Genomic DNA, 285,518 nt, shown 5'->3' with positions numbered 1-285,518 from the left:
AAGAAGGAAAGAATAGGAAAAGAAGAATAGAAAGGGAGGAGATAGAATAGTAAGAAGGAAAGAATAGGAAAAAAATAGGAAGGGAGGAGAAAGAATAGTAAGAAGGAAAGAATAGGAAGAGAAGAGTAGGAAGGGAGGAGAACGAATACTAAGAAGGAAAGAATAGGAAAAGAAGAATAGAAAGGGAGGAGATAGAATAGTAAGAAGGAAAGAATAGGAAAAAAATAGGAAGGGAGGAGAAAGAATAGTAAGAAGGAAAGAATAGGAAGAGAAGAGTAGGAAGGGAGGAGAACGAATAGTAAGAAGGAAAGAATAGGAAAAGAAAAATAGGAAAGGAGGAGAAAGAATAGTAAGAAGGAAAGAATAGGAAAATAAAAATAGGAAGGGAGGAGAAAGAATAGTAAGAAGGAAAGAATAGGAAAAAAATAGGAAGGGAGGAGAAAGAATAGTAAGAAGGAAAGAATAGGAAGAGTAAAAAAAAAGGAAGGGAAGAGAAAGAATAGTGAGAAGGAGCGAATAGGAAGAGAAGAGCAAGAAGGTAGGAGAAAGAATAGTAAGAAGGAAAGAATAGGAAGAGAAGAATAGAAAGGGAGGAGAAAGAATAGTAAGAAGGAAAGAATAGGAAAAAAATAGGAAGGGAGGAGAAAGAATAGTAAGAAGGAAAGAATAGGAAGAGAAGAGTAGGAAGGGAGGAGAACGAATACTAAGAAGGAAAGAATAGGAAAAGAAAAATAGGAAGGGAGGAGAAAGAATAGTAAGAAGGAAAGAATAGGAAAAGAAAAATAGGAAGGGAGGAGAAAGAATAGTAAGAAGGAGAAAATAGGAAGGAAAACATAGGAAGGGAAGAGAAAGAATAGTAAGAAGGAAAGAATAGAAAGAGAAGAATAGGAAGGGAGGAGAAAGAATAGTAAAAAGGGAAAAGAAAGAATAGGAAGAGAAGAATAGGAAGGGAAGAGTAAGAAGAGAAGAATAGAAAGGGAAGAGTAAGTGGAGAAGAGTAGTAAGAGAAGAGTTGGAGGTAAAGAGATGGAAAGCAGGATTAAGAAGTGAAAAGTAGGAAGTGGAGTAGTAAAGGAAGAGCTGAAAGGCAGGGATAGGAAGGGAAGAACAGGAAATGAAGGGTAGAAAGGGAACAGTGGGAAGAGATAAGCTGGAGTATAGGAGAAGAAAAAGAAGAGTAGGAAGAGAGGAGTAGATTAGGAAGAGAAGAGTAGGAGAGGAAGAGCAGGAAGGGAAGAGTTGGAAGAAAAGAGATGAAGGGGAGTAGGAAGAGAAGAATACAAAGAAAAGCATAGGAAGGGAAGAGTACCAAGAGGAATAGGAAAAGAAGAGTTGGAATAGAGGAGTAGGAAGAGAAGAGTTGGAAGGGAAGAGTTGGAGCGAAAGAGATGAAAGAAAGGAGTAGAAAGGAAAAGTAGCAAAAGAAAAAAATGGAGGAGAAGAGTAGGAAGAGAAGAGTAAGAGGAAAGGAGTAGGAAGACAGGAGAAGCAAGAGTAGGAAGGGAAGAAGAGTAGGAAAAATAGATTAGAAAAGGGACAGTTGGATAGGGAAGAGCTGGAAAAGAAACATAGGAAGGTAAAAGTTGGAAGGGAAGAGTTAAAAGGAAAGAGCTGAAAACTCTCAGATGTTTTGCTACCAATCCAGTTATATACTATACTGGGCTCTATTCATTTCCCTCTTTAAAATTTGCAGTAAAATAGCTCATTACATTTTTTCAAATTTCTTTTTGCAATTTACAAAAAAAGCTACAAAAATACTGCATGCAGTATTTTATCAAAATATGCGGTATTTATCTCATAAAATCATGCAGTATTTTATTTCATGTGATATCCAGTGGGATGGATACAGTGGACAAGAATTAGAACCCCTGTCAGTTTTTATTGCAAATAAAGAGGTAAAATTGTTTAAACCGTAGAAATATGCCAACTCAGTAAGTCAGTGCGAGCCCTGCAGCATATGTATTAAAGTGGTGGTAAACTCAGAATTGTTCAAATCTGCTGACAGGCAGGCTTTTTATAACACAAGAGACCCTAGAGATCTCTTCTGTCATACATCTCCCCCCTGCCTGTCAGCAGATTCTGTGATGTGAGCAGCACATGTGCAGCTCAGACCACATTTATGGCCCGCTCTGCATAATTCTGGTGTCACATCGGCCCAGCCTATCAAGCGCCTGGAGATGCAAAACCCGGAAGGAAGACCAGGTGAAGATGGAAGTATTGGGGACTGGGGGGGCACCCAGACAGCGCATCGCTGGAGGGCTCCGTTTGCAGGTAGGTTTGTCATAGTGTAATAATATGCAGTGCATACTAGAGCATTACTTCACTAAAATACCAGTCAAAGGAAAGCTGCTTTCACAGGACACACGTGGTGTATCAAAAACAGCTAAGATCAATTAAGTAAATACAAAATATCTTTAAAAATGTCAAATATTGAATGAAAATAGTATCAAAAATTACAAACATATATAAATACCCTTCTTCCACCAATAAAAAATACAACGTTGTCTTTTTAATTAATGCAAGAAGGGTATTTATATATGTGTGTAATTTTTGATACTTTTTTTTCTCTGGTAACCTCTGGAGGAGCTCTGGGCTTCCATGGAACCCTGGTTGAGAAACCCTGCTTTAAAGAAATTTTTGCTGTGATATTTGCCAAATTCATTGCTATATCTTTGGACAGGTCTGTATTTTCTTGTTAGAAAATAGCCATTGTCATTCTCTGATGCTCATGAAAGTGTCACTCTGCTATCCATCTGTCAAATCTTCAAATTGATGACACCCCTCTACTAATACTAAGTTCTACACCTTTATAAGAATACTTGTGTATTCATAATCCCATTCTGTCTTGCAAATATTTGAGCCAAAGATATCTCTAAGAATAATTGTGAATAAGTAAAGTATTCCCACTACATATGACATATGTTCTAACAAGGGATTAGATTGTTGTGATATGCATGTACATTGTATTATGTTTTAAGTGACTGGGAGTTTTTTGCAGCAAATTATATACTTGTATATACAAAAAAAGTCTCCAAAAATCTGGCGAAATGACCGAAGAAAAAAGATATATATCACTACATGTAATAGGGTGGATTTACTAAAGGCAATTAGACTAAGGACTTTGCAAGTGCAGTTACTCTAGAGCTTAGTAAATCAGGGGAAGCTCTGCTGGCTTTAATCATCACGTGCAAGCAAAAAATGCATTTGTTTTTATTTTTCTTGCATGTGATTGGGTATTCTTTGTAAAGTGAAGCTTTACCTCATTTACTAAGCTCTGGAGCAACTTGCAAATTGCAGTCTATTTGCCTTAAAGTAGAATTATAGACACAACTTTTTGAGATTTTCGATAGCGTAAAGGAGGGTTAAAACCCCTGTCAGTTTTTTTTTTACCATCTGTGTCCCATTGGAGGATTTTCCCTCTATTACTTTCCTGGGGACAACCAAAAATTTGGGATTTTCTTTTACTTTCACTTTCAATGATAATGGTAAACAAACAGTACAAACAGAGAGGCTGAATCTCCCTAAGGGGGGCACAGACAACAATAACATCTGACAAGTGTTCTAATCCACCTGCACTCTATCCATACAAAAAAAAAAGTTTTTCCTAGGTAGGTGCTAGAAGAGAGTATAGTTTCTGGGTCTTTCTGCCTACCAGAAAGATTGCTAGGTACATTTAGAGTGCTCTGTGCCTACCAGGGAGCAGGATCCATTGATTGGTTCTGCTCATGGTGCTCAGGTGCAGCTCAGCTTGTCTGAATGTTTCACATTGGTCCAATAGAAAGGCATAATGGACAGTGGGAGAAAACCTGACAAATGAGGGCACAGGCATTGTTACAGCCCTGGCTATTGGCAGAGGAAAGTGCCTCATTGCATGCTGTGTGACTGTATAGATGCCAAGGGCACATGTGCACGGGGTCTTCGGCTAGAGAGCGGGGTCCCGGAGGGAGGGGACGGCTGCCCCTCCTCTGTAGAAGTTGCCATGCGGCCTTAGATAGTCAACCTGAGGGCCTGACAGTCAGAGAGAAGCTGAACCCAGTGGTCCTGCAGAGCTGACTGGAAGGGAGACACCGGGAAGGATCTGATTCTACTTACTGTGAGCACAGATCTGTATCATGGGGCCTGTCCAGTGAGGACCATCCCTTCAGCTAGAAGAGTCAGTGGACGGGTGACAGTCAAGGGAATGCTAGATAGTGTCCTTGTCACGAAAGAAGAATTAAGCCCAGGCACATAGTTATGTGCAAACTGAGAATTTCTGTTAGCCAAATCCACAGACGGAGAAAATCTATTAGCCAAACCCATGGACAGAAAATTCCCGTTAGCTTGACTCATGCGCATGCACCCTCACCACTGAGTGGCGCCAAGTGGGCTATAAAAACACCCCTGCTGCACTAGGGCTTTGCCTTATGGTCTACAGCATTCTGCTACTTGCTACCTTTTTCCTGTGTTCTGATCCATCTGACCACGCTTGTACTCTACCTGAACCAATCCCTGGCTTGCTCTTCGACCACATCTCTGCTTGATCCCTCTGTTTGCCTGTCTGCCTTTGCCAACTCCAGCCTGAACCTGACTACTCTGCTGCAAACTGCTCTGTTCCTGAAGTTCCTACTAGTGACCAACCCGGCTCGCCTGACCCTGCTCTGTGCCCAGCTGCCAAGTGCCTGCTGTCTGCTACCTGCCAGCCTGCCAAGTACCTGCTATCTGCTACCTGCCAGCTTGCCAAGTACCTGCTGTCTGCTACCTGCCAGCCTGCCAAATACCTGCTATCTGCTACCTGCCAGCTTGCCAAGTACCTGCTGCCTGCTACCTGCCAGCCTGCCAAGTACCTGCTGTCTGCTATCTGCTACCTGCCAGCCTGCCAAGCACATACTGTCCGCTACCTGCCAGCTTGCCAAGTACCTGCTGCCTGTGACCTGCTAACTTGCCAAGTACTTGCTGCCCTGCGTCACGATCCAGCCTGCATACAAGTATGCACAGACCTCTCCTATGCAGCCTTCATCACCCGAACTTCAAATCAAGGAAATAAAGCATTGTTCTGGGGAACCTGTACCACAGTCGAAAAAAAAGTAGAAAAAAAAAATCCATTTACTAGGGAGCAGCGATTTTATTAATGCTTAAAGTGGAGTTCCACCCACTTTTACAACTCTTCAGCATCCCTCACTAAACTGTGCACTGTAAACAAATTGGATATTTTTTTTATTTTTTTTCTCAGCACTTACTGTATATCTGCTGTATTCATTTTTCACTTCCTCCTCCCTGGCCGCGGCCCATCGCATCATTTCCTGTTTGCAATGCCTTCTGGGAAGGGGCGGCAACTTCCCCTGACACTGCTGTTGCTATGGAAACCTGACCTGAAACCTATTACACTACTTGTGCTGCACTGAGCATGTGCGAGATCTGCAAGGATGAGATCCAGGAAGAAATACAGTCTGGCTTCAGATGCCCAAACTTAAGATGGCCACGGCCTGCTGTAAGTTTATAAAATAACAAACTACTGCTATAAACTAACAAAACAGACCTTAGTTTACAGACTAACTTTACTAGAATACATTAAGCTTGTGTATTATAGGGGTATTTTTATTTAAAAAGTATAATTTCGGCTGGAACACCACTTTAAAGCAGAGCTCCACCCAAAAGAGCAAGTTCCAATTTAAGCACAGCTCCCACACTCCCCAGCCACGTTTGACATGTAATTTTTTTTGGGGGGAGCGGGTACCTAGTTTTGACAGGTACCTACTTCCACTCGTATTGCCTAGGTCTAGCGGAAGTTCTCCTCTCCCCCTTCCTCCCTGCAATCGATGCGATTCCAGCACCAGAACGCACAGTGCGGGCTAGTGTGAACCTAGCTTTAGTAAATTTCTTTCAGTAACATGCCTGGGAGGTGCCCCATATGAAGTGGTTCATATGTATGATGTAAACAACCTACTATGGCAAAACTAACATTACAAAGAAGAAAATCTCTTAAAAATTACATTTTCCTGCTGCTTACTTTTGTTTGTACAAAACGAAAAAAAAAAAACAAAAAAAAACAGCTGGGGATTCTCTTCATCTAAAGTAAGCCTTATCTATATTTAATTCTAGATGAGGGTCTGGTATAGATGTTAGATGGGAGCCCACACAAAAAACAAAACAGTGTGGGGTTCCACCTAAGAATACGTACCAAACCCTTATCCTTGATGAGGATTTGGTACGGTTGTAAAGGGGGCTCCAACGCAGAAAAGAAAAAGAAAAATGGCATGGGAGTCCCCCCAAATTCCATACCAGACCCAGACTATACAAAAAGCAAGAAAAAAAAGCCTGAGTTCCCTCAGATACTTATAACGGACCTTAGATGCGAATCAACAAGAAAAAACTTATGAAACAAACATTTTGCTCTAATTACATGTAACTATAGACAGATAGGGATAATGCCCAAAGTAAGATCTGCCTACAGTGTACAAGGACATCTCCCTCTATCTAAGAAAAGTCCTCTTTAGATACTGGCATCTATCTAAACACACTGAGACTAAACAGGACTCCCAGAATAAAGAGGAAAGGGAGGCCTTGGATGCACTTGTTTTACTTCTACTAGAAAATGAGGACTCCGATTCTGACTCTGAGATGCCCCCAATGCAGGTTGCCCTTGCCCGCCCCGCCAACCTATCCATCAAATCGGATAAAATGCCCCCTCTGTCCAAACACAAAGCCATCGAATTTTTCCTGGCACAGGTTAAAAGAGACCTATCTAAGGTCAATTGGAAATATAAGGGTATAGATAACCTTACCAGAGATGAGAGAAAGGCCCTAAAAGAACTAGAGGAGACTCCCGGTATTGTAATTAAGGGCAGTGACAAAGGGGGTAACTTGGTCCTCCTCACGGAGGATCAATATGAAAATGAAGTACTTAGACTCCTAAGTGATAAACTTACCTATCACAAACTTGATATAAACCCCTTCCCCGACATTATTAATGAACTGAACTACCAGCTGAGTTTAGCTATGGAGGAAAAATTAATTAACAAAAAGGAGTTTAATTTTCTTAAGGTGTCTCAGTTCAACACACCCACCTTCTACATTATACCGAAGCTCCATAAATCCCTAACCAATCCCCCCGGTAGGCCCATCGTGTCGGCAGTGAATGGTCCCCTTGAAAAAACGGGTAAATTCATCGATGCACTAATCAAGGAATTGGTATTTGACCTGCCTTCATATGTACAGGACACTGGGCATGTATTATTCCATCTAGAGAACGTGGTCCTACCGGAGGGATCTATGTTGGTTGGGATTGATGTTGAATCCTTATACACATCAATTCCCCACACCTGGGGATTGAAAGCAACTCATTTCTTTCTTGAAAAGAAATTTCCAGATCTGGGACATCAAAATGAGTTTATTTGTGATATGCTCAAATTTTTATTGGAGCATAATTGCTTCCAGTTCATGGGGTCTTATTATCGACAAATCAGGGGCACCTCGATGGGGGCACCATGGGCTCCATCTTATGCATGCCTTCATCTTGGCATGTGGGAGGAGGAGTGTGTCTACCATTCATCGATGTACCTCAGCCATAGTCGCCTCTGGCTGAGGTACATCGATGATGTATTTATGGTGTGGGCGGGTACAGAACAGGAATTGGTGCTGTTCATGGATGAACTCAACACCAACGACAGAAATATTAGGCTCACCTACACAGCCCATCAGCACACCCTCTCCTTTTTGGACCTCACCCTTACCGCCAACAATGGGAGGATTAGTACCAAAACGTACAGAAAACCCACAGCAGCGAATACGCTCCTCCAGGCAACAAGTGATCATCCTAGATCGCTGATCAGAGGTATACCCGTGGGCCAGTTCCTCCGTATTCGCAGAAACTGCTCCACACAACAAGATTTTGACATTGAAGCCAGGGACCTATATGGTAGATTCCGAGACAGGGGTTACTCTCATGGGGCTATCAGAACAGCTAAGAAAAGAGCTGCTCAGACTGATCGACAACAACTCTTTGTTAGAAAAAAACCCAAGGCCTCTAATGATAACTATGGGCCCCCCAGGATTATTACCAAGTACGGTTCCCAATGGAAACAAATTCGGAACATACTTGGTAACCACTGGCACATCCTTTCAGACTCCCCTGTATTGGGTGAAATAGTGGGTGAACGCCCTCTCCTCACCGCCCGACGTTCTCGGAATCTCAGGGACCACCTGATTCATTCCGAATATCTCAGGTCACACAGTTACAACTGGCTTACACAACTTCCACCTTTAAAAGGCATGTTCAAATGTGGTAGATGCAGTATATGCAAATATGTGGAGCGCACTGACGTGTTCACTGGTTCTGATGGTGAGAAACAGTTTAGAATTCACAACTTTATCAACTGTAATACCACACGTGTGGTCTACATGATCACATGCCCATGTGGCAAAAAATACGTGGGGAAAACAAAAAGGAAACTCAGGATCAGGATCAGTGAACACGTGCAGAGCATCCTTAGTAAGGATGATGAGCGTCCCATCCCCCTACATTTCCTTGATCATCATGGTGGGGATCCCACGGGACTTACTGTCAAGGGTATCTACAAATTAAACCTCCCCCTTAGAAGGGGTGACTTCGACAGGATTCTCTGCCAGAAAGAAAAAATGTGGATATATACCCTTGACAGTATGTCCCCACATGGGTTAAACAATGAATGTAATTTATCAGTATTCCTTACATCATAGTCATCGGAGGAAAATTTTCATGCCTCTCCGTCATTGCTCTATTTATTCTAATATTCAGATATATATTTTTTTTTTCCCCTCCCCCCCCCCCTCACGCCCCCCCCCCCTCCCCCCCCCTTTCCCTCTCCACTTAAACATCTCTGGTGGTGCTGCTGCACCCACGGACGGGCCCACTCTACTATTATTATTTGTTGTTGTCTTTTGATTTGAATGGCCGTCTATCTGTTGTGCAGTTGCCTAGACAACGGCTAGCTGACGTATTTACGTCTTTAACTGGTATTGTTATTTAAGCCGCTTACTGCAATTACTGCGCATGCTCTGAAGAAATCCTTTACGGATGAAACGCGTCAGCATGACGCCATCACGTTCGATGTAGCACCCGTACAGATCCACCCACAGCCCCTGGGATCTGATTCGCTACTGCTGAAGCCGCTCAAGCCCTGCCGAAAGTCCGTCGATAGCCCCACAGCACGGAATCCGGAAGTAACTGTGGCTCCATTCCGCAAGCAGGCGGCACGCCACTACATTCCCCCACTTCCACTTGCCTGGCGGGCATCTACCCACACGGACTTATCAGCCACTTTACTTTGACCAGAGGATGATCTAGCTTGAGGAGGATTGGACTGTCCAACTTACCTGTTGTACCCGGATGCCTATGGTCTGGTGAGATCGCATCACTCCACACGCTGTTGTCGTTTATTTAAAGTTATACAGGCACACCATCCTCCCTTGCACCCCTGTCCAGCACTGACACAGCCGCCTATGCATGTTACTTGCTGCGGCTGATATCCACTTATCAGTGCTATTACCAGCAACCTTCATAGTTTGTACATCCACCTGTAGTCAAACCCAGGTCTGCCATCGGCAGTGTACATTGCGGACTCCCCTTCATCTAAGGCTGCATACCGTCACCCATTGGCTTTTCATTTTTCAGCTAGATATACTATACATGAGACTTGTTAAGTCCAGCTGGCCAATTATATGTGTCTGTATGTGTTGTGGTGGCCATCTGTATGTTGTTCTTTGTTTTTAGACAACGTTGTCTATTTTAATTGGTAGTGGTGGTTATTGGTTCACTTATTGTCAATTTTTTGACACCTTCTGGTGTATATGTGGTATCATTTTTTCTATAATAAACATTTATATTTTTGCTAAACATGCTGGTTCCTTACTGAAGAATTCTTTTTGTCTTCTACCCCTGTTTTTTGTTATGCTCTTTAATTCAGAGGAACACATCCACCTATACTATTCTGGATGTTAGCAAGTATTAGCACCTGTAGGCAGATCTTACTTTGGGCATTATCCCTATCTGTCTATAGTTACATGTAATTAGAGCAAAATGTTTGTTTCATAAGTTTTTTCTTGTTGATTTATATTTGTTCTGTGGGATTATACTTCCCTTCTTTATGAACCTCATTTTGCTACCACGTACACCAGACTTTACCATAACCACACTCTTTTTATTAGTGGGCCCGCACCTGGGTACATTACACCTCCTTTTCCTTTCCCCTTCCCCTTTTCCTTCCCCTCCATTCCCAATTTCCTCCCCTTTCCCCACACCTGGTTATCCAGATTTTTCTTTGTTGTGATATGGCCTATCTTCTTGACGAGGACATTGATCGAGAAATCCAGTCTGCCTTTTCCTCTCAACAATCGGCTTCAAATGCATGTGAGGATTCCCTCCAGTCCCTATTCAGGAATCATAAAAAACTAACTATTAAATTCCTGAATAGGAAGTGGGACATTTCATCACTAAAATCTCACATTGAAAACGGAATTATCCCCAGAGGTCTGAGAGAAAGGGTGACCCCAGCCGGACATCTTCACACACCACGCTTTATACAGGCATGGAAGGCCAGCTGTTTGAAGCGCGGCCTGGAAATTATGCAGTTGATTGTTGATGAGGAACAGGCCCAACTTGCGGAAATTCAAACGGAGATAAATAATAGTGCTAGCTTACTTGAACCCTTCAAAACAGACTCCTCATTTGAAAAACATAATGAGCTCCTCAAAAAAGAAGTAGAGAAAACTCAGAGAAATCTAAAAATTCATAAACAAGAAAAATTTAAACAAAACTTACTTGATCTTGAAAGCGGTGACCTGTTTGATCCCACAATTCATAAAGGAAGGAGCCGCTCGCGAAAAAATAGAGGGAGGAGCAACAGCTCAGCCAATACTAAGGCTACCCGTAAACAATATTCCTCCACGGATAGTGACAGCGAACGCAGAGACCTCTCAGTGACTTTTTTAGAGAGGGACCAGTCACCAACAGACAATCCCCCAACTACTGTAGGGAAGAACCAAGTAATAGGAAAAGGGAAGATACCCCCAAATTCACCCCCAGGTCATCAAGGAAGAACAAGGGAAATTCGCAAAAGCCAGAGACAGGTGAGGAAGAAAACACACAGGACATAGACATCCACAAATCAAAAGAGGACTCCCCCACAGATATGAAGGTAGTTAACCTGACCAACTTCCCCCTGAACCAATATCATCTTTCCCTACTTAGCAAGGGTCTCTCCTTCTCCCCCAAATCAGGGATGAATGAGTTCGAAGTGTACAAGGACATCTCCCTCTATCTAAGAAAAGTCCTCTTTAGATACTGGCATCTATCTAAACACACTGAGACTAAACAGGACTCCCAGAATAAAGAGGAAAGGGAGGCCTTGGATGCACTTGTTTTACTTCTACTAGAAAATGAGGACTCCGATTCTGACTCTGAGATGCCCCCAATGCAGGTTGCCCTTGCCCGCCCCGCCAACCTATCCATCAAATCGGATAAAATGCCCCCTCTGTCCAAACACAAAGCCATCGAATTTTTCCTGGCACAGGTTAAAAGAGACCTATCTAAGGTCAATTGGAAATATAAGGGTATAGATAACCTTACCAGAGATGAGAGAAAGGCCCTAAAAGAACTAGAGGAGACTCCCGGTATTGTAATTAAGGGCAGTGACAAAGGGGGTAACTTGGTCCTCCTCACGGAGGATCAATATGAAAATGAAGTACTTAGACTCCTAAGTGATAAACTTACCTATCACAAACTTGATATAAACCCCTTCCCCGACATTATTAATGAACTGAACTACCAGCTGAGTTTAGCTATGGAGGAAAAATTAATTAACAAAAAGGAGTTTAATTTTCTTAAGGTGTCTCAGTTCAACACACCCACCTTCTACATTATACCGAAGCTCCATAAATCCCTAACCAATCCCCCCGGTAGGCCCATCGTGTCGGCAGTGAATGGTCCCCTTGAAAAAACGGGTAAATTCATCGATGCACTAATCAAGGAATTGGTATTTGACCTGCCTTCATATGTACAGGACACTGGGCATGTATTATTCCATCTAGAGAACGTGGTCCTACCGGAGGATCTATGTTGGTTGGGATTGATGTTGAATCCTTATACACATCAATTCCCCACACCTGGGGATTGAAAGCAACTCATTTCTTTCTTGAAAAGAAATTTCCAGATCTGGGACATCAAAATGAGTTTATTTGTGATATGCTCAAATTTTTATTGGAGCATAATTGCTTCCAGTTCATGGGGTCTTATTATCGACAAATCAGGGGCACCTCGATGGGGGCACCATGGGCTCCATCTTATGCATGCCTTCATCTTGGCATGTGGGAGGAGGAGTGTGTCTACCATTCATCGATGTACCTCAGCCATAGTCGCCTCTGGCTGAGGTACATCGATGATGTATTTATGGTGTGGGCGGGTACAGAACAGGAATTGGTGCTGTTCATGGATGAACTCAACACCAACGACAGAAATATTAGGCTCACCTACACAGCCCATCAGCACACCCTCTCCTTTTTGGACCTCACCCTTACCGCCAACAATGGGAGGATTAGTACCAAAACGTACAGAAAACCCACAGCAGCGAATACGCTCCTCCAGGCAACAAGTGATCATCCTAGATCGCTGATCAGAGGTATACCCGTGGGCCAGTTCCTCCGTATTCGCAGAAACTGCTCCACACAACAAGATTTTGACATTGAAGCCAGGGACCTATATGGTAGATTCCGAGACAGGGGTTACTCTCATGGGGCTATCAGAACAGCTAAGAAAAGAGCTGCTCAGACTGATCGACAACAACTCTTTGTTAGAAAAAAACCCAAGGCCTCTAATGATAACTATGGGCCCCCCAGGATTATTACCAAGTACGGTTCCCAATGGAAACAAATTCGGAACATACTTGGTAACCACTGGCACATCCTTTCAGACTCCCCTGTATTGGGTGAAATAGTGGGTGAACGCCCTCTCCTCACCGCCCGACGTTCTCGGAATCTCAGGGACCACCTGATTCATTCCGAATATCTCAGGTCACACAGTTACAACTGGCTTACACAACTTCCACCTTTAAAAGGCATGTTCAAATGTGGTAGATGCAGTATATGCAAATATGTGGAGCGCACTGACGTGTTCACTGGTTCTGATGGTGAGAAACAGTTTAGAATTCACAACTTTATCAACTGTAATACCACACGTGTGGTCTACATGATCACATGCCCATGTGGCAAAAAATACGTGGGGAAAACAAAAAGGAAACTCAGGATCAGGATCAGTGAACACGTGCAGAGCATCCTTAGTAAGGATGATGAGCGTCCCATCCCCCTACATTTCCTTGATCATCATGGTGGGGATCCCACGGGACTTACTGTCAAGGGTATCTACAAATTAAACCTCCCCCTTAGAAGGGGTGACTTCGACAGGATTCTCTGCCAGAAAGAAAAAATGTGGATATATACCCTTGACAGTATGTCCCCACATGGGTTAAACAATGAATGTAATTTATCAGTATTCCTTACATCATAGTCATCGGAGGAAAATTTTCATGCCTCTCCGTCATTGCTCTATTTATTCTAATATTCAGATATATATTTTTTTTTTTTTCCCCCTCCCCCCCCCCCTCACGCCCCCCCCCCTCCCCCCCCTTTCCCTCTCCACTTAAACATCTCTGGTGGTGCTGCTGCACCCACGGACGGGCCCACTCTACTATTATTATTTGTTGTTGTCTTTTGATTTGAATGGCCGTCTATCTGTTGTGCAGTTGCCTAGACAACGGCTAGCTGACGTATTTACGTCTTTAACTGGTATTGTTATTTAAGCCGCTTACTGCAATTACTGCGCATGCTCTGAAGAAATCCTTTACGGATGAAACGCGTCAGCATGACGCCATCACGTTCGATGTAGCACCCGTACAGATCCACCCACAGCCCCTGGGATCTGATTCGCTACTGCTGAAGCCGCTCAAGCCCTGCCGAAAGTCCGTCGATAGCCCCACAGCACGGAATCCGGAAGTAACTGTGGCTCCATTCCGCAAGCAGGCGGCACGCCACTACGTTCCCCCACTTCCACTTGCCTGGCGGGCATCTACCCACACGGACTTATCAGCCACTTTACTTTGACCAGAGGATGATCTAGCTTGAGGAGGATTGGACTGTCCAACTTACCTGTTGTACCCGGATGCCTATGGTCTGGTGAGATCGCATCACTCCACACGCTGTTGTCGTTTATTTAAAGTTATACAGGCACACCATCCTCCCTTGCACCCCTGTCCAGCACTGACACAGCCGCCTATGCATGTTACTTGCTGCGGCTGATATCCACTTATCAGTGCTATTACCAGCAACCTTCATAGTTTGTACATCCACCTGTAGTCAAACCCAGGTCTGCCATCGGCAGTGTACATTGCGGACTCCCCTTCATCTAAGGCTGCATACCGTCACCCATTGGCTTTTCATTTTTCAGCTAGATATACTATACATGAGACTTGTTAAGTCCAGCTGGCCAATTATATGTGTCTGTATGTGTTGTGGTGGCCATCTGTATGTTGTTCTTTGTTTTTAGACAACGTTGTCTATTTTAATTGGTAGTGGTGGTTATTGGTTCACTTATTGTCAATTTTTTGACACCTTCTGGTGTATATGTGGTATCATTTTTTCTATAATAAACATTTATATTTTTGCTAAACATGCTGGTTCCTTACTGAAGAATTCTTTTTGTCTTCTACCCCTGTTTTTTGTTAGGACCTTAGATGCGGCCTGGCAGGCCATGAAAGGAGGGAAAAGTGTGCTCCACTCCCTCCTGAACCATACCAGGCCACATACCCTTAACATGAATGGAATACCTTGCCAGGAGGAGAAAAGAAGAAGAGCAGTCTGCCCTCACTCTCTGGCGGGCACCCAAGCAGAGTGAGCGTCTATAGGCAATGGAACTATAGCAGACACATATATATCGATAAGGTTGTTGTGTTCTGGCCTGCTAGTGAGGACATTCACTACTATGTGGTAAAGCAGGTCCCGACTCCCGGGTACAGAGGAGTGGAGGGTGTTCCCAGATCCAAATTATTTTATGTGATACCTCTGCTGTTCTATGCTGCTTCTATTTATGATGCTGTGACAATGCTATTATGTATATATGATTTATATACTATATACAGTATGTTCTCATTATTTATTTATGCAATGTTATGCCCATCACTCAGGTCTGTGCTAACGTCTGTACTTTGTGATGAAGTCCTGAGAAAGGGCAAAATGGGTTGACATCACCAGATGCGTCCCACTGCCTAGGACACATAATCGAGCATGGACATGGACACATAATCAAGCACTTTTGGAGGTCCGATGGGTGGCTTCCCACTCTTGGCTTGGACTACTGACATACCATACCTGAAAAAGGTCAGATACTTTATACCACTGCATGTATTTTCTGGTGGATTTTTCACCAGTGGGTTGGACCAGGCTTTGACAAAACAGCTAAACCCCCTTGTACAAGGGTTCTTCAGTCTTTTCTTTTTGGGTAAAAAGTTTCTTTCGCTGCCCTCTCTCCTGGGAAAAGGGAGTTAGCCTACCCTTTCTGGGAGGGGTCCAAGGGCAGCTGCACCTGTATGCAGTCAATGTGCCAAGTTTTAGACTCCAGGGCTGGAGCCCAGGCCTAGAGAGTGTTGCCCCTCTGTATGTAGGCCACACTGGCCTAACTTTGTTCTATGTTAGAGTTATCGCTGGAACAATCCTGAATCCTCTAGCAGCACTGGGTGAAATTCATTGTGTCAGTATATAATGTTTAAAAAAATAGGTTTTCAGAGAGGACTCCCCTGTGACCCACGGTATCCCAAGCCTACTGTCTGTTGATCTCCTCTCCTGAGGATTTCAAACTACCCTATGTCTCAAAATGGAAGAATGATCTTAACACCTCTCTCCCCAGCAAGCAGATCAAGAGGATCTTGCTCTTTATATAAAATACATCTATTTGCACTAGATACCAGCCTTTTAGGTTCAAACTTCTCACACAACGGTACTATACCCCCACTAGGTTCCATCCAATGTTCCCCCAATGCACAGAAACATGATGGAGATGTGGGGAAGAGACCATATCTTCTGGTCTTGCCGCAAACTCCAATCTTTCTGGACCGAAGATAGGCGCATTACCCAGAAATGTACAGATTACATACTTCCATGGGACCCGGCCTTCTTTTTTGCTCCAACATCATGATATTCCCAGTAAAAGATATAGGCGCTATTGTACCACTGCTGGTAAGTGCTGAGAAAAGTTGCATCCCGCTGTTTTGGAAGCAACATTATGCTCCTCTGATCACCGTGCGGTTGGCGAAGGTGAAGGAAATTAACAAGTTGGAGGAATTGATTGCAACAAAGAGGGACACGAGAAATGGTTTTACTGACACAAATTTGAATACTCTCTTGCCTACTCATCCCTATTAGACTCCACTGTTAGTGTTCACTGAGGCTACCTGGCCACATGAGGCCCTTTTTTCCCTTATCCTTCTTTTTTCATATCCCCCCCCCCCCCATACTTCCACTTTATACGACTTGAAGGGTGCAGGGGAAAACGGGAGCCATGGTGGAATATAGAGCTTCTTCTCTATAACTGGGTACAGTGCCATGTGTAACCTGAGCCTGGCTTGGTCGCGCTTCATCTCAATGGATTACATTGTTATTGTCAATCTGTGACTGGCACTGGTGCCCATTCCTATGCATTTGTTATTCTTATTTAGCGTGTGTTCTGTTCTACTGTGGTTTGTTATGGAAAATTTGGTGTTTTATTTTTTTGTTTTAAATGGGGCCTTATGAAAGTTTTGGAATGGAAATTATATATATATATATATATATATATATATATATATATATATATATATATATATCGATAGCATATATAACTAGTGCTAGTAACATGACAAGAAATCTGAGGCTGTGGCCTCTCACTCCCCTGTACATTGTCATTAACATCTTGCAATGAGAATTCCCATAGTTGCAAAACTGGTGGGCTGGTTGTCAGAAATGACCTACTGACCTTTTAAATGGCAGTCAATGTACAGTATTAATCTTGGAGTGCTCTTTACAGGAAGCCAGAGATGGATTAACTATGTGAAAGAATAGCAGAGAATTACAAGTAACATGTATACAGTTAAATGTGAAGGCGTTACTTTTTTATGGGTTTGATCTTTCTTGTCCTTCAGCTCTGAAAATGTAAGTTATTATAAGTGAAATAGTTCTTTGCGCACAGAGCGATATGAACATTGATCCTTGGTTCACATCTATGCTTTCTTTAGTGTGTTTTGCATTTTGCATAAACGCAGTACAGTCCATTGAACATGGTTTCCTATATATGTAGTTCACATCTGTGTGTTTTGAGCTGATGCGTTTTTTTGGAAAGGGTCAAGGACTTTTTTCCCGCAGCAGACTGCGTTTTGCGTGTAATAGACTTCAATGGACCCACACCAAAATCACAAGTGTTGCGTTTTGGATGTGTTTTTTTTTTTCTAGCTAATAGGAAAGTATGACAGTTTTGTTCTTGGAGTGCGACTTTGATGTGACTTTACACTCTCTGGCACTCAAGTAGCATCAAAGCAGTGCGACAATTGCCGCTAACTCTAGCCCTAATGATTACCGCCATTTCCAACCCTAACAATTACTGCTATCCCTAATTCTAACCCTAATGCTAATTCTAACTTTTACCCTAACCCTAACCCTAACATTTAACCCTAACCCTAGCCCCTAACCCTAACATGCGAATTTGGACACATAAAGGTTCCTGCAATATTTTGATGCGATTTTGATGCTACTTGAGTGCCAGGGAGTGTAAATTCAGATCAAAGTCGCACTCCATAAACAGTACTGTCCCACTTTCCTATTAGTCAACCCCCCCCAAACACAAAACACAAACCACACCACAAAATGCGCTGGAAAAACGCATCAACCACAAAGTGCATAGAAGTGAACCTAACCATCATGCAGTATGCACCCAGGGATGAATACTCAGAATTCAGCACCTGTATTTCGGGCATTCGTCCCTGAACCCATACTGCCCTAAACGTTAGTAGCACTTGGTACACTGTTCAGCCCAGTCCCAGTCGGCCCAGCTGCAGCAGCTGTCGGTGTTCTGCCAAAACTGCCAATTCGCCAAAATCTCAGACCAAGTCACTTCCGATGACTCTCCAGCAGCAGTAATTGCAGATTCTGATGACTTGGCTGTTTTCACAGAACACCGGCAGCATATACACTAGGATACAAAATATAATGCGTGGACATTGTTAGTCCACCTGCTAGTAACCAACATCATGGCTGCCTCCAAGGCGACGACAACTTTTCTACTCCTTATCTGGTGTTCTGTGAAAACAACCAAGTCGTCGAAATCTGGAATTACTGCTGCTGGAGAGTCACCGGAAGTGACGTGGTTGGAGATTTTGACAAGTTGGCTATTTTGACAGAACACCGGCAGCAGGGCTGGCAGTGCCTTCAAGCCAGAGTCTCATGCACCAGGGGGGGGATGCTCACTCTCAAAATGAGAGTATTTGTAATCCACAAGGAAATGCTCCCAAAAAGAGTTATAGGCAGATTCTCTTGGCAACAAGAGCAAGCTTGGAACAGGCACAAGTAGCAAAAAAGGCCTCTCACCACTGATACTGCGCGGGTGTCTTAGAGTCATCAGTCCATTCCCTGGATGCCAGGTAAGAGGTCACACCACATTCTAGGCCCTGTACCCACCACCCACCCTCATGTGGAACCTCTGTCTTAGCACCCACTTTTGCCCCTCTATGGAGTTAGCAGTCCATATTCCTGCCACTGACTCCACCCATAATTACACCCAGGGGAACGGGTCTCTCAAAAAAGGTACTAACACCTGCTTACATACGGGCTCTCCTCACCCCTCCTGCGCTGATTGGCGGGACAAAAGTTTGACCAAAGCCAGTTCTCTTCTGTTCTTCCTCTTCTCCCTTCTGTCGTACTGCTCTCTTGAGGCTGGGTAGGCTGCAGTATGGCCCAAACGCCTAGGCTGTGTGGCTCCCACCCCTTAAAGTGGTTGTAAACCCTGTTACACCACTTGTACCTACAGGTAAGCCTATAATAAGGCTTACCTTTAGGTATCATGAATATCTCATAAAACTACACAGTTTAAGAGATATTTACCATATACGCTTGCGCTGACGTCATCAGCGCATGCGCACTGAGGAAACGGCTTGCTCGTGCCGTTTCTTCAGCAGCATGCACTGTAACTGCTTCCCGACCAGCCGCCGCAGTTATACTGCGGCAGGTTGGCTCCCCTGCGTGAGCCGTCGTAGCTATATGTCGGCTCGCGGGGTCGGGATAGCAGGCGTGCACGCCCGCTACACAACGGGGGTGCCGATGCTCGTGGCCGACGGTCGAGATGACCGCCGGCCACGAGCGATTGTGAGCAGGAGACACAGAACAGGGACGAGTGTGTGTACACACACTTCCCTGTTCTGTTCTGACAGGAGTGACAGATCTGTGTTCCTATTAGCTAGGAACCACGATCTGTCACTTCCTCTAGTGAGTCCCCTCCCCCTTCAGTTAGAATCACCTCCCAGGGAACACAGTTAACCCCTTGATCGCCCCCTAGTGCTAACCCCTTCCCTGCCAGTGACATTTTTACAGTAATCAATGCATTTTTATAGCACTGATCGCTGTATTAATGCCAATGGTCCCAAAAATGTGTCAAAATTGTCCGATGTGTCTGCCATAATGTCGCAGTCACAATAAAAATCGCAGATCGCTGCCATTAAGCTGTTCTGTGCAAGGGATTGCAAGGGCTTAATGCCAAGTGTAATACAGATACTTACAGAGCTGCAATATTTTGTGTCTGGAGTTCAGCTTGTAGGCAGGTGCATACTACTTTCTCCACTGCAGGTGGCGCTCTTCCGCAGAGGCATTGTTGTTGGAGAGGAAGTCAAGAGGAACAGGGTTCCTCTATGGTGCGGGCCGGCAACCTGTTGATCGTGGGCAGGTGACATGAAGACCACGAACAGGTCCCAACGCCGCTGACCCCCACCTTTTAGGTTCTGGCCCTTCTCCCCCCTATTCTCCTCCGCTGCTCTCATCCTCATGGCACAGTGGAGAGTGGGAGGCAGCACTGCTCAGAACAGAGGGGAGGAGGAGGAGCTGGCCAAGTTAACTTTTCAAGTTAACCAGCAGGTGATTGGTTGCTAGGACACAGGACGGTCCTAGCAACCAATCACCAGCTTGTTAATATAATAAGTCACTCCAGCAGCTCCTGCTCCCGCCCTCCATCCAGAACTGTGCTGCCTCCCACTCTCTCCTCTGTGTACACATGCGGGTAGAACACTGCTTATGCTTGTGTGAAGGGGTGATGTTAAGGAAGCAGAAGATGCTGCTATGGGGGGGGCAGAGGACACTGATATGGGGGGGGGGAAAGGACACTGCTATGGGGGGAGGGCAAAGGGGCAGAGGACACTGCTATGGGGAGCAAGGGAAGCAAGAGAACATTGCTATGGGAAAGGAGGGGGGGCAGAGGACACTACTGTGGGGAGGGGGGGGTGATGTAAAAGGAAGAAGAGGACACTACTGTGGGGGGAGGGGTTGTGAAGGGGGCAGAGTGCACTACTATAGGCAGGGCCAGCATCAGCATAAGGCTGCTTAGGGTGGGGGGAATCTTAATCCCCTGCCACTTTCTGGGAATTACATTTTTGCAAATTACACGTCTTCTCTCAATCCCCTTTATTTTCCTCCTGCAGCAGCTGAAAGCCAGCTTCTCTTCCCACCAACATACAGCTGCTGCAGGAGGAAAATTCAGGGGATCGGTTCAAGTAAATGCCTTATCCACCGACCCTCCTGTCCTTGTTTCTCTTTTGTTCTGTTGCCTGGCACTCCCGTGTGTTCCCCTTTAACCAAAGCCCCCCAACAGGGCTCCTAAAAAAAATTAAAAAAATAAATAGTAATAAAAATAAAAACTACTGACAATCCACCACTGCCCTACTGACAAAGTCCACTGCCCTACTGACTGACACTGTTCACTTTTAAGGTAGGCTCAGTTTATATTTTTACAGTGACATTAGTTTTATTATGTTTTTCATTGTTTTTTTACTATTTAGTTAGACCTTGCTAGTTAATTTCTTAAAAAAAAAAAAAATGGTGCTGAACCCTGGTGATCTTTGTGTTGTTCATGCAGATCTTCATGTTGTTCAGGTAGATCTCCACCTCTCAAAGGTTGCCTACCCCTGCTCTATGGTTTCTTGGGTCAGTGGGGAAGATATCCTACTAGATGCTGCCACCCCATGTGACTCTAGTAGCCATCTTGGGTCCGGCAGAGCCTATTTAGGCCCTGGCTCCCAGGTTTGGCAAACATTTTGCGAGTTAGGACAGGTACCCCACCTGTTAGGGTCAGTATTGGCGGTAAGAGAAAGGTTCCCGTGAGGAGGGAAAGCATAGGGTCGCATCTCCTTGGACATCATCCCCCTTGGGCACGAGATGGCCAGGCCGCACTCTGATCTCTTTACAGATGCTGTCAATTCGGCTGATACCCGCTGTCTTCACATTACTGGAAACTGTGAGTGTACCCAGTTGGGCAGCCTTACCACCAGGTTTGTTGAGACTTGTTGCTGTGCTATTTCAAGATTTCCAATGCGCCTGACTGTGTGAATTATTGCTGCCGCACCATGATGCACCCCACCTACAAGCTTTGAAGGCCAGATAAGTAAAATACTGTATATTCTTTATTTCCAGTTCCTCTGTATTCTGACATCTTCCATAATTAGACAAAAGAAGCCAAGCCTGACCAGACCTTTATTTTCAGATATATCATGTGATACATTCTTCAACGTATTTTAAGTACACAAAATCCTTTAATTTATGAAAGTAAACCTTTGGTTGCTGTTAACTTCATAGGCACGCTTTTAAAGATTTGCCGAGTTTCCTAGAACACATCACATGTAGATAGTTGGATACTGTATATCTTTTTTGTAGTCAAGCAAGATCGAAAGAAAAATTGACATAATTCATCATAAAAACAGCGCGTTTACTTCTTACAGCCATGTTTGTGCAGTATGTATAGAAACTGGAAATGTTTACATTGCTGGTGATCACATCTTCTCAAGAGCTGGAATGACTTGCTCCAGATATAGTTTATGATCCTAAAGAAAAACAAAGATTATGGATTGTTGGAATGGAACAAGTGCATAGCAGCTGGCTATTTTGTTCTAAAGATCACAAACTTTGCTTTTTTAGTGTTGGTGGGAGGGGAAGATCTCACACGTGTTAACCTAAGGAACAACCTATGAACCGACAAGGTTTTGGGGTTCCCTAGGAACATAAAAACTAAAATAGCTTTCAAGCCTAGCTTGTATCCTGCAAATAACAGCAAATAACTCTCTGTATAGTCCATCCAAAAATAAACTAAAATTACTTGGAATGTTTAAAGTCATATATACTGGAATCTAACTTAAGGTAGCGTGGGGACAAGGTCTTTCGACATTCAAGATGAGGATGCCATATTGCACCCAACTGCCACCCCCCGATCATTAATTTGGTACAACAAAAGCTAAAAATGTTAAAATAGTAATTTAAACAAAAAACAAACAAAAAAAGAAATCTGCCCCCTGCTACTAGAGGTATTTCCTTTTTCTATCAAAAATTAAGCCACACTTGCCAATTCCCTAAAACCCCTACAATGTTTAAATAGGAACATGGCTTAGCCCAATCCTCTGAATCAAAATGGCTTATGGTCAGTAGATTATCCCACAACTCTACCATTTGCACTGACCACTGAGAATTAATGTTTAAAATAATACATACAGGTTATCATAAGCCATACTGACTTTCTAAATACTCACCCATCAACTCTGCTCACTATTGGAGGGGCTGTGAATCCCAATGCGCCAGTGATGGCTGGTGCTCCATCAGTCGGGGGTGGGGGTGGCAGACAAACCTGACCACAGACATCCCACCCCCCGTTGTTCCAGCCTGCCAGCCCGCCACCCAACACTATCCCCCCCCCTCCGTCGCTCGAGTCCACCACCACACACCATACCCACACCCCCCACCTCTCCCCCCCGGGCCCGCCAGGCCCCCCCATCAGCCCGGCACTTACCCCATGCAGGTCACAGCTATGGCAGCGGCTTCCCCCCTCCGTGTCCCGGCCATCACTTCTCCTCCCAGCCAATCGGGTCTTTGGACTCCTGGCGAATGGAATCTTAGGACTCCTGGCCAATGGGGTTTCAGGACCCGCTTCCTGATTGGCCGGGAAGAGAAACAGGAGGACATTAGCGAATATTAATGCCACACAGCAGGGTGGGCTCAGGACGCAGTGCCCTTCGCGTCGAGACCACCCTTTTTTGAAGCCAATTAGAGCCCCTGGCTCTAATCACGTGCTTAAAAAAAAACCCACTGGAATCCATGCGTCCAGCTCCCTGCATGTAGATTAGGGGCCGGGCGCATGGATTAGGGGGACGGTGCCCCTGTGCCCCTAATGAGCGGCCACCACTGCCATGCTCCCTAATCCATATTTTGTGGTATTGTAAGTCCTTGTGTTCCTACTGGACCAAGTCTTCGAACTAGGGCCGGGACAAGGGGTGGGCGGAAGGTACAGGTGCCCTAGGTGCAATTGTTTTTTTGTAGGGATGGGGGTGTGTTCCTACTGTCACAAGGCTGACAGAAATAGTGACAGCGACATCACTACTCCTGTCATCCAGGTGCTGGGAGTGGCGAGCAGAGAGTCAGGAGGCGTTGTGGGTTGTATTCTCTCTCCCCCCACCCAATACAATCCTACTGCACCTGGTGTAAATCTACCCTCACAAATTGTTGTAAATCGCAAACTTTTAAGATTTAAAGAGACAACAAATGCATGTGACCAGTATTAAAAGTAAGCACTTCTAGGTCAATGCAAAACCTAACTGACAGATCAGGAGCTTCACAGTGATTTTGACAAGCAGGTGGCTGCTAGGCATAGGATCCCCTAAACTTGTACATCATGAATGGGGAGGGGGCGCATTTTGACATCTTTGCCCTGGGCACAGGATGACCTTGTCCCGGCACTGCTCCAAACTCATATCTGTAAGATCAATAAAGTAAAAGTGGTGCTAAATAATTATAAAGCAGCTGGCACAAAAAAGGTGAATGTACAACCTATGATTAAATAATTATACAATAACAAAAGGCAGTGCAGCACTGTCCAGTGAAAAACAAATGTCCAGTAATATACAATACTTTAAATGAAAAACAAAGTTCCAATGGTGACTGTGTGACGTGACCAGAAAAATGTTCTCTATGTTCAAAGATCTGTTGCAATAGTAAGTGCAGTGTGCCAAATCACTCACCAAAAAAGAGACCAAATCCAGCAAACGGACATATACACTTATACCTGAAGTCCACCAATATAAACACTCGCCGGATGGCAAATCATGACAAGCCTTGAACTGCTATTATGAAGCATGGTGACATCATGTTCAGGTATGGAGATGGCTTGATGGACTCCAAATGGGGACAGACACTAGGCAAAAAAAGCTCACCAATGGGAGCCAAATGGACTAAGCAAGGAAAATCTCATCGCTCCAGGTGAGATGGAGAAGCCTGATGGATCTGGTGGGTCTGCCCCGGCTCGTGGGTAGAAATGAAAGAAATGGCTGCACACCACAGTAATGATCCAAGATCATGTATTGGACATCCCAAGTGACACCACAGGACCAGATGCCTGGTAGACACATTGTATACAGTTCAGATGTGCTTAATCATTACACAGGTATGTCTCACTGATACTTCTTATATAGCCCCACCTTCAACCTTCCACAGGTGTCCTGGGGCACTAATCACAGACTCCCTGTTACCTTTGATCAATGTGTAGAGAAACCACATATATATATATATATATATGGATAAAACACATATATTGAACCACATATAATAAAACAAATAGTGCTTTATCAGTTTATCCATATATACAGTGTGTATATATATATATATATATATATATATATATATATATATCGATAGCATATATAACTAGTGCTAGTAACATGACAAGAAATCTGAGGCTGTGGCCTCTCACTCCCCTGTACATTGTCATTAACATCTTGCAATGAGAATTCCCATAGTTGCAAAACTGGTGGGCTGGTTGTCAGAAATGACCTACTGACCTTTTAAATGGCAGTCAATGTACAGTATTAATCTTGGAGTGCTCTTTATATGTATATATATATATATATATATATATATATATATATATATATATATATATGTATATATATATATATATATATATATATATATATATATATATATATGTGTGTGTGTGATTTCTCTACACATTGATCAAAGGTAACAAGGAGTCTGTGATTAGTGCCCCGGGACACCTGTGGAAGGTGAAGGTGGGGCTGTATGAGGAGTATCAGTTAGACATAAATGTGTAATAATTAAGCAAATCTGAACTATGTGAAACATGTCTACCAGGCATCTGGTCCTGTGGATGTCCAATAAAGGATCTTGGATCATTACTGTGGTGTGCAGCCATTTCTTTAATTTCAATGGGAGCCAAATGATGCTCATATAGTGTAGTAATTTATTTGAATAAAAGGTACATAAAATGCTGCAACATACAAGTAAACATGGCCAAACATAACTCGCAAAAGATGGTCGTCGCTCCTACCACGAGGATGTGGCGGTGATGACGTCAGTGCGCAGGCTCAGTCCGATGCGTTTCATGCTCATGCACGTTTTCAAGGGATCCCTCTGTTTGTTTGTATGCTGCATTTGGAGTTTCTTTAAGCCATCTCCATACCAGAACATGATGTCACCATGCTTCATAATAGCAGTTCAAGGCTTGTCATGATTTGCCATCTGGTGAGTGTTTAGACTGGTGGAGGGACACTACGGGGGAAGAGCACTTTGTAACACTTTGGGTATAAGTGTATATATCTCTTTCCTGGATTTCGTCTCTCTTCTGATGAGTGATTTGGCACACTGCACTTGCTATTGGAAAAGATCTTTGAACAAAGAGAAGATTTTTGTGGTCACGTCACACAGTCACCGTTAGAACTTTTTATTGTTTTTTCATTTATTGTATATTAATGGACATTTGTTTTTCAAACTCATATCTGACTTCACACCTGCACCGACCCTCCGCTCTATAGAACTAGCGATCTTCACCTTAGTATAGCTATTGTTCCCCTAACTTCTAGGACTAATACAACACACATCTTCTTCTCAGCCAAACCTAATATCACTCAAAACTGAAACTCCTCAGGAATGACTGATGTCATTCAAGAGGTTAATCAAAATTGCACATATGAACGAATATTTGCCTTGAAAAATAACCGTTTACCCAAATTTCAGGCTGCTTGGGACCTATGGCTTAGCCACCATTATTGTGCTTCCTAAATTCCTTAATTTCATACCAATGGGCTATAACTTATTCTTCTCCAAGATGATCTTTTTTCTTTCATTAGTCCTACCAGGGACCCCATTCACACCCATGTTAGTATTATTCCTATCTTGGTGCTCCTAAGATATGCAAACATTTTTTTAGCCTGTGTTGTTACTGTATCAAAATGTTCATTATTCTGGAAGTACATGTTATAAAATTTTCAATGTATCTCTTACAACCATGATATGTGTTGTTAAACTAAGATTAACATGTACACCTAATTACCTTTCTCTCCTTCTAGATATTGTAATACTACCTATTCAATAAAAATATATTGAAACATAACATTTTAATTACAAATTTGAGGGTAATCTAACTAGGGGCATTAGAATACACCACCATGGTGACTGATTCATTTAGGAGGAACATGCAGAGCCCATGCCCTCTCCACCTGTCCAGTGCATCACAGCTACCTCACTCCCAGTTAAGGTATGGGGTCCCGCTGTGCACCGAGCGGACTTCATGTATGCACTTCACTAACTTTTCTTCTTCCATACCGGTTGGGGACCTCTGCGGTGCTGATCTGTTCCCATTGCTATGGGAGACACACCTGCTCACGGAAAGAGTGCCAATAACAGCTCCTCCTGCAAGATGCCACATGTACATGCTTCATGACAGGCTGCTAGAGAAACCTTTGTTACCCTTGGTAACCACTTGTCTTCACACTGTATTAACTCTTACACTGATGTCTTCATAACCCAGTGTGTTTAACTGACCTGAGCTGTAGACTATGTGTGTTGGTTACTTGCATTACACCCCTTGAGTAACTTCAGACCAGGCAAGTCCAAAGTTTCAAAAGCTTTACTGAGATTTCCCTTCATTTCCTGTTTTAGAAGTGGAATAGGAAGTGAGGGGAAATCTTTAAAAAAAGGGAATTGCCCTTTTCAGACAGAAATCCTCATAGGAAGTAGTTAGCTTAGTTCCCTTTCATTTTGGACCTTCCTTGGAGGAATAGATTAGAGCAGTGGTCTCCAAACTGTGGCCTTTTGCTTCCCTTTATCTGGCCCTTGAGGCATTATTCCTCCCACTGACCCAACCAATGGGGCACAATTCCTCCCACTGACCCCAACAATGGGGCACAATTCCTCTCACTGACCCCAACAATGGGGCACAATTCCTCCCACTGACCTCAACGATGGGCACAATTCCTCTCACTGACCCCAACAATGGGGCACAATTCCTCCCACTAACCTCAACGATGGGCACAATTCCTCCCAATGACCCCAACAATTAGGCACAATTCCTCCCACTGACCACAGTCTGGCCCCCCTCTGAATAACATGAAACTGGCCCTGTTTTTAGAAAGAATGGCAACCCCTGGACTAGAGGATTCGTGTTCAACGTGGGCTTCCCTCTACAATGGGTTCACAGCACCTGACCTTTAATGACCTGAAAGTATTGGTAATTCAAGATGTGTCATTATTTATTGAGAATGTTTGGACATTTAAAGAGTAACTCCACTTTCAAGGGAAAAAAAAGCAAAAAACAAAACAAAAACACAGCATATACAATTGCTATACAAGCCATATTGTCATTTAAAACGTAACGCCACTTATGTTGAAAAAAAACAATCCCCTCTAGGTGTAAGTTTGTTACACCATGTCCTTTGCAGACTGATTCTGAATGGGAGAAAGTGGTTCATTATAATCTGCTGGTGCACTCTCAGTATTCCAACAAGAAAAGGTGCAGGGTCTGCATCTCTGTAGAAGTATTTAACCCCTGGGAAGTATCTCAACAAAAGTGAAACTCCTATAGCAGGGAGTGCCTCAAATCTGACATGAATTGTAGACTTATGGGAAAATCAGTAAACCAATCACAGAAACAGAAAATAAAATTTCTGGGGGCGTTCTGTACACCAACCGAACGGCTTCATGTTGCCGTATTGCATTGAAATTTACAGAAAATTCACTTCCTACAAAGACAGTATAAGTACATAAACCCAAATCTGCTTTTCCTCCTACGGCAGAAGTCTGAAGATGGATAGGATTTGTGCCTCCCACCCTCATTGCCTCCCCTCCATCATCTCCATGACAAGGGACCTGAACTTCCCACAATGAACATGGAAGTCATACGTCTCTCTGTCACTTTTCACAACAGAACAACCCTCACTGTAGTCACTAATTATGAAGAGGCCATTTGGGACAATTAAAGCCAATTCGTCATCTTAGGTACAGTCTTACCATACATAAACATAGTCTGAGTGTAACTATACACAAGCTGATAAAAGCCAGGCTTATGGTTCCTGTGTTTAAGTCATATCTCACAATGCGTCACATTATTTAACGTATTAGCACAAACATCAAGAGGCTTATTTTAGCATACCCGTAGCAACAAGTCTGTTTTTAAATTGACATTAAGACTCAGGTTTTTTTTTTTTTTTTATGATCCAACCAAGAGTTGTTCAGTTTTTTTGTTGCCATATGTGTCTCATTGGAGATAATTCTCTTCATATCCTGTTCTGTAGACACAGTAGGAAGCAAGGCAAAATCTCTCTAAAGTAAGGGGGAAATGCCTTCAATGATATTTCTTAGAAAGGAACAAGTGTCCCTTCTATTCCTCTTCTAGTGATGACTCAAAGGCCTCATTCACATGGGTATACTACAGCATACGGCCATGAGAGGGCCATGTTTGCCCATGTGCGAATGTGCAGGCATTCTGTGCATCCCTGTGCAGGCAATCTCATTCATGTCAATTGTGATTCAGCGGCTGCAGGCGAATAGGGATCCCCCACCCTGCACAGCCAGGCACACCAAATCTTCACAGCATCCCAGAGTCAAGGAACAGTCCAGTGCTTATTTTTATGCTTTATTGAGGGGAATAAACTTGGATAGGGTAGAAGGAAAATGATGGGATGTCCACTTGACTTTAGAACTCTTCAGGGACAACTTAGCTATTTACAGTCTATATACACTCCTCTCTATTCCTCCAGCACTCGCTTGCTTGCAGACAAAAAGGACACAGACTCAGCTGGAACACTGTTTGATGAATCTGACAAACAGGCACTTAGTCAGATTAAGCAGAAGCCCTTTACAGGCAGGGACCATGAGCCCTTTGGTTGTGTAGAGAAAATCCAGTGTCCAGCTATATTCCTGTGACTACTGATCCCACCACCTCTTCAGGCACTGCCAACCCGCCTGGCTGCAGCTGCCTCTCTCACTAGGCCTCCTGGCTACTTCCCACAGGTCTCCCAGACTACCACACTCACCAGCAACCCAGATTACTTCTCCTGGAGATCTCCTGGATGTGCACGCTGGCTCCTGCTATACTCACTCTTCCTCTGGACAGGACTCCTCCGTGATGTGAGAAGATCCCTCCAGCACCTGAGCTCCAGGCCCGAGGTCACCCCCCCTCCAGACTAGGGGGCTACCCTCAAGGGCTACTGACAGCCTTCCCTGCCAGCCCATTCGGCCAGGGATTGGCTGGGGCCCTCATCAATACCCCAGGCAGCTACTCCTAACCTCCCTCTCATTCTTTTGGAAGCTTCTCCAAGGTTCCAGCAAGTAGGGGGAGGTACAAGAGGTGCTGCCTGATGAGTCATCCAGCCTCCTTGAGTCACTCAACCTGACCCAGATTCAACCCAGGCTTGGCTGGCAGCCAAGCTTAAATTTACCTACACTATCAAAAACCTATATACACTAACACTCTACACTAGAGGGTGCTACATAAAGGAGAACTAAGGCAGCCCATTCATTAGTCATCAACAAGTTTAACTAAAGAAAAATGACCTGGTTCCCCCATCCACACATTCAATGTGAATGGAGGAATCACTCTATTGTTGGTGGCACAGATCGTGCGGACATATTCCAACAGGTTGGTTGGCACCACCAGCCTGCCCATACATGGATCGAAATACGGCCAGTCCCTGCTGAACTATGTATGGCCAGAAAAATCCTCTAAGAAGGCTTTAGCACAGGGGTAGGCATCCCCCGGAACTGGTGCCACAAGCGGCACACAAAGCCTCTTTTGCTGGAACTCGACTCCCTCCCCATCAGCAGAGCAGCACAGGGAAGTGTCAGTGAGACACTAATGCATTCCAATCTCAGCATTCCCCACACCGCACCTGCACTGAGGGGGAGGCACTGTGCCCCCACATATTGTAAACAATGGGAAACATTGTTTGGTTCTCTAACATTGCTGTCAGCTCTTGTGACGGGGAAGAGATTGGGTGCAGTTCTACTAAAAGGGGGGGGGGGGCAGTCCCTGTTTCCAGGAGGAGGAGGACTGTCATTGGCCACTGCTAAAGCCAATCACAGTCCTGCTAGCCCCGCCCACCATCTGGAGGAAGATGACTCGCTTGGTTGCCACTACCAATCTCAGAAAGAAGGGATTTCACTGTGATTGAGAAAACCACAATCAGGTGACAGTTTGTGGAATTACTGTTGAGCTTCAGGGAACTTTGTTGAAATTATTCCTGAACCTTTGTGTCACTTACTACTGAACCCCGTCACTCTGTGTCCCTTTAAGCCACAGCCAGTATTCAGCGCAATGAAAATCACACTCAAGAGAGCAGAGCGCCACACTTTTTCTCAGCTGGGGGCCCAACTTATGATCCTGCACACAGGCCCACTGCTTTCAGAAAATGCCCCTGACCTGAGCTCATCATTGCGCATCCATTCCAGATGCTTGTATGTGACATCACATACATCACATACATCACATACAGCACATACATCACAGACATCACAGACATCACAGACATCACATACAATCACGTGGGCTGGATGCGAGAGGTGGATCAGCAAGATGAGTGTGTGAGGACAGGTAGATGTGTCTCATCTCTGCTTCCTTTCACCACTCTGCATATCATGCATATCATAGATGAGTAGAGGGTACAGTTGTGGGTAAAATGAGCAGGAGGGGTTACAGTGGTGGGACAAATGAGCAGGGAGGTACAGTGGTGGAAGAGATGAGATGGGGGTTCAGCAGTAGGACAGAAGAGCAGGGGGGTACAGTGTTGGGGCAGATGAGAAGGGGGTTCAGTGGTGGGACAGAAAAGCAGGTGGGTAGAGCAGTGGGGCAGATGTGAAAGGAGGTGTATTGGTGGGACAGATGAGCAGGGGGTGGTGGGGCAGGAGAGCAGGGGGAACAGAGGTGGGACAGAAGAGCAGGTGGGTACAGAGGTGAGACAGATGCGCAGGAGGTACATTGGTGGGGCAGATGAGAAAGCGGGTTACAGTGGTGGGTCAGATGAGCAGATGGCTTCAGTGTTAGGACAGATGAGAAGGTGATTCAGTAGTGAGACAGAAGAGCATTGGGATACGGTGGTGGAGCAGATGTGCAGGGAGGTACAGTGGTGGGGCAGATGAGAAAAGGGGGTACATTGATGGGGCAGATGAGCAGAGGGTTACAGTGGTGGGACAGAAGAGCAAGGGGGTACAGTGGTGGGGTAGATGTGCAGGAGGTACAGTGGTGGGAGTGATGAGAAGGGGGTTCATTGGTGGGACAGAAAAGCATAGGGGTACAGTGATGGGGCAGATCAGCAGTGGTTACAGTGGTGGAACAGATGAGCAGGGGGGGTTCAGTGTTGGGCCAGATGAGAATGGGGTTACAGTGGTGGGAAAGATGAGCAGGGGGGTTCAGTGTTGCGGCAGAGGAGAAAGGAGGTACATTGGTGGGACAGATGAGCAGGGGGTTACGTTGGTGGAACACATGAGCGGGGGGTTTCAGTGGTGGGGCAGAAGAGTAGGGGCTACAGTGGTGGGACAGATGTGCAGGAGGTACAGTGGTGGGGCAGATGAGAAAGGGGGTTACAGCGGTGGGTCAGATGAGCAGATAAATTCAGTGTTAGGACAGATGAGAAGATGGTTCAGCGGTGAGACAGAAGAGCATGGGGGTACGGCAGTAGAGCAGATGTGCAGGGAGGTACAGTGGTGGGGCATATGAGAAAGGGGGAACATTGGTGGGGCAGATGAGCAGGATGTTACAGTAGAGGGACAGAAGAGCAGGGTAGTACAGTGGTGGGACAGAAGAGCAGGGTGGTACAGTGGTGGGACAGATGAGCAGGGGGTTACAGTGATGGGGCAGATGTGCAGGGGGTTACAGTGGTGGGGCAGATGAGAAAGGGGGTACATTGGTGGGACAGATGAGAAAGGGGGTACATTGGTGGGGCAGATGAGCAGGGTGGTACAGTGGTGGGGCAGATGTACAGGGGGGTACAGTGGTGGGGCAGATGAGCAGGGGGTTACAGTGGTGGGGCAGATGAGAAAGGGGGTACATTGTTGGGGCAGATGAGCAGGGTGGTACAGTGGTGGGGCAGATGAGCAGGGGGTTACAGTGGTGGGGTAGATGTGCAGGGGGGGTACAGTGGTGGGGCAGATGAGCAGGGGGTACAGGGGTGGGGCAGATGTGCAGGGGGTACAGTGGTGGGGCAGATGTGCAGGGTGTTACAGTGGTGGGGCAGATGTGCAGGGGGGTACAGTGGTGGGGCAGATGTGCAAGGGGGTACAGTGGTGGGGCAGATGTGCAGGGTGTTACAGTGGTGGGGCAGATGTGCAGGGGGGTACAGTGGTGAAACTCACGAACTCCTGAACTCATGTACAGTAAAATCTGTGCTTTCAAGTCACCCTTAGTTCACACCACTGTGTTCAGTTCCAGTGCTTTAAAAAAAATGTACAGCAACATGATTTGCCAGCCAGTGGCCCACAAGAACATTTTGGTGGTCCCCAGGGTTCTGCCGCAAATCAACATTGTGGAGGATGTATACTGCTCAATGTTGTTTTCAGTTTTGTTCTCAATGCATGCTGACGGTAAATACTATCCTCGCGAATTGATACCCGATGCCTCCTCTGTAGATCCGGTGTTCTGTCACAATATCCAACTCGTCAGAAACTCCAACTACTTTACTTCTGGTTTCTTTAAACCATCTCTAATTGGAGATTTTGACGAATTGCTGTTTGGACACAACACTGGCAACCGAATACAGTCCGGTGCATGTATTATGAGCGGAGATTGTTACTCCACACCGATACTAGCCAATAAAATGGCCGCCTCTGAGACGGCGACAAACTTTGTCCTTGTTAGCTGCTGTGCTGTCAAAACAGCTAAATCTTTATGTATCGGACTGTATTTGGTTGCCGGTGTTGTGTTCAAACAGCAATGCGTCAAAATCTCCAATTACTAATGGTTTAAATAAACCGTAAGTGACGTGGTTGGAGTTTCTGACAAGTTGGCTAATTTGACAGAACACCGGCTCCTGTGAACTCAGAGATAGGGATTGGGATAGGGGTATTATGGGATGCCCACGTGACTCGAACAAATTCTCTTCAGGGATACTTCAACTATGTATACTCCTTTCCTTCCTCCTGCACAATCTTGCATGCAGATCCACTGCAGTGTCACTACAGGCAGGGCCCACGGGCCCCTGTACTTGAGAACATAGAGGTAACACCACTAGCACTTTTACTGTACTTTCTCTCTTGTGGTCACTGGTCCCAGTAGCACCTCTTCAGGCTCCACCAGCTCGCCTGGCTGCAGCAGCCCCTTTCACTAAACCTCCTGGCTTCATCCCACAGACTGCACACTCACCAGCCCACCCGGCTGATTTTTTCTTGAGACCTCCTGGAGGTGCTTGCTGGCTCTTGTTGTGCTCGCTCTTGCTTCCGTGCCTCTGGACAGGACTCCCTTATGTGTCTTGAGAGGATCCCTTCAGCACTGGAGTCCCAGGCCCAAGGTCACCCCCCCCCCATATTAGGGGGCTACCCCTAAGGGCCACCAACAGCCTCCTCAGCACTCCACCTCCAGCTTCCACCCTAACTCCACTGCCCCTGCTGGCCTGATCTTGAGTATTTAAGAGGGGCCTACCCCCTGCCAGCCCATTTGCTGGGGAATGGCTGGGGCCCTCCTCAATACTCCAGGCAGCTCCTCCCAACCTCCCTCCCATTGTTCTGGAAGTTTCCCTAAGGTTCCATCAAGTAGGAGGATGTACCAGAGGTGCTGCCTGATGAATACACATGTTCGCCAGCACACCTTGGTTCTTGAATTGCAGTCCAAAACAGTCCAAAACATTTATTGCAGAAAGACCACATCACAACAGAATAAGTGCAATGTTTCAGAGCCATGCAGGACCCCTTGGTCAGGCATGTGATAGAGTGCATACAGTAAACACAGAATATAATATACTACCACCAATCAAAAATAAGGAAAACCGTGACACCCCTCCATCCTCTGATGTCACATGACATCACCTTCCCACCAAAAGCCCGTTTTATACTGTAAAATAAAACATGTTTGTGTATATAAGGCCATATCCCTATACATCCTTTAATAAATAAGGAGGCCCTAGTAAGCACCTCAGTGTGCAGCTGCCCCACGGCGATCTGGCACAAACCAACCTGAGCTATCTTGCCAGGAAGTTGTCACTGTACATACCCGATCATAAGTGGCCAAGGCATTTCCAGCCCCATAGACATGCCCCTTGTATGGCTGCAGAGTGGGTTCGCAGTGACAGCTTCCTAGTGGAATAGCTCAGGTGGGTTTGGACTAGGATCTGAACATGCCTGAGCGCATCCCTACTTCTCACCATAACCTTTATGGTTAAACCATCTCATTGGATCCCAAACCTTACTCCATAAAAGTCTTGGTTTCCATACACTGCTCTGATGATGGATTAACCTCTGGCTTACTGGGCACTTAAACCCCCTTCCTGTCCAGACCAATTTTCAGCTTTCAGCGCTGTCACACTTTGAATGAGAAATGAACGGTCATGTAACACTGTACTCAAATGACATTTTTATCATTTTTTTCACACAAATTGAGCTTTCCTTTGGTGGTATTTAATCACCACTGTTTTTTTTATTTGTTATTAAACAAAAAAAAAAAAAAAAAAAACATGTTTTATAGTTTGTTGTTTGTAAAATTTTGCAAACGGGTCATTTTTCTCCTTCATTGATATTCGCTGATGAGGCTGCACTGATGGGCACTGATGGGCTGCACTGATGGGCACAGATAAGGCGACACTGATAGGCACAGATAAGACGACACTGATGGGCACTGATAAGAAGGCACTGGGTGCCACTGGTGGGTGGCACTGATGAGTGGCACTGATGGGTGGCACTGATAAATGTCACTGGTGGGCACTGATAGGTGGCACTGATGGGCACTTGTAGGTGGCACTGATGGGCACTAGTAGGTAGCACTGGTAGGTGATATTGATAGACAGCACTGGTGATGACGCACTGTGGGCACTGATAGGTGGCACTGTGGGCACTGATGGGTTACACTGTGGTCACTGGTAGGTTGCGCTAGTGGGCACTGGTAGGTGAGGCTAGTGGGCACAGAAGCCTGTCCACGATCGGGACCGATGTCCCTCTCGCAGCTGCCGGCGATCAGCTTTTTTTTTTCTCCTCAAGCTACCAGCATGAGGAGAAAAAATAGCCGATTACTGGCTCTGTTTAAGTCACATGATCAGCTGTCATTGGCTGACAGCTGATCACGTGGTAGGGGGTCGGGATCGACCCCTTACTCAGATCTGTGATCAGCCGAGTCTCATAGACTCGCTGATCACAGAGCGTGCCGTGCGCCCTGCAGGGGGCGCACAGGCCGCTCAAGCACGGGAGGACGTCCAGGGACGAAATTAAGTCCGTGGCAAATTAAGTCCGCGGTGTAGCCGTCTTTCAGCTATAGCGCGGACGGCAAGTGGTTAAAAGCCTGAAACAGCTGTATGTAGTTTGGAATAAATGGCTCTATAATATTAGGGTAAATTTGTACTACACCAGCGGTTATGGATTTGCATTTAGCTTTTGGGGCATAAAGGAACAATTTGCATGGTTTCACCTGCTGTCCTGAAATGAGGAATAATTCTAACATTTTTGGGATATGTGATGGAATGTGGCATGTAAATACCTTCTATTCTAAGAAGGCTTTGCTGTATAAAACACTGTTCTTGAGATCCTTTTCAAACACTTTTAAAATGCATATTCCATGCTCCAATGTACACAATCCCTAATACTTACTTTATTCATTTAGCATGTTTATATAGCTCTGACATATTACGTGGTGTGTTTCAGAGTGCCCCGAAGGAGCTCACATTTACCTACCACAGTTATATACACACTAGGGTCAGACACCAGCTGGATATTTTTGGCTTCTGGGAGGAAACAGGAGCACATGAAAGAAACCCACACAAAAAAAAAAAAGTTCTGGCTAAAAATAAGTACTCTGGGATTCAGAGCACTCAGGAAGAAACCTGTAGGCATCTCTAGGTACATTTCACTTATAATACCAGTATAGATGTTCCAGACTCATGTCAGGTTGGCATTAAAGTCCAACTCAAGATTTATAAAAATGAAAAAATGTTTTTTCATTTTTTTCTTAGGTAGTTGCTAGAGAGAGTATCGTTTTTGGGTTTCCCTATTTAACAGGGGGCTGTCAAGAAAATGTAGGTGCTCTCTGCCTATCAGGGAGCATTGATCAATTAATAGGGTCTGCTCAGTGTGTTCAGATGCTGCTCATGTTGTCTGCCTGTTTCAAACTGGTCCAGTAGGATGGGGCATATTGGACAGTGGGAGCAAACCTGACAAATAGGAGCATAGGCGTAGTTACAGCCCTGGCCATTGGCAGAGGAAGGTGCCTCAAGGCTTGCTGGGTGACTGTATATATGCCTAGAGCACATTTGCTCGAGGTTTTCGGCTGGAGAGCGTGGTCCTGGAGGGAAGGGGCTGTTGCCCCTCCTCTGTACAGGTGTCTGACCTGAGGGCTGGAGCCGCAGAAGCTGCAACCCAGTGGTCCTGCAGAGCTGACTAGGAGGGAGACCTGTCTAGGAGGATCTGTTCCTGGCTACTGTGAGTACAGATCTGCATCTAGGGGCCTGTTCTGTGAGGGCCATCCCTTCAAGCTAGTAAAGTCGGTGGACGGGTGTCAGCCAAAGGAGATACTGGTGAGTGTCCCAAAGAATTTTAGTTCATGGAGTCTGCTGCCAGAGCAAGCACTTATTCTTCCATACAACAGTAGTGTGGTTCAGCAGGGAGTCTGCTATTCAATTTAATTTAATGAGGCCAAGTGAGAGTTGTCCTCATCTGTGCATAGTTCAAGTTGGAGTATCTCACTAATCCCTTCTCCTATCCAAGTTCTACCAATAAATAAAAAAAAAAAAACAAATACCCTAGACTGGTCATTGGATAACAAGCGGAAGAGTGTGCAGTGGTCGTGTGAAAATACCCAAGTGTTTGGCTGCAGGATAATCAGAGTGAGGCCCAGGGAAGACTATACTCAGAAACCCCCACAGGGGCAGTGTGTCAGGGCTGGCTCAGCCCTTCCTTCTCTGAGCTGGCCGCTCAGCTGTCAGCTAATTGCCAGCTCTCTTCTCTCTCCACAGTTAACCAGCTGTTGTGGATCTGCTCGTCAGTCCCGCCTACTTAAAAACGTCCAGCTCACTTCTTTCCTGCCTTCGCCTTGGTCACATCACAAGAAACCATCTCCTGTGTTCCTGTTTAAAGACTGGCTTGCTGATATCCCTTCTGGTTATCCTGCCTGCTGTTCCTCCACTTGGATCCCAGACTTCTGGCCAGGCTGATTACCCAATCTGGTTACTGAACTCTGGCTTGGCTGACTACCTGATCCGGTTACTGGACTCTGGCTATGCTTTGACTGCGCTTACTCTATTTACCTTTTTATTTTTATTAATAAACAAGTGTGATTTAACTGTACTTCTGTCTCGGTCTGATTCATGGTTTCTGACACAGTGCTACATATAATACCTACAATAAGTAAGGAAGATGTGGAAAGCTGTTCCACAATAAACCATGTCCTTTAGGAAAGCCCACCATGGAAGAGCCACTTAGTTGTGTCATCTGCACCCCCCCCCCCCATCCCAACAAGGCCAATAGGTCCCAGTCTCACTCACAGCTGTAAAATCATATATTTCCAATCTTTCAGTGGTCACCATAACAGGAAGTGAGGATGAATCTCACAATTCAGGGATCAGAATCTGGTAAAGGTCTGACAAAGATTCCAACTCTTTTGTGTGCTACATTTTTTTTTTGTTTGTCAAAGCCATTTGTAATGTAAGCACTGGTGACCATACAGCGTTGTTAAAAAACAAAGGATTAGGCTGGGTTTACACCGCAGCATGGTCCGGCTCACAGCAGGAGTCCGGTGTGTCTCCATTCACAGTTTCAGGTCCGATTTCAGCCCAAATTTTTGGCTGAATTCGGACCTGAAATGGACCAAAAGACGCACAGGGCTCCTGTGCAATTCACACTGGACCTACTGCAGAGAAGTGTAAACTGGCTTCATAGAGAGCATAATGCGAGCGCCTTTGTTGACATGTGATTTTTTTTTTTTTAAGCAGTCCGCATAGCCAAAAATTTGGGCTAGTTGTGACAAAGGTAAGAAAAACTAAAATTGTGGAGCAGTTACTCTGCTTAGCAGCTTGGGCTGATTTTCTAAGGTCGCCCTGTGGCTGATATTTTACTGTCATGGCTGGTAAAACTTGACTTGTTGCCAGTGTTCTTTATATGAAAGAAATTATATAGGCAATTTGTTCCAGAAAATATGTTAGTTTTCCCTGTTTCTGTCTACATGGGTGTCCAGTTTTGGTCCCATCAAAAGGTATATGATTTTTAAAAAAAAAATAAATAGTTGTATACTGCCTAACTTTAAGCCCAGGTTCACACTATACCGGGCTGCGGATCGTACAGGAGCGCTGTGTGTCCCTGTTCCACGTTTCAGGCACGAATCAGGGCCGATTCTATGCCTGAAAAACAGCGTTTTTGTGCAGTGCGCTCCGCAGCCACCCCGGAGATATGTGAACCGGCTCCATAGGGAGCCAGTCACATTCTCCTACTATGCGAATTAGATGCGGGGAAACGCACATCTAATTCGCATAGGTATGAACCTGGGCTTAGACAGCAGAAAAGAAGAAGCTTTTGAACACAAAATATGTAGGCAAAGCACACATCCTTTCCATGCCTCCAGCTATGCCCACCATGAAAAATGATTTTTGTAAACACGATTGGCTAAACTTATGTAGCCACCATGCCTTAAGCAGGGGTGTCTATATTAATTTAGTATCTGTTAGGCTGTAGTCAGCCTGAGCTAGACTGATCGTTAACTTTCCTGGGTCTCTCCTGGGATCTCTGAAAGGCTGCTATAAATATTCAGGGGTGACGGTGGGTAATTGGTCTTCCCTCAGGCCTCCTGCCATAGGTATGGATATAGTTGGCTATCTGTTACTCCTAGACTTGCTGCCTGAGGAAGAGGACCATGTGCCTGGTTAGAAGCTTAAGTTTGAGGCCTACTATGCTGAGCATAGGGATTGAAGAACTATGGAGGAACTTTAGCCTGATTGAGGGAATGTGAGAAGCTGGGTAAAGCTTGGTCCTTGACTTAAGTGTGGTGGCCTCTCCCCAATCTGAAACAAGTGTCTTGTAGTCAGGACCTAATTTCACAGAATGCTGGGTTGGCATGAAGGTCTGTTATCTGTGAAGATTGTAAGTAGTTATGTGCCTTATCTGATATCTGCCAAGTCCATGGATTTCCTGTTGCTTCCTGTTCATATTGCTCCACTATGGCTGAGGACTAGATCTTGAGGTTAAATGATAACATACCCTCCCTGTGAGGTACCTCACATGCTTTCTGGGTGTTAAAAATGTATATTCTATTACTACATTTCTTTTATGCTTGTTTTTCAAAATAACTAATGCAATAATATAAATGTAGTGCAGACCCCTGACAGGCCCTATTGTTTTGCCCCAGGTTCTCTTCCCAAATGGGTGTACAAACAGCCAGGCACACAATAATGCCCCGTACACACGGTCGGATTTTCTGACGGAAAATGTGTGATAAAACCTTGTTGTCGGAAATTCTGACCGTGTGTAGGCTCCATCACACATTTTCCATCGGATTTTCCGACACACAAAGTTTGAGAGCAGGCTATAAAATTTTCCAACAACAAAATCCGTTGTCGGAAATTCCGATCGTGTGTATACAAATCCGACGGACAAAGTGCCACGCATGAATAAATAAAGAGATGAAAGCTATTGGCCACTGCCCCGTTTATAGTCCCGACGTACGTGTTTTACGTCACCGCATTCAGAATGATCGGATTTTCCGACAACTTTGTGTGACTGTGTGTATGCAAGACAAGTTTGAGCCAACATCCGTCGGAAAAAATCCTAGGATTTTGTTGTCGGAATGTCCGAACAAAGTCCGACCGTGTGTACGGGGCATAAGTCTCACAACTCAATGGCCAGGCAAGGAATTTCTTTTTATGCTTTAATGCTCGTTTAACTTGGTTGGGATGCAGAGTGGCCTTTGGGATGCTTCGAATTTAGTGCGCAAAGAAACCAGAGGACACTCTTTTCCTTGTCTACACTCAGCAGGATAATTTCCCTTTTTGTCAGACAATAGGAGAAAAAGCAACCCTGGAACTCCAAGCAAAGGAAAGGTCCCAATTCAGCAGCACTGGAGCAGATGCTCTCACAGGGTTAAAGCAGAGAACATTCACTAGGATCCTACACTCAGGCCTATACTCACAATGTCCCCGTATATTTGGATGCCTTCGTCCGAAATCAACCACAAACTTCTCCTGTGAATCTCCAGGTCAGATCCTCAATGAACCCCCTTGATTTGGCTCCAGCTATTTCCAGAAAATAGCCCCCACCAGCTCTCATTGAGCTGGGACCTCGGTGAACTCCTGCAGACTTTAGCTACACTACCAAGAAGGGCAGCTGTCCTTCAGGCTGGGTTCTTCTCCTCCAAGACAAGAACCCTGCTGCCCCAGACTATTTATGAGCTCCTCAGCCACCTACTGGGTATTCCCCCTTGGATTGGCTAAGGCCACATAAATATTCAGGCCTAGGGTCTGCCTCTCCCAACCCACTACATACCAGAATCCACTAGAAGGCAGGGGGAAGTAATTGAGCCCGCATCCAGTGGGACCCAGAACAGCCACAGCCTCTGGTCCCAATTTGACAGCTGTGTGAACGAGGGCCCTTTGCATGGGTGAAATGGTTCGTTCACATGTGTGGGTATACTGTCACCCTTCTGAAAAATGATCCACGTGGATTGCTATTTAGAGGAGTGTTTGACAGGCAGTGACGAGGCAATACAATGACTGACCGCCCTGTAAACAGTGTGGCCCTATTTTATTAAATGGGTCATGTTTGGCAGCGATAGCATCTGACAAAAGCGTCATGTTGTTTCATTTTTGCTGCGTTACGTGTACAGCCCAGACTGGCTGCATGTCCTAATTTAGGTGTGCGCTCAGGTGGAGGCAAAACCAGGGCACAACTGCCTGAATTTTACCACCCCTGATGCCCTGGTGAATGAGCCCTAAGGCTTGGTTTACATCTACAGGTGCGACTTAGTGTGTGCATTCTCACGGTGTTCCTGTATGTGGGGCAGACCATTCAAATCAATGCGAAAAGGAAGTACCTGACTCTTTTCCAAATGTGTGCTGCACTGACCCGCATTGGTCATGCGGCATCATGCGGCATGGTATGCGCAATAACTCAATTTCAGACACGTGGTACTGTCATTAACAATTAATGGCACCGCCGTGTGTCCGCTAAACACCAGTGCGTTTCTGTGCAAAAAGTGCCCGATTTTGCTCATGTTCCCAACATGCAAAGGTCTGAACCCAGCCTAAGTGACATAAAACACACGCGTGATACGGGCTATCTCTTCTGTTACGCTTCTGTTTCTATCAGGAGAAAAGAGGAACAAAGGGAGCCGGTTCACAGTGAGGGACGTTTGTGAGGTTATTCAATTATTCAAAAATGTCTCATATTTATGACCAAATGTGTAACAGCAATAAAATTGATAGTGTAACAGTGACAGTGTAAAAAAATAAAAAATAAAAATAAAAAAAAATGAATATTTAAAAACAAAAACATTTAAAGTGCCCCACGTGCTCACACGCAAAGGTGAATGCGCATGTTGGTCGTGCACGCATGCAAACAGCGATTGTCATGAATGTCAGATCATGGGCAGTAATTCTAGCAGCTCACCCCCTCTGTAAGTCTAAACTGGTAACCTGTTAAGGCTTTTAAAGCGTCTCCTATGGATAGTAAAATTTATATAGTTTGTCGCCATTGCATGGGCACAATTTTAACCACTTCAACTCCGGAAGGTTCACCCCCCTTCCTGGCCATGCCATTTTTTGTGATACGGCATTGCGTTTCTCTTATAGAACAATTGTGCGGTCGTGCGACGCTGTACCCAAATAAAAGTGATGTCCTTTTTTCCCACAAATAGAGCTCTTTTTGGGTGATATTTGATCACCTCAGCGGTTTTTATTTTTTGCGCTATAAACAAAAAAAGACCGACAATTTTGAAAAAAAAAAAAAACTATATTTTTTACTTTTTGCTATAAACACATCCAATAAAAAAATTTAAAAATCTAATTATTTCATCAGTTTAGGTCAATATGTATTCTGCTACATATTTTTGGTAAAAAAAAATCCCAATAAGCGTATATTCATTGGTTTGCGCAAAAGTTATAGTGTCTACAAACTATCACTATGTGATAGATTTATGGACCTTTTTTAAAATTTTTCTAGCAATGGTGGTGATGGTGGTGATCAGTGATGTTTAGCGGGACTGCGACATTGCGGCGGACAAACCAGACACCCAACACTTTCTGGGGACCGGTGACGCCATTACAGTGATAGAAAATATGCACTGTCACTGTACTAATGACATTGGCAGGGAAGGGGTTAACATCAAGGGCGATCAAAGGGTTAACTTTGTTCCCTGGGAGTGCTTTCTTACTGTGTGGGGGGTGGTTTAACTGTAGGAAGACAAAGATCTGTGTTCCTGCTTAGCAGAAACACAAGATCTTTGTCTTCCTTACTAGCAGAACGACGATCTGCCTTGTTATATTGGCAGACCTCCATTCTACCTCTCTCGGAACAATCGCCGGACCCTCTGATTGGCTCCTGGTGTGTCTGATCACAGCGAGAGCGGGGCTCCAGCGGCGCATGCCCTAGAGCCGAAAAAAAAGAAATCACTTATAGGTATGTAATTTTACAGTTAAGGGCCGCCCTGCCGCAATATATGTATGTGGGGTGGTCCTTAAGCGGTTAAAGAGAGAGAAAAAAATGTGTTATGTATTGTAATCTTTTGCAATAAAATTGAAAAAAAGTGTATTTTTTCCAAAAAAATTTGCATTTGAAAAACCGCTGTGCAAATACCATGTGACATAAAAAACTGCAAAACCCACCAATTAATTCTCTAGGGCCTCTGCTTTAAAATGTATATATATATATATATATATATATATATATATATATATGACATGCTGGTAGGTTAATTGGATCCTGTCTAAATTGTCCCTAGTATGTATGAATGTGAGTTAGGGACCTTAGATTGTAAGCTCTTTGAGGCTTGGGACTGATGTGAATGTACAATGTATATGTAAAGCGCTGCGTAAATTGACAGCGCTATATAAGTACCTGAAATAAATATATATATATATAATGTTTGAGGGTTCTAACAAATTTTCTAGAAAAAAATACAAAAAATAATATTTTTTACATGTAAACAAAAAGTGCCAGAAGAAGGCCTGGAGATCACGTGATTATACATTTGGGAGGTTATGTAATTGTGACATAAAAACAGAAACCATAAAATTGTTTTTTTAGCCTTTTAGGTGGTATGACCTTTTTCTATGGCTGGCTGCTCTGATGACTCATTTGCAGTACAGCAGCGCCCTCTGGTGGTTTCTGACACACGTGCAGCGTAGCAGCGCCCTCTGGTGGTTGTATGCTTTCAATGCACAGTGTGCCTGCTAGTACTAGAGTGAATACGGAACCTTGGTGATGAGTGCGTGTTCCTGCGGGGGACAAATTGTTGTGCGGACACTCGTTGCACACATGCTTGGTGTTGTCAATGAATGTCACTTTGCCGGGCAGGGATGCGGTGCAGAGCTGTGATGGCGGGGATCTGCGGCCTGAGGGCTATACGGGGCAGTAAGTTTGGGGCACAGGGGGGGGGAAGAGGGGGTCATATTAGATGGAGCACAGAGGGAAGAATACTAGGGGGAGCACACAGCTGCTCACACTGAGCCCTCAGTGGGGAAGTCTGCTAGTCTCAGCCTGACACCAGTGACTAATAATGTGAAACCTCTAATAACAGACAGATGAGGGTTGCTATTGCTGACCTTTTTGAAAATGCTCGTTGCCTGGCTGTTCTGCTGACCTGCATTGATTGTATATCTGGAAGTTTGGAGTATATCTGCAGCCTCTATGTGTCCCCTCACTGCTCCCAATTAAGGATGAGCACACTCCACATGCAGAGCCCGCTAGGAAGTCAGCGGCTAATCACAGGCAGTGAGACATTTCCTGATCTCTGCAGCTGCACATCGGGAAAATGTCTCACTGCCTGTGATTAGCGCAGCGCCGTGCCAACTTTCTGGCGGGCTCCGCACGTGGAGTGTGCGACCACGCCAGAGCTCATCCTTACTCCCAATGTAATGTTCGTTCCGGTTCACGGCTCTGAATTCACCCAGGATGCATCTGGGGCCGTGTACCCGCACAGACGCCACATTGGGAGCAGTGACTGCATACCTCCCAACTTTTGAAATTGAGAATGAGGGACATTTCAGGGAGATAGTGAGCTGCAGCACACTAAGCGCGTTGCAGCAAAAAGTGGGTGTGGCCAAACATGATAGGGGGAGGGTACATGGAAGGCAGGAAGGATCACAATGGTATATGGGGAAAAAAGGAAGGAGGGAGCACTATGGTACATGGGAGGAAGGATCGCTATGGCACACAGAAGGCAGGAAGGATCTCTATGGTATATGGAAGGCAGGGAGGATGACTATGGTATATGGAAGGCAGGGAGGATGACTATGGTATATGGAAGGCAGGGAGGATGACTATGGTATATGGAAGGCAGGGAGGATGACTATAGTATATGGAAGGCAGGGAGGATGACTATGGTATATGGAAGGCAGGGAGGATGACTATGGTATATGGAAGGCAGGGAGGATGACTATGGTATATGGAAGGCAGGGAGGATGACTATGGTATATGGAAGGCAGGGAGGATGACTATGGCACATGGAAGGCAGGGAGGATGACTATGTCACATGGAAGGCAGGGAGGATGACTATGTCACATGGAAGGCAGGGAGGATGACTATGGCACATGGAAGGCAGGGAGGATGACTATGGTATATGGAAGGCAGGGAGGCTGACTATGGTAATATGGAAGGCAGGGAGGCTGACTATGGTAATATGGAAGGCAGGGAGGATGACTATGGCACATGGAAGGCAGGGAGGATGACTATGGCACATGGAAGGCAGGAAAGGTCACTATGGCATATGGAAGGCAGGGAGCATCACTATGGTATATGGAAGGCAGGAAGAGGCTCAGGCAGCAAACATCCTGAGCACAGCTTCCAAATTCCCGCCCACACAGCCCCTTCACAGGCACAGGATTGGCTGCACACTGGGGTTGTGCACGGACATGGGGAGGAGGTGGAGCAGACCTAGACTCCCTCCTCTTCCATTCTGCGGGCTGATAAGTAAGTGAGTGGGCGGGGGAGGTGGTGGGGACTATGCTGGCTGGGTACTGATGTTTCAGTCTTAGCCTTGACAGCTGCAGCACAGCACGAACTTGCCAGGTGGGTTAGTGGAGTCACTTAGTGGAGAACTTGTTCTGGCACTGACTGGGCTCCACTGCAGGATTCAGCCCTGATTCGCAGGACACCGGGATTTACTTGAGATTTCAGGACGGTCCCGGCGAATCCGGGATGGTTGGGAGGTATGTGACTATATCCCTATTGACAGCATTTAGACTGCTGGCACAGGGATGCACACAATTCCTGTGCAACCCCATGCAGATAAACACAGCCCTTTACAGGCGTACACTTATGTACATGAAGGAGGCATTAGGGCTTGATTACACAAGCGTCACCCTCTGAAGAGTGACTTGCTATGATAGGTGGTTAAAGTGCAACTAAAGACAAAACTTTAGTATTGAATGGAGTGGAGAGGATTGCAATCCCCTGTCAGGTTTTATTGCTATAGAGGAAGAAATTGGTGGCTGCACACCAGAGTAGCAAAAAGTCTATTTCTCTTCAATAAAACTAAATATGACACCACAGGATGGTAGCAGGAGCATCAGGTAGACCCTTTTCACACAGTTACATTGTACTTATTCATGAATACTGTAACTGTGTGAAATGTGTCTACCTGATGCACCTGCTACCATCCTGTGGTGTCATATCATGTTTTATTGAAAAGAAATTCAGGGACTTTTTGCTACTCCGGTGTGCAGCCACCAATTTCTTCTTCTATTTCATTTGCACGGCAGGTGAGCCAAGGCTTGCACCCATGGGAGGAGTCCTTTCCCTCAGCTCACCTGGAGCAACGTTTTTTCTTTCCTGGGCTTTATTGCTGTCTGTGCCCCCGTTAGGGAGATTCACCCTCTCTATTTGTTCTGTTTACCATTATCCCCAAAAGTGAAAGAAAATCCCAAATTTAGTTTTTTTTTTCCCACAGAACAGTAATAGAGGGGAAACCTTCCTATGGGGACATCAGTTCTGATGACCTGAGGGGTTGCTCAGAGGATTCCCTTAATTTGAAGGGATATCCTCTCATTTCCTGTTTTGGCTATGGGACAGTAAGTGAAGGTAAATCTCTCCCAATGGGACACGGGTAGCAAAAAAAAAAACTGACTTGAGTTATAACCCTCACTCTATCCAAAATGAAAAGTTTTGAATGACGGCTACAGTGCAGGCTTACTTTGCCAGGAGGGCGTCTATTAACGTTCTCCCATGATCGCACTTCTCGCAACCCTTGCGGCGCTCTCTGTGATCGCTGAGTTCCTAGGACTCAGCTGATCAAATTGGGGTAAAGTGCCAATCACAGCGGCCCTTTACCATGTGATCAGCTGTGTCCAATGACAGCTGTTGTCAACACAAGCTGGTTATTAGCTTTCCTTTCCTCACGCTAAGTGGCGATAAATGGGTGTCTGTAAATAATCACTCTGTGAATTCCACCGCAGAGTAGTGACCCACCACCATGGATAGTGCAGGTACGCCTACCAGAAAGTATGGACTCATATTCTCTTCCGCAATGAGTCAACAAAGCTGGTGTGATTTCCAATCACGTATGGTAAGACTCATCTGTACATTTATTAAACATCTGAGTCTTCCAAAGGAACCAGATATAGGTGAACCCCCTATATAATGCCAGATTTAGGTGACCCCTGCTTTTAAAGATCAGTTCAAAATCTGAAGAAACAGCGCTGTAAATAATCATCAGTCCTAGATACTTTTCACTCAACCCTTTGGAAACATGCAATGACCTCAACAGGTGCTCGAGCTGACGCGTTTTGTCAAATTTGACATAGGGGTTCACCTATATCTGGTTCCTTTGGAAGAATCGGATGTTTTCTAAATAAATGTACAGATGAGTCTTACCATATGTGATTGGAAATCATAGCTTTGTTCACTCATTGCTGAAGGGTTTATGGGTCCATACTTTCTGGTAGGTGTAGCTGCACTATCTATGGTGGTGGATCACTACATTGTGGTGGAATTCACGAGTGATTATTTACAGACAGCCATTTATTGTCACTCATATGAACTTATAGATTTGGGGGTGCATCATGGTGGTCCTCTGAATTGAAACTTTCACCTTTCAAGTTTTTGTTGGACTTCTTAGGCCTCTTGCACACGATACTCCTGTTTGAGTAGCTACTCTTTCAGACGTTTATTTAACTTATTGTCGTATTCTCGTTTTCTATTATGTAAATGGACATTTACACACACTTGTGCGAATTTGCGTGCATGAGGTGTAAATTACTTACCAAAAATTTTTCTTCCTTTTTTTTTTTTTTTTTACTGAAGAATGCAAGCCGCTTGTTTACGCGCCTGTGTGCATAGGCACATTACAATTAGTGGGCTTTATTTTAGCTCTGTATAAAGGGGAAAAAAAGCTGTACTGAGCTTTTTCAAGCTGCAGTGTGAAAAAGGCCTTATGGTCACATAATATTACTTACACTTTGGCACTTTATATCACTAGTATTGTCTGAGGGTTTTGATCTAATAATTGTTCACATAAAGGTCAAGCGCAGCACTTGTTTATTATTTTTTTTATCAGAATTTGTGTCAATTGTACTAGCAGCTATTTATAGTCTATTAGCGCAATTATCTTCTTTTTTAGTTTATGGTGATCCGTTACTAGGATTTGTTGAACCTCATGTTTCAGGCATTTCCTAGTACTGGACATATTAGCGATAATGAAATGTGAAGGTTTATATTGTCCCACAGTCTCCTTTTCATTACTAATTTTATAAAAACACATTGTATTTGCTTACTATATTAATGTCATTGTTTTGATTATTTCCAGGGTTTTACACGGTGTCTGCAGCCACTAAACTGTCCAATGGTGAGATCTCTCTGAGACGCTCTGAGCTGTTTGATAAAGAAAAGGAGAGGCAGCTATCCCTGAGTCCTCTCACTGAGAAGATAGAGGTGAAATTTGTTGGGAAGTCCCATCCAGGGACTACTTTTGTGTTGAACAAGGGGATCTCCACTCCATTCAACTGTGCTATGCGTAAGTATGTGGTCTGTATAGACTTTAATGTGTAACTCTGCCTTTTCTGAAAAAAAACCCATCTGTCTTAAAGTGAGTTACGTACAGTACTGTTATAACGGCTTGCACATGTGAAAAATGCTCTGAAAATAAGTTGTTTGTATTTATTTATTAACCTCCCTGGCGGTATGATTCTTTCTGATTTTAGGTGCTGAAAGCGGTACAATTATTTTGCATGGAAATTTGGCGTTTTATATTGTAGGCCTGTAATTCTTAACAATAACACACTTAAATCTGTCCAAACAAGAGTCTAGTAGATATCCCGGGTATGATAAAGTTTGAAACACAAAAACATAAATTATAATATAATAAAAAAAAAAATAATAATTAAACAAAATAAAAATAAATAGTAATAAAATAAATTTCCCCACAATTCACTATCGCTCAATTCTGCAAGTGTTCTAATTTACTTTCGCTGTTTTCTAGCTGGTTTAAAGCCATTTTTGACATAAAGGGACACTTTTTGGTTGCTATGGACAATCTCCAGTTTCCAGGCAGAAAGAACAGTATATGCAATATAAAACTGCATGCAGGGCATGGGCCAGAGCACTGGGGACAAATGGGATGTGAAATGATTTCATACAGTACTGTAATCTGTAAGATTACAGTACTGTATGTGTTATGCTTTTTACATTTTTTTGAATTTGCCGCCAGGCTCCACCCCCGTGCGTCGCGACGCTCGCAGGGAACGGAGCCTGGCACAGAGAGGCTTCGGAGGAGGACGGAGCCCACGGACACTGCGGGGGACATCGCAGGATCCCGGGGACAAGGTAAGTAAGGAGGCACCAGGATCCTGCGATGCAATCCCGAGTGTGGCTCGGGGTTATCGCTAATGGTCCTGAATTTTAACCCCGAGCCACACTCGGGAATACCGCCAGGGAGGCTACAGACTATTCTTCAAAAATCATGAATACACATGTCCTAGTTAAAGCGGAACTTCACCTAAAAGGGGAACTTGCATATTTCCGCCTCCCTCCTTTGAACACAATTTTTTTTTATTTGGGAGGGGGGGGGGCACCTAGTATTGACAGGTACTCACTCCTATCTCCCCCTGGATCACCTAGGCTGTCTGAACATAAGTTTGCCTCCCTTCTCTTTCCCCGCAGCTTTCTAGGACACGTCACAAGTCCCAGAAAGCTGCAGGACCATTCACAGAGCGCAGCGTACCATGCGCAGTAGGAAGCTGGCCGTGAAGCCGCTAGGACTCGCAGCTGACTTCCTATAGTAAAGATGCTGGCACCGGGGACTCAAAGTCTGGTGAAGAAACTGCGCGGGAAGGACAGAGCTGGAACAGGTAAGTGTTCTTCTATTAAAAGTCAACAGCTACGGTATTTGTAGCTGCTGATGCTTAATTTTTTGTGGCCACTGAAGATCCTCTTTAGAGATGTGTTCGGGGATGTTCGAAATCCCACCAGGAACCCGACCCTGCACATCGCTAATCACAGGCACTGAGACGTTTCCCGGTCTGCAGCTGCACAGAGTTTCATTAGAGTGATTGTAAAGGTTCTTGTGGTACTGTTTGCGGCCCCACCCCCCCAAAAATAATTACCACTGGCTGCCGCTGGTTCTGACTGTTCATCTATCTGTATTGCCAAGCACACACTCTCAATGCTCTTCTTTCCCCCTCACTTCCTTGCTTTGGAAAGAGCAATGAACGTTAGTTGCGGTCACATTCACCGCTCTATGCACATTACAACTCCTAAATTCCTTTGTGCCCTCTGATCTTGCGGTTGCCAGCTTCTCATTTACTAATGATAGTTCCTCCTATTGCACTCCTCCGTGACCCAGATAAAACATTCCTGTAAATATACACATCATTCAGTCAAAAGACTGTGGGCGAAGATAGGTGGGTGGTGAATAGCCTGGGAGTAGGAATGCATCCTCGCACAAGTTTGTAGTCCATTTTGGGAGCGAGCACAAGAGGCTGGCTACGTTCATACAGTGGGAACATAACCACTCTCTAGCAGGAAGATAGAACAGCTAAAAAAGAAAATCAAGATTAGGGAGAGCCTGATAATCATATAAGGTACATTTTGGAATTAAGAATACATAATTGCTTATATATTCAGAAAACAAAAACAAGATTTTAGTATCACTTTAACCACTTCAATACCAGGCACTTATCCTGCCCAGACCAATTTTCAACTTTCAGCACTGTCACACTTTGAATGAAAATTGCGCGGTCATGCAACACTGTACAAACATAATTTTTATCATTTTTTTTCCCCACAAATAGAATTTTCTTTTGGTGGTATTTGATCACCACTGGGGTTTTTATTTTTTGCACTAAAAAAGAAAGTTTCTTTGTTTCTGTTACAAAACTTTGTAAATAAGTACGTTTTCTCCTTCACTGATGGGCACTGATCAGGTGGCACTTATATGCAGCACTGGTAGGTGGCACTTGTGGGCACTAATAGGTGGCACTTGTGGGCACTGATAGGTGGCACTGATGGGCACTCATAGGTGGCACTGATAGATGGTGCTGGAGGGCACTTATAGGCGACACTGATAGATGGCATTGATCAGGAGGCACTGACAGGCATCACTGATGGGCATAGAGTGCCATCCCTAATGGGCACCGATTGGCATCCCTGGTGGGCTTACCTGGTTGTCATGGGTGGGCATCCCTGGTGGCCATAGGTGGGCATCCCTGGTGGCCATAGGTGGGCATCCCTTGTTGGCACGGGTGGGCATTTTAGGGGGGGCTGCACTGATAATCTGTCAATCTGTCCAGACCCCCCCCCCCCCCTCAGAGCAGCCGATCGTCTCCTCTACTCGCGTCTGTCAGTGCAAGCAGAGGAAAAGCTGTTACAAGGCTTTTCCTGTTTACACTGTGATCAGCTGTGATTGGACACAGCTGATCACATGGTAAAGAGCCTACGTCAGGGGCTCTTTACCTAGATCGGAGATGCGGTGTATCAGACTGACACACCACACGCACGATCGTGGCTTATGTGATGCCATGCCAGGATAACAGAACCACTTTCTGGCTGTCCTTTTGCTATATGGTGGGTGGGAAGTGGGTTAAAGGAGAAAAGTGTGATTCTAAAAAAAATAAACATACATACTCGCCTTTCTGCTGCAGCATCGATCTCCCTCCGGCTCTACACCAAGAATGGAGTGATCACATGACCGCTGGTCGCTCAGATCTCGGTCTTCTCTGAGCAGAGAACAGTGACTGTCAGTCTCCACTCTCTGCCCTGCCCCTCCAGTGCACACTAGAATGCCGGGCTGCGGGGGGGTTGGGAACTGCTGGCTCAGCCTCTCAGAGGTGCACGGAGTAGCGGAGTCAGCTGCCTGTGTACCTGGGAGAACTGACACACCAAATATTGATATGATTTAATTTATTTTTACTGTTTATGCATTGATAAATAAAAGCTATTCATTTAGAGTATAACTAAATGGCAAAAAAAATAAAATAAATAAACCTGACCGGGGTTTAACTCTCCCTTGCTCCTATCCAAAATAGAAAAAAAGTTTTTTGCCTTTTAGTCCTACTTTAATTGGTTTTGAAAGCATCCTCACTTTACAGCATTTTTTTCATGTGTCTAAAACTTTAGCACAGTACATTTTGTACATTACAAGGATTTTAGAAAATTACAAAAGATTTTTACCCTTGGTTGTTCCTTTGAACTAACACCTGGATGACATTCATTTTGTGTAAAGTAAGGCTATTACAGTGTTGTAATAAGAGGAAAAACAACTGCAAATGCACAGTGCCAATCATGTGAGAAGAAAATGTTATTCTGGAGTAGTTCTGTACACAATGTTCAGGATGTCCCCTGGTTTCCATGGTTACAAAGAAGTGACAGTTACATTTTTTGGCAATTTTAGGAAATCATAGCTGGCCTGCAGATTGAAATTGAAAAATCCAGCAGGTCTTATGCACAAGAAGAACTTTCTATAGTTTTAGTTTAGTTAGCTTAGTAAATTAAGTGAAGCTCTGTAAAAGTGACACTATGGGCACTTTCACACTGGGGCGGGCTGGCGTCAGCAGTAAAATGCCGCTATTTTTAGCGGTGCTTTAACTTCGTTTTTCGGCCACTAGCCGGGCGCTCTTAACCCCCGCTAACGGCCAAAAAAGGGTTCAGAGCGCTGAAGCGGCGCTGCCCATTGTAATTTTTTATAATGGGAAAGGTAATGCTTGGAAGGAAGGAGGGAGGGGTGGGGAGATTGCAGGATGATTTGGGGTTTGGATAGGGAGGGACAGAGGTCTGTTGAGGGGGGAGTGAGAGAATGGAAAACCACTGGAAAAAAATTGGAAGGGGACCAAATGCTCAACCAAATGCTACAATCCCTGTATGAGGATATTCAGTCCAACATTAACAGAGCTTTCTCCCATACCCAATCCCAAATAACAGATCGCTGAACACACAGATGATCTGGAGAGAAAAGTGGGTGAAATTGTCATTGCTCACAATGACCTGGTAGATGCATACCAGAACCAATCAAGCGAAATTTAGCGTATTAAAGATAAATTAACAGATATCAAGGATAGATCTCGAAGAAATAATATAAAAATAAGGGGCATACCCGAACCAGTAACGCAGGTGGAATTGATCGGATATCTGCAAACCCTCTTTAAAAAAAAAAAATGCTCCCACCTGTTACTAAACAGGAGCTACTTATCGACCGTACACATCGCCTTGTCAAACCAAGCTTCCTCCCAGCGTCAGTAACACGTGACATTATCGCGAGAATACAATTTTTATATATAAAAGACTTGCTGAAATCCACAGTCAGGAAACTGAAAACACTGCCAGAACCATTCTCACACTACTCAGCGGGGATTCAAAGCAACCACTCCTCTGACCACCACAAGGAAACCACCTGCCCAACATCTCACAAAAGCATGGGAGACAGTTCCATCTACTTGATTCTGTATCACCCTCCTTAAATCCTCTGATGGATAAATCCCCCCTCACTTTCATAAAAAAAAAAAGAGGTAGAGGTGACTCGTGACTCCTAGGTTTTTGGTGTTTAATCCGCCTGATGAGTATGCTAAACATACTCAATTTTGTTCTTCCTGCCTACAGGAAAACCAGCTGTATCTCTCTGTTATATTATTCACATATCCTTTTTGTGATGTTGCCTTTTAAGTTTGTATACTTACTCTGAGGTACCAAATTACACAAGTTTGCTTCACAATTTTGCCTGCATTCTAATATTAGTTCCCCAATAGACATCGCCATGCACTGACAGTCAAAAACATGGTTAAAATTACCTCAATAAATGCCAAAGGCCTTAACACACCCTACAAGTACTCTGCACTATGAAAGGAAGCCATACGTCTTCATACAGACAGTTTATGCGTTCAGGAGGCGGATTTTAAACTATTCAAGCCTCCCACATGTAAACACAACAGTTTTTCACACTTTTTCTTTGCTAACGCTGAAACTAAATCAAAAGGCATTATGATGGCCGTCAAGCACTTGATACAATTCCAGTTACATTCATCCTACTTGGACCCAGCTGGACGCTTTATTATTTTACAGGCTACCATAAACAGCAACCTAATTACCCTGATGAACATATATGCACCTAATACCCATCAAAGCTCTTTCTTTCAAAGGGTTAGATAGAAAATGAAACAATATGCCCGAGGTCATATTATACTTTGTGGGGACTTTAATGAAACCCCTGAACTCCACCTTGGCCCAGATCCATACCCTAAAAAAACAACATAAAACGACAAATAGATAGACCCAGCCACAGCTCAAACACTCAACAAATTGCGCCAAACCCTTGCTGACTGCCTTCTTAGAAAGCATGAATATGCACTTAAAAAAATTGAAACGAAATTTTTATACACGGGCTAATAAGGCGGGCACGCTACTAGCCAGGCAAATTAAGCAATCCCTGAATGACCCAAAAAGGGAACAATCACCAACCCGCTAAAGATAGCAAACGCTTTCAGCAAATTTTACTCTTCCCTTTTTTATAACCTTCCCAGACTTCAAACCCCGTACAGAGGACCAAATAAAGACCTTTTTGGATTTGGTTAATCTCCCATCACTCTCCCCCTTCAAAACAAACTTCTATCCGTACCCTTCAGTTGAAGAAGTGCTTAAAGTCACCTACAAGCTCCCTGCCAATAAAGCTCCTGGCCCGGACGAATACAGCAATGAATAAAATAAATAAAATAAAACCTTCTTAGACATCTTATCCCCCATATATTAGCGTAGTAGCTAACCAAGCAACTGAAACAGGCTCCTTCCCTAGGGACACTCTAGAGGCCCTCATTGTAGCAATAGCCAAACCCAGAAAACCTCCCTTAGACCCCGTAAACTTTAGGCCTTGTTAGATAGTGATATCAAAATATTTGCCAAATTATTAGCCAACAGACTACAACCTATTATGGCCACCCTAGTGCATCCTGACCAAGTAGGGTTTAGTAACGGATGTCAGGCTCTAGATAGCACTAGAAGATTCATTGATTTAATTCAGTGGGCAGAGCATCACTAGATGCCTTCTCTGCTTCTTTCCATGTGTGCACTGGGGCTATCTTATATGCAGATGACATTCTCCTTGCCTTAACTGATCCCCCTCTCCTCTTTACCGGCGCTACAAACTATTTTAAGGGAGTTTGTTTCAATATCCCTATATAAAGTAAACAAATTAAAATTGTCTATACTATCACTTCGACTCCCTCCATCATTACAAAAACAAGTTTCAGAGGTTTCCTCTTTCTCTTGGGCGCACTCATCCCAGATAACGTATTTAGGTATTCGATTAAATTCCCCTGGCAACCACATTTTCAAGGCAAACTACTATCTATTGCTCAGTAAACTCTCAGAACTATTTAAGAGTTTATCCAAAGCTACAGTCTCTTGGGCAGGTAAAATAGCCCTTTCCAAAATGTTTATTTTGCCTCATGTGTTGTACTTTTTCCGATCTACCCCCCTTCCTATATTCCTTAAGACTCTGCAAAAAATGGTGAACAGTTTCATAAGGAACAACAAAAAAGCTAGAGTGGGTAAAGACTCTGTGTTTACACTCGCTTCCTATGCAGGATTAGGAACTCATGACCTTGCTAAATATTATAAAGCTTCCATTTTAGAACAAACTAAATTCTGGTGGTCGCCCTCATCAGTCAAGAGATGATCCTTCTTAGGACACAGCCAGCACTACACTTTGGACATGGGTCTCCACCTTAAAGCTTGCTTGCCGTGACCACAAAATAATTGCCTCAAACGCCCCACTTTCAGCACTATCCATAGTAATTCCAGACCTAGACATATCGCCATGGAGAAGCCGGGATCTCAACTTAGTAGCTCAACTACTTGATCAACATCAAATGCACTCCTTCCAAGACCTTACAAAAACTTTCGGCATTCCTCACAAAGATTTCTATAAATATTTACAAATCCGACACTTCCTGTCCCCCATGAAAAAAAGGGAGGATCTACTGTTAAAGTCGATCTACACGTTCTTCGCTTCGGAAAAACTGGTCAAACGGGGGATCTCCTTTATATGCACAGCCTTATGCTCTAGGATGATACTGGACAAGCTCCCAACTATGATCTCTTGGGAATGTGATCTAGGAATCTCCTACACGACCCTGCAATGACAACAAGCCCCATCTCGACCCAAAAAACTTTCCGATGCATCTCTCATTGGGAAAACGGCACAACAAGTATTAGCTCAATGACACCCTGACATCCATTCCCTATTATGTTGGAGGAAATGCGGACACATGGGATCCATTGGGCATATATGGTGGTTCTGCCCAAAGATCCTTACGTTCCGGAAGGATGTCTTTGCCCTTATTTCCTCTGTTACTGGGATGAATTGCCCTCTGACTCCAGAAACTGCTCTTTTTGGCATTTGGTTTGGACAAATGGCCAAGCAAGACTCATGTTTTTATTACCCATGTCTTAGCCATCAGGAGGGCCCTGGCCAACGCATGTAAATCAGAATATACTCCTTCCCTCCACACAGTTATAAACTTCCTAAATATGCACGCTACCTTCGAAAAAATGTTTGCACGAATTCAAGACAAAATCTCATTATTTCAGATCAACTGGGCGCTCTGGAATAAAGACGATAGAAACACTCTTGGGCCTTGTTAATGCTTCTTTTGCTCTCTTTCATGTGCTTTTTAGTTATATCATTCTGTTTGAAACCTATAGGGGGACAAAACTCCTCACTATTCTTAAACGAGATGCAGCTTTACATATACGTTATATGGTACAAGTAATTGATAAAGCTGTTAAACAAGCATTTCTTTCTCTACACCCTTCCCTCCCCCCTCCCCTTGCTTTCTCTTCTGACTAATATAATGCCTCCCCTTGCTAGATCCAATCTCCTGTTGGTGACTGATGGCATTATTTATACTGAGCTATATTTATTCTGTTGTATTTTGTACAAAACTCTTTTAATAAAGACTTCAAATAAAAAAAATAAAAAAAAGTCTCCATCCATCATTTCTATTTCTGTTGAAGTAATTTATTTCTGTAACACACATTGGAGCCTGCTGGGAGCGCCAGGGGTGAGGAATTGCAGTTCTTGTTGCCCTAATGGGCATAACTAGGTGTCTATTATGAAACCACCTTTTAAAAGTCCCTAAATTAGATGGATTGCTAGATGTCTGGAGCATGAACAGATTATTGTTATTATTATTATTATTATTATTCAGGATTTATATAGAGTCAACAGTTTGCGCAGCTCTTTACAACGTGAGGGCAGACAGTACAGTTACAATACAATTCAATACAGGAGGAATCGGAGAGCCCTGCTCAGTAGAGCTTACAATCTAGAAGGGAGGGTCAAGTGAAACAAAAGGTAACACCTGTGAGGAGGAGCTGATGGAGAAAATAAAAGTACGGTCGTTAGGTGGGTCGGGGTAGGCCTTGAGGGTTTTCGTGGATCGCCTAAAAGTGGAGAGAGTAGGAGTTAGTTGGACAGATTGGGGTAGAGAGTTCCATATGGTGAGCATGGCTCAGGATAAGCCTGGAGATGAGCATTGGAGCTAGAGAGCAGGAGGTCTTGGGAGGAACAAAGAACGATTTAGTTGGTATTTTGAGACCAGGTTAGTGATGTAGCTGGGGTCCGAGTTGTGGATGACTTTGTAAGTTGCTGTTAGAATTTTGAATTTGAAGGATACGTTCACATTTGGGAACATGTTATATGTTCCTTGTTTAACCACTTGCTGACTGGAGAACCATGTGAATATACGTCATTCTGCTTTTCTGGGTAGGGGGTGCACCGGCTATGCTGTGATAAAAAAACTGACACATCCTTGCTGACAGGACATAGCTCTACCTTGTTTACATACTCTGAGCACTGTCCTTTCTTACTCCTAGGCAATCAGCGGGTGCCGACGGTCATCCATTGGCTGGCACCTGCTGATCACCTAGGAGTAAGAAAGAACAGAACTCTGAGTATGTAAACAAGGTAGAGCTCTATCCTGTCAGCAGGGATGTGCTGTTTTTTTTTCCCCATGCAAAGCAGGCAATAAATACCAGCACATCCCTTAGTAAAAGCACCTTACAATACACACGTAAACAATGATTAGGCACACATTTAATCCTTTGACCGCTACCTGCATGTTAACCCCTTCCCAGCATATTTTTAGCACTGATGACTGTATTAGTGTAACTGGTTCCCACAAAGTGTCAAAAGTGTCAGACTGCCCAGGATACTATCGCCGATTGCCGCCATTACTAGAGTAAAAATACAAATTCCAGTGTAGTCGCTATAACTTTTTCGTGAACCAATCAATATACACTAACTGGGATTTTTATAGCAAGAATATGTAGAACACATATTTGGCATAAATTTTTTTTTTTTTTATTTAGATTTTGCATTTTTTTAAATGTTTTATGGCATTATAGCAGAAAAAAATATTGTGTTTTTTTTTTGTTTTGTTTATCGCGCAAAAATAAAAAAAAAACCCAATGGTGATCAAATACCACCAAAAGAAACCTCTATTTGTAGGAGAAAAAATGATATAAATTTAATTTGTGTACAGCGTTTTATGACCGCGCAATTGTCAGTTAAAGTAACACAGTGCCAAAAAAACAAAAAATGGCCTGCTCATCCTAAGCTTCGCCCCTTAGAGGGGAGAACACTAGGTCTTGTGTGTGCTTTCTCTTTGCTCCTATATGTACACCCTCTGCATCTGCGGATTCATGTGCTTATATGTGTTAAGGATGTGTGAGGATTTACAACGTGGTATCTGGAGTCACATTCCCTGAAGGGAACAAAGTGTGTTATGACCTTACTGGTAATGCGGGGGTCATAGCCGTGAGGTGAGCTTCCAGTTTGCACGGGTGGTGGAGACGCAAGGCACACGATGTTCACATTATCTCAGTGGTGATTGAACCATTGTTTGGACTTTTATGCTGATATTTGCATTATATTTGTAGATTTTTCATATTATCCAGCGGATTTCCACGTTTTTGGATTTTTATGTTTTTGTTTGCACTTTTTTCATGAGCTGTGAGAGCATCTGTTATTTGAGTTGCGCTGTTCTAATTATTGTCATTTTATATTGTGATTGCTGAGTGTTGTGAAATCACTTACGAAGTGTTAGCTGGCAGCGTTTTTTAAGCACGTATATTTAATTGCATTCCGCTTGCAATAATTGTTTTTTTGGTTTATTGGATTTGCTATTTTAAGTTGTTCAGAAAGGTGAGTTCCAGCAAGAAATTTTTAAACATGAGGTTTGGGGGTGACCAGTGCTTGTTTTAGGGGTGGGGGGAAGTTGTCAGTAGAGAGGCAGAGATTGAAGATAAGAGAGCTTACAATAGGTCCACTTTAACATTAAAGAATCATTAAATCCCCTTAGCTGATAAAGTCATAAATTGCAGCAGACCTCAGCAATTTCCATGTTTGCTGTGTGCAAATATAGAGGGTGAATCTAATTAGTGTGGACACAGACAGCGATAAGATCTGACAGGAGCTCTAATCCTTCCATGCTCTCCCAAAAAATTCTTGGCTATGTGTATACTTTAAAATGGCCACTAGAGGGCGTAAACTTCCTACGGATGGAATATTATCTCCTATTTGTGAGCTGAACGTAAGGAATCCAGCAAGTAGTTTTAAATAACAGAAAATTGTTTTCTGCTATTATTACTACTTCACAATTCTTCACTGGACAAAGAGAATTGTCATTTCGGTTTGATATTCTGGATTGCTGCCGATTTTACAAGTGTTCTGGTGCAGATGAAAAAAATAAAATAAAGAGTATAGTAATTGCTACGAAGCGTCATTCAATAGCCAGAGCTGTAGACACCTCTAAGCCGTGCGTATTATGTAGACGATCTATAAGCACAGGAAAAACTCTAGTGTAAGGCCTCTTTTTTTAGCTCCTATTTTTAGCGCCGTTTTTAGCAACACTATTCGGCCACTAGCAGGGCAGTTTTAACCCCCGCTAGCGGCCGAAAAAGGGTTAAAACCGCCCGCAAATCGCCGCTGCAGTGGGGCTTTGCCAGTGGTATAGCCGCACTGCCCCATTGATTTCAATGGGCAGGAGCGGTTTAGGATTGGTGTATACACCGCTCCTTCACCACTCCAAAGATGCTGCTTGCAGGTGTTTTTTTAACGTCCTGCAAACGCACCGCTCCAGTTTGAAAGCCCTCGGGGCTTTCACACTGGAGACACAGCAGCGACTGTTTCAGGGCACTTTGCAGGCACTATTTTTAGCGCTGTAGCGCCTGCAAAGCGCTACAGTGTGAAAGAGGTCTTAAAGAAACAGACATTTGCATTTTGGAATTTTATTTTTTACACAGGTTATAAAATGAAATCGTGCATCTGGTTGGTTAATATGGGCAACGTATATGATTTCCCATATTTTGTGGCCGCGATATCTACAGTGCTTGTTGAACTGTAAATCAGTACCAGCCTTCTATCCAGAGAAATGACTATATACACAATTAAAGTGGAAGTCTATGCTAAAACTAAAATCCCTGCATCTATAGATATCCACGATCTAACACTAACCTATATAGCCCTGTGAAGAAGAAATCGGTATACATACCTTTTCTTCAGGTGATCCGACCCGATCCCATGTCATCTGCGGTGTGGAGGTGGGTGCAAAGGACACGTCTGACAATGGAAGCCCCATAGTTAAGTCTATAGGTGACGTCACTTCCCTTTCATTTCACAGCCGTTGTTGGCTGTGTCCTCTGTAGAGCTTCCGCCACTAGAGATCGGGTCGAATCGCCTTCAAAAAAGGTATGTATAGAGAATTGATCTTTACAGGGCTAGATGGGTTAGTGTTAGAATGTGGGTGTCTATAGATGCAGGGATTTTTGTTTTAGCATGGACTTCCACTTTAACCACATGAAGACCAGGCTTTTCTGGCACTTTTTGTTTACAAGTTTTAAATCAGTGTTTTTTGCTAGAAAATTACTTATAACCCCAAATATTATAAATTTTTTTTTTAGCAGAAACCTTAGGGAATAAAATGGTGATTGTTGCAATTTTTTATGTTACACAGTATTTGTGCAGCCGTTTTGCAAACGCAATTTTTTTTTTGGGAAAAATACACTTTTAACGAAATAATTAAAAAAAAAAAAAAAAAAAAAAAAAAAACCCATTTTTTTTTACGTAATGTGAAAAATGTACGGTGAGTAAATACCCATCATGGTCACATTTTTAAAATTTGCACAAGCTCGTGAAATGGCGACAAGCTACAGTACTTAAAAATCTCCATAGGCAACGCTTTATACATCTTTACAGGTTAACAGTTTAGCGTTACAGAGGAGGTCTAGCACGAGAATTATTCCTCTCACCCTAACTTTCGCTGGTATCTTCAACCATAATCCTGGTAAACCACTTGCAAACCGCAACCTATATATACGTATTGCGGTCGTGAACTGATTTGCCTATGGATTAAAATTGTAATCAATAAAGTGTTCACAGCGCTTCACTTTTTCCACATTTTGTTATAATGCCCCATAATGACAACATGAAAGAAGTTTGCTTGAAATCTTTGCAAATTTATTGAAAATAAAAAATGAAAACAATCCCATGTACATACAGTAAGTATTCACAGCCTTTGTTTAACACATTGTTGAAGTACCGTTGGCACCAATTACAGCCTTTTTGAGTGTGATGCTACAAGCTTGGCACACCTATTTTTGGGCAGTTTCTCCTATTCTTCTTTGTGGGACCTCTTAAGCTCCATCAGATTGAATGGGGAGCGTCGGTGCACAGCCATTCTCAGATCTCTCAAGGGATGTTCAATCGAGTTCAAGTCTGCGCTCTGGCTGGGCCACTCATGGACATTCACAGAGTTGTCCTGTAGCCTCTTCTTTTGTTATCTTGGCTGTGTGCTTAGGGTTGTTGTCCTGTTGGAAGATGAACCTTCACCCTAGTCTGAGGTCCAGAGCGCTCTGGAGCAGGTTTTTCATCAAGGCTGTTTCTGTACATTGCTGCATTCATCTTTCCCTCGATCTGACTAGTCTCCCAGTTCCTGCCGATGAAAAACATCCCCACAGCATGATGCTGCCACCACCATGCTTCACTGTAGGAAAGGTATTGACCAGGTGATGAGCGGTGCCTGGTTTCTTCCAAATATGATGCTTACTTATTCTTATTCAGGCCAAAGAGCTCAATCTTTGTTTCATCAGACCAGAGAATTTTTTCCTTTAGTCCTTTAGGTGCCTTTTGGCAAACATCAGGTGGGCGGTCATGTGCCTTTTATTGAGGCGTGGCTTCTGTCTGGCCACTCTACCATACAGGCCTGATTGGTGAAGTGCTCCAGAGATGGTTGTTCTTCTGGGAGGTTCTCCTCTCTCCACAGAGAAATGCTGGAGCTCTGTCAGAATGACCATCGGTTCTTGGTTACCTCCCTGAGACCCTTCTCCCCCCATCGCTCAGTTTGGCTGGGCGGCCCACTCTAGGAAGAGTCCTGGTGGTTCCAAACTTCTTCCATTTAGGGATGATGGAGGCCACTGTGCTCATTGGGACCTTCAATGCTGCAGAAATTTTTCTGTACCCTTCCCCAGATCTGTGCCTCGATACAATACTGTCTCAGAGGTCTACAGACAATTCCTTGGACTTCATGGCTTGGTTTGTGCTCTGACATGCACTGTTAAAGTGGAGTTCCACCCAAAGGTTGAACTTCCGCTCATTGTACTCCTCCCCTCCTCCGGTACAAAATGTGTCCTGAGGAGTTCTCTAGCAGTGCAGAGAAAGCCATCTTTTACCCATCTTGTGTTACATTTAGGCAGATGGCCACCATTTTGTTGGAGCCTGACGAGTTGTTTCTGTCAGTCTTGCACCAGTCTTATCACATGCTGATCCAACTGACACAGGTTTAGAGGGGCATTTGAGCGGTACTATTTTCGTTGTTTTTGGGCATCATATGCACACTGCGCTTGATTTACACATTTTGCATGTGGTACATTGTCACGGATCTATGGATCAGGCCTTTTGTGTTAGGCAGAGCTCCCATTTAAAATATTCTCAGCGGTCCAGAGCCATGGTGCCCATGAGGTCAGTTGAGACACATGTGGAGGCATGGGGGGGAGGGGGGTGCCGGTGCCACTGAGGCAGTAGTATCCATACCAGATGCTTTATCCTCTGTGCATTTTTAGCCATGTGTATATGCCACTGGGCTGCACAACATCATTGGTTGTTATGGTGCAGGCCACGGCATGCACCAATGCAACCACTGACAATGTACAATCTCGCCGCCTGCGTCCTAGCAACGATAGATGCTGTGCAGCCTGGTTGCTGACGTCCCTGAATCCAATGATTAAAGGGGTGGGGCATGACCCTATTCTGATCCTGCTACCGTTGACACAACAACACACTTCTGTTCTGCTTTGTCTGCCATTGTGATAAAGCCCTCCCAAAATGTTTTCCGTGCTTGGCATCTGTAAAACTTTATTGAAAATATCTAGAGAGGGGCAGAAAATGTTTCTGCAAAAAGCAGTATAGGTTTCTTGTTTTTAAAATATTTATCTTCATTTTTCAAACACTTGGAAGTAGAAATTGATTCTACAAAGCTTTAAACTGCATTAATCTGTTGCATTGAATGCCATGAAATTACCATACAAATGACTTTTTTCTTTCTTTCTTTTTTTTTTTTTTTTTTTCTTTTGTTATTTTCTTTCAATTTCGTGGCAGTGCAAGTGTTAGCAAGATATTTAATTTACTCCATGAGCCGTGCTGTGAGTCACTTATTAAGTGTTTGCAGTCATGGTCCGTTCACAAATCACAATTCTACTCTGTCCTGGAGTTGTGCCGTAACATCGGACCATAGAAGCTGTTAATGGACTGCGTCCTGCAGAAAGTGGGACTCCTGCGAAATCTTCAGCTTTTTCCCTTTAGCCTTGCCCTCATTGCTGACATGAGATTTGGCCTTTGGTCTTCTTTCTTCAACATCTATTGTAGCAGCCGTGTTCTGTAGCCTTCAGATATTGTTGAGTTGTCGGCATGTTCTGTTTATAGGGTACAAAGTGTAACGTGTAAGTTGGAGGAATTATACAGTACTTTTTGCTCTCCTACTGTTGCATGCCTTGTAGTATCATATAGGATTACAATTTCTGCAGGGGCATTGTGACCTCCTGGTAATGGCTCTGCGGGTATGCAGGCCAGTTTACTACCGTACTTTCTGCAGTTGCCATAATTCAAGCCCAATTTCATCTTGGGCAGAAACCTGAAAAAAAATCAGTGTATGTATGTATGTATGTATGTGTATGTGTGTGTGTGTGTGTGTATATGTATATATATATATATATATATATATATATATATATATATATATACACACACACACACACACACACACACACACACACACACACACACACACACACACACACACACACACACACACACACACACACACACACACACACACACCGTCTGTGATGGATTTTGGAGTTAGGTCCATTCTAAGCTCACACAGTGGATCTGATTCCCTAAATAAGACAACAATCCCTTGCCTTTCCGACGAATATGCCGGTGCAGCAAAGGGTCTTCTGTATGTATTTGGCCGGACTAATCGGCCTCATCAAAGGGGAACCCCCAGCAGAGAATGCAGGCTGTGATAAGTAAGGATTCACAGCACACAGAACACCAAAATCGTATTTGGCTCCCTAGATAAACTGGAAATTGGCAGAAATGGAACCAGTTAGTCTTTTGTCAACTCTTGGCTGGGAGTCTGGCATCTTCCCGTTCCTGACTTGTCGCAGAAATGCTGAGAATTGGTTTGTGACAGTGATTGGGAGCTTGTAGAGATTTTATAAAGGAAAGAGATTGCCAGCGGCATTTTCTTCCAGCTGAAGAGATTATGTATTAGGTTTCAAGTAGAAAAATATCTCTTCCCTTCTGGCTGTAACATCCTTCATACCGAAAGCCGATTTTGTCAGTTAAAGAGACCCTGTCTCATATCAAGTAGTCTGCCATTATTTTCTGTAATGAAAACCATACTTTATATTTCTTATCTCTTACCGACCATGTAATACATATTCACGGCAGCAAGGAGGGTGGGAGGTAACGTCGTACATATGCATAAATGGCAATGAAGGTTTCTGTACTCCAGAACGTGCTTTTAGCACAGCACAGTGGACGAGCTGTCACAGACGGCTCCCAGTCTCTGGTTATGGTTGGGAGCCAGTGGGGCAGGCTCCAGATCGTGAGACTACAATGATGGTCAAAGCATACATCGCCAGCACACCATGGGTCTTCAAGATCACTTCCAAACGTTTAGTAAAGTCACATGACATCAGTAAAAGTGCAACGTTTCGTTTCTCTTGATGAGTGTCTGTCACTGCCCCCTTAGTTCTTTTAATCCCCGCCACACCAGAAGATTATGGTTGAGGAGGTGGGAAAGGACATCGGAGGAGGAAGATTTTGGCAAAAGGAGGACACGGGAGCACAAGGTACACATCTCGCTTTAACCACTCCAGCCCTGGAAGGTTTTACCCTCTTAATGACCAGGCCATTTTTTGCAATACGACACTGCAATACTTTTTTTTTTTAATTCTTTTTATTGTCGTTTTCATACAGCATACAAAAAAACGAACACAGAACAATTGAGAGTCAGTCTGATACCAGACCTCACTCTCCAACAAATTAAAAAATAAAACTCCGAACACGTCTCAGCATTGGGCCCGCAGCATAACTCTGAGGCTCGAAATAAGAACTTAATACCAGTATACAGTGGCTTGCAAAAGTATTCACCCCCTTGGCATCTTTCATGTTTTTTTACCTCCCAACCTGGAATTAACATAGATAGTTTGAGGATTTGCATCATTTTATTTACAGAACATGCCCACATCTTTGAAGATGGTGTGTTTTTTTAATTTTTTTTTTTTTATTGTGAAGCAAACAACAAAATACGACAAAATAACAGAAAAAGTCAATGTGCATAACTGTTCACCCCCCTAAAGTCAATACTTTGTAGAGCCAGCTTTTTGCGGCTATCACAGCTCCAAGTCACTTTGGATAAGTCTCTATGAGCTTGCCACATCTTACCACTGAGATTTTTTTCTATTGGATTGAGGTCTGGGCTTTGACTAGGCCATTCCAACACATTTACATGTTTCCCCTTAAATTTAGCAGTGTGTTTGGGGTCATTGTCCTGCTGGAAGGTGAACCTCCGTCCTAGCCTCAAATCACACACAGAGTGGTACAGGTTTTGTTCAAGGATTTCCCTGTATTTAGCACCATCCATCTTTCCCTCAACTCAGACCACTTTTCCAGTCCCGACTGCTGAAAAACATCCACACAGCATGATGCTGCCACCACCATGTTTCACTGTGGGGATGGTGTTCTTTGGGTGATGTGATGTGTTGGGTTTGCGCCAGACATAGCGTTTTCTTTGATGGCCAAAAAGTTCAGTTTTAGTCTCATCAGACCAGAGCACCTTCCTCCATACGTTTTGGGAGTCTCCCACATGCCTTTTCGCAAACTCAAAAAGTGCTATTTTGTTTTTTGTGAAAGTAATGGCTTTCTTCTGGCCGCTCTGCCATAAAGCCCAACTCTATGGAGCGTACGGCTTATTGTCGTCCTATGTACAGATACTCCAGTCTCTGCTGTGGAACTCTGCAGCTCCTCCAGGGTTACCTCAGGTCTCTGTGCTTCCTCTCTGATTAATGCCCTCCTTGCCCGGTCCGTGAGTTTTGATGTGCGGCCGTCTCTTGGCAGGTTTGCTGTTGTGCCATGTTCTTTCCATTTGGTTATGATAAATTTGATGGTGCTCCTAGGGATCATCAAAGATTTGGATATTTTTTTTTATAACCTAACCCTGACTTGTACTTCTCAACAACATTGTCCCTTACTTGTTTGGAGAGTTCCTTGGTCTTCATGGCAGTGTTTGGTTAGTGGTGCCTCTTGCTTAGGTGTGTCAGCTTCTGAGGCCTTTCAAAAAGGTGTTTATATGTAATGACAGATCATGTGACAATTAGATTGCACACAGGTGGACATCATTTCACTAATTATGTGACTTCAGAAGGTAATTGGTTGCACCAGAGCTTTTTATGGGCTTCATAACAAAGGGGGTGAATACATACGGACATGCCAATTATCAGTTTTTTATTTCTGAAAAATAGTTTTATGTATATATTTTTCTAATTTTACTTCACCAACTTAGACTATTGTGTTCTGATCCATCACATATAATTCAGGCTAAAAAAACATTGAACTAAAGGCTGTAATGTAACAAACTAGGTAAAAAGCCAAGGGGGGGTAAATACTTTTGCAAGGCACTGTAGGTCTACTTTACATGTAATCTATAATTCCCACTTTTACAGTTTGGTAGTTACAGTAACTCGTAGACCCTGGATTTTTCTAAACATATTTCATAAATAACGTTCACTTCTTCAGGAGAATATTGGTGGTGGGTATTAATCTAATTTTTGCATTATATATTTTATATTTATACCCATTATGTTATAGATTCTTATCCAATGCCAATTTTCTCCTGAAGAAATTAACATTGTTCATGAAATGTGTTGAGGGAAATCCTGGGTCTTTGACAGGGGTGTCCAAACTTTTGACTTTCCTGGGCCACATTGAAAGAAGAAGATTTGTCTTGGGCCCAATTTTTTTTTTTAACATTTTAAGTAAGTTTAATATTTTGTGTTGAGCCGCATTCTTATCCATCTTGGGCCTCAGGTTGGATACCCCTGGTCTGCGTTATACATTATCTACCAAACTGTAAAAGTGGGAATTATCGATTACATGTAATGTCTAGACCATAGATGGGTAAGATTTCAAATGCAAATTCTTAGGAAATGAAGGTTCTAAGAAAGTTTGTTTTTCGAAATATTAGTGGGTCAAATTGACGTTTGTTTTCAACCCCACTGACAAATAAATTCAAAGCAGCGGGATGGGAATTTTTTCTCAAATGAGCGAGTTTCTGCTGTTTTTGTTCAGTAAAGTAAATTCATTCCAAAATCAACTGTTTTGACTGACATGTGGATGTTCTGAAAAATTTTGGACAAATTTTTGTTCCAAATTGTATCCATCTATGAAAAACTTTGGCCCTGCGAATATATACGAAAGGGGGGCTATGAATTCTGTATACTGTGAACAATTGAATGTACATAGACAGGAGTACCAACTAGAATTTATGGTTTTAATATTATAATTGTTTTATGTGGTTTATGTAAAATTGAGAAATTTTAGATGATTTTCCTCTTTTGTGTCAATTACAATTTAAATATACCTGGAGGTGCCATTTAACTGCTTCAGATCCGCACTATAGCCAAATGACAGCTACAGCGTGGATCTGCTTTTCCGGGAGAACGTCTATTGACGTCCTCCCCTTTGCAGGCTCGCCATGCCCCCCCGAAGGGCGCACACTGTGATCACCCGAGTCAGTGAGACTCGGGTGATCACAGATCCGAGTAAGGGGCCGATCCTGGCCCCTTACCACGTGATCAGCTGTCAGCCAATGACAGCTGATCACATGTTGTAAACAGAAGATTTGTAATCGTTTTTTTTTCTCTTCTTCTCACGCTGACAGCGCGAGGATAAAAAAAAGCTGATCACCGGCTTCTGTTTGAAGGGACATCAGTCCCGAAGAGGAACAGCCTGTTATGTGCCCACAAGTTCCACCTGCCAGTGCCACAAATCTGTGCCCACAATCGGTGCCCACCAGTGGTGCCTCATCAGTGCCGCCTACCAGTGCCGATCAATGACCATCTATCAGTGCCACAGCTATCATTGCCACCTATTAGTGCCCTTTAGTGCCATCCATCAGTGCCCACCAGTGCCACCCCATCAGTGCCGCTTATTAGTGCCCATCAATGTTGCCTTATCAGTGCCCATCAGTGCAGCCTATCAGTGCACATCAGTGCAGCTTTATCAGCGTACATCAATGAAGGAGAAAAATTACCTGTTTGCAAAATTTATTAACAAAATATAAAATGGTTTTGTATTATTTATGTTTTTTTTTTTTTTTAAATCTGTCTTTTTTTTTACAGTTTTTTAACAAAAAAAAACCACAGAGGTGATAAAATACCACCAAAAGAAAGCTCTTTTGTGGGGAAAAAAATGATAAAAATTTCATTTGGGTATAGTGTTGTACGACCGCGCAATTGTCATTCAAAAAGTGACGGCGCTAAAAGCTGAAAATTGGTCTGGGCAGGAGGGGGGTTTAGGTGCCCAGTAAGCAAGTGGTTAAATTTAGAAACCTGTTAGTTGGCATTTGGTGCTATGGGCTTATTTTTAATTGCTGGAAACATCATAATTCTTTAATTCATCTTTAAATCCATCTCTTATCACCCTCCTATTTAGAGATCCCTTTGCTTAATGTTGATGAAGAAAGAGATAAAGGGGAGAAAAGAAAGTAGCATAATGTTCAGATTCTGGGTATTTGACAATATCATTAGCATGTTAATGCGGCATTCACTGACCCGTTCTTTCACTGGAGCAGTCAAATATATCAGAAATGGTCACCACCTCCTGTTACACTGTCACAGTTCAATTAAGTGGCCTTTTGTTAATAATTTCAAATTAATTGGGTAGCAACAGTTAATTAAACGAACATTACCAGAAAAAATTCAATTAAAATTTTTAATATAATTTTTGTTAGACGTTTATACCAGAGCTGTGTAAAACTGTAGTATTCATTCCCCCCCACCCTGTATTTTTAATTTATTTTTTTCTAATTGCAATCACTTCAATCAATTGTGTGTGCCCAGATCATCTTGCCCTTGGAGGGTTTCTGTAGAGAGGATTTTATGGGAAGGCACTAATAAATGCATTTTACTCTGCAGGAAGGACTGTAACGCAGCAGCATTTACGACTGCTCTGTACAGCACTGATAGAAAAGCATTAACACACCATAAATCACAAATTGTAATGTCCTTACCAAAGTGTACTCATTCGGATTTATTCAATTAGCAACGCAAAGGGGTGTATTTATTAAAAAAATGTGCAGAACTATTCTGTGAAATTGCATGGACATAAATTTAGGGGGGAAATCAAATTTTATAAGGATATTGTCTGTCCACGTTGAATGTTACACTTTATATGGTACAAATTAGTATCTGGAAAATACTGCATTATGACCACTAGATGGAACTGATAATCATAGGGATTTAAAGCCAATTCCACCCAAAAGTGGAACTTTCACTTATTTGCTTTCCCTCCTCCGGTGCCACATTTGGCACCTTTCGGGGGGGAGGGGGAACGGGTACCTGTTTTTTGACAGATCCCTGTCCCCACTACCGGAGACAACGCCGCAGCGCTGTCACTCGCAAGTTTCGGCCCCCCTCTTCTTCCTTCCGCCCCCGGGCCAATTAGCCAATTAGAAAGCTCAGTGCGTTTTCAACCATCTGTAAAGCCGAAAAGCTACACTGCCGGTTTCCCTTAGTGGAGATGGTGGCGGTAGCACCAGACAGCCAATCCGAAGATCGGCTGGGGTGCCAACATCGCGGGCTCTCTGGGCAGGTAAGTGTCCATGTATTAAAAGTCAGCAGCTGCAGTTTTTGTACTGGCTGGAACACCACTTTAATATTTATTATGATTGCCAGCTCCACCTAGAAGCCCAAATGTGGTATTTTTGTGAAACGCTCTTGGAAGGACGTATTTATCAATGCATAAGGTGAGTTCAGAGGCTGATGACTGTGTATACTGGTGGAGATGTAAGGCTTGTCAGGGTCAGCTTGGACTACAAGAAATTGGCACCCGGCCACACACAGGATCAGCAGACTGAAAAGATAAGATGATGAGAACTGACGTCAGCTCAGTTCTCCACCTATAGAATAACACCCCCAAGGTTCTTCTATGGGTGGAGAACCAAGCTAAAGCCGAGTCTCATCAATTTTTACTATTTGAGCATCACAGTCTGCTGATCCTGTGTGCGGCTGGGTGTGATTTTCCTATATTCTTAGAAGAACATTTGACCTGGAGCCAATTAACATTTTGATCAAAATCGCGTAGAACTAATGTACATACAGTTTCACAGGATGATCAGCTCTGCATTTTTTTAATAAAAATACCCCAAAGTGAGCAATCAGATGAAAAGAGAACCCCTGTGCCGTCAGATAAAAATGAAATGATACTTCATATAGGATGCATCTCAAAGTATTGCTCACAAGTTCTGATGCCCAGGGATCCCCAATTGATTTTGACCCCACCGGCACAGAATTAATATACACGGGTACACCGGTTTCACAGGACGACAAACTCTGCAAATGTTATATAAAAAAATACCACAAAGTGACCAATCGAATGAAAAGTGAAACCCGTGTGCCCTAAAAGGAATATAAACTGTTACTTTATTAAAGATACATCTCAAAGTGCTGCTCACAAGCTTTTATGGTACCCCTAAGAAAATAGGGAGCTTTTTTATGAAAACAGGTTCCACATTTCAAGTTGCTTGCTTTGGTCTACCCCTCTTTTATTTGCATATTGAGGCCAGTGAAGGTCCAGTAGTAATGCTCAAGAGGTAGGTAAGCATGGGCCAGAGCTGGCAGCCATAATAGAGCCACCATCCAGCAGCTGGTGCTACGTACTGTTTGAAGTAAGGGTACCTTTACGTTTTTTTACAGACCTCCCAGTTTAAAGCTGAACGTCAGCCATTTCCTTTAATTGGGGAGATTTCCCTTTAACTCTTTTACATCCTTTACAAGAAATGGTTGGTACAATCGTTGTCGGGACAGAAAGCAAATAAAACAATGTCAGAAGTTCTAGATCTAGGCCTTACATAGCTGCTAAAAATGTGTTTTTTTGCCTGTGTCCCCCTTGGAGGAATTTCCTAATACTTCCTGCCCTGATAGGAAGTGAGGTGAAATTTCCCCCAAAAAGTATACAAATGGCATTATTAATCGGACAGTCTCTACTTCATCTCCAGAAATAAGTTTTGTATCTAGTTCAGATTTGAATTACTGACTTGACTTAAATCTAAACTCTGATTTGTTGATGTGTTACTTATGTTCATATAATTTTATTGCTTTTAGCTTTATGGAAAAGGACAATGTATAAATCCTACAGCGGTCTGAAACCATGTCATTTTCTATACATTATGCATTTTTCCTGAAGTGTGCTTTATTTGTTATGCATACTAGTACAGTTATTTTAAATATTTTATGAGGTAAAATATTTTACCGAGATTCTTGTATTTCAACGTGCTCAAAGAGAAATGTGACTTTTTAAGAAAAAGGCCTCCTAGTCGGCCTGGTGAGAGACAGCTGTTTTCGAGCAGCCGTTGCATGCGCTGGATTTATCTGTGTGTGGGAACGCTGAGGGAAGCCATTTTGTTAACTGTGACTAATGTTCTAGCAAACAGAGGAGACCGCTGTTGGGGAGCGGGAGCCAATATTTGGTTCTGCACTACCACTTTGCAGCATGAAATGGTATTTAGAACTTCACACAAACAAGGAGCTATTTTATGAGCCAAGACAATATTTGTGCCTGCACAGTTAAAGCAATATTTCCCAATATTTAAATAATGATATTTGAAGCGCTTCACAATGTGCATGAAAATGAATATATAAGAATAAATATAAATAGTCAAATAAATCCAGCGGTGAGTAAAAATTCCTATAAAATCCAGCAATCAAAATAGTGTAAAATTATAAAAAATTAGTGACACCAAATGTGTAAAAAATTCACATAAAAAATCCACATAAAAATAAATATATAGGGATGTATTCAGAAGGTTCAATTATACAGGTGTAGAATCCTGATTGGTATAGAGCTTTTGATCACTAGCAAAGCTGTTTAAAAACACTTGCTTAATTAAGGTGCTCATTGATAGTACCAATGTGTTTTTTGCTTCTATTCACAACCAATGTGAGATTCATAAACCGGCAGATAAGAGAAAAAAACAATCATTGTGCAATAGTTAGGATACCAAGGTACACAGGCAAACTTCAATCCACTCACGTGTGCCTTATAATGATAAGGCATATGCAGGTTTTACTATAGCAGTCAGCCGCCTTAGACAGGAGCAGATTCAGTGCAGTACACTGTGTGAAACTGCTGATCTGCACAGAGCTTCCTTGGCTCCTCCCACGCGTTACATCACAGTCACGTGACTGCATATGCCTTATCATTATAAGGCACACGTGAGTGGATTGAAGTTTGCCTGTGTACCTTGGTATCCTAACTATTGCACAATGATTGTTTTTTTCTCTTATCTGCCTGTTTATGATTCTCACATTGGTTGTGAATAGAAGCAAAAAACACATTGGTACTATCAATGAGCACCTTAATTAAGCAAGTGTTTTTAAACAGCTTTGCTAGTGATCAAAAGCTCTATACCAATCAGGATTCTACACCTGTATAATTGAACCTTCTGAATACATCCCTATATATTTATTTTTATGTGGATTTTTTATGTGAATTTTTTACACATTTGGTGTCACTAATTTTTTATAATTTTACACTATTTTGATTGCTGGATTTTATAGGAATTTTTACTCACCGCTGGATTTATTTGACTATTTATATTTATTCTTATATATTCATTTTCATGCACATTGTGAAGCGCTTCAAATATCATTATTTATTCTTTTTAAGTGACTCTGAAAACACTCTCTTTTGATAGCAGCCTCACTTGGTTTTATGTGTAATTATCAGCTATTTAGCATCACAGCGCTTTGTGTTTTATATATATTATTTCCCAATATTTAATGTCATTTTGAGGGGAGAATTTCGATCTGTAGTGCACCGCTGGCTGCGTTCAAAATTAAAGTGACACTAAAAGTATTTTTTTTTCAAATAACAAACATATCATACTTACCTCCACTGTGCAGCTCATTTTCCACAGATTGGCCCCGATCCTGGACTTCTGGGGTCCCTCGGCGGCTCTCTCGGCTTCTCCCCGCATCAGATAACCCCCTGGGAGAAGCTCTCTCCCGGGACGTTACCTTGCGGGCCCCCTCCCATGTCCAGCATTCGGCGTCCATTCGGCATCTCCACATCATTGGATTTGATTGACAGCAGCGGGAGCCAATGGCTGTGCTGCTATCAATTTATCCAATCAACAGCAGTGAACCCCCTAGCAGAGAGAAGGCGTGTCCCCGTGGGACAAGTTCGAGGGTTCAGGTAAGTAAAACTGGGCAGCTGGGAGCTGCTCACTGTCAGGTGTATTTTCACCTTAATGCATAGGATGCATTAAAGCAGGATTCCGGGCAGCTAAAAAAATTTTCTAAAGTCAGCAGCTACAAACACTGTAGCTGCTGACTTCAAAGCGGAGCGCCGCCGAAAATTTTTTTTTTAAAAGTCAGCAGCTACAAATACTGCAGCTGCTGACTTTTAAAACATGGACACTTACCTGTCCAGGGCGCCCGCGATGTCGGCACCCGAGGCCGAACCGTCTCTCCGTCCTCGGGTGCTGCCGCCTCCATCTTCGGTAAGGGAATCAGGAAGTGAAGCCGTGCGGCTTCACTTCCCGGTTCCCTACTGCGCATGCGCGAGTCGCGCAGCGCAATACGGATGGTTCCTGCTGCCTCTGGGACCCGTGTGTTTCCCAGCAGGCAGCGGGGAGGGAGCAGGAAGTGGCGTAAATAACCGCAGATTCTGCGGCTATCTATGCCGGAAGTGAGTACAGATACCTGTAATATACAGGTATCTGTACTCCCCTCCCCCCTGAAAGGTGCCAACTGTGTCACCGGAGGGGGGGAAGAATCTGATGAGTGGAAGTTCCACTTTTGGGTGGAACTCCACTTTAAATAAGTAAACTTACCTGTCCTGGGTGCCCGCGATGTCGGCCGCCTGAGGCCAACCCGTCCCTCGGCTCTCAGGTCCCGGCACCGCCATCCTAGGTAAGGGAAACAGGCAGTGGAGCCTTGCGGCTTCACTGCCCGTTTCCTACTGCTAGCGGCGTGACGATCTGTGAATGGCCCCGTGGTTTTCTGGGAACACACACAGTTCCCAGAAGGCAACGGGGCCGCTCAGCTAGGAGCAGAACACGCCGCGGAATAGGAACAGGCATATTAGGTAGACTGCCTAGCAACAAGGGTTCAGGTAAGTATAACTTTTTTTTTTTTTTTTTTTTAAATTTTTTCAGGATTTTTGGTGTAATTTTTTTTCCAGCGTGACCCTCCACTTTAAGGTGAAAAAACACTTACCTTTAGAACCCCTTTAATAGACATCTGTTTTTCCTTTTTACAGGGTAAAGACTACTTTATTAAAGTTGAACTCAGATTTTTAAACATTTTAAACCTTCTGTATAAAAACAAATATTGACCATTTCTACCACATATCCATGCTCCATTACTGAACCCTAATTTTTCCTCAATCCAGTATTGGCCACCCTCTTCAGTAGGGATGAGCTCAGGCGTGTTCTGGTCCTAATCTGAACCCACCTGAGCTTTCCTGCCAGAAAGCTGTCACTGCGCACTGCCAATCATAAGTGGCTGAGGCATTTCCCACCCCGCGGCCACACATATACATGCCCCTTGTATACGTAGGATTGGGAATATCTTGGCTGCTTTTGATTGGCTTTATGCAGTGATAGCTTCAGGGTGTTCAGACTAGGATTCGAGCATGCCTGAGCTATTTGTCCACGCTTCAGGCAAGACGATGCACATGTCATTATGCCTATTTTCAGTGAGCCCAACCTGTCTTTGATGTGTCCTCCAAAGTGACCCATTGCCACTCATTCCTGGAGTACTGTAAGCCTAGCCTACGTGGCGTGGTCAACTAGGAGGAAACGTCAAAGACAGGCTGGGCTCACAAGAAATAGGCATAATGACATGAGCATCATCCTGCCTGAAACATGGACAATAAGGAAAAAGGTATGTATATATTTTTTTTTTTTTTTTTTTCTGTTGAGAGATCTGCTCTCTTGGGTTCCGGGGTCTTCAGACTTGCTGTGGTCATTATGAAGGGTCCCAGTTTTCCCTGCTGTATTTTTCAGCCATTTTGTTTGATGGAGGGGCTGGAACACACACACAATTCCCAGTGTGGGAAGGAACCGAGTTGGGAATTATGGGAGAGTGATATCACTATTGGGTATCTGAACATGTGCTTTAAGAAGTCAGTTGCTGACTAAGCCCATTAGACCCCTTTCACACTGAATCGCTGCTAAAACAGCCGCTAAATCGCCGGTTGTTTTTGCGGTGCTTTTCGGGCGTTAGTGGGGTGCTTTTTTTAAGGTCACGTGACAACGTGACCTTAAGTAAAAAAAAAAAAAAAAAAAAAATACCCATTTTACGGCACTTTCAAAGTGCTTTGGAAGCGCTGCCCATTAATGTCAATGGACAGGGGCATTTTTGAAGCGATATAGCGCTCCAAACATGCCCAAAAGATGCTGCTTGCAGGACTTATTCTACTGTCCCGCAGGCACACCGCCCCAGTATGAAAGCACCCATTCAAATGAATGGGAGGCAGTTTTCTGGCGCTTTTCAGACACAATTTTTTTTTATTTTATTTTTAGCACTAAAGCGCCTGAAAACCTCAGTGTAAAAGAGGTCTTAAAGAGGAAGTTAATCCATTCTGTAGACTAGTACCTACAGGTAAGCCTTATTCACGGTTTAGAAGATATGCATACTTCATGCAGCCGGTGATGTCACCGGCGCATGCGCTCTGAAGTACTGTCCCTACAGAACTCCGTGCGGTGATCCATGACTTCCGTGCGCATGTGCGGGGGTGATGTCATTGTGGCATGGCCAATCGGCTGGCCGGATTGGGATGCCATATTGCAATTGTAAGTACTCCAATGGGCCTCTTTTCCAGCTTACATTGCATTTGGATGCAAATACAGACTTTCTTCCAATCCAGAATGCTTCTTATAGTGCTAGTAATTGCGACTCTCCGTTGCAGAATTTTTCCAGCCCTGTTCTCTTGAATGAAAGGCCACTGCACAAGCTTCCTTTTAATTAGGTGGGAGCTTCTTGGCATCTCGACACTCATCCAGACGTGCAGTACTCTCGGCCAGCATAACCTCTAATATTAATGATTCATCAAGCTCCTCTGGCATTTAACCCTTTTACTGCTGCCGTATCTATGACAGCGGCTCAGTAATGACATGTAAACAAACTTATGGCCTCATGTACAGGCACATAGCAATGCAAATATGCATGCAGGGCATGTGCATGTATTCAACGCTGATTGCAAAACATATAAGACCTCATCACGCATTCCAAAATGAGAGGAATAATTCTATGGTTAACTTTAAACTGATGAGCTGTAAAGGTTTTTTAAGTGTCATAATGCTAAAATAATGTGTTGTCCTGAGGGCATCATCCCATCATAGATCACGATAGTTATAGAACAAAAGGGAACTTTAACCATAATCCCCAGGAGATAACAGGACTTAAAATACAAATCTTAAGTGGAACAAATGTCCATGAGAATTTCAATGCAGGACAAGATGAAAAAAAACAAAAAACTTTTCTTCTATATCAAACAAAAAATAAAAAAATAAATCAATAAATAAATAAAATTATAATTCTCCCACTCTACAAGACTCTGGTTCGGCCACACCTGGAGTATGCCATACAGTTCTGGTCACCAGTCCTCAGGAAGGATGTACTGGAAATGGAGCGAGTACAAAGAAGGGCAACTAAGCTAATTAACTATTAGTTATGAGGAAAGATTACGAGCATTGAACTTATTCTCTCTGGAGAAGAGACACTTGAGAGAGGATATGATTTCAATATACAAATACAGTACTGGGGACCCCACAATAGGGATAAAACTTTTCTGCAAAAGGGGATTTAATAAGACACCTGGCCATTCACTAAAATTAGAAGAAAAGCAGTTTAACCTTAAACTGCATAGAGGGTTCTTTACTGTAAGAGCGGTTAGGATGTGGAATTTTCTTCCACAAGCAGTGGTCTCAGCGGGGAGCATCGATAATTTAAAAAAACTATTAGATCGGCACCTGAATGACCACAACATACAGGGATATACAATGTAATTTTAACATGAAAGCACACACACAGGTTGGACTTGATGAACTTGTGTCTTTTTTCAACCTCGCCAACTATGTAACTATATGTAATAAAAAATATATATACGATGGGTCTTCAAAAAATGTGTGTGTGTGTGTGTGTGTGTGTGTATATGTATATGTGTGTGTGTGTGTGTGTGTGTGTGTGTGTGTGTGTATATATATATATATATATATATATATATATATATATATATATATATATATATATATATATATATATATATACATACACACTTGTGCTCGTAAGTTTACATACCCTGACAGAATTTGATTTCTTGCCCATTTTTCAGAGTATATGAATGATAACACAAAAACTTTCCTTTCACTCATGGTTAGTGTTTGGCTGAAGCCATTTATTATCAATCAACTGTGTTTACTCTTTTTAAATCATAATGGCAACAGAAACTACCCAAATGACCCTGATCAAAAGTTTACATACCCCAATTCTTAACCACTTGACATCCGCGCTATGACCGAATGACGGCCACAGCGCGGACCTGAATTCCCGGGAGGCCGTCATATGACGGCCTCCCCTGTGCACGCGCCCTGCAGGGCAGGCGCAGAGCGCGCTGTGATCACCGAGTCACTGAAACTCGGGTGATCACTGGTCCAAGTAAGGGGCTGACAGCGTGAGTAGAGAAAAAAGCCGATCACTGGCTCAGATGTGAGGGACATCGGTCCCGAAGTGGAAGAGGCACATCTGCCTTATCAGTGCCACCTAACAGTGCCACCTATCAGTGCCCACAGTGCCACCTATCAATGCCCATCAGTAGTGCCAATCAGTGCCACCTAGCAGTGCTGCCTATCAGTGTAACTGATCAGTGCCCATCACTGCCACCCATCAGTGCCCATCACTGCCGCCTATCAGTGCCCATCACTGCCGCCTCATCAGCGTACATCAATGAAGGAGAAAAATTACCTGTTTTAAATTTTTTATAACAAAATATAAAAAAATAAAAATGTAAAAAAAAAAAAAATTCATTTTTTTACATTTTTTTTTAACAAAAAGTAAAAACTGCAGAGGTGATCAAATACCACCAAAAGAAAGCTCTATTTGTGGTGAAAAAATGCTAAAAATTTCATTTGGGTACAGTGTTGTATGACCGCGCTATTGTGATTCAAAGTGCGTCAGCGCTGAAAGCTGAAAATTGGTCTGCATAGGAGGGGCTTTTAAGTGCCCAGTAAGCAAGTGGTTAATGCTGTGTATTGCCCCCTTTAACGGATTCGCCGCAAGATCACTTTTATCGCCCCCCTCACTGCCTGGATGCCGAGAAAGATGGCCGCCGCTCGGCTCCATAGCATTGCTCTTAAAGGGGAATATTATTTATTTATTTAAATGACATTTAATTCTTCTTTTTATTGTTTTTTTTATTTTTTATTGCATTTTTGTGTAAATATGAGATCTGAGGTCTTTTTGACCCCAGATCTCACATTTAAGAGTTCCTGTCATGCTTTTTTTCTATTACAAGGGATGTTTACATTGCTTGTAATAGGAATAAAAGTGACCTACATTTTTTTTAAAAAAAGGTAAAATAAATAAGAAAAAAAAAAACCCCATTTTTTAAAGTGCCCCATCCCACCAAGCTTGTGCGCAGAAGCAAACGCATATGTAAGTCGCGTCCACATATGAAAACGGTTTTCAAGCCACACGTGAGGTATCGCTGTGATCATTAGAGCGAGAGCAATAATTCTATCTCTTGACCTCCTCTAACTCAAAACTGGTAACCTGTAGAAATGTTTAAACGTCACCAATGGAGATTTTTAAGTGCCAAAGTTTGTCGCCATTCCACGAGCGGGCGCAGTTTTGAAGTGTGACATGTTTGGTATCAATTTACTCGGCATAACATTATCTTTCACAAAAATTTCACAAAAAAAAAAAAAAATGGGGCTAACTTTACTGCTGTCTTATTTTTTAACTTTTCCAAAAAAATTGCACTTGTAAGACTGCTGCGCAAATACGGTGTGACATAAAATATTGCATTTTATTCTCTAGAGTGTCTGAAAAAAATATATATATAATGTTTGGGGTTCTAAGTAGTTTTCTAGCAAAAAAAAAAAAATTTTAACTTGTAAACAACAAGTGTTAAAAAGAGGCTCGGTCCTTAACCGCTTCCTGACCAGCCGCCGCAGTTGTACTGCGGCAGGTTGGCTCCCCTGCGTGAGGCGTTGATGTATGTTGGCTCTTTAAGACGCTTTAGCAGGCGTGCGCCCCCAGCGTTTCCCCGGAGACGATGCGCGATGACCGCCGGGCACCCGTGATCTGTGTGTCACGGTTCTCTCAGGAGAGAGGAGACAGATCCTGTGTTCATACTAAGTAGGAACACCGATCAGTCTCCTCCCCTAGTCAGTCCCATCCCCCCCCCCCAGTTAGAACACACGTAGGGAAGACAGTTAACCTCTTAAACACCCCCTAGTGTTAACCCCTTCCCTGCCAATGACATTTATACAATAATCAGTGGCTATTTTTAGCTCTGATCGCTGTATAAATGTCACTGGTTCCAAAAAAGTTTCCGCTCTGTCCGCCGCAATGTCGCAGTCATGATAAAGATCGCTGATCACCGCCAATACTAGTAAAATAAATAAGTAAATAATAAAAATGCCATAAATATATCCCCTATTTTGTAGACGCTATAATTTTTGCGCAAACCAATCAATATACGCCTATTGCGATTTTTTTTTTTTTTTTTTTTAACGAAAAATATGTAGAAGAATACATATCGGGCTAAACTGATGAATAATTTTTTGTTTGTTTATTTTTTTAATTGGGATATTTATTATAGCAAAAAGTACAAAATAATTTTTTTTTTCTCAAAATTGTCCCTGTTTTTTGTTTTTTTTGTTTATAGCGCAAAAAATAAAAACCACAGAGGCGATCAAATACCACCAATGAAAGTTCTATTTGTGGGGAAAAAAAAGGACATCAATTTTGTTTGGGTAAAACGTCGTACGACCGTGCAATTGTCAGTTAAAGCGACGCAGTGCCATATCGCAAAAAATGGCATGGTCAGGAAGGGGGCAAATCCTTCCGGGGCTGAAGTGGTTAATGTGGTTGTAAACCCACTGAAAAAAAAATCCCTGCAAGACAAAGACATAATGAGCTAGTATGCATCGCATACTAGCTCATAATGAAATACTCACCTTAGATCGAAGCCCCCGCAGCGGTCCTGGCACACTGCTCTGCCCGGCGACATGTCTCCCAAAGTTATTTTTCTAAGTATCGTGGGCTCCGGTGTGCTGTGATTGGCCGGAGCCGCGATGACGTCACTCCCGGGCATGCGTACGGTAACGGCACACTCACTGAAGCAAGGGGACATACGTGGCATTGCTTCAGTTTGTGTCAGTGCGCATGTGCCGATGATGTCGGCACATGCAAATACAGGGGATATCTCCTAAACCGTGCAGGTTTAGGAGATATCCACGGATATCCACGCTAGCTACAGGTAAGCCTAATTATAGGCTTACCTGTAGTAAAAAATGGTTTGTAAGGTTTTACAACCACTTTAAGTGGTTAGACAAACTCTATTGAAATGTCACATAGTGACATTAACCACTTCAATACTGGGCACTTTCACCCTTCCTGCCCAGGCCAATTTTCAGCTTTTAGCACTGTTGCACTGACTTTGATGGTTATGCAACACTGTACCCAAATGAAATTTCTATTATATTTTTTTTGTGACAGATGGGGCTTTCTTTTGGTGGTATTTCACCACTGGGGTTTTTATTTTTTACTAAATAAACAAGATATTTTGGAAAAAAGTTTTTCTTAGTTTTTGTTACATCGTTTTGCAAATAAGTAATTTTTCTTCTTCACTGATGAGGCTGCACTGAAGTGGTTACGTTCTATTGACTGCTGCGCAGCGATGGGTTGCCTCACGCTGTTCTGAAATAAAGAACTGCCTGCCTGTTTTTTTTTTTGAAAGCACACCACCACAACTAGGTGGGATGAACCAGCCACGTAGGAGGTACGTGACATTCCTTTTAAGATCTTTAAAATTTGGACTTGCCTTTGAAAATGCCTGTTTGCACTTTAGATCAGAAAGAACTAGAGCAGTGGTCTCCAAAATGCTGCCCTTTGCCTGCCTTTATCCCAGCCCTTGGAACACTAATCCTCCCACTAAAACGTGACCCTATTCTCCCAACTGACACCAACAATGAAACACAATATCTCCCACTGATACGTGACACTATTCTTCCAACTTACACCAACAATGAAACACAATATCTCCCACTGACACCAATAATGGGGCACTATTCCTCCCAATGACACCAATAATGGAGCACTATTCCTCCCAATGACACCAATAGTGGGGCACTATTCCTCCCAATGACACTAAGAATGGGGTATTATTTCTTCCAGTGATAACAATGATGTAGCAACGCTCCTCCCCCTAATACCGAATTTGGATATGTTTACCCCCACTGATGCCAGGAAAAATTCCACTCTCACTGGCCATAGTCCGGTCCACCTTAGGTCTGAAGGACAATATAACTGGCCCTTTGATTAGGAAGTTTGGAGATCCTTGAACTAGAGCAGTGTTTCTCAACCATAGTGAGAGCAGGGCCCTGTAAATTCTTTTGAAGCCTTCCATGCCTCAACACAAAGTTGCATGTTGCGCTCTAACTTGCTTTAGGGTAACCTTTTAACTGAACAGGCTGCCAGAACAGCCTAAGGTGCCTAAAATAACTCATTCCCTCTTTTTGGTAACGCACAGCATTACACTACCACGTGTTGTAGCATGCTACAACATACTGTAGGTGTATTGCCTTATTGTGTTAAGGTGGCCTTTAGAAAAAAAAGTGGTATTGCAAGTTTGAATCCAATCTTGGGGAAAAGTTTATACTCATACAATGGAAGAATATAAAATATGTGTTCCCTCACTTTTTTGTATGACTATATACTTTTTTTTTACCTTTTTTACCATGACTGAAAAGTAGTTTGTTAGACATATCGAGCAGACACTAGGCAGGTGACACAGCTGTCCAGCCTGAGTGGTGTCATTGAGTAGATCTCTTCTACTCACCCATGCTGATCACTGATTCCGCCGGTCTCTGTGCTGTTCTTGGATTCTGCAGGTGGAGTGGAAGGTCCCTGTGCTTCTGCAGGTGGAGTGGGAACATTGGCACCGCCTGTCAGTCACCCATCTCCGATCCTCCAAGTGCACATCTCCAACACCTGGTTTACGGGGTGGGCAGGATCTGCTTTGGTGCAGGGGAGCTCTTGCATTATACTGTGCGGGGCTTAGGAACTATGTCCGGTGCAAACAAGAAGCCACAGCGTGGCAGTTGAGAATCAGTGAACTAGAGGGTTTAAAGTTCACCTTTTCCAAAAAAAAAAAAAAATAGTCTATGCAGTCAAGGTGCCCCAGGTTTTAAAGAAAAATGTGCAGCTTTGTAAAAAGTTCATTCAATTTATTGTCATGCCTAGATCATTTTCTGTAAAAGGTGAATTTAGCCTTTTAAGGCATGCTAAAGTAGCATCCATTAATACTGATTTAAAGGCCACTTAAGCGGGTCTTTAAAGTGGAGTTCCACCCACTTTTACAACTCTTCAGCATCCCTCACTAAACTGTGCACTGTAAACGAATTGGATATTTTAATTTTTTTTCTCAGCACCTACTGTATATCTGCTGTATTCATTTTTCACTCCCTCCTCCCTGGCCGTGGCCCATCGCATCATTTCATGTTTGCAGTGCCTTCTGGGAAGGGGCGACAACTTCCTCTGACACTGCCATTGCTATGGAAACCTGACCTGAAACCTATTACACTGCTTGTGCTGCACTGAGCATGTGCGAGATCTGTAAGGATGAGATCCAGGAAGAAATACAGTCTGGCTTCAGATGCCCACACTTAAGATGGCCACGGCCTGCTGTAAGTTTATAAAATAACAAACTACTGCTGTACACTAACAAAACAGACCTTAGTTTACAGACTAACTTTACTAGAATACATTAAGCTTGTGTATTATAGGGGTATTTTTATTTAAAAAGTATAATTTCGGCCGGAACACCACTCTAAGTGTTACTGGAATGTTGATGAATCAGGTCTAATGTGGTAAACCTACAGACAGTGCTGGGGATTCCCACCTCAAGCACTTTGACTTCTGGAAAAACCAATGGGGCAGTCTGGGAAAGATTTGTGAGTGCAGTGTATAGTTGAACAAGCATCATCATTTTTTATTTTTTGTTTTAAGAAAAATATAGCTGAAGACTGAAATGTAAATTTTCTAATTGCATTATATTACGGAATAGCTTGTTTTGAAATGAGAAAAAATGGAATTTCCAAATTACAAATAAAATAAGCTACTAGTAGTAGAAGGGCTTAAGGGTCCCGAAATCTGCATGGAGGTCCTCATTGGGCACGCAGCCACAAACATATAAAGAATGGTGAAATGTTTCGCGCTGTATTGATTTTGCTTATAGATTAGCGTGGTTATTTAAAATGTACATTTGTGTCCTAGTATGGAGCCAGGTGGGCCTCCCTGCATATTGATAGCCACAATTAATCTTGTTTTGTCAGGTGCCCCAACATAATTAAAATTGATTGTTTTGTTCTTAATGTACTGATCTCCCAATGTTCAGTGGCAGGATGCGTGGCGTTCCATTGTCTATTGGTTCCTGACCTTGTGTAATCTTTCAGCAGATAAGGCGCAAGGGCTGGAGTGCTTTATGCTTTATTCCCAACCAGACACTTTCGCTGCTTGTTTTTAAAGTCATAATGGATGTTTCACTGTATTTTACAGAAAATATCTTCATTGTTGCCATTCAGGTTTGCTTTCTTTTGGGGATAAAATAATAATTCTTCTTAAATACATTTTTTGCAGAAAATGGAGGTAGAGGCAGAAGAAGGTTTCCTCCAAGTACCATTTTCTTTTCTCTCTCCTCAGCTGTCAACTTTTAATATCATTTAAATTGCATTCGCAATTTCCATTTTTATACTCCATAATGGATTGAATAATTTAATGCAAAAACTGTTTAGGGAAAGATAAAAGAAAACATTTATTTGCCTAAACGTTTTAAATTGACCCTGCTGCTCACCTTTCAATTTGTCCCCATCACCGAACAATGCTCCGATCCTGAGAAATGTACCTCCTGAAGTCCGCTAGGGAACTGACACTTCTGGGAGTGTCGATGTATGTGTTCCCCTCCATCTACTGCTAACCTTCACATCATTACGTATTTTGTAATAGTTGGTAGTCAGCAGGAGAAAACACAAAGAGCTGCAGGGGACCCAGGAGATCGACGCTCCCGGAAGTGTTGGACGAGGACTTTCGAGGACCACTTCTCAAGATCAGAGCAGAGTTTGGCGGTGCAGACAGTAGGAAAGGTAACTATTTACTATCTTTTACATTCTGTCTTCCTTAAAGCGGAGTTCCTCTCAAAAACGAACTTCCGCTTTAAGTACTGGTGACCCCCTGACATGCCACATTTGGCATGTCATTTTTTGGGGGGGGGTACCTAGTTTTCACATGTACCCAGCTTCCACTTCCTCTTCTGGTGCCTAATTTTCACAGGTACGCAGCTTCCACTTCATCTTCTGGTGCCTAGTTTTCACATGTACCCAGCTTCCACTTCATCTTCTGGCGCCTAGTTTTCACAGGTACGCAGCTTCCACTTCCTCTTCTGGCGCCTAGTTTTCACAGGTACCGAGCTTCCACTTCCTCTTCTGGCGCCTAGTTTTCACAGGTACCCAGCTTCCACTTCCTCTTCTGGCGCCTAGATTTCACAGGTACCCAGCTTCCACTTCCTCTTCTGGCGCCTAGTTTTCACAGGTACCCAGCTTCCACTTCCTCTTCTGGCGCCTAGATTTCACAGGTACCCAGCTTCCACTTCCTCTTCTGGCGCCTAGTTTTCACAGGTACCGAGCTTCCACTTCCTCTTCTGGCGCCGCGGCGCCAGAAGGAAGTTCACCTCCCCCCCTCCCTCCCTGCAATCCTCTGGGACACATCACAGGTCTAAAAAAGATTGCCCGGCCATTCATAAGGCGCAGCGTGGCTCGTGCATGCGCAGTGCCAGCGCTGCAGAGAGGAGGTGCAGAGAAGCGAGGCTTCAGGTGGGCGCATCACTGGAACGTGGGACAGGTGAGTGTGTGTTTTATTTAAAGGCTTTTAAATGGGCGGGACTCCGCTTTAACCACTTGACCTCCGGAAGACTTACACCCCTTCATGATCAGGCCATTTTTTGCGATGCGGCACTGTTACTTTAACTGACAATTGTGTGCTCATGCAACGCTGTACCCAAATAACATTGATATCATATATTTTTCCCACAAAGCTTTCTTTTGGTGGTATTTGATCACCACTGCATTTTTTATTTTTTGCGCTATAAACAAAAACTTTCTGCTGTAAAACATATCCAATAAAAATGTTTTTAAAAAAATAATTTCTTCATAAATTTAGGCCAATATGTATTCTGCTACACACTTTTAGTAAAAAAGATTCCACTAAAGCGGTTGTATTGCCCGCTTGGTAATTTTTTACCTACCGGTAAGCCGATAATAAGGCTTACCTGTAGGTAAAATGAATATCTCCTAAACCTGCATGGTTTAGGTGATATTCACCCTGCATGCAGCTGCTAACATCAGTGACACATGCGCGCCGGAATGGAGGACTGCCGCGCCGGAAGAAACGCCAAGGGAACATGTGAGCCCCCTCGGCAGTGACCGGGCAAGCTGCGGGAGCTTCGTTCTAAGGTAAGTATTTCATAATGTGCTAGTATGCAGTGCATACTAGCACGTTATGCTATTGTCTTGCAGGTTTTTTTTGTTTGTTTTTCCGGCGGTTTTGTACCGCTTTAAGCATATATTGATTGGTTTGTGCAAAAGTTATATAAACTGGGATATTTAAACTTTTTTTTTTACCTGTAATGGCACCGATCAGCGACTTAGACCCCTTTTACACTGGGGCGCTTTTCAGGCGCTACAGCGCTAAAAATAGCACCTGCAAAGCGCCCTGAAAGAGCCGCTGCTGTCTCCCCAATGTGAAAGCCCCAAGGGCTTTCGCACTGGAGTGGTGTGCTGGTAGGATGGTAAAAAAAAAGTCCTGCTAGCAGCATCTTTGGAGCGGTGAAGGAGTGGTGTATACACCGCTCCTGCCCATTGAAATTAATGGGGCAGCGCGGCTATACCGCCAGCATAGCGCTTTGCTGTGATTTGTACCCTTTCTCGGCCGCTAGCAGGGGAGTAAAACTGCCCCCGCTAGCGGCCGAATACCGCCGCTAAAACAATGGTAAAGCGGCGCTAAAAATAGCGCCGTTTTACCGCCGACGCCCCAGTGTGAAAGGGGCCTTATAGCGGGACTGCGATATTGCAGTGGACAAGTCAGACCAGTGACACTGTACTAATGATACTGGCTGGGAGGGGGCTAACATCAGGGGCGATCAAAGTGTTAAATGTGTGCCTAACCAGTGTTTTTTTTTTTTTCATGGTATGGACTTTCATGGTACCGCATTGGACATGAACAACACAATGTATAGATAAAACCAAAAAGAATGTAAATAAAAAAAAAAAAAAAAAATGAACAAACATCTAAAATATTTCAGTGGCAGCTCTTTTAAAACTGGATTAATGGTAAACCGTATTATACAGCACCCCAAGTAGAATGTGAGGTCTGAAACAAATTTATGCATGGCTATCATACATAGCTATAAGAGCCACGTAAAGTGATTGTAAAGGAATACGTTTTTTTTTTTTTTAAATAACAAACATGTCATGCTTACCGGCTGTAATAGTTTTGCACAGAGCAGCCCCGATCCTCCTCTTTTTGGCTCCTCCTCCATAGAAATTCGCTTGCCATGGGGGCACTTATGTGTGCTCGCTCCTAAGCCCCCCTCTTTGCTGGCTGTGATTGGCAGCAATGGCTCCCGCTGCTGTGTCTGAGCTAATGAGAAGGGAAAGAGTGGACACAGTTGCTGCTCTCACTGGATCAAGATCAGGCTCAGGTAAGTATTAAGGCAGGTTGGAGGGGGGGAGCTGCAGGGAGAAGGTTTTTTTGCCATAATACATGGAATGCATTAAAAGAGAAGTATGGGAATGGATTTTTTTTTTTTTTAGAATCTTACTTACCTAGTTAGATGCAACATTGGCCCCCCACCGGCTCTAACACAGAACTGAGCGATCAAACACCACTGATCGCTTGGTTCTCAGAGCACCCTGAGCAGAGAGCTTGTGTCAGTCAGTCACCGCTCTCAATGATCTTTGGCTGTACTTCTCCTTTAAGCATTCTAGCACACTCTACTATGATAGCCATTCAGATGAAAACCAAAGAGTATTAGGTATCCATGTAGCAGATGTGGGCTGGACTTTGTTAAAATATAATGTCAGAATGTTGGATTCTGCCATTATATTTTATTTAAATATATTATATTTAACCGCTTCCCGACCGCCTCACGCAGATATACTGTGGCAGAAGGACACATACAGGCAGATTAACGTACCTGTACGTTGCCCTTTAAGAGGTGGCTCACAATGCGTGTGCCTGCCGGGAGCTTTGTGACCGCGATCGTGGGTCCCGTGGACCCAACGTCCGCGGGGATACCCGCGATCGTCTCACGGTAAAGAAGAATGGGGAGATGCTAATGTAAACAAGCATCTCCCCGTTCTGTCTAGTGACACTGTCACTGATCAGCTCTCCCTGTGATCGGGAGCGGTGATCAGTGTTGTGTCATACACAGCCCCTCCCCCCCACCCCAGTTAGAAACACTCCCTAGGACACACTTAACTCCTACAGCACCACCTAGTGGTTAACCCCTTCACTGCCAGTGACATTTTTACAGTAATCAATGCAATTTTTTAGCATTGATCGCTGTATTAATGCCAATGGTCCCAAAAATGTGTCAGATTTGTCCGATGTGCCTGCCATAATGTCGCAGTGACGATAAAAAATCGCTGATCGCTGCCATTACTAGTAAAAAAAAAAAAAAATTATCAATAAAAATGCCATAAAACGTATCCCCTATTTTGTAGACGCTATAACTTTTGCGCAAACCAATCAATAAACGCTTATTGCGATTTTTTTTTTTTTTTTTTTTTTACCAAAAATATGTAAAAGAATATGTATCGGCCTAAACTGAGGGAAAAAAAATGTTTTTTCTAATATTTTTTGGGGACATTTATTATAGCAAAAAGTAAAAAATGTGTTTTTTCAAAATTGTCGCTATCTTTTTGTTTAAAAAAAATAAAAACCGCAGAGGTGATGAAATACCACAAAAAGAAAGCTCTATTTGTGGGAAAAAAAGGACGTCAATTTTGTTTGGGAGCCACGTCGCACGACCGCGCAATTGTCAGTTAAAGTGACGCAGTGCCGAATCGCAAAAAGTGCTCTGGTCAGGAAGGGGGTAAATTCTTCCGGGGCTGAAGTGGTTAATATATTTACGTTTTGTAATACAGAAAAGCACTGATTTCCCTGCAGCTTTCCAAAGAATAAAGCCGTCTCCAGAAATTTTGCAAATATTATATTTGAAGTTAGGGAAACAAACCAACTTTGTAAATCGGACATTCCCATCTGGATCCCATATACTTGTACTGGTTCTCAAAAGTATCTATTACATGCAATTTTAGCAAAGATTAGTTGATGTCCACAGCTTCCTCATATCAATAGTAATATGTTAGCATCACCTGTACATTTTGCATAAGGATGATATGTTTGACTTTTGCTGTTTCTTTCCAGATCTCAATGAATGGTACGGTGCTAAGGCTGTGCTGGCCCTGGTGGACGGTCAGGTTTGGGATATGTATAAACCTCTCACTAAATCCTGTAATATCCAGTTTCTTACCTTCAAAGACGAAGATCCAGAAGAAGTCAATAAGGTCAGTAGGCATTATTTTCAGTGCTTTCATTCCTTCAATATAAGCCATATAACTCAGATGTTTTACCTTTGATGGAAAGCACACACTTGTTAGCGATGTGACTGTTTCGGGAATCCTACATCTTCTGAAGTTAGTTTAGTGCCCAGAGGTTATTGAAGTCTAGAAGCTCAGAGGTCATATATAAAATAGTGTATGGGCTCAGAGGTCATGGCCTAGAGCAGTGTTTCAGTCAATGCACCCATTGAAATTCTGCACATCTCTACCCCATTCTAAACTCTGAAAAAAACAATTAAAAGTTTTACATAATGCAGCGGCATTCACACATGGAGGACATCCTACATTAGAGGTGATTTATTCTTACAAAGCAAATACACATTTGCACACTGGTACTGATTGACATTCCAGCGTTTCTCTTCGCCATCAGTTTCTCTCCTTCACTCGGCTCATGTGACCCCCTGTGCTGATGAAGAGAGGCAGTGGAATGGGCAAACAAGGATGCTGTGCAGGCACCCAACATCCTAATTATCAACCAATGACCTCAAATGGTTTTTAGGATACTGGCGGCTGGCCCATGCGGTGCTTAACTACTAGCCGACCAGCCGCCGTCATTATACGCGCAAATCGCCGTAGCGGTACAGCGGTTGCTAAAGGGGCATGCGCGTGCCGCCAGAGCTGATGCGCGTGGCCGGCGGCCGTGATGTCTGCTGGCGACCCTGCGATCGCTCCTCAAAGAGCCAGTTTACATTGACAGGCCCCCGTTCTGTCAGGGGAGTAGAGAGAGATCTGCTGTTCCTAGTGATCAGGAGCAGTGATCTCTCTCTACTTCCTGTCAGTTCACTGCCCCCACAGTTAGAAACACCTTCCTAGGACACACTCAACCCCTTGATCACCCCCTAGTGTTAACCCCTTCCCTGCCAGTGACATTTATACAGTAATCAGTGGCTATTTTTAGCTCTGATCGCTGTATAAATGTCAGTGGTCCCAAAAAAGTGTCTGATCTGTCTGCCGCAATGTTGCAGTCCCGCTAAAAACCGCTTATCACTAGTTAATTACTAGTAAAAAAAAAAAAAAAAAATATATATAAAAAATGCCATAAATCTATCCCCTATTTTGTAGACGCTATAACTTTTGCTCGAACCAATTATTATACACTTATTACGATTTTTTATTTTATTTTTTTACCAAAAATATGTAGAAGAATACATATTGGCCTAAACTGATGAAGAACTTTTTATTTATTTTTTGGGGATATTTATTATAGCAAAAAGTAAAAAATGTTGTTTTTTTTTTTTTTTTCAAAGTTGTCGCTCTTTTTTTTGTTTTTTTTTTGTTTTTTGTTTTTTTTTTTTTGTTTATAGCGCAAAAAAAAAAAACAAAAAAAAAAAACACGCAGAAATGCTGCTCAAATACCATCAAAAGAAAGCTCTATTTGTGGGGAAAAAGGATGTCTTTTGGGATACGGCGACCCAGTGCCGTATCCCAAAAGATTACCTGGTCAGGAAGTGGGTAAATCCTTCCGGAGCTGAAGCTGTTAAGGGTGTAATGCTGCACAATGAAAACATGTGGCTTTGTGTAACTAAAAGGCAGGCTTGATCCACCCGCTGGCTTGTCAATTTGGGGCAATTTTTAGGCATTTTCCCAAGGCATCCCTGCAGAACCCAGAATGCACTCTGGTTGCAAAATTTTGAGGGGAACTGGGTAGTGGTTGTGGGGGTCTGCAGGCGGGGGCTTATCAGAATCTGGAAGCCTCCTTTAACAGGAGGGCCCCCAGATCCCGCCCCCCATGTGAATGAGTAGGGGTACATTTTACCCCTACTCATTCACCCAAAAAAGTGTTAAAAAGAAATGAAAACGCACAGTTTTTAACAACTCCTTTATAAAAAAAAATAAAAAAACCATGTCCCCCGATGTTGATCCATTGTCAATCACGACGGCCGCTGCTGCCGCGGGGCCACCTGGCAGCACAGCCGCCCTGTGACGCCACCAAGTGGTGAATGCTGGGGCATCAACGTCACAAGGGGGCGGTGCCCCCAGGTGATGTCGCTGGGTGGCCCCGCCCCTTTCCTGTTTAACTACTTCAGCCCTGGAAGGATTTGCCCCATAAATGACCGGGCCATTTTTTGCGATACATATAGAAAAACAGGGAGGGCATCCCGACCTTGTGCATTACCAAAGATAAAATTTATTTGACTAGTAAAAACAAAGGTCATACTCACAAACAAGCGTTTTAAAAAAGGCTTAACATTACTCCAAAGATTCGGAGGTGTGTCTTCCAGACACCTGCAACCTGGACGGATATTAGGGGGATCCAGATGGTATCGCAAAACGGCTTACGCCTTACGAGGGAGTACCCTCTTCATCAGAGCCTCAGCGATAACCTAAAAAATTTTATCTTTGGTAATGCACAAGGTCGGTGCGCCCTCCCTGTTTTTCTATGTTTCAGCTCTAAGGACGACATTTTTTGTGATGCGACACTGCGTCGCTTTAACTGACAATAAACAAAAAAGAGACAGACAATTTTAAAAAAAAATATTCTTTTTACTTTCTGTTATAATATCCCAAAAAAAAATTTAAAAATACAAATGTATTCATCAGTTTAGGCCAATATGTATTCTTCTATATATTTTTGGTAAAAAAAAATCGCAATAGGTGTATATTGATTGTTTGCGCAAAAATTATCGCGTCTACAAACTATGGGATAGATTTAGAGATTGTGGCGGATAAATTTGACCCCAAATGACACTTTTTGGGGACCAGTGACATTATTACATTATTATTACAATGGCAGGGAAGGGGTTAACACTAGGTGGCGATCAAGGGGTAAATGTGTTCCCTCAGTGTGTTCAAACGGGGTGGGCTGCCTGGAACATGACAGAGATAGCTGTTCCCAATCACTGGGAACAGAAGATCTCTGAGATGTCCCCTGTCAGAACAGGGATCCGCCTTGTTTACAATGGCAGATCTCCATTCTTCCTCTGTATACAGCGATCGTGGGCGGCTGGCGGACATTGAGTCCGGGGCCCCACGCCGTGTTTTTTATTTAAAATTTTTTTTTATTTTGAACAGACTCCATAAGTGCCGGTTCGCACTAGTGTGCTGCGAGAATCCTGCCATTCCAGTGCGGGTTCCCGCATTGCACCTGATCGCACAGTGGTTCACACTGAGATCTGCGAACCTCTGCGGCTGTCAATGTAAAGTTTGGTCAGCAGATTGCAGTGCGAACTGTGAAATGGTGCAGGAATCGGATCGCTTAAGTGCGAACACCCATGCATTCCGATTCCAGTGCGGACCAAAAAAGGGTCCTGCACTGGAATCGGAGTGCGGACCAAAAAAAGTGTCCTGCGCCATTTTGGTGCGAATGTGATGCGATTTCAGCTATATAGTTTGGCTGAAATCGCATCGCACAGACAACGCATGTGATCCAAACAGCAATGCAGTGCGAATCTCATGCAATGTCTAGCATCGCACTAGTGTGAACCGGGCCTAAAAAGTCGGTTTAATGCACATGTCATGCGAATCGGATGCGATTTGAACCACATCCAATTCGCATGACGTGTGAAAGAACATTTCTTTCTATTGTGCCTGTTCATATATATCCGGTGCAGATTCAGTGTGAATTGAAAAAGAGCCTTGTGAGTTTTCTGAGCAGTGCGGTCCAGCTCAGGTGCAAATTCAGGCCACTTGTCTTCTATGGGAACGCTTCTGAATTGCACATGTCATTCAGTTGTGAACAGGATAAAATCCTGATCAAAAACTGACCTGAAATGCTGAACTACTTTGTCAATTAGCTGTGAAAACAGAGCTTCATTTCGCACCGCACATGTGCAAACCCAGCCTATAGCGGTATTTAACCCAAAACCAAACATGTAATATAGTGCAGCTTTCCTAGATGTGTGTCAGAAACCATGAACCAGACCGAGACAGAAGTACAGTAAAATCACACTTGTTTATTAATAAAAATAAAAGGTAAATAGAGTAAGCTTAGTCAAAGCATAGCCAGAGTCCAGTAACCGGATCGGGTAGTCGGCCAAGCCAGAGTCCAGTAATCGGATCGGGTAATAAGCCAGGCCAGAAGTCAGGGATCCAAGTAGAGGAACAGCAAGCCAGATAAGGAGCCAGAAGGGATGTCAGCAAAGCCAGTTTTTAAACAGGAATGCAGGAGATGGTTTCTTGTGATGTGACCAAGGCGAAGGCAGGAATAAAGTGAGCTGGAGATCTTTAATTTGGCGGGGCTGACGAGCAGATCCACATCAGCTGGTTAACTGTGGAGAGAGATGGGAGCTGGCAATTAGCTGACAGCTGAGCGGCCAGCTCAGAGAAGGAAGGGCTGAGCCAGCCCTGACAATGTGGTGGCTGCATTAGTTTCCTTTTTTTATTTTTTTTTCCCCTCTGTTTTCACCTGATGATAATCCTGAGCAGTATCGCACCCTCCTGTATTAGAGTGCCTACACTCTGGATAAGGGGTCTCCAAACTTTCTACACAAAAGGCCAGTTTACTGTTCTTTGGACTTTAGGGGGGGCGGAGTGTAGCCAGTGGGAGTAGAAAATGTCCTGGCATCAGTGGGGGTAAACGGCGCTCAATCATTAGTATTAGGGAGAGAAATGGTGCCTCATTATTGGTGTCAGTGGTAGGAATAGTGCCCTATAATTGGTGTCAGTGGAAGGAATATTAACGTATCATTGGCGTCAGTGGGAAGAATAGTGCTCCATCAGTGTCAGTGGGAGGAATAGTGCCCTATCATTGGTGTCGGTGGTAGGAATGGTGCCCCAAGAGCCAGATAAGGGCAAGCAAAGGGCCACATATGGCCCCCGGGCCCCAGTTTGGGGGCCCTTGCTCTGGATGAAGGGGCAACAGAGACACCTTTTGGACAGCAGATTTAGATACACTAACAAGTTGAAGCCAAACTCCAGCTAACACTTTAGAAGCAGTCATAGCAACAGTTTTTTTCTTTTGGGGGAAATGTGTTACATAAAAGCTGATCATTGGTAAGCACCCCTGTCAGTAATAAATGGTCTCAACCCCGTAACTGCTACATCTGCAGGACAACAGACATAATGGCAGGATCACCAGGTAAAAATAAAGGAAAGGGAACCTAAGAAAAGGAAACTAATGCAGCCATCACATCTAAAAATTGGTAAGCTGCAATATAATGTTTGCTTTTGGGTTTAATACTGATTTAAACCATTTTTTTTCCTGATTAAACCCTTCAGCTTGCATGTGATCAAAGCTCACATAGTGATTACATGATTGATAACCACTCTTAAAAACATTACTGAAGACCAGAGCTATCAGTGACTGCCAGGTTTGGATGCTAGTGGCCACGCAGAGTGTAAAAATGGATTATATAAATTACCATATTCTAAGCAATGGGCATTGTGGGGAAATCAATCTACAGGTTGCAGGCAGTAAAGGCGTAAAAAGGTGTGAAAAGAGAAGAGTTAAATTAATAGCTTGAGCTCTTTTTCTGTAAATCTATCTCATTTTTGCAGCATGCAGATTCCCCTCTGTACACCCTAATGGATTGCATATGGAATTTACAGATAAATCTATAGGAAAGGCTCCTTGGGTAGCTCTAGGCCAGGTGCACATAAATGAAAAGAATAAAATAATGCACATGAATCACACACCACCTTATTGCCCTATGTTTTATGGGGATTGTCCAAAACAAGATAAGTTCTAGGCACAAACCTAAGTGAACCTGTAGGAATTAAAGACTTGAGGATATTGAATGGAAGAGATGGGTCTTAAAACACTTCAACAACGATCTTAGAATTTATCTCTTAGTGATACTGTACACACACTGTGGTTCTAAAGGCAGAAGGTTTTTTTTTTTTTTTTTTATCTTGATGCATTTTATGCATTAAGATAAAAAACCTTCTGTGTGCAGCAGCCCCCTTAATATTTACCTGAGCCCCCATTTCGATCCATCGGTGTTGCACAAGAGCCTTGGCTTTCTGGGGACTCTCTCTGATTGGCTGAGACAGCACCGGATGCCATCGTCAGTCAGTGAGCCAGTGAGGATAAAAAGGGGGCAGGGCTGAGCTGCGAATTGTGTCTGAATGGACACACAGAGCAGCGGCTCAGCTCGGGTGCCCCCATAGCAAGCTGCTTGCTGTGTGGGCAGTTGGCAGGAGTGCCGACGAGGGACCTGAGAAAAGGAGGATCCAGGCTGCCTTTTTCTCCCCCCTGGAGGCTGTTTCTTTCCCTCTTAGTGCACCTGTCTGGGTGGCCCACAAGTAGAGACTTGGTCTCACTAGGGGTCCCCTGGTTTTTTTTTTCCTCTTTTTTTCTCTCTCACAGGCCAAAAGCTGTGACCCAGGGAAAAAGAAATGCCCCTCATGCAAGGACAAGATGGGAGAAAATTGGAAAAAAGCTCTATGCAGTACCTGCATTGCTTCTTTGGTGAAAAAGGAATCTGCTTCTGTTTGTGATGATTTGGTTGCCTCTGTAAAGAAGGAACTTTATGCCACAATTCAATCAGCCTAAGTGAGGAGAAAAAGGAACTAACACTACCTGACCCTATGTATGCAGGCTTAAGTGAGCCTAAAGGGCGAACATTTCCGGTACATTCTGTCATCTCAGACACCATAAGGAAAGAATGGCAGGACCCAGAGAAAAAAATGTTTTTTCTCGAGAGCTCACAAGAGGTGCTTTCCTTTCGAGGAAGACCCCTTGGTGGTATGGAACAAGGTCCCCAAGCTTGATGCAGCCTTCTCCCAGGTCCCTAGGTCCACTGACCTAGCCTTTGAGGACATGGGATCCTAAGGGATCCGAAGGATAAGCAAATGGATCTTTTGCTCAAGAGATCATGGCAATCGATCATGAGCAATTTAAAACCAGCCATGGCTATGACAAGCGTCGCCAGAAACCTGGAATACTGGGTTAACCAGCTAAAAGCTCATGTATTAGTGGATTCACCCAAACAGGAGATTTTGGATTCTTTTAATACCTTGTCCTTCGCGGCAGCCTATATGGCAGATGCTTCAGCCGAAGCAATAAGAACGTTGGCTAGATCAACAGACTTAACAAATTCGGTAAGAAGAGCATTGTGGCTGAAGACTTGGCCAGGCGATGCGGCATTGAAGAGTAAACTCTGTGGGATTCCCTTTTTGGGTGACCTCCTCTTTGGTCCTGATCTAGATACCATTCTAGACAGGACAGCTCATAGGAAGAAGTAAAGAAGAAGAAACAGCCCCTGAAGCGCCTTTTTCGACCTCAAAGAGCTCAGGAGCAGGACAACAAGTCCTAGGGGAGGAGGAAGAATTGGTCTGCACAAAAAACTAAGGACAAGGGCGGAATCCTTTTCCATCCTTCTGCGCAAGACGAAAAATCCCAATGAATCGACCCTGCGGATGGGCAGCAGGCTGCAAAATTTCCTTCTGCAGTGGTCAGGCATAACGTAAAATCAGTTCATCCTGACCACTCTTTCTCGTAGTTATGCAATAGAGTTTACGGAATCCCCCCCAAGAAGATTTCTTGTGACAAATACCCCGATGGATCCAGTAAAAGCCCTGGCCATGAAGTCCTCATTAAAGGAGCTGATGCAGAAGGGTGTAGTGATCCAAGTGCCACCAGAAGAAGCGGCAACAGGTTTTTTATTCCCACATATACTTGATAAGAACGCCAACAGGAAAATTCCGATTGATCTTCAACCTAAAATCTCTGAACAAATCTGTCAAGTACTAAGGGGTTTTCCGACAGTCTAAAACATTACTATCAAGTAGGAATATACTAAAGTGTGGAAGGTCTATAGTTCATGGTGCAATTCAGCTGCCCAAGATCCAAGGAGCCTTGTTTCCATCTTGGAGTTTTTACAGGATGGGGCAGATAAAGGACTAGCAGTCCTTACCTTAAAAGTACAGGTTGCTGCACTAGCGGTGTTCTTAGAAAAATCAGTGGCCTCTGAAACGCTGGTAGTCAGATTTTTTTTTTTAGAGCTCTTGCAAGATCAAGATCAAGGTCAGCACAGGTCAAGAATTTCCCTAAGTTGGACCTGTCAGTAGTCCTGCAATCCCTAGCAAGGAGTCCATTTTAAACCTTTGGAATAAGCATGACTCAGATGTCTCACTCTTAAAGCGGTGTTCCTGATTGCCATTACTTCAGCACGCAGGATCAGTAGCTACACGCTTTAACAATTAGGGAACCTTAGCTGTCAGTGTTCCTGGATAGTTATTTTTAGGACAGACCCGCAGTTCTGGACTTCTGGAAAACAAGTTACCGGTATGAATTATTTTGTGTAAATAACATGTTGTGGGCGGATCTCTGCCAGTCACATGCTGTGTCACACCCCTCCAGCCTGTGTCTTAGAATAAGAGGGAGGTGAAGCTTCCATTTAATCTACATGTAATATCCCACCCCCGTTGTGTTCAGCTGTTTAGTGGGAATGGAGGAGGAGGGAGGGAGTGGGCTGTCATCTACCACTGTGTATATTCCCAAATGTGTGACTCTATAGTCCCATGGACTGCTCAGATGTGATGGGGAGGAAATGCTCAGCATAGAAACTCACTGAAAACTGAGCATGTGCAGAGTTGCCACCACAGCTGCAAAATCCCTAGCTGAATTGGGGTCATGAACAGAAGGTGGAGATAGAGAGCAGCAGGATCAACCAGGTTCTTTGCATAATTTGAAAACAAATCTCCGTGACACTAGTACTAGTGTACAGCCGCTTGTCCGACAGAAACAGGCATTTCGGAAAATGAGCCGATCAGCATCCGATCAGCGCTTGCAGCCAAAGGGGTAGTCCCCCTATCAAAACACAATAGCTCAGCAGGGAGATCGCTGTACTAACATTGCATAGTGAGTACAGCCAGCTCCTCATTTTTTTTCGTTCATGTGGTAAGTGGTTTCATAATTATCAATCAGCTGCTGAACCTGCAGAGCTCTAATGAGGAAAATTGCAGGGTCAGCATTCCTTTAGACATGATTTACTATCGGGAGTATCTCACCAAAAATGACATTTTTGTTGCAGAGGATGCTTGATCTGACTTTTATCTATGTGTAGACTTCTGGGAAAATCAGTGAGCCAATCACACAAACAGGAAATTATGTTTCTGGGGGGGAGGGGGTTCTGTACACATTCTGTGTACAGAACACCTCCAGGCTGCCATGTTGCATTGCATTTTACAGAAAATTACAGGAGCTGCTGATTGAAAAGGGAAGGTCATTTTTAATAACATTTAATTACAATATGACTTGAGTCGCAATTGTATACGCTATACTATTTGTATTTTGAAATTTTTTTTTTTCCCCCACGAAAGTAGAGTTACACTTTAAGCTTTCTGGAACAGTAGAGGGGGAGACTAGGAGAGGAGCACAGATAGATGGTCTCAGTGCTGGCTTATCATGGACAACAATAGTAATTTTGGACAGCTTGATCTGTGCCCCCTTAGTCTATTTGGTTCTTGGGTTTCTGCCGCTCCCACAAGCCAAGAGATTGTCTTAAGATTGATTTGATCTGAACATTTTTCATCTCTTTCTATCTCACATCTTTCTTTCAGGTCACGTCAAGGTACCTTTTTAGTTTTTGTCTCTGTGAACCCATCCGTATTATATCTTGGAAGGCCATGCTGTGCCTGTTTGTGCATACAGATCTATTGGTCTACACTTTCTTTGTCTGCGATAAACAAAGCATCGGTAGGAGGAACTAGTACCTGATCCATACTAGACAATCGACTTCTCTCCTCGTTCTCCATAATCAATAGAACAGTCAGAATGAATCAGACGACCGGTGAGATTGTTCTACTACAATCCCCTCTTCCAGTAGGCCCCCCTTTGTGGAGATGATTGGCTAGGGGCTCCTAGGGCCTCATGTGGACATGTATTTATATGCTGATTAATAGCGATGGACCAGAGCTGATTTTTGCTTTCACAAATGAGGAGACATTGTAAGGAAACCGCTCTTGTTTTTAAATGACTCGGGTAGATGTGCTTAAAACACATATGTGCTTCCTAATTTTAGATTTCCTAATGGCAAATATGTACACCTGAGAGATATTTGTCTGAGCATATTAAATGATGAACAGGAAGAAACCAGCTACTCAATTAGTTCCTAATGCATTCGGAGGATTGGGGCTTTTCATTTCCAATGAACATCACAAACTGCAGCTATGGGTTACAATCTTGCCACACGTTATGTGCCGCATTATTTACCAGCTATGTACAACACCGTTATTTTATAATAAATCTGTCGCTGGAGAGATTTTTCTCTTCCTAGGCTTTCACAGTAATTAGTTACAACGGTAAGGCCTCTTGCTGCACACAGACGTAATCATTTCTGATCATACTAATGTTTATACTCAGGATCTTGTTGACAGATCTTGAGTTAAATGTTATGTAAAGATCTTGCATATACACAGATATAGGCATGTAAACATATGTGTATATATGCATTAAAATTCTTCTTCATGCTCTTCTAGTGTCTAGTGTTGCGATATTCACATGTATTCGTGTTTAGGGCCCTTCCACACAGGGTGGGCCACCTGTTCAGCGGTAGGCGGATGGCTGGTCCGTGTCTGCTCCTCTTATGCGGAGCAGACACAGTATGCTCTCCTCTATGGGCAATCAGATGTCAATGGACCGCCTGTCCATTTACACCCTACAGCGATCCGATCTGGAATGGAACGGATCCCTATCCATCAGTTTTCAGCAAATAGGATCGGATGGGGTGTCAACAAACATGTCCGTTGACACTCACCACTCCATAGAGGAGACTAGAGGGTCCGGTCGGGTCCGCCTGAAGAACAGACAGGTGGACCCGATCAGTACGCTAGTGGGAAAGGGGCCTAATGTGTGTAAATTACTATTAATTTTCATTAATGGCTCTGTACTCATTGTTGTATTATTGATCTTTACGCAGCTGTGTGCAATGCTTCATAGACAACAATGCACCTGTGTTCAGATCAGTAAAAAAAGGTGGTGTTTTTTAGGTTGCTTGCACCCTGCACGCTTCTAAAATGCTCAGATGTGTGAATAGCCGGTTAAGGTTGCTGTTGGGTGATGACTCCTTAAAGCGGAGTTCCACCCAAAAGTGGAACTTCTGCTTTAAGCACTCCTCGCCACCTTACATGCCACATTTGACATGTATTTTTTTTTTGGGGCGGGGGGGGCAGTGGGTGCCTACTTCCTCCTTGTGCCTACGGGCCGACTAGGCGACTCCTCCTCTCCCCCTCGGCGGCCTCTCGGCAATCTTCTGGGACACGTGACAGGTCCCAGAAGATTGGCTGTCCACTGGGAGAGCGCAGTGTGACTCGCGCGCCCGGCCGTGATGCCGCAAGCTGTCACGGCCGGGTGCCCACAGTTTCAATGGAGGCGGAGAGAAGGGGGAGAGAAGTGGGGGTCCGTGCGGCCGCATCGCTGGATCGTGGAACAGGTAAGTGTCTGTTTATTAGAAGTCAGCAGCTAAATTTTTTGTAGCTGCTGACTTTTAATAAACAAAAAAGCCTGGAACTCCGCTTTAAGAACCACCTATTCATTGCTTGGTAAGGACACCTTTAGGGTGGTTGTAAAGATGCCGCAACCTGCCAGCGTCCTTAACCAGTGATAATGCCCCCCACCCCCAGTACCTAAATTATGGTCAGCATGCTTCAGCTCCTCTTGTGTAGGAGCCATGCTACTAAGGAAGGGGGAAGGAGCTGGACAGACAGTGGGTGGGTCAGCCTGGAGCATTGGCTCAAAGAATGTGAGGGGAGGAGAGGGGGGCGATTGGAGCTGGATGGCTGCAGAACTCCAGCGCTACCCCGGGGATGGGAGGAGTGCGATGAGGCATTGTTTACATATCTGCTCATTGTTGAGGAAGTCGGCATGTTCCCTGCTCCTTAACAATTACATATTTTCTGGTTGCTAAGAACACCAGCGGGTGCCCGATCGTTAACAAATCAGCATCTTTGTGCCATGTGACCTCAGAAACGCACCTAAAAACATACCCTGGGTGCTTTTTTTGGTGCATTTCCCATTGACTTAAAGCGTTTGTTACCCCAAAATTTCATATTCCTGATATGTGCTTGTTGCACCATGTACTCGTATTAGAAAGTCTCCTGTTCTCTTTGTATTGCTTCCTTTGTGTGAAATCCCTGGTGTTCTTCTGCTTTACTATTAAAAACTGACCAAACTAAGCAGGAGAGCACATCTTGGTCAGTTCTCTAGATACTCTAGATAGGCTTGGAACTCAGTGTGCTCTCCAATGATCAGACTTGCCCTGACACACTCCCCCCCCCCTCCACAGCCATTCACTGGGATGGAAAGCTCAGTGTCCTGCTGCTTCTCCTCCCCCCAGATCTTTATGCAGCTGAGAACAGAGGGAAGGTGATCACTTTTCTAAAAAAGTGAAAAAAAAAATATATATAAATATATATATATATTTATTTATTAATCCTATACACAAATGTGTTACCTTTTATTTCTATTTTCAGACTGAGTGGGTTGTTTTACAAGGTGATCGTTTACAATCACTTTAAATGGAAGGTGCATCTTTTGGTGCGCTTTTGCAGGACTTTCACACTGTGAAAGGTAACAGAATTGAAAGAGGAATCATTTTGATGCACTTTTGTCACACTGGAAATGTGCCTTCTAGAACGGCCTACTCCTGTGTGTCAGAGGCCTAAACAAGTACAATATGTATCGATTTTAGCAGTAGCTGAAAGAACTGCAGATATATCTAAACCAAAGAACATTTTATATATATATATATATATATATATATATATATATATATATATATATATATATATATATATATATATATATATATATATATATAAATAAATATAAATTAAATGTATTGCAGCTTACCAGTGCTATTTGTTCTGGTTCATTATGTTTTTGCACCCTTTTTCTCATGTAGAATGTGCGATATTTCATAGTATAACACTAAAACACATAGTAAAGCGGGACCTCCCACTTAGCAATCAGTTTGAAGTGATCTATTCTCATCTGCAGAATAGAAAGAGATGAGGATTTCCCCGAATTCATTGACACGTACTTAAGTTGGGGGCTTTTTCACTGACTCTTCCTTCCATTAGCTGTGGGAACCCTTTTGAAAGTTTTTAAGGCTCCTGTTACAAGTAATACAAGAAATACAGGTGGGCGAATTCAGATTCAAAATGACCAATGGTAATTTGACAAATACAATTACTCCTAGCAACCAACTCATTTTAGTGTGATGTAAACAATCTATTAAAACTTTTTGTTTGTGTAGCTGCGCTGGCCCTTTAAATACATAAATCAAACAGTGTATTAATGTGCTAATGATTTTTTATCAAAAAACATAATGTACCAATCTGAAGAGTCCCATAGCAAAAATATAAATAAATATAAAAAATATAAAATATGAAAATAAATAAATTCTAAAAAGGGTTAATCCACCGTGCTGAACAAATGGTGATTTCCAAAGCAATCGTCTTGTGATTGACCACCACCATCCAATCTATGTGCTATGTACCAAAAAGCAGTTATAAACAAGCCTGTGTGTTGTCTTTCTTTAATCCTCCATAGGTGAGTAGATATTTCTCCACCAAATCCCAGACTATTCTCATATAATCCTCAAGTTAATAAAGTTCTCAAAAGACAAAAACAGCCATCATTGTGCAAAATTTCACACTTTTTAATCGTTAAAAAAGGTCATATAAAAGATTTGCACTCGTATGTGTGCCTCAGACCGGCACCGAGTCTCTCCAGCTTTTCAGTATTTGCCTATAATGGCCGTATGCTACTAGTAGCTGGTGTGCGGTATAAGCCTCATTTTCAGTGCGGTACATTCGGCAGGAAATGACGTCAGCGTCGCGCAACCAGGGGGATATTTTATGTTTTTTATATTTACCGTATTTATCAGCGTATAACATGCACCCCACGTTTAGGTAGATAGACAGAGCCAGATGTCCTGTGTACTCGGCTCCTCTCGCAGTCCCGCCCCTTGGCCCGGCTCCTATGATGGACACAACACTGGCCCAATAGCGGGACATAAATGCTAGGAGGTGGGACTGGGCGTGACTGCGAGCGGAGCCGAGCCTAGCTGAGTACACAGTACACTCGGCTCTATTTCGGTGGCGCTCGGTCCCTCCTTCCCCTCCGAGGCAGTGGTTCGTCGTATAACACGCACCCACGATTTTCCCCCTGATTTTAAGGGGAAAAAAGTGCATGTTATACGCTGATAAATACGGTATTTAAATTTTTGGCATGGGACTTTTCACATTTGTACAATATGTTTTTTGATGAAAAATCATTAGCACATTAATACACTGTTTGATTTATGTATTTAAAGGGGTTGTAAAGGCTCGTGTTTTTTCACCTTTCAGTCACCGGCCCCCCAGCGCCCCCCCCCCCCCGTTTTACTTACCTGAGCCCCGAATTTTGGTCGGCGCTTTCCTGCTGTCCCCCTCTCCACAGGTTCCCGGCTCTTGATTGGATAGATTGATAGCAGCACAGCCATTGGCTCCCGCTGCTGTCAATCAAATCCAATGAGGCGGGAGCTGGGGGGCGGGGCCGAGTTCTGCATTCGACCTCTATGGATGCCGAATGCTGGACTCCGGAGCGCGCCCGCAAGGTAACCCCCTCAGGAGAGCGCTTCTCCAAGGGGGTTATCTAATGTGGGGAGGAGCTGCCAAGGGACCCCAGGAATGGATGTTCGGGGCCACTTTGTGCAAAACGAGCTGCACAGTGGAGGTAAGTATGACATGTTTGTTTAAAAAAAAAAAAAAATCGATCCTTTAGTATCACTTTAAAGGGCCAGTGCAGCTACACAAACAAAATGTTTTTTTATCCACTGATCTAGTGGTGAATATGGACATAATTATCTGGCTGACCTCCGGCAGGTGGTATCGCATGGCCTAGTGTCAGCTCTTATGTGAGTACTTTCAGTTATGGCCGTTTATTTGTTCATTTATTTGTTCATCATCATCTTTAATCCCTCTACCCCTCTAGTCTGTGGTTATATCAAACTGTAATGGTGATTTTTTTACCCCCTTTTTAGTATATGGATGCACTTGCTCCTGATAAGTGGATAGAAGTCCACGAAACATCGTCAAGCTTATTTTGATGCATCCATCTCATATTCATGATTCTAGATGGTTTTTAGTGCTCTAGCACCCTGATATAATGTTATGCCTACTCCATTTGGGGGACTGTGATGTATAATATTTACTTTCTGTGTCATGTTGGTGACTATCCTCAATATGTATGTTGATACTTTGTATTTTATATGCCAATGTGCTATTATGCATTTATATGGGTTGATCCATGCCCTATCTTTGGTCTAATAAAGAATAATAAATTAAATAAAGAATACAATTTTTTACATATGTATATGGTTTTGTCTGGCTCTACCCCACACACCTCATCTAGAGTCTCCCCCCCCCCCCTCTTTTTTGCAAAAGCAACCAGGGATGGAGGCGCAATATTCCCCGTTGCGTCTCATTTAAAGTCCCAAATATTCCCTTTTTTCTTTGATAGTGGTGAATATTAGCTGCAGCATAGCCCTGCATTATAGAATGTTTGGAATTTGTTTTGCGCCACTGGCGCACACTAAACTAAGATGTAATCAATCTGTCTGGTTGCCATAGGATTTAAACTTTTGGATATAACTGTTCATTGCACTTTGACAGATAAGTCTGTATTAACCAGGTAATGCTAGTAATAGGATTTCTAATTCCTTTCTCCTGGATTTCAGGCATATTGGCGTTCCTGTGCTGCAATACTGGGACATGTGTTAGAACAAGCTTTCAAAGAGGATTACATGGTGAATCTAGTCAGAGCTCCAGAGATACCAGGTGAGGTTTTTTTTTTTTTTTTTTGTATTGAAAATGTTATTAAAACGATACCTGAAAGCATGTCTGCTAAGTGTTGGCCAGACGGGTAGAGAGTGACGTATGAAAACTATGGACACCTCTGTGTTGCTATTTAGTCCGCCTCTTGACTGTCAAAAACAGTGACATCCAGGTACTGCAGTCTATAATTTCTGTGAATTTAGTCATTTACAAAGCTTTCTTATTTTATCTTGCTGTTAGATATTTTGATTGCTTGGTGAACTTTGCTTAAAGATTAAAGTGATTTGTAATGTTTTTTTTTTCTACAAAAATAACAAACATGTTATACTTACCACCTCTGTGCAGTGGATTTGCACAGAGCAGCCCAGATTCTTCTCTTCTCGGTCCCTCCTCTGCTCCCGGCCCCTCCCTCCTGTTGCATTCCCCGATAACAAGCAGCTTGCTATGGTGGCACCTGAGCCAAGTCACAGCTCCATGTGTCCATTCAGACACGGAGCTACGGTCCAGCCCTGCCACCTCTCACCTGTTTTGCTGAGACAGAGCAGCAGCGCCATTGGCTCCCGCTGCTGTCAATCAAAGTCTGCCAATCAGGAGGGAAAGTCCCGGACAGCCAAGACACTTGTAGACATCACTGGACGGAGATGGGGCTCAGGTAAGTATTAGGGGGGCAGAGGGGAGCTGCTGCACACAGAAGGTTTTTTTTATCCTAATGCATAAAATGCATTAAGATAAAAAACTTTCTGACTTTACAACCACTTTAAGTGCACTTATTCTTTTTGGCCACCCCCCATCTAACAGATCCCTCACCCTTTGCAGATGCGTACTTAAAGTGGTTGTAAAAACAGAAGGTTTTTTATCTTAATGCATTCTATGCATTAGGATAAAAAAAAACCTGTGTGCAGCAGCTCCCCTCGGCCCCCCTAATACTTACCTTAGCCCGAGCTTCCTCCAGTGATGTTGCATGAGTGCCTCGGCCCTCCAGGACTCTCCCTCCTGGTTGGCAGAGACACAGCAGCAGTACCACCATTGGCTTACGCTGCTGTCGATCAAAGTCAGTTAGCCAATTAGGAGAGAGGGGGCGGGGCCGAACCATGGCTCTGTGTCTAAATAGACACCCAGAGCTGTGGCTCGGGAGCCCCATAGGAAGCTGCTTGCTGTGGGGGCACTCAATAGGAGGGAGGGGCCAAGAAAGCCAGCTAAGGGACCTGAGAAAAGGAGGATATGGGCTGCTCTGTGCAAAACCAATGCACAGAGTAGGTAAGTATAACATGTTTGTTATTTTTAAAGGAAAAAAACGAGACTTTACAATCACTTTAACAAGACATTCAGAGCTGCAAATTCTGACTGTGTCTGCACAGTAGAGCCCCACAGAAATCTATGGGGCTCGTCCTGAACCCAAATTTTCTTTAGAAGGTGGCCACATGCCAGTAAAAAAGTTCTCTGCCAGCATGCGGTAGAAAGAGACACTTGCTCCCTGTGTGGAGCAGTGGTCTCTCTGCAGAGGTCTGACACAGTTGAGTAACCAGGAAATGTTATGCTTCCTGCTGATTGGAAATGACTAGTTCTGACTCGCGGTGTGAGTGTGACCTCTGCAGAGAGATCAATATTTCCCCACAGAGGGCATGGGTTGCTCTGTACTGCATGCTGAAAGGGGACATGCTTTTCTACTCAGGCTGTGACTTCTTTAATGAGGGAAACAAACTTTAATGCCCCGTACACACGGTCGGATTTTCCGATGGAAAATGTCCGATCGGAGCGTGTTGTCGGAAATTCCGACCGTGTGTGGGCTCCATCGGACATTTTCCATCGGATTTTCCGACACACAAAGTTGGAGAGCAGGAGATAAAATTTTCCGACAACAAAATCCGTTGTCGGAAATTCCGATCGTGTGTACACAAATCCGACGGACAAAGTGCCACGCATGCTCAGAATAAATAAAGAGATGTAAGCTATTGGCCACTGCCCCGTTTATAGTCCCGACGTACGTGTTTTACGTCACCGCGTTCAGAATGATCGGATTTTCCGACAACTTTGTGTGACCATGTGTATGCAAGACAAGTTTGAGCCAACATCCGTCGGAAAAAATCCTAGGATTTTGTTGTCAGAATGTCCGAACAAAGTCCGACCGTGTGTACGCTCTATTAGACTTCCCACACTTTTTTCTTGCTGTTCAGTTGGGTTTTAAAGCGCAGTTCCACCCAAAAATTGAACTTCTGCTTTAAGTACTGGTAACCCCCTGACATGCCACATTTGGCATGTCATTATTTTGGGGGAGGAGCGTGTACCCTGTTTTTACAGGTACCCACCTCCCACTTCCTCCCCTCGCTCCACGCCCCAGGAAGGAAGATCACCTCTCCCCCCTCTCTCCCTCCCTGCAATCTTCTGGGACATGTCACAGGTCCCAGAAGATTGCCAGCCATTCACAGCGTGCAGCGCGGCTCACGCATGTGCAGTGCGCTCCCGGCTAACCCACAGTTAGAAGGGGAGAGGAGTGCGAGGCTTCCTGTACCCGCATCGCTGGACCATGGGACAGTTGAATGTCTGATTATTAAAAGTCAGCAGCTACACTTTTTGTAGCTGCTGACTCTTAAATGGGTGGAACCCCGGTTTACCAAAACTTATTAGATCTCTTCTGAAAATATTGGTTGCCTGGTTGTCATTCCGGCATTTAGCTTTAGTATGTTCCCTTTCACTGATCTGGAACAAATATAGAGCTCAGCAATTTCCTCTTACTTCTATATGCTTATGCCAGGTCCCACACTCCCCTTTCCCATACACTTCCGACACACTCCTACATATCCAGTAAGGGTTCTGTGATGGACACTTCTGGCAGCCAATGGGAGGTGTCCACAGTAAGGGACTTAGGCAATGCAAGGGAGAGCCTTCCACACTACAGATCGGAAGAGAGAAGAATTGGGACTTAGTCTGCCACATGATTACAATTTTAGTTTTTTTTTTTTTTTATAAACACTGGTTAATAACTATTTCGGAGGAGAGAATGTAGGGTGGCCAGGCAGAGAAGTCATCTAGGAAGTGTGACACCAGTTCAGGAGGCTGATAAACCACATCAATCCTGAGAGTAGCTGTAATACATCCGCCCCTTTGAGAAAAGCATCCACCCATTATAATAACTAGCCCGAGCATCGTGTTGATTGTGTTCAATGTATAACCATACATCCGCCCCTTTGAGAAAAGCATCCGCCCCTTGCTGTCTTTATAACCATACATCTGCCCCTTGCTGTATTTAATGAATAACCAGCCCTGAGCATCGGGAGCAAGCGGCGTGTTGATTGCGCTTGCGCAGTCTAGGCCGGGCACTATGCTCTCTGCTGACTGACGTTAGTTCCGGTTGCTGACGTCAGTTCCGATATCGGCGCCACTTGCGTTCCACACTGGTTCCGTGGTTCCGACGGGGAGATCCGGAAAATCGAGGTAATCCAGCTTGGAGATCGCGCCGGGGGAGTGAATCGAGATCGCGATCTTTATATGATTAATCGTGCAGCTCTAGAGGGAGGTGAAGGAAGAACTTTTAAAAGTGCTTTATGGGAATGAGATTCCAATTGCTCCTTACTTTTGCCTGTGAGGGAAGTCAAGTGGAGGCCACCATGGGAGAGGGCAGATAAAGAAGCAGGCTTAGATTCCTGAAGCCAGGTTTCAATAACGGCAAGTTGACAGATTTCGAGATAAAAAGGTCATGGAAAGAGGTGAGCTTTGTTACAGACAGCGGGCATTGCAGAGGTCTGGTTCATAGAAGCGGGGGAATAGAGGTGGAACACGAAGGCCCCTTTCACCCTCCGCTAGCGGCCGCAAAAGGGTTAAAACCACCGCAATGCGCTGTTTCAGCAGTGCTATGCCGACGGTATAGCCGCGCTGCCCCATTGATTTCAAAGGGCAGGGGCGGTGTATACACCACGCCTTCACTGCTCCAAAGATGCTGCTAGCAGGACTTTTTTTTAGCTTCCTGCCAGCGCACCGTTCCAGTGTAAAAGCCCTCGGGGGCGATAGCTGTAAAGCACCGCTAATTTTAGTGGGGCTTTACTGCTGTAATAGCGGCACTTTTCGGCCACTAGCGGGGCACTTTTAACCCCTGCTATCGTCCGAATAAAGGGTTAAAAGCGGTGGTGCCCATTAATTCTAATGGCAGGAGCGGTGGAGGAGTGGTGTATACAAGATGCTGCTTGCAGGACTTTTTCTAACATCCTGCAAGCGCACCGCTCCAGTGTGAAAGCACTGGGGCTGCAGGGAAGGCGTTTTTCAGGTGCTTTACAGGTGCTATTTTTAGCCCAAAAGCTCCTGAAAAATGCCCCAGTGTGAAAGGGGTCTTACTAAACCCAGTAATATGAAAATAGTTAATCTGCCCCCCACAGCTTATAGATCTTCTTTTTACAAGTAAATGTTCTCTCCAGCATAAAAGACACAACTGAGCATGTGCAGGTCGGCTACGCTGCCTATGTTAGCTGGCCTTGCAGGAGGGAAGGATCTGTGCATGCAGGATAAAACAGCCTTTTTACACAATGCAGAGGATTAACCCCTTAAGTTCCACAGTGAGTGTAACAAGCATTCTACTCGATATATACAGACTGATTTTACTGTTATAGGTTTAGTAACACTTTAAGGCAAACAAAGAAAAAAACTGCGCTATACCCTCGATGTATATAAAATGAATGTGAAAAAACACCAAATATGAATGTATAATTGGGTCATAAACAGTATGACACACAAATTCCAAATAATATCTGACTAATATCAGGTGCATATAGATCAATAGTGCCAAAACCAAAAAATTAGTGATAATAAATTAGTATACAGCAAAGTCCATAGACCAGACAAACAGAAAATCTTCTAGGGAGATGGGAAGAGTCCCCTGATAGCTCTTCATAGGGATCAGTGTGGAAAGGTAGAAAGTATAAAAACACCCCGTGCAGTGATCCTCCACTACCTAAATTGCACGCTTACCAGATAGCAAGCTCAACAGGCTCGTAAATAATCCAGAGGCCAGATGAACAGTAGGTATTGGAGCATCCCTCTATGTAGCGTGGCAGAAGGCAGGCAAACCAGGCACATGTGAGACCTTGAATCCAGGTATCCAACCAGCATTAGGGCATCCCTCTAGCGGCGTAGCCGCGGACATGTATGGGGGGGTACCACAACCCAAATCACAGACATAGGAGCAAATAAAAGATGCCCATAGTGTAACTCCGTTAAGACAAATTTATTGGTATAGGTAGAAAACTTACAATTTAGCAGTTTAAATTGAGCGCCCGTTTAAGTTGAAAAAGCGATGACGTCAGAACATCAACCTCCCGACGTACGTTTCGTCTGTAGCTGACGTCGTCTGGGGAACGGGCGACGCTCTGAGTCATCACAATTAAATAGATAAATGAAACCACGCCTCGTTGTGATCTTTCAAAGGCGTACAGCGTATGTGACAAATCCACAAGGGAGGTCGGAACAAAAACAAACCACGCAGCAGGAAGTACCTAAGGCTGCAAACAATAATCATATCGGATAGGATGCAAAAGAAAGAACTAAAATAGGTGTATTGAACACATAAGAATATGAACCAGACTAAAATTAGTCCATTGGGTATTCAGCCATTAAATGAAAAACTACATTTCCACATGGTAATAGCAGCATAAGTTTGCTATAAGACAGTATGGCGCCATCTTGTGGGAAAAAAATATATTAGTAAAAAAAATAAAAATTGTGAATAAAGATGAAAATGGTAAGATAGATAAAAAAGTAATGATAAAAATGTAAAAAATGAGAAATACATAAAATTAAAATTAGACTAAAATTAGACTAAAAATAAAATTATGATAAAATTATGGAGAACATGCCCAACAAAAAAAATAATAAAATAATTATTTCATCCATAAACGTAATAAATGGACACATCCACAGAGGTTTTACCTCTATCTTATTGTCATTTAGACAAAAATGCATGTATCAAATATATGTATGGACATATTGGGTAACGCCATTGAGACATCACAACGAGTTCACATAGACATAAAACTGGACATCAAACTATAATGTCAATAAAATGTAGAGAATAGCAATATTAGGCATAGTCAATAAAAGCATTTAAATCTGTCTCTACATTCAACCCAAAAGGTGTGTAGCACTTAATCCTATGTATCCATGCCATTTCTAAACGTGATATGCCTCGCACCAAAGAACCACCCCTCCAAGGACAGGTGAATTTATCTATCCCCAAAAAGACAGTTTTATCTGGATTCCTATTATGGACTTCCAGATAATGCCTAGACACAGGGTGTTTAGGGAAACCATTCAGAATATTTGTCACATGCTCGTTGAGTCTAACCATAAGGGGTCATAGTCCTGCCCACATACTACATCCCGCAAGGGCATTGGAGCAGGTATATGACCCCCTTGGTGGAGCATGTGACAAAAGGCCTGATCACAAACTCAACCTGAGTACTATTAGATCTGAAAGAATGGGTTCTCCTCTGAGTACATCCATTCAATGTGCATATTCTGTTCTGATTCTATACTCTGGTAGAATCCCGTAAGGTTATCGAAGAATCACCTTTTGATGGTAGGTGGTTAAATAATCTTATCGGTAATTGTACCTCTAATAGAAGGTGCCCCCTTGTAAACCACCTGAGTTCTAGAAGGGAGGATGGTATTAAGAGTGGGATCACTCATAAGAATGTGCCAATGCCTTTTAATCATCTGGCCAACCTTCCTATGCTGGATAGAGTATGTTGTGATAAAGGGAACAGACGGCACCCTATTGGTATTGGGCATCTTCTCCTTGAGTAGTTCACTTCTATCGATAGATAATACCTCTTCTAGTGTATTATTGAGATGTACATTAGAATAGCCCTTCTCCAAAAACCGTTTGGTCAGGACGTCTGCCTGCATGAGAAATTCACCCCTATCAGAGCAGTTACGTCTTAAACGGATGTACTGGCTTTTAGGCACCGACCTAATCCAAGCCTCATGGTGACAGCTATTGGTGGGAATATACGAATTACAGTCGGTGCTTTTAAAGTAGGTGACAGTAGTGAACTGACCATCTTTTATCCGAATGGTGAGATCTAAAAAATGAATCTCATGCTGGCTAGCTTTGTAATTAAGAAAAATGCCCCTGGTGTTAATATTCAGTTCTCCAAGAAAATAATCCAGATCGGACCTGTCTCCATCCCATAGGAGGAGGATGTCCTCTATATACCTAGCCCACAGGACCACCTGGGGTCTCTGCTGGGCATAGACATCCTCCTCCCAAAGGGCCATAAAGAGGTTCGCCAAACTGGGGGCATATTTAGCCCCCATGGCGACCCCTCTATCTTGCTTATAGAATTGACCTCCGAACCAAAAATAGCTCCGAGAAGCAGCAAATTGGAGCAACTCAAGGATGAAGGAAGTTTGCTCATCTACCAAACCAGAATCACGTCTAAGAAAATACTCAACCACAAAGAGACATAGGTTATGCGGTATGACAGTGTAGAGGGACGTGACGTCAGCTGTCACCATCCACATTCCCGGCTTGGGAGTAAGGGCCGCCAACAAGTTAATCACCTGACGGGAATCCTTTATAAAGGAAGGCATTTTATTTACTATTGGCTGAAAGAAGAAATCAATATACCTGCCCACTTTAAGGCCCCTATCACACGGGCCGGATCCCGTTATGCTCAGCAGGGGATCTGCCCGCTGATCCCCTGCTGAGCTGAACTGAGTGGAGCGGCCAGATGACAGGTCCGTGTTTGCTCAGCTTATACAGAGTGGACACGAACACAGCCTGCTCTGCCCAATGGGAAGCCGGGTGTAAACAGACAGACTGTTTACACCCAAATGCCCTCTGATCCAGACAGACTAAGGGGATCCGATCAGATTTGACACAAGTCCATTAACATCCTAATGCCCATAGAGGAGAATGCAGGGTCTGATCGGGTCCGGCTGAAAAAACGGATAGCCGGAACTGATCGGACCTCACGTGTGAAAGGGACCTAACGCTCACTGATAGCATTATTTACATACAGTTTATCCCAAACACGTCTCGAAATAATAGTTGTAAAAACTCTGTAGTCTCCCTTTAATGTTCAATTGAACCTTAAAGTGGTTGTAAACTTCTGAAATGAAAAAAGCACATCCCTCTATTGTGTATATTTTCCTCAATAAAAGGACCTAGCATGGTTCCTACGTTATCTCTCTTCCCTCTATCTGCATGAGTCACTTTTGACGAGTTATATCAACACCACAGTGTATGTTTCCCTATGAGACCAGGTAGAGGGGGGGTGTGTCCATTCCCTCCATTCATTTGTCAGCTTACACTCATCTCCCTGCTCTATGCTGTGTTGTGTGTGTGAAGGTAGATCCTCATTGCCTGCCCTTTGGAGCTGAGAAAAAGCCTTTTATCTGTGTGTTTTAGAAAGCTTTAGAGAAGGGGAAGCTGTAGAGTGCTGCAGATAAACGGGTACAATGCATGTAGGAGGATTTGTTTTATCCTGTATACCACCTGAGGCCAGGTTCACTGGGTATATGTAAGGGTTGTAGTACAGTATATGTAATAACTTTAAAGTAGTTTTAAACCCTTACATATACCCAGTGAAGTTACTGGCCTCGGATGATAGAAAAAGATTTAACAAATCCTCCTATATAAGTTGTACCTGTTTATCTGCAGTCTTCTCTCCTCTACATCTGTTTTAAAATGCTGAATTATAAATCTTGTTCAGAAAAAAGGGGGCGGAGAGCTGAAGTTACATATGGGAGAGTTCAGTAAGTAGAGCTCTGAGTGCTGATTGAAGGGAAGGGTCTCCACAGCCAGGGTCCTTTTCTACAGCTGCTAACAGGACGCGCAGGCTTTTCCATTTTTGCTGTGGCTGCTTTTGAAAGAAAATAACTACAAGAAACTGAACCTTTTTTATGAACCTGGAATACATTTACCATATTTAAAGTGGTTGTAAAGGTTAATTTTTATAAAGATAAAAAACTTGTTATACCTGCCTACTCTGTGCAAGGGTTTTGCACAGAGCAGCCCCGATCCTCCTGTTCTGGGATGCCCTGCTGGTGCTCCTGGCTCCTCCCCTTTACCGGGTGCCCCCACGGGAAGCCCCTTTACCTGGGGGCACTCATGCAGGCCCCTCCTCTCCCTGCTCCTGTGTCACTGGATTTGATTGACCACAGTGGGAGCCAATTTGTCCACTGAGGAGAGAGAGAGTGGCTGGAGCCGCTGGGCTCGTGCACATTGCTGAGTCGGATCGGGCTCAGGTAAGAGATAGGAGGGAAAAAAGAGATTAGAACAAAAGAGGGCACACCAGCCTTGTGCATTATCCTTTGATATATTTAATAAAAGAAAAAGTATTAAAAACTATTTACAAGGATGGAAAGAAAACCACAATGTAACAGTCTTTGGCTTATGACAATCCGTCTACTGGTAGCAGTCTCCAGATACTTGAGGGAGGACGTGCGAACCACTGCTGGCTGACGCGTTTCGAAGGATTACCTTCTTCCTCAGAGCCTCTTCTATACTCCTTCTTTTTTTTTTTTTACTGCTAGGATACCCCTATCCTGGTGGGCAGCAAGGCCTAAGATATTATCCACTCTGAACTTTGGCTCGCCGGGTCAACACATTTGTGCGCAAGAGTATTTGTTTTGCTGCTAAAGAGATAGGAGGGAGCTGGGGGCAGCTGCAGCAAAGAAGGTTTTTCACCTTATCACCTTAATGCATTAAGGTGAAGAACTTGGAGACTTTACAATCACTTTAAAGTAAAGGTTTAATCAGGCTTCAAATTTATTTTTCATCCTAACATTGCGCCCTTCAAAATCCCGCTTGTACCTACTGTAGGACATCGGATGCATTAACTTTTTTTTTTTTGGATCCTCTAACGTTAATTACTCATGTACAGCAGCAAAAGACAGAAATAGACGTGGACTTGAAATAATAAGTGAGGGGCCTAGGCTGTGTTAATTAGTGCGTTTATTACAGCATGTTAATGAAAACAAGGAATTGTAATGACTTGGTAATTAGAGGGGTAGTGTAAGGTGGGCAGTGCCAGGGAATGGAGATTGCATATTGTGATCTCTCATTACACAGCCTCTACCCAGCATCTGTCATAATGAGACCTCAGCCTGGCTCACTTCATAATTAAATGTGCACGTTGTTTATGTATTTCCAGCATGGTGAAATTCCTCTCCGTAATTGTCACTTTTCATATTGTTGATATGATTGGGGTCGCAAACTCATTTCTCTATTTTTTTTCCTTCTGTTTGGCATAACAAACTGCTCATCCTCACAATTCTTCTGACTCCTATAACTTATCAACTGCGTAGAAAGTCACCAAAGTGTGGACAGTGTTATCTGTCACTTCCGCTCTGCAGAGCCGCCATTTTGTGTCTATTGTCATTATCTATGCAAAAACAATTTATTGGTAATGTGACATTATAACTATTTTACACCTCATCATTAAAATCTGCCATGCATACACTAGGATTGCTATTGTGAAGAGTAATGTATTCTAATAACTGTATGCAGGTAATACTTGTACTGTTAGTATTCAGTATACAAACAAATTGGATCATTTTATCCTCATTCATGTGCTGATCAAGCTGTCTATTAAAAAAAAGTGACCGCGATGAAGTTTGGACTCTGCAACATTGCCAGGGGAGCTTACAACAGTTAAAGGGATTGTAAAGGTTCGCTTTTTTTTTTTTTTTAAATAACAAACATGTTATACTTACTTCGCCTGTGCATTCCACGGGGGCACTCGTGTGGGCTCGCTCCCGAGTCCTGGTGCTGCGTCTATTGACACAGACTCGGCCCCACCAATGACTTCTGCTGCTATCAATCTATCCAGTGAGGGCCCGAGACAGCGGCTGGAGCTGCTGTGCTCATTCCTATCACTGGAACGATTGGGTTCAGGTAAGTAAAAGGGGGGCTCTGAGGTTCTGCTGCACTTCAGAAGGTTTTTCACTTTAATGCATAAAATGCATTAAGGTGGAAAACCTTAAGGGTTTACACAGGGCTGGTGCAAGGATTTTTGACACCCCAGGCGAAACCTAATTTTGCCCAAGCATCAGTGTGACAGGAGCCGGCGCTAGAGGAAGCATGCGGCTGCAGTAGAGAGCACTGATCATAGAGGTGCGCAGGGGATGTTTGCTTCCGTTCCATCAGGACATGCCCTCCAGTGCTGCGCCTCTATAATGACACTACAAAGCGGCTTGCCGAGTAACATGCAGCAGAGGCATCCCCCTAGATGTGCACGCTTTGTCCCAGCAACGCCCACTAGAGGTTATAACTTTTATTACAGAGATATTTATAGTACAGCAACGAAAACTTACATAGCTCACAGTCAAAGAGTAGGACAGAGAGTAGGGAAACCAGCGGCCGAGTGCCCTAGGCAGCAGTGCACCCTAGGCCGCCTAGTTTGCCTAGTGGTAGCAACCGGCCCTGGTTTACAACCCCTTTGTGTGTGTATATATGTGTGTGTGTGTGTATATATATATATATATATATATATATATATATATATATATATATATATATATATATATACATACAGTGTGTGTCTTTTTAAAGCAGAGGCCCTAGATAATAAATTGGTGAGTTTTGCTCATTTTTATGTCACACGGTATTTGCGCAGTAGTTTTTGGGGAAAAAAAATACACATTTTTAATTATTGATTTATAGTATTTTTTTTTTTTTTTTTACACTGTTGCTTTAGAAAAAAAAATTTTGATCCCTTTTATTGCTGTCGCAAGGAATGAAAACATCCCTTTGACAGCAATAGGCACGTGACAGGTACTCTATAAGACCCCAAATCCCTCCTTTGCATTCAAAACACCAAGATCTGCGTTACACTTTCCATTTTTTAAAACTGGCATCTTTCCATTTTTTTTTTAAACTGGCATCTTTAAGACTCAAACCGGAAGTGATGTCATGACGTTGCTTCCGGGTTACTACATCCGAGACCCGATCAAATCCGATCCCGGCTCTCTTCGGGTCTCCAGCCAGCCGGTGGGTGTGCGGCTGGTGGTTCTGGTCTCCCGGTGGGACGGGAGAGCCTGGGCGAGTAGCAGAAGGTGGTGGGAGGTTGGGGGGGGGGGTAAGCCAGATGACGTGCTGGTATGTGATTTGGCGGCAAGTGGTTAATGTGATACTAAACACACACTGTTTAATGTTTAATTTACATTGTCCCTTCTATTTCTGTATGTATATGAAGTCACTGTAATTGTTTTAATTTAAAAAAAAAACAAAAAACATTCAAGCACCTTTATTCCTTATTATTCGATATACAGCTATCAGGGTCATGTGACCTTTCCCAGCCTGTGTGCAGGGAAAGATTAGCAGGAGAAGCTTCTAGTCGTCTGCTGCTGGTCACATGTTCAAAAGAAAAAAAAGCAGCCTTTGAAATACAGAGTAAAAATAATTACTATCAATAAACTGTTTTAAATTCTCATACAAATATATATTTGAAATCAAATTTTTATTATTTTTTGCAGTGTCATGGTATGGGCGAATTTCTTTGTCACACCTTTCCAACCTGTGTCTTAGAAAAAGAGTGTCAGGGCAGGAGATGGGCTCTAGGACCCAGCGTCTCCGCCAGCACATCACATGGGCCTTTATTAGGAAGCCAGCCCTTGGCTGAAGTGCTGTTTGATCATCAGCTTGTTACCTGTGTTCCTGTGTTCCCTTGCTCCCGTGATCCTTAGTTACCAACCCCGCTTGTTCCTGACCTGTTACCTGCTTGCTCCAGTCTTCGACCCTGGGTTGTCTTATGTATACCTTCTGCCTGCTTCTGTGTTTGATCTCAGCTATCCACCTGACTTCGTCTGCTCTGTTATTCACCTGGCTCCTGATCCTGGCTTGTACTGACTAATCTTCTGAAACTGTGCTTCTGCAGACCTGCCACACCTCACAGGCGCCATCTGCCTGCAGCCTCTGCTCATTACATCTGCAGTATCCCAGAATCCTTCTACAAGCAACTCCGCAGGCGACCTGTCCTACTTTGTGCCCGACTCCTCCTGTCTCACCTCCAGGATAGTCCGGAACTTAGCTGCAAGGGAAGCCCTCTCTCCATTGGCCTTCAGCACCCAGTACATGATAGTATCAAACAGCCATTATGTCTGAGTCCGAGAGAGGTGCTTCCGTGCTGAAAGCTCTCTGTCAACAGATGACTGCCCTGACACAAGCAGTCATAAATCTGCAAGATGGCTACTTCCAGCTTGAGGGGCGTCTCCATACCCTCACTGCTTTGATGACTTCTGCTGAGCCAAACCCAGCCACAAGCTCCTCCTCTACAACAGTACCTTCCAGTTCAGCAACTGCAGCTCCACCTGCTGTGGTACTGCCTCCTCCGGAGTCCCCACTCCTGAGCGCTTTTCCGCGATCCGACGGAGGTTCAGGGCCTTCAAGAATGCCTGCAAACTTTACATTGCCCTGCAACCCAGGACTTTTGCACTAGACACTGTTATGCCCTGTAGACACGGTCGGACATTGATTGGAAATTCCGACAACAAAATCAACAAAATGTGTGATGAAGCCCACACACGGTCGGAATTTCCGACAACAAGGTCCTATCACACATTTTCCGTTGGAAAATCCGACCGTGTGTACAGGGCATTAAAGTGGGGTTCATTATTTCCCTCCTATCTGATGAACCACAATCCTGGGCTCATAAGCTGCTTGAATGGAAGGATGAGGTGTTAAACTCTGTCACCGCATTCTTTGGAGCCATGGCAGCATTATATGACGATCCGCCACTGCCGAATCGGCCTTTCATCCCTTTGCGTAGTGTAGACCACCGGTGGAAGATTATATCGGAGAGTTCTGTAGATGGGCAGCTGATACTGATTTGAATTATGCGGCTTTAAGATTATCAATTTCGTCTAGGCCTATCTGAGACCTTAAGGATGAGCTGGCTAGGTCCGATGCTATTACTACACTTGAGGCTCTTTTCCAAGTTTTCTATACAGTTGGATAGGCGCCTACGGGAGCGACGCTCTGAGCGTTCCCAGAACTTTCGGCCAACCTGGGTTACTACCCTAGGTCCCAGCTGCAACAGTCCCTGTCTCTATTCCTCCAACCTCTACCACCTCTGCTGTAGAACCTATGCAGGTAGGTCTTCTCCGACCCACCTTGACCCCAGAAGAAAGAGAACGCAGGTGACTAAACAACTTGTGCATCTACTGTGGAGCTACAGGCCACTTCCTACGTAACTGTCCCATTCGGCCAAGTAAGCCCAGGCACCCGTACCCTTCATACCTCCAGCTTTCCAGGACTGTGTCTACACACATCATTCTTCCCATCCCTTTGCTGATGAGCTGATGCCCTGCCTCCGCACCGGTCATGCGACTGTCCCATCGAATTGCTCCCTGGAGTGGAGATTCCTTTTGGGCGCATCTTCCCACGGTCCGAGGTCGAGTTAGAGGCCTCAGGCAATATATTGATGAGAACCTAGCCAAGGGTTTCATTCATCCCTCCTCCTCACCTGCCAGAGCAGGCATCTTCTTTGTTGAAAAGAAGGACCACTCCCTCCGGCTATGCATTGGCTACAGGGAACTCAACAAAATTACTATCAAGAACAGGTACCCTCTTTCCCTCATTCCAGAGTTATTCCAGAGGTCCCGAGCAGCCCCGAGTGTTCACAAAGCTGGACTTGAGAGGGGCCTATAACCTGGTCTGCATTAGAGAGGGGGACGAATGAAAAACTGATTTCAGAACCCGCTTCGGGTATTTTGAGTACCTCGTAATGCCCTTTGGGCTATGCAGTGCTCCTGCAACGTTCCAACATTTTGTGAACGATATCTTCAGAGGGTACCTTGACCTGTTTTTGATCGTCTACCTGGACAATATCTTGATTTTCTCAGCCTCACTTGAACTCTACCAGTACCATGTCAAGAAAGTACTGAATATTCTGCAAAGTCACAGCTTGTATGCCAAAGCAGAAACGTGCGAGTTTGAGAAGCAGTCCATCCAATTCTTGGGACTCATAATCTCCACTGAGGGGATTTCCATGGATCCCCAGAAGGTCTGAGCAATTCTAGAATGGCCCACACCCTCCGACAGAAAGGGAGTCCAAAGGTTCATTGGCTTCGTCAACTTTTACCGGAGGTTTATCAAGTGCTTTTTGACCATCATCTCTCCGATCACTCAGCTCACCCGCCTTCATACTCGTTTCCTTTGGAACCAGGAAGCCCAGTCAGCCTAGTCAGCCTTTGAACACCTGAAAACCTTGTTTACTTCCGCTCCAGTATTGCAACACCCAGACCTAGCACTCCCTTTTAGTTCTTGAGGTAGACACTTCAGAAGTAGCAACAGGAGCTGTGCTCTCCCAGCGTCTAGGCCCAAAGGCCCTCCTGCACCCAGTAGCCTTCTGTTCTAAAAAACAAAGCCAGGCCGAAAGAAGTTATGATGTAGGTGACAGAGAACTCCTGGCAATCAAAGTAGCCTTTGAGGAGTGGCAATATCTGTTAGAAGGCGCCAGTCACCCAGTCATGGTCTTTACTGACCACAAGAACCTGGGGTATTTGAGTTCTGCTAAGCATCTAAGGCCTCGGCAGGCCAGATGGGCCTTATTTTTCTCAAGGTTTAAATTTCACTTGACATACAGACCTGGATCCAAAAACGGGAAGGCAGACGCCCTATCCCGGATGTTCCCTGAATCTACTGAACCTGCTCCCCCGAGCACTATTCTTTCTGCCCAGAATTTGTTAATTCTGCCCAGCTTGAAATCGGTTATCGAGCGGCTTCTGCATCATACCCCGAAACAGAGCACGCCTCATTAAGAAGACCGGACGGACTACTCTGGCATGCGGATAAGGTCTTCATACCCCAGGAGGCAAGGTTTCAAGTTCCATGATAACAGGTTAGCCGGTCACTTTGGGGCTCGTAAAACTAGTAAGCTCATCCAACGGTCCTTATAGTGGCCCAACCTTGGTCGGGACTATAGAGCCTATGTTAGATACTGCACTGTGTGCCTACGCAGCAAAGGTGACAAGACAAAGTCCTGGGGATTATTGAGACACTTAACTGTCCCTAACTGTCAATGGGAGATGATCTCCATGGATTTCATTGTGGATCTTCTGCCCTCGGAAGGATTCACTGCTATCTTGGTGGTGGTGGATCGCCTGTCAAAGATGGCCCATTTCCTGCCCATGGTAGGCACATCCTCCACTGCAGAGACAGCCCACATGTTCATCAAAGAGATTGTGAGACTCCATGGTTTACCCAACAACATTTCTCGGATCGAGGGGTACAGTTTACTTCCAGGTTTTGGAGAGCTCTCTGTAAAGCCCTGAGTATGGCACTCTGCCTTTCTTCAGCCTACCACCCCCAAAGCAATGGGCAAACTGAGCGCACAAACCAAACCCTGGAGCAGTAACTACGTTGCTTCTCAACTTTTTCCCAAGACAATTGGGCTTCTCTGCTTCCATTGCCAGAGTTTGGCAACCAGGTTTTTTTGCATGCAGAGAACAGGAATAGTGATGGAGTATGAACAGCATTTAATAACCATTTATTGATAGTTTTTTATAATGTGGGTTTAACACTTCAAAGCTTATCTAAACCCAAAAACACGGCAAGTCAAGTTAATGCCAAAGAGCTTAATTTTATTCTCATCTGACCACAGCACTTTCTCTGAATCATTTAGATGTTCATTGGCAAACTTCAGATAGGTCTGTACATGTGCCTTCTTAAGTGCCTTTCAATCTCCATTTTCTCCATTTCAATCTTCCAATTTCCATCGCGGCATATTGTGTTACCAATGGTTTGATTGGTGACTGTGGTTCCAACTGCCTTGAAATCATTCTCAAGCTCCTCCTGTGTAGTTTTGGGCTGATCCCTCACTTTTTTCATGATCATCCTTACCCCATGAGACGAAATCTCCAGACCGAGGGCGATTTGATGGTTATTTTGTATTCCTTCCATTTGCAAATAGTCGCAGTGGTCTCCTTCTCACCAAGCTTCTTGTTGATGGTCTTGTAGCCCATTCCAGCCTTGTGCAGGTCTACAATATTGTCCCCGACATCCTTTGAAAGCTCTTTGGTCTTGCCCATGATGGTGGGCTTGAATATAACAAATAGTCTGTGGACAGGTGTCTTTTATACACATAACTAGTTGTCGTTAGGAGCACCTTCTTAAATTAACAGGACTAATCTGTACCACATGAGCACAACTGTAGCCAGTCAGTGGGAGCCAAAATTATTGTTGGTTGGTAGGGGATCAAATACTTATTTTACTCACTGGACTGCAACTCAATTTATAACATTTGTATCATGCGTTTTTTTCTGGATTTTTGGCTGAAATTCTGTCTATCATTTAAAATACACCTATGATTACAATTATAGACCCTTCATTTCTTTGTAAGTGTGCAATCTTACAAAATCTGCAGGGGATCAAATAACTATTTTCCCACCGTATGTTTTTTTTTTTTTTTTTTTTTTTTGTTATGTATACACAAATGTTTTGCCTTTCACTTAATGGATAGTTTTACAAAGTGAGGGTTCACATATACAAGCACTTGAAGCACCCCTGGTATTTTTAGAAAAAAAAATCTAAATATGTGCATGTGGAATTAAATCATTCAAAGTAACATACAATATACTAGATGTACTAACCACATGCACTTAAAAAATACAGTATTTTGCTATGGTGACCCATGGGGAAAATGTTCTTATGCTAGGTCTGCTTTAAAGAAAAATATACAGGGTTTGATGTTGCGTAGATTGGTTCTATTGCTGGCAATAGAAGATCCTTCAGCAACAAGCTACAAAGCACCAGCAGATTAAGAAATGGTTTGTATGCTGTAAGGATGGAGAGCGGTGAATTGCTCCCAGCAGTCTCATCCACTAGAAACATTACACTGCTCAGGAATGGTAGAATTGTCCTTTATATTTTATTGGCTGTGCTAATGTAATAAAAACCTGCTAGGCCACTTTGGTTTCAAACCTATTCAGTTAAGCAGATCTTTCCTTAATACTGTACCGGAGACATTCTCTTCAAAGTATACGTCGGTACATTGAAGAGGAATATCGTTGTTATGGCAGCAGCTAGCTGCCATAACCCTGGTATCATCTTCTTCAGCAGGCGGTCCGCTTCAAGATTAAAGTGGTCTCTGCGGCAGATTTGCCGTGAGATCACTTTTATCGGCGGCGGGGGAGGGCCCCGCCATGTTCCAGTGCCCTCCCCTGCTTACTGGAGCCGTAGCCGTAGGCAGTGGCAGAGGCAATCAGATGCTGTCCCTTGTGTGACATGGAGATGAGTGAGGGTAAGATGGCCCCCACTTGTCTCCATATCATTGCAGGGCAGAAGCGACGTCAAAACGTCACTTCCGCCCATAGCTCTTAAAGGGCCTTTTTTTTTTTGTTTTGTTTTTTTAAATCACAATTTTTTTTTTATTGCATTTTAGTGTATATATGAGATCTGAGGTTCTTTTTTGACCCCAGATCTCATATTTAAGAGGTCCTGTCATGCTTTTTTTCTATTACAAGGGATGTTTACATCCCTTGTAATAGGGATAAAAGTGACACATTGTTTTTTTTTTTTTTAAAGAACAGTGTAAAAATAAAAAATAAAATGTAATCTAAATAAGAAAAATGTTTTTTTTTCTAAATGCGACCTGTCCTGACGAGTTTGTATGCAGAAGCGAACGCATACGTGAGTAGCGCCCGCATATGAAAATGGTGTTCAAACCACACATGTCAAATATTGCCGTGACCGGTAGAGCCGGAGCAATAATTCTAGCCCTAGCTCTCCTCTGTAACTCAAAACATGCAATCTGTAGAATTTTTTAAACGTCGCCTATGGAGATTTTTAAGGGTAAAAGTTTGTCGCCATTCCACGAGCGGGCGCAATTTTGAAGCCTGACATGTTGGGTATCAATTTATTCGGCGTAACATTGTCTTTCGCAATATAAAAAAAAATTGGGCTAACTTTACTAATTTCTTATTTTTTTAATGAAAAAAAAATTGTATTTAAAAAAAAAAAAAAAGTGCGCTTGTAAGACCGCTGAGCAAATACGATGTGACAAAGTATTGCAACGACCGCCATTTTATTCTTTAGGGTGTTAGAAAAAAAAAATTATAATGTTTGGCGGTTCTAAGTAATTTTCTAGCAAAAAACCTGTTTTTAACTTGTTCTTAACAAATCTCAGAAAGAGGCTCGGTCCTTTAAGTGGTTAAAGAGGACTTTATAGGAAGGAAATAAACAACCTTACTTTCTTATATACTTGTGACTTTTTCTTCATACAGGAGCATCCCATAAAATTAGAATGTCATCAAAAAGTTAATTTTTTTTTTTTTAGTAATTCAATTCAAAAAGTGAATAAAATTGTGTCATCCACCCTGGATACCTTGGCCCCCTGCACCACACGCAGAATCAGGCCCCAACCACTACAACCCTGGCAGACAGACAATACCAGAAGCCTCAAAAACGGAGCTGTGCTCTTGAGCGTCTGTGGCATAAGACTAAAGCCTCGTACACACGATCGGATTTTCTGCAGAAAAAGCGTCTGACTTTTGTCCGAAGGGTGTTGGGCAGGAATTTGTCTTAAATACAAACGGCACACAATTGTCGGCCAACAAACACGAACATAGTGACGTACTACGTGGTTTTTCAACTCTTTAGCGCCACCCTTTGGGCACCTTCTGCTAATGTTGTGTTTGGTGAGCATTGATTCCCAGCATGTGTGTTTGTACTTTGGACTTAACCATGATATCTGCTGGTGTTGGTCCACTGTGTTTTATCAAGTCCAAAGTCAGCGCAGCCCTCTCCCAGGAAATTCTAGAGCACTTCAAGCTTCCCTCTGCTGACCAGCTTTATGGAGATGCTGATTTCATTTTCCAGCAGGACTTGGAACCTGGCCACACTGCCAGAAGTACCAATACCTGGTTTTATGGTATCACTGTGCTTGATTGGCCAGCAAACTCGCCTGACCTAAACCCCATAGAGAATCTGTGGGGTATTGTCAAGAGGAAGATTAGAGGCACCAGACCCAACAATACAGACGAGCTGAAGGCCGCTATTAAAGCAACCTGGGCTTCCATAACACCTCAGCAGTACCACAAGCTGATCACCTCCATGCCACACCACATTGATGCAGTAATTCATGCAAAAGGAGCCCCGACCAAGCATTGAGAGCATACTATACTGTACATGGACATACTTTTCAGTAAGCCAACATTTCTGTGTTTAAAAATCCTTTTTTTTTTATTGGTCTTATGTCCTATTCTAATTTTCTGAGATACTGAATTTGGGTTTTCACTGCTTGTAAGCCATAATCATCAATATTAAAAGAAAGAAATTTAGAAATATATCACTGTAACACATCTATTTAAAATATGAGTTTCACTTTTTGAATTGAATTACTGAAATAAATAAACTGTTTGGTGATATTCTAATTTTATGAGATGCACCTGTATTTCCCTATTTTTGTCCTGCTTCTATGTTGCCTCGGTCCCTGTTCCTGCACCACCATTTTGAAACTGTCTATGATGCATGTGCTTCATCCCCCGCATGCACCGTATGTCACAACTGGCATCTGTTGGGCCAGGGGACACTTCTAGACTTTTGAAGGATCTTGGGGAGAAGCTTTTTTCCCCAGCAAATAAATGCAATTTTGTACGTTGCATGCGCGGGATGAATCACATAACATCATTTGCTTCATGTTCATCAGTACTGCCAGATCTCGCACTTTAGGTACGGGATTTTCCTAAAGGCAATGGTGACATTGCTTTCTCAGGGGGCATCTGTGCAGACAGGGCAATATCACCACGGTCGTTCACATTTTTGGGCAGAATTTCACTTTTCATGATAAATAGAAATGCTTTCCAATGCCATTTCTGGCTCAGCCATCCCAATGTGCTTTTCTCTCACTTACCCTTACCCAAAGGGGGTTTAATATCTTGTCACTTTAATTGAATCTTTAAAATGATTTTCAGATTCCATTACTTCCTGTCGATTCTCTCAGCATTCTCTTCCAGTAGTCCATCTCCCAGAAGCCTTAATTTCCTTGTTGAATCACAGAAGAGTGTGTGATAGGGTGTGTTCACAACTCTGGTCCACACCTCCCTCATTACAACACCACCTTCCACCCACTTTCTATACAATCTGATTGTACAATCTCCTTTCGATCTCCCATCAGCTATGTAGGGCCTGTCTGATTTGATACAAATTGAATAGGTTGGTCAGGTGGGTCCTCCTATTCCATAGTTCTGGTAAATCTCAAGGAAATTGTACAGAGATTGTACAATCAAATTGCATACAAGTACAAAAGAGGGAGTGGACGGAGACACTCCTTTGTCGGGCACCGTTCACATCGCCACGTAGCGAAAAAACTTACAATCCAACGTGCGTCTGTTTTGGAGCATTTTTACTCGTCACGCATGGGTTCAGCCCATTCACTTGAATAGGCTGCCCTACACGCAACAATTACCCCAGGGAAGCTCCAGGACTTTTTTTGGAGCAGCGCATGGCGCGTTACCGCAGTTTTTGGTTGCTGCACTTGGGGTGCTTTTACCATGTAATGACAACACAAGCACAATGCACATTTTCAGCGTACTGAAACACATGGCAAAGCACACATTTTCTGTGCAGTTTGCCATGGGTTTGGAAACACGTGAATGGAGCCTCATTTTTCTTGTGTAAATGCACCAATTTCACTTTCAGGCCCCATTCACACCCAGCGTAGTGGGAGCATGTGTTTTTTGGCTCTTTTTTCCAGTGATTACATAGGAGAGCCCGTGGATTCCAATGGGCTGCGCTACACATGGCAAAGTAGCTCATGGGACATTTTGCGAGTTGCTCATATTTTTTTTTATGCGTTTGTCACCTCTTTTTTCATGTGAGAAAATGTGTTTGCTTCTGTATTTGGTGTGCCGTTGACAATTATTGACACTGAAAGTGCAACTAGGTAATTTTAGGTGTATAAATACAATCTGATGGTACAATCTCATTTTGGATTTACCAAAACTATATAATAGGGTGACACACCATTTGTCCAATTAGGCCAGAACTACATCAAGGGTGTCTGTGGGCTGCGTTTGACCCCAGTGAGTTTAGCATGCAGTCTGAGCCCATCTGAAGGGACGCTGGGGAAGCCAAGCAAATGCACCCATGGAGAGATACCAGGGATGCTGTGAAAACTTAGTTGATGGGTGTGTGCTAATGAGGTCAGCTGGTAAATTCCTTCCTGTGTCTTAGGCCTCATTCACGCCTCGGTCCGCCGGCTCAGCGGGAGATCAGTCCGTTGATCTCCGCTGAGCCGGCGGATGACAGGTCCCTCTCTGCTCACTCAGCGGGGAGGGGCTTATCAGGCGCCGCTGCTGCCTATGGAGGGATCGGATGAAAACGGACAGCATGTCTGTTTTCGTCAGATCTCACCCGATCCGCCAGCGACGGATCTGGATGTAGGGCCATCCTTCTGCTTTTAGCGGATCGGATGGGGTCGGATGTCAGCGGACATGTCTCCGCTGACATCCGTCGCTCCATAGGCTAACATGGAGAGCCCGTTCAGGTCCGCCGTCAAAACTGACAGGCGGACCTGAATGGTCCGATCGTGTGAAAGGGGCCTTACTGGTTTTTCTGTCTCTGTATACCAGGGAGTCTATGAAGCTTTCTAAGAAATACAGCAAGGGATAAGGTAAAGCCTTGTTCTCAAAATCAAAGAAAGCTTTTATGATGATGTGATAGTGTGAATAGGTCCTTAAAGTGGTTGTAAACTCCATTCATAACATCTGACCTGGGCACATATAGCTGTAGTGTTTACTTATCTCTCTCCAAAGCTCTAAGTGCCATGCCTTTCTGCTGCTCCGTTCCTTTGTTATCAGCAGAGTCACTTCTGATAAGTTCTCTGACACACAAGATAACAGCAGCTGAAAATTTGTGTCAGGGAGGGAGCTTAGAGGTAGATAAGCAGAGAGCTTGTCTATTCAGAGTACAGCTCTGCATGTTCCTTCGTTCCTCGGCCTATGTGGAGGGGGGGTGGTGCCTTTCCTCCAATCTGCTCTCACACAGTGTAAGCCCAGACTCTACATCCACTGCTGGAGCAGAAAGCAAGATTTCTATTGTGATTAGCACTGTCTAAAGAATGTAGAAAGGGAAAGAAGCAGATATACATGTAACACTTAAAGTGGTGTTCCACCGAAGAAAAAAAAAAAAAAAAAAAAGGAAACATTTTTTTTTTTTTTACTCACCTCTAAATGGCTGTTGCTAGGGGGTCCCTCGTAGTCTGCCTCCTTCAGTGCCTGGGCTGGTGACATCACTTCCCCTCGGTGCAGGAAGGGCTCAGCTCTGCCCCCTCCCTCTTGTCAATCATCTGGGACACATTACAATCACATGAGCGGCCAATCATGACGTGCTGCGCCACTCGCGCATGCGCAGTGGGTGTCCGGCTGTGAAGCCACAGCCAGGCACCCACAGTTGCAATGCCGGCGCCGCTGAACGGAGGGGGAGACGAGCAAAGCTTCTATCCCTCGCATCGCTGGACCCTGGGACAGGTAAGTGTCCGATTATTAAAAGTCAGCAGCTGCAGTATTTGTAGCTGCTGACTTTTAATTTTTTTTTTTAAATGGGAACTCCTCTTTAAGTAGGAGGATTTGTTTCACCTCTGTGTATCATCTGAGCCACTTCACTTCACTGGGTATAGGGGAGGGTTTACATCCACTTTAACCACCTCCATATAGGGCACTTTTACCCCCTCCTGCCCAGGCATTTTTTCAGCACTTTGAATGACAATTGCGCAGTCATGCAACAATGTACTCAAATTATTTTTGAATCATTTTCTTCACACAAATAGAGCTTTCTTTTGGTGGGATTTAATCATGGCTGGGTTTTTTTTAAGAAAAAAGACTGAACATTTTGAAAAAAAAAAAAAAAAAAAAAGTTTTTTTTTTAGTTTGTCAGCAAATTTTGTAAACAAGTAATTTTTCTCCTTCACTGATGTGCGCTGATGAGGCTGCACTGATGGGCACTGATTTGTGGCACTGGGGGGGCTTTACTATAATCAGGGCACTGATGATCAGTTCCTTAAATACCTGTCCAGGTGTCCCTTTCCAGGAGATGCCGCTGATTGGCTCTTCTCGCCACACACTCTGTCAGTGTGAGGCAATGAGAGCCAATTACTGGCACTTCCGCATTTACCATGTGACCAGCTATGATTTGACACAGCTGATCACATGATTAAAGAGCTGCGTCATCGACTCTTTACACAGAGATCGGGGTCGTGCCGTGTTCTAGCAACACTAAGTGTAATTTCTGCCTGCTGCTTCATTCCTCTGCTATCAGCAGGAATCACTTCTGACAAGTTTTCCTGACACTAAGGCCGGGTTCACACATGCTGCAGCTCACAGCAGGGGGTCCGGTGCGTCTCTGTTCACCGATTCAGGTGCGAATCGGGTCAGAATTTCTGACTGAATTCACACCTGATTCGGAGCCAAAGACATACAGGACCCTTTCCAAATGTTGACCGCGGCCGCCCCCCAAGGTGTGTGAACCGGCTCTATTGAGAGCCGGTCACACTCTCCTGTCATGCGCATTGGATGCGGAGAAAACCCACATCCAATTTGCATAAGTGTGAACCCAACCTAAAAGAAAATTGGTGACAAGAGAGGGATCTCCAGCAGATTGATCGCCTCAACTGTGTTCCTGTGTGCTGTTTTGGAGGGGGGCGTGTCCCTTTCCTCCAATCAGCTCTCAGAGCTCTCCTCACCGAGCTCTGCAGAGTGTAACCTCTGCCTCCTTTTTTCTGAACTCAGACAAGCTTTAAAATTCAGCACTTTTAACGGATGTAGAGAATAGAGGGCTGCAGATAAACAGGTACAACTTATGTAGGAGGATGTTTCATCTCTGTGTATCACCTGAGGTCAGTCACTTCACTGGGTATATGTAAGGGTTTACAACCACTTTAGGTGCAGGTTGCAAGTGATGAGGAGGCAAATACTACACCTCCTCGCCACTTGTCAAATGTTTTCAGATAAACCAAGAGAATAGAGTTCTCTTAAGAGGGCCAAGACAGAACACTAGGTAAATACAAACTGGCTTTATTAGTACAAAAAGATACCACAACAAATACAAAAAGTGGGGGCAAAGATAAATGGCTGACACAGACCGCTTAAAACTAAGACAACGTTGTCAAATAGTTTAAAATCATAGGGAGCCACGGCTACACATCCCACATACACACACATACACAAACATACATACATACACACACACACCAGATATTCACCACTTTCATGCACTATAGATGGAATAATTTGGCTGTTTATAAATCAGGAGTGGATGTAAACATTCTTATTAATGTAGTATTCCTGTAAATCAGGGATATGCAATTAGCGGACCTACAGCTGTTGCAGAACTACAAATCCCATGATGCATAGCAAGACTCTGACAGCCACAAGCATGTCACCCAGAGACAGAGGCATGATGGGACTTGTAGTTTTGCAACAGCTAATTGCAGATCCCTGCTGTAAATGAACTCCCAGTAGTAAAGTTCATCAAACACAAACCCAATACTTGGTTTAGCGGGTGGATGATCTGAATATGCTGATCTTGTATAAAAAATATCAATACTGCGGGGTCAATCCGTTGTAGAAGCACAGACCCTCAGTGTAGATTCGTGATCGGATAATGCAGCAGATGAAGCAAGCAGCATGGCTAAAAAGTTTGTAATCATCAGATGAGCAGAAGCAGCAGATGAATATTCATGCAAATATCATCGGGGGGAGTGCTATGGTTAGTTGGGACACATCTATACAGATACTGAGTGGGGTATGGATACTCTCACCAACTGTAGGAAGTCCGCCGTCCACCAATAGCGTTACTCTACTCCTAGAAGACTGTAGCCAAGAGCGCCGCTCCACATTGGCCAGTGGATGCATTCGACCGGGGAGAAAAGTTCCTCGTAGTGTGGTCGTTGCCTCCGTATGATACCGCGTGTATCCGGAAAAAGAAACAGCCGTCAGCTGTTTGTTCCGTGCTGACTAACAGATCAAATCAAAGAGCACACGGTTGCCTGTGACTTGCTGACGTTGCGCTACTGACGCGTTTCACCAGCCAATGGATGCTGGTTTCTTCAGAGCAGGGAGGAGTCGGAGAAATAGGTTTAAATAGGCTATGGAAGGTGTAATTCCTATCAATAACCACCAGATGTCATCCGAATCAACTCTCAATGCAGAACATTCAGCAAAGATTATTTAAAAAAATGTTTTCGGATGAGCAATCCAAACACTGATTGCTCTTCAGAGACCTAAGAAAGTGTGAACGAGCCCTTAAAGTGACAAGTCAAGTACAGCTTACATGCGCCTCTACCAAAGGTAGTTTATTCTGAACAAGAAAACTTTTAATCCTGGAAGCTTCACACTGAGACGACTGTCTTGTATCTGTTTAATGAAAACAATAAGCAGCACGTTATTAAGAATTGATGAAATCTCTGACGAGAATGCAGAATTATGGGATGAAATGCCATACATTATTAATGAATAGCAGATTTACAAGCAGGATAAGCAACTTGCAACAGTGCCAGCTACATCTGCCATCCCCAAGCTCGTACTTTGAACACAAAATGAATCTTGTGTTGTCGGGCTGTTGTAGGACACACAAAAAATGATCAAGGCATTTGAAATCATTTAATGCACTTTCTTCTCTCGCGATGGAGAGGCCCTTCCGTAAATAATTTTCACCGAAGAGGCTGAGATTAAAGCCAGAGTCAACGGTAATTTAGGTTGCCACTTTTTGCTATTACAGTATGAAAGCTTGGAATTGAGACACAAAAGAGTGACCTGATATTACCGGGAATGCGTTTTTTTTTTTTTTTGTGTGGAACTGGTGACCCCTGTTCTTCATTCTTCATCCTTTAGCGGTATACCGTACATAAAGCAGTGCTTGAGAATCAATTTGTAAGCCATATTCCTGGGAAAGTTTTGGTGAAGATAGCAGATGTTTAAAAAATGCATTTTAGCCCTATTATTGTCAATACCTTTATACTTGGCCACCAGCAATATGACAGCAGCATCTCTGTACCAAAGTGCATGAGGGCATATAGAATCAGATGTCAACATGCTCTATGATGTTTGCTTAACCTTAAAGTGATTGTAGTCTGTTTATTATTTTTATAGGAAAAAAAAAAAAAAAAAAAACATGTTATGCTTACCTGCTCTGTTGCATTGGTTTTGCACAGAGCAGCCCAGATCCTCCTCTTGTCGGGTCCCTCTTAGGTACTTCTGGCCCCTCCCTCCTGTTGAGTGCCCCCACAGCAAGCAGCTTGCTATGGGGGCACCTGAGCTGAAGCTCTGTGTGTCCATTCAAACACAGAGCCGCAGTTTGGCACCGCCCCCCCCTCTCCTGAATGGCTAACTGACTTTGACAGCAGTGGGAGCCAATGGTACCCTGGCTGGGTCTCAGCCAATCAGGAGGGAGAGTCCTGGACTCGTGACATCGCTGGATAAGGATTGGGTTCAAGTAAATATTAGGGGGTCTGAGGGGAGCTACTGCACAGAGAAAAACCTTCAGACTTTACAACCAATTTAAGGTGTAGCTCTAACTATGTTTAAACCTACTTCCACCCTCCTCCTAACTTCTGTTTTAACTGCCTTGTAGAACGCATCTGCTTGTACAACCCCATTTCCAATAAAAGCCGTGAATCTGTAAAATCTACATGAAAGCAGAATGCAATGATTTTCAAATATAAACCTTTATTTTATTCACAATAGAAAATAGAAATGATTAGACTGGAAAATTGTACAATTTTGAAACTGATTACAGCAACATGCCTCAAAAAAGTGGGAACAGGGCCATGTTTACCACAGTGTAGCATCAACTCTTCTTTTAAGAATAAACTGTAATCGTCTGATAACCAGTTTCTGGAGTTTTGGGAGAGGAATGATGTCCTAGTCTAACCTGATTATAGGTCTTCTTTGTCATATTTTTTGTTTCAGGATGTGCAAAATATTTTTAACTGGTGAAAGGTCTGGACTGCAGGCAGGCCAGCTAAGCACCTGGACTCTTCTACTATGAAGCCATGCTGTTGTCATAGATGCACTATGAGGTTTAGCATTGTTCTGCTGAAATATGCAAGACCTTCCCTGAAAAAGACATTGTCTGGATGGGAACATATGCTTCTCTTGCATAGTTACATAGTTAGGTTGAAAAAAGACACAAGTCCATCTAGTTCAACCAATAAAAAAAAAAAAAAATCATACAATCCTATACCCACAGTTGATCCAGAGGAAGGTGAAAAACCCAGCAAAGCATGATCCAATTTGCTACAGCAGGGGAAAAATTCCTTCCAGATCCCCCAAGAGGCAATCTGATTTTCCCTGGATCAACTTTACCTATAAATGTTTGTATCCAGTTATATTATGTACATTTAGGAAACAATACAGGCCTTTTTTAAAGCAATCTATTGAGCTGGCCAGAACCACCTTAAACCTGGATCTTTCAACACTGATGGTGCCTTTCCAGATGTGCAAGCTTCCCATTTCATATACACTAATGCACCCCCATACCATCAGAGATGCAGGCTTTTAAACTGGGTGCTGATAAGAAGACAAAAGGTCCCTCTCCTCTTTAGTCCGGAGGATGCAGTGCCCATGGTTGCCAAAACAAATGTCAAATTTAGATTCATCTGACCAGAGAACAGTTTTCCACTTTGCAGCAGACCATTTTAATTGAGCTTTGCCTCAGCGATAACGACAGTGTTTCTGGATAATGTTCAGATATGGCTTCTTCTATGCACAATAGAGCTTTACATTGCATTTTTTGATGGCACAGCAAACTGTGTTTAGAGACAGTGATTTTTGGACGTATTCCTGAGCCCATGCAGGGATGTCCATCACAGAATGATGCCTCTCTTTAATGCAGTGTCATCTGAGGGCCCGAAGATCACAGGCATCCAGTATTGTGTTTCAGCCTTGTCCCTTGTGCATATATTTCTCCAGATTCACAGAATAGTTTGATGTTAAAGTGGATGTAAACCCGATTCATAAAAATTTGAACTGGACACATATATAGTGTTTTCTTATCTCTTTCCAACGCACTGAGTCCCATGTCTGCCAACTTTTAATAATCGGACATTTACCTGTCCTGAAATCCAGTGATGTCGGCACCGCAGCTGATGTTTCCATCAGCTGTTGGGAGCATGCCGTCCCCATTGCGAGTAAGGAAACGCGGCAGTGTAGCTTTACAGCTTTACGCCGGTAACTCTACTGCGCATGTGCGAGGCTCCGCTCCTCTCTCCTACTGGCCCGGCGGCCGGGGAAGGAGGAGGGAGCTCGGGCGGTGACATCAATACCCACAGCTCTGGCTCCCAGAAGTGGGAACAGGATACCTGTAAAAGACGGGTATCCTGCCCCCCCTATTTGGCACCTTTCGGGGGGAAGGAGTACAACAAGCAGAAATTCCACTTTTGGGTGGACCTCTGCTTTAAAGCGGTTGTAAACTGCCGGGTGCCTTTTTTTTTTTTTTTTTTTTTTTAATGACATGTAAGGTAAAGCCATAATGTGTTAGTATGCAGTGCATACTAGCACATTATGTGACACATACCTGAAAACGAAGCATTTCAGCGATGTGCTGTCATCGTTGGAGGCTGCTTCCATCTTCATCTGACATTCTTCCGGATCTGCAGACTCTGGCTGTGTGACTGTCTGGAGCCACAATGCCAGAGTGACGTCACTCCTGCGCATGCACGTGGGAGCTGCCGTCTATGGCGCAGGATTCTGAAGGAACGGCCCGGGCGGCTGTTTCCTTCAGAGCGCGTGTGCTGATCACGTGATGCAAACAGAAGATTGGTAATCAGCTTTCCCCCCCCCCTAACATTAAAAGTGTGAGGAGAAAATAAACAAGACGATCACCGGCTTCTGTCAGAGGGACATCGGTCCCGAACAGGGAGAGCCTCTGCTGCTATGCAGTGACCACCAGTGCCCACCAGTTCCACCTACCAGTGCCCACCAGTTCCACCTACCAGTGCCCACCAGTGCCGCTTGCCATTGCCTATCAGTGCCCATAAGTGCTGCTTTATCATTCCCCGTCAGTGCTGCCTTATCAGTGCCTGTCAGTGCAGCCTATCAGTGCCTCATCAGCGCACATCACATCATTTTTTTATTTTTTTTCAAAACTTTTCGTTACTCTTTCCTTTTTTTTTTTTTTTTTTTTTTATAGCAAAAAATAACCCAGCATTGATTAAATACCACCAAAAGAAAGCTTAATTTGTGTGGAAAAAAATGATAAAAAGTTCATATGGGTGCAGTGTTGCATGAACGCGCAATTGTCATTCAAAGTGTGAGAGTGCTGAAAGCTGAAAATTGGCCTGGGCAGGAAGGGGTTTTAAGTGCCCAGTAAGCAAGAGGTTAATCTGCTTATGCTTTTCCCTTTCTGGTTTATCCTTTTCCCCCTCAATAACAAATCTTTCAGTTTTCATTACATACCTTATTTTATACACAATGATGTCATCACTGGTGTCCATCTTTCAATGTCGAATCGAGCAGCAGCACCCTTGATGTTCACTCTGACTATGAATATTGCAGTTCTGGTAAAATGCTCTCCTGCACTGGAAGCGATGTTAATTTCGTTGAAGAAAATATTTTGCTCATAATTTTCGTCAGCGGCATGTTTCCAGTGACGAAAACTATAACAAAAATCAATTCCTAGTTTTATAAATCAACTGAAATGGAACAAAAATGTGATGAAAGGGGCATTTTTCTTTTTAAAATATATTTAACCATTTGCCTTCTGGACACATTCACCCCCTTCCTGCCCAGGCCAGTTTTCAGCTTTCAGCTCTCAGCTCTCTCACACTTTGAATGACAATTGCGTGGCCATACAACGCTGTACCCATATTTTTATCATTTTTTTTTCACACAAATAGAGCTTTCTTTTAGTGGTATTTAATCACTGCTGAGTTTTTTAAATTTCTTTTCTAAACAAATGAAAAAAGACTGAAAATGTTGAAAAAACAAAACATTTTCATAGTTTGTTATAAAATTTTGAAAGCAGGTCATTTTTCTTCTTCGCTGATGTGTGCTGATGAGGCTGCACTGATGGGGATGACACTGATGGGGATGACACTGATGGGCTTTGATGAGGCGGCACTGATGGGCTTTGATGAGGCGGCACTGATGGGCTTTGATGAGGCGGCGCTGATGGCCTTTGATGAGGCGGCACTGATGGGGATGGCACTGATGGGCTTTGATGAGGCGGCGCTAATGGGCTTTGATGAGGCGGCGCTGATGGGCTTTGGTGAGGCGGCGCTGATGGGCTTTGATGAGGCGGCGCTGATGGCCTTTGATGAGGCGGCACTGATGGGGATGGCACTGATGGGCTTTGATGAGGCGGCACTGATGGGCTTTGATGAGGCGGCACTGATGGGCTTTGTTGAGGCGGCACTGATGGGCTTTGTTGAGGCGGCACTGATGGGCTTTGTTGAGGTGGCGCTGATGGGCTTTGATGAGGTGGCGCTGATGGGCTTTGAGGCGGCACTGATGGGCTTTGATGAGGCGGCACTGATGGGCTTTGATGAGGCGGCACTGATGGGCTTTGTTGAGGCGGCACTGATGGGCTTTGTTGAGGCGGCACTGATGGGCTTTGTTGAGGCGGCGCTGATGGGCTTTGTTGAGGCGGCGCTGATGGGCTTTGTTGAGGCGGCGCTGATGGGCTTTGATGAGGCGGCGCTGATGGGCTTTGATGAGGCGGCGCTGATGGGCTTTGATGAGGCGGCGCTGATGGGCTTTGATGAGGCGGCGCTGATGGGCTTTGATGAGGCGGCGCTGATGGGCTTTTGCTGAGGCGGCGCTGATGGGCTTTGCTGAGGCGGCGCTGATGGGCTTTGCTGAGGCGGCGCTGATGGGCTTTGCTGAGGCGGCGCTGATGGGCTTTGCTGAGGCGGCGCTGATGGGCTTTGATGAGGCGGCGCTGATGGGCTTTGATGAGGCGGCGCTGATGGGCTTTGATGAGGCGGCGCTGATGGGCTTTGATGAGGCGGCGCTGATGGGCTTTGATGAGGCGGCACTGGTGGGCACTGATTGGCAGCACTGGTGGGCACTGATTATCAGTGTAGATGTCCCTTCAACACAAGCCGGTTATCAGCTCTCTTTTTCCTTCCTCACGCTGTCAGCATGAGTAAAGGAAAGCCGATAACCGGCTTGTGTTTACATCCATGATCAGCTGTCATTGAACACAGCTGATCACGTAGTAAAGGGCCGCTGTGATTGGCCCTTTACTCTGATCTGTGATCAGCTGAGTTCGAAGGACTCGGTGATCAGAGTGTTCCGCTAACGCACTGCAGGGGGCGCGCAGGCAGCACGATCACAGGAGGATGTCCATAAACACCCTTCTGGCAAAGTAAGCCCGTGTTGTAACTGTTCTCAGTTTTAGCTCAGGTGCGAAGGGGTTATCGTTGCACTTCTGTCAAAAAAACAATAACGAAACTTGATCTTATTTATAAAGCGGTTCTATAACGGCTAAATCTGTGTCTATAGTGAATGTTCAAACCTTAATACCATAAATAATAACGTTATTAGATTTTTACTCCAGGAGTATCTAATGAGTTTGAAAATTCTATTGAAATGCTTAAATAATGCATTACAATTTAACTAAACCCATTTGATTTTAGTCAACTAAATTAGGACTAAAAGTTAAACAATTCAGATACCTAAAATAAGACTAAAACTAAAATGGCATTTTAGTCAAAAGACTATGACTACAACTGAATCGGGATTTGACATCAAAATGAACACTAACTAGAAGTGTACTTGAGTTCAATTCAGTGTCGGCCTCTTGTAGTCCCTCCTTACCTCCTTCTCTTGATTTGTATTGTAACTGTACCGTCTCCCTCTATATTGTAAAGTGCTGTGCAAACTATTGGCGCTATATAAATCCTGTATTATAATAGACTGAAATACCAACAACACAGCCTTGCACACTTAGGGCATCTGCTATTCTTTTACAAAGAGTTTATTCGATTTTTTTTCAGATTCAGAAGGCATACGGAAGGTAATTTAAACACCCTAAGGTAGAGAGATAGACAGTAATGGAGTTACAGAGCAACAAGATAAACAATATAAAAATAAAAAGAAGAAAAAAAAAGGCGTGGGGGAGATAGATCAAATGTCACAGAAAATGTGAGTGTGTGACAAGGTAAGTATAGACTGGCCGGATTAGGGGGGTGACTGGGAACTGTGCTTTGGAATAAAGTCATACAATATGCTGGGATTATAGGTGCTGGAGGTCATGGAGATGGGGGTAATCATTATGTTTCAGGATTTTAAAGCTTGGCATTTGTCCCTGTTTTTAGTTGCCGGTGAAAGTAAAATAGGAAACATTTATAGAGCAACAAGGATTTAGCTGAAGGATGGGAACTGGAAGGAATAGTGGAAGAGAAGGAAAAGAAAAATGAAAGTGGGGGGGGGGGGATTGAGGGAAGGAAAAAATAAAGGGTAGGGAGGAAGAGGGCCAACCAGGCACACGGGTAACCTCAGGTTTGTGGGGGGGCTGTTTTCAAAGTGAGAGAAAACGATGATCTAGGTACTTACCAGTGTCAACAGTGCCACCTACCTTTGCCAGCCAGTGCCGCCTATCAATTCCCATCAGTGCTGCCAATCTATGGCCATTCGTGCCACCGATCAGTGCTGCCTATCAGTGTCACCTATAGTGCCACCTCATCAGTGCCCATCAACGAAGGAGAAAATTTACCTGTTTTCAAAATTTTATAACAAACTCTAGAAACAGGTTTTTTTTTCTTTCAACATTTTCTGTATTTTTTAAGGTTTTTTTTGCAAAAAAAAAAAAAAAAAAACAGCAGTGATTAAATGCCACCAAAAAAAAGCTCTTTGTGTGAAAAAAATGATAAAAATTTGGGTACAGTGTTGCATGACCGCACAATTGTCATTCAAAGTGTGACAGCCCTGAAAGCTCAAAATTGGTCTGGGCAGGAAGGGGGTTTAAGTGCCCAATAAGCAAGTGGATTAAGATTTGTATTAAGTTTCTTGTGTATCATGGTGCCCATCACTTTCCTTTTCCCCTTCATAAAGTTGAGAGCCTGTGGGAATGGAGGATCAGGCAAGTAAAACTGCTTTACTCTGTCCCCTTAGGCATAAACAGTTAACAGTTCCAGTGCGGGCACAGCACAGCTTCAGGGTAAAGGACTTTTACTTTTCTCAGCTTTAGGCTCCATGCACACTGGGCTTAATAAAAAAAAAAAAAAAAAAAAACGCTATTTCCCTTTGCAGAAAAAAACGTTCACATTTTTGTATACATGTTAAGGCAAGTTTAGGAGCGTTTGGTGTTTTTTCTGCCAGAAAACTCCAACACAAACCACAAGGGCTTTAGTTCCTTCCTCTAAACGCTGACCTTAAAAGAGAAGTTCGGACAAAGCTCGTTTGGCTGTTCTTCTCCTGTGGATCACAGAAGTGCAATTCGTTTTGCACTCCCGTGACCCATTTACAACAGACAGAGGGCTAACCTCACAGGGCCAGTCCAGGCTCGGGAAAGATTGCGACTATATGGTTGGGATCCGTCCACATGCCTGGACCACCACCCGGCTCAGGCTCTCAGTGAGGCACTGAGTGCCTAACCTGGCCGTTCTCGCCCCCTCCACAGCCCAGCACTCCTGTGAGCATGAAGGGGGCAGAGCAGAGAGCCGGTGACTGACAGTGACCAGCTCTCTGCTCATGGAGCTCTGAGAACTGAGCGATCAGCTGTGTTTGATCCATCAGTTCTAACTACAGAGCCAGTGGGGGATAGATGCAGCATCGGATCGAGGTATAATTGTCTTTAAAAAACAAAAAAAATCCAATACTTCTCTTTTAAAATATGTCTCTAATTGTCCTAATGTGCATGGACACATAGGATATAATTGAGCTGCTTCTACAGGCAAAATACAAAGCTGCTATAGAAGCAGCATTTTTTAATCACTTGACAGCCAGCTGTATATTGTTATGTTGCTGGACTTCAAGTGATTATAGCGGGATGATGCCTGCAGCTGTAGACGTTATCCCAGTATCATTTTTTATAGCTGATAGTCGGCTCTCTTATAAAGCAATCCTAGTGGCTAACTAACCACTGGATAGCTTTTACAAGCAGTGGAAGGGAATTAGACCCCATTCACACAGGGGCAACACGACTTGCAGGTCGCCTCAGCGAGGCGACCTGCAAACGAATGGCCAGGCGACTTGCAAAACGACTTCTGCATAGAAGTCTATGCAAGTCGCCCCAAGTCGCCCCCAAAGTCGTACAGGAACCTTTTTCTAAGTCGGAGCGACTTGCGTCGCTCCCCTTAGAACGGCTCCATAGTACAGAACGGGAGGCGACTTGTCAGGCGACTAGGTCGCCTGACAAGTCGTCCCTGTGTGAATGGGGTCTTACTCCTGCCGCCTTCTGCAGCTCTTTTGAGCTGTCCTGTCCCACTAGGATACCCGATCGACCAGCTGGCGCTTCTGCCGACTGCTCATAGAGACAAACAGAGACCGAAATGGCTCTGCTTGCCTCTATGATATAGGAACCCGGAAGCAATGAGCATACATCACTTCCAGGTTTACCTGGATGTAAATAACGTCATTTTTAAAAATGAAAAGCATTTGACCACAGCGATTTTGGTGTGGTCCAGCCAAAGCTCGTTTGACTTGACTTCACCTGTGGATCACAGGAGTGCAATTTTGTTTTGCACTCCTGTTACCCGTTTTCAGCAGAGAGCGGACTGAAGTCTGCTCTCTGCTGACGTCACGAATGTCAGTCCAGTCACCGTGTCATCCCGACAATGGAGGTCAGGATCTGCTAGGTGCCCGGACTGACACCCGGCTCAGCCTCTCAGCGAGCCACTGAGCGGCTGAGCCGGGCCGCTCCGCCCCCTCCACAGCTTAGCGCTCCAATGAGCGAGGAGGAGCAGAGCAGAGAGCTGTGACTGACAGTCAGCAGCTCTGTGCTCATGAAGCTCTAAAAACCGAGTGATCGGTGGTGTTCGATCACTCGATTCTCAGTGCAGAGGTACCAGTGGACCAGATGCAGCAACGGACCGATGCTGCATCTACCTAGGTAAGTATGAAACTGAAAAAAAAAAATCCTTTACTTCTCTTTTAAGGGGAGAGGAGAGATCTGAGGTCTAATAAACCCCAGATCTCTACACAAAGAGGTCCTGTCACTGCCTATTGCTTCACAGGGGATATTTATATTCCCTGTGATAACAAAAGTGATTAAAAAAAATATATATTTAAAGCGACAGTAAAAATTAAAAATAATAATAATAAAATTGTGAATGTACAATATGTTAAGCGATGTGTAAAATTGTCAGCGCTGTATAATTGCCTGTAATTCATAATATGTAATAAAGTAATCTATAGTCTTATTTTTTCAAAGTACTGTACTAGGTTATGTTTAGTAAATTTACAAAAGCATCCAGCCTTTTTGTGATGCAGTCTATAGAGTTGGTTCGAGCTAGCTTCTGTGGAAGTCGGTTCCACATTTCCACAGCTCTTACTGTAAAGAAGCATTTCCATATGTGGAGCTTCAAACTAAATTCCTCCAGAGACAAAGAGGACCCTCCTTCTCTTTTACAATGACTTTAAAACGGTAGTAAAGCGCTGTGTGTGTGGTTTTTTTTTTTTTTTTTTTTTTTTGTTTTTTAGACCTGCATTTTATACTAGCACATTATGTTAAACTTACCTTAAAACGAAGCCCTTCAAGGCTTCCATCTTCCACCGGAGCAGCGATGACGTCACTCCTGCGCATGCACGCGGAAGCCTCCGTTTACGCCACAGAACTCTGAAGGAACTGCCCGTCGCATGCACTGGTGACATAACTGGCTGCATGTACAATAAATATCTCCTAAATGGCGCACGTTTAGGAGATATTTACAGTACCTATAGATAAGCATTTCTATAGGGTTACATATAGGTACAAATTATGCATGGGAGTTTACGCCCACTTTAAAATAAACAACTTGAAAACATTGGCAGTTGACGGGTCTCACTCTTTACCTAAATCATCTTTTCTGCAAACCTTTTGTTGCTTAAAAAAAAAAAATAAATCTTATTTTATAATCTGTTCATTTCAGTCTTTCTAGTCAAAATCTTCTTTTATTTATTTATTTATTTTTTTTGAAGAGCTTGCTATATTTCTATCATAAAATTTTCGTTTTGCCTCCTGTTAGTTTCCAGTCCTGTAAGTGAAAGTATTTTATAGCAGTGCTGTGCAGTCTCAGTCCTTCTGGTTAGCCAGACTGCTTAGCAACAGGGCATATGCCAGCGGAGTTCAGATAGATAACATGTATAAAAATGTAGTCATTTCCAGTGCAGATAATTTACTATCACTTTTGATAGCAATATATCCACCACATGTATTTGCCGCAAGCTAATATTATGCATTTTGTTAACATTTTTGATATAGCTTGGGTTTCCAGCCAGTATTTACAAATGTGTTCTACCAGAAGGTCAGCGCCTCGAAATGTTGTGGATTCATTTTGTGTTCCATTATTTTATTTTATCTGTAGATAAATCCGCTACAAGCTGCTTTTTTTTTTTTAAATCAGATATTCTTTAACCACTTCAGCCCCGGAAGGATTTACCCCCTTCCTGACCAGAGCACTTTTTGCGATTCGGCACTGCGTCGCTTTAACTGACAATTGCGCGGTCGTGCGACGTTGCACCCGAACAAAATTGACGTCCTTTTTTCCCCACAAATAGAGCTTTCTTTTTTTTTTTGGTGGTATTTGATCACCCCTGCGGTTTTTATTTTTTGCGCTATAAACAAAAAAAAAAAAGAGCGACGATTTTGAAAAAAAAGCAATATTTTTTACATTTTGCTATAATAAATATCCCCCAAAAATATATAAAAAAACATTTTTTTTCCTCAGTTTAGGCCGATCCGTATTCTTCTACATATTTTTGGTAAAAAAAATTGCAATGAGCATTTATTGATTGGTTTGCGCAAAAGTTATGGCTGCGCTGCTATCAGTCTATCCATTGAGGACCTGAGACAGCGGCTGGAGCTTCTGTGCTCGTCCTCGTCGCTGGAACGATCGGCTTCAGGTAAGTAGAAGGGGGGCTGCACTACAGAAGATTTTTCACCTTAATACATAGAATGCATTAAGGTGGAAAAACCAGGAGGGTTTACAACCCCTTTAAACGTTCTGCCTTCCTGGATATCCTTTTTGGCCAGCCCTTTGATGGGAGACAAATGACTGATGTCTTAGTGTTTTTTTTACGACCGGCTATCAAATGGATCCTGGATTATCACAGAAACATCTTCAAATACTCAACTCGCTGAATTTTAAAATAAAGCTTGACTGAATTGATTGCATGTGTCCACTTGGATCCTGCAGTTTAGTATCTATTGATGTGCTACTTGCCAGGTATTCAGCAGAGTCTGGTGGCTGGCTTCATCCTCCGACATGTAAAATATGGACAGGCTTAGCCTGGCACTTTCTCAGGATATCCTCCATGTCTACAACATTTCCAGCCAGTGCCTGCCAAAGGTTTTGCTAATCTTCTCTTACAGACGGCTTATGTATCAAAGCCATCCATCTAACATCTTGTATGTGTTTTGTGTTCTCTGTGTACAGTGATCTCTGGAGCGTTCTGCTATGACGTGGTGTTGGACCCAAAGCTAGACGATTGGAAGCCGACAAAGGTGAGTGAGATGCACTCTCAGCTCCAGGATTCTGTCTTCACAGATGAGGAACGAGCAAGGCTGTGATCGTAGGGGATCTGTGTTGGTGCCTGAAATGACTCAATCTGGACTATTATTTTATATTGCTCTGACTGTACTCCAAGATGGCACTCCACAGGACAGTTTAAGGCCCTGCTTAACTTTCAGTTTAAAAAGGCTAAATACATTAAAGTGTTACTAAACCCACAACAGTAAAATCAGTCTGTATATGCAGGAAAGCATGCTTGTTATACTCACTGTGGAACCTAAGGGGTTAATCCTATGCATTGTGTAAAAAAGCTGCTTGATCCTGTCTTCTCTGATCCTCCCCTTCTTCCACTATCCCCAATCCATCTCTTGATGGTATAGAGCCTTTGGAGTCACTCTGCACATGCTCAGTTTGGTTTGTATTGCTAGAGAGTTTTTTTTCTTGGGATAATGTATGTGATTAGCACAGGGCCAATCAGCACTGTCCATACAGAGGGTCAGGGGTCCTGCAGCCTCATAGGACAGTCAGAGCTGAATAAAATCTCCTACAAGCTTTTACCAGACACTGATAGAAGTCACAAGGCTGCTATATACTGCTGATGAGAAAAGGTATTTAAGCAGTTTATATTTACTAAAATAATTGCATTTTCATGTTCTATGTACTGTGTGAGACTAAAGTTAGTGAATGCGGGGTCCTGGGTTCAATAACACTCTAAATATCTATGAAAACAAAAGGTATGAAAAGTCTTCAAGAGCGAGCAATGCACGGGTTCCCTCTTAGCAAGTGGCTTGCTATGGGGGGCAGTCAGCAGCGGGGAGGAGCCCAGAGCGCTGGCGGGGGACCCCAGATGAGGAGGATCGAGCTGCCCTGTGCAAAACCACTGCACAGAGCAGGTAAGTATTTCTTTTTTTCTCTAAATACACTAACAAATTGACACCAAACTCCATCTCGCACTGCAACAACTGTTCTATTTTATTTATTCTTCTGGGTGAAGGATTTACATGAGGCTGGTCATTATAAGCACCCCTGTCAGGTGTAAATGGTTTGTCCCAACGCCTTTAACCTGATACATTTGCAGGATAGCTTGTTGAGAAACAGACTTACTGGACCATCAGATGAAAATAAAGGAAAGAAAGCTTGAAAAAGAAAACCAATATAAACCTGGTGCTGCACTATACACTTAAAGTATAAATAGTGTCAGTTACAGTTCAGCCACTTAAGGACCTCCCTCTGCATACAGTTGTTCTCATAAGTTTACATACCCTGGCAGAATTAATGATTTCTTGGCCATTTTTCAGAGAATATGAATAACACAAAAACTTTTCTTTCACTCATTGTTAGTGATTGGCTGAAGCCATTTATTATCAGCCAACTGTGTTTACTCTTTTTAAATCATAATCACAACAGAAACTACCCAAATGACCCTGATCAAAAGTTTACATACCCCACTTCTTAATACCGTATATTTCCCCCTTTAATATCAATGACCGCTTCAAGTCTTTCGTGGTATTTGTGGATGAGGCTCTTTATCTTCTCAGATGGTAAAGCTGCCCATTCCTCTTGGCAAAAAGCCTCCAGTTCCTGTAAATTCTTGGGCTGTCTTGCATGAACTTCATGTTTTAGATCTCCTCAGAGTGGCTCAATGATACTGAGGTCGGGAGACTGAGATGGCCCCTCCAAAACCTTCATTTTATTCGGCCGTAGCGAATCACAGGTCAACTTGGCCTTGTGTTTTTGATCATTGTCATGTTAGAATGTCCAAGTACGTCCCATACGCAGCTTCCGGGCTGATGAATGCAAATTTTCCTCCAGTATTTTTTTATGACATACTGCATTCATCTTGCCATCAATTTTGACCAAATTTCCTGTGCCTCTGTAGCTCACACATCCCCAAAACATCAGCGATCCACCTCCGTGTTTCACAGTAGGAATGGTGTACCTTTCATCATAGGCCTTGTTGACTCCTCTCCAAATGTAGAGTTTATGGTTGTGGCCAAAAAGCTCAATTTTTGTCTCATCACTCCAAATGACTTTGTGCCAGAAGGTTTGAGGCTTATCTCTGTGCTGTTTGGCGTATTGAAAGCGGAATACTTTGTGGCATTTGCATAGTAATGGCTTTCTTCTGGCGACTCGACCATGCAGCCTATCTTTCTTCAAGTGCCTCCTTATTGTGCATCTTGAAACAGCCACACCACATGTTTTCAGAGAGTCCTGTATTTCACCTGAAGTTATTTGTGGGTTTTTCTTTGCATCCCAAACAATTTTCCTGGCAGTTGTGGCTGACATTTTAGTTGGTCTACCTGACCGTGGTTTGGTTTCAAAAGAACCCCTCATTTTCCACTTCTTGATTACAGTTGGAACACTGCTGATTGGCATTCTCAATTCCTTGGATATCTTTTTATATCCCTTTTCTGTTTTATTCAACTACCTTTTCCTGCAGATCCTTTGACAATTCTTTTGCTTTCCTCATGACTCAGAATCCAGAAACGTCAGTGCAGCACTGGATGAAAGATGCAAGGGTTTGTCAGGAGTCCAGAAACTTATTGACCTTTAATATACACACACACTAATTACAAACAGATCACAGGTGAGGATGGTTACCTTTTAATAGCCATTCAAACCCCTTTGTGTCAACTTGTGTGCATGTTATCAGGCCAAAATCACCAGGGTATGTAAACTTTTGATCAGGGTCATTTGGGTAGTTTCTGTTGCCATTATGATTTAAAAAGAGTAAACACAGTTGATTGATAAAAAATGGCTTCAACCAAACACTAACCATAAGTGAAAGAAATGTTTTTGTGTTATTCATATTCTCTGAAAAATGGCCAAGAAATCATAAATTCTGCCAGGGTATGTAAACTTATGAGCACAACTGTATATACTGTGGCAGGGCGGTCCTATTGCGCAAAACAATGTACCGCACGTAATTTCATGCACGAGACACTGGGCGGGGGAGCCGATGCATGGGTCCGCCGGCCACCCGCGACCGTTCCACAGACAGGCAGAACAGGGGTCTGCCTATGTAAACAAAGCAGATCCCCGTTCTGACAGATTAGAGAGAGATCTTCTGTTCCTAGTGATTAGGAACAGCTATCTCTCTGTACTCCCAGTCAGTACACTCCCTCCCCCCAGTTAGAAACACCTCCCAGGGAACACTTAACCCCTTGATCGCCCTCTAGTGTTAACCCCTTCCCTGCCAGTGTCATTTATACAGTGATCAGTGCATCTCTTTCGCTCTGATCACTGTAATAATGTCACTGGTCCCAAAAAAGTGTTAAAAGTGTCCGATCTGTCTGCCGCAGTGTCGCTGATCACCGCCATTACTAGCAAAAAAAAAAAAAAAAAAAAATGCCATAAATCTTTCCCCTATTTTGTAGACGCTATAACTTTTGCGCAAACCAATCTTCTTTTTTTTTTTTTTTTTAACCAAAAATAAATAGAAGAATGCATATTGGCTTAAAATGATCAATAAATTTGTTTTTTTTTTTTTGTTTTTTTTATTGGATATGTATTATATCCATATATAATATGATATTATATTGTAATTGTTGGTCTTTTTTTGTTTATAGCGCAAAAAATAAAAACTGCAGAGGTGATCAAATACCACCAAAATAAAGTTCTATTTGTGGGGAAAAAAAGAACCTCAATTTTATTTGGGTACAGCGTTAAACGCCAGCGCAATTGTCAGTTAAAATAACACAGTGCCGTATCGCAAAAAATGGCCTGGTCATTAAGGAGGAAAATCCTTCGGGAGCTGAACTGGTTAACCTTTATTTCCAGTGAAAATCATAAATTATAAACCATATATGTGTGTATATATATATATATATATATATATATATATATATATATATATATATATATATATATATATATATATATATATATATATATAAAAACGGTATGTGAATAGATAGATTAATACATTGATTTCTCTAGAAATAAAAGAAATAAAAGAAACACTTGGAATCTAGGAGTTCTGTACATCCATTAAGCAATGACTATTATTATGTGCAGTGTTCAGATTACTAATGCCACGTTTCAAATTGCCTTACTCCAGTTCATTATATTGTTCACAGTTTAAAAGTGCATTCACAGTTCATCATGTACTCCACACATAAAGTAAAGTGCATCCAATAAATATATAATGTGCTTGCTGCGCTGTTAATCTCTCTTTTTCAAACGCACCACAGCCTGTGATCACCTCCACCTTCCATCCTTTGTGTGCACCACTCACTAGATTTATTGCCACCTCTTATATCATAAGAAGGTCAATCTGCATGCTGTTCTTCCTTTTGTCAGTTTGATTCTCCTAAGCACCACCACCATAAATGGAAAGGCCTCACAATACTGTAATCCAGTTTAAAACATTTATATGCAACCAGTAGGAACAAAAACGCCAGTCTGTTTACACTTTACAAAGTTGACAGAAACAAGATGGCCTCTCCTTTTGCGGCGACCGGAATGATGTCCCCGAAAGTGACGCATCGGAAATGATGTAGTGAACAGGGCTCCTTTCAATGCGTTTCGTCAGTCTTAACCACTGGAAATTAAGGTTAACGTGTAACCAACACTATTTATACTTTTGTAATTGTATAGCACAGCACCAGGTTTATTATATATGTTGTATCCACTTGACCTTCGGAAGATTTACCCCCTTTCATGACCAGGCCATTTTTTGTGACACGGCACTGCGTTATTTTAACTGACAATTGCGCGGTCGTGCGACGCTGTACCCAAATTAATTAAAAATTAATTAAATTAAAATTAAAAATGGATGTCCTATTTTTCCCCACAAGTAGAACTTTCTTTTGATGGTATTTGATCACCTCTGCGGTTTTTTATTTTTTGCGCTATAAACATAAACAAAAACAGACAATTTAGGGAAAAAAAATATATTTTTTACATTCTGCCATAAAACATATCCAATAAAAAAAATGTAAAAAATCTAATTTCTTCAACAGTTTAGGCCAATATGAATTCTGCTACATATTTTTGGTAAACAAATATCCTAATAAGCCTATATTGATTGGTTACCGCAAGAGTTATAGCGCCTACAAACTATGGGATATTTTTATTTGTTTATTTTTACTAGTAATGGCGGCGATTAATGACTTATAGCAGGACTGCGATATTGCGGCAGCCAAAAAGGACACTGACACTTTTTGGGGACTGGTGACACTAATACAGTGATCAGTGCTAAACATTATGTCACTTTACTAATGACACTGGCTGGGAAGGAGTTAACATCAGGGGCGATCAAAGGGGTAACTGTGTGCCTAGCCAGTGCTTTCCCACTGTGGGGGAGGTGCTTTGACTAGGGGAAGGCAAAGATCCGTGTACATGCTTTGCAGGAACACAGGATCAATCCTCCCCTGCTGACAGAATGGCAATCTGCCTTGTTTACATAGGTAGATCGCCGTTCTGCCTGTGTACTGTATAATCAGCGGGTGCTGGCGGACATTGAGTCCGCGTTACCTGTTGCTGGGCTCCTGCTGTGTGTGATCACAGCAGGAGCGGGTCGCCGCTGGCACGCGCGCCCGCCCCAGACCCAGAAGTGTCAGATCTCATACTAGGCAGGTCATCTGGCACAGAGCGGCCGCCCTGCTGCAGTATATGTATGATGGGTGGTCCGCAAGTGGTTAAACTGCTGCCCAAGTGGCATGCGGGGGGCTCAGCAGCTCTAACGTATAATAGACCTCATCCAGTAGTGCTGAGTTTATTGATTATTAAAAGATACTACTGGAGCTATCACATCTAAAGAATTGGTAAGCTGCAGTATAAATAGTTTACTTTTGGGTTTAATACCAATTTAACTTTAGGCAAAAATCTACATATACATAGAATGCATTAAGGTGAAAAACATGGAGACTTTACAACCCCTTTAAGAAAATAATAGAATGGCAAACTGACTGCATAGCAGAGAACATTGACACAGACAGTCAACGTGATAACTTACTTTTTTTTTTTTTTTATCGTTTTTGATTGGAGCCGCCACTTAATGTTGGATGAAAACATTTGAAAGGTTCTTAAAAGTGAAGTGTTTAGTGGTTTTGCAACAAACCTAGAGATAGATGTTTTGTATTATCTGTGAAGCATTTCGTTCTGTTAATATTCTGTAGCCAGCGGGTGGCTGTATTGCTCTTCCATTTCAGATACCAGCAAAATATTCTCTGTAAATGGATATTTCACCAGGAAACTGATACATTTTTACAATATTTATCTTGAAAGAATACAGTAGATGATAGAAAATTTTTGTTTCTTAAATACATATTAGCTTTATTGTTTTTATTTTTTGTTGTCTTTGGGCCATAGGTTAAATAGGTTTTAAAAATGCAAGACATAATACAGAAGCCTTGTTCATAATACATTTATCAAATCAAATCTCCATCTGGTTCCTGTGGCTCAATCTCTCCCAGTTGTTCACATTACAGAAATGCAGGAAACCCTGTATCATCTGGTTCATCTGGTTCACCCTCTTGTCTGTATCACAGAAATATGTAAAAAATCTCCATCTCATGATTCCTGTAGTTCAGCCTTTCTCTGTTTGCGTTACTGAAATGCAGTGCTTCTAAAGCCTTGAGGTTTTTATTTTATTTTTTTTTAGCCTTAATGCATTCTACGTATCAAAAGAGAAGTATGCACTATTTTTACATTTTTTATTTTTTTTTGCAGATTCATACTTACCTAGGTGGATGCAGAATCGGTCCGATGCAGCATCCGTCCACCACCAACTCTAACACTAAGAACGGAATGATCAAACACCGCCGATCGCTCAGTTCTCAGGGCTCCCTGAGCAGGGAGCTGGTGACTGTCAGTCTCTGCTCTGCTCCCCCCCACGCTCACTGTGAAGGGGGTGGGAGCGGCCAGCTCAGGCTAAGCTAGGTGCCAGTCCAGTCATGTGGCCAGATCTCGACTTCTTTGTCGTGATCTGGCCCAAGCTGGAACCAGCTCTGTGACGTCAGCGGTCTTCAGCCCGCTGTCTGCTGAAAATGGGTCACAGGAGTGAAAAACAAACTGCACTCCTGTTATCCATAGGAGAAGTACAGCCAAACGAGCTTTGGCTGTACTTCTCCTTTTAAAGAGGAAGTAAACCCTGATGGGTGTTACTTCCTCTTTGTTTCCCTGCAAAGGTAAAGCATAATGGGCTACTATGCATTGCATAGTAGCCCATTATGTGACACCTGCAGGAGAAGCCCGCGTTGTCCCTGTCTTCCTCGCTAGTAGCGAGCGTCCATTCTTCACCCCTCTTCCTTCCGGGGCTGCAAACGCCAGCTCTGTGGCTGGCCGGAGTCGCGTGCGACACTCCCGCGTATGCGCACGGAAGCCGCCTTTTAGCGGCATGACCCAAGCTAGAAACGGGAAAGCGTGCCCTTTCTAACTCCGGCGCATGCACAGAAGAAATCGCCCTACGGCGATTTGCAAATATCTCCTAGACCGTGCAGGTCTGGGAGATATTTCAAGCACCTACAGGTAAGCCTTAATCTAGGCTTACCTGTAGGTTAAAGTGTTTGTAAAAGGTTTACAGCCACTTTAAGGTATGAAAAACCACCTGTGCTACAGGATCACCCGCCCTTATACTTGCCTAAGGCCAATTTCAATCCAGCACTGTACCTGAGAGCAGTGTCTCTCTCTGCTCTCTCCCTCCTCACATGGCAGATTGACGGCAGCAGCCATTGGCTCCCACTGCTCTAAATCAAATTCTGTGATGAGGGGGCGGGCCCAGCCGCACTGTGTGTCTGCAGATGTAGAAAGGACGGTTGAGGATCAAGCCCGTATGCGTTCCCTATAGGAAGCAGCTTTCTATGGGGGGCACTCGCTGAATAGGAGCAAGGAGCGCACCAGCTGACGACTCCAGAAGACGAGGATCGGGGCTGCTCTGTGAAAAACCAATTGCAATAAGCTGGTAAGTATGACATTTATTATTTTAATTTGATTGCTACCTTGTTCTTCTACTCCAGCTTCACCCTGGTGTCTGTGTCATTGAAATGCATAACAATATTCATCTCCTTGGTGACTGCACCACTAAAATGCATTAAACTTTGCAATGTACTGGTTCCCCTGGTCCTGTCTCTCCCTAGTGTTTACCCTGCTGAAATGCAATATAAGACATTATGCATTATACATAATACAGCAGAGAGGAATTGTAATGTTCTTTATAATTACGAGTATAGCAGAAGAAATGTATTCTCTCCGGCACAATGAATTTTGTAATGATGCATATATAGTACAGCACCCGTTAGCTGTGTTTCTCCTTTGTTATTCATGTGTTTTTATTTTGAAAAGTTACATTTTAACCACTTCCGCCTCGGAAGGATTTACCCCCTTAATGACCAGGCCATTTAATTTTTTTGCAATACGGCACTGCATTACTTTAACTGACAATTGCGTGCGACGTTGTACCCAAACAAAATTGATGTCTCCCCCCCCCCCCCCCCCACAAATAGAGTTTTTTATTTTGGTGGTATTTGATCACCTCTGAGCACCTATAAACAAAAAAGACTGCTAATTTTGACAATATTTTTAACTTTCTGCTATAATACATATCCCCAAAAAATATATATAAAAAAATGTATTCATCAGTTTAGGCCAATATATATTCTTCTACATAATTTTTGGTAAAAAAAATTCCAGTAGGCGTATATTGATTGATTTTGCGCCAAAGTTATAGCGTCTAAAAATAGGGGCTAGATTTATGGCATTTTTATTTTATTTATTTTTTACTAGTAATGGCGGTGATCAGTGATTTTTAGCGGGACTGCGGCGGACAAATCGGACACTTAACTGACATTTTTGACACTTTTTTGGGAACTAGTGACATTATTACAGTGATCAGTGCTAAAAATATGCACTGTTATTGTACTAATGACACTGGCAGGGAAGGGGTTAACATCAGGGGCGATAAAGGGGTTAAATGTGTTCCCTTTTGTGTTTTCTAACTGTATGGGGGATTGTGTGACCTGGGAAACACAGAGATCCCACTTCCTGCCTAGCAGGAAGACAGATCTCAGTGTCAGCCCCTGACAGAACGGAGATCTGCCTTGTTCACTTCGGCAGATCCCCGATTTGTCTCTGCAGGGAACGATCGCGAGGGGCTGGTGGACCCGCTGATTGGCTCCCCCGCTGGCCATAGGGAGTGCGCGCGAGCCCACGAAAGCTAGTGCACGAATCACCGTGCCATAGCGATTTGCACAGCCAAGCCACCTTGCCGCAGTACATCTGCTACGAGTGGTCGGCAAGTGGTTTAATCTTAGTGCTACTAAACCCACAACAGTAAAACCAGTCTGTATGCAGTAAAGCATGCTTGTTATACTCACTGTGAAACCCAAGAGGTTAATCCTCCGCATTGTGTAAAAAGGCTGTTTGATTCTGTCTTCTCTGATCTTCCCCTTCTTCCACAGTCCCCAAATTATCTCCTGATAGAACAGACCCTTGGGGGCACTCTGCACATGCTCAGTCTGTTGTGTATTGCTAGAGAGTTTTTATTTTTTATTCTTGGGAGAGTACATGTGATCAGCAAAGGGCTAATCAGCACTGTCCAGACAGAGGGTCAGGGGTCCTCAAAGGATAATCAAGGGAGAATGAAAACTCTTCCTCCAAGCTTTAACCAGACACTGATAGAAGTCACAAGACTGATATATACTGATGATGAGAAAATATATTCCGCATTATATGTTTAATAAAACTATTGCATTTCCATGTTCTGTGTACTGTGGGAGACCAGATACAGTGAATGCAGGGTCCTGGGTTTAGTAACACTTTAAATTCTCATAATAGCCCAGCCCTACTCTTTTTTTGCTTACCTTTTCCCTTGTCAGAGTTGTTGCAAAATACCTGATGCTGCCAGGTATGGGAAAGCATGTGATCTCCTCCCAGTATGCTAAGGCCTGAGGAAGAACACCGTGTGACATGACAAATATACGGGGTTAAGTAGGAACAGAGCAGCAAGGTAACGTGCAGAGCAAAATTACTGTTTTCTCCATCCAAGTCTATCTAGGTTTTATCCTGTGTTGAGCCCTAATGTAGGGAGAGTGGTGTTGCCCCTCAAAATGCATTTGCTGTTTAACATTATCTTGGACTCTCTCATCCAATTCTGATCTGGCACCCTTTTCTGTAATTCTCAATCTCTCTCTCTATTAGTCTACTTTCAGCATGCCTTGCATACTGTATATGTTGTGAGAAGGACTCCATCACAACCAATTAGATCCCAGGATTATTTTTCAGAGACATGGTCTGCCCCACTGGCAGGCAATAGACGGTGCAATTTTATTTCCTGCAAACACGGGTTGCAGGAAAGAAAACCGCTCGGTTCCCCCATCAACACAGACTTTAGGGACAATTTCTAGCAGCTATAGCTGTTGGCAATAATCTCGTGCTGAAAATCTGACATGCTGGTTGTACCCAATTTAGATCAATTGAATCTCTGTCAGTCCCTGCTGAGCCGGCTAAGGTTCGAACCATCTATGACTAGCTTAAAGAATAAGTTCACCTTTTGTAGCATGTTACCAATTCCCCCCCCCCCCCCCAGTTCCTTTTTTGACAGCTAGCGGGGGATCTTCTCCCCCTGCTAGCTGTCGGAAACTTAAAAAAAATGCTTCGGCCACTTCATTCATTCACAGTATTCTGTGAATGGAAAAACTACAAGTCCCATGAACCTTTGCGGCTGTCTGCTTGTAGTTCTCAATGAACTATCAGAGTGCTGTTGATCGGACTTGGTAGTTCACTAAGCTTCCTGTCAGAGTGTGACTGCCTGCCCATATTGGAGGTATACAGACAGTCTGCAGGACCGTGGCATTACACCCACGATCTGCTGATCTTGGGTGCAACTCTTTACAGGTCACTGACAAAAAAAGAAATAAAATAAAATGCATATTTTTTTACCTGCTAAAAAATGTGCATTTATTATTTTTTTTTATAAAAGTGAACTTATCCTTCAAGTGCTTGTCCCAGAAAACTGAGTGGATACGTACATATTGTACAACATTAAAATAGCGTATAGCAGCTGAAATACAGCACCACATCCTGGATTAAATAGAACAAAAAGAAATAGAGTAATGGGACTTTTAGGCTTCATGTACATGGGGCATTTTTACAACCTCTCCTGAACGATTTAACTTGACAGATAGTAACCCACATTTAAAACGTCAGTTTTGCCGCGTTTACATGCCGCACCTAGCGGCATTGTGCCGCTAAACGCAGCATGTAAATGGACGTTTTAAACGTGGGTTACTATCTGTCAAGCGTTGTTTTTTTAAATAGCCAAAAATGAAAACCGCCTGTAAACGAAACTCGGGTCAACACGAGTTACCACATTTAAAAGCATTTGGCGCTTGAAATGCCTGTAAACTCAGCTTCTGAACTTTTTTTGTGTTCCAAAAATTGCCTATAAACTCAACTGCCTATAAACTACTGTAAATGACCCTGTGTACATGTACTAATAAGATAACATAGAGGAGAGCTCAGAAGCAGTTTAAGTAAACTCCCAACTGCTACTAAACATCCATTTATCAGCAGCAGTGTACATGAGGCCTTAGATGCTGAAACCTACTAATGTAATAATACAGTGGGGACGGAAAGTATTCAGACCCCCTTAAATTTTCCACTCTTTGTTATATTGCAGCCATTTGCTAAAATCATTTAAAGTTCATTTTTTTCCTCATTAATGTACACACAGCACCCCATATTGACAGAAAAACACAGAATTGTTGACATTTTTGCAGATTTATTAAAAAAGAAAACTGAAATATCACATGGTCCTAAGTATTCAGACCCTTTGCTCAGTATTTAGTAGAAGCACCCTTTTGATCTAAAACAGCCATGAGTCTTTTTGGGAAAGATGCAACAAGTTTTTCACGCCTAGATTTGGGGATCCTCTGCCATTCCTCCTTGTAGATCCTCTCCAGTTCTGTCAGGTTGGATGGTAAACGTTGGTGGACAGCCATTTTTAGATCTCTCCAGAGATGCTCAATTGGGTTTAAGTCAGAGCTCTGGCTGGGCCATTCAAGAACAGCCACCGAGTTGTTGTGAAGCCACTCCTTCATTATTTTAGCTGTGTGATTAGGGTCATTGTCTTGTTGGAAGGTAAATCTTCAGCCCAGTCTGAGGTCCTGAGCACTCTGAAGGTTTTCGTCCAGGATATCCCTGTACTTGGCCGCATTCATCTTTCCCTCGATTGCAACCAGTCGTCCTGTCCCTGCAGCTGAAAAACACCCCCACCGCATAATGCTGCCACCACCATGCTTCACTGTTGGGACTGTATTGGACAGGTGATGAGCAGTGCCTGGTTTTCTCCACACATACCGCTTAGTATTAAGGCCAAAAAGTTCTATCTTAGTCTCATCAGACCAGAGAATCTTATTTCTCACCATCTTGGAGTCCTTCAGGTGTTTTTTTTTTTTAGCTAACATGCGGGCTTTCATGTGTCTTTCACTGAGGAGAGGCTTCCGTCGGGCCACTCTGCCATAAAGCCCCGACTGGTGGAGGGCTGCAGTGATGGTTGACTTTCTACAACTTTCTCCCCTCTCCCAACTGCATCTCTGGAGCTCAGCCACAGTGAACTTTGGGTTCTTCTTTACCTCTCTCACCAAGGCTCTTCTCCCCCGATAGCTCTGGCCAGACGGCCAACTCTAGGAAGGGTTCTGGTCATCCCAAACATCTTCTATTTAAGGATTATGGAGGCCACTGTGCTCTTAGGAACCTTAAGTGCAGCAGAATTTTTTTGTAACCTTGGCCAGATCTGTGCCTTGCCACAATTCTGTCTCTGAGCTCTTCAGGCAGTTCCTTTGACCTCATGATTCTCATTTGCTCAGACATGCACTGTGAGCTGTAAGGTCTTATATAGACAGGTGTGTGGCTTTCCTAATCAAATCCAATCAGTATAATCAAACACAGCTGGACTCAAAGGTGTAGAACCATCTCAAGGATGATCAGAAGAAATGGACAGCACCTGAGTTAAATATATGAGTGTCACAGCAAAGGGTCTGAATACTTAGGACCATGTGATATTTCAGTTTTTCTTTTTTAATAAATCTTCAAAAATGTCAACTAATTCTGTGTTTTTCTGTCAATATGGGTTGCTGTGTGTACATTAATGAGGAAAAAAATGAACTTTAAATGATTTTAGCAAATGGCTGCAATATAACAAAGAGTGAAAAATGTAAGGGGGTCGAAATACTTTCCATCCCCACTGTATATGACACAGTGATGTATAAAAATACTAACATTTTATTAAACACATAAAAATGTCTTATATTGTTTTTTTGTGTAACAAAAAAATGAAAGCAAACTCTGTATACACCCGTAAACAGCCCCTACAACAAGGTGAGCAATTTCCTCAATAGTCACAAAAATGTGTAATCATGAACTATGATAAACACTCAGGACCAAAGTATGAGAAAAGAGACACAGCCCAATGCGTTTCGCATGGTAGCTTCTTCAGGGTATTTTGTTGACAGAGAAGTTGGTGCAATAGAGTTGATTCAGTAAGTAGTAGTTCTGGGAAAACCTTGCATGTTCCCACCAGGGCACTGCAGAATGGGTCATACGTCTGTCTCAATCATGTAGGTCTGATACCAGCCCAAGAAAATCTGTCCCACAAAGCACATCAGAAATCCCATATACAGGAATTGGGATTCCAAGCTAAATTGATCAAAGTTCTACCATGCTGGGAGAAATCTCCACAGACTAGCCACAAAAAAATGCAAAGGTAATGAGCAACTTCCAAATGCTGATATGGTCACAGTGTTAAATCTTCTAACATGGCAGAAAACATCAAAAAGCCAACCGCAAAAAAAAAAAAAAAAGCTCGCTTCCTGGTGTCACAATAACAGCAACATTCCCTATGGAAAGCAATCTCCAAATGAGAATCCACATTTTTTTTTTTTTTTTATAAAAGTGAACTTATCCTTCAAGTGCTTGTTCCAGAAAACGGGGTGGATACGTAGATACGTATTGTATAACAGTACCTGGGGATTTGTCTGCCCTGGCACACTGAATCAGAAAAGATACTTAATGTTTTTACACCTGAACACACTTGTTACAAGATTAGAGCAATAATTTAGGGAAGGTGAACACCACAGCCAGCCACAGCACTAATTTTCTTTTTGTATTCGAAGGTGCGCTGCAGTGCAGGAAAATGCTGCCTGTACTTGTGGCCCCAATAGCAAACAAGACTTTTTGACTCATCCATGTGTTGGGACTGTGCTTACCAATGTATATGGTGGGAATGAGTCCTTCAGCATAAGTTTGCTTTAAGGAAATACACCACACAGCAGAATGCTCAGGTAGAAGCTACTATACTTTGACTTTTGGTCAAAAAGGTTTGGACACCCCTGCCATACAAGTATATAAATACATCTGATGTATCAGAAAGATTCCAGGATGATATGCAGCAAACATCAAAGAAGGAGGAGATAACTGGAATTAAGAGTAATACGCATTCTAATTTGCATACAAACATAACAGTAAAGGTCATTGTTGTCCATCTGTATCCTCCATGTCTCCTTGTGACAACAGTGTGGGTAGGCACAGTATGCCGTATACCCCCTCTTAAAAAAGGCTGAGCACTGACCATTTAAATATTTCAAGTGTCTGATTTAGAGAAACGGCCAGTTTGCATATTAGCAGCCTACCCAATTCATCTAAAACCCCTAGGGCCATTGCAGACGTTGGTCTGTTTTGATGATTTTGGAAGCGCTGCCCATTTATTCCAATGGGCAGGATCGGTGTAAGAGCACTGTATACAGCGCTTCTACACCGCTCCAAAGATGCTGCTTGCAGTACTTTTTTTCCCATCCTGCAATCGCGCTGCCCCAATGTGAAAGCACTCTGGCTTTCTCACTAGGGAGGCATGAGAGGCAGTTTTCAGGAGCTTTACAGGCGCTATTTTTAAAACTGTCTCAGTGTGAAAGGGGTCTTAGAGAGACTTCTAGAAATTAAAGTTGAATTCCAGGAATTCAGCCACTTTGTAAAAACTAAAGGCACGCTAGGAGTTAAAGAGAAGTATGCCCCCCCCCATTATACTTACCTAGGTGGATGCTGCATCTGTCCCCTGGCGTCTCTGCACTGAGAACTGAGCCATCGAACACCACCGATGGCTCGGTTCTCACAGATCCCTGAGAGGAGAGCTGCTGACTGTCAATCAGCAGCTCTCATCTCTGCTCCTCCATGCTCATTGGAGCGCTGAGCTGGGGGGGGGTGGGATCAGCCGCCTTAGGCTCTCAGCGGCTTGCTGAGAGCCTGAGGCCAGCATCAGTCCAGGCACCTGGCGGATCCAGACTTTTGTCGTGATGACGCGGTGCCTGCACTGATTCCAGTGACGTCAGCAGAGAGCGGACTTCAGACCTCTCTCTGCTGAAAACGGGTCACAGGAGTGCAAAACAGATGTGACCCATAGGAGAAGTACTGCCAAACAAGCTCAGGCTGGACTTTAGGTCTGGGTTAACACCTATGCGAATTGTTGCAGGTTTCTCTGCATCCAATTTGCATAGCAGGAGAATGTGACCGGCTCTCTATGGAGCTGGTTCACATATCTCCGTTGCAGCTGCGGAGCGCACTGCACAGAAATGCTGTGCGTCTTTGGCTCTGTTTAAGGCCCGAATTCAGGCACAAATTTGTCCCTGCAACGGAGAACAGGAACACACAGCGTTCCTGTGCCATCCGCAGCCAGTTCCAGTGTGAATCGAGCCTTAAGTAGAAGGAGCTGCATGACATCTCCTGTGCCTATCTCTATTATTTACATTTGGCAGGTTTATTATTCTGCCAAGAGACACTCCAGGGATCTGAGAGGAGAGAAACACACAGAGCAGCTGAGCCCGCTCCTCCCCTCTGGTGCCCATTCACAGAAGCCCTTGTATTTTGTGAATGTGTTTCGGTAAATGGGCAGGAGGAGGGGCAGGCATAGCAGATGCACAAGATGTACAAGATGCACTGTTCAGAAGGATCACTCTCCCAGAACTACACTGATAGTACCAGGAGTACTATAAAGCTGGCGGAAATAAATAAAACAGCTAAGCCCAGGAAGTGTCATGCACCTTGCTTGAAGTAACTAAAATTGTGCATTCGTTTTTTGTTTTTTTTTGTTTTTTACAAAGAAGCTGAATTCCTGGAATTTAACTTTAATGATCTTGTTTATTTCTCTCACAGTACCTTACTGTTTTCTGTGCTGTCCATCCCTTTTCTATTTCTATGCTTTTTTTTTTTTTTTTATCATTTAGAATGGATATAAAATGTGATGTTATCAATTTTTAAGAGGGCTGTGGGGTGCTTCGATGTAGAAGTGTTGACTTGTACTGTATATGGGCAACAATCGCAGTAGGACAGTCCTATGTAATATGTCTCCAGGTAATGACTGTCTCCTGAAGCATGTTTTTAATCTCCAACAAAACTAATAGCAGCATGTTCACAGTCTCTGACCATCTCTTGTTGTGCGACTTTAATCTTTTTACAGCTTACTGTGACAGTATAGTCAGTATATATTATGTGGGCCCTTTGGTGATGTCAGGGGTTGCACTTGAGGCCCCAATATCATAAAGGTCCATCACCATAATTAGCAGCTACCAGCTATTTTTCTTTTTTTGTTTATAGCGGGGATGTTAGAACTTCTGTCAGGCGATGCCAGTGTAGGAAATGACAGGAATTTGAGTTTCTGGAGCAGAAAGATGCAGACAACAATAAAAATGTACAGGGAGGGATCAAACCTTTCGCCGCTTTATCAAAAAAAGCATTGTGCATCCTTTACTTTCCGATCCTTTGTTAGAACCTGATCTTCTATCTATATCTAGAACCTGAAAAAGTTTGTTTGCAGTTTGACAAAAGTGTATAGGATGCTTTATTCCGCCATACTTCTTTAACTATTGAGCAGAAAAGTTGTAAGCTTTTGTTGCCTTTGAAGAAAAATGTTTTTGCTCTAACATTTGTATATCAGCTGTTCTCTTCCTCCATCTTCACTGTGAATTGTAACAGTACATTTCATAAGTGCAGGAATACTGTCTGTCATTGATCTGTTTTCCTCTGCAGGAGAATCTGCATTCTTTCACAAGGGACGCACTTAAACTGATCAGCAAAGATCTACCTTTCGAGTGTCTGGAAGTAGAAGAAAAAGTCGCCAGAGACATATTTCAGCACAATCCGTAAGTTTCTTCATCAGTTCATTACGACTCTATTGAAGCATAGAATCCGACGGTCCACTGAAGTGTGATGAACGCAATAACGTAAAAACACTTGTAAGAAGATATTCTTTTATGGTGTTTTAAAGTGGTGATTATGTGTTTCTGCTAACGTCTCTGTGGATCAGTAAGTACAGTGCTCATCCGCTAGGCAGGCAAGGCCAGGTTCTGTAAATCTGATCTTAAGAGTGCAGTTAGTTAAAAAGTCCTTCAGGTACAGCATCGTCTGCATGGCGATGGATACTAACATGAAGATGCTGCAACTATCTCTGTATTTTACTCTATTTCTTGACATGTGGTACACGTATGTTGAAGTAGAAGAGCTTGGGATATTCTGGTGGTCGTTATTGTTTAGATCTATTGGGTATTGTTTTTCACTCTGCCTAAACTCTTGGGTGAAATTGACCTTTTTTTAAATGAATATCCAGGAAAACTTGCATATTTTAGATTGTAAGCTCTAATGAGCAAGGCCCTCTGATTCCTCTTGTATTGAATTGTATTGTAACTGTAGTGTTTGCCCAAACATTGTAAAGTAGAGCTGCATGATTCTGGCCAAAATGAGAATCACGATTTTTTTGCTTAGAATAAAAAGATTACAATTCTCTCACGATTCTCGCGACGTAAAATCTTTCACATTATACAAAAAAAAAAATGGGCTAACTTTACTGGTTAGATTTTTTTTTAAATTCATTAAAGTAATTTATTTAAAAAAAATTGCATTTGAAAGACCGCTGCGCAAATACAGTGTGACATAAAATATTGCAACAACCACCATTTTATTCTTTAGGGCGTCTGCTAAAAAAATATATGTTTGGGGGTTTTAAGTAACTTTCTAGCAAAAAAAAATGATTTTAACTTGAAACCAACAAATGTCAGAAAAAGGTTTAGTGTTTAAGTGGTTAAACTTTTTTCACTTACACAGGAAGTCTATTCAAATTGTTACAATGTTTATACTTAAGTTCAACTGATAAAGAATGTTTTGTTTCTTGGCAGACTGCCTGTTTTCTCTCTTCCTTTCTTTTGAGGGCTGTGGCTTCAGAAGAGCAGAGAGAATTCTTTGCATAGAAAGAATTGTGAAACACTTTAGTCAAGATCGCGATAACGATTCTTGACGATTAATTGTGCAGCTCTATTGTAAAGTGCTGAGCAAACTGTTGGCACTATATAAATCCTGTATAATATTAATATCTCAACTTTATCAAACGTATGTGTCCCCCTGTTATAGATGTGGTTCCTGACGTGGTTTAGCTCTTAAATGCTTCTTTAATGAGTGCATTCATTGCCTCTAGCCTTTGAAAAATGTAAACATGGTCACAAAACCGTCCTTCCTGGGTAAAGTTTTAGTGAGCATGTACATGGGCCTTTTTTTTCCCCTGGGTTTGAAACACACATAAAATGCAGGTCCACAGATTTCTATTGACTCCCATGGAGTGGTGTAGATGACTGCAGACCTTATTCGGGATGCACAGTGTCCTATATAAGTTCATTTGAAATGCAGACATGGTAGGTCAAATGCTGCATTTTGCATTTAATTGAATGCTTGTGAGCACTGCTGGGTTTGAATAGAATAGGGTACTTTTGACGAGAACACCTGTCTACATAAGTTATGATCTGCCTGCAATTTAAATTGGTGAATGCATATACTTTATAGGAGAAGTATGGCCAAAGCTAGTATACCAGAGAAAGAACCGCTGCTCCAGGTGTATAAAGATAAGGCTGATTGGAGTATCTTGCAGAGTGCTAGCCCTGGCCCGTCTCCATGGGAAACTTACAAAGAAGAAAGAAATGGCTGCACATCCAGAACTTCCGATTGTCTTTTATTTTGCTTCACAAAGATAACACCAGAGACACCAAACTGTGGTCACGTAGATGCGTTTCACACATACATCTTGTGCTTAATCATTACAATGACTGAGATAACTGATAGATCTTAAATAGACCACCCCAATAGCTACAGGTGTTCTGGGGGCGGTGATAATCAGTGATGAGAACACAGCTCGATCAATCACCAAACCTCAGCCCCAAAGAGCATGCGACTGGAGACTTGGGTAAAAGCTCAAACTGAAGGTCCATTTAGCCATGCATACACATAGGAACATGGACCATGTTATGTAAACCATTTATAGATCATACCATAAACCAATAAAAACATTTGAAAAAGGAAAAAAAAAAAATATAAATACATAAAACGTGAAAAACGATCGACTTAATGAAAAATAATGATATATACATGTGCACATATATGACAATAAACCAATCGTCCCATATAAACGTGTATGCATGTGCAAGCACACATATCCATGTGCCCCCACAATACAAGAGACGTGCATATAAAATCATTTGCTAATCCATACTGCACCAGTGAAAAATCCACAACGAAATGCATGTGTATCCACATATATGAGCATGCATATATTCATCAAGGGAAGCTGCCTCCATTTATAGGATCCTAAAAAAAAACAAAGCTCTTTTGGTCCTTCTTCTCCTGGTGATCACAGGAGTGTGTGTTGTGCACTCCGGTGACCCATACTTAGCCAGTCCAGGCTCTGGAAAGATCCCTACTTTAATGCTGAGATCCTCCTAGGCTCCTGACCGTCAGCAGGCTCAGCCTTTCTCTATGCCGCAGAGGACAGATGCAGCATTGGATCGATGCTCCATCCAATTACAGTAGGTGAGTATGACTGTTTTTTTTTTTTTTTTCATATGCCATTTCATATCTCATTGGACAAACAGAAATGCCCCTTCAGCCTATCGTAAGTAATCCTAAGAGGCTTTTGTGCCACTGGTTGGTAGTTTGGGTTTTGTTGAAGCATTATTGTATGGTTGTACTGGAATCCACTAAGCACTTCCAAAAGTATGGGAGTTGCGGATTACGAGAGTAGAAAACCCTTTTGGTGGGGAGGAACCTAATAACCCGCACAGAGACCTGACCTCAATCTTTGGGATAGAGTAAAACGCCAGTTGTGAGTCTGGTCTTCTCATCCGTCTTCAGTAACTGACTTCACTAATGCTCTTTGGCTAAACGTGAACAAATTCCCACAGACACACTTTATAATGTTATTGAAATACTTCTCAGAAGATAGAAGGAAGGCTGGTCTAGATGCAGAAGGTTGGGTTGGGGTTTCATGTTAATGCCCATAGTTTTACAATGGGTTGTCCAACAAGTTCACATAGGTGTGATGGTCAATAGCCCACAAATTCTTTGCCCTATATTGTAGTTGTTCTTAAATCTAAAAGAAATTCCATAGACATTGGACAATCAAATTGATACTCCCCTTCCTTATCCACTAATACTTACCTTTCCCACCCAGTAATGCTCACCATCCCCACCCGATCATGCCTACCTTTGCTGTTCTTCCTTCCCCACAGCTCTTTTTATTTGCAGAAGTACCTGTTCTTTCTAGTTGGGGTGAGCATATGACCTTCTCCCCAAGGTACAGTGCTATGGACTGAGCATCCAATTTGCAGACCCCAACACAGTCATATGAGGGAGTAAGGAAAGGAACCCCAGGAAGGGTAGGGGGACTGTCAAGAGAAACAGAGAAACTTTTATATATATTACCATTGGATACTGTTGTACACCTAAGCATTGAACCCAAATGATATTCAACAGTGCAAAATTACGGTACTTCTCCATCTATCCTGATAACTTGTAAAGCCTTGGAATTGTGGGAAAGACAGACCCTTTGTGTTATTACACAATTGGATTGAATACAAAAGTAACATTTCCATTTGTACAGGAAATCCTCAAAATAGTTTGACAGATATAAAGCTTTTTTTTGTTTTGTCTCATGAACACAGTTGAAAATAATTTTATTGTTTCTAAACTCTTCAGGCACTCAAGTGAATGTGTGGGCACAGCAGCCCCGTCAGTAGATATAAGTATATTTTTACGTTTTGCATGAAATATTTATTTTCCTATTTGGCTGCACTCTCAGTGTCCTGGTTCGGATTTGCCTGGATCTTCCTGCGTGCCACCCTTAGTTAGGATAAAATGGTAGTGACACCGCGGCTCGTTAGGCGGCAGCTGTCGGAGGCCACAAATGCTGTAGGCAGATACACCGGCTTTGTCTCTGAAAATAAACCATAGGAGAGCAAGCTTGTATTCCTGTACAGCTTGTCACAAGTTATGAATCATTGGGATAATCTAGATGAAATCTATCCTCTCTGCTTTCTGCCTTTATAACGATCACCTTAACTGATGTTTCGCCTTTCTGGTGGGGGCTGATCCACAAATGCTGAGACAAAACTGAAGTGGTTCTCTCCTAACCCCCATCAAATTCCTAGCTGCATCTTAAAGATCCACAAATGCTAATACACAACAGAAGTGGCTACCTCCTATTCCAGAACCTGTGAATCGGACACTCAGGAGTATTGTGTTGTCCAGTTGCCGGTCAGACTGTTCTTTTTTGCAGTAAAGAAGTAAAAACATAAGCTGGCCTTATACCTGTAGAATTTTGTTCGAAAATTGTCATTTTCATAACGTTCGATTATCTAAGAGTTAAAGCGGACCTTCAGAATGGCAAAGATGTTTTTATTACAAATTATGTGAGCAGACTGCAGTTCCTCTTTAAAGAAGAACCGCAGTCAGGGTAACCTAATCAAAAAAAAAACAAAAAGCCTTAGTATGAAGATTAATCATTGTACAAAAAAATAGTTTCTTTATTTCTCTTATCTTAGGTATTGTGAGTGGCCATTTCTAGTGAGGGCTTATGAAGCTCAAGCTGCAGTCTTCCTGGAAAAATGTTGACTGGTCCGCCTCACCTGGCTAGTACATCTCACGCATGCGCGGCAATGGGCTCCTGACTGCGCATGTGCAGTAGAAAATCTGTGCCTATTCCGACATGGACAGCTTACTATAACAGCGGCGGCGAGCTTCCGCTGTGGCTGCTATAGTAAAATGTACACGCAGGCCTTGAAGCGCGTGCGCATGAAGAGCTCGGCCGCGCCTGTGCAATAAAGACAGAGCTTTCAGGCTTTTGTTTGCTATGGCAGCGGAAGTTCGCTGCAGCTGCAAACTGAACTCTCCAAATCAAACCTATAAAGGCAATCCTTCTTTCTCTGGCTGAAATTCTTTCCTCTCTGTGGGAAAGCACATTGACTCCTGCAGTCTCCTCCTCCATCTCCAGCCACACCCAGCCCCCTCCAACCCTGCAGCCATCCTCGGCTTTCCAGTCACTCCCCCCAGCCCTGCTCCACTCTCCCCAGCCCCTCCTCTGCCAGCAAACTCTCACAAGAGTGAGAAGAAAAAACAAAAAAGAGCACTGCTGGGAGATCTGACGGGTAAAGCTTGTAGGAGGAGTTTTCATTCTCCTCTGACTATCCTATGAAGCTGCATGACCCCTGATCCTCTGTCGGGACAGTGCTAATTGGTCCTGTGCTGATCACATGCACCTTCCCAAAAAACAAACCAAAAAAAAAAAAAACGCTCTATACAATATACACCAAACTGAGCATGTGCAGAGTGCCCCCAAGGCTCTGTACTATCAGGAGATGGATTGGGGACAGTAAAAGAAGGTGATGATCAGAGATGACCGGATCAAACAGCCTTTTTACACAATACAGAGGATTAACCCTTTAGGTTCCACAGTGAGTATAAAAAGAAAGCTTTACTTCATATACAGACTGTTTTTACTGTTCTGGGTTTAGTAACACTTTAAGGGAGACAAATTGCCAATCAGCTTTGACCAGAGCGAGCAAAAAAAAAAAAAAAATCAAAATTCATAGATGAAAACATATTGTTGAGTGGAATAGGCATGAACAAAGTTCCAATTATTTATTTCGCTCCCAGCCGAGAAAGCAGAAAGCTCATTGACATGGTACCTCAACATAAAGTCATTTAAAATTAGTCGAGTCTATGAAGGGACTTTTGAATGGTCAGACAAGCGATTTTTATACTTTCCGATCCAAATGTACAAACAAAATTCTAGGTATTCTGGTATAAGACCAGCATTAGGGGCAACTTAGGAAGCTTTCCATGGTAATGCCTGTAGTTTAATAATGGGTTGTACAAAAAGTTAATATGGGTGTCATGGTCAATTGCCCACAATTTTTTTTGCCATATATTGGTAGGGGGATGAAGGAGCAGGGAGTGTCAGGGGGATGAAGGAGCGGGAAGTGTCAGATAGGGGGATGTAGGAGCGAGGAGTGTCAGATAGGGGGATGTAGGAGCGAGGAGTGTCAGATAGGGGGATGTAGGAGCGGGAAGGGTCAGATAGGGGGATGTAGGAGCGGGAAGGGTCAGATAGGGGTATGTAGGAGCGGGGAGGGGTCAGATAGGGGTATGTAGGAGCGGGGAGGGGTCAGATAGGGGGATGTAGGAGCGGGGAGGTACAGATAGGGAGATGAAGGAGCGGGGAGGGTCAGATAGGGGGATGAAGGAGCGGGGAGGTACAGATAGGGAGATGAAGGAGCGGGGAGTGTCAGATAGGGGGGCGAAGGAGCGGGGAGTGTCAGATAGGGGGATGAAGGAGCGGGGAGTGTCAGATAGGGGGATGAAAGAGCGGGGAGTGTCAGATAGGGGTTTGAAGGATTAGGGAGCATCAGATAGGGGGATGAAGGAGTGTCAGATAGGGGGACGAAGGAGCGGGGAGTGCCAAATAGGGGGATGTAGGAGCGGGGAGTGTCAGATAGGGGGATGAAGAAGCGGGGAGTGCCAAATAGGGGGATGTAGGAGCGGGGAGTGTCAGATAGGGGGATGTAGGAGCAAGGAGTGTCAGATAGGGGGATGTAGGAGCAAGGAGTGTCAGATAGGGGTATGTAGGAGCGGGAAGGGTCAGATAGGGGTATGTAGGAGCGGGAAGGGTCAGATAGGGGTATGTAGGAGCGGGGAGGGGTCAGATAGGGGGATGTAGGAGCGGGGAGGGTCAGATAGGGGGATGTAGGAGCGGGGAGGGTCAGATAGGGGGATGTAGGAGCGGGGAGGGTCAGATAGGGGGATGTAGGAGCAGGGAGTGTCAGGGGGATGTAGGAGCGGGAAGGGTCAGATAGGGGTATGTAGGAGCGGGAAGGGTCAGATAGGGGTATGTAGGAGCGGGGAGGGGTCAGATAGGGGGATGTAGGAGCGGGGAGGGTCAGATAGGGGGATGAAGGAGTGGGGAGGTACAGATAGGGAGATGAAGGAGCGGGGAGGGTCAGATAGGGGGATGAAGGAGCGGGGAGGTACAGATAGGGGGGCGAAGGAGCGGGGAGTGTCAGATAGGGGGGCGAAGGAGCGGGGAGTGTCAGATAGGGGGATGTAGGAGCGGGGAGGGTCAGATAGGGGGATGAAGGAGCGGGGAGGTACAGATAGGGAGATGAAGGAGCGGGGAGGGTCAGATAGGGGGATGAAGGAGCGGGGAGTGTCAGATAGGGGGGCGAAGGAGCGGGGAGTGTCAGATAGGGGGATGAAGGAGCGGGGAGTGTCAGATAGGGGGATGAAAGAGCGGGGAGTGTCAGATAGGGGTTTGAAGGATTAGGGAGCATCAGATAGGGGGATGAAGGAGTGTCAGATAGGGGGACGAAGGAGCGGGGAGTGCCAAATAGGGGGATGTAGGAGCGGGGAGTGTCAGATAGGAGGATGTAGGAGCGGGGAGTGTCAGATAGGGGGATGAAGAAGCGGGGAGTGCCAAATAGGGGGATGTAGGAGCGGGGAGTGTCAGATAGGAGGATGTAGGAGCGGGGAGTGTCAGATAGGAGGATGTAGGAGCGGGGAGTGTCAGATAGGGGGATGAAGAAGCGGGGAGTGTCAGATAGGGGGATGTAGGAGCGGGGGAGTGTCAGATAGGGGGATGAAGGAGCAGGGAGTGTTAGATGGGGGATGAAGGAGCAGGGAGTGCCAGGTAGGGGGATGACGGAGCGGGGGAGTGTCAGATAGGGGGATGAAGGAGTGGGGAGTGCCAAATAGGGGGATGTAGGAGCGGGGAGTGTCAGATAGGAGGATGTAGGAGCGGGGAGTGTCAGATAGGGGGATGAAGAAGCGGGGAGTGCCAGATAGGGGGATGTAGGAGCGGGGGAGTGTCGGATAGGGGGATGAAGGAGTGGGGAGTGTCAGATAGGGCGGCGAAGGAGCGGGGAGAGTGAGATAGAGGGACGTAGGAGCGGGGAGTGTTAGATAGGGGGATGAAGGAGCGGGGAGTGTCAGATAGGAGGATGTACGAGCGGGTAGTGTCAGATAGGGGGATGAAGAAGCGGGGAGTGCCAGATAGGGGGATGTAGGAGCGGGGAGTGTCGGATAGGGGGATGAAGGAGCAGGGAGTGTTAGATAGGGGGATGAAGGAGCAGGGAGTGTCAGGTAGGGGGATGACGGAGCGAGGGAGTGTCGGATAGGGGGATGAAGGAGCAGGGAGCGTCAGATAGGGGGATGAAGGAGCGGGGAGGGTCAGATAGGGGGAGGAAGGAGCGGGGAGGGTCAGATAGGGGGACGAAGGAGCGGGGAGTGTCAGGAGGATGAAGGAGCAGGGAGTGCCAGATAGGAGGATGTAGGAGCGGGGAGTGTCAGGTAGGGGGATGTAGGAGCAGGGAGTGTCAGATAGGGGTATGTAGAAGCAGGGAGTGTCAGATAGGGGGATGTAGGAGCAAGGAGTGTCAGATAGGGGGATGTAGGAGCAAGGAGTGTCAGATAGGAGGATGAAGGAGCAGGGAGTGCCAGATGGGGGGATGAAGTAGCGGGGAGTGTCAGGGGGGTGTAGAAGTGGGGAGTGTCAGATAGGGGGATGTAATAGCGGGGAGTGTCAGATAGGGGGATGTAGAAGTAGGGAGTGTCAGATAGGGGGATGTAGAAGTGGGGAGTGTCAGATATGGGGATGAAGGAGCGGGGGAGTTTTGGATAGGGGGGATGAAGGAGCAGGGAGTGTCAGATAGAGGGATGTAGGAGAGGGAAGTGTCAGGTAGGGGGATGTAGAAGCGGGGGAGTGTTGGATAGGGGAATAGGACCTTAAAGAGGAACTGCAGTCTGCTCACATAATTTGTAATAAAAACATCTTTGGCATTCTGAAGCTTTCCTCCAACCACTTTGCATATTATTTTATATATACTGTGATTCTGTACTTACCAAATATGCCACAGAAATCTCCCCCCACTGAGTCTGGCTGCAATCATTTTAACTGTGGGCAGCTGAAGCTGTTCCCCCTGGATTTACACAGACATACAGAGGCACACCTCCAGCTCTGTAGCCCTGCAGCTCTCATTGGCCCTCTTATTACTCATCCCCCCTCCTTTCCTGGCAAACTCTCATGAGAGAGAGAGCTGTGCATGATGTCATAAGCCTAGGCTTTTTACCAGACAGGAAGTGGGCTGTATAAGGTATTTACTGGCAGAAAATAAAATGTTTTACCATCCAAAGTTAAAACAACAAAGGCAGAAGATGTAATAGATGGAAAGATGAAAAAATGACTGAAGGTCCACTTTAACTAAAGCCCTTGTGATGAAGTCATAGGGAAGAAATAAAAAGAAAATATCCTTAAAGGGGATCTGTAAGTGTAAAGACTTGGGTACACACATAACTGGACACATTTCAGTCCATGTGTACCCAAGTCTAATGACTGCCTTCTATTGAACAGTCCTGCTGGAAAACCAGCATTCAATCAGCCACTGCAGCCGATGGATGCGGTAATCTGTTCTGATGGGTGAACAAAAAAAAAAAAAAACTTTCAACACCTCCTCCTCCAACCCCTTCCAAAAGATAAGACACTAAAGCAGGGTTCCTTCTTATCTCTTGGAAGATTTTGGAGGAGGAGGTGTTGAAAGTTTCAATTTATTGTGCCCAGAGTCCTGCTTTAAGCAATCTGCCCTGTAGTTAGTTGATATAAATTGGAGTAAAGCATTGATTCTTTGTAGGTCCGCATACATTTATACATATAAGTTGACAACCTGAGAGAACACCTGTTCTATGGTGCAAGTAACACTCATACATCCTTTAACAGATGTTCAGAGGTACTAATTGGCAACAAATTATTGCAGCATTTTTTTGTATTTTTCACGGACAAACCAACAATGAATTCCCCTTGAACACGGCTGATTAGGTACAAGTTAAAGTGCAGATGGATACTGATGATGGTAAAAAAAAAAAAAGAAACACGTTCCCACAAACAACTTTTTTTTTTTTTTTTTGCATTGATAATACTGACCATGTGGCCAGTGAATCTTCACACTTCTCCGGAATCCGGCAGATGTAAACAGCTGCTAAGATTATTTCTGCTTCACATCTTTAATCTTGTAAGCACAAAACATTATAGCGGGGGGCCAGCTGGAAAAACAGGAGCATTCCGAGCAGATGTTATACTTTATATTAGCTTACGGCATGTGTGCTACCTTTTATCCGCTAATGTGTGTTTGTACGCAAGCGTAGCTGTATAGTTCATAATCAAAGAGAAATACATTAAAAGGGTTGTGTGGGCAAAATATGAAAGCACTCTCAGCGGATTACTAAAGTTTAAAGGGTAAGCACACTTTTATTAAAAAACATCCTATCCACCCTCCTATTAATAATTGGAGTCAACAGCTTAGCACAGTGTTTAAAGCTAAACTCCAAACTGTTATGTACACAGATGAAGTACAGATTTGGGAGCTCTTTGCTGCCAAATGATTTTATAAATCTGTACTTTCATTTCTGAGATTTGCACCTCTCTGCCACACATTACCGCCAAGTGGATGGGACTACTTACAGTTAAGTAATACAGATGTGCCTCCATTCCACCCCCAGCCTTATGATTGGAGCAGCATCAGACTGATGAAGTGCTCCCTCTGCTCTGTCCTCCTATCAGCATGTTTATTGCCAGCACACTTAGTAGGCTTCCAGTCCTCCCCCTTCCTTCTCTTAGTCTGTCAAAAGCTGTGCCGCGCTACTGTATACAAAAATGATCTCCTTTTGAATATATATATATATATATATATATATATAAACCTATGTAGGTAACCACTAACAAGAAGTGTGAAACATTATGAAATACATTCACCAACAAATGTCCTTATAATAAAACAAAAACCACAAATGAGTCCTCTGCAGACTCCTTTAAATGCAGTATATTAGGTATTTTAGGCAAATTCCACCACCGTGCGCAAAAGTGCACTCTCTGCTCAAACCTCCATCAGGTGTGTTCTCACCTCAATACTTTGATCTTGCATATTACTGCTCGGTCAAAACTTGCTTGTGTCCCTTACTAAAGACTATAATTAATCATCCTCGATGTGCTGAATGGCAGTTTTCTTCAACTCTGTACTCTCTTTCTCATTTTATAGGTGCTCAATAGCACCACATATACCCAGCCTTTTTGCGAGTATAGAGATGCTGTGAAATTACCCCCCTGAGGAAGTCGCCTGCCCTGTGACGAAACGCACAGGGGCATCTACTTTAAGGCAATCAAACATGGCTTGATTTTCTCTTGTTCAGCCTTAACAGGTTGGTATAAGGAATCTCCGCTGAAAGCTATCATTTTCAGGCAGCCACAGCATCCAAGGCTGCCTGAATAGTGACTGCTAAGATATGATGCGGTCATTCTTTACCTGATAAATTTCCATCTAAGTCAGTGTTTACGTCGACTTTTGTAAAGCGAGGAGATGCTTAAAATCCATCCACCTCTTGCATTTTGGCCAGTTTAGTAGGAATTGACTGAAATTTGAACTGTCTTTGGGGTCCCTAAGCATGACAGCTTCCTAGCATTGCTTTGTGCTATGCCAGTGTGGGCGATCGGTGCCTATTCTTCTCAGCATAGGATTAGGAAGCTTTATTTTGTGCAGAATGTGTAACAATCATGTTTTAAATGACATACATAAAGATGTGTATTGAGATTATTTTGAGTCTTTTTTATTATTTTGATTTGTTTTTTCCTGTTGGCTCCTATAAATATCGCTAGTGGCCCAAAAATTCTAATGAGACATTTGATTTTCCAGGTACAAACTAATGTGTCTGGAGGAGAAGGCAGCTGAGCATCCTGAAGGAAAAGTAACTCTACACAGGTCAGTGGTTATTTCATTTAGAGAAACATTGCTGTTTTTGTGCACTGGCAAAGGGAATCATGTCATACTGTAATTAGGAAATGGGGTATATTAGGTGTCATTGTTGATTAGCTGATTAGCCAAAACATATTTTCAACCCCTAATGCCCACTGTCTGTAGATTAATGTTCCCCAACACTGACATCCTCCTTTTCACAGCTAGCAGCTGACTCTATGCATGGCTTCTTGGCAGCGAGCTTTTAAACCTCTATTCAGCCGCTAGCGGGGGTTAAAAGCGCCCCGCTATTGGCCGAAAAGCGCCTCTAAAACGACGGTAAAGCGCCGCTAAAACTAACGGCGCTTTACTGTCGATGCCCCCGCGCTGTTATTGTGAAAGTGCCCTTAGGGGTATCAGAGTGAACGGGGCTGAATATAAATGCACACCACATTTTTCAGATATTTATTTGTAAAAAAAATTTGAAATCCATTTATCATTTTCCTTCCACTTCACAATGATGTGCCACTTTATGTTGGTCCATCACAAAAAATCCCAATAAAATACATTTACGTTTTTGGTTGTAACATGACAAAATGTGGAAAATTTCAAGGGGTATGAATACTTTTTAAAGGCACTGTAGTTTTGACATGCAGACTGGAAGCTTCCTTTGCATAATAACCCAGATGGCAGTGTGTCATTCTACATGCTGTCATTGCTACATTTGGCCTCATCATCTAGCCTTTAATAACCTCCGTTTCCTTAGACCGACATCCTGCTTTTCACAGCTAGCAGCTAACACTATGCATGACTGCTACCTGTCACTCTGCGCTGTCACTGACAGCTGCTGTCTCCACTAACAGGCTGGAAGCTTTCTGTGCATAATAAGCTTTCATCCTGCAGATGGCAGTGCGTCAGTCTGTTTAGTACTCCAATTGTCAGATACAATTACAGTAAACCATTTTTTAAAAATAATATATAAATGGATCATGGTTTTTACTAATCAAGTTACCATATGCATGCTGATGCTGCTAAATTTGACCTCATGGCTTCAATAACCTCTGGTTATGGAAGGATTAATGTGCGTTTATTATCAGTTTAGTGATGAGAAGCACTTACACTTGGACAGACTATAGATGAGTCGGCCCCCCTCCTGCTGAGCTATTGTATTCTGAGAGCGGGGAGGCTTCCATGCCGTCAGAATACACTGATCAGCTCTGACAGCTATAGCCGGCAGCACTGATTAAGCAGGTAAAATCAGAGTGGTTGTAGGCCTGAGTGCACACAGCTGAAGATCAGTCTTGACACTTGGCAAAAGAATATTTGCCCTGTGGAGATTGCTCCTTTTTTTTTTTCTATGGTGATAACATGACAGAACTATGAGATCCAGTGTGTGACTTTATAATGGTGGAGAGTTGCCATATTGGATGCATTTAACCAGATAGAGCTATTATAACCCTTTGCGTATGTTACAACCATTATAGCTTAGTGGTGATTTGGATCAGGTAAGCATTTCGTGAGCACACCCGGGGGGGGGGCACTTTTGCTGTTGGGAAAAGTGGATTTTTTTATTATTTTTACAAACCTTTTTGACATACATAGAAATACACTCTAATATGGATCGATGTCTTGCAAGCTACCAATGAAGAGTGTCCAAAGAATGTTTTAAACGTAAGACAACCAATCCACAGCCGCTAAGCATATTCACGCTCCCATAATCTGTGTCAAAAATATTAAAAATAAACAAATGCAGCGCTATGGTATATATCGCTCACTCAGGTGAAAAAATATAAGCAGCTCCCTATGTTTTTTATTTATATTTGTGCGTATTTCACTTTGAGTTGCAGCTGGTGTGGAGTGTTAAAAACAGCACAGTTTTTTTCTTTAACATTTAGAAAAAATATATATATAATTGCCGTGGGCAATGCGCGAGTGAATGTTGGAGCAACTTGAATTCCCAAACAAAGAATATAAATGATAAAAAATATATAAATCAAATACTTGTCAAGCAAGTGCACAGTGAAAGAAATATAAAAATATTGAAGTATTTGACAAGTAGACTTGCTGAAATGAATAATTGATATTTTGATGTTTACTTCAATATTTGTATATTTCTTCATGCACAACTATCTCTACGGTTTACGTAGAATAGTCAGAAAAGAGAAAATATCCAGTGGGCGGCAATTGTGTGGAGGAAAATGCCTTGTTGATGTCAGAGTTCAGATGAGATTGGGCAGACTGGTTTGAGATGATAGGCAACAGTAACTCGAATAAGCACTTGTTACAACCAAGGTATGCAGAATACCATCTCTGAACGCTTAACACGTCGAACCTTGAAGCAGATGGACTACAGCAGCTGAAGACCACACTGGGTGCCACTCCTGTCAGCTAAGAACAGGAAACTGAGTCTACAATTTGCTCACACTCACCAAAATTGGACAATAGACGTTCGGAAAAACGTTGCCTGGTCTCGATTTTCAGCTGCGACATTCAGATGATGGGGTCAGAATTTGGCGTAAATAACACAATCGCATGGATCCATCTTGCCTTATTTCAATGGTTCAGACTGGTGGTGGTTTAATGGTGTGGGGGATATTTTCTTGGCACATTTTGGGCCCCTTAGTACCAATTGAGCATTGTTGAAAATGCCACGGCCTATCTGAGTATTGTTGCTGACCATGTCCATCCCTTTATGACTACAATATACCCATCTTCTGATGGCTCCTTCCAGCAGGATAATGCACTATGTCACAAAGCTCCAATCATCTCACCACTGGTTTCTTGAACATGACAATGACGTCACTGTACTCCAATGGCCTCCACAGTCACCAGATCTCAATCCAATAGAGCATGTTTCGATTGTGGTGGAATGGGAGATTCGTATCATGGATGTGCAGCTGAAAAATCTGCAGCAACTGAGTGATGTTATCATGTCACTATGGACCAAAATTTCTGAGGAATGTTTCCATCAGAGATTCTTCTATGTCATGAAGAATTTAGGCAGTTCTGAAGGCAAAAGGGGGTCAAACCCAGTACAAGCAAGGTGTACCTAATAATAAAGTGGCCGGTGAGTGTATATGGACATATTTGGGCGATTGCACAAAATGGGGCTCGCATTTGATTTCTGCAGTTTTTGGAACTTATTTATTATGTTATTTACATTATTGAAGCATATTAAAGAGGAAGCAAATCCTGATGGGTTTTACTTCCTCTTTTGTTCCCTGCAAATTATGTGCCACTTACGGTCACGGCACGCTACTAAAGAAAGGGCACGATCGTGCCCTTTCTTCAGTGCGCATGCGCCAATGACGTCGGCACAAGGGTTTATGGCAAAAATCTCCTAAACCGCGCAGGTCTATAGGTTTACTTGTAGGGAAAAGTGGTATGTAAGGGTTTACAACCACTTTAAGTTTTTTTTTTTTTTTTTTTCTCGAAGAGCTGCACAGTATATATTACACAGAATATTTTCTACCCGCTAGCCCTCCCCCGCAGGTACAATAATAGTAGATTGATTTGTCACTCAGGGATGGAGGGAAGATATGGAAGTTCTTGATCTGTTTTTAAACCTTATGTGCTTTTCAGCTGAACTAAGCTTACTGCTGTGTTGATTTTCCTACTGTTACAACAGAGTTTGACAGTGGATTAAAAACAAAAAAAATAAAAATCTGTTTGTGTTAAATTTTCAATCATTTTTAGTTTTCTGTTGTGACCACAAAAAGGCATCTAAAAAAAAATAAGTATTGATTTCTAACTGAAAACACACTATTAGGAAAAAGACAACATAGAAACCTATCAAAAACCAAATAACAATGACTTCAGAGTGCATCAATATGAGATGTTTTTTTCTTTCCACGTTTTGATGGGATGAAAACCATTTTGCACTTATCCATGTTTTTATGAGTTACATCAGTGTATTATAGGCTGGTAGAGCTGTGTTTGGGCCATTTGTAACTGCCCCCAAATGTTTCAAATATTGTTTTCTGTTTAACCCCTTCAGCCGTCGTAACGCAAATATGCGGCCTTCAGCTTGAAGGGGTTGTACCGGAGTGATGCATTTAGCTGCAGGCATCACCCTGGTACCATTTTTTTAAGAGCAGATGGCCGGCTTTCATATGATAACAACCTGACGCGGCTAAACAGCCACTCGGATATTCTAAACAGCCACTCGGCTGTTCTCCCAAGCAGCAGGAGGGGACGACCCCCTCCCGCCTCCTTCTGCGGGTCGCCCGGGCTCTCCCGTCCCAACGAGAGGCCCAATTGACCAGCCGGCACGTCCACCGGCTAGCCGGAGACCCAAACAAAGCTTCGACCGGGTCTCAGATCTAGTAACCCGGAAGCAATGTCATGACATAACTTTCGGTTTACTGCAGACTTAAAGTGTTACTAAACCTAGTGATATGAAAATAGTTATTTTGCCCCCCCCACACAGTGCCCACAGCTTATAAATCTGCTGAGAGTTCAGGTAGGAGATTTCCACTACAGCCTGTATACACGCCCACATGTGTGATGTCAATATCAATGTGACAGACCTAGCCGGGAAAGAGACTTTTGGAGGGGACTGTATGCAAGCCTCTTGCCGATCGGGGGCCCTTGCATTTGGGGGAACGGTGCTCTTTGTGAGCTGTATGCCTGGGGACCCTGGATTTGCCATATTGGAATAGTGGCTGATTCATAATGCTGGGACAGATACTGTTAGGAGAGGCTGATGTAAATTCCAACACCTGTCTGTCTATTGTCTGCTGAAATGTGTATTGTAAATAAGTCTACTATTGGATCTAAGAGTCATTAGATCCCCATTGTTATTTGTGTTAATTAACTCTGCTGTTGTGTGAAGAAGAGTCTATGTTGATTGTGCTAATGTTGATTGGATTTTCTGAACTACAAGAAGGCCAGTCTGGCCTAACGGTCATGTCTGAGTCATCTAGGCTGTCTAAAGGGATTAGTTAATTAGATCATGTTAATTAGGTTAATTAGGTTACAGGTGTATTGTTAGAGTAATACGAGCCAGAGGTATGCACCTCTTCTTTTAGTGTATAAAAGAGCATGTATATTGCAATAAAGACAGAGTCCTGTTTGAACTTACATACAGCCTGCCTGGTGTTTGTTCTGAGCTATCACAACTGGGTTCGAACGGCACAGAGCTGTAGTTCTAATCCCGGAGCATTGGATGACCGAGCCATCAGACGTTGCACTCTGATTCAATAGCTGCAGAGGAGTGTCGGGAGAGTGGAACTGAGCAAGCAAGGGGCCCGTTACATTGGTTGGCAGCGGTGGGATTTGCTCTCCAGTTACTGGGACACTCCAAACCAGCCTGCAGGAGAACCACGCTGAAAGACTTACTCGAGAGCCGTGGAGGAAATGGTGGGATCGTGCTTCCTTGCTGTGAGCACATCCAAACCATCACCTGGATCCAAGGTAGCAGGATAGCAGGAGAGGAGAAATACCAGCCACCATGGATGAGGAATTCAGGAGGAGGTTGCGAGAGGAGATACAGCACAGAGGACCAGTATCAGAGCAGGCCCTGCTAGGATGGTATGATTCTGTCCGCTGTGAGCTCTGGAAGGAAGCGCTAGCCCATGAGCAGCGACACCAGGGAAAAGTTCTCCCCTCCGTCCATGTGAGGTACTGGTCGCAGTATGAAGTGCGAATGCTGTTTTTGGGGGAACAGCCGAACCAGAAGTGGACAGCCGAGTTAAGCAGGCTGATCCGGGCAGAAATGCGGTTGGACGAGAGCTACAGAGCCCTCCAGTGGTATGTAGCCCAAGTGTGCCCATGGACAGCGGATGACAGCCCCACGGAAGGCTTTGACTGCGATGGCCTGGGATTGTTATACTGGAGGCTGTCCAGGGACCCTGACTTTGGAAGTGATCGGGAGGGGCGTTTGGAGGAAATAATGGAGCACAGAGAGCGGAGACTGAATGTCTCAGAAGTGCACTGGGCACTGGAAGATTTGGAGTTTCTGGCCGTTCAGGAATGGGAGTTGGAGATCGCCTACAAACAGCTGTTAAAGGGTGGTGCTCCCTTTGCCTGGGACTATCAGGAAATACCAGTTGACAACTCTGAAATCCTGGCTGAAGAGTTGACAATGTGGCAGAGTAACAGTGTGCTTTGCCAACCTGGCCCCGCAGCTATGGAGGCGGAGGTCTTATGGCAGATGCAGCAAGTGCTGACTGACCTTGATGAACCTGTTTCTGCATTGGATGATCTTGGATAGAGGAATGTGCCTGTCCAGCAGAATGCCAGAAAATCGGCAGTGGAAAATCTGAAGATTGCCGTCCCCAAACCTGAAGTGCTGACAACAGGGCAGAGCTCTGCTAACCTCTGCCCAGCACTGATAGCATCTTCTGGGTTCCACGGAGAGGAGATGGTAACCTTTATCCCCAGACACCAGTTGCAGAGACAGGGGATTTGATAGACTTTTCTGCTGAGGAAGAACAACCTGGTGAGCCTCCAGCAGAAGAAGAGCTGTTATTAGGGCCAAACTTTACTGTGCTCTGCCCAGCACTGATAGCATTTTCTTGGTTCCACGAAGAGGAAATGGTAAACCTTTATCCCCAGACACCAGTTGCAGAGACAGGGGATTTGATAGACTTTTCTGCTGAGGAAGAACAACCTGGTGAGCCTCCAGCAGAAGAAGAGCTGTTATTAGGGCCAAACTTCACTATGCTCTGCCCAGCACCAACAGAAGTATCTGTGAAGTCACAAGGAACTTCCCCAGCTGAAGCGCTGTCAACCGGACAGAGGGTCCAAGATCTCTGCCCTACACCTGCGGCGGTTCCGGAGGCTCAGGGTGAGAAGGAGGTGGTCACGTCCCAGCAGCAGATCAGGATACAGGGGGAGAAGGGAGAGGAGGTGTTCGTCATCCCTCCCCAACAGTTAGCCGGAGCAGATGGTGTGGGGTTTCCAGCAGAAGGGCTGGCAACAGGGCCGAGTACTGCTGGACTCTGCCCTCAACTAACAGAGGATGGATGTCCTATGAAGGTGGATGGGACTTCAGTCTCCACCTGTATACCCCAGGGATTCTGGGCAGTCGGCCCAGATCCCCAACAGCATGACAGAGTGAGCCCAGACACCCTGTCTTCTCTCCAGCGGCAGAAAGGACTCCAGGGAGAAGGGCCAGTCCAGGCCTCTCCCCAGCAGCAGATATGTTCTCTGAGAGAGGCAGAGGTTGGCTGGGTGAGTAATACTTTGTTTGGAACAATTTGTTTGGGGTACTGTGTGGGTACAGGCATTAGAGGACTGGACTTACTGACTAACTTCGGAGTCAACCCGTCTGGGGTCTCCTCCTGTGTTAGTCTCCTGCCGAAAGGGGAGAAATGTGACAGACCTAGCTGGGAAAGAGACTTTTGGAGGGGACTGTATGCAAGCCTCTTGCCGATCGATCGGGGGCCCTTGCATTTGGGGGAACGGTGCTCTTTGTGAGCTGTATGCCTGGGGACCCTGGATTTGCCATATTGGAATAGTGGCTGATTCATAATGCTGGGACAGATACTGTTAGGAGAGGCTGATGTAAATTCCAACACCTGTCTGTCTATTGTCTGCTGAAAATGTGTATTGTAAATAAGTCTACTACGGGATCTAAGAGTCATTAGATCCCCATTGTTATTTGTGTTAATTAACTCTGCTATTGTGTGAAGAAGAGTCTATGTTGATTGTGCTAATGTTGATTGGATTTTCTGAACTACAAGACGGCCAGTCTGGCCTAACGGTCATGTCTGAGTCATCTAGGCTGTCTAAAGGGATTAGTTAATTAGATCATGTTAATTAGGTTAATTAGGTTACAGCTGTATTGTTAGAGTAATATGAGCAGGAGGTCTGCACCTACACTTTGAGTGTATAAAAGCCTGTATTTTCCAATAAAAGATATTAATGGTTGAACTTACATACAGCCTGCCTGGTGTTTGTTCTGAGCTATCACAATTGGACTAGAACGGTACAGAGCTGTAGTTCTAATCCCGGAGCATTGGATGACCGAGCAATCAGATGGTGTGATCTGCAGTCTGATTCAATAGCTGCAGAGGAGTGTCGGGAGAGTGGAACCGAGCGAGCAAAGGGGCTCGTTACACACGCCCACATGTGTGATGTCAATATCATGTGACCTGACTATCTCTGAGAACAAGTACATGTTCTCTCCAGCATAAAAGACACAACTGAGCATGTGCAGGTTGGCTACCCTGCCTGTGTTATCTGGCCTTCCCCAGATAGGCCGTGCAGGGAGGGGGGGGATCTATGCAGACAGGATCAAAGAGCCTTTGTACATAGTGCAGATGATTAACCCCTTAAAGCGTTTATTAACCCCCCTCCCCAAAAAGTGGATCCTGCTCATTTAAAGCATGTTTGTTTGACACAGTGCTTGTTCTGTGTCATTTGGCCCTCCGTAACACATAAAAACCTGGCGGATCCTGCTCCAACTCCCAGATGGTTCCAGAGGGAGGTAACGTAGGGGGAGCAGGGGAATTCCCCGTGATCCGAACGTGGACATAGCAGATGCCCCAGTTGAAACGCGTCGGGACAGCATTCTTTCGCTTCCCACATTGCTTTTATTCTTATCCAGTGATCACTTTTTTATTCTGCATTGAATTGCAAGATTTTTTTATGTATTAAACCATTTTTGGTTGACCTGCACCATATTGAGCCTATTTTTCTATTTTATTCCACGTTCGGATCACGGTGAATTCCCCTGTTCCCCCTACATTACCTCCCTCTGGATCCATTTGGGAGTTGGTCCCATTGCCACTCTAACGCATGGTCTGGAGACGCACAGTTGGAGTCACGAGACCACCACATCTAGTGTGAACATCAGGCTGCCGGTTCTGATGCACGATGCAGAGTCACAGGATAACTACATCTAGTGTAAACACCAGGAACTGAGGTGTTGTGAGCTCGTTTGACCCACTGCCATACGGTATGTGTGCCCATCACATCCGGTAAGAGTACCCAACCTTTCATTTTGAACACCTTTCAAGTGTATTTTGGCCTTCGATCGATTCATCTGGATTTATGTCCAGGTTTCATCTGGAAGTTACTCCTCTTCATTGCACTTGCTTTTGTTCGGACACTCATGTTTATTATTTGTCATATATATTTTTTATAATAGTATTCACCCATTCTAACCTGTGTTTATTATTTGTTTTGTTTTTTAAATTTAAAAAAATTGTTCATATGTTACAGTGCGTTCATATGTGTGTTCACATGTTATAGTGTGTTCATTTTTTTTCTTTTCACTTGTCATCAGTGATGTGCTCCACTAGTCCTTGCGTTGTGTTCTAGTATAATTCGTGTGACACAGTGGGCTCACTTTTTTTCTTCTTTCCACATATCACCACGTGTAGGTGAGTTCTAGATGTTTATACATATCTAGTCACAGCATTTAGCGCTGCACTAATTTTTGTATCCAATTCTGTAGACTTTGAGTGCTAGCAGCTATTCATTTCAGTTCATCCCATTTTGGTTTAGCGCAGTTTTTTCTCCCTCTTGCACATCTCTAAACTGGTAACCTGTAGAAATTTTTGAAGCATCGCCTATGGAGATTTTTAAGTACTGTAGTTTGTCGCCATTCCACAAGCATGCGCAATTTTAAAGCATGACATGTTTGGTATCTATTCGGCGTAACATTATCTTTCACATTATACAAATTAAAGTGTATTTCTCTCCAAAAAAATTGCATTTAAAAGACCGCTGCGCAAATACAGTGTGACATAAAATATTGCAACAACCGCCATTTTATTCTCTAAGGTCTCTTTGCACTCGCCAGAGAACAATAATCAAAACGCCTCAATACATGCCTGGATCAGTTGTTTCTTTTGCAGACATATGCCACAGGTTTGAAACAACAAAAAGTGTAGCGCTAAACAGTATCATAAATGACAATAAATTGGTAGGTATACAGTGAAGGGGATCACCTATGCAAAGACCTATTCATGGGTAGGAAGTCCTGATATAGACGTTATAATCTAAAGGTAACAATAGTTAGTCCTTAAGTAAACATATTGTAAACAGGTAAATCCAATGTCCCAAAGAGGCAAATCAGTTCACTACCACCGGGAGAAAAAAAGGCTTACCAGATGTGGTGGACCCGACAGGGCATACGCCGAATTGGGTCAGATAAGACTTGGGTGGTAAGTGGCTGTGGGTGTCTGTGATGTTGCGGATTGCTGGATTCCTCCAACTAGTACCCGGGTCCTGGAAGGTGTGAGGAGTCCCAAGAATGTAGATGATTCTGTGGATCCTAGGGGGGGGATGAGGTGTTCCGTGGATGTATCCCTCAAACCAGCATTCATGGGTTAGGTGATGGTGTTATCCATAGTGAGCACCTTTAATCAGTGTAAGATGAGTAGATTCTCTTAGCAAATCTCTCCTGGATCTCAATGCTGATGATGATGCCGAGATTGTAAATACAGCAAACACTGAACACAAACGCTGTTGCAAGTTGCGTCACAAGGACACAACAAACAGAACCATCATCAACGTTGCTCCTATCACATTGCCACAGGTTTCTCAACAGTTGTAGCAATATTCATTCCAAAAAACTACATCTTTCAATGATCTTAAATCCTCATAGAAAACAATCGTCCATCATTATGCAACATTCCTTTATTTTTCTTTAAAAACATGTATCAAATATGCACTCACATGGCATGGTGCCTTTAGACCGGTGCTGAGTCTATCCAGCGTCCCGAGTAAAGCCTATGCTCGCCGTTCCATTTCCAGGAGCCGGCGTGCGGTGCAAGCCTCGGTTTTGTGCGGGTTAGGGGCAGGATGTGATGTTGGCATTACTAGCCTCTACGCGTTTCGCATCACTCATGCATTATCATCAGGAAGCCCCATGAGCTGTTTATACCAAACAATCGCTTACTGAAAAAAATAATAAAAGAAAAAACCCTCAATATTACATAAACATGAATCTCATACCAATATCATGTGCAAACTGACATACATGTGCAAAGAAGATCATCAACATAAAATGTCCATGAACAATGAGAAGACAGTCCAACTTCACTTAAATAAATTCCACATTAAAGCGGAGCTCCACCCCAAAATGGAAGCTCCGCTTGTTTGCACCCTCCACTGCCACATTTAGCACTTTTTTGGGAGAACGGGTACCTGTTTTTTTTCAGGTACCCACTCCCACTTCCCAGTCAGATTGCCGCAGCAATCTACAAGGAAGTTTGGCCCATCCCTTCCAGCTTTCTGGGACACACACAGGTCCCAGAAGCAGGACCATCCACAAAGTGCAGCGTGACTCGTACATGCGCAATAGGAAACCGGAGGATTCACTGCTGGTTTCCCTTACCTAACATGCTCGGTTCCTGCACCCGAAGACGATTGAAGAATCGGCTTGGGTGCAGACATCGCTGGATCCCTGGACAGGCAAGTATCTTTATATTAAAAATCAGCAGCTGCAGTATTTTTTTTTAATTGTGACTGTAGATAAAACAGTGCTCCAGTGTTCAAGAGTACTTTCCCACAGCAAAGCCTCTTATGGATAAATATGATTTCAAATCATAGAAATCACATGCGCTCTATCAGAGAATTTTTTTTGATAAAAGTTAAATGCACTTACATTAGGTAGAAAATTACAAGTGGTGTATAAATATCCACATAGCACAGCCGCGTATCCAGCAAGTGCGTGATGACATCAGAAATCGTGCTCTACCCGATGCGTTTCCCCATAATAGCCGTCTTTTTAGAACGGAGGCTGATCTGGGACATCAGTGTTAGATGTACTAGCGGATTTATATGCACTAATAAATCAAAGCCAAACTCCAGCTAATACTTTTTATGCAGTTCCAGCAACATTTTCTTTCCTTTTGGAATAAAGATTTTACATAAATAAAAGCTGATCATTGAAAACACCCCTGCCAGTGTTGAATGGTTTGTCTCATCCCTCTAACTGGTATCTGCAGGGCAGCTTGTTCTGTTGAAAAACAACAGATGTAGTGGCCATATCGCCAGTTGAGAAGAAAACGAATGCAGCCATCACATCCAAGAATTGGTAAAGCTGCAGCATAATAAATGTGGTATAAAAATAGCAAAGAAAATGCAGCGCTGTGCAATAATAGCCTTAATGATAAAAAAGTACTATTACAATATCATCAATTCTAAAAAAGAGAATTGAATATAAAATATGGTACAAAGAAAATTAGTAAATCAAGCAAGTCCACAGTGAAAGAAATCCTTCCATCCTTGCAATACCATCAATACTAAGTATACAAAAAGAGAAATGAATATAAAATATGGTGCTACGAAAATTGGTTAATCAAGCAAGTTCACAATGAAAATCAAGCAAGTTCACAGTGAAAAAAATCCTTCCATTGAATAAAATGTGTCCAAAAAAGCAATGTTCTCAGTAATCTTCAAATCCTCAGATATTAAAGTGCATACGTGCAATAATACTCCATAAAGTGACTCTTGTGAAGAAAAATCCTGTTCAATAAGAAGGTGACTTTGCACATGTGTTCCCCCGTGTGACTGCGCTCACCTCAAGCAGTGTGACCGCACAACTAAGTTTGGTCCACATTAGCTGTTGAACCACTCCTGGGCTCTGAGTTAAGAAGTTTTCTGCAGGATCCCACGGTTACATCCACAGAGGATATCCTCAATGTTAAAATAAGAAAGAGGCTGGATAGTGTATTATAGTTTGTTTGTAAGTTTAATTAAAAAAAGAACATCAGGGTACTCACATTTTAATGGTGCTTTCTGCGCACCAAACTATACAAAGCATCAAGTAGCAAAAAAACGCTTCCAGGTAGCTTCAAATCCTATATATGCCAGTAGTCTGCTCAAACAAGCATGAAACTATCTCCTCCCCCGTCCAGGCCCCTCCTCTACATGTGACGACACAGGGCTAATCAGGTGTCTTCCTCAGGGGGATCCCTGCCTTGATTTATTTTTATATCTGGACTGTATTTTTTCTGGTGGGAACAGAAGACCTTTAGCACATTTGTTATCCTTCAGTTTTCTTCAACACGTTGACGTAGTGCCAGGTTTCAGTTGTGTTTAAAGCAAACCTGTGCTTTGCCTATGCAAGTCAAAGCAAACGGTTTGCTTCATTGCCTCCTTCTGCACTGGTGATGGCATCCATTGGTAACAGGCTGATTGTAGCATAGCATGGCTATATGCTATCAGTTAGTCCCCTTTTCTGTTAGTTAGCCTCCTCCTTGGAGGAATGTGCGGAAAACGGGCAGCATTACAGAGTTTTATGGCTTGCTGTAGACTGTGGCACCCCCAGATGCAGTGACTGCTCAGCTGATTACTGCTTTTACTTGTAAACAAAGAGCCAGCAAAGAGTGAGGCTTCCAACCTCACTTTCCCTGCTAAGCTGTGACTAAGGATATTATTCAGTGCAGAGCCCGGCAGACGATGCAAAAAGAAAGCAATGATTGGTTGTACTGTCACTGTCTGTGCAGGTCCATGCTGATAAATATCTGAATGGGACTGGGGTCCCATAGCAGTCGCATAGGCTGCTATGGTGGTAGTTCCACCACTGCCCTGTCCACTGTGCTTGGCTATCAGCAGCAACTGGTTGACCTGTCACAGAGTTTGCAGGTCCATACTGACAAAGGTCTGAATGGGTTCGGAGTACCATAGCAGTCGCGTAGGCTGCTATGGCAGTAGTTTCACCACTGAAGTACAGTAGTTAGAGATGAACAGCCAGTAACCTGAAGTCATCCACTTGTGGAAATAGTTATTTGCTGCAGGGTGAATGCAGGGTAAATACGCTTATGCATTTCGGCTGTAAGGCTTTAGTCATAGCTATGACTAAGTCCTTACGGCCGAAATGCGTAAGCGTATCTATCCAGTATTCACCGTGTAGCAAATATTTTTGCAACTGGATGACATAAGGTTTCCGGCTGTTCATCTCTGACTACTGTATCTAAGTGTGAGTGGAATACACTTTAAGCATGAGCATCGAGGCCTCAACTTCCTGTGGGGGCCCTGTACAAAGTAGTGCTTTTTTCTGTTGTAGGTAGTTCTACCACTGCCCCCGACCACTGTGTTTAGCTATCAGATGGAAGGAAAGGAAAAGTTGCAGTTGCAGCTTCACAGTACTGCAAACTCTCCCTTTTCCCTTGTGTGACAGTGCTAGATTGATAGGCAAGCACCAGCATTGTAACATGAGGTAAGGAGTCCCATGCTCTCCCAAGACATTCTGGGTATTTTCTTTGTTCTTGGCAGCTGAATGGCTGGTGGAGCAAAGGTAAAGTGAGTATACTGCTAGGGAAGAGGGTATGTACCCTTTTTGTCCACAGTCCCCATATTAACGTTCCTTCGGTTGATTCCCTGTGCTGTGGATATCTAAATAAATAGTTCTGTTGCAGAACTATAAGTCAGCACCCATGCCACCGACTCAATGACAGGCACTGTATTTGACAGCGGTCTTGCCAGATGAACCAATCCTGATCATGTGATCACTGGTATTGAAAGGCATCGTATGGCAAAAGAACCTAAGATGTTAAAGTGGCATTAAACGATATGATATCCTCCTTTTAAAAAGAAAATTCCTACACATCCACTAGTTAATGGACCTGCAATCTATTTTTAATTAAATCTAACTCAACACATCTCTTGATGTGTTTTTCTGCCTCCTCCTAATATTCTCCATGAGATCCAAAGCCTCTCCTTTCCCTCTCACTTCCATTTTTGTGAAACGAGTAGAGCATGTTAGTTATGGTTATGTGCACTGCTCTATGCACACTACACATCCAATAGTGCCTAGTCCATTTGGGGATTGAGAAAGAGAGGGTGGTTACACTCCTACTTATGGTGGGACCATGGACAACAATTGTAGCTGTGGAAAGGTTTGGGAAATTATTGCGCCTAACCAATCATATGTAAAGCTACTAACGCTAGAACAAACAAAGTCAAAGAAAAATGCAAAAACGCAGTGTAGCACTGAGAACCATCAAAAATCCAACATACTATACAGTGCATTAAAGATGTGTAAACATGAAATACTAATGTATACAAGAAAAATAATACTGTATACCAGAAATCAATAATAATGAAGTCCAGTGACTGAAACAGTGAAAACGTGAACTCACCACTATAGTGATCTCATTTGAGCCAATGTCCACAAATGTGAAGGACTTAGCATCCACTCTTGAGATGACACTTTGAATAGTGGAATAGAGTGTGACTAGTCGTTGAGATGCCAGAAATAGTATATCTTCCACCAAGAAAGTATAGATGTATACTCTTACCAGACGGAGTGGACTCACATGCTGGCGGCAGTGAGTCAATCGAGCTTGTATCGGCCAAAGCCTGGGACTCCAATATTGCACAAGGCTTGATGGAACTAGAACCCGGTTTGGGATCGATCCAGAAGTAGGTAGTAAGTAGGCAGGTGTTCTCACCCGGACCAATGTAAGCTGATGAAAAACAAAAAGGGGGATTTATTGTAAAAAGTACATACATCAAATCATAGATGTGTACAAAAATGTGATCGCAAGGGTTAAAAGCAATGTGGGGAGCAGTAAAATTCAGGCCCGATGCTTTTTGTCCCAATGGACTTCAAATGGGGCAATTGCAGGTAGGCTTTAGCGATTGTTTGTTTCATGGCTGTAGTGACCTGCAGTAAGAGTTTGAACTGATTTTTGGAGAGAGTTGTCGGTTTTAAATTCAAAAGTGCTATCAAAGGATAAGGAAAGTTGGAGTCTTCAAATAATGTTGAAATCATGTGGACTATATCTTTCCAAAATCTTTTGACAATTGCGCAAGTCCACCAGATATAAAGATGTGATCCAGGCTCAGTACAGCTTTGAAAGCAAGATGAGGTGTAATTGGGGGCAAACCTCGCAACTCTGGTAGGGGCTAAGTGTAAGTAGTTAGTTTCTAAACCAGTTATATTTGGAGAGGAAGATTTTGTAGTAATCCAAATCTTGTCCCATACCGCTGTTTCTAACGAAAATCCAAGATCTGACTCCCACTTAGCTACATATGAGGGTGGACTAGAATCAGGTTTAGATATGAGTTGGGCGTAAAGATTTGAAATAAGTCCTTTTGCATGGGGGGTCATGTTTACATATTTTCTCGAAATATGATAATTTAACAAGTGCAAGTCCTATGTGAATATTGGGCATAATTTTTTTTTTTTTTTATCTGGAGATATCGGAAAACTTCTGAGTTTGGAAGTCCATGACTTTTACATGAATCAGGAAACGTTTTAAAGGAATTAGAGGATATAAGATCATATAGTTGGGTTAATTTAGAGGGGGTCCATGCTTTAAATGATTTAGGAAATTTCCAAGCAGGGTAAAAAAAATATATTTTTTTAAACCAGAGTTTAGTGTCACTAAGTGTAAAGAAAATAGCTGTTAAAGTGGAAAATACCCTTTGAAAACCTAATAGGCAGTATGTTATAGTGGCAAATACAGAGTGTTCGAATAGTTTAAGAACATTGTAAACATCAGATAAAATAGGGAAAACATGGTAGACATTTTGAGTTGAGCTTCACATTGATCATGCTTTAAAATGTTGTCTCTTATTTGCCATAAGCAGTATACAGAACAAATAAGGAGAGAAACAACAAATAAAGGGAGATGCACCGAGATGATACAGTGGGCCCATGTGCCCCAGGCTTTTTGGGCATTGGTGTAAGATTCCCTATCAGAGGACAGCTGGGTTTCATAAGTGTAATGGGTTTGGATCAGTTGTATCGTTTTCTCCATTGACTGAGGTGTGGTAGACTTCCACAACCTGGTGATCGAAAGCCATGCCGCCGGGAGTCTGTGGGTGACTACTGTACGCAGTGGCGGGGATGTTTTCTATACAGAGGTTGAATAGGGCTAGGCTTGGGTGAGGGAGGAGTTGGGGACTGGACAACGAGTCTAAAGGTTTCCTTCCGAAATTCTTGTAGCAGTGGGAATTCTCATAGGGTGTGGATTTGAGAACCTTCCAGCTCGCAACCTCTCCAGGAAAGAGGAGACAGTTGGGATTTGAATGTGGAAATTTTCGAAGGGGTCAGATACCACAGTTGGGTTATTTTTTTTAGTTAGATCCCAAAGGGATGTATAGCCTGAGGCTCCATATGTTGCCTTCAGTGCGCGTTGCCTCTGAGAGGGGGTATATTGCAGGCCCAAGTCGCATTCCCACTTGGTAATGGAAAGGGACTTCTCAAATGTTTACTTTTCCTGCAGGAGATTGTAAAAGAGTTAAATGCCTTTTTTGTTGGGAGATAGTTTTGTGGTAAAGCCATGCCGGATAGGGAATCGCCCACCTAAGGTGGGGGTGTCTGGGGAAGGCAATGGCTGATTTGCATGCATTGAAACAGCTCTGTTGGAGCTAATATTAGATCCCTTTTTAGTCAAGAAAAGGGTTTTAGTTTCTCATTGTCCTATATAAGTCGTTAATGTATCTTAGGGAGGCTAAAAGATTGTGTGAAAGGCCTACATTAGGTATCATCAAAAAAATCATAAAAGTGGTAGGGGGATGTTGAGTGGGATCGTGGGGGTTTGTTTCCAGTGGTGGTCCAGAAACCTCCACCAGGTAGTTGTGGCAGCGCTAATGGTCGGAGAGTAAAAATATGTGGGGGTTTTTTTTTTCATATTTTTGTCCTTTTGTCAGCTCTTGATGAAAAAAAAAATATATATATATACATAAAACAATGTTCCAAGCAAAAGCGTACAGTTACATACAGAACATACAGTTCTTGGTAAAACATTTTTAGATAGCCAGATTTATGAACAAAGGTTGAGCAGCCCTATGGATGTGATCAAATAGATAAATAAAATATAATTGTCAACCGCTCAATAGTGTTTCTTTTTCTCAATAATAATTAATTATCAAACATATACTCCAAAAACATGTAAATATGTAGCAACAAACAAACAATCCCAAGAAATAGTAATGTCTCCTTCACTGTGCATGTGCTTGGTTGCCATGTATTGGCATGCTGGGATTGATAATGTCATCTATTTAAGCAAGCATTTGCATTTGTCTGGCATATTAAAGCAAGTCTTAATAAGAGGTCCTAGCGACTGGTGATGTTTGTGTCATAGCATACAAATATTCTGATAAATGTTGAAAATGGATACCACTTGTGGTGCATCCTTTGCAAAGACGACTATATATATATACTACAGTAATGAACGTGAAGAAATTGGAAAGAAAGACCCAAAGAACATAATCTCATGATGTGTAAAACATATGTAATTGAATAAGTGCTTCTTTTAGAGATGAACTCCGAGGATTTAAAAAATTCTGGTGGAACTGCTCCCGCACTGCAAGGATTATATGTTCGTTTAGGTCTAGGGGCTGGAAAAAGTTTTACTTACCCTATTCTCCACTACCACAGGCTCCCTCCAGACTGTAAGACTAGCCCCCGCAGGCTCTTCTCCCATGTGAGGTTGCATGTCCTCTGATGTCATCAAGACCAGAGCAGAGCCCATAGGTCTGCCCTGTACATGAGGACTCCAAGGAGAAGTCCAATTTCAGAGTATAGGAAAGTAGAGTAGAGCAGAGGATTGGGTAAGTAAAACTGCTGTTCCCAGTCCCCTAGATCTAAATGAGTATTTAACCCTTGCCGCATGGGGGCACCCCCACTGCAAAGGGAGTTTTTTTTCCTTTCCCTGGAGATAGGCTTTAAAGCCACCACTGTATCTTATGTGCCACTTCTTTCTATTTATTTTGTGATATGTCTGGGCTGTCTTCAAGCTTCTTGATGTCCATAGTGAAACCTTTTTATTTTATTGTTTCCTTACAGAAATTTCACCGGATATTGGCTTGTCCACATCACTAAAATATTGTTTGGCTAAAAAGAAAAGTTCTATACTGATCAGAAATTAAAGTTTCATGTGTTACATCGTTGATCATTTTTTCGTTCTCTTCCCAGATTTGGTGAATTTGTGGATCTCTCTGAAGGTCCTCACATACCCAGAACAAGTTTCTGTATGCAGTATGAGGTCACAGCAGCACACTCCATCATTCATATTTCTACAGAACATGTTAGACGGTTTCAGGGTCTCTCTTTACCGTGGCACTTCAAGGTAAGGAAAAGTAAGATCCTTATTAGCACTCCTAATGTGCCATTACAAGCTGGTGCTGAGAATACTGAACATGTTTGATTGCCAGTTTGCCTCTGCAGGTACTTTGGTTGTGTCGTGACTTAGATAATCAGCTGCACGGAAAATAAGATTCTACTTTTGTACTTTTAAATTGGTGAAGTCGCATGCTAAATTGGGTATGCAGGGATTGACATAAAGCTTGAAGAAATATAGAAGAAAGAAATAAATAAATAATGAAGGTGGTGTTTTTTTCTTTAAGTTCTCCTTTAGTCCTCAGTGGTAGTAACACACTTCACTGCCTCTGTCACATTGACCATTTGATTCTCCGAGTCTTTCTGTCCCTAGATCCCCGAGTCCCAGGCATTTTCTCAGCAATGTCTCGGTTCCTCACATTATACCTTATAGCATTTATATAATTATAAATATAAAGTGTTCTTCAAAAACTTTTCACACTTTTTTTTTACTCTGTTCAATGTAAAAAAAGGGCGGAAACTTTTTGAAGACCCCTCGTACATTGTACATATTTTACTTTTTTTAATTTATTTTTTTGAGACACAGATTTCATTTGGTAGCACATTTGGATACATATATTTGTATTTCATTGGCTATTATTGGGAATAAATAGTGAAAAATTAGAAAAAAAATACACAATGCAGTGGTTATATAATTTGTGCACTCCCACATATTTACTGCAAAATATAACCAGAAAATTCTGCTGATTAAAATATCACATTGGTGCTACTTTTATATCATGTTGTGGAATGGCACAGATCAAAGTGAATGTATGCATTTTACTTTAGGAGAGCTTTATCTCCCTTTCAACATTGTGATGCACAGAGGGGAAAAATGTATTGGTAAAATGCTAGCATAAGATACGATTTCATTAACACGGCAGTAACATTTATATTTTTTCAGGCATGTAATCGCTAAAAATTCGAATGACATTACGCTCACTTACATGAGCATTTACAATAGATGCAAATGTTATCCAGATCATCCGACATCACTTTTGCAACCTTGGGATTCATTTTGGGAGGAAATATTTATATATCCTAAAACAAATGGTGCTACACCTCGTGCAAACAATCGTATACAAACAAAAGATTAGTTAATCAGTGATTATAACGGGTCTCTACACAAAACAACAAACCAATAAAGCAGTCAAGATTCCAGTCCCTGATCTGTCCCTTAACCGCTTCAGCCCCGGAAGATTTTACCCCTTCCTGACTGGAGCACTTTTTGTGATTCGGCACTGTGTCGCTTTAACTGACAATTGCGCGGTCGTGTGACGTTGCACCCAAACAAAATTGACGTCCTTTTTTTCCCACAAATAGAGCTTTCTTTTTGTGGTATTTGATCACCTCTGCTGTTTTTTATTTTTTGCACTATAAGCAAAAAAAGAGCGACAATTTTGAAAAAAACGCATTTTTTTTTTACTTTTTGCTATAATAAATATTCCCCAAAAATATATAAAAAAACTTTTTTTTTCCTCAGTTTAGGTCAATATGTATTCTTCTACATATTTTTGGTAAAAAAAATTGCATTAAGCGTATATTAATTGGTTTGTGCAAAAGTTATAACGTCTACAAAATAGGGGATAGTTTTTGGCATTTTTATTTTTAATTTTTTTTTTATTAGTAATGGCGGCGATCTGCAATTTTATCGGAACTGCGACATTATGTCGGACACTTTTGACACTATTTTGGGACCATTGTCATTTATATAGCGATCAGTGCTATAAAAATGCACTGATTACGGTGTAAATGACACTGGCAGTGAAGGGGTTAACCACTAGGGGGCGATGAAGTGATTAAGTGTGTCCTAGGGAGTGATTCTAACTGGGGGTGGGGGGGTGCGTGGGCTTCAAGTAAACATCTCTTGGAATAGAAAAAAAAGCATGACAGGATCTCTTAAAAATGAGACCGGAGTCAAAAAGACCTCACATCTCATATTTACACTAACATGCAATTAAAAAAAAAAAAAAAAAAAGGCCCTTTAAAAGCTATGGGTGGAAGTAATGTTTTGACGTCGCTTCCGCCCTGCAATGGTATGGAGACAGGTGGGGGCCATCTTCCCCTCACCCATCTCCATGCCACTGACGTGAGAGGATCCGATCGCCTCCGCCGCTGTCGGCGGCTCCGGTTAACGGGCGGAGGGCACCGGAGCGTGGCGGGAGGGGGGCCTCTCCCGCCGCCGATAAAAGTGATCTTGCGGCGAATCCGCTACAGAGACCACTAGTATCGGAAACCGGACCATTGGCCGAAAAACAAGATACCGGGGTTATGGCAGCTAGCTGCTTCCATAACAACGATATTCCTCTTCAAACTTAGGACGTACCATATATACTCGAGTATAAGTCGAGATTTTCAGCCCTTTTTTTTGGGCTGAAAGTGCCCGCCTCGACTTATACTCGAGTCACCGCCGTCTGCCTACATGATCAGCGTGTCATACAGGCAGACGGAGGCCAGCGTGTGCTATTACTGTTTGGTGGCCAATTACTGTTCAAAAGCCGCGCCTCCTCCTCGTCTGTGATAGGCAGAAAACTCCATTTCCCAGCAATCCGTGTACAGCCTATCACGGACATTCTCTCATCCTCGTCCATTGTATGAGGATGAGAGAATGTCCGTGATAGGCTGACTGCTGACTGATGGGAAATGGAGTTTTCTGCCTATCACGGACAAGGAGGAGGCGCCGCTTTTGAACAGTGAATGGCCGCCGAATAGTAATAGCATTTGCTGATTGGTGCAGAGCGGCACACGGAGGCATGCACAGGACACAGGTAGGATGTACACATACACAGGACACATGCACATATACACATGACACATGCACATATACACAGGACACAGACACAGGACCCATGCACATAGACACAGGACCCATGCACATAGACACAGGACCCATGCACATAGACACAGGACCCATGCACATAGACACAGGACCCATGCACATGGACACAGGACCCATGCACATAGACACAGGACCCATGCACATGGACACAGGACCCATGCACATGGACACAGGACCCATGCACATGGACACAGGACCCATGCACATGGACACAGGACCCATGCACATGGACACAGGACCCATGCACATGGACACAGGACCCATGCACATGGACACAGGACCCATGCACATGGACACAGGACCCATGCACATGGACACATGGACACATAGACACATGCACATGGACACATGGACACATGGACACATGGACACATGGACACATGGACACATGGACACATGGACACAGACACATGGACACAGACACATGGACACAGACACATGGACACAGACACATGGACACAGACACATGGACACATAGACACAGGACACATAGACACAGGACACATAGACACAGGACACATGGACACAGGACACATGGACACATGGACACATGGACACATGGACACATGGACACATGGACACATGGACACATGGACACATGGACACATGGACACAGGACACATAGACACAGGACACATAGACACAGGACACATAGACACAGGACACATGGACACATGGACACATGGACACAGACACATGGACACAGACACATGGACACAGACACATGGACACAGACACATGGACACAGACACATGGACACAGACACATGGACACAGACACATGGACACAGGACACATGGACACAGGACACATGGACACAGGACACATAGACACAGGACACATGACACATGCACATATGCACAGGACACATGGACACATGGACACATGCACAGGACAAAGGGAGGTATACAGCTGCAGATGGGCATTGTTGACCCTCTTTTTCCACTTACAGTAGCTGCTGCATTTCTCACCCTCGTCTTATACTCGGGTCAATAAGTTTTTCCCATTTTTTTTGTGGTAAATTAGGGCCTCGACTTATACTCGAGTATATACGGTATATCGGCGTGCGGTGGCCGGAAGTGGTTAAATTGGTAGAATTATGCTTTTTGTAGTTGAACTTTTGTATTTGTGACCTCCGCAAAAGATTTAAGTTTTTTTATAGTGTGCTGGCTGTTTTTCCATGTGTATTTTGCAGCATCGTCATGTGCCAGGCACCCCACTGGAAGGCGCTAAAGGTGTGCGGAATGGATTGTTTACTAGAAATATAAACCTAAATGGTGTTCTAATTCTTCCTACCTTATCCAGAACTATGAAAAATAGTTTTTTGAATTTAGTTCTACGATACTTTAAGGTCACCTGTATGTTCCCTTACTAAAGCACCATTTCAAAGCAGTAGTAAGTGTTGGGTAAAAAAACAACTCTTCCTGCAAGGTAAAGGCATAATGTGCTAGTATGGACCAGCTTCCATGTTTTGCGGGCTGCGGCCGCTTGAATAGCCGAGCCGCGATGTCATCACTCCCGCACGTGCGCGTGGAAGTCGTGGCCACGGCATAGAGCTCGGAAGGAATGGCATGGGTATGCGCTGGTGATGTCACCGGCTGCTGCTCACTAGAATATCTCCTAAACAGTGCATGTGTATGAGATGTTCATTTTACTTTTGCTTTATTATAAGCTTTCCTGTTGGTAAAAATAAAAATGTAGATTTTACTACCACTTTATCAGCAGGAAATAAGAAAGCAACAGCTTTGACAGATACATTATATATAAATATGTACCTGTATATAGATTTCAGTGTACATTATTTTACAGTGAGCTCAATCACTAAAGCAAAAGTACAGGCAGATGTATAAAACATTAATTCAGTCATGTATATATTTTCAAATTGTCAAATGCAGGAAGCACTTGTCATATCCTACAAAGCAGGGCTGGGTGGTGGAATTCTCAGTGCTCTGTTTGCAGTGTTGCCTGAACATGCTTATAGGATGAGAGAGCAGAGGGATTACATCAGTGCTCTGCTGCTGTCCCTTCCTGTTCCAGTCCAGGACGGGTCTTGGAACAAGCTGTGTGGTCTAGCAATAATTGAGAAATATGTGGTCTTGGACCTTTTATTTTGCTTTTTGGTAGGGGTGGAAGCTGAAATCTGTTGACTGCTTAAACAGGTTATATATATCTAAGCATATGTGTATGTATGTATGTATGTGTGTGTGTATATTATATATATATATATATATATATATATATATATATATATATATATATATATATATATATATATATATATATATATATATATATAATGTGTATGCATGTGTGTGTGTGTGTGTGTGTGTGTATATGTGTATGTGTGTATATATATATATATATATATATATATATATATATATATATATATATATATATATACACACACACACTCACTGGCCGCTTTATTAGGTACACCTGTTCAGTTGCTTGGTAACACAAATTGCTAATCGGCCAATCACATGGCAGCAGCTCAGTGCATTTGGGCATCTAGACGTGGTGAAGATAACTTGCTAAAGTTCAAACAGAGCATCAGAATGGGGAAGAAAGGGGATTTAAGAGATTTTGAATTTGGCATGGTTGTTGGTGCCAGATGAGCTGGTCTGAGAATGTCAAAAACTGCTGATCTACAGAGATTTTTATGAGCAACCATCTCTAGGGTTTACAGAGAATGGTCCGAAATAGAGAAAATATCCAGGGGGCAGGAGTTGTGTGGGCGAAAATGCCTTGATGATGATATCTGCCAGCGCAATACAGACAGGGTTAATTATGTCAAACACAGCTTCCCAGCCCCCCCGACAAAAGAACTAATTGGGAATAGTCAATGGTGGGGTTATTAGAAAGTAGCATCCAAAATGGGGAGCATCAATTTTTCAAGCCTAAGTATAACTAAAATTAAAAACGGATAGATGCGCACAAGGGACATAATTTGCAGTCAGGAGGTGTCCCTTATGCTGATTCTTCCGCTGTTAGTAGAAAACCTCCTCCGTCCATGCCCTCCCACACTCGCAATCTCCGGTGTCATGGAAGTTAAAAGAACAAAAAACAAAAAATACCTAAAAGAAAAAAAATACAGAATTCTTAGTAAATCGAACTTTCAGAACTGATTTACTGCATGCATTATTTTACCGCATTTTATTTGCCTTTATTTAACTCTTAGTGACTTGATCCCTGTCTCTCTTGAATTAATTTGTTTTAGCAATAGTCCACTCCTTTATTATTTTCATATTATTATTTTATTTATTTTTATTCAGCTAAATAGTTTTATTTTCTCTAAGAAAGTATTGCTGTATTTTTTTTTAACTGTTTATTCTCTTTTATCTTTTTTTGTTGTTTCCTTCATGTGTCTGAAATTCTGCTGTAAAGCGCTATTACAATCAAGGCTTTATTGTGTGAATGGTGCCGCTTAGAAGCCTTCACTTCATATTAGCATAATTACAAAGGTTGATTGTTTACGAACACTTCAGATAACCCCAAGTGGTCCCTGGTTTTCTCCTTCTTGCTGAGTCTTAAGTAAAAACTGCAGTTTTTGTGCTGAAGTATAATAGCGTTTTTTTTTTTTTTTGTTTTTTTTTTTTTCTGTCTTTTAATAAGATACTAGATTTTCTGAATTATTAAACTATATATAAGCTGTGAAAGGCAATTTTGCTCGCCTTCCCTTTCATGGGATCACGCTGAGCTGGCAGTTTGTTGCTGGGGGAGTGTGGGGAATGTTGTGTGGAGAGTACAGATGAAAAGTTTTGTTTTCCCAGTGCACCGTGAGAGCCTGAGTTTAGTATTGATTGTTTTTATCCTCTGTGCGCTTGTACCCCTCACCGAGGCTTCGCTCACAATGGTGGCCGCTGCAATTTGCACAGAAACCCTGGAAAACGAAAATCTTCTGACCCAAAGTTGTTTTGTGTATTTTTGTAAAGTGCCGCAGTTGTTAAAGGAAAACGTGTCCAGAGAGAAATACAAAGGAGGCTGGTGCTGTTGTTTTTTTTTTTTTTTTTTAAAGGTGCGATTTCCCTGGCCAGCCCTCTGGCATCAGTTCTTAAAGTGTAACCCCCATGTTTTTGAGGAACAAAAATGTACGTTGCATGGATTTTAACAAACTTTTGAGCAGATTCCTACCTTTTTTTGCTGTGAAGAAATAGCTCTTTGTTTCACCACAGTGATCACATATTCATTCTGAATAGGAGGGGCTGGTTTATTATTAATCGGCTGGTGCACTTTCTGTGCTCTGAGGAAAGCTACACAGTCTGCATCCCCTTATAAGTATTTAAAGCCATATTAAAGGCAAGTATTTTTTTCTTTTATTAAATGACAAACATGTCATACTTACCTGCTCTGTGCAATGGTTTTGCACAGGGCAGCCCCAGTTCTCCTCTTCTGGGGTCCCCCGTCAGCGCTCCTGGCCCCTCCCTCCTGCCAAGTGCCCTAGTATTTCACAGGCTTGTCTAAATGTTGTGCAGCAAACTTTAAATGAGCTTCAACATGCTTTTTCTTCAGCAATGGAGTCTTGCTTGGTGAGCGTGCATACAGGCCATGGCTGTTGAATACATTTCTTATTGTTTTCTTTTAACTGGTTCCGGACCAGCCGCCGCAGTTGTACTGCTGCAGGTTGGCTCCCCTGGGCGAACCGCTGTAACTCTACATCGGCCCTTTAAGACGCTGTAGGAGGCGCACGCCCAGAGCCAATGCGAGTGCCCGGCGGGTGCGATGACCGCCGGGCACCCGCGATCGCTTGTGACAGAGTGAGAACCGGGATCTGTGTGTGTAAACACACAAATCCCGGTTCTCTCAGGGGAGAGGAGAGAGATTGTGTGTTCATACTAAGTATGAACACCGATCTCTCTCTTCCCCTAGTCAGTCCCATCCCCTCTACAGTTAGAACACACCTAGGGAACACAATTAACCCCTTGATCGCCCCCTAGTGTTAACCCCTTCCCTGCCAGTGACATCTATACAGTAATCAGTGCATTTTTATAGCACTGATCGCTGTATAATTGTCAATGGTCTCAAAAATGTGTCAAAAGTGTCCACTTTGTGCGCCGGAATATCGCAGTCCCGATAAACATCGCAGATCACCACCATTACTAGTAAAAAAAAAAGTTTAAAAAAATGCCATAAACCTACCCCCTATTTTGTAGACTCTATAACTTTTGCGCAAACCAATCAATATATGCTTATTGCGATTTTTTTATTTTTTTTTGTTGTTTTGTTTTTTACCAAAAATATGTAGAATACATATCGTCCAAAACTGAGGAAAAATTTTTTTTTTTTTTTTTTTAAATTATAGCAAAAAGTAAAAGATATTGTGTTTTCAAAATTGTTGCTCTTTTTTAGTTTATAGCACAAAAAATAAAAACCACAGAGGTGATCAAATACAACCAAAAGTAAGCTCTATTTGTGGGGAAAAAAGGATGTCAATTTTGTGTACAACGTTGCGCGACCGCGCAATTGTCAGTTAAAGCAACGCAGTGCCGTATCACAGAAAATGGCCTGGTAAGCAGCCAAATCTTCCGGGGCTTAAGTGGTTAAACAATTGTGCCTGCTTTCTGAAGCTCTCCACAAGTAATCCTTGGCTCTTTGACAACTCTTCTGATAATTCTTTTCACTCCTCTTTCAGAAATTTTGCGAGGAGCACCTAGTTGTGGCCCGTTTATGGTGAAATTATGTTCTTTCCACTTTGGCTTATGGCCCCAACAGTGCTCACTGGAACATTCAGAAGTTTAGAAATCCTTCTGTAACCAATGTCATCAGTATGTTTTGCAGCAATAAGGTTGCAAAGGTCTTGAGCGAGCTCTTTGCTTTTACCCATCATGAGATGCTTCTTGTGTGACACCTTGGCAATGAGACACCTTTTTATAGGCAATCAGTTGAGACTGAACCAGCCGATATTAATTTAACCACCTCAATACAGGGCACTTTCACCCCCTTCCTGCCCAAGCCATTTTTCAGTTTTCAGCGCTGTCGCACTTTGAATGACAATTGCGCGGTCATGTTACACTGCACCCTAATGAAATTGTTATAATTTTTTCCCCACAAATAGACACTTTCTTTTGGTGGTATTTGATCACCTCTGCGGTTTTTATTTATTGCGCTATAAACAAAAGAAGAGGGACAATTTTGAAAAAACACAATATTTTTTACTTTTTACTATAATAAATATCCAATTTTTTTTTTTTTTTTAAACAAATTTTTTCCTCAGTTTAGGCCGATACGTATTCTTCTACATATTTTTGGTAAAAAAAAAATTGCGATAAGCGTATATTGATTTGTTTGCGCAAAAGTTATAGCGTCTACAAAATAGGGGATAGATTTATAGCATTTTTATTTATTTATTTTTTACTAGTAATGGCGGCGATCTGCGATTTTTATTGTGACTGCGATATTGCGGCGGACATATCGGACACTTTTGACACATTTTTGGGACCATTCACATTTATACAGCGATCCATGCTATAAAATTGCATTGATTACTGTGTAAATGTGACTGGCAGGGAAGGGGTTAACCACTAGGGGGCGATCGAGGGGTTAATGTATGACCTAGGGAGGTGATTCTAACTGTGGGGGGAGGGGACTGACTGGGGGAGGTGACCGATCGGTGCCCCTTTGTACAAGGGACACGCCATCGGTCTCCTCTCCTCTCTGACAGGACGTGGATCTGTGTTTACATGCACAGATCCACGGTCCTGCTCTGTTACCCGGCAATCGCGGGTGCCCGGCGGACATTGCGGCCGCCGGGCACGCGCACCGGGTCCCGAGCGACGCAGCGCCCCCTAGTGGCTCAGGAGGGCGATCACGTCATATGACGTCCGCCCAGAACAAGAGAAGCCTCGTCCCGCCGTCATATGACGGTGGGCGGTGGCTTAGTAGTTAAAGGGGCAAGATCACTTTCTAATTACTGATAGATTCCAGCTGGTGTCTTGGCTTTCCATGCCTTTTTACACCTCCATTTCTTCATGTGTTCAGTACTTTTTCCCTGTGTCATTCCATTTTATTACACATAATTTAATTTCCGAAACTTATTTGTTTTGGTTTCGTCCTATGTATGGATTGCATGGGTTGCTACCGACGTGGTGAAAATTTCATGTCAACAGCCCCTTAGAAATATATTTACCTAAAAGAAAATGGAGACGTGTTCAACACTTATTTTACCCGCTGTATATATGAAGTGCAAACCTTTAGGCCTCATTGACATTGGTGTACATCTGAGCGAGAGTCATGTTTGCCTGTATAGGGTTACAAAGGTGTTCCATGTATCCCTGTGCACATAGTCCCATTTATATCAATTGAGATGCAGCAGTTGCACAGATACAGCTGCTGCTCCCAATTTGACAGCCGCATGGGTGCAAGACCCTGATTGCACACTGTCTGAGTTTGGGTCCATGCATGCGTATTGATGCCAAATTGGGAGCAACTGCTGCGTCCCAATTGATATGAATGGGACTCCCTGCATGGGGATGCACCTGTGCACTCTCATGCAGACAAATACGACCCTTGCATGGGTGTATGCTATAGTATATCCTTGTGAACGAAGCCTTACAGGGAATGTGGACATAATCCTCTGTAGGCAAACCCTCTGATGCCAGGGAAGACTTCTCCCTATATAGAACTGGCTGTGCACATGTTTCAGTTATGTATTTAGCAGTTTGGATTGAGTGTCTCGCACATAAGGACCCATTAAAACATCTACATTAAACTGTTTTTCTTAGTTTGTGGTTTCTGTTGCATTTTAATTATCGAATGTGACTCATTGTGACTTTTATTCTGCTGCAGGCTCATCACACAGTCTGGAATAAACTGAGAATAAGAGCCCAAAAGCTGGTAAGCCTACCCACAATGCACTGCACACGTATAGTACACCGGCATCTCATGACACCTTTGTTGCACAGGATTAATGAAACATTCTAATGAAATAAACTTCCGTGAAGGAGAATTGGGAAAAACTGGCTCATAAAATGGCCCAGACGATTGCAGATCCTTTAGTGCATTTTGTTATAGGGAAAAGCAGACTGCAGTGGGATAATTCCTCACATTTACAGTCTGTGGCATGTAAAATTAGACAGTCGGCAATAAAGCAAATATAAAATCTCTATAGCTGCCCCAAATAACAGCTCAGAGTTAAATTGTAGTAGACTTTTTTTTTTTTTTTGGTTAATGGTATTTTAAGCCTGTATTCACATTTTCTGCCTTTAAAAATGTAGGCTTTGTGTACTTGGCTAAAATTAATTACCGCTCTATCTCTGGTTTTAATGATTATTCACATTTCTTCAAAATGTACAGGGGATTGTGGAACACCTGTGCAGGAAAAACTGGGATGTGCATAGGAATTAGACTAAGTTGATTGTAACTGTCAGTCATGTACAGTGCAGCTCGCATCAGCCTAATGTTTGATGATATGCACATAATATGGTACTCGGAGAAAATAGCCTTTACAGAGTCATATGAGGACCTATGCCAGGGGTGCCCTCTGATGTGGCCCGTGACCTCCTGCTCTGGGATGGTGGGTCAGCAAGCTCAGATCGCAGGGTCCCAACCCTCCATCCCAGAGCATCAGTGGGAACAATGGAGCCGGCTATAGAGGAAGCATGCGGCTGGAGTAGAGAGCAGAGCTTCCGGTATAGCCCCGGCTCCTGTCACAGGCTGAGTGATACTAAATGCACTCCGCATGGGACAGCAGCAGCCAGTTATACCCGCCTTGGGAACAGCGGCAGCCGCACCTGCCTGGGGCACAGCAACAGGGAGCCAGCCATACCCACCTGGGGGGACAGCAGCAGGCAGCCAGCCATACCTGCTTGGGGGACAGCAGTAGGCAGCCAGCCAGCCATACCTGCTTGGGGGACAGCAGCAGCCAGCCAGCCATACCCACCTGGGGGGACAGCAGCAGGCAGCCAGCCATACCTGCTTGGGGGACAGCAGTAGGCACCCAGCCATACCTGCTTGGGGGACAGCAGCAGCCAGCCAGCCAGCCATACCCACTTGGGGGACAGCAGCAGCAGCCAGCCAGCCATACCCGCTTGGGGGACAGCAGCAGGCAGCTAGCCATACCCGCTTGGGGGACAGCAGCAGGCAGCCAGCCAGCCATACCCGCTTGGGGGACAGCAGCAGGCAGCTAGCCATACCTGCTTGGGGGACAGCAGCATACAGCCAGCCAGCCATACCTGCTTGGGGGACAGCAGCAGCCAGCCATACCGGCTTGGGGGACAGCAGCAGCCAGCCATACCGGCTTGGGGGACAGCAGCAGCCAGCCATACCGGCTTGGGGGACAGCAACAGCAGCAGCCAGCCATACCGGCTTGGGGGACAGCAGCAGCCAGCCATACCGGCTTGGGGGACAGCAGCAGCCAGCCATACCGGCTTGGGGGGACAGCAGGAGCCAGCCATACCGGCTTGGGGGACAGCAGCAGCCAGCCATACCGGCTTGGGGGACAGCAGCAGCCAGCCATACCGGCTTGGGGGACAGCAGCAAGCAGCCATACATGCCTGGGAGACAACAGTAGCCAGCAATACCTGCAGGAATCCTGAATCGGGTGGACCCAATTAGACCATGTAAACAGATTTGTGTTCGCCCACTTCCGTCTGGGTGAATCAGATCGGAGGGCCCATAGAGTAGAGCGGGCTATGTTTTGTGTCTGCTCTGCTTATGCGGAGTGGACACGGATGGTCATCCGCCCGCTCCACTCATTGTGGCCCACGACCAGTTACCAAGTCGCTTAAGTGGCCCTCGCTCTTCAAAAGGTTGGGCACCCCTGACCTTCACTAATACATTTTGAGATGTTGAGATGATATAGAGGTGCCAGACTGTGGCCAGTGGGAGTAGAAATGTTCCTGGCATCAGTGGGAGTAAACAGCACCATATTTATTATTGGGGAAGGAATAGTGCCCCGTCATTGATATCAGTGGAAGGAATAGTGCCCCGTTGTTGGTGTCATTGTGAGGAATAGTAGCCATCATTGGTATCAGTGGGAGAAATGGTGCTCCATCATTGGTATCAGTGGGAGGAATAGTGCCCCATCATTTGTATCAGTGGGAGAAATTGTGCCCTGTCATTGGTATCAATGGGAGAAATCGTGCCCTGTCATTGGTATCAGTGGAGGAAAGTTTGCCCCATCATTGGTATCATTGGGAGGAATAGTAACCATCATTGGTATTAGTGGGAGGAATAGTGCCCCATTGTTGGAGTCCGAGAGAGAAATTAAGCCCCATTGTTGGTGTTAGTTGTTAGAATAATGTCTCATGTCAGTGGGAGGAATAGTGCTCCAAGGATCAGATAAAGACGAAGCAAAGGGCCACAGTTTGGAAACCACTGGCTAAGATACTTCTACCTTTTTACTTATATAGTGCACCCAGACCCCTATACTGTCTTTACTGAAAGTAGTGTAGTAATCCAATGAGAGTGGCTTAGTGGCCCGCAATGAACTCTTATTGATTAGAAGGTTTAACAGGTAGTTGTGGCTTCTATCGCTAGTCAAGGCTTTTTAATACTAGACTTAATAGCAGTCACCTTGGGGTTGTTCACTTAGCAGCACTTAGTTCTGGAGACAGAGGAAGACAGATTCACATTTAAACCCATAATGCATTTCAATGCAAGGCCATAGATGGTGTAATTCTCTTTCCTGCAACCACAAATTGCAAGAAAGAAAATCGCTTGATTCCCCCATCAACGCAGTCATTGTTGATGGGGGAATCCCTCCCGTGAAGCTATTGTGTTCTCCACACAGTGATTATTGATAGCGGCTGGCAATGATCGCATGAAAAATCTGAGATGCTGGTTATACCCAAGTTGATTGATCAATCAACTTTGGTGCAATCTGCCTGCCCATTCATGGTTCGAACCTTGAAAGGTCCATGGCTGGCTTTAATGGACCAAGAAGAGAACACAAGACTAATAGGGTAGGTAATCTTAATGCACAGATTGATGACCAGGCCGCTTGAGTTTACAGTTCTTTGGTCATCAGTCATTAACCAGCACTCCATTTTATAAAAGAGATAACAAGTAGAATGGGAGTCACAATTCAGTCTGAGGTTGTGACAATTGGATAGGAAGCACAGTCAAAGTTAGAAACCCAAGGCAAGGTAAGAACCCAAAGGAGCAGAGAACACTGCTGAAGACCTTGCAGGAGCAAGTGGCAGATCCCAGCATTCTTATAGGACTATCTCACAGGACTTGGAATCCTAATCAGATATAGAAGCATACTCTGATGTTCTTTGCTGTCTGTGATTTGGGGGGGCTGGAGTAATCCCTGTTCCATCACAAACATGCCATTTGTCAAACAGGTTATGCAATATTAGAGAAATGAACAGGAGCTATGAAACTGGGATTTGCTTGGTTTACAGACCTGAGAAAGACCATCATGTTCATGAAAAGCCACAGGCAGCTGATCATGGCTGCTATAAATTACTTTGTGTAGACTGTCTGAATATGTTAAAATGTAACTTTTTAGTGTACCCCTCACCCACACAAAGTTAAATTGGCTGCTCTGAAAGAATAAAGTTTACACTTCTTTTCTTTGGCCAGTATGCAACCAGTTCACTTCCAAGGGCATAACCATTTCTAGTTCTGTCGGATCAATGGTTACACAAACGTTGATTATGATGACTTGGCCCATGAATGACAGATGCCAGTACAGTTCTGTAATTGGCATCAGAAGGTTAGATTCAGCCAGTAAATAATTCTGTGCTGTGTTTTCTTCAGTGAGTCTCAATTACATTTCAGACTGCAGAATCCCTGTACAATAGCTAGAAGGCAGAAATACTACAAGAATCGCCATGTCTGTAAACAAGACGTGATTGAGCTGAGCAAGGCCTGTCAGACTGCATCAGTTGTACCTTTTATGAGGCGGTGATGCTATCCAAGCTCCTGTAAAAGAAATGTGAGTCAGTGCCCAAGATAAACTGGGACTGTGTTGAATCATACTGAACAACTAGACCTTTATCTTTTAGTGTAATTCCTTTATGAAGTGTAAATATGTACATTGCTGTACATCCAATGAAAAAGCTTCAAGCTATAAACAAAGTATGTAGAAAACAGGACAAAGGAGAAGAGTACTACCCAGCCTAAATAAGGCCAGCCATAGACGGTGAAAATTTCTTTCCTGCAACCAAGGGTTGCAGGAAAGAAACTTGTTTGATTCCCCCCATAAACACAGTCAGGTAAAAACCCTCCCACGTAGCCGTTGTCTTCTCCCAGGGGGTGGGCGAGATCCCCACTGGCAGAAGACCGTGATTATTGCTAGAGGCTATAACAATCCGGCAGGATTGGGTATGTTCAGCCTACCTATACATGGTTCTAATCTTGGCCAGTTCCTGCTGAACCAGCCGGGATTCGAACCCTGATAAGTGTGCACAGTCCTTATGTATTAATGAGGATCTGTTTCTGACTATTGCCTGTCATCAGTCTGCAGCTGATCTTTTCCCCATTGGTGCCTGACATGCCTGTGTCTGTGTAAAGACAGCCACCTTGGTTGAGGAGCAGGGCATTGCTTACTCATGTCGGAGCTGTTGCTCCAATGACTGATGAACTGATGTCTGGGGATTTTGTTCATGAAGCAGCAGGAGAGGTGGAGGAAGCACAGATCCACAGAATGCATAAAGCAGAAGCCAGTGGGTCCTTGCACTGCAGCTCTTCAGGTACATCTTCCTCTCCAGAAAGGAGAACAGTGAGCGACACCGTAAAGACTAGCAGTCAGGCAGTAGTGCCTCAGATTTCGCACTGCAGATATACAACTGTCAGGCTGCAGAACAGGAGTACCTAGGAACACGAAGGCCATTTATATGAGGAATTCAAAGCAAAAGGTAGATTTGTCAGTATGCTGCTTAACCACAATTAAAATTCCTAGAGATTCCCTGTATTTTTTTTTTTTTGTAGTTCAGTTCTATTTTAAATGTCTATTTGGCTAACAAAGGTGTGCGTTTGTATTTACACACCACACACACACACACATATATATATATCGGCCAATCACATGGCAACTCGATGCATTTAGACATCTAGACGTGCTGAAGACTACTTGCTGAAGTTCAAAGCGAACATCAGAATGGGGAAGAAAAGGGAATTAAGTGACTTTGAACATGGCATGTTATTTGGTGCCAGATGGGCTGGTCTGAGTATTTCAAAAACTGCTGATCTTCTGGGATTTTCACAAACAACCATCTCTAGGGTTTACAGAGAATGGTCTGAAAAAGAGAAAATATCCAATGAGCGGCAGTTGTGTGGATCACAATGCCTTGTTGATGTCAGAGGTCAGAGAAGAATGGGCAGACTGGTTTGAGATGATAGAAAGGCAACAGTAACTCAAATGACCACTCGTTACAACCAAGGTATAGAATACCATCTCTGAATGCACAACACATCGAACCTTGAAGCTGATTAGCTACAGCAACAGAAGACCACACCGGATTTCACTCCTGTCAGCTAAGAACAGGAAACTGAGGCTGAGGCTACAATTCATACATTCACCAAAATTGGAGAATAGAGGATTGAAAAACGTTGCCTGTTCTGATGAGTCTCGATTTTCAGCTGCGACATTCAGATGAAATGGTAGGGTCAGAATTTGGTGTAAACAACATGAAAGCATGGATCCATCCTGCCTTGTATCAATGGTTCAGGCTGGTGGTGGTGTAATGGTGTAGGGGATATTTTCTTGGCACACTTTGGGCCCCTTAGTACCAATTGAGCATTGTTTAAACGTCATGGCCTACCTTGGTATTGTTCCTGACCATGTCCATCCCTTTATGACTACAGTGTACTCATCTTCAGATGGCTACTTTCAGCAGGATAATGCACCACTGGTTTCTTGAACATGACAATAAGGTCACTGTACTCCAGTAGCCTCCACAGTCACCAGATCTCAATCCGACAGTGCACCTTTGGGATGTGGTGGAATGGGATATTCGCACCACGGATGGGCAGTCGACAAATCTGCAGCAATTGTGTGATGCTATCATATCAATATGGACCAAAAACATCTTGTTGAATCTATGCCACTAAGAATTAAGGCAGTTCTGAAAGCAAAAGACGGTCCACGAGTGTGAGTGTGAGTGTGTGTGTGTGTGTGTGTATATGTGTATATATATATATATATGTGTGTGTGTGTATGTATATATACACACTATATTACCAAAAGTATTGGAACACCTGCCTTTACATGAACTTTAATGGCATCCCAGTCCTAGTCCGTAGGGTTCAATATTGAGTTGGTCCATCCATTGCAGCTATAACAGCTTCAACTCTTCTGGGAAGGCTGTCCACAAGGTTTAGGAGTGTGTCTTTGTGAATGTTTGACCATTCTTCCAGAAGCGCATTTGTAAGTTCAGGCGCTGATGTGCATGAGAAGGCCTGGCTCGCAGTCTCCGCTCTAATTCATCCCAAAGGTGTTCTATTGGATTAAGGTCAGATCTCTGTACAGGCCAGTCAGGTTTTTCCACCCAAACTCGCTCATCCATGTGTCTATGGACTTTGCTTTGTGCACTGGTCACTGGCCAAACCCAACCCCTGAAAAACAACCCCACACCCTAATCCCTCCCACCAAATGATTTGGACCTGTGCACAAAGCAAGGTCCATAAAGACATGAATGCGGGAGTTTGGGGTGGAGGAACTTGACTGGCCTGCGCAGAGTCCTGACCTCAACCCAATAGAAAACCTTTGGGATGAATTAGAGCGGAGACTGCGAGCCAGGCCTTCTCGTCCACATCAGTGCCTAAACTCACAAATGCACTTCTGGAAAAATGTTCAAAAATTCCTATAGACACACTCCTAAACCTGTTATAGGTGCAAAGAGTGGGCCAACTCAATATTGAACCTTACGGACTAAAACTGGGATGCCATTAAAGTTTATGCATGTAATGGCAGGCGTCCCACTGCTTTTGGTTATATAGTGTATATACAGTGCCTTGAAAAACTATTCATATCCCTTGAAATTTTCCACATACAGTGGGGCTGCAGTTTTGCTCAAAAGTTTAGTTATCCTTTGAGACGTGCTGATATTTAGATCGCCCACTAGACAACAGCCTTCTAGGGATCGAAACAGCCCTGGGAGTTCTAAATGGTCGCACAAAGAAGCCCGTGACAATTAAACTGAAATAGAAAAAAATAAAACAAGCACTTGCGTTCCTCTAGAGGATGTTTTCTCAGCGAGAACCAAATTGGAATGAAAGGAGCAGGACACAGACCATATCACTGACATACTTCTGCTCCATTACTCATCCTTCTCTCTCCTCTCTTTGACCTCATTGGCAGTTACAGGATTTTCCTGCTGACCGAGAATTCTCCCTGCTATAGAACAACCATCAGTGTCACTGCTTCTGTTCTTATTTTCATGCTGTAAAATTTCAATGGGAAGTAGAGTATTTTACAGAGTGGAGGGGTCTGTTTTAAAGGACATTGATTTAAACTTAGCTTGTAAAGGTTCATTTAACCAGTGTCAGTTTCAGCTATTTTTTTTTACAAAGAATTCAGTTTTTTTCTGAGAATTTAAAGCTGAACTCAGGGCAGATGAAAGGTACAGATTAATGTTGCTTGGTATTCCTGGATGCATCATTAAAGTAAAAGGAAAGGCTATAATAATTAGCCTTTAAAACATTGCCTCCCCACTGCTTTTACTGTATACTTTCTGTATGGAGTTTGTAAGAAATCTCAATGGAGACACCTTTTTCTTCTGGGCAATCAAGCGACCGCAGAGCTCTGGCAGTTGTGTCTTTCTGCGCGTCGAGTGGCCATTAACTCTTTCAGGGCCGACAATATTTTAGAATATTTTAGAATCAACTTTGCTGCTTCTCTAAGGATTCAGAAAAATTGACAGGTCTGCAAAGACGTGTACGCTCGCTAGAGCTTTGCAGTCACATGCCCACTGGGAAGAAGATTAAAAAAATTGTTTTCTTTGAGATTTCCTACAAACTGCATACAGGGAGTGTAAGAGCAGTGGGGAGGCAATATTTAAAAAGCAGTGTACGTGGTGGAGGAGCTCATTCATGTAGACTAGAGGGGGTTCATGCCCGGGAAGGGAACAGATATTAATATACGTCGGTTGCTTCTCAACTTAGCCACTTCCCACAGTAACAGAGGCACAATAGTCATTGCTTCGTTGGATGCGGAAAAAGCTTTTGACTCTGTGGAGTGGGAGTATCTATGGGAGGTCCTGAGGAGGTTTGGCTTCGGCCCTAGATTCCTGCAGTGGCTGGGTATGCTATAGAAATCCTCTAGAGCAGGGATTCGTACAAATGACACTTTCTCTGATTTCTTTCTACTCCAGAGAGGGACCAACCAGGGTTGCCCTTTGTCACCTAGCCTATTTGCGTTGGCACTGGAGCCATTGGCAATCTTGGTTTAAGGTTCCTGGTGTATTAAGGGACTCTGGGTTGGCTCTCTGGAGGAGATGATTTCACTCTATGCAGATGACACACTGTTAAACCTACATGATGCAAACTCTTCCTTACAGATGGCCCTTGAGGCATTTGATGAATTTGGATGCTTCTCGGAAGTCCAAATCAACTGGACTAAGTCGGTCCTTTTTCCTATCGACCCTCAGGCCAGGGTATCTGCAATTCAGACACCCCTGCTGTGGGTAGAGGAGTTTAAATACCTGGGTATCAACGTTACACGAGACCTGCAATCCTTCCTTCCACCTTAATTTTCTCCCTATAGTTATACGACTTAAAGAACACTGTTTAAGATGGATACATTCATTCCGACTTAACCTCCTTGGCCACATAAATATACTGAAGATGATTTACCTACCTAAATTTAACTATGTCTTTAGAAAATGTCCAATATGGATTCCCTCCTCCTCCTTTTTTAAAAACCTGGATGGCTGTATTAGCTCCCTTTTGTGGCAGGGATCTCCTCCACGCTTAGCCAAATCAAACATTCAGCTCCCGGTAAACTGGGCTGGCTTGGCACTACCCAACCTGATGGTATATTACTGGGCGGCTATCCTAGTTATAGTTTGATGGTGGTGCAAACAATCTACAGCTAATATTGCTGTTTGGAGGTGCCAATTCTGGGCTACCTTAGGAAACTCAGTAACTTGGGATATAGGGGTCCAAAAGCATATCCCTCCCTCCCTGATCCCACTAAGGTAACCCTACGAGTTTGGGTGGTGGCTAGAAAGCGGTTTCTTAGTCCCAACCAGTGGTCTCCCTTCTGCCGGTTATGGGGAAATCCTTAGCTCCCTCATTTTAAAACGATACTGGATCTGCAACTTTTTGCTCGTTTTAGGATTAAGGTACTGAAAGATATCATGCATGCAGCAGTGCTATTATCATTTCGGGACCTTACCGTCAAATATAAACTCCCTAGCTGCATGATTTTCTGCTTCTATTAGTTGAGCCATGGGGCCAGAGCACAATTTCCCACTTCACCTAGTCTTTAGGCTGACTCTATAGAAGAATTACTAGCACGGGAATCCTTAGACAAACCTCTCTCTTCGTTTATATTCAGCACTTCTCAGGGTGGATTCCCCCAAAATGGAGGTGCTAGGAGAGAAGTGGCGGACAGATATTCCGAGTCTGGACAGGGAAACCTGGGAGGAGTGTTTTGAAGATAGCTCCAAATTAGTGATCTCCTTTAGAGACAAATTATTACAGGCAAAATTTCTGCACAGAATTTATTACACGCCTCAGAGACTGCAGAAGATATATCCACAGCGCTCACAAAATTGCCCTCGGTGCCAGTCCTCTGAGCACTTATTTCCATATGTTTTGGACCTGCCCTAAGTTGGTACAATAATGGACTGCAATTCTGGGTTGCATTAATACTCGCTTACAATTGTCCCTCCTGCTGTCAGCCGAATTAGCCTTATTGGGTATTCACGGCGATGAACAGCGACCTCGATACACCAAGCTCTTGATTTTTTTTTTTTTAATATGCCTAAAAAGAGATACTGGTTAAATGGGCTTCCCCCTCCCCCCTACTTTGAAATCATGGGAATCATCTTTTGATGCAGTACTACCCATGTACAAGCTGACCTATATTAACAGGGTGTGTCCTCGGAAATATGCCCGGGTTTGGCAGCCATGGACAGAACAAGATTGATCTTTTGATTGGCTCTCTGGCTGTCCATTCTTGGTCCAGATATGTTGTAACATGCACTATGCAGACATCCCAACCTGCAAAAACTAATTTCAGGGAGGTGGCGCTCCACGCCCCCCCAAGTGCTATCAGAGGCGCTCGCGGGTGTGCGGGAGCAGAAATGCAGGAGACTCCCGCACTTCACAGGAGACTTGGGATGTCTGTACTATGCTGTCACACCCCCCACCCCCTCTGTAAATCTCAGATCTGGATAGACAGAAATACAATCATTTGGCAGGTAAAATATTGTACTCTGGTAACTGTATATGGTTAATACTTGTAATAATGGTTTTCAGAATATGAATCCCTTTTTTTTTTTATTTCACATGCCTTTATATATTTTCTCCATCTTTATACACAGCCCAAACAGTCTAAAAAAAGTGACAGTAAAAGGGGTTGTGATAAACTGCCATATAATTTTATTAGCACTGGGACATAGGCAGAACACAGGTTCCCTTTAAAGCATGCTTTGGGTCCAATCTATATTTACAGAATGCATATTTTAAAGGAATATTTTGAGTTATATTTTTAATTTTTACTTTGATGTAATTTTAATGGGACCTTTATTGGACCTTTTCAAATGTTTATTCTACCATATTTTTTTGTTGTGATAAAAGTAGAAGTTTGTAGATTAGCCCCTAGAGAGAGAATACGTTAACTACTGCAGTCATTATGCCTTGCTTTTTAACAGCTGTTGAGATCAGATATTAGCCACATAGGGAGTGCATTTCTTTCTGTTTGGTTGTTACGGTTATTTAAATCAAACTGAACTCTTTTATTTGTGTATATATAACAACATCACTGAAAAGACTACCGTATGCTTTCTTTTTGACGACAGTCCTGGCTGTAATTTTATATTTTTAATGTCCAATCCCATATTTATGTATATACTCAATGGCTGCTTTATTAGTTACACCTGCAGGTAAATGCAAAACCAGACAGCTATTGTGACTGCAAATCTAATTCTGTTTATTGAGGTTTTCATTATTACAAACACGGCCCATTTAGGGACAGTACAGAGAGCTGAAGCCACAAAAAGAACAGTTCAAAACAAAAAAAACACAAAATAAAACATGAACAATGGATGTGTGCGGCTCATGCTATACCCAAGATGTAAATACGCATAATACTAGGACCTCCTAAGCCATCCACCCCCCCCCCCCCCCCCCCAACTAATAGACATAAGCGCTAAAGGGGATAGAAAGCATAAGTTCAAGGAGCATCAGAGATCAGAGCGGTGGAATCATTGCCATTTTGACCATACTTTATGGAATTTCTTTGGACATCCTCTGTTAGAGTAGTTGTGCTTATATAGAGGAAGAGTGGTGTAAACCAGTTGCATCCACAAGGCCACCGTGGACAGGGCAGTTTTTTTCTAGTTAACAGTGATAGACTTTACGAGTGTAGAATAGGAGAAGTCCAATACCCTCATAATAAGGCTTACCTGTAGGTACGTTTTATGAGATATTCACTTTTGCATACAGCTGCTGACGTCAGTGGCGCATAGGCTCTGAGTGCCGGCTGAAGGTCCAGCAGACGCTGCCAGACCTTGCTCGGAAGAAGACTCCCGTGCATATGCGTGGGAGTGACGTCAACGCAGCTCCTGCCACTCACAGCGCTGGAGACGAGAACCCGGAAGAAACGCAGAGGGCAAAATGTCAGCTCCTTCGACGTGGACTGGGCTACGATACGGGGGCTTCGATCTAAGGTAAGTATTTCATAATGAGCTAGTATGCAGTGCATACTAGCTCATTATGCCTTTGCTTTACAGGGTTTTTAAAAAATTTTTTTTATAGATGTGCGGGTATACAACCGCTTTAGCTAGCACTTTGGACTCTCCCTTATGTGACTGTTTCTTATAAAGTTGTGTTTTGGGACTTATAGCTTCTAGAGCGCTGGATCTCTTCTCTCTTGCAAGACATATGCACCAGCCTGTCTGAATTGGCATACAAAATGGGCTGCATCAAGTATCAGTATGCATCAAGTATGTAGTGTTTTGCAGTGAACATTATCACGGTTTCAGCCCTTCAATGTTAGGTGAAAGAATAGCTATTCTTTATATTGAGGCTACAAAATGTCAGGTTCTCTTTAATAATATGACACCCGTTCAGTGAGCTAGGTGTTTAGCTGTGGAGGTCTCTAACGTTCAGCAGTGAATTAGACATAATATATGATTTAAAAAAATAAAATATTCTGAGGCTGCTGGAGCAAGAATCATAATATAATTGGGCTGGTGGCAGGGGTGTTCATAAACATGTTTCCATGGATGCCAAATTTTGTTGCATTTCAATAAATATCAGCCCCTTGCGTCCTCGGCAGCCCCGTGCAAATTCCTTGGCAGACAGCTTGATCATATAGTTCATGGCATGAATATATAATTAGCACTTTATCATTTTAGTTGCTAAAGTATGTTTACAATTATATTTTCTTTCCCACAGGTCACAGAGAAGCAGACTACACAGCCCGAGCCTGCTGTATAACTCAGATAACATTTTGTTTTCTCCTCTATTTTTTTTTCTTTTTTTTTTTTTTTTTTACAAAATACATTTTTTTCATTTAGAAAATAAACATTTTTCCACCGTCTTTCAATTTTTATGTGCGCTTAATCAAAGTATAAAAGTTACCCAATTTGTAATTTAAACTCTTACATAGTTCCAAATGCAAATGTTTGTGTGAGCTCCTTAGTGAGAAGTGTAGAAAAAATATAAAAAACCTGTTTTTATTTCTTGAGGGTGAGTACTCCCAATCTCAATTATATAGCCCTCATATATATACCGTGAATTAGATGTTTTACTTGTGTGTTTTATTGAAATATTACAGTTTAATTATACAACTTGTGAAACACTTTCAAGGTTCAAAATCTTTTGCCGTTAAAGTTGTAAAAAAAAAAAAAGTAGGTTGTGTAAGTTTCCAGTCTGCCGGCTTTGAACATTTGGATTCTGCAGTGTATGACCATTGGTAAAATTGCTGTAGCTGTACAGGGTTACTATGTTCAGAAAAAAAAGACAGCCGTGTACTGCACATGGTTAACCAATTTGTTTTTTAAGTTCTTAAATAATGCAGGTTAAAAAAAATAAAATAACATTTTTATAGTGTCCGTTTTAGAGGAAACCTGTATTTTTTCAAGTGGCTGTGCAACAACAAGTATTCTCATGCCGTAGAGCACCACAAGAAGTTGTTGGCTTTATCAGCAGGTCTAGCATCACACGTACCTTCGCAGCTGCTGGCCCGTATGTTTTAATTTGTCTGTGTATACGGTAAGTGGTATGAGTAGCTGATGCAGGTGCTGCTATGGGACTTCCCAGTTACTTTGCTGAGATCTTTAAATCATACTGTTCTGGCCGTCTTCCAATAGCTCGAGCTGCTTTGTGGTCTTGTAGTGAATTATATTTGCCCCAGCAACATCTGTTTGTCAGACCTGAGTTGGCTTTCCTGGCTGACCTCTGATTCTGCTCAGGCACTTACTAAGAATCCCCTCTCTCCTTTTTGTTCTTGCATTGTAGAATATTTGCAGTAAGCATGTGCAATATTAGGCCACATTAAATAGTTTTCTATTTGTACTCTAGTTTTATCCAGCATTTTAATACACTGTTTCCTACTATTTCCCTCTATATTTTAACATTCATTTACAGTTGACAGTTTTCCTTCTGGACTGATCTCTCTCTCTCACACACTAGGAATAATGTTGGCAATATTGATTCTTCATGCAATCATCTATACGATCCAACTATTTTAAAGTCCGATTGAACTTGTTTTTAAATCAATGCATTCCAGGTGCATCAAAACAAAAAGCGTTGATGAGTCATCTGTTAAGGATTATTACTTATTAATATTAATAGGAAAGTTTAAATAATGTCACTGCCAGCCCCTCTCTTTTATCCAGCCATAACACACAGTGCAAGTGTTTTTTTAAAACAATGCCTCTAAATACCCTTTTCTTTTCCATACATCATGGGACACAGATTTAGGCTAATATTCATTACCTACTAGGTTACACATCATCTCTAGGTGAATGGACACTGGTAGACAAAGTCTTAGACAGGAAGTGATTCCCTATATAACCCCTTCCATACAGGAAGCACATCAGTTTTTTACCAGTGTCTGCAAGGTGGATGGGCACGTTTGTTTGATCTCTCTTCTCCAGGTCTCTAGCCCCACAAACGATTTTTAAATGAATCAAGGGATTGACCGATTGGATCCATTTGACACTGGCTCTATATGCTTAGATAAATGGTACCCGAACCTTGCAAAGAAGACACAAGATCCTGCGAGGTTTTGCCTGTAATGCAACCTCCGGGCGCTGGACCCTGCAAAGTGGAATCCTGGACACCACAGTGCTAAGGCATTCCTGCAGGGTGCTGTACAAGTCCAAGGGAGTGGACCCTAAACATGAAAAGGGTACCCAGTCCAGGAGGCAGCTGTGGGACAAATAGCAGGCTCTGAACCAGGCATTTGCAGCGGTTCATTTCTCCTTACCCGAGTCACGTGAGTCACCAGGTGTTGCTTGGCAGGCTAAGGTGCTTAGCAGGATTGTTGCATAGGGGCTTGGTGAGCACTATTAAAGGGTCTCACTTCTGAGATGTGTTAATACTACACCCAGCTACTCCCTTTTTGTGGCTTGTAAATGTCTTAAAAAAAGAGGAGTGGGACTAGCACTGCAGGGAAGGGCACACCTATGTCATCAGTAGGTCCTGATGAACCTAGTCGTATCCCTAGTGTTGTATCCCCCTGAAAGACCAGAGGCTTCAGGGCAATCTGAACTGATGCACCTCTCTGGTATGGTGCCTACAGTCAACGCTGCTTCACCCTTTATCACCAAGGATGAACTGTCCTCAGCCCTATCCGGGTTAGAGCACAGGGTTGCTGGCATGACTGCCTCCATCCCGTAGGGTGGCAAAAAGCGTGACAGATCCCCCTCCCCTGAGCCTCCTAGTTTGGAGCAAGAATGGGTTGAGGATGGGGAAAAGCTCAGAATTCTGTGGAGGGCCTGGCGGATGAGTATGCTTCTGAGCAATCTGGACAAGAAGATCTCCAGTTGTTGGTGTCTGCCTCTCAGTTGCAGAGGCTTTTGATCCAGACTCTTTCCGAGATGGTTCATTCTGCCTTCTTGCAGAGGTTACTTTGCCCGCCTGGTTCTCTTTGGAGTCCCTGAGGCCTCTTCAGGCCACACAGCCTTTCCCCTTACACCCACTGTTGGAACAGGCAGTGTATGCTGATTGGGAATATCCTGACAGGATTTTTGTTCCTCCTAAGAGGTTTTCCCTGTTATGTCCCATGGATGAAAAGTTCATTAAGAAGTGGAGCATGCCAGCCGTAGATGCAGCAGTCTCTTCCTTAAACGAGAACTTAACTTGTCCAGTGGATAATGCACAGGGCCTAAAATACCCTGTTGATAAGAAACTAGAGTCATTATTAAAGGCTTCCTTTTCTTTGGCCAGTTCAGTTATTCAGTCAGCTGTTGCAGCAATTGGTGTCTGCCAGTCCGTAAATGATCAGGTCATACAGCCTGACAGGCCTAACCAGGAGGATGATCTTGCTAAAAATAAGACAGATATTCCTTGAGCGCTGTGTTTTGATGTCTTAAAGCAGTCATCTCCAAACTACGGCCCTGGGGCCTGATGTGGCCCTTTGCTTCCTTTACTTGAGGCATTATGCCTGCCACTGACACCAACGATGGGGCATAATTCCTGACACTGACATCAATAACATAGCACAATTCCTTCCACTGACACCAACTCTTCTTCTAATACTGAAGATCGGGCATTGTTTACTCCCACTGGGCACAGTCCGCCCCCCTAAACTCTGAATGACAGTAAACTGGCCCTTTCTTTAGAGAGTTTGGATGCCCCTGCCTTAAAGGATTCAATACAGCAGGTTTCTCGTTTGGCTCTCTTGTCTGTACATTTGCGCAGACTTTTGTGGCTTAAGAACTGGTCAGCCGAGCTTCCTTGTAAGAAGTTTTTGGCTGGTTTCCCCTTTCATGGGGAACGTTTGATGATTTGGACAAGTATATCCAAAAGATTTCCCAGAGGTAAGAGTTCTCTACTTCCGGTGAAGAGAAGCACCAGGCGTCCCCCTCTAAAACCTCAGGGACTGCTTCCTCGGGTCTCTCAGGACGAGTGGGTCACCTCGACTATATCCTGCGGTTACTAGTTGACGTTAAGAGGGGTTCCCCCTCAGAGGTTTCTAAAATCCAGCATTCCCTCGGATCCTCCAAAAAACTTACTGTTTCAGGCACTACATCATTTTGTGCATCAAGGAGTGATTGTACAGGTTCCTGTATCAGAAAGAGGCGCAGGGTTTTATCCTAACCTGTTCACCTGTACGATTCAAAAACCAAACAGGGACACAAGGCCAATTTTGGATCTAAGATCCCTGAACCAGTATCTACTAATCAGTGTTAATTTAGTCTACTAAAATGACTAAAACATTTTAGTCGACTAAATGAATACTATTTTAGTCGACTAAAATACGACTAAAACAATTGAGATGACTAAAATATGACTAAAGCTAAAAGCCATTTTAGTCAAGACTAAAATGAGACTAAAACTAAAATGCCATTTTAGTCAAAAGACTATGACTAAAACTAAATTGCAATTACTGAAATGTACTGGAGATTTTAGTTGACTAAAACGTAGGACATTTTAGTCGACTAAAATGTACTGGAGATTTAGTCGACTAAATACTACTAAAACAATTGCAAAAGACTAAAATGGGACTAAAACTAAAATGCCATCTTAGTCCTAAGACTAAAATTAACACTGCTACTAATCTAGTCCTTTTGTATGGGTCTGTCCACTCAGCTGTAGCCTCGCTCCAGATGGGAGACTTTCTAGCCTCCATCGATATAAAGGACACGTATTTACACCAGACAACCCTCTATTCGGCTCTGTATGAGTCTTCTAGGAAGGATGGTATCCTTCGAGGCAGTTCCTTATGCCCAGTTCCATTCCAGGCCTATACAACAAGACATCTTGTTGGCTTGGAACAGAAGAGGACAAGCCCTGGATTATCCAATGTTCTTATCTCCTCACACTTAAGCCTAAACTGGTGGTTGCAGGATCAGAACCTGCGAAAGGGAAAATCCTTCCTCCCAGTAACTTGGAGAGTACTGACTACAGATGCCAGTCTCTCAGGCTGGGGAGTGACCCTAGAGGGGCTCACAGCTCAGGGGAAATGGTCAAGGACAGAACTGATCCTGCCCATCAACATCCTGGAGTTATTGGCAGTACGTCTGGCCCTACGGCCCTGGACGGTGTAGCTTCAGGACTGCCCTCTCTATCAGGGTTCAGTCCAGCAATGCCACTGCAGTGGCCTATATAAACCACCAAGGCGGTACCAGGAGTTGTTCAGCTCTGAAGGAGGTGAACCACATACTAGCCTGGGCAGAGGGACATGCCCAACTTTTTGCAATAATACATTTTTTCACTCACTTGTGTAGCAGACAGAGGGTGTAACACACTAAAACTTGTTCAAAGCCATTTTTGACATCACAGATGGTCTAACACATCAACGTTTGGGTTACAAAACTATCTTTTAATACTAGGTAGAATCAAAATACCTCCTACACACTCCCCAGCTTTCTTGAATCTGTAAAAGACAGAGGCTGTAGCACAATATCCCATTTTCACTGATTAAAGTTTTTTTCGCTTTTAATATTGATTTTCTGTTTGGAATTTTGGTGTTGGGCTAAGTCTCCAACAAGTCTTCACCACCACTTGGCTACAATTTTTATTACATTTTTTATCAAAGAGGAATAGCCAGGCCCGGATTTACTCCCTTTGCCGCCCCAAGGCCGGGCCCTTCAATGCCGCCCCCCCCCCCCCACACACACACCACCAGAAAGAGCCCCCAGACATGATACGGTCAAAGACTGCAGACATGATACAAGAGATGGTCAGAGACTGCAATCATAGTACAGGAGATGGTCAGAGATTGCAGACATGATACAGGAGACGGTCAGAGACTGCAGTTCCTATGGACATTAGTAGATAATGGCCGATAGGCCCTCTCACCTGACCCAGCGATACAGTAACGGTTCCCTCTGATCAGGAGTCAGCTCACTCTGAATTGCCCGTGGCGAGTCTGTTGGGTAGCACCCAGATCTGTATTCCTGCAATGACTCCATTCCTTTCTCCGCCAGGGATGGCGCCAGGCTGTGTGGCTTTCCCTCTGGTGGCGCAGGGCAGCGGGGTTCTCTCTCTGATGGTGTTCCCTCAGCACTGCCCTCTCCCTCTGGAGTCCTGGGTGTACTTTCCTGGGTGTAGACCTCCCCAGGACAAACCACCCCCCTCCATTAGTACAGACCCCCCCCAGGACAAACCCCCATCCATTAGTACAGACCCCCACCAGGACAAACCCCCCTCCCTTCATTAGTACAGATCCCCCCAGGACAAACCCCCCTCCCTTAGTACAGACCCCCCCTAGGACAAACCCCCCTCCCTTCATTAGTACAGACCCCTCCCTTCATTAGTACAGATCCCCCCAGGACAAACCCCCCTCCCTTCATTAGTACAGACCCCCCCAGGACAACCCCCCCTCCCTTTATTAGTACAGACCCCCCCCAGGACAAACCCCCCTCCCTTCATTAGTACAGACCCCCCAGGACAAACGCCCCTCCATTAGTACAAACCCCCCAGGACAACCCCCCTCCATTAGTACATACCCCCCAGGACAACCCCCCCTCCATTAGTACATACCCCCCCAGGACAACCCCCCTCCATTAGTACAACCCCCCCAGGTCAACCCCCCCTCCATTAGTACAAACCCCCCCCCAGGACAACCCCCTCTCCATTAGTACAAACCCCCCCAGGTCAACCCCCACCCCCTCCATTAGCACAGACCCCCCCAGGACAAACCCCCCTCCCTTCATTAGTACAGACCCCCCCAAGACAAACCCCCCTCCCTTCATTAGTACAGACCCCCCAGGACAAACGCCCCTCCATTAGTACAAACCCCCCAGGACAACCCCCCTCCATTAGTACATACCCCCCAGGACAACCCCCCTCCATTAGTACAAACCCCCCCCCAGGTCAACCCCCCTCCATTAGTACAAACCCCCCTCAGGACAACCCCCTCTCCATTAGTACAAACCCCCCCCAGGTCAACCCCCACCCCCTCCATTAGCACAGACCCCCCCAGGACAAACCACCCCTCCCTTCATTAGTACAGACCCCCCCAGGACAAACCCCCCCTCCATTAGTACAGACCCCCAGGACAACCCCCCCCCTTCATTAGTACAACCCCCCCAGACAAACCCCCCCTTCACTGGTACATATCCCCAGGACAACCCCCCTTCACTAGTACAGAGCCCCAGGACAACCCCCCTTCACTAGTACAGAGCCCCAGGACAACCCCCCTTCACTAGTACAGAGCCCCAGGACAACCCCCCCCCTTCACTAGTACAGAGCCCCAGGACAACCCCCCCTCCCAGGACAACTCCCCCTCCATAAGTGAACAGATGGAACAGATGGAGACAGGTTTGGGCGGGAGTGAGAGACACAAGAGAACACGCGCCCCCCCGCCCCCCGCACAGAGACCAGCCGCTCCGATCTCCGGCGGCTGCTCTCCTTCTCTGACAGGAGGAGGGAGGGGGGACAGGCTGAAGCCTCAAAAAAAAACAGCAGCGGCGGCGGTGGGAGCGGAGGGAGCCGCGTCTGGACACAGAGAGTAGGAGGAGGGAGAGGAGCACTCTAGCGCTTCAGCGCCCCCACCTCTCTGGTGCCCGGGTGCGCTGCATGCTGCTAGGTTAGTGTGGGGGCGGCCGAGAAGTCATTGCAGGAGCGGCGCCGGGCCGCCCCTGTACCACTGCCGCCCCGAGGCCTGGCCTCGGTGGCCTTGTGGGAAATCCGGCCCTGGGAATAGCGCCACATCTACACTTTTTAAATTAATTTTCTTGCTCCACTTAGGTGGTAGTAATATGTAGAGGCAGCAATTTTTTTCTTCTTTATTGTATATTTTAATTACCAGGGCACTCTCCTGTTTATTTTCATCATCATCTTCTATTTGGAATCTGCTTGTAGATACCGTGGCGCAGTATCACATATCACTTCTTCAGTGCATATGTTCACAAAATGTTATCAAGCGGATGTTCGAGCAGGCGAGGATTCGGCTTTCGGCTGCAGTGTACTGCGTGCTGCTGTATAAGGTCTGATGGCTATTGTTTGGCGGGGTCTCTCCCTCCCCTTAAGGCTATTGCTTTTTGAGATCCCAGTAGGTAATGAATATTAGCCTAACTCTGTGTCCCATGATGTATGAAAAAGAAAATAGATTTTTTTTGTCATACTTGCCTGTAAAATCCTTTTCTTTGAGTACATCATGAGACACAGAGATCCCTCCCCTCTTTCTTGAGGATTCAGTGCTTGGTACAAAACTGATGTATTTTCTGTATGGAAGGGGTTATATAGGGGATTACTTCCTGTCTAAGACTTTGTCTACCAGTGTCCATTCACCTAGAGATGGTGTATAACCCAGTAGGTAATGAATATTAACCTCTTTGTCACATTATGTACTTTTACATTTTACAGGTAAGTATGACGAAAAAATCCTATTTTTCACAGATCTTCAGGTCACGTGACTCTCCTCTGATCCAGGGCTACAGTGGGAGGGGCAGACCAGCACGGTGGTCACGTGACCTCCCCGACTTAAGTCAGAGGGAGATCTCGGCCCCCCCCACTGTAGTCCTGGATCAGAGGTGGAGAGCGGCCGGGAGTCACGTGACCAGCCTGAAGATATCTGAAAAAAAAGGTATTTAGAGGTATTGTTTTAAAAATAAACTTACACTGTGTGTTATGGCTACATATAAGAGAGGGGCTGGCAGTGAATTACTTCTTTTAAGGTTACAACCACTTTAATTTTTTGAACATTTTTGAATAGGCAAATCGTACATCTTGACTCAAATAGTGCCTACAGGTAAAGGTGGTAAAGGACATTTTAGATTAGGGGACAATGATTAGAACCTCCTAAGGGAGTATGCAGAGGTAGAACCTGCCTTGATTAAATCTCAGATATGATGGGTTTAGCGTTCTCTTTGCTAGCTATTGACTTGTGTATTGCCATCATGGGTATGAAAGGGGGCCTAAGGCTAGCCATTCATTATAGAAATTTATATGTACAATTTTCCTGTAGATTTACCATAATACCATATATGAGGTCAAACCTAAACACTTTCGGTTTGTATGCAATCAGGCAGGCCCCTGCACTACGTAGTTGAAGTTAAATCTAAAGGAAATTTATATAATGTATGGCCAGCTTAAGAGTTGGCGGTTTGATGCTAAAAGAAGTTTCCAAGAATCCCAACATTTCATTGCATGGTGTTCAGGTAATCCTTGCAACAGTTGGGGTTGCATGCATCTACAATTAGAAATGGATTGCACTAATTTAACCTGCAGGAGGAGTGTTAGGGAAAAAAAGCCTTTTCTTTCCAAAAAGAACATTAGAACAAGACTACAGTTTGCCATTAACCACTTCAGCCACAGGAGATTTTACCCCCTTCCTGACCAGAGCACTCTTTACAATTTGGCACTGCGTCACTTTAACTGACAAATGCGCGGTCATGCAATGCTGTACCCAAACTAAATTTGCGTCTTTTTTTTTTCCACAAAAAGAGATTTCTTTTTGTGGTATTTGTTCACCTCTGCTGTTTTTAATTTTTGCGCTATAAACAGAAAAAGAGCGGCAATTTAAAAAAACATTTTTTTTTTTTTACTATAATAAATATCCCCAATTAAAAAAAAAAAAAAAATGTCTTCATCAGTTTAGGCCAATATATATTCTTGGTAAAAAAATCGCAATAAGCGTATATTGATTGGTTTGCACAAAAGTTATAGCGTCTACAAACTATGGTACCCGATGCGCGATCGCATGCACGAGAGCCAGCACGGGGATTTGTGTGTGTAAACACACAAATCCCTGTTCTGTCAGGGGAGAGGAGACATATTGTTTGTTCCTACCAAAGGTTTATGGCATTTTTTTGACGTTTTTATTATTTATTTATTTATTTTTTACTAGTAATGGCGGTGATCTGTGATTTTTAGCGGTACTGTGATATTGCGACAGACAGATCGGACACTTTTGACACATTTTTGGGACCATTGACATTTATACAGCGATCAGTGCTATAAATATGCACTAATTACTGTGTAAATGTCACTGGTAGGCAAGGGGTTAACACTAGGGGGCAATCAAGGGGTAAATGTGTGTTCCCTCAGTGTGTTCTAACTGTATGGGGATAGGGCTGACTGGGGGGGAGACATATCATTGTTCCTACTTGGTAGGAACAAACAATATGTCTCCTCTCCCCTGACAGAACAGGGATTTGTGTGTTTACACACACAAATCCCCGTGCTGGCTCTCGTGCATGCGATCGCGCATCGGGTACCCCGCCGTGCAGAGGCCCGCGCACACCCTCTGGCGACTTCTAAATGGAAAGCCGTACACGGACAGAGTTTTGCCCAAGAGAGCCATTGTGCGGCAGTATATCTGCGTGAGCCGGTCCGGAACCGGTTAAACATATAGACCAGGCCTTCTGGAACAATTTACTGTAAGTGATTCTAAAGCCTAAACATTTTTTACCTTAATTCATTCCTTGCATTAAGGTAAAATATGTTCAGGCATTGGCATCCCCCCTTTTTCCTACTAAGCCCTTATTCAATGCAGCGCTGTGCATATCTGCAGCTCTTCTGTCCCCTCACTTCCTGGTCTCACTGGTTTTGCTAAATGAGACCAGAAGGCATTGGCTCCCACTGCTGTTAAAGCCAGTGACAAGGCAGAAGAGAGTGGGGCCGATGCTCAGGAGTGTGCTCACACAAGTGCTCCCATAGAAAGCAGCTTTCCATGGAGGTACGCTCTGTAGGGGAGGAGCCAGAAGCACCTGCAGGGGACCTGAGAAGAGGAGGTTCAAGACCACTCTGTGCAATTCCACTGCACAGAGCAGGTAAGTATCAAACACTTTGTTATTTAAAAAAAAAAAAAAAAAAAAAAGAATAACTTTACAACCACTTGAAGACTGACCAATCAAAGTTAGAGTTTGGTCACATTAGCAGTAGACATGTTTGCCGCAAACTGAAGACAGCATTTTAGGCGAAGAACCTCATGATAGCTGTGAAGCATGGTGGTAGAAATGTTTTGGTTTGGGGTTGTTTTGCTGCTTTAGGTCCGGGGCAGTTTGTAGGCATCTAGTCATACATTCTGCATTATGTTAAATTGTACTTGATAAGAATGTGAGGCCATTTGTCCAATAGTTGAAGTGGAACTGAGTCTTTTAACATGATAAAGATCTGAAGCACCTAGCAAATCCACTAAACACACAGAGCAGCCTGGCGGCTTTCCTCTATCTGCTGTTGCGGTGCATTTGCAGTCCTTTCAAAACAAATCCACCCTATCTCTTGTTTGACAGCAGCAGGTTATCTGGGGGTTACAACATTTTGCCAATTACAGTTGCATGTGTGCATAAAGAGAGCACTATACTTACACTTTGGCCATAATAATAATGGTAATACCAGTAGTGTCACATTTAGTCATTGAGCTGTGTATGATGTATTATTATACTTTCCAAAAACACACATCTCTATAAAGGTGATCTGTAACCGATAAATGTTTTAGCATACTGGGAAATATATGGAACATAAATCGTCTCAATTCTCACAAAGCTTTAAGACCCCTTTCACACTGGGGCACTTTTCAGGAGCTACAGCGCTAAAATTAACACCTGCAAAGCGCCCTGAAAGAGCCGCTCCTGTCTCTCCAATGTGAAAGCCCTTGGGCTTTCACACTGGAACGGTGCGCTGGCAGGACGCTAAAAAAAGTCCTGCTATCAGCATCTTTGGAGCGGTGTGTATACCGCTCCTCCACCGCTCCTGCCCATTGAAATCAATGGGCAAGCGCCTCTATACCACCGACAAATCGCTGCTGCAGCAGCGCTTTGTGGGTGGTTTTAACCCTTTCTCGGCTGCTAGCGGGGGGTAAAAGCACCCCGCTAACGGCCAAATAGGGCGAAAATGACGGTAAAGCGCCACTAAAAATAGCGGCGCTTTACAGCCGACGCACCCACCGCCCCAGTGTGAAAGGGGCCTAACAGTAAGAAAAGCAGTGTGTGGTAGATTCATCAGCCTGGACACCCTTTGTATCATTCTGGAGATGACTCTCCTCCAGGAGTCCCAGCTAGTGTTGCCAACCTACCCGTTTGAAACTTACTGACATGACACCTAAAATTTACTGGCACAGCCAAATTTTTTTACTGTCATTTCCAAAAGTTACAAAATGTCAGTATTTAGGCTACAAACAAGTACAATATGCACTTAGCAATGTGATTTAAGCTAGATATTGAGGCAAAAAAAACATATTTCTTATTCTATATATAATAAATAAGTAACTCGGGGACAGCACTCAGGAGAGCAAGAAATTAGAATGGGCAGATACACACACACACACACACACACACGAAACTGACTCGCACAGTGACACTGACAGCAGTGTGCAGCAACACAGATCACAGACACGACACATCACCTCCTCAGTCACAGTGACAGTCTGTCTCCACGCCAGGTAGTCCCTTCAGTCCACTCTAGTCCAAACAGCACTGACATTCCTGCTCCCGGCTTGCCTTGCTCCCGTCCCACGGGCCTCCGGTCACTCTGCTTGCCTCCTTTGCACCATGACTTTGGGCAGCACGCTTAGGCACCGCCTCCGACAGACCTCCCCCCCCCGCCTAAGCCACCTGGACACACTTTAGCAGACACTCGGATGGTCTTAGCTGGCTCTAGTCCGGAACTGTGCATGTGCACCCATATTTTCAACTGGCAACTTTTTCCTGTTACTGGCCGGAGAAAAGTGCCCATTTTTTACTCCCCGCCACTAAAAATATCGACAGTTGGCAACACTGGACCCAGCACTGAGGCCTTACACACCTACACTTCTTCACCGACTGCTACTGCAAAATCAGCTGTGACTGTCACTGCATCCACATACCTCTCCACCAACAGGCACTGCACCAGTGAATAGGCAAAGATTAGACCCTCTGGAACAACGTGCCATGGACTGACATATCAAAGCTAAAGTTGTTTGGCCACAGTAACAATAGATATGTTTGGTGCAAACTGAAGACAAGAGAAGAACATATCAACTGTGATGCTTAGTGGTGGAAATGCAATGCTCTTGTAGTCTTCAAGTCAGCAATAAATTCTGCATTGTATGAAAGTGTGCTCGATAAGCATGTGAGGTCTTACGTTTAAAACTGAAGTTGAACTGGAAATGAATTTTTTATCATGATAATTATCTGATAATCGTTTCACTTATTTTTCTGTTCACTCATTGTTGAATTGGGACAGTACAGTAATATCTATTTTTTCAAAGATATAAGAACCTGCCATTGTAGCTGCTTTCATTTATTTATACGAAAGTCTTTTTTATTTCAGCATTTGAGGCCTCGTTATAATTTTACCCAGAGCCCCATTTTATCTAATTAAAGCAAGTTATCAGGTCTTAGATTGGCCTCAGTAAAGAATTTGATTCACCTTTATACCACATGAGCTCTTTGTATATATTTCTTGGCAATCGTCGGGTTCCTGCTGCCATCTGTTGCAGAGATATAACTAACACCTCGTATCTATAATTCTTTTATAAATACTTAGCATGCAACAAAGAGCATAACTATTATATTATTCTAATTATTTTTTAAATGATAATATACATTGTATAATATATAATAATATTAAATGATATACTGTATATTACAACTATCATAATTATTACATATTAGATTATTATTAAAGAATAATCCATCAACTTCCGGTATCCCTGCTCTTTATTCACTGACCTGCACTATGCAGTAGAAATTGAGATATGGCTATGCTCAGGTTCTGGATAGCAAAACGGGCAGATTCAACAGACTACTCTGTCTTTTTTCTCTGGCATAATTTTTTTATGTTTCCTTGGCTTCCATATATATAACCCATGAGATGCTAAAGATGTGTAAACACATGTTAACCCTTACATATTCATAGCAAGCCTTTGCTTAGATAACAAGGTTTCCTAGCTGCAATCTTAGTATTGCAATTACATTTTTTTTAATATACACACACCATTATAAAATAAATGTATTCAAAGATGCAGCAAATACAGCTTAAACATTTTATTAAGGGTCAGAGCTGATGGTTACATACCCTAAACTCACAGTTGATCCAGAGGAAGAGGAAAATCCCTAATGAAGTGTGGTCCAATTTGCTCCAATAGGGAAAACATTTCTTTTTGACCCAATAAGGTGATCGGAAACTCCCTGGATTTACCATAATATACTACATAAAATTGATGGTCATGGCATTGTTGTCTTCTTGGCTCCTATGTGGCTTTCCAACTTCACTCATGAAGAAGAATGTATCGAAGTACATCAAGTCTTCTGCTCCTATCGAAGGTTTCAGGGCTTCAGACCCTGTCATACAGTCACAGTGAAATCATGGGGATCTATCACTGGGTGGTAGAAAAATTTGATTAGCTTTATTTCTGAATAAGTAAAAGTCTTGGAATGCAATATTACCCCATGACTACCCCATGACTATGAGATAAATGACAGTTTAACCTTGTCATATGACGTCCACCTGCTATAGTCCGGGACTTTCGCCGCTCCGCGTGGACGCCATATGACTTCCTCCTGAAACAAGCCTCGCTTCAGGATTGATCTCTCACCGACTGTGTTCATCGGACACTGCTGATGACAGATCAGTGTACCGGCCTGCTGTCAGTACCATGTGATCATTGTGACCAATCACAGCAGATCACATGACAATTGAAAACAATGGATGGCTTCCTTTCATGCCATCCATTGTGTAAAATTGTGTTGCTAATTGTGAATGATTACAGTGATCACATGGTACACACAGGGCCAATCACAGATAATCGGAACAATACTCACTGAATGAATCAGTTTCATTCAGTAAAAATGGTTCCTCATACCAATGAATTTCATGGCGGCAACCAGGTGAGGAGTACAAAGACAAGTGTGTCTTGCCTCCAGTCAAGCATGGTGGTGGGAGTGTTATGGTCTGGGGCTGCATGAGTGCTGGTGGTGGGAGTGTCATGGTCTGGGGCTGCATGAGTGCTGCTGGCACTGGGGAGCTACAGTTCATTGAGGGAACCATGAATGTCAACATGTACTGTGACATACTGAAGCAGAGTATGGTCCCCTCCCTTCGGAGACTGGGCCACAGGGCAGTATTCCAACATATCAACCCCAAACACTCCTCCAAGATGACCACTGCCTTGCTAAAGAAGCTGAGGGTAAAGGTGATGGACTGGCCAAGCATGTCTCCAGACCTAAACCTTATTGAGCATCTGTGGGGCATCCTCAAATAGAAGGTGGAGGAGCGCAAGATCTCTAACATCCACCAGCTCCGTGATGTCATCTTGGAGGAGTAGAAGAGGACTCCAGTGCCAACCTGTGAAGCTCTGGTGAACTCCATGTCCAAGAGGGTTAATGCAGTGCTGGAAAATAATGGTGGCCACACAAAATATTGATTTGGGCCCAATTGGGACATTTTCACTTAGGGGAGTACCCTTGTTGCCAGCAGTTTAGACATTAATGGCTGTATGTTGAGTTATTTTGAGAGGACAGCAAATTCTCACCACTTTACATTGTAGCAAAGTATAATTTCTTCAGTGTTGTCGCATGAAAAGATGTAATAAAATATTTACAAAAATGTGAGGGGTGTACTCGCTTTTGTGAGATACTGTAATCCTGAAAAAATACAGAAAAAAAGATATTTCATACAGACATCATTAATACTCTTGAGTCCTCCCTCCACACATATGATTGTCCTGTATCCTTTACTACGAAATTCAGTTGATTGCAATGCCTCGAGGTGGCAATCAAACACCTTTAGTATAATAAATGTGCCACATCCTACATAATCTGAAAATATTGAAATTGGGAATAATGGACTTTGTAGGCACGTATAAAAATAACAAATTTTTAATAGTTCACATAAAATACATACATATACAACACATGATTTATAAAAAGAGATATAGGACACAGTGTTTTTTCCTGTAGAAGATACTAAATATTATAGTTCCCGTGGGGCAACACTAAACGTATCAGGAAAATGCACACACTGAGATGTATGTATTCCTTTTGGGTGTTCCCAAAGTCCTTATAGATTAAAAAGAATTGCTCGCTCTATATGTTTCGCAACCTGAGCTGTCGCTTCTTCAGGAGCTTCAATGTTTCTAGTTGGAAAAACATACTTTAATTAGGATACAATATAAACTATAAGTATTAAGGTGCACAAGTGCATATGCATATACAGTATACAGCAGCAGCCAAAGGTCAGCACGTCTGTCGGGATGTGGGGGTGCACAGGATAACTATAGATATAAAACATATATAAGTAAGTACTAATGAAATGCTTTGGTAGGTATTTAGGTAAGTTATACTACTACACTAAGTCCCGTACTTACATATCTGTTGATATATTGCCACTACTGCTCGCCTTAAGTCCATTTCTTGCCTATCTATAGAAGAAACCATAGGGTTTATAGTCCAAAACTCTTTTACCATTCAGTGATCAACACTAAAGCATTACTAAAAAGGGATAAATAACAAGTACAAGCACAGAAACAACCACAAAAGATACCTTGGTTATTCACTGATCCTGGATAATAGGAATTCAGTCACAGTGGTATGTGCACATAGAGAGATGTACATACAGAGCTCTAAATACACTTCCCTAAAAGGCAAGGCAGAAAGGAATGCTATAAGGACATAGAAGATATATACAGAGAAAGGCTACAGTAGCCACTTTACTGAGACCAGAGTGCATAATAAAATACCTGGAAGTATAGTTATTCCCGGTTACGGATGTAAAGCTGCGTATCTGCTATTTCGCGAGGTGTACTGGGCACCCACTTCCCTCAGAGCGCCTGGGGAATGGTGTCCCAGCCTCGCCATTTATGCACCCCGACTGAGCTCGATCAGACTGACGTCTGCCACTCAGCCTAGCAGCTGGTGCACCGTGCATGCTCCGACCAGCGCATGTGCACTCGACGCATCGGTCCTAGTGCCCGCTGTCTGCGGCGGTTGCGGTGGACCTGGGAGACACAAGATGGAGAGTGTCTCCATGGTTGCCACGGGCGGATGCATGCCCTAAACTATCGCCGGTCAAAAGGCCGGGGAGAGTGGGCTGCATCCCAGCTATGCTGACCACAGCATCGCAAAGCTCATGCCCCCGGTGGCCAGAAAAAGAAACTGCGGTTGGGCCCTGGTGCTAGATGAGAGGAAACCAGAAAAAAAAAAAAAAAAAAAAATATATATATATATATATATATCACATATTGTAACAAAGTGCCAAAAACCAAGGTTTTTGGCAAATAGATAAGTTCAAATATAGCAGTTCAATGTACTTTGGATCAATGCTGTATTAATACCTACTTTCTATAAAACGTAGACTTAAAAAGCATTTCTTATTTGGGTCTATTTGATAATTTGCACACAAGGGAAACCCCATGTGGATTTAAAACTTGCTACAGCCAGCACTACATACACATTTATGATAACTATTTTTTGATGTGATGCCAGGTTGGCACAGTATATCGTGTGACATGTAACATGTAGCATTTATAGATGTATATTAGTATGGTTGCCTGACCAGGGGTCAATGTAGCCACCACACTGGTCCCTCAAAGAAGTGTCAGTATGATAGCACCTCATTGATACCTTGTGGCTTGGTTGCTTTAAGATGCTCAATCCAGTATGTCTCCTTCTGGAGAATGCGTTTGTCCCAGTTGCCGCCACATGGGTCTTGGGGTACCACTTCCCAAACAATGAAATGGACAAAGGTAGTGTCGAATTTGTGGTACAGGCCCAAGTGGCGGCTAACCGGAGTAAGCATTTTGGTAAATTGAGAATAATAGATATGATCACATATGTGCTGCTTCAACTGGCGAATCGTCTTGCCTTCATGGAATGCTCCGCATCTACACACCATTAGATAAATCACTCACTGCATGTTGCAAGTTGCATGGAAACGTGGATAGAACATTTCCCCATTGGGCAGACAGAATCTTTTGCCCATCTGTACCCATGGGCAATAAATGCACTGTCCGCAAGTGGAGATTCCTTGATCCATCGGTGTGGTGTCATCATTTGGTCTGTATTGGCTTGTTGTTATTTTATTGTCTATTGAGGGGCTTTTTACGAAATACTATTTCTGGAGTGTTTCTAACATATTTAAGAATGGCATCTTCACTTAGAAGATGCCAATATTTTTCCATGCACGTACGAAGTTGTTGATGCTGGGTGGAATATCTGGTAATAAACTTGGTAGTCTGATGTTCTGGATTAGATTTCGCCTTGGAATAAAGCAATGAATTCCTATCTCTATTTAGAGCTTTATTGTATGCCTTCCTAAGTAGGCTTTTACTCTATCCCCGTTGCCACAGGGGGAAACAGAGCTCTGCTGCTTGAGTCCTAAACTCTGAATCGTGTGTACAGTTCCGCCGAAAGCGGATATACTGAGCATATGGTATGCTATGAAGGAGAGAGATAGGGTGTCTGCTCTTAATTTCAAATTAAACCTATTAATGTTGAGCTGATTTATAAATTCCTGTAGTGATTTGACAGTACCTGTCCAAATCAAAAGGATATCAACGATATACCTGAACCAGCATATTGCTTGGTCCAGGTATCGACTGAATGCCTCATTTGAAAAAATCTTACGTTACACCCCCCCCCAAGGTACAGATTGGCATATGCCGCTGCACAACGAGTGCCCATGGCAACGCCCTGTACCTGGAAGTAGTGGGAATCAAGAAATGAAAACCAAAATATGCTTTAGGATGTAGGATAGTAGCCTCAACACAAATGAGTAGAACTTCCACTGCCGATGGTCTTGTTCCATTAGGAACATTTTAATGGTTTGCAAACCTAATTCGTGGATGATACTGGAATATAACGCCTCTACGTCAATTGTGACTAAAAGTGTGTTTGGAAGGATTATCAATCTATCCAGTCGTTTACGGAGGTCTGACATATCTCTAACATAAGAGGGAAGTCCTGTAACATGAGGCATGAGGAAAAAATCCACAAATCTGCTTGCATTCTCTGTAATGGAGCCGATTCCTCACACTATCGGTCTACCTGGGGTGTCTCGTTATTTTTGTGTATTTTTGGAATAGCATAAAAAATAGCTTCCCTTGGAAAGGGTATATTTAAATACTCCTTTGTTTGTTTGTCAATTAAGGCCTCCACAAATGCCGTATAGATAAGCTGTTTATATTCCTGCTTAAATTGAGAAGTGGTTTTGACCGTGATTGGCCGATACCACTCAACATTATTTAAGATGTTGAAACACATTCATATTGTTGTTAGGTCATAAGTACTATGTTTCCACCTTTGCCCAAGGGCTTGATAACTGTGTCCTGTCTGCAGTGTAACTGTCTTAGAGCTTGCTGTTGTTGCATGGTAGGTATTGGTTGACATAGGCGTTCTTTTAATTTCATTAATCATAGCGATGAGAAAAACTGATATTTGGGAAATTGTAGTGAGGTCAGGGAATTGATTGGATTTATTCTTGAATCGTGAATTACTTTGTACTTGTGTATTGGGTACTGGGCTAGATTCTATTTGTGAGGTGACATTGTATGCCTGATTTTCTTCCATTTTCTTTTTATAAATCATGTGTTGTATATGTATGTATTTTATGTGAACTATTAAAAATGTGTTATTATTTTTATACGTGCCTACAAAGTACATTATTCCTAATTTCAATATTTTCTGTATCCTTTACTAAGATAAAATGGTTGTTATGTCATTATGCCTAGTTAGCAGGTTAATAAATGAGAGGGTCTAGGTGGATAATAAGACTTGACATTTGGTGAATGAGTGGTGAAGGGTGACGATAATTACATATGTCAAGAACGTGACGAGAGCCTGGGTGAGGAAGTGGCTATCTCTGCTCATCTCCAGCACTTGACATTCAATGAGGACACTGCTGGGATCTTCTTCCATTAGGAGCCTTTTCTTTACCATCTTGATTGCTAGCTCATGGCCAGTGGAAGTGTCAAATGCCATCATTGCCTAAAGAAGAGTGATGGTTGTTACATAATTCATAAAGATAGAGAGTCCCAGCCTCCCCTTGATTGCTCCAAACATCATCATCACTACATTTGACCCGAGGTGGGGTTTCACAAAATGTGGAGCCAACTGCAGTGTAAATCAAGTCCACAACACTGACTAAGGAACTAACATTGATTCTCAAATAGGATTAGGAAATGAAACCCGAAAGGTTTCTACATATCTATTTTCCCCATTATTGTAAGTTGGTTTAAATAGTATAGGCTCAATTTACAGAGCTAAAACAACAGGAGAAGGTGCCTAAAAAAAAAAAGAAAAAAAAAGTGATAGTTACTTTCAGCTATGTGCAATGACATTTGGAAATTACTGTCACGTGGAAGAAAAAAAGCAATGCTTTTCTTTGTGAATTATGCCTGATTACTAGGCTTTGATGATATGTGTGTGTGTGTGTGTGTGTGTGTGTATGTATGTATGTATATATATATATATATATATATATATATATATATATATATATATATATATATACACACTTTAATTCCTAGAGGTATTCGCCCACCATTTGCAGCTATAACAGCTTCAACTCTTCTGGGAAGGCTGTCCACAAGGGTGTGTCTATGGGAATGTTTGACCATTTTTCCCGAGGCGCATTTGTGAGGTCAGGCACTGATGTTGGATGAGAAGGCCTGGTTCGCAGTCTCTGCTCTAATTCATCCCAAAGGTGTTCTATTGGGTTGAGGTCAGGACTCTGGGCAAGCCAGTCAAGTTCCTCCACCCCAAACTCGCTCATCCATGCCTGACCTCACAGATGCGCTTCTGGAAGAATGGTCAAACATTCTCATAGACACACTCCTTCATCCTGTGGACAGCCTTCCCAGAAGAGTTGAAGCTGTTATAGCTGCAAAGGGTGGGCTAACGCAATATTGAACCCTACGGACTAAGACTGGGATGCCATTAAAGTGCGTGTAAAGGGAGGCGTTCCAATACTTTTGGCCATATAGTGTGTGTATATGTGTGTATATATATGTATAATATATAAATATATATATATATATATATATATATATATATATATATATATATATATATAGTGCTCAGCATAAATGAGTACACCCTAACCGTTCTTTCAGAAAACCTTTACTTTCCTTTCAGAATCAGTTTTTTCTATGGGACACTATACTACAAAATACTCCCACAAATGTGGGCCATTGATTGCAACCAGGATTTTTTAATTTTACACACACAAAAAAGTATTTTTCCTAACAAATTTATTCAAAACCATGTTGAAAAAAATTAATACACCCCAATCAAAATCTTAGGAGCTAAATTTTTGATTTTTTTAGATTTTAGATCCTGATTGACAAGAATTCAACTACAGGTGAGTCTAATTATTCATTAAACATGTGTCCAGCAGACAGTTGATTATAAAAAGGCGTTACTTAACAAAGAAAACCTCTTTCCATTTCATGCTGTCAGCAATGGCACCACATGGTAGAGAAATGTCATAAGGCCTGAGAAAGAAAATAATTTCTTTACACAAGAAAGGTGAAGGCTACAAGAAGATCAGCAAATCTTTACTTATCAGTCAAAATACTGTAGCAAAAGTGATACAAAAATGTAACAAAGATGGAACTGCAACCATCTCACAGAGATGTCCAAGGAACTTAACACCTGGACAGGAGCATCTTCTGATGAGGAGGGTTGAAGAAAATCGTCATGCAAGTTCACTGCAGTTAGCTAAAGAAGTAGAAAGCCAAAGTAGAAATAGATGTTGTAATATGTTGCCAGCTTGTTCATTCCATTCCTAGAGAACTTGGTGCTGTCCTTACAAAAAGTGGAGGTCATACAAAATACTAGATCTAAGTTATGTTATTAACCTTACTTTCATGTAATGGAGCTAAACAAATGTGCTATAAAACTCAGTTTTGTGGAAATTTTTCAATGAGATATTGATTAAAAGTATCAATATAATTTATTGATTATTTGTGTTGTGTTCATTGAGATATTGATTAAAATCTTATTTTTCAAAAGAGGTGTACTCTTTTATGCTGAGCACTGTGTGTGTGTGTATATATATATATATATATATATACATTTGCAGCAAATTCAAGATGACTGTCATGTAGCTCATGTAGCTAGGCCAGCCTTGATGCCATAGTGATAGCAGCCATTAAAGAAATGCTTGTATCTGTGTATATGCTTTCTATCCCTGATTTGAGTCTTTTATATTTGTTTAGAGTGCTACTCCAACCAAATTATTTTGTTCTGTTTGTTTGGATAGTGAGGCAAAAAGGGTAGAACCTTAATCAGGTATTATTGCTGTCCATGGTGGTTTTGTGGTCAAAGTCTCCCCAGTGTAAACACAAATGGTAATAAATAAGTGGCAGAGGTTCCAACCATTCCCATCTCCACTAATAATAGGGTTATTACTGCTGTTCTAGTGACCCTTTAGGGTGTTAGGGGAATGAAAACGTAGACCGTAAAAGTGTCAGAAAATCTAACCTTTCCCCACTTAGACATTTATATCTAAGCTGTCACTTCCTGTACCCCTGATGGAGTCCAACTCAGGGCAGACTTCTTTTTAGTCAGAGTGGAGAAAAACCATAAAATGTATGAAACTTTTTTTTTTTTTTTTTAAAAGGCAACGTTTTGAGGAGAATTCCTCTGATTTCCTTTTTTGTGTGACCATGTTGTAAATCTCTAATAAGAGAACAGAGAAGAAAAAGTGGCTTTAACTAGTTCCCGCCTGGCCTATAACAGATTGGTGGCCGGATGGGATGTTCTTCCTTCTGGGTGGACGTAATATGTCACCCTCCCGGTCATGCCGCTCGTGTGTGCCCCCGGAGGTGAGCAGGCTGGTGATCGGTGGTAAGCTGTGTCCCTTGGACACGCAGCGCATCATTGATCAGGGTAAAGAGCCAATGACAGCGGTTCTTTACCATGTGATCAGCTGTGTCCAATCACAGCTGATCCTATGTAAACAAAATGTTGGTTATCGGGATTACCTTTCCTCACTGCTGTTGGTGTAAGAGGAAAGGAAAGCCGATAACCAGCTTTCCTGTGACTGGGGACATTAACCCTAATAATCACGGCACTGATCATCAGTGCAGCCCCATCAGCGCCAATCCGTGCCCATCAATGCAGCCTATCAGTGCAGCCTCATCAACGAACATCGGTGAAGAAGAAAAATTACTTATTTGCTAACAGAAACAAAGAAAACTTTTTTATTTGTTTCAAAATTGTCAGTCTTTTCACATTTGTTTAGCAAAAAATAAAAACCCAGTGGTGATTAAATACCACCAAAAGAAAGCTCTATCTGTCTGAAAAAAATGATAAAAATTTCACATGGGTACAGGAAGGGGGTGAAAGTGCCCAGTAGGCAAGTGGTTAAAACAAGAAATAAAGGGTTATGGACTGCTGTACTCAAAGCCTTGATTTAAATTCCCATTAAAATTCTGTAGGGATATTTTGAAATGGGCAGCTCATGCAAGGAAACCCACAAACAACTTGCAACTGAATTCATTTTGCATGAAGAAATGGTCATAAAATTATGATGTTGATGCCAGAGGCTGGTGGGCAAAATGCCTACAAGAAACAATTTAAAGGGAACAATACCAGCTTCTGATGCCATGGGCATGCTTTATATTTTCAAGAGTACATCATTAACCACTTGTTGACCAGCTGCCGTCATTATATTGCGGCAGGTCGGCACGATCGTAGCTGTACGTCGGCTCCTTTAAGCAGGATAGCAGGCACGTGCTCACTGCACTGCAGGGGTGCCGATGCTCGTGACCGGTGGTTGCGATGACTGTCGGCTACGAGCGATCGCGGACACGAGAGGCAGATAGCTAGGAACTACGATCTGTCATCTCCTATAGTCACCCCCCCCAATACCGGTTAGAACACACAGTCAAGGAACACAGTTAACCCCCTTGATCACTCCCTTGTGTTAACCCCTTCCCTGCCAGTGACATTTATACAGTAATCAGTGCATTTTTATAGCACTAAACGCTGTATAATTGTCAATCGTCCCAAAAATGTGTCAAAAGTGTCCGATGTGTCCGCCATAATGACGCAGTCACAATAAAAATCGCAGATCTCTGCAATTACTAGGAAAAAAAATAAATAATAAAAATGCCATAAATCTATCTCCTATTTTGTAGACGCTATAACTTTTGCGAAAAATCAATATACGCTTATTGCGATTTTTATCACCAAAAATATGTAGAAGAATACATATCGGCCTAAACTGAGAAAAAATGTGCTTTTTTTTTAAAAAAAAAATTGGGGATATTTATTACAGCAAAAAGTACAAAATATTGTGTTTTTTTCAAAATTGTTGCTCTTTTTTAGTTGAGAGCGCAAAAAATAAAAACCGCAGAGGTGATCAAATACCACCAAAAGAAAGCTCTGTGGGGAAAAAAAGGACGTCAATTTTGTTTGGGTACAGCATCACACGACCGCGCAATTGTCAGTTAAAGCGACGCAGTGCCTTATCACAAAATGTGGTCATTGAGCAGCCAAATCTTCCGGGGCTGAAGTGGTTAAATCTGTTGATGCTTTTGTTGCATAAATGATTGAAAAGGCAATTTTTTCTTGTGTTTTATTCAAGTATATCACCCTTATCTGTACTCACTGTTTAAAGCTCTAATGTTTGCTTTTTCAATAATATTGAAAAAGTCAACAATTTCCACGAAAATGCACTTCATTTTGTTCATGACTACATCACATGTGATTGAAGTGGTAATGAAAACAAAACCATAATTGCTTGTTTTAATGAGAATAAATTAATTGACTCCTGGTATTAATACGCATTCTAATGTTTTTCATCTTCTTCTTACAGCATCTTTGGACCAATTATGTATATGGTACAAAGGCTTATAAAGCAACAAGGTTTTGATGCTTTAAATCAGCCGTCAGGCCGCCAGTGTAGTTGTAAATGTCAGCAGTTATTGGTTTGGTGGGACAGCGGGTTTCCCCAGCAACTAATGACGCTGCGGGCGTGCGCCCGCCACCTGCTCCTGCCTGCGGCTCTCGGAGTTGACGGAAGACCAGCTCACACTCACGGGCTGTAAGCAGGGGAGTGACGTCACATGCGCACCCCACCCCCCTGCTGCTCGCGGTTCCCGATTCCCGGGTCCTGGCTCTCCTTGCGAGGTATATCTCGCAGCTTCCACCCCTCCAGCATTTCAGTTGTGCCCTCCTGCATTCAAGGTATGTGGGCCATGGTATGTGATCACTGATGGGTATATTTTTATTGTGCACACGGGGCATATTTTTTTAAGGGGCACACTAATAATATATTTTTAATATGCACACTGCTGGGCATATTTTTGTTAAGGGGCACACTGATGGGCACATTTTGTTGTGCCCATCAGAATGCCCCTTAACATAAAATGTGCCCATCAGCGTGCACAATAAAAATATACCCATCACCGTGCCCCTTAAAATAAAATTTGCCCATCAGAGTGTCCCTTAACATAAAAGGTGCTCATCAGCGTGACCCTTATTTTATGTTAAGTGGCACGCTGATGGGAATATTTTAAGTTAAAGGGCACTCTGATGGGCATAATTTATTTTAAGAGCAACATCAGGTGTCCCGATCACAGCGCTCCTTTACATCAGGTGTTCCCATCACAGCGCTCCTTTACATCAGGTGTCCCCATCACAGCGCTCCTTTACATCAGGTGTCCCATCACAGTGCCTCTTTACATCAGGCATTCCCGTCAGAGTGGCCCTTACATCAGATGTCCCCATCAGAGTCCCCCTTAACATAAAATGTGCCCATCAGCGTGCCCCTTAACATAAAATGTGCCCATCAGGGTGCCCCTTAACATAAAATAAGGGTCACACTGATGGGCAGATTTTATGTTAAGAGGCACGTTTTGTTGTGCCCATCAGAGTGCCCCCTAATATTAAATGTGCCCATCAGGGTGCCCCTTAACATAAAATTTGCCCATCAGTGTGACCCTTATTTTATGTTAAGGGGCACCCTGATGGGCACATTTTATGTTAAGGGGCACGCTGATGGGCACATTTTATGTTAAGGGGGACTCTGATGGGGACATCTGATGTAAGGGCCACTCTGACGGGAATGCCTGATGTAAAGAGGCACTGTGATGGGACACCTGATGTAAAGGAGCGCTGTGATGGGACACCTGATGTAAAGGAGCGCTGTGATGGGAACACCTGATGTAAAGGAGCGCTGTGATCGGGACACCTGATGTAAAGGAGACCTGATGTAAAAAGGCACTGTGATGGGACACCTGATGTAAAGGAGCGCTGTGATGGGACACCTGATGTAAAGGAGCGCTGTGATGGGGACACCTGATGTAAAGGAGCACTGTGATGGGAACACCAGATGTAAAGGAGCACTGTGATGGGGACACCTGATGTAAAGGAGCACTGTGATGGGAACACCTGATGTAAAGGAGCGCTGTGATTGGGACACCTGATGTAAAGGAGACCTGATGTAAAGAGGCACTGTGCTGGGACACCTGATGTAAAGGAGCGCTGTGATGGGACACCTGATGTAAAGGAGCGCTGTGATGGGGACACCTGATGTAAAGGAGCGCTGTGAACGGGACACCTGATGTAAAGGAGCACTGTGATCGGGACACCTGATGTAAAGGAGACCTGATATAAAGAGGCACTGTGATGGGGACACCCAATGTAAAGGGGCACTGTGATGGGCACATTTTATGTTAAGGGGCACGCTGATGGGCACATTTTATGTTAAGGGGGGCTCTGATGGGGACACCTGATGTAAGAGGGCACTGTGATGGGGACAACTGATGTAAAGGGGCACTGTGATGAACACACCTAATTGGGCACACCTGATGTGATAGGGACACCTAATGTAAGGGGGCACTCTGATGAGGACACCCTATGTAAGGGGGCACTGTGATGGAGGAACCATATATAATGGGGCACTCTGATGGTGACAAATGATATAATGGGCAACACTGATGGGAGACACCAGCTGTAAGGGGGCCTTCCATTGCAGAAACCTGATGTAAGTGGGCACTCTGACAAGAATACCTGATGTAAGGGAGTACTCTGCCAATGGCAACTGATTTTTGGGGGTAGTCTGATGGGGCACCCAATGTAATGAATTACTCTAATAGGGGCGAATGATGTAAGGGGGAAAACTAATGGGGACATTTACAGAGTATTACCAAAGTGTGTGGAGGAAACCGTAGCAAAAGCGACAGAGAGCATGGCTTGTGCCAAGAAAAGGAAGATAGACGCTGAAAACCGAGTCTTCAAAGATGAATGGACAGACCAATATATGTTCATTCTTCCTATGGGAAGTTTAAAACCAGTTTGTCTCATTTGTTGTGAAACCGTGGCGTTAATAAAAAGTAGCAATGTGAAGCGTCACTACAAAACAAAACACAGTTCGTTTGTGCAAACATATCCACAGCATTCCGAGGTGAGGGCACGTAAAATAACGGAACTGAAAGCCCAGTATGACAGATCCAACAAAGTCCTCTCACATTCATTTACAGCCCAGCAGCGTGCAAATTAATGTTCACATAAAGTAGCATGGATTTTGGGGCAACACAAAAGACCATTTACCGATGGTACATTTGTAAAGGAGTGTTTGAATGCTGTTGCTGAAACTTTACTTGAGGGTAAACAAAAAGATGAGTTGTGTGGAAAAATCAACCAGATCCCACTGTCAGCATCAACAGCAACGAAAAAGACTGAAATATTAACAGAGGATGTATTGGGAAAACTTGATGCAGCTATTCAGAGTGCAGTATGCCTTTCTTTAGCCATTGATGAATCAACATATATAACTGATAATGCCCAGCTTTTGGTGTATGTAAGATTTTTTCATAAAGAAACTAAAAAACTCTGTGAGGACCTGTTAGGTGTAACACCACTTGAGACACATACAAGAGGACAAGACGTATATGAGGCCATTAAGGAGATTCTGAGAAAGGGGAAGATAGATCTGAAAAAAGTGGTCTGTTACCACAGATGGTGCCCCTGCCGTGGTAGGAAAGGAGAGAGGAGCTGTGGCACGACTGAAAGAGGACAACAGTGACCTTATATCTTACCACTGTATTATTCACCAGACTGTCCCGTGTGCCATTCTATCAGACAAGTTTGCAGAAATCATGGACACAATGATGAAACTCATCGACTTCCTCGGGGTATCCTCATCCCATCAACATCGTTTACTAAGAGAGTTTCTTGACCACTTGCCAGCCACTGCAGTTTTACTGCGGCAGAATGGTACGGCTGGGCGAAACGATGTTATGTCGCTTCGCCCTGTGGCCACTAGCGCCACAATGACCGATGGGCTCCCGCGATCGCTCGTGACACAGCATGAACCGGGATCTGTATGTGTAAACTGAGGGGAGAAAAGACTGATCATGTATTCATACAAAGTATGAACACCGATCTCTCTCTTCCCCTAGCAAGTCCCATCCCCCTACAGTTAGAACACAGAGAGGGAACACAATTAACCCCTTGATCGCCCCCTAGTGTAACCCCTTCCCTTCCAGTGACATTTTTACAGTAATCAATGCATTTTTATAGAACTGATCGCTGTATAATTGTCAATGGTTTCAAAAATGTGTCAAAAGTGTCCGATCTGTCCGCCATAATGTCACAGTCCCGATAAAAAACGCTGATCGCCGCCATTACTAGTAAAAAAAAAAATTATAAAAATGCCATAAATCTATCCCCTATTTTGTTGACGCTATAACTGTTGCGCAAACAAATCAATATATGGTTATTGCGATTTTTTCTTTTTTTTTTCTTTTACCAAAAATATGTAGAAGAATGCATATCGGCCTAAACTGAGGAAAAAATTTGTTTTTTGAAAAAAAATGTGGGATATTTATTTTAGCAAAAAGTAAAAGATATTGTGTTTTTTCAAAATTGTCTCTGTTCTTTTGTTTATAGCGCAAAAAATAAAAACCGCAGAGGTGATCAAATACCACCAAAAGAAAGCTCTATATGTGGGGAAAAAGGATGCAAATTTCATTTGGGTACAGCATCGGACAACCGCGCAATTGTCAGTTAAAGCGACGAAGTGCCAAGTTGTAAAAAGTGCTCTGGTCAGAAAGGGGGTAAAATCTTCCGGGGCTTAAGCGGTTAAAGAAGTTGAGGCAAATGACCTTTTACTTCACAACAATGTTAGATGGCTAAGTAAAGGCAATGTATTGAAACTCTTTTGGTCCATTCGAACAGAAGTAGCGGCTTTCTTAGTGCAACTCAAAAGTCAGAAAGCAAGACAGTTTCCACTGTTTTTACAAGATGAGAGCACAATGGATAATATCGCTTTCCTAGTGGATATAACATCACACCTTAATGAACTCAACTTAAACCTCCAGGGCAAGAACAATTCCATCTGTGATTTGATGACCGCTGTCCGCTCCTTCCAGAGAAAACTGGATTTGTTGAAGGAAGATCTGCAAGGAGAGTGCTTGCATTTCACAAAGGTGAAAGAGCAGATTCAAGGAAAGAGAGATGTTTCTTCTTTTGTTGACTTCATAAATAAACTCATTGGAAACTTCAGTAAAAGGTTTGATAGCTTCAGTCTTGGACAGCAGATCCTCCTGTTCATCCACAATCCATTCCTCAATCAAGATGTCAGAGTGTTTTCAAAGGAGGTGATGCAGACCTTCAAGTGGGCAATTTGATCTTCTGGCTGCAGACTGTGCCTGAGACTGAATTCCCTTGTCTAATCAAGGTAGTACTACACACTTTGACCATGTTTGGATCCATGTACAGCTGTGAGTCAGCTTTCTCCACTATGAACATTATTAAAACGAATTATCGTTCCAGGCTCACCAATGAGCACCTACATATGTGCATTAGAATGGCAGTAACTCAATTTAAGCCAAGATTCAAACTACTGGCAGGACAATCAAAAGCCCATTTTTCTCACTAGACAGGGAAGGCTTTTAGGTGGTAAAAAATTGAAATAAAACTGAGGATAATTTGTGCACCTTTTCAAATTGACACCTTTAGTTGTTTAAGTCAGAAGGTGCTTCTTTCTTTTACTTGAAAAATGGATGTGCTTTTTATGTTTTATTAAAGAGTTATTGATTTGTTTCCATATTGTTTTTAATAAAAATAGTTGTTTGTTCTCCATACAAAGACAAGAGCAAATGTAAAGCTATCCTAGTTCCAACTGTCCACATGTTTAATGTAACTGAAACTTGACAATAAATATTGTTTAAATGCTAAGGAAATTGTACATTTCTCATGTTTTGATAGACATCCAGTGACTGCAATCTTTCTGAGTCATAGCACAGACTTGAGATTCGGACCTCGGCCCAAAGAGAATTTTGGCGACCTCCTTGAATTTTTATTCAGTACCCCTGCTTTAACTACTTGCTTACTGGGTACTTAAACCCCCCTCCTATCCAGACCAATTTTCAGCTTTCAGCGCTGACGCACTTTGAATGACAATTGCGCGGTCATACAACACTGTACACAAATGAAATTTTTATCATTTTTTCCCAACAAATAGAGCTTTCTTTTGGTGGTATTTGATCACCTCTGCGGTTTTTATTTTTTGTTAAAAAAATGTAAAAATCTGAATTAAAAAAAAAAAAAATTTTATTTTATTATAAAAAATTTAAAACAGGTAATTTTTCTCCTTCATTGATGTACGCTGATTAGGCGGCACTGATAGGCGGCAGTGATGGGCACTGATGGGTGGCAGTGATGGGCACTGATGGGTGGCAATAATGGGCACTGATTGCTTACACTGATGGCAGCACTGCTAGGTGGCACTGATTGGCACTACTGGTGGGCATTGATAGGTGGCACTTGTGGACATTGATAGGTGGCACTGTGGGCACTTTTAGGTGGCACAGATGAGGCAGATGTGCCCCTTCCACTTCGGGACCGATGTCCCTCGCAACTGAGCCAGTGATCGGCTTTTTTTTCTACTCACGCTATCAGCGTAAGTAGAAAAAGAAAACGATTACCGATCTTTTGTTTACATCATGTGATCAGCTGTCATTGGCTGACAGCTGATCACATGGTAAGGGGCCGGGACCGGCCCCTTACTCGGATCGGTGATCACCCGAGTCTCAGTGACTCGGTGATCACAGCGCACTCGGCGCGTGCCCTGTAGGGCGCGCGCAGGGCGCCTGCACAGGGGAGGCCTCCCGGGAATTCAGGTCCGCGCTGTGGCCGTCATTCGGCCATAGCGCGGATGTCAAGTGGTTAAATTGCATGGCCCTGTTTATGAGTAGGGACCACGAGAACTTGTATTACCTTCATTAACCTTATTCTGCACTGTCTTCTTTTTTCTGGTTTTCTCTATCATGTAAAGCAGTATAAAAAAACAAAAAGCAAACATTTATTATATTTTAGCTTAGCAAGTCTTATGCCGCGTACATATGAGCGGAATTTCCGACAGAATGAGTCCGATGGGAGCTTTGCATTGTATATTCCGACCGTGTGTATGCCCCATCGGACTTTTTCTGTTGAAAATTCAGACGGACTTAGATAGAGAACATGTTCTATATTTTTCAGACGGAACAAATTACTATCAGAAAAAACGCTCGTCTGTATGTTGTTCCGACGCACCAAATAACAACGCATGCTCTGAAGCAGGTACGAGACGGAAGCTATTGGCTACTGGCTATTGAACTTCCGTTTTCTAGTCCCGTCATACGTGCTGTAGATCACCGCATTCTAGACAGTCGGAATTTGGTGTGACCGTGTGTATGCAAGACAGCTTGAGCGGAATTTCCTACGTCAAAACCAGTTGTGTGTACAGGGCATTAGAAGTGATGGCTGCATTGGCTCCCTTTCCCTTTTCCTTTTCTTTCCTCATTAGCAGGGGTGCTTAAAATGGTCAGCTTTTATTCAGTTATGTAAAACCTTTATCCCAAAAGAAAACAATGTTGCTGTAATTTATTAAAAATTATTAGCTGGAGTTTGGCTTCAATGTGTTAGTGTATTTAAATATGCTAGTGCATCTAATACTGCCCTCCTCCCCTTGATTAATAATGCTGCTCTCCAAAGGTGCCTCTGTTGCTCCATCATCCAAAGTATAGGCACGCTAATGCAGGAGGTGTGTTGCTGGCCAGATCACTAGGTGAAAACAGAAGAGGGAAAAAAGACGACTAATGCAGCCACTACATCTAATTATTGATAAGCTGCAATACAGTGCCTTAAAAAAAGTATTCATACCCCTTGAAATTTTCCACATTTTGTCATGTTACAACCAAAAACGTTATATGATAGACCAGCACAAAGTGGCACATAACTCTGAAGTGGAAAGAAAATGATAAATCAATACAAATATGTGAAACGTGTGACATGCATTTGTATTCAGCCTCCCTGAGTCAATACTTTGTAGAACCATCTTTTACTGCAATTACAGCTGCAAGTCTTTTTGGGGATGTCTCTACCGGCTTTGCACATCTAGAGAGTGACTTTTTTGCCCATTCTTCTTTGCAAAATAGCTCAAGCTCTGTCTGATTGGACAATTGGTTTCACTGGATTTTAGTTAGCGGTATCCGAGTAAAGGTGGCTGAATACAAATGCACGCTACACTTTTCACAATTATGTGCAACTTTGTGTTGGTCTATCGCATAAAATCCCAATAAAATACATTTATGTTTTTGGTTGTAACATGACAAAATGTGGAAAATTTCAAGGGGTATGATTGTTCAAGGCACTGTATATTACATTTTTTTTGGTTTTGAGTTTAATACCGTTATAAGGATCCACTTACCAGACTTCAGAGATAAGCACTGCCTACCTGACCTTTCAATATCCATTGACATTGATATTATTTTCTTCCATAGTGCTTTCCTTTGAAGGATGGGGCTTAGCGACTAGAGGTGTGGTATATCTCCAAAGATGCATAACCCATAGAGAAAATGGATTCTTTTTTATTTTTAAACATGCTGAGCTACCCTTTCATATTTTATTAAAAAGTTGGAGTTGTGGGGTATGAGAGATACATAATTTCAGGCACAAGTATTTTATACATAATAACATTGGTCCAGCTTGGACCAATGTAACTAAGTATATACCATACTTGGCTGATGCCCCTGGAGGCTTGAAATCATTAAAGTAGACACTGCTGCTCCCAGAAATCTTTACTTTTTCTAGGTCGCCTTACCACCTCATCCAAGAACGCATATCAAAAAAGTATCTGTAGTAAAATATGGGACTTTTGAGGCACAAAGTTAGTGAAATTTGTAATTTTTTTTTCATTTCTAATATTCATTACCTGCTGGGTTATACGTTATCATCAGGTGAATGGACACTGGTAGACCAAAGGTCTTCAGACAGGAAGTGATCCCCTATATAACCCCTCCCATACAGGAAATACTTTAGTTTTTTACCAGTGTCTGCGAGGTGGATGGCACAGTTTGAGCTCTCTGAGCTCCAGGTCCCACAAAAGGTTCTAAAATGAATCAAGGGATTGACCAATCGGATCCATTTAACACAGGCTTTTAAATTTGCTTTCTTGAAGTTAAATGTTTTTATCTTTCCCGTATGTGTTTTTTGCTTACAGCTAACATCAAATGAAATCATGTTATGGTCACTGCTACCAAGATGCTCCTTTATTTGAACATTAGTAATAAGCTCTGCATGGTTTGAGATTACCAGGTCCAACAGAGCATCATTCCTAGTTGGGGCCTCAATAAACTGGAACAATAAAATTGCCTTGTAATAGGTTTATACAATTTTGCCCTTTAACTGTCCCAGCGGTGCCATTACTCCAGTCAATTTCTGGGTAGTTAAAATCCCCCATTATTATCACAGTCCCAGCCCCTTCAATCTGTGCAAGGAGCTAAGTCTCCACCTTCTCATTAACATTGGGCGGTCTATAACAAACTCCAATGATTAACTTTGAACTACGCACATCTATATGCAGTTCCACCCATAATGCTTCAGACTCATCACACTCTCCATCAACCAGGTCCTCTTTTATGTAATTTTTTATTTATTTTATATTCAAGGTTAATTATGTGTGTTCCCCTCCAAGGGGGCTCCATCAAGGGTTAAAATACACATTCCTTCATTCCAGAAATGTCTTAAATTCAAAACTTAATATTTACCTTATATGTTGCAGTCAAAAGAAATGATTTAGACATTTAGGTCATCCAAGAACACTTTACATTTATTCAGAAGATGCAAAGCATTCTCTGAGTGGAGCCCATACAGGTTCAGTAAGCAGAAGTGCAGCCACTCGGCACGGGACACGAATGCAAGTGGAGATCGCTGAAGTAGCGATTTATTCAGTGATTTCCATCTTTTGCATGAAGAAGTGCTAAAAAATGATGATAATGCCAGAGACTGGTGGGCAAAATGCTTACAAGAAGCAATTTCTGCTAAAGGAGACAATACTTGCTTCTGATGCCATGGGCATACTTTATTTTTTCAACAGTACATCATTACATCTGTTGATGTTTTTGTTGAATAAATGATTGAAAAGACAATTTTTTTCTTGTGTTTTATTCAAGTATATCACCTTTATCTGTACACACTGTTTGAAGAAATATATTGTTTACCTGTTCAAAAAATAATGAAAAAGTCAACAATTTCCACGATGATGCATTTAATTTTGTTAATTTGACAAAGATTTTTTTCATAAAAAATCAAAAATATGTTTCTCTGCTGCTTACTGTACTGTGTTACGGGGAACAGAGAGATACACTACTACCCTGTGCATGAGTATATTGTAGACATCCTTGGAAAAAAAGGTTCAATGAAAATGGTCATGAACAAGGTAAAGATCGCTACAAGTTAAAAAATTAAGTAACAAATCAATGTTGATTTCTTTAACCACTTACGGACCGCCCAAAGTCATTATACGGCGGCACTTTGAAGAGGAATATTGTTATGGCAGCAGCTAGCTGCCATAACCCCAGTATCCTCTTCTTCAGCGGGCGGTCCGCTTACAGAGTGGTCTCTGCTGCGGATTTGCCGCAAGATCACTTTTATCAGCAGCGGGAGAGGGCCCCCCCTTCCCGCCGCGCCCCTGGTGCCCTCCGCTGCTTACCTGAGCCGCTGGCAGCAGTGGAGGTGATCGGATCCTGTCCCCTCTGTGGTATGGAGCTGAGTGAGGGGAAGATGGCCCCCACCCGGCTCCATACCATTGCAGGGCAGAAGCGACGTCAAGACATCACTTCCGCCCATAGCTCTTAAAGGGACATTTTTTTTTAATTTTTCTTTTTCAAACAACTTTTTTTTTTTTTTTATTGCATTTTAGTGTAAATATGAGTTCTGAGGTCTTTTTGACACCAGATCTCATATTTAATAGGTCCTGTCATGCTGTTTTCTATTACAAGGGATGTTTTTATTCCTTGTAATAGGAATAAAAGTGACACAATTTTTTTTTTTAACAGAACAGTGTAAAAATAAAAGGTAAAATAAATAAGAATTTTTTTTTTTTTTTAACGTGCCTTGTCCTGCTGAGCTCGCATGCAGAAGCGAACGCATACGTGACTAGCGCTCGCATATGAAAATGGTGTTCAAACCACACATGTGAGGTATCACCACGATCGTTGGAGTGAGAGCAATAATTCTAGCCCTAAACCTCCTCTGTAACTCAAAACATGCAACCTTTAGAATTTTTTAAGCATCACCTGTGGAGATTTTTAAGGGTAAAAGTTTGTCGCCATTCCACGAGCGGGCGCAATTTTGAAGCGTGGCATGTTGGGTATCAATTTACTAGGCGTAACATTATCTTTCACAATATAAAAATAATTTTTTTTTATTTGTTGTCTTATTTTTTAATTCAAAAAAATGTATTTTTTAAAAAAAAGTGTGCTAGTAAGATCACTGCGCAAATACGGTGAGACAAAAAGTATTACAACGATCGCCATTTTATTCTCTAGGGTGTTTGAAAAAAATAAAAATATAATGCTTGGGGTTCTAAGTAATTTTCTAGCTAAAAAAAATTATTTTAACTTGTAAACAACAAGTTTGAAATATAGGCCCGGTCCTTAAGTGGTTAACCCAAAAATATGATTGACTTAAGAGATTTTGGTAGACAGTAGCTTGTAAATTCTGTGTTGGCGTAGGCAATATATTTCCTATAAGAGAATACTGGAATACAAATTGTTTTTGGATATAAACGTTCTAGACAATACATGATTTGATACGATGCAGGAGTCCCTTTTCCTTCAGTTGGATCTGATTCATAGAAATAGAAGAGAGATTTTGCTCTTTCCCTGTCTGTTTTTTCGTAGAGGTTTTATTTTGAGCTATGGAGGAGAGAACAAATTGTGAACATTCCTCAATTTATAACCACCATGTTTAATCTAATTTTTGTAATGCTCAGATAAAATATGGCCTAGGCTGCATTGTAAGCAATACAGATACAGATTAAGACAGAGAGATTTATCAAGTGGAAGGATATGTTCTAGCACTTTGCATATGATTTTGTATGTGTCTATTAATTCTACAGACGATCGTTTATTTCCACTTTGATGTACCCCCAACATCGTGTATATTAAAATTCTCCTTTCAGCTCCTAACACCAGTGTCTGCTTCTAGTTGTTAGATGCACCCTTTGGTGATTAAAATTTAATGTTGTTTCAACGGTCCTCATGGCTGGTGGGTCTACACTTATGCTGGCCATACACTATACGAAAAATCAACCAAAATTCGGTCATTTAGACAGTTCGTTCCTTTTTCGTCCAGTTAATGGGCACAAAATCGATAATCATTGGGACGTTTTCGAGCCGAAAAAACAAAGGACAAGTTTGGAAATTTTCTAACGAACGATGAATTGAAAGTTTAATGTGTTTCCCATCCAAACTGTATGCACTAGCGGTATATGTAAAAAAACAAACATAAAAGTAATTCATTTATGTCCACTGAACAATTTATCGGTCATTACATGATGGCACTATCGTTTGCGCTCATGGGCGAATGTTCGTTTTTTGAAAATGGGTTTGGCTGATTTTTTCGTATGGTATATGGCCAGCATTAGTCCTAGACCAAGTAACTCATGAAAAGACTAAATAAAGCAAGAATGGAGGTAAAGAGGTTAACTGATCTCAAACTGTTGCCAAATAGGATGCTCCCGAAAGCAAGCTGTATTCCTCATTGACACAGGCCCTTAGGATGGTCAACATTTCTGGAAGGTGCTGAGGGAAACAATACCCATAACATGTCGGGGGCCTTCAAGCCTGGAGGATGTCACAAGGTTTTTGCTATCTGCTGTTTGTTTTATGATATGGACCTACTATATAAAGTCATCCAGCACCGACAAATGTATTCGTTTTCTGCTTTGCTAAATAATGGGGCAGGACAAATCTGCTTGAACTGTTCCTGGGTGTCCCTGTGTTGTGCACGGTTTACTGCTGCAGTTGAACATATATATATGTGTGTGTGTGTGTGTGTGTGTACAGTGGGGAAAATAATTATTTGATCCCCTGCAGATTTTGTAAGTTTGCCCCATTACAAAGAAATCAAGGATCTATTTGTATTATCATAAGTGTATTTTAAATGATAGAGACGGAATATCAACCAAAAATACAGAAAAAACACATGATACAAATATATAAATTGAGTTGCAGTTCAGTAAATAAAATAAGTATTTGATCCCCAAGCAAAACATGACTTGGTAGAGAAACCCTTGTTGGCAAGCACAGAAGTAAGAGGTTTTTTGTAGTTGGTGAGCAGGTTTGCTCACATCTCAGGAGGGATTTTGCTCCACTCTTCTTTACAGATCGCCTCTAAATCCTAAAGGCTTAATTCTTGGCTGTCACTTGGCAACTTGAAATTTCAGCTCCCTCCATAAATGTTCTATAGGATTGAGGTTTGGAGACTGGCTAGGCCACTCCATGACCTTTATGTGCTTCTTGAGCCACTCCTTCGTTGTTGCTTTGGCAGTATGATTTGGGTCATTGTCGTGCTGGAAGACCCATCCATGACCCATCTTCTGTATTCTGGCTGAGGGAAGAAGGTTCTCATCCAAGATTTTACAATACATGGCCCTGCCCATTGTACCCTCAACACGGCAAAGTTGGCCTGTGGGGTTTATTTACTAAAGCTAGAGAGTGCAAAATTACTCACACTTCTGCAGAGAAACCAATCGGCATTCAGGTTTTATTGCCAAAGCTTAATTAAACAAGCTGAGGCTAGAAGCTGATTGGTTTCTCTGCAGAAGTGTGACTGATTTTGCACTCTCTAGCTTTAGTAAATAAACCTCTGTACCTTTAGCAGAGAAAGAGCCCCAAAGCATAATGTTTCCACCTCCGTGCTTGACTGTAGGGATGGTGTTCTTAGGGTCATAGTCAGCATTTTTCTTCCTCCAAACACGGCTAGTTGAGATTTTATGCCAAAGAGCTTAATTTTGGTGTCATCTGACCACAGCACTTTCTCCCAATCCTTCTCTCATTCATTTAGATGTTCACTGGCAAACACTGTACATGTGCTTTCTTGAGAAGAAGGACCTTGTGGGTGCTGCAGGATTTCATACCTTGGCGCTGTATTGTGTTACCAATGGTTTGTTTGGTGACTGTGGTCCCAACTGCCTTGAGATCATTCACAAGCTCCTCCCGTATTGTTCTGGGCTGCTCCCTCAATTTTCTCATGATCATCCTTACTCCGTGAGGCGAAATCTTGCATGGAGCTCCAGACCGAGGCCAATTGATGGTTATTTTGTATTTCTTCCATTTGCGAATAAACGCTCCAACACAGGGATAAAAATCAATTATTTTTTTTAAAAGAATCAGATTTTTTTTATTTAAATCGGATTTATTTGATTTAAATCATTTTTTTTATCAAATTTTATTTTAATAAAATGCTTTTGGAGTAAAAATCTATCTAAAGATAGTTTTCTATTTAGGATACATTAATAATTTAGTTTATTCAGCATGAAATGGAGCTTCGTTATGTAGCATGAGGCTGTATATTCTGCAATAGTTACATTTTTGGTAAACTCATTCAATGAATCCAAGCTCTGCAAGCTGAGATAGCATGCACTGCATTGATGCATTCACACAATTTCATAGTAACCATGAGATGAAACAAAGTTCAGGAATATTCCTTTATCCAATTGCTTTGCACATCTATGTAAACTACGAACTGTATGATTAAATCGGTTCGGATATCGCTGTTTTACTACCCCCACAGCTTATTATTCTAAATAGGAAATCTTCATTTTGTTTGCAAATATTAAAGATTCTAACTACCAGCAAGATTAAGTCCTTCCATTTAAAGAGCACCTGTCATTTCAGATCCATCATGGCAGCGCCTGTTAACGGGCATCCACCCCACTCACCTGCTGCCGCATCACCAGGCATCTCATTAAAGTGAACGGGACTGTCGGTGAGTCAACAGCGGGTCAGAAGAGGGGCCGCTGCAGAACAGAGATGACAGTTGCACTTTAAAAATTATGATTTAATTCGAGTTTATTTAAATCAAGCCTTTTTACTAGTGTTTTAAATCATGATTAAAATGACTTAATTTAAATCAAATCCACCCTGCTCCAACAGTTGTCTTCTTCTCACCAAGCTTCTTGCTGTTGGTCTCCCATTCCAGCCTTGTGCAGGTTTACAGTCTTGTATATGACATCCTTTGACAGCTCTTTGGTCTTGCCCATGATGGTGAGGTTTGAATGGAAGAAAGAGATTCTGTGGACAGGTGTCTTTTATACATAGGGGCACCTTCTTAAATTGACAGCACTAATCTGTGTATGAGCACATACTGTAGCCAGTGTATGTGAGCTAGAATTATTGTTGGTTGGTAGGGGATCAAATACTTATTTTACGCACTGAACTGCAACTCAATTTATAACATTTGTATGATGTGTTTTTTCTGGATTTTTGGTTGCTATTCTGTCTCTATTATTTAAAATACACCTATAATAACAATTATAGACCCTTAATTTCTTTGTAAGTGGGCAAACTTACAAAATCTGCAGGGGGATCAAATAATTATTTTCCCCATTGTGTGGGTGTGTGTGTGTATATATATATATATATATATATATATATATATATATATATATATATATATATACATACATACAGTATCTGACAAAAGTGAGTACATAATATTTTATTATATCTTTTTAAGTGACAACACTGAAGAAATGACACTTTGCTACAATGTAAAGTAGTGAGTGTACAGTTTGTGTAACTGTACATTTGCCATCTCCTCAAAATAACTCAACACACAGCCATTAATAATGTCAGGCTGAGATTTTGGTCCATATTGATTGACATGATAGCATCACGCAGTTACTGCAGATTTATCGGCTGCACATCCATGATGCGAATCTCCCGTTCCACCACATCTCAAAGATGCTCTATTGGATTGAGATCTGGAGACTGTGGAGGCCATTGGAGTACAGGGACCTCATTGTCATGTTCAAGAAACCAGTTTGAGATGATTTGAGCTTTGTGACTTAGTGCATTATCCTGCTGGAAGGAGCCATCAGAAGATGGGTACACTGTAGTCATAAAGGAAGTGTTATTTTGTCGACTAAAACATTTTCGTCAAAATTTTCGTCAGCGGCCTTTCTACAGTTACGAAACGAAAAGCACACCACATTTTTGTCCATTGATGAGAACTATGACGAAAATCAATTCCGTTTTCATTAACGAATGAGAGCGAAATGAAAATGTGAGGCAGGGATGTTTACCCTTCGTGAGTTTCCAGTTTCCACAGACGGAGCTCCGCCTGCTCTCGCTCAAAGCGAGCTAGCAAGCAAGTCAAGTCCATAGCGTGCTTCGCTTAGCAGTAGATATAGCACTGTGCATCCAACATTACAGGCCTCTGAGTCCTCAGACGACCATCCAGAGCAGCACTGTGCATTACAGGACTCCCGACGATGACTGGCCAGAGCAGAGAGCACTGTGGGTGTGTACATTGCAATTACAGGCCTGAGGCCTCCCATCAGGCCGCCGTCCACCCAGAGCACTGTGTATGCATTACAGGCCTCCTCTGACCATTGGCATCCAGAGCACTGTGCATTACAGGCCTCCCCTCAGACCACTGTCCATCGAAAGCACTATGTGTGCATTACAGGCCTTCTCTGACCACCGGCATCCAGACCACTGTTCATTACAGGCCTCCTAAGACCACTGTGCAGCATTACAGGCCTCCTCAGACCACTGTGCAGCATTACAGGCCTCCTCGGACCACCATTCAGAGCCCTGTGGAGCATTACAGGCCCCCTCAGAGCACTGTGCAGCTTAACAGGCCTCCTCTGACCACCATCCAGAGCACTGTGCAGCAATACAGTACTCCTCAGACCACCCGCCAGAGCACTGTGTAGCATTATAGTCACAGTCCAGAGCACTGTGTGGCATTACAGGCCTCCTCAGACCACCGTCCAGAGCACTGTGGAGCATTACAGGCCTCCTCAGACCACTGTTCAGCATTACAGTAGTGCTCAGACCACTGTGCAGCATTACAGGCCTCCTCAGACCACCGTCCAGAGCATTGTGCAGCATTACAGGCCTCCTCAGACCACCGTCCAGAGCATTGTGCAGCATTACAGTACTCAGACCACCGTCCAGAGAAATGTATAACATTACAGCCACCGTCCACAGCACTGTGTAGCAATACAGGCCGCCTCAGACCACCGTTCAGAGCACTGTGGAGCATTACAGGCCCCCATTGGACCACTGTTCAGCATTACAGGCCTCCTCAGACCACTGTGCAGTATTACAGGCCTCCTCAGACCCCTGTCCAGAGCACTGTGCAGCATTACAGTACTCACACCACCATACAGAGCACTATGTAGCATTACAGCCACCGTCGAGAGCACTGTGCGCGGCATTACAGGCTTCCTCAGACCACAGTCCAGAGCACTGTGCAGCATTACAGGCCTCCCTATGTCACCGTCCAGAGCACTGTGTAGCATTACAGCCACCGTCCAGAGCACTGTGTAGCATTACAAGCCTCCTCAGACCACTTTCCAGAGCACTGTGGAGCATTACAGGCCTCCTCAGACCACTGTGCATCATTACAGTCCTCCTCAGGCCACCGTCCAGAGCACTGTGTAGCATTACAGTCCCCCTCAGACCACTGTCCAGAACACTGTGGAGCATTACAGGCCTCTTCAGACCACTGTTCAGCATTACAGGCCTCCTCAGACCATTGCACAGCAATAGAGGGCTCCTTAGATCCTGTCCAGAGCACTGTGCAGCATTACAGTACTCAGACCACTGTCCAGAGCACTGTGTAGCATTACAGCCACCGTCCAAAGCACTGTGCACAGCATTACAGGCTTCCCCAGACCACAGTCCAGAGCACTGTACAGCATTACAGGCCTACTCATACCACCGTCCAGAGCACTGTGTAGCATTACAGCCGCTGTCCAGAGCACTGTGTAGCATTACAGGCCTCCTCAGACCACTGTCCAGAGCATTGTGGAGCATTACAGGCCTCCTTAGACCACTGTGCAGCATTACAGGCCACCTCAGACCACCGACCAGAACACTGTGGAGCATTAAAGGCCTCCTCAGACCACTGTGCAGCATTACAGGCCTCAGACCACCATCCAGTGCACTGTGCAGCATTACAGTACTCCTCAGATCACCGTCCTGAGCACTGTGTAGCATTACAGCCACTGTTCAGAGCACTGTGTAGCATTACAGGCCTCCTCAGACCACTGTCCAGAGCACTGTGCAGCATTACAGTGAATGGCAAAAACTCCCATCATTGCATGACCTACTGCTGCCTTTTGTGGAACATACTAAAACCCTCCAGAGTGACACCATGTCTCTGGGTGCCCCTGCCCTCTTTGATCTACTCAGCTTTAAACAGAGCACTAGCTACCAACACCTTGCCACAATTGCACAGAATATGAAAGGGAATGTAAACCAGTGTTTTGCGTCATTCTTAGATCCAACTAATGTGTTCATGCCACTTGCAGCAGCTGCTTGTTTTGTCAATCGTAATCTGTGAAACTCTTGGTGTGGCGGATGAGAATATTCAGGAACTGCTTAAAAAGGCAGAGGAAAGGTCCTAAGAAAATCCACATTGCCCCACACACAGAGTGGGTATTCACTGTCACAGGTGATCTCTCAAACAGGCCAACGGAATAGAGCAAGGGTCATGTTGGCACAACGTGCTTTCCTTAAAATGGATCGAAACAAATAGAAGTATTTTATTCTCTAGGTATTTCTATTTCTAACATAAGAAGCATACCTAATACTTGTGGGTTGTGCTTACTGTGATAGGAGGAATCAATATTTTCAACAGTTTTAATTGTCAATTTAAATTCATAGGAAAAATGCACAGGCGACAAATGGCATTAGTAAGTGGAACTATAACAACCATCACTTTTTATCAACTTCTCTCTCTCTTAGCATTGACAAATTTGACAATAGAGGTGAACATCACACTAATGAAAAAGAAAAATAGATCCATAACTATCGAAAAGGGCAGCCTGACGTCAGGGTCCTGCCCCTAGTAGTCTTTTTAGTGTGATATTTACCTCTATTGTCATTGCGAATGATGAGAGAGAGAAGAGTTGATAAAAAGTGGTGACTGTTATAATCCACACACTAATGGCATTATTGTAGACTGTGCACTTTTTCTTTGAATGTATCTGAGAATTAGAAATAATGAACTGACAGTAAACTTATTCTTATTCTAGAAATATGCATTACCCTCGAGTATTGGTTTATTATGCTGTGCCAGACTGACAGTGACAGTGCCTGTGCAGTGTGCTTGTAGCTGCTAAAATGTTTTGCTGTGTTCTATTCAGTTTCTTGAACTGTTAAAGTTCATGTAAATGTGCACTGCATGGCGGCATCATCACACAAAGAGTTTTTTTTTTTTTTATTATTTATTTTAACATTACACTTGTCAAAAAAGCAATATTCTTGTAACGACACTTGGTTTTACTCAAATAAAGACGTTTTATAATGACAAAATCTGTGTCTGCAGTGCATGTTCAAACCTTAATACCATAAATAATAACATATTCGATTTTTCACTCTAGGAGTATATAAGTTTGGAAATTGTAGAGAAATGCGTAACCACTTGCCGCCCTCCCTATTGCGAATTGACGTCCACAATGTGGATCCGTTATCCTAACTGGGCATCATATTACTTCCAGCAGTATAAGCCACTCGTGCGCAGGGCGGCAGTCGTGGTGCTGTGTGTCGCTCCGATCATGGTAAAGAGCCTATGACGTAGGCTCTTAACCACGTGATCATCAGTGACCAATCACAGCTGATCACAGTGGTAACCAGGAAATGCCAGTAATCGGCTTTCCTCAGTTCACGCTGACAGGGAGAGCCGATCAGCGGTTTTCCTGGCGGGGGTGGGGGTGGAGTCTGTGCTGATAATCAGCGCATTCATTATCAGGGCAGCCCCATCAGAGGTGCCCACCACAGCTGCCAATCAATGCCCATCAGATAACAGTCAGTGCCCATCAAAATGCCAATTAGTGCACCCCAAAATGCCTGTCAGTCCCTCCTCATCAGAGCTGCCTGTCAGTGCCATCTATTAGTGCCCATCAGTACTGCATATCATTGCTGCCTAGCAATGCTGCATATTATGCCTCCTCATCAGTGTCCATCAGTACCAGCTTATCCGATCAGCTGATCTCCTGGCGGGGGGAGGGGGGGTCTGCGCTGATGATCAGCGCATTCATTATCAGGGCAGCTCCATCAGAGGTGCCCACCACAGCTGCCAATCAATGCCCATCAGTATCGCTTGTTAGTGCCCATCACAGATGCCAATCAGTGCCCATCAGTAATGATTGTCAGTGCCTCCTCATCAGAGCTGCCTATTAGTGCCATTTATTAGTGCCCATCAGTGCTGCACATCAGTGCCGCCTATCAATGCTGCATATTAGTGCCTCCTCATCAGTGTCCATCAGTACCAGCTGATCAGTGCCCGTTAGTGCAGCCTCATCAGTGCCCATCAGTGAAGGAGAAAACTAAATTTTATAACAAGCGAAGAAAAACTTTTTTTTTTTTCAAAAACTTCGGTTTTTTAAATTTTTTTAGCAAAAAATAAAAACCCCAGTGGTGATCAAATTCCACCAAAAGAAAGCTCTATTTGTGGGAAGAAAATGATAAAACTTTAGTTTGTGTACAGTGTTGTATGACCGCCCAATTGTCATTCAAAATGTGACAGCGCTGAAAACTGGTCTGGGCAGGAAGGGGGTGAAAGTGCCCTATATTGAAGTGGTTAAATAATGCATTACAATTTAACTAAACCCATTTGAATTTAGACAACTAAAATGATTTTAGTCGACTAAAATGTACTGGATATTTTAGTCGACTAAAATGTAGGATATTTTAGTTGACTGAAAAAGAAGAGGGGAAGGACAGAGAGGCACCAGGCAGGCATAGTGTGACGCTGTTTATTTAAAAAATGAGTTTTATAAACAAAGATTGCACTGACATGTAGGAAGGGGAGACAAACTATGGCTGGGGATGACTGGTAAAGAGCAATCCAAGTGTGTAAAAGCAAAAGTCCAGGGGATTGGGGCGGTCCGGTGTTCTAGGGTGACCCTGCACAGCGCGGAATCAGTGTCAGAATAGCTAATGCTTATGAGCCGAGGGACTGCCGTTATTTCGAGCCGGGATGGATGTCCACAGAAAGGTTCCCCAGCGTAGTGAAAGTGCTGTCAATCCGAGCAAAGCAGCAGCCAATAGGGAGGCGTTTCAAAGGCAAACCAGGCCTTCTTCATCAGCCATATACAGTGCCTTGAAAAAGTATTCATACCCCTTGACATTTTCCACATTTTGTCATGTTACAACCAAGAATGTAAATGGATTTTATGTAATAGACCAACAAAAAGTGGGACATAATTGTGAGGTGGAAGGAAAATGATAAATGGTTTTCAAGATTTCTTTACAAAAAAATATCTGAAAAGTGTGGCATGCATTTGTATTCAGCCTCCTTTTACTTTGATAAACCAGGTGCCTTCAGAAGTCAACTAATTAGTAATTTAATCTCAGTATAAATACAGCTGTTCTGTGAAGCCCTCAGAGGTTTGTTAGGGAACCTTAGTGAACAAACAGCATCATGAAGGCCAAGGAACACACCAGACAGGTCAGGGATAAAGTTGTGGAGAAGTTTAAAGCAGCTTTAGATTATACAGAAATATCCCAAGCTTTGAACATCTCACGGAGCACTGTTCAATCCATCATTTGAAAATGGAAAGAGTATGGCACAACTGCAAACCTACCAAGACATGGCTCTCCACCTAAACTGACAGGCCGGGCAAGGAGAGCATTATTCAGAGCAGAAGCCAAGAGGTCCATGGTAACTCTGGAGGAGCTGCAGAGATCCACAACCCAGGTGGGAGAATCTGTCCACAGGACAACTATTAGTTGTGTCCTCCACAAATCTGGCCTTTATGGAAGAGTGGCAGAAAATGGAAAAAGGATGACCGCACTCCAATATATGTCTTTATTGAATAAAGCCTTATCCATACACCAATCAGAGACACAGGTCCAGATGATAACTGACGCGTTTCACACCATTAAAGGCGCTTAATCATATAGCTGATTAAGCTCATTTTAGCGGTGCGAAACGCGTCAGTTATCATCTGGACCTGTGTTTCTGATTGATGTATGGATTAAGCTTTATTCAATAAAGGCATTATTTTGGAGTGCGGCCGTCCTTTTTCCATTTTCTGCCATTTGACTTTGCTGAGCAGGCACCCTTCATCTCCTACTACCAGGACGGTGTGAACACAAGCGATACCACCTGGAGCGGTAGTTACTTTGATTTGGTGTTTATGGAAGAGTGGCAAGAAGAAAGCCATTGTTGAAAGAAAGCCATACAAAGTCCCTATTGCAGTTTTCGAGAAGCCATGTGGGAGACACCGCAAACATGTGGAAGAAGGTGCTCTGGTCAGATGAGACCAAAATTGAACTTTTTGGCCTAAAATCAAAACACTATGTGTGGCGGAAAACAAAGACTGCACATCACCATGAGCTCACCATCTTTTCTTTAGCAGGGACAGGGAAGGTCATCAGAGTTGATGGGAAGATGAATGGAGCCAAATACAGGGCAATCTTAGACGAAAACCTGTTGGAGTCTGCAAAAGACTTGAGACTGGGGTGGAGGTTCACCTTCCAGCAGGACAATGACCCTAAACATACAGCCAGAGCTACAATGGAATGATTTAGATCAAAGCATATTCATGTGTTATGCCCTGTACACACGGTCGGATTTTACGACGGAAAATGTGTGATAGGACCTTGTTGTCGGAAATTCTGACCGTGTGTAGGCTCCATCACACATTTTCCATCGGATTTTCCGACACACAAAGTTTGAGAGCAGGCTATAAAATTTTCCAACAACAAAATCCGTTGTTGGAATTTCCGATTGTGTGTACACAAATCCGACGCACAAAGTGCCACGCATGCTCAGAATAAATAAAGAGATGAAAGCTATTGGCTACTGCCCTGTTTATAGTCCCGACGTACGTTTTACGTCACCGCGTTCAGAATGATCGGATTTTCCGACAACTTTGTGTGACCGTGTGTATGCAAGACAAGTTTGAGCCAACATCTGTCGGAAAAAATCCTAGGATTTTATTGACGGAATGTCCGATCAATGTCCGACCGTGTGTACAGGGCATTAGACTGGCCCAGCCAAAGTCTAGACCTAAATCCAATTGAGAATCTGTGGCAAGACTTGAAAATTGCTGTTCACAGACACTCTCTATCCAATCTGACAGAGCTTAAGCTATTTTGCAAAGAAGAATGGGAAAAAATCTTACTCCCTAGATGTGCAAAGCTGGTAGAGACATCCCCAACAAGACTTGCAGCTGTAATTGCAGTGAAAGGTGGTTCTACAAAGTATTGACTTAGGGGGGCTGAATACAAATGCACCCCACACTTTTCACATATTTACAGTATTTGTAAAAAAAAATTGAAAACCATTTATCATTTTCCTTCCACATCACAATTATATGCCACTTTGTGTTGGTCTATCACACAAAATCTCAATAAAATACATTTACGTTTTTGGTTGCAACATGACAAAATGTGGAAAATTTCAAGGGGTATGAATACTTTTTCAAGGCACTGATATATATATTATTATTATTTTTTTTTTTGCTACATAGTCCTTTCTTGGGAGTGGTGCAAGTAGGTGTTGGTCAGTGCTGTTGGCGGTGTAAGTGGGTTCCGTTGGCGGATGCTCACAGGTGTCTGTCCTTTGGAGAAGTATAGAGGAGCTCCTATTTGGCTCAATAAATGTGAGCAAGTGTTGTGTCTTCCCAGAAATAATACAGACATATATGTTGGCAATCCCAGTAAGTGTGAAAGAAGCAGTTTTCAGTCCCAGAAGTGGTGTAGATGGAAGTTTGTCATTTCTGGGTGGGAGAACCGTCAGATGTAATTTACAGAGATGTTCGTTAGTCCCCCAACTAGTATGGGCAAGAGTTTGATAAAGCAGGGGTGTGTCCTAGTTAGATGTGATGATCATTGTGGTGGCAAATTGTAAATTTTAGTCATCTGAATTTGACCAAATTGATCTCTTCTTTTTTTTTTTTTTTTCTTAAATTTATAATCGGTGACTATGTATTAATCATTATCGGTATGACCAGTAACATGGTTGCTCAGAATAAAAAGTTGTCCAATGTCCGTAACTGTGTATCACCATGGATTGCAGCATCTCAGGTTAGCCAGGCCTATTCCAAAACATACCAGCACAGCGGCCTAGTGGTTAGCACTTTTACCAGCCAGGGTACTCTCTGAATGGAGTTTGCATGTTCTCCCTGTGCAGTTTTCTCTCATACTTCAAGGACATGCTGGTAGGTTAATTGGCTCCTGTCTAATCAGGCCCTTGTATGTGTATGGGTGCATGTGAAATAAGGACATTAGATTGTAAGCTCCTTGAGGGCAGGGACAGATGTGAATGTACAGCACGTAAATTGATGCGTAAATTGTCAGCACTATATAAACACCTGTAATAAATACAGTGCAGTCAGACCGAAGACCACTTAATGTCTTAAACAAACACTCAAGCTGTGCTCAAGAATAGCACCTTGGCCTGACTGCTATACATCAGCCCCTTATTACAGAAAAATCCATTCATTACATTTCTTAACCATCTCCTAATCCAAGTAATTTTTAATTCACTATGTGGCTAATTGGCGTTTCTTAGTAACAAGAGCCCTATGGTTTAGTCTGCAATAAAATATTGATCCTTTAATCCTGGAAACCGCTGTGCTAGTGAAGATAAGCAAACTAGAGAAGGGGATACAGTGTCCTTCAATATCTCCTCCAGGTCTGGCTAGACGCTGTTATTTCACAACTAAATCTGTTCCATCCTTTTATTGAATTCATATAATATTGTTTTATTCCTGTAAAAGCATTTTTCGACCAAGTTATTAATTGAGCAGTGGCAGAAGAGTATGGGATGTATTCATAGGGGTATAATTATAAAGTGGTGAATGAGTGCTTGGCTGATCATTTGCCACCTTCTTGTTGCAGAACACCCATGGGAAAATTCTTCTTGTTTATTATTCCACATTGACCACGGATCATCCCAAATCTGGATCTCTTATTCTTCAATACTAAATCTGGTCTACAAATTAAAATTTCCAGAAGCTGCAAACAATTGCTCATCATTATATCTCTTGTGGCAAAGAAAGCTATCCTACCTAAATGGATATACCCTGATCCCCCCACCATCCCATTGTTTGTAGATAAGCTCTGTTATGTTTTCCATATGGAATGGGTTTACAAACAAAAATAAAAAAGGAAACGCAGGTCCACAAATTTTTTGATGTCTGAGAATCCGTCATTCTAACCTTGCCTACTAAAACACAACAAACGATAGGATAATGTTTGCAAAAGCCTCAATGGTATCAAAGCATACTGTTACTTGATAACCCTCCAATCGATCCTCTACATCCTGTCTAATATATATTCTATTAGCCAAGGCCTTCCTTCCATTCCTAGATACAGACAGTCCCCGGGTTACAAACATCCGACTTAAAAACGACTCCTACTTACAAACGGGAGGGAGACAGCAGGAAGTGAGAGGAAATCTATCCCTAGGAAGGGAAATTTACTTCTGTAAGAGTTATCATGGGGAAAAGGTGTCTCCACTGTAGCTGTAAAACCAATTCTTGTTTCAACAACAATCCAGAATTTTCAAAATCCAATTGTCACAGGGACACAGGGACAAAAATTGAGGTGAAATCTTCTGACCAGGGACACAGACAGCAAAACAAATGTTACAGGTGTGTTAACCCATCCTTATGCTATCCAAAAGACTTAAAAATTATTGTTTTGGCTGAATCTACATTTAAAAAATGTACCTGTTCCGACTTACAAACAAATTCAACTTGAGAACAAACCTACAGACCCTTTCTTGTTTGTAACCTGGGGACTGCCTGTATTAATCTGTCCAACATATACCGCTTAAAGATGTTCCTTAGTCATTTTTTAACAATTTAAAAGTTAGCAGCTACAAATACTGTAGCTGCTGACTTTTATTAAAGAGACCCTTACCTGTCCAGAGTTTCAGCGCTGTCCTCACCTGGACTGGTTCTTTGATGGCCTTCGAGTCCCCAGTGCTGCCATGTTGAACATGGAAAGCCAGCTGTGACTCCCTACGGTTCACGACCGCCTCCCCACTGCACATGCTTGAGCCCTGCTGTGCTCTGTGAAATGTCCCACAGCCTTCTGGGACCTGTGACATGTCCCAGGAGGTTGCGAGCGGGGAGTAGAACTTCCACTGGAATCACCTAGGTGATTTCAGCAGAAGTGGGAGTGGTACCTAATAGAAATAATTACCCGCTCCCTTTAATGTTAATTTCTAGACCCAGCACCACTAATCAAACCTTAAAGTGGTTTTAAACCTTAGTCATGGAATTTGAGCAAAGCACAAATATCTGTAGTGTTTACTTATCTCTCTCCAAAGCTTTACATGTTCTTTCTCTCAAGGACTGCCTGTATTAGACCGACCATAATCTGTCCAGTCCAGTTTCAGCGCTGTCCTCACCTGGACTGGTTCTTTGACGGCCTTCGGGTCCCCAGTGCTGCCATGTTGAACGTGGAAAGCCGGCTGTAACTCCCTACGGTTCACGACCGACTCCCCACTGCACATGCTTGAGCCGTGCTGTGCTCTGTGAAATGTCCCACAGCCTTCTGGGACCTGTGACATGTCCCAGGAGGATACGAGAGGGGAGTGGAACTTCCTCTGGGTGATTGCCTAGGTGATTCCAGCAGAAGTGGGAGTGGTACCTGATAGAAATAATTACCCGCTCCCTTTAATGTTAATTTCTAGACCCAGCACCACTAATCAAACCTTAAAGTGGTTGTAAACCTCAGTCATGGAAAGAATCTGAGCAAAGCACAAATATCTGTAGTGTTTACTTATCTCTCTCCAAAGCTTTAAGTGTTGTTTCTCTCTGGTGCTTCCTTCGTTCCTCTGTTATCAGCATGAGTCACTTCTGAGAAGTTTTCCCGATGCATTTGAAAATGTGTGTGTGTTCGGGAGCTCAGCAGACAGCTTGTCTATTCAGAACACACTTCTGCTGTGTGCAGGGGTGTGTGTGCCTTTTCTCCAATCAGCTCTCACACACTGTCACTGCAGCCTCTCCGCCCCTCTGCCCCCTACTCTGTACTTCTCACCGATGAAGAAGGATTTTAACACTTTTCTGCCCTTTTGATGAGGTGTAGGGAAGAGAAGACTTCAGATAAACAAGTAAAACTGATGTAGGAGGATTTGTTTAATCTCTGTGTATCATCTGAGGCTGTTCACTTCGTATATGTGAGGGTTTACAACCACTTTCAAGGCCAGGTTCACCTTTTAGGAGCATGTTGCACACATATTTAGGGTATAACATGCTCCAGCTCCTGTCCCCTGCATCCCCCAATACCCCACCTCTCCTTGATAGCAGGTAGGGGTAGGGGATCCTCTCCCTGCACCTGCTGTCACATTTCAAAATCTGCATGGCTGTACAGGGCTCTGCCAGCACAACCGTGTCATTCATTCACAGGAATCTGTGAGTGAAGAAACTACAAGCCCCTTATTCCGCTGCGGCAGACAGCTTATAGTTCTCAATGAACTGCAAGGGTGCTGATGAATGCTCATGTAGTTGATTGACACTTCTTTGAAACTAAAGGCCCTTACGGAGGTACGGGCTCAAAACTGGAGGACGTGTCTTCAGGAGTCTGACATTGCACCTGTTATCCACTGATCACGAGTGCAATTCTTTGCAGGCTCCAAGGGGAAAAATAAATAAATGCACATTTTTTAATCTGCAAAAATATGTACAATTATTATATTTTCCCCAATGGTGAACTTAGCCTTTAAACTATAGTGAATGTAAGCATTAGATGGATTTTGTTGAATCCTATTGACAGGTCCGGTCATTTTTTAATTTTTTATTTAAACGACTCTACTGATCCAACTCCCCATCAGTGCAGAGTTCTGAAGTATTCCATTCTGTCACTGTCATTATATATATATAATGTTGTAAAGCGCTGCGTAAACTGTCGGCGCTATATAAATCCTGTAGTATAATAATAATAATAATAATATATGGGTCTTGCATTAGATCTTGGAATAAAATTGCATTTCACAGCTGTAGTCTGGAGGAGATAATAACAGCACAGTATGGGGCATATTTATTCATAAAATTCCAGGAACATTCTTGAACCTCGATTCTCCTGCATTCATGGAAATCATGCCATACAAAGAAAATGGTGAATGCTAGCACATACAAATGCAGTTGTTAAGATCCTTATCTGGAGGGAAGAAAAAGTGTGGTGAATGTGGCATTAGATTGAGTGCAAAGATGTACACTAATCCCCTGTACACACGATCGGATTTTCTGTCAGGAAATGTTGGACGTGAGCTTGTTGGCAGTAAGTCCGACTGTGTGTATGCTCCATCGGACATTTCTTGTCGGACTTTCCGCCAACAAATGTTGGCTAGCATGCTCTCAAATTTTCCACCAACAAATGTGTGTTGTCGGACTTTGCGATCGTGTGTACACAAGTTCGTCAGACAAAAGTCCAAAGTACAAACACGCATGCTCGGAATCAAGTACAAGCCGGAAGAACTTGGTCTTGTAAACCTAGCGTTCGTTATGGAGATATCACATTCGTGATGTGGTAAATTATGAAATCTCTCAATGCAGCGCATTCTCTTCTTTAATATCTTTAGTATAATAATGAAGCTGCTTTGCTGCTGATATTTACAGAGTTCTGACAAATGTATTTCCTTTTTTTTCTAGTGATCTCCAGAATAATATTTTTTGTGTGTTTTTTTTCTAGTGATCTCCAAAATAATATTTTATTTTTTGTGTTTTTTTCTAGTGATCTCCAGAATAATATTTTTGTTTTCTGTTTTTTTTCTAGTGATCTCCATAATATTTTTTTTTCTAGTCATGCCCAAAACCACTTTGCCCTACAAGTGCAATGCAAGTGCACTTGTAGGGCAAAGTGGATTGTCCTTTCTGAAATAAGCCCCAGTGTGTCAACATGTGCTAGCTCCCATCATGGGGGATCAATGGACGTGTTTTGGGGGTGCAACCCCTTCCTCTCACCTACTTTAGGTGGGAGGAAGGGGTTGCACCCACAAAACGCGTTCATTGATATCCCATGATGGGAGATAGCACATGTTGATGCACTGTGTGTTTTGTGGCTTTAGAGAAATAGATGTTGGGAAAAAAAACACATTTTAAGCATGGGATCATGAGGGAAATGCAAATTTGGAGTCCCAATTTGTGTGCATCTTCAAAATTTGGCTTTTAGAGGGGTGCGATCACCCCATCTGATGAAGGGAAGATCAACACAGTTTTGACACACTAATGTCTCATATGGCCTTCACTTTAGCAAAGTCGAACTTTGTAAGTTCCTGAGTTGGGGATGTGTATGTTATGTTTTTAAACATGTTTAGCCTGTTTAGACCCAAAAAAGTTTTAAACATTTATGTCAAACATACATGTTATGCACCAAGATGTTGGTATGTTCCAAAACCGTTTATAACGCACATGTGAATGTGCTTGGAGTAAAATGTTTTATACTCAACAATGTGTGGCTACTTATTTCAATGCTCAATACCAGTTTATTTGTTAAGTTGGTGTAGTTACAGTGACAATGGGGGTTATTTACTAAAGGCAAATCCACTTTGCACACTCGGTGCACTTTCAAGTGCACTTGTAGTGCAAAGTGGAATTGCCTTTAGTAAATAACCCCCATTGTGCTGTGAAATGTGCCTTAATCAGGCCATTTTAGGGACTCCAAGCAATAATTCATGGAGTTGAAAAGGATGAATATTTTTATCATTAATGCATTACATACATTAACAACAATAACATTGTGTGTGTGTGTAGCAGACCCACAGCACAACATAATAGTTAGCTGAAGAAGAGATTGAAGGACAAAAAAGGAGCATTAAAAACTTACAGCATGCATGAGGACAAAGAGGACATTCACAGCATATTACAATCTTGGTAGTTATGGAATGAAGAAATTAATACAATACATTAGCAAACATTAAAGACATACAATGTGATGTTAAAGGATAAAACTTACCCGAATATAGTCCTTCTGCAGGACTTGAATAATGGCAGAACAGGTCTCTGGAATAATGATTCCCAGAGCCTGGGGGGAGATCCCAGTCGTGAACTTGAGGTCCTGGAGACTTCTCCCCGTTGCCAAGTACCGCAAAGTGGCGAGGAGCCTTTGCTCCGGAGAGATGGCTTGCCGCATGCAGGTGTCCTGCTTCGTAATATAAGGGGACAGCAAAGTCAATTGACGGTGAAAGACGGGGTCCATCATCTGGAGATAATTTCTGAAATCATCATGATTATTCTCCTGGAGCTCCCGCAGCAAAGGCATATGACAGAATTGGTCACGATTAAGCAACCAATTCTTGGTCCAAGATCTCCTCCTCCCCCTGTTCATGGACTGGACTTGGGTCAAAGCGATAACTCCAAGCCCAACAACAGCACAATCTCTCAGAAGAGAATGCAACATGGCTAGCCAAGGAACGGCTGCTCAGAACGAACTGACAGAACACAATGAAAATCAGAAAGGACCTGACAAGCACGACCTGAAAAACAGAAATGACCAGATAAGCATGCACTGAAAATCAGAAGCGAAATATAAATAGAACGCACTGAAAAACAGATACGAACCGACAAGCACAACCTGAAAAGCAGAAACGAACTGAAAAGCACGAGGCTGAAAAGCCCGAATCGTCACTCACCAAGCTTCTACTAACACGAGATAAACACGAGATTAGCAGAAGGAGCCCAAAGGGTGGCGCACGACTATTGAACTACCTTTATATTGGCTCGTCGTATGTCTTGTACGTCACTATGTTCATAATTGTTGGCCAACATTTGTGTGACCATGTGTATGCAAGACAAGTTGGAGCCAGCGCCCTTCAAACAAAATTCCACGGTTTTGTTGGAAAGTCTGTGTGTATGTGGCATAAGTATCCATCGAAATTTTAAATACGTTATTGTACCCCAATTACAATTATTTTTCTGTTACTCTTGTATCATTCTGCTGGCCAAATATTGTGGCCAGCCTCATTGTCGCCTGCATACTCACATCAAAAAAATAAATAAAAAAAATTGGGGTACAATAACTTACTTAAAATTTTGATGGATACTTAGTGCACATGTTTGCACGCAATCTAATGCCACATTCACCACACTTTTGCTTCCCTCCAGATAAGGATCTTAGCTCAACAATTGCATTTGTATGTGCTAGCATTCACCATTTTCTTTCTATGGCGTGATTTCCATGAATGCAGGAGAATCGAGGTTCATGAATGTTCCTGGAATTTTATGTATAAATATCCCCCATACTGTGCTGTTATTATCTCCTCCAGACTACAGCTGTGAAATGCAATTTTATTCCAAGATCTAATGCAAGACACACATATATATATATATATATATATATATATATATATATATATATATATATATATATATATATATATATATATAATGACAGTGACAGAATGGAATACTTCAGAATTCTGCACTGATGGATCAGTAGAGTCATTTAAATGAAAAGAAAAAATGATCAGACCTGTCAGAATAGTCAATAGGATTCATCAAAATCCATCTATTGCTTTGTTGCTCCAAATGACCATTTGAATCATTCATACATGTGATTAATCGTTTAGTATGGCCACCATCACAAACTTATGAAGAAGATTGGTAGGTCCAGACTGGCAATTTTGAAAAAAGCTGGCATTTGCTAGAAGCACCCATTCTCTATGTCTGATGATAAAATCTCTTGTACTCACAAGTCCCATAAAGTCCAAACTAAGACCACTATTACCTATAATGGTAATAACCATAGGGGGATAAAATTAGAAGTGCAAAAAGGATATGAATCGAGTACTTATTCCCACGGACAATGTTCCAGGGATGCAGGGATGGCAGTGTGGTGTGATGATGACTCAGGATGTTGAATCCGATAAATCAGCATTCTGTGGTAAGAGTCATAGCAGGAAAATTCAAGGATGGGTGGATGAGTGGATGGATAGAGGGGTGAATCCAAAAAGATCTGCAGCTCGGCACAATAGATCAAGTAAGGATTCCCAGCAACATGTGAGAAACAGAAAATAGTCAGAGTGCAGGAGTCAATAAAAACTTAGTAACATTTTATTAAAACAAATATCCAAACTTACATTCAGGTATGTGAGGTACAACTAGAACATGGAGGAAAGACCTGTGTGCAGATGTATACAGGTGCAGCAGAATGGCAATGGCATACACATGGATGGAGCAGGACCCTCCAGAGAAATGGAACAACAGCGGCATCTCCGCAAACTTCAAAGAATCCGGAAAGCACTGAGGGATGAAAAGGGGGCGTGAACAATGCGTTTCAGAGGCCATTCCTCCTTTTTCAAGGAGGCGAGTCCTCTAAAACGCATTGTACACGCCCCCTTTTCCATTCCTCAGTGCTTTTCAGACTTCTTGAGGACAGCTGAGACACCGCCTCTGTTCCATTTCTCTGGCAGGTCCTGCTCCATCCATGACGTTTTTTAAATGCATAAATACACATCCTTAAAGCGGTAGTAAACCCTGCTTTTTATCTTGTACCTACAGGGTAGCCTACAATAAGGCATACCTGTAGGTACCTTTAATATCTCCTAAATGTGCACCATTTAGGAGATATTCCAATGTGTAGCATGCGCACTGCGCTCTCAATAGACGCTACACATGTATGCCCTCTATTGAGAGGGCTGTGCCATGATCGTGGCTCCTGTGCACATGTGTGGGAGTGATGTCATTGCGGCTCGGCCTTTCAAATGGTGGGAGCCCACAAACCCGGAAGAAAGACCAGGTGGTGACTGAATCCCTGTCAGTGGGTGACAGGTAGCCACTGGAGCGATCCATTGCATAAGTAAGTCTGACATAATGTGCTAGTAGGTGATGCATACTAGAAGATTATAGTTTAAACCTACAGGGGGACCGTTTTTCTTTTGTTTTTTTTAACTGTTAACTACTGTTTTAAGCCAGTCATACTTGGATCGAAATTCAGCTGGTTCAGCTGGGACCAGCCCACTTTCAATCCATCTATGGGCAACGTGATTGTCTAAAAGTCGATCTACCGATCGACTACTGTACTACCACCCTGTTGGATTTTTGACACTTGATCAGCGCTGCAGGCTATAGTCGGCAACACTGGTCAGTGAATTCTGATGGCAAATCTCCCCAATCTCAGAATACAATCACTCAGTGGGGAAGATTCGCCCATCCACATCAAAAGTGTTTTTTTTTTTTACAACCCACCGGTTGAATGAAAAAAAAAAACGGACTCATCTATGGGCTGCTTTATCCTTAACTTGATGTGATAGATAGATATTGCACACGTGCTTTACCATATACTCATTATGGTGTTTCATTCTCATACCTGTCCTACAGGAGGAATAGCCAGTTGGACTTAGAGAGCTGCAGCCTTTTTTTTCCTTTAAAATGAAACTATACTCCTGTTTAACCACTGCACTCTCATTCAGGGATGATGTTCTCATTTCATCAGTGCCCTGATTACAGTACAGCCCCAGCAGTGCCCATTAGTGACACCAATCAGTTCCCATTAGTGATGCCAGTCAGCAGTGGCGTCACTAGGGGGTGGCTATTGAGGCTAGAGCCCCGAATCTGGGGCCCATAGCCCAGAGTCCAGGGCTGGCCCTACCATGAGAGTGTCCCGGGCTGCCTGACACATCGCTACCCGCACAGCTGCGGCACTCTCACTGAGTCTGCACTCGGTCCGTGCTTCAATGACAGCCAGAGAAGGGAGATGAGTGTGAGAGTTAGTCTCCTCTCTTGCTCCGTCCATATCATAGAGTTGGGAGGAACTTTCTCACACTGAGCTCCTGAACAGATGAGTGCAGACCATCGAGGAGGGTGGAGGGGGGAAACTACTACCCAGCCTCTCTTGTATATACCCTAGCCTCCTTGTATGTTACAATCCACATCTGGTGGTAGGTGACCCTGATGTAAGGGGGAGGCTCTCTGGGGACCATGATGTAATGATAATATATAATGTCTCTATCTCTCTATCATCTCTCTATCGGCACTAGCCCCAGATCTTTTGTAGACCTAGCAAAGCCCCTGCCAGTCAGTGATGCCTTTCAGTGCCCATCATTGCCACCTATCAGTGCCCATCATTATGGCATATTAGTGCCTCCTAATCAGCACCACCCTATCAGTGCCGCCTCATCAGCGCACATCAGTGAAGGAGAAAAATTACTTATTTACAAAATTTACTGACAGAAACTAAGAAAACCTTTTTTTTTTCAAACTTTTTGGTCGTTTTTCATTTTTTTAGCAAAAAATAAAAAACCCAGCAGTGATTTAATACCACCAAAATAAAGCTCTATTTGTGTAAAAAAAAACAATAAAATTTTGTTTGGGTACAGTGTTGCATGACCGCATAATTGTCATTCAAATTTGAGAGCGCTGAAAGCGGAAAATTGGCCTGGGCAGGAAGGAGGTAAAAGTGGTTAAAAGCAAAACTCTATTCAAATATGTATTGGTAACTCAGAAAAATCCCTTCTGTTACTCTCAGTTTACGTCAAATTTCCAGATTTGATCCACCTTCCTGATAGAGGATGGCTAAGTTCGTTCTCCATGGTCCCACTTTATGTAGGAATATAACCACCCTCTCTTGCTCACGCCCAAGATGGACTATGAGATTTATAGTGTGCATAGAGAAGTGCACATGACCACAACTAACGTGTACTGCGGTTCCAAACAAACTGACATGATGGGGAAAAGGAGAGGTTTGGGAGCTCACAAAGGTTGTTACAAAGAAACAGTTATGCCCCGTACACATGGTCAGATTTTCCGACGGAAAATGTTCGATGGGAGCTTGTTGTCGGAAATTCCGACTGTGTGTGGGCTCCATCGGACATTTACCATCGGAATTTCCGTCACACAAAATTTGAGATCTGGATCTCAAATTTTCCCACAACAAAATCCGTTGTCGTAAATTCTGATCGCGTGTACACAATTCCGACGCACAAAGTTCCACGCATGCTCGGAATCAAGCAGAAGAGCCGCACTGGCTATTGAACTTCATTTTTCTCGGCTCGTCATATGTGTTGTACGTTACCGCGTTCTTGACGTTTGGAATTTCCGACAAGATTTGTGTGACTGTGTGTATGCAAGACAAGTTTGAGCCAACATCCGTCTGAAAAAATCCATGGATTTTGTTGTTGGAATGCCTGATCGTGTGTACAGGGCATAAGGCTCCATTCACACCTATGCTGTTGGCTTTTAAACGTTTCTGCAGTGCTCTTTGCTGTGCATTGTTTTTACTGTGATTTTGCTGCGTTTTGTGTTTTTTTTTATGTTTTTTTTTGGGGGGGGGGGGGGGATTTCTTGTTGGGCAGATTTAAAAACACAAAAGGCAGATCATGGTAAAAATGCACTACATGCTTTTCTGCAGCTTCTCCATTGAAATCTTTTGAACCAAGAAGGCAAAAAAGCACCATTTTGCATGTGCACGATCCCCCTCCTTCTGAGGGACGTTCCTGAACGTCCACTCAGAAGGAAGAAGCGCCCACCTGGCCGTATATGTGCAGTGGCCAGGTGGGAGGTGATTAATGACATGTGGAAACTGTAGCTGCTGACTTTTATTAACCCCTTCCGTAAAACAAATCTAAATGCCTAATGCCGCGTACACACGACCAGACTTTACGGCATACTTTGCCCGGCTGACTTTTCAACGGACTTTACGACAGACTTTCTGAATGAACGGACTTGGCTACACACGATCAACCAAAGTCCGACGGATTCGTATGTGATGACGTACGACCGGACTAAAATAAGGAAGTTCATAGCCAGTAGCCAATAGCTGCCCTAGTGTCGGTTTTTGTCCGTCGGACTAGCATATAGACGAGCGGACTTTTCGACCAGACTCGAGTCCGTCGGATAGATTTGAAACATGTTTCAAATCTAAGTCCGTCAAACTTTTGAGAAAACAAAGTCCGCTGGAGCTCACACACGATCGAAATTGTCCGTCGAAATCCGGTACGCCAGACCAAGTATGTCGTAAAGTCCTATCGTGTGTACGTGGCATTAGCCCAATTTTGCATTTTTGACATGTGTTAGTAAAACTGTACATATCACAACTACAGTACTTTGTGCATTCAGGTGGATTATACTGCATTTTTTCAGGACAAATTGGGCTTTCATTTGGTGGTAAATGGTAATGGATATTGTGAAGGATTCTTTCCCACACTCCACTGAGTGCTTCCGTCAGTAATACCACTTCCTCCAGTCTGACCATCAGAGAGATCATATATTATAGCTGCATTGAATACTAGGCTAGCCTGTAATAGCTTGTATGAATCTTGAATGATTTATTGGACAGGATACAGGCTTTTTATACACTTTTTAACACAAGGGGTTAGATAACGAGGTAGGGCTGACTCATGGCTACCCCCCCCCCCCCCCCCCCAGCAACAACTTAGCTGACAATGATATAATTAACATGTTAATTAACAGAGCACTAAAGGCAGCCCAGGTGACCAGACTGTCCGGCTCCAGAGGCCAATGTGGCCAGCTCTTTCAGTGAACGTGTATTGTTCAGAATTAAACAAAGAATAGTCTTTGGGCAAATTCAAGAAAACAGTCTCTCAAAAATGTAACAAAAAGAGGAATATAGCAATAACAAATAACAGGGTGAATGTGGGCAGCAAAGGTCCCTGCAGCCAGTGTCCGCGACAGTGCCCCCTCGTCCCATAGTCTGGCAGACCCAGCTAGATCCACCACGGATCAGCTTGGGGCTGTCTGGGAGAGTATTATAGTTCAGTTTGCCGGGAAAGCCCATCAGCGTTCCCATTCTGCTTTCCTGGCTGATACTGGGTGGTAAAATTGTAAGGCTACAGGGCCAAGCTCCATCGTAACAAACGTTCATTATCCCCAGAGACCCGATTAAGCCAGATTAATGGATTGTGGTCAGTGAGCACCGTAAAGGGAGATAAGGTTCCAAATGATGTAGGCCACTGGGTGCTCACCGCTATCGGGTCCTACTTGGCTCAGTACTGCCCCCAGCCTGAATGTAGAGGCATCTGCGTGGACACAAAAACGTTTGCTTGGGTTAGGGGCAGCTAAAACAGAAGCCGAAGTTAGTGCATTCTTTAAGCGTTGGAAGGCATCTTCACACTCTGAGGACCAAAGTACCTGTCGGGGAAGGTGCTTCTTAGTAAGGTCGGTCAGGGGCTTAGCGATGGAACTATATTACAGGACAAACTTCCTACCCAGCTGTGCTGAGGAACGCCAGGACCTGGGTTTTAGTACAGGGGGTCGGCCACTTGGCATCTGCCTCAATCTAAGCAGGCTCGGGTAGTTGTTGTCCGCTGCCTACTCGATGTCCAAGGTACTGTACCTCGGACATCCCTGTGCTGAGTTTCTCTGGCTTAAGGGTTAGTCCTGCAGCCTTGATGTGGTCTAACACAACACCCAGGTGAACCAGATGGTCCTCCCAGGTATTGCTGTAGATCGCAATGTTGTCCAGATATGCACAAACATAGTCCTGGAGGCCATCGAGGAGTCGATCTACCATCCTCTGGAAAGTCGCCGGTGCATTTTTTATCCCAAATGGCATTACTTTAGACTGGTATAGGCCAAATGGGGTAATTAACGCCGACTTCGGAATAGATTCCGCATCCAGAGGAATTTGCCAGTACCCTATGCATAGGATGAGGGTTGTCAGGAATTTTCCCTGAGCGATGCCATCTAACAGAGCATCCACCCGGGCATAGAGTAAGCATCAGTGGTGGTGCAATCATTTAATTTGCGGTAGTCTACGCAGAAGCGAGTCGTGCCGTCCCACTTCGGTACAAGGACCACCGGGGAAGCCCAGGGGCTGATGGATGGCTCAATGGCTCCCAAGTCAAGCATCTACTTAATCTCACGAAGCATTCCCTCTCTCACTGCGTCAGGTTTCTGGTAAGCCGCCTGTCTTAGTGGCAGTTGTCCCAGGGTCTCCACTCAGTGCACTGCCATAGTAGTGTACCCAGGGACTGTGGAGAACATTTCCCTTCTCTGTCTAAGAAGCTGTCTAGCTTGTTCTCTCTGCGTCGACCCTAGCTGGTCGTCAAGCTTAATCGTCTCTATCCCTGCAGTAATCCTATTTAGCTTCGGGAGCTGCAGCAGGAGAAGGTTCTCAGAATCTTTCATAGCTGGAGCACATATAGCGGCTACCTCTCCTGATCTTTCCCAGTATGTTTTCAATATGTTCACATAAAAGGTCCGTCGGTCCGTCGGACTCTTTCATCCACACATTTAGCCACTAGGTAGGTCGTGTCACAGAGCTTTGCCACAACCCGGTAAGGTCCCTGGCAAGTGGCCTGTAATTTGTCCTGCTTGGTTGGCCTGAGGGCAAGAACCTTCTGACCAACCTCCAGAGTGCGGTTCCGGGCAGTACGATCGTACCATCATTTCTGCGGCCTCTGGGCAGCCCGAAAGTTCTCTTGGACAGTGTCCGTGAGCTCCTTCAGTCTTTCCCTAAACGCAAGAATATATGCTATGATAGAAGAACCTTGGGAATCAAATCCCCCTTCCCAGTGAGCTCTGACTAGACCTAGGTGCCCCCTCACCCGCCTCCCATACAGTAACTCGAATGGGGAGAACCCAGTAGATTCCTGCAGCGCCTCCCGATAAGCAAAGAGAAGGTGCGGCAGATTTCTCTCCCTATCCCTGTGAGAGGTTGCGAATGCCCTAAGCAGATGTTTCAGTGTTCCATTGAACCTCTCACACAGTCCGTTGGTCTGGGGTGAGAGCTCTGTAGGGGCTTTATCCTACAGAGCCTTCATAACTGCTAAGTGAGCTCAGCAGTGAACTGGGTCCCCTGGTCAGAGATGATTTCCTGGGTGAAACGCACCCTGGCAAAGATCTGGAGCAAGGCATCAGCCACGGTTCCTGTGTGGATATTGCCAGGGGAATGGCCTCCGGGTACAGGGTGGCATAATCCACCACGGTAAGGATATATCTCTTCCCAGAAGGACTAGGTCATGGCAATGGTCCTGCCAAATCTACGGCAATGCGGATAAAGGGTTCATCAATGATAGATAAAGGGTGTAGGGGAGCTTTCAGTGGGCCCCCATGCCTACCCACCATCTGCCATGTGTCACAGGTCCAGCAATACTGTTGGACATCCCCCGTAATCCATGGCCAAAAAAAAGACTGAGTCAGACGGTGGAGGGTCCGGGTCATCCCCAGGTGTCCAACTAAGGGTATGTCATGCCCAATGCGCAGCAGGTGATGCCAATATTTCTGCAGCATGACCAGCTGCTGCTTGGGCGGATGGGAGGCTGTCTTTTCCTCAGTTACCCGATGGAGTAATCCCTGGACCATAAATTATTCAAGATTCATACAAGATTCATATTACCGGCTAGCCTTGTATTCAATGCAGCTATAATATATGATATAATATCTGATCCCACTGCTGCCACCAATTGTGACAGATCCTATCCCACACTCCGCTGAGTGCTTCCATCAGTACTACCACTTCCTCCAGTCTGACCATCAGAGAGATCAGATATTATAGCTGCATCGAATACATGGCCAGCTGGTAATATGAATCTTGAATGATTTATTGGACAGGATACAGGATTTATATACACTTTTTTTAACACAAGTGGTTAGATAACGAGGTAGGGCTGACTCATGGCTACTCCCCCCCCCTTTAGCAGCAACTTAGCTGACAATGATATAATTAACACAGCTCTTAAGGCAGCCCAGGTGACCAGACTGTTCAGCTCCGGAGGCCAATGTGGCCAGCTCTGGAGGCCAATGTGGCCAGCTCTTTCAATGAACATGTATTGTTCAGAATTAAACAAACTAAGAATAGTCTTTGGGCAAATCCAAGAAAAGTCTCTTAAAAATGTAACAAAAAGAGGAATATAGCAATAACAAATAACACAGTGAATGTGGGCAGAAAAGGTGCCTGCAGCCAGTGTCCACAACAGATATGTAGCGATATGGACTGTCAGCAGAAAGCACCGTATCTTTTAGTGTTTCTAGACATCGCTTGTCCCTTTGGTAATCAGTACAATCAGTGACCAAATATCTGTGCGTCCAACAAAGTGAATCATGGGACGTATAGTTCTCCTTCAGACTATTGCTGTGTACCATGTACCCTAAGACTACACATCCCAGGGATCTTCGCAGTGACATGAAGGTTGCTGAGAGTGACCATAAAAGGAGCGAGAAGCCCACGCAGAACTCTCTTCCTCCTGGGCCTGACTCAAGACGGACCTCTCTGTGTAACAGGGAGAGAGAGGTTGCGGCCTACCACGTGGAGCCGTACTTCCAACCCGAGGCCTAAGGGGCCTAGCTCTGCTATCAGCTGTCAGACATCCTGTCACTAACATCATTTGGATCACATGCCTGTCGGTGTGGGTGCGTGAGGCAAGTTTCACTTCGGAAGACCGAGACAATGGATCCACTGCCTGAGTGTTTTGCTACACGTGTTCCTGTCCAGAAGACCTCGGATCGAGTTGGTCTTTGGTGAAAGTGCAAACTGCTCAACCCTCTATTTATTCATTGCCATTATTACTGAACACTGTGCACAGACATCTTTACCCCAAGAACTTTTTACTGCATTGCTTGAACACTGTGCTCAGATGCCTTACATCTTCACAACTAGGAACCTATTGCTTTATCTGGAACCAAACAGATTACAGTTAACGAGCTCCATCTAGCTAGCAAAGAACATGAGATATGCAACATGGAACTCTTTTTACCGTTACTTATGGGAAAGCCTATATATTACCTTTAGTGGACCTGCTCTTTCATTGGGATAGCATAGGCTGGCTAGATTACATTCTTCTCAAAGTAGCCACATAAGTAGTTAACTGAAACATTCACTAGGAGGTGACTTTGGATCTAAATATCGTGTACCTATATGTATATAACATTGTTCTTTGCTGAACCATTGTTGGTGTCCTTAAGAGGAATTTGTTTGCTGAATTGGTGCTGTTAAGCCGGCTCAGCAGATTCATTACCTCTGTTTGTGAAATAACTTCCTCCATCTGGTTCAAGTAAAATATTTCAGAACCTAATATTACTGAGTTGTTTGATTCTTGCTGCACAGTGGTACAAGGATGTCTGAACCCAGAGTGTCAGGTGGGTTGGAAGGTTCAGTTGGTCATGGCTGTGCAGATGAGCAAGTAATTCTCAGCAGTCCCCAAGGGGGCAGTGCTACAGATACCTCCTGATTTTTTTTTTTTTTTATTATCAAAGGGAAACTGGCCCAAAATAGAAAAAAAAATCATTTTTTGTAAATTTAACTGTATATATTTTTTTGCTACTACCATAAACGACCACCAAAGAACAACCCAAATACCACATATGTGTATGTTAGTTTTTGTTTGTACCCATAGTGCAGCCCAGAAGCAATAGTGCGCATTTTGCTTTTTTTTTTTAATCCTACCCTAAAACACACTAACACTGATACTAAGGGGTTTATTTACTAAAGCCAGAGAGGGAAAAAAATTTGTCACAATTCTGCAGAGAAACCAATCAGCTTCTAACCTCAGCTTGTTTGAGCTTTAGCAATAAAACTTGGAAGCTGATTGGTTTCTCTGCAGAATTGTGACTAATTTTGCTCTCCCTAGCTTTAGTAAATAAACCCCTAACTGACACTAATATTAATTTAAAAAAAATAAATACTGACCCTGACCTTGACCTAAACACTAACCCTGGCACTGACCTAGATTAAACCTTGATCTATGGCTATCTAAGTATTTCATAATGAGCTAGTATGCGATGCATACTAGCTCATTATGCCTTTGTCTTGCAGGGTATTTTTTATTTTTATTTTTTTTTGAGATCCAAAAGATCCAATTCCAACTATATAGCAAAGCAAACAGCCCAGAAGTATAACATTCGGCATACAGTGTGAAACTAAAAGTAGAAATGGTCGCTGTCTACAAGATATACATATCAGGTACATTGTCTAAATCAGTAGTATGTATAAAAATCGATCATTTAAAGTGGTAAACTGCTGGTTTTTTTTTTAAACTGCAAGGCAATGTTATAATGTGCTAGTATGCATTGCATACTAGCACATTATGTGAAACTTACCTTACTGCCCCTGTGTCACTGGATTTGATGCTTCTGCTGCTATCAGTTTGGCCAATGGGGAGAGAGACAGCGGCTGGAGCCGCTGGACTTGTGCACATTACTGGGTCGGATCCGGCTCAGGTAAGAAAAAGGGGGGGGGGGGTCTGGGGGCAGTTACACAAAGAAGGTTTTTCACCTCAATGCATAGAATGCATTAAGGTGAAAAACCTTGAGACTTTACAATCACTTTAAGAATTCATACGTGAAAATAATTTTAAACCAAAAGCATCACTTTAATTTGACTCTAATGCCTGTACACACGATCGGATTTTCCGACAACAAAGCCATGGATTTTTTTCCGAAGGATGTTGGCTCAAACTTATCTTGCATACACACGGTCACAAAATGTTGGGCCAAAATTCCGAACGTGAGAATGCGGTGACGTACAAGACGTACGACGAGCTGAGAAAAAGGAAGTTCAATAGCCAGTGCGGCTCCTTCTGCTTGATTCTGAGCATGCGTGAACTTTTGTGTGATGGACTTGTGTACACACGATCGGACTTTCCTTGTTGTCGGAAAATTTGAGAACCTGCTCTCAAACATTTGTGTGCGGAAATTCCGACAGCAAATGTCCGATGGAGCATACACACGGTCAGACTTTCCAACAACGAGCTCACATTGAACATTTCCTATCGGAAATTCCGATCGTGTGTACGCGGAATTACACTCAATTTCTTCCTTTCCTGGGTATTACAATAAACCTCCAAAGCTTAATCCTTACCATCACTCTAAATGTATTACCAAACCTAACCTACTGTATTAAATGAACAGTTTTTAGTATATGTAATGGAAAACTAGTTTTGATGTATTGTTAAACATCACTCAGTATTTTAGTAGACCCCCCTCCCCCATAACCTGTATTAAACTGGTCTGCAATAAATACTGAAGAATTCAAACGTTTTTAGAAGAATTTGAAAAATCAGGACTGTTGTGGCACCGGTTTTGACCACTAGGTGGTAATGTAGCACTTTTTTAGACTTCAGGTATCTACGCTTGGTTTGACGTATACTATAAACTAGAGTTGCATTTTTTGCAAATAAAACGTAATAAAAAATAAAATAAATTCAAAATCCACTACTGGGTCAAGTATATACAAAAACCCATAGTAGAAATGAACCACTCTGTCAGGAAAATATGGGACTTGCACCTTCAAATCAGAATGGTTTTTGATAAAGCCGACTTCTGGTTGGTTGATGGTGAACAACACCTTCATAATGGCGGTGAGATACCTATTAGAGCGGCGACTCTCTGCGATCTTCCTGATTCAGCTGCTGGATGGATGTAGTGAAAGCTTTACTCCCTTTTCTCCATGGTGAAATATTTCTTATATTTTGCAGAGACTTTTCAGTACTTTATTAAATCAGTTGATACGGCACCCCTAGATGGACAGATTGTTGCAAGCAGCGGTCAGACCCATCGTTTCCTTTTGTCAAACCAGGATTTTGAAAAAACTCCTTAAAGCAGTGTTCCAGCCGCAAATTTTTTTTTTTAAAGTCAGCAGCTACAAACACTGTAGCTGCTGACTTTTAATGAGGACACTTACCTGACCAGGGAGCCCATGATGTTGGCTCCCCGAGGCTGATCCGTCCATCGGATCAGGTGCAAGCGTCGCCATTCCAACTAAGGGAAACCGGCAGTGGAGACTTGCAGCTTCACTGCCGGTTTCCGTCTGCGCATGCGTGAGTCGCGCGGCACTTTGTGAATGGCCAGCTTGTCTTCTGGGACACACACAGGTCCCAGAAGACAACAGGGGGGCTCTCCGCAGAAGAGGACGTGACGTCCTGGACCGCGGCCCGGCTTGATCTGAAGTACACTTAGTAATTCCAAAAAAAGGTACTAAAAAACAAAATTTTAAATATCCAAAAACGAGGGGTCAAGAGGTGTTCTTTCGTTAAGGACCACCTCTCAAAAGTGGGTGGAACTCCACTTTAACAAAATGTATGTTTTATTAATACATTAAATTTAATAGCATGAAATATTCTGAAAATGTGTACAAATGAAAATTAGGTGTAGCCCGGCTGCCACCCCTTTAAGCCACACAGCAGAACAACTTCTGGCTGCAGATCTATGTTTCTTCTCTGTAAGGACTGGCAGAGCTACTGAGAAAGAGATAGAGAAAAAACAACTCTCATTGGCCAGTGGACTACCCCCATTCCACAAGCACCAGGATTAAAACCCACCGATTGGTGCTGCAGCCTTGGACTCTAACCCTACCCCTGTAGCTGCAGGCAGCCTTGAACTTTAACCCCACCCACTGGTGCTGCAGCCTTAGACTTTAACCCCACCCACTGGTACTGCAGCCTTAGACTTTAACCCCACCCACTGGTACTGCAGCCTTAGACTTTAACCCTACCCCTGCAGCTGCAGCCTTGGACTTTAACTCCTCCAACTGGAGCTGGCTGGAGGAGGAGAGCCCACATTTTATGAAGCTCTGGTCTGGAGAGAACCATGTGGTGGATGGATTGTGCTGTACTGAGCCGAGGCAGAGAAGCTAAACTGTAAGCTGAGCTGTGCCAGGAGCCAGAATGAGAGACAGCAGACTGGACTACTGACCTGTACTGTTGGCTGTGTTGCAGAGATGCTGCTGTACTGAGGACCATGTTCCTGGGGGCAGGGCTGCAGAGGTGAAAGAGACTGGCTGCAGGGAGTTACTGTGGCAGAGCAATATAGGGCAGAGCAAAAAAAAAGATCAGTGTTCGGACTTTCTGAGATTAAAGTGGTTGTAAACCCTTACAAGACACTTTTTGCTACAGATAAGCCTATAATAAAGCTTACCTGTAGCTACCCAGGATATCTCCTAAACCTGAACGGTTTAGGAGATATCCACTGTATTTGCATGTGCCGACGTTATCCGCACATGCGCACTGAAGCAACGGCATGTATGTGCCGTTGCTTCAGTTACACTGTGCCGTTACCGGCAGCTCTTGCGCACATGCACGGGAGTGACATGATCGCGGCTCCAGCCAATCACATCGCCGGAGCCCGCGATACCCGGAAGTAACTCCGGGAGCAATGTCACCGGCTGGAGCGGTGTACAAGGACAGCTGCGGGGGCTTCAATCTAAGGTAAGTAATACATAATGAGCTAGTATGCTATGCTTACTAGCTCATTATGCCTTTGTCTTGCAGGTTTTTCTTTTTTTTTTTTGCTAGGGTTTACAACCACTTTAAGACTGGTGACTCCAGGTGGAGAAAATGTCCTGTGCTGCTACTGAACTGACGCCAAGCCAGTGTGCACACTATAAACTCTTTCCAGGGCCCCTGAAGGAGTGCTAGAGACCAATTCCTTGTGGTGAAAGGTCTCTTGGCCACAAACTTTCTTTGATTTGCCTGCCTTGTATGGGCTTTTCTTGTATAATGCCAGCAGGCTATAAAATGAGAACTCACTGACCAGTAGATTACTTAGGATCCTTTCCTTATTGTTAGGCCACAAACAATATCAATATATTTAATATTGTTCTTGAATTTACTGTTGCATTTACTGCTTATAACACTGGTTTAATACACCTAAATCTGCCAAACACCTA

The 285,518-nt window shown here is 43.2% G+C and overlaps 1 protein-coding gene across 1 annotated transcript; it reads left to right on the top strand.

Annotated features, from left to right (window-relative positions):
• The first annotated feature begins 44,134 nt into the window (after positions 1–44,134).
• Positions 44,135–215,939, top strand: MRPL39 (mitochondrial ribosomal protein L39). The gene is made up of 10 exons (XM_073617072.1): positions 44,135–44,295; positions 48,686–48,892; positions 89,917–90,056; positions 105,716–105,815; positions 144,320–144,387; positions 161,411–161,523; positions 173,428–173,493; positions 192,299–192,452; positions 203,105–203,152; positions 215,834–215,939. The coding sequence occupies exons 1-10, from the start codon at positions 44,220–44,222 to the stop codon at positions 215,873–215,875; spliced, it is 1,014 nt and encodes a 337-aa protein (XP_073473173.1). The 5' UTR covers positions 44,135–44,219; the 3' UTR covers positions 215,876–215,939.
• Positions 215,940–285,518: the final 69,579 nt, after the last annotated feature.

The sequence above is a fragment of the Aquarana catesbeiana genome, linkage group LG02 (genome assembly GCF_042186555.1).
Source record: "Aquarana catesbeiana isolate 2022-GZ linkage group LG02, ASM4218655v1, whole genome shotgun sequence".
Lineage (NCBI taxonomy): Eukaryota > Metazoa > Chordata > Amphibia > Anura > Ranidae > Aquarana > Aquarana catesbeiana.
This window is presented reverse-complemented; position numbering and strand designations above follow the sequence as displayed.

Bases quoted from the DNA above. Each gene is read 5' to 3' on its own strand.
- MRPL39 (XM_073617072.1), top strand. From the start codon at position 44,220: ATGTCACTTTGCCGGGCAGGGATGCGGTGCAGAGCTGTGATGGCGGGG. The intron at 161,524-173,427 runs GTAAGTTTCTTC...TTGATTTTCCAG, and splicing joins GACATATTTCAGCACAATCC to GTACAAACTAATGTGTCTGG. The intron at 203,153-215,833 runs GTAAGCCTACCC...TCTTTCCCACAG, and splicing joins GAATAAGAGCCCAAAAGCTG to GTCACAGAGAAGCAGACTAC.